At 44.1% G+C, this 266,552-nt stretch overlaps 6 protein-coding genes, 1 non-coding gene and 1 pseudogene across 7 annotated transcripts; 5 read left to right on the top strand and 3 right to left on the bottom strand.

Annotated features, from left to right (window-relative positions):
- Positions 1-1,975: 1,975 nt before the first annotated feature.
- Positions 1,976-16,718, top strand: MXD4 (MAX dimerization protein 4). Its single transcript, XM_012737419.2, has 6 exons — positions 1,976-2,222; positions 2,318-2,417; positions 5,806-5,835; positions 11,843-11,957; positions 12,909-13,071; positions 13,496-16,718. Exons 1-6 carry the CDS (start codon positions 1,985-1,987, stop codon positions 13,651-13,653), a joined length of 804 nt encoding a protein of 267 aa, XP_012592873.2. The 5' UTR covers positions 1,976-1,984; the 3' UTR covers positions 13,654-16,718.
- A 4,933-nt stretch (positions 16,719-21,651) lies between these two features.
- Positions 21,652-35,859, top strand: HAUS3 (HAUS augmin like complex subunit 3). Its single transcript, XM_012737426.3, has 5 exons — positions 21,652-21,761; positions 23,045-24,088; positions 25,108-25,544; positions 27,393-27,621; positions 34,547-35,859. Exons 2-5 carry the CDS (start codon positions 23,183-23,185, stop codon positions 34,778-34,780), a joined length of 1,806 nt encoding a protein of 601 aa, XP_012592880.1. The 5' UTR covers positions 21,652-21,761; positions 23,045-23,182; the 3' UTR covers positions 34,781-35,859.
- Positions 35,860-86,611: 50,752 nt separating this feature from the next.
- Positions 86,612-230,470, top strand: POLN (DNA polymerase nu). Its single transcript, XM_075993424.1, is given in 21 exon segments — positions 86,612-87,063; positions 89,503-89,571; positions 91,158-91,218; positions 91,899-91,963; positions 99,048-99,131; positions 99,467-99,559; positions 107,990-108,046; positions 109,001-109,054; positions 109,717-109,782; positions 141,742-141,799; positions 142,877-142,954; positions 143,919-144,033; positions 200,791-200,873; positions 212,722-212,853; positions 219,383-219,493; positions 220,022-220,100; positions 226,567-226,634; positions 228,916-228,950; positions 230,127-230,192; positions 230,194-230,400; positions 230,402-230,470. Coding segments are annotated over 21 exon segments (1,827 nt in total). The 5' UTR covers positions 86,612-86,886.
- LOC105856024 (tRNA-splicing endonuclease subunit Sen2 pseudogene) lies at positions 155,860-157,579 on the top strand (annotated as a pseudogene).
- LOC142861440 (U6 spliceosomal RNA) lies at positions 179,475-179,581 on the bottom strand. Its single transcript, XR_012912670.1, has one exon. It is a non-coding gene; the product is annotated as a U6 spliceosomal RNA (small nuclear RNA).
- LOC105856025 (small ribosomal subunit protein eS4, X isoform-like) lies at positions 220,946-221,799 on the top strand. The gene has a single exon (XM_012737427.3). The coding sequence runs from the start codon at positions 220,969-220,971 to the stop codon at positions 221,758-221,760; it is 792 nt and encodes a 263-aa protein (XP_012592881.2). The 5' UTR covers positions 220,946-220,968; the 3' UTR covers positions 221,761-221,799.
- Positions 230,471-233,172: 2,702 nt separating the features above from the next.
- NAT8L (N-acetyltransferase 8 like) lies at positions 233,173-241,951 on the bottom strand. The gene is made up of 3 exons (XM_075992892.1): positions 241,549-241,951; positions 240,319-240,483; positions 233,173-238,071 (listed from the first exon to the last, which is right to left on the bottom strand). Exons 1-3 carry the CDS (start codon positions 241,922-241,924, stop codon positions 237,704-237,706), a joined length of 909 nt encoding a protein of 302 aa, XP_075849007.1. The 5' UTR covers positions 241,925-241,951; the 3' UTR covers positions 233,173-237,703.
- Positions 241,952-254,865: 12,914 nt separating this feature from the next.
- Positions 254,866-256,861, bottom strand: NICOL1 (NELL2 interacting cell ontogeny regulator 1). Its single transcript, XM_012737428.2, has 4 exons — positions 256,760-256,861; positions 256,178-256,323; positions 255,858-255,946; positions 254,866-254,977 (listed from the first exon to the last, which is right to left on the bottom strand). The coding sequence occupies exons 2-4, from the start codon at positions 256,299-256,301 to the stop codon at positions 254,912-254,914; spliced, it is 279 nt and encodes a 92-aa protein (XP_012592882.2). The 5' UTR covers positions 256,302-256,323; positions 256,760-256,861; the 3' UTR covers positions 254,866-254,911.
- Between the last annotated feature and the right edge of the window lie 9,691 nt (positions 256,862-266,552).

A 266,552-nucleotide genomic window follows, 5' to 3' on the forward strand; every position in this document is an offset into this window, starting at 1 on the left:
ACTCCTGCACACTCCCCAGGCAGTGACGCCCACATACACACTCTCAGACAAAGTTGCACCCCTCGGACACCTGGGAAATACTTGATCTTGGATTGGCTGAGGTGGTGGGTGGGGGCGAAACGGCCTAGGTCCAGGTTAAAAATCTCAGGCTGGGAGGTGGCACACAGTTGGCTCCCCACAGTCACACCTGGGCGCCTGTCCTGCTGGCTATGGCACTGAACAAACCCCTCACCCCATAGCAGGGAGGAGGCAGGGCACTATGCCCAGCAGGCACACTCTCATGAGGGAGGTGGCAGGCAGCAACCCACTGGGCAGCCAAAGCAGGGATGGAGTAACTTTGCAAAATGCTGACCAGCAGGTGGAGAGCCCAGGTCCCCAGAGCACAGAATGCATCCCACACTCCTCGCCAGATTTAGCACCCTCCTTCACCCTGCACAGCCCTGAGCAGACTAACCCAGAGGTACTGAGCACTGAATTCTTGTTAGAGGCTCTGCCCTGGCCCCAGGATGTGGGACAGGAACCAGAAGAGCCCCCTTAACATCAAGGGGGTTAATATCCATGCAGGCTGTCTCACATCCACGTTGGATCCTGCAGCACAGTATTCTTAATCCCACTTCACAGATCAGACAGCTGTGGCTTACACTCCAGCAGGTGTGGCTGGGCCAGGAGGTGGCTTTGGTTTTCACACTCTTGTGCCACTGGCCCTGAATCTTGTGTGTGGGAGCACTAATCTCCATTCTGCTGGGATATATGGGGGAACCTAGAAAGTCCCTGAACCTAAAGGGCTCCAGGTTCCTCATCTGTAAACTGAGCATGCAGAAATACACAGAGAAGCATATAAAGCTTTCACATCAGTCTGAAGGCTGAAAGTGCTGAGGTTTTACAGTTTTTTATTCTATTTTGTTGGCGGCAGCCCCCCACCGCATTTAGCATTTAGAATTTCTGTACAGTGGTCCAGCCACCTTATGCCACAAACTCTCTAGCCTGCTGGTCCCACTCTCAGGAGCACCCAAGCCACTGACCTCAAAAATCAGTGAGAGGGAAGATCAAGGGGCACTGGGCAGCGCTGAGGCCAGTTCCCTCTCTAGAAAGAGCTTCTTTGGCCAGAGGGGACAGCGCATGCCTCTGGGAATGTCCCCGCCCTTCAGACCAGACACAGAGCACACAGCCCTACACTCTTTGAAGCCCTTCTCGACTGTGGCAGCGAATCTTTGTCCCCTTCTCTGGGTGTAGGGCCCCTCCTTCAGCCCTGGTGTCCACTGGGCAGCTCTGAGCGACCCCTCCCGCTCTGGGCCTCAGTTTCCCCATTGATACCCTCAGAGGCCTGGCTCTTAGGCTCAAACTGTCTGCGCCCCTCCCTCAAGGCCCAGTCTTTCCTGGGGCCACTCTGTGTCCGGTGGGGAGGGGAGTCGTTTGCAGTCCCACGCGAGACCCCCAAGCAGACCTCGAGGCTGCGTCCCCCCCCCGCGGAAACAGTGTCGCAGCTAGCCGTGGGCACAGGTTCCTGAGCGTGTTGCGCACAGACCCGCCGCCCCGGCGGCGCGGTGGGCGCACGACCAAGCCAGGGGTCGTTCACGACGCGCCTTGCGTACCCACCGGCCTGGCGCTGGGCCGGGAGCTGGCGGTCCCGGGCGCGCTCCGCTTCCTCTCGGCAATGTGTCCGGCCGCAGCGCCCTTATTGGTCCGCGGCCCCTACTTTACATAGGCCGCTCTGACCCAATCGGCGCGCAGAGCCTACTTAACATGCACGACCGCCACCAGTCAGCGCGCGCGGGGGCCGGGCCACCACGTGCTGTTGCTAAGCTTAGGCTTCTAAATTGTTACTACGCGGCTGGCCTATCGGAACCGAGCTTCGCATCTGTCAACATTGTCGGCCCGGCCCGAGGCGTTCGGCCTGTCCCCATTGGCCTCTGCCCAGCCCAGTGCCCGCCCTCGGAGCCGCAGCGCCTGCTCCCATTGGCTGCGCCGGCCGCCGCTTGCCCTTATGTGTCAATTTGAGGGCCCGAGACAGAGGGTGGCGGCCGAGCGCACAGCGAGTCCGCCGAGTCTGGGAAGTGGTGCCGCGGCCGCGCGGGGCGGGCGGCGAGCGGAGCCGGCCAGAACGGGCCGGGCAGCGGCCGCCGCCGTCCCCGGGCGTGCGGGCGGCGCGGGCAGGAGGATGGAGCTGAATTCCCTGCTGATCCTGCTGGAGGCGGCCGAGTACCTGGAGCGCAGGGACCGAGGTAGCGCCCGCGCCCCTTTGTGCGCCGGACGGCGGGCGGGCGGCGGCGGGGCGCGGGCGGGGCGGGGGCCCGCTGACCGCGCCGTCTGTCTGCAGAGGCCGAGCACGGCTACGCCTCAGTGCTGCCCTTCGACGGCGACTTCGCCAGGAAGAAAACAAAGGCGGCCGGCCTGGTGCGCAAGGCCCCGAACAACAGGTACTGCCCCCCGTGCGGCCGCTCCCCGCCCGGCCCGAAGCCAGTTCTGCTCGGCCCGGCCCGAGCTCAGCCCCGTCGCAACCCGGAGAATCCTCCCGGGCGGATCCCCGGCCCGCAACCCTCGCTGTGCGGCTGCGCGCCCCGGCGGCCAGCCTGGAGGAGGAGGCGCGCCGGGCCGCGGCCGCAGCCCCGCCCGCGCGCCCCGCCCGCGCCGTCGCCATCTTCCCGCGGCCGCGCCTCCTCGGCCTCTCGCGTAAACAGTGCCACGCGTACAGCGCCCGCTGCCCGGGGTCTCCTCCCGCAGCCGCTCCCGCCCCCAAGTTGTTCTGGACTTTTCCAGGCAGGAAAAAAGTTGTCAGTGGGCGCTGGCCGATGCCCCGCGTGTCCCGAGAAACTGAGGCTCAGTCGGGGTGCCTTGGGGCTGCCGGCCCTCACCCCTCTCTCCGCGGGTGGGTGGGCCGCCTCTCTCTGTCTGCCCCCAGGAGCCAAGCCCCCTCAGAAGCGTGGACAAAGAAGGCGCGTGGAGGCCCTGCCCGGGCCCCCACTCCTCCCAAAGTGCCCACCGCGCCTGCCCGGCCTCCGGACACAGTGAAACTCCAGCTACCAGTGCAGGGGTCCTCTTCTTTGGGACAGGAGGCCTGTTTAAGGGAGCAGGAAGAGGGGGCCGGCTGCAGGGGCAGGCTCCGTGAAGGAGTTCCTCCTGGTGCCAGCTACTGCCTCCATGCCCTTGGCCTTGTGCTCAGATTGCAGAAGCCCTAAAGTAGGGTGCGTGCACTTCCCTGAGTGGGGAGTGGGGACCCTGGGCTAGGGCTCTCCACCGAGTTTCCACTCTCCTGGCTGCTGTGAAGACCATGGCACACCTGTCATTGTTTGGGGGCCCACCTTGGCCCAGTTACTTGCATGTCACCAGGCTGGGAGCTGCACTCGCAGGGGGCTTCAGGGCCCCTTGGCAAAGGGTGCGGCCCATTCCTGTGGCCTGCCTGTTCTTGGGAAACAGAAAGGCTGGCACGGGGACCCATCTCTGTGGCGTCCTGGCGTCCTCAGCCTGGCCAAGAATTGGTTGAGTCTGTAGCTGCCCTGTTTGGGAACTGTCTCTGAGTCCCAGACCCTGGTCCCCTGTTGGGGACAGTTCGGAGAAGGACCTGAGTGTGTTGGGGACTCCTCAGTGAGCAAGCCTGGCCCTTGATGCCTTCTTTCCCAATCCCAAGTCCCTGCTACCTGTACAAAACGGCAAGGATGTGACCTCAGTTTCCTATGGCATGGAGTACCCAAAGGTGACAACCGGAATCATAGCTGAGGCTCCCTGAATGCTTTCTCTGCACTACCTGTTCCACAAACACAACTGATTAATCTTCCCCTCAGCCCCACAAAGGTGATGTTATTTTTAATCTTCATTTACTGCTGAGGAAACCGAGGCACAGAGAGATTCAGTTACTTGACTGAAGCCACTCATCCATCTCTGATGATTCCTGTCCTGAGGTGGGGTCCTGGCCTTCCACACCTGCTGGGAGGGAGACCTGGGGGCACTGGTGAGGGATGTGGAGGGCTCCTCAGCTGGGCCCATCTCCCCTGCGGCTCCCCTGGGCAGGGCCTGACTACCCCTGTGCCTGAGGCAGCCTCAGGCCGACAGACATGGCCTCTTGGCAGTCGCTGCCCTTGAGGCTGTCCTCAGCCAGGCCAGACAAGGACCTGGGGCAGAGGGTCCTGAAGCCTCTAACTTGGTGGGGCAGCCCCACTCACATCTGTGGGGCTTGTGTGTCTTGCCTAGGTGAAGGAAAGGGATGGGGCACAGTAGGGACCACGCCAAGAGGTGGGTAGTGTGCAGGAGGGCAGGGTTGGGTTTGCGGGGGACGTGGCCCCAGTGCCTGCTGTGGTTCAGCAGGAGGGGCCTGGAGCCAGCCCGCGGGGGTTGGGTTCTATAAGAAAGTGAGCAGACAAGGGCTGAGGTGATGCTGGAAGCATTTGTCTTGGCACAGCCCAGAGGGGGCTTGCTCCAACTCTCCTCAAGGACAGGATGCTCCTGGGACCCGTGTCACACACCTCCTTTGCAAGGGCCCTAACAGTCTCTGGACCCAGGAAGAACTCCCAGGGAGGAGGGCTGGCTCCCCTGCATCCCCCAGGCTGCCTGGGAAGTGTCCCTCTGCCTCCAGGGTGGGATCTAGCCCAGAGGTTACATGGGGAGGCCCAGCAGCTAGCAGTCCCAGGGCTTTGTTGGCTGCCGCGGGCCACGGAGGCAGATGGGGAGGCAGGCAATCCAGCCTGATGTGTGGGGACAGGAGACACCAAATCCCAAGTTCTTGGAACAGGAGATTGTGGGAGTAGGCAGGCAGTGGTCAGCAGAAGCTTCAGGAAGGGGCAGGGGTCTGGAGCAGGGAGAGGGCTCAGGGCTTAGTCTGGATGTGCCTCAAGTGGCCTGGACTCTCTGTTCATGTGTGCAGCAGTCTGGGAGGCCTAGCTGGCCTCTGGGGTCCCCATGTACTGGATGGCGACCTGGAACTGGGTGCCTGGCCCATGCTGCATTGTTGTACTCCAGGGCAAATGCATTGGCACTGTACCCCTGTTGTATGCGGTATTCTGTGCCTTGTCCGAATGGACCAGACAGGTGGCATGAGCTGCAGGCAGGACCCCTGTCCTCAGAGAGCTGAGCCTGGGACCAAGACGGCCAGTCCAGGCAGTGCATGGCTCCTAAGGGAAGCAGGAGGGTCAACCTCGGTGTCCCCTTGCACTCACTGGCCCACCAAGCACCTGGGTATCAGAAGCCCCCTCATGGGCTGAGTTGACTGAGACTTCTCTGTCCCTGGGTGTCCCTATTGGTCCTGTGAGCTGTGATCATGTGGGTATGTGAGTCCGGTAAGCTGGTGTTGTCAGGACACGACCACCGGTCTCCTGAGGACCTGGTCTCTGTTCTCTGAGCTCAACCTGCCGTTGGTCCTCTGTGCTGGCCCATGTTGGTTCTAAGGACACAGCGAACCTTAGGGAGTGGGGAGCAGAGAAGGCAGGCTGCTGGCTGCCTGGGCAACTGTGGGGTGCTGGGTGGGTAAGCCCCAGGACTGGCTATTGCTGCTCTCTGGGCCTCCCCCACCCCTTCCAGAAGGGGTCTGGATCCTCCTGCCAGCCAGAGCCCTTGTGGGCCTTGCTAAGTGGCCTAGTGGGACACCCTAGACCCACCTGCACCTCCGTGCCTCACTGTCCTTGTGGCTCAGTGTGTGGTTCCTGTAGGCCCTTGGCTGGCAGTTGCTCACCTGCCCCAGCCCTCACTGCCCTGGGCCATTTTGGATCCCATACCCACCTAGCTGCTGTCTGCAGGTCCCTACCCCTCCCCAGCCGGTCTTTATATTCTGGTGGTCGGGCAGTGCAGTGAGCTCTGTCTTTCTGTCTCTCTGAACAGGTCTTCACACAACGAGCTAGAAAAGCACAGGTAAGTGACATCTCCCCAGTCCCCCAGTTGAGCTGCCTGACACACCTGGCCCCACTCTGCTGAGGGGATGCTGTGGCTGCTGAACCCCCCACCTGGCCTGGCCTGGGCGTGGCTGACTATGCTGCCAGGCTGTCTACCCTCGTCTTGGGAAGGGTCCTCCTTAAAGGAGAAGGCCAGGGTCACTGTTGTGCTGGGAGGCGGGGGATAGCGGGGCTACCCAGGCTCTGCTCCAGGGAGTTTAGCCTGGGGGCCAGAGCCAGGTGGTGGCAGGGTCTTGGAGCAGGACCCATTGTGCAGTGGATGATGGGCTGTGATCAGGAGTTGGGGCCTCTGATCCCTCAACCCCATGCCCTTTGCCTCTATTCCTTCTAGGGTCTGCCTTCCAAGGAGCCATGCTAGAGTCTTGTTCAAGGGCCAGTGTGGGGGCAGCTAGTCTCCCATGGGTCTGTTGGGAAGCTCTGGTCCAGGGCAGGATTCACGTGAGCCCCCTTTGTGTCTACTCAACTGCAGGGCTGGGTCCACGGGGGAGCATGGCCACCTAGGAGTCCCTCTGTCCTGGTCCCAGTTAGCCCGGGGCCCTGCTTGTAACGTTACTGGGTGTCCCTTCCCTAACTGGTGCTGGCCTGAGGCTGCTAGGGCTGCAGACCCAGCTGTGCCAACGGGACGTGGTACAGTGAGCTCGTGAGCCTTGGGTGGGTACAAAGGCTCCATAGGCTAGGCAGTGCCAAAGGCAGGAGCCCCCTGCCAGGATCAGGGAGACCCCCTGAGGGATGCTGGGTGATCTTTCCTCCTGACTTTGTACCCATCTGTGAAATGGGTCAGTTCTTTCTCTCCTTCTGGCAGGGGCATTTCTACATGCCAGTTGAGCCTTCCCTGGCCTGCTCTGGGAAGACTGGCACTCGGCCAGTTCTCCACCTCCCCCCTATGTACCCATGGCAGCACCAACTTCTGCTCCCCCAGGATTCAGGCTGCTGGCTGGGGCGGGCGGCTGGGCAGGGGCAGAACACCGTGTTCTCTGAGGAACTGAACTTCCTGGACTGACCATGTGTGTTTGGGGGGGTTCCCTAGAGACCACAGAGGCAGGGGCAGGTGCAGGGCCTGAAGAAACTGGTCAGGCCTGGAGTTGCTCCCAGACCAGAGACCAGCCTGGCCTTGACTGGGACCTAGAACTTGGGCAGGTTAAGTCGGGGAAGGCTTCCTGGAGGTGGTAGTGAGGACAGACAGGGGGGATGCCACTGGGGGAGCATGGGTGGCAAGGGTATGGCAGCCTCTGACCGCTGCAGCTGCCCCTTGACCCTGGCCTTGGCCTCTGCCATCTCCTCCAGAGATGTGAAACATGGGTGGAGAGGGAGCAGATAGGTGGGCAGCCTGGTGACTATGCAGGCTCTCCCGGCCCAGTGCAGGGGTCTCTGTTTCTGGCTGGCCAAGAAGCAAGTGTGGGCAGCCCTGAACACCCACAGGCCTGGAGCTTAGGGCTCTGGCAGGGACTTTAATCATAGCCTACCTGTGGCTGGCCCAAGGCTGATGCCGGATGCTCCTGGCTGCTGGCCGCAGGAAGGGCTGCATGTTGTCCTGAGGAAGGAAGGAAGCACCTGGCTGGGCCACCAGCCGCCCCTGGGAGGCAGGCCCTGAACATCAACCTCCCTGGAGGTGTCCCCTCACTGGGGCTGGGCTGGGCCTGTGGGACTTCCCCTTGCATGTTCTCAGCCAAGCCAGGCCACCCTGAGACCTGTCTAGCCCTACTCCCCTCCCCTTCCTCCACTGTAGCCAAGCACATCCAGCAGGGCTGCTCAGTGTTGCTCGGCTGCTGACTCCAGGGGTCTGGGGCTTGAGGCCACACATTTCTTGGTCTGATGACCCTCATAGCCCAGCTCTAGGCTTTGGCCTTAGCACAGTTGTGGGGGGAGGGTCCTTGGCCTGCGTCCTAGCCCTTAGCACTCCCTGCAGTGGCAGGGCCCATCCCAGAGTCCCAGAGGCCAGTCTGGAGTCCTTAGTGGGGCCTGCCAACTTCCACCACCAAGCATAGAGACACTTGTCCAGGTCCTGGGTAGACCCCTCCCTCTGCGGGGCAGCCACGTGCAGCCTTCACAAATCACACAAGGAACATGGGTTTGTTAACAACAACTAGAAAATGCAGGTCAACACAAGGAGAGAGTGGGAATTGCTCTTGCTCCCATCCCTGCGGCCCCTCAGGACCACTTGTCAGCGTATTTCCTTGCTGCCTCCTCTCTGGCAGCCAGGCCTGGCACTGTTCAGAGTGTGGCTCTGCTGGCTGGCTGGGACCCTGGCATGGAGCCAAGCCCTCTAGGAGCTCTGGGTCCTCCTCTAAGGATTGGGTTTGCAGGGGAAGCTGGGATGGGCTGGGCCCATGCCAAGGGCCTGCCTGTGGCAGCCCCGGTGACAGAGCTGCTGTTGGTTTCAGAGGCAGGTTCTGCCTCCTAAGTTCACAGTCTTCCTTCAGGAAGTGGTGGGTTTTAAAAGTGCTTTGGAATGCTCAGGACGCCGCAGGGTACTGGCAGAGGGCCTGGGGAGCTGCACAGCTTCAGGAGGAGGGCTTAGTGAGAGCCCCGTGTGGCTGTGGGCTGTGGACCTTTGGGGCTCAGGAGGGCAGACACACCCATGGGCCCACAGCTGGCTATTGACAGAGCGAGTTCCAAGCCCTGGCCCTAGGCTGCCCTGTCACAGCTGCTGCCCGGGGCAGGGAGCTACGAGGACCTGTGCAGCCTGCAGTCCTGGTGTGCACTGTCCTGGGGATGGGTGGACATGCTACCAAGTATTGACAGTGCACGTGTGTGGTCACATGGCCTCCCTTTGTCTCTTGAGAAAAGTCTGTTTTATGATTTCTAAAGCAGTCTGCTTAGGTACCCCCTGCACCGGGAGGCTGCTGCTCCACACAGGTGCTAATGTTGCTGAGACAGGAAGGGGACCTCGTTATCTTTATTTCCTCACTTGGTCTGTCACCTGACACTGAGTAAGCGCATCCTCCTGAGTTGCACATTCTGCACCGCCTCTCCCCACTGCCTGCTCGGGTCCTTAGCAGTGCCCCTCTGGCAACTCCAGGGAGGTCTCCAGACTGTACTGCAGAGAATGTTGGTGAGTGCAAGTGTTGCATTCCAGGGGGGACAGTTTTGCAGAACCAGGGGCCTAGAAGTAGAGACCCCAGCCAGCGGTTGGTGGTAATTGTGCCAGAGCCCTTCAGAACTTTGTTCCTTTGCTCTCCCACCAGCAAACTGTGAACTGTCCCCTGCACCGGCCGGGGAAGAGCCAGTCCCTCCTTTCCTTTTCAGCTCATTGGAAGGGTGACAATCGGTATCTCCTTGTTTGAGTTTTCATTTCCTGGGTTGCGTGTGAGATGGAGTCAGTGTTATGTTAGATTAGCCTCGTATTCTGCAACTTGCTTGCTTATGTCTTTTGCCTGCTGTCATGTTGACGTATTCCTCTGTTCATTTTTGATGTGTATGCACTCAGAATATGAGGAACCCTAACTGTGTGTCTTTTATATGTATGCAGATATTTTTCTACTGTTATTTGTCTTTTAGCTGTGTTTTTTTTCTTTCTTGTACAAATGTCTTTGATTGTAATAGTAATATGTGGTTTTTTTAGCATAGAAAACCTGGAAAATACAGAAAAGCACAAAGCTGAAGAAATAAACGTTGCCAACCGCATCACCTGGAGATGCACGCTTCCTGTGCTTCATTGTGTTTTGTTGAGTCTCTTGTGTGCGTCTGCTGTTTTATTTTTAAACAAAATTGGGTCACTTGTCACATATGTAGTTCCGTATTCCAATTTTTTGTCACTTAACATTCATGATGTGACAGTATAGATACACTAAAATGATGATGAGGCTGTCTTTGGGTGGTAGAATTTGGGGATACTTCTAATTATTTTTCTTTTTGTTGATTTGCATCTTCTAATTTTTCCACAGTAGTTATGTGCTGCCAATGTAATTAAATGGTGGATTGTAGAAATTGCCATTTGTTCTATAACAGGTGGGCCAGGAAAGGAGGGCCCCTGGCAGCATCCCCACCTACAAGCTTAGTCCAGTGATGGCTGTAGGATGGTGGGGACACACCCTCACCCAGCTTGGTGCCTCTTGCCCGCACAGTTCCTGGGGTGATGGGTCATGGGCACTGACCCCTGGGGGGTGAAGAGGCTGAGGTTCCAGGCACTTAAGGCAGTCATGGAACGGTGGCCTGGGATCCCCCCCATGCCTGTGTAAAGTTGTTGGAGAGGGGGTGTTGAAGATCCTTCAACATGGAGGTGGAGTCAGTATCAGTACAAATTCATGCCAGTTTCAGTCCTGTGTCCTGGAAGTTCTTTTTTTTTTTTTTTTTTTTTTTTTTTTTGAGACAGAGTCTCACTTTGTTGCCCTGGCTAGAGTAAGTGCCCTGGCGTCAGCCTAGCTCACAGCAACCTCAAACTGCTGGGCTCAAGTGATCCTCCTGCCTCAGCCTCCCAAGTAGCTGGGACTACAGGCATGCACCACCATGCCCAGCTAATTTTTTGTATATATATTTTTAGTTGGTCAATTAATTTCTTTCTATTTTTAGTAGAGACGGGGTCTCGCTCAGGCTGGTTTTGAACTCCTGACCTCAGCAATCCGCCCGCCTCGGCCTCCCAGAGTGCTAGGATTACAGGCGTGAGCCACCACACCCGGCCTGGAAGTTCTTCTTAAGGTTTAACTCAGGTTCATCCAGAAGAACTTCTAGGTCCCATGGTGTGGTGGGCTGGGGCACTGGGTGAGGTGCTTTGTCAGTAGAGGTTGCTGTGTGGATGTGGGTGACAGCCGTAGGGCCACAGGTTGCAGCCCTCCCCTGAGGAGCAGGACTGTTATGGCTCTGTAGATTCCCTGCACCCAGCAGCTCCTCCTTTGGGCTTCAGGATCCTCTGTCCAGAGGAAATGGCCGTCCTGCCTGCTTCCCTCCCAGGGAGACTGGATTTGCTGGGGCTTTTGAACACTGGGAGCAGAGATGACAAGGTGGGGACGCTTGATGTTAATACTGCTGGGGGAAAGGAGCATGCACAGGCATTGGTGACAATAGGGCAGTTGGGCAGCAGGTTTCCAAAAGCCTCAAAAAATATTCCTACCCCTTGACCTGGCAGTTCTACTCCTAAGAATCTCTCCTAAGCAGAGCGTCCTGTGTTTGCAAGTGACCTTGGCAGCCGGTGGGCTGGGCAGTCTGGTACTGGGCATGGCTGTGATGAAGCCCATCTGCGTCCTGGGGTGCTGGGCCAGGTGGATATGGCAGAGGCCCAGGCCAAATAAGAGAGCTCCTGGGGATGAGCACCACCAGCCGGTACTCCCAGACACACAAACCAGCCAGGAGAGGCAGCGTTTCTGCAAGAGCAGGTCTAGGAGAAAGCCCAGGCTCTTCTGAACCCCGTTATGAACAAATTCTGGAGGACTGTGGCATATGAACAATTACCACTGAGTATGATAGCTCCAGTTTTGTGGAAAAATGCATTAATCTGTGTGGATACTGGGACAAACTCTAGAATGAAGCAGTTTCTAAAGGGAGACCAAACTCAGGGTTGGAGGGGGCCGGTCCTTGGATGTTCTTGACCTGGGTGGACTTGTGGTGACAAGAGTGACCAGAGAGCATGTTATCTGCAGCAAGGTGATGGGATGTAAATCTTGTCTGAGTCCTCCAGACCTCAGCGTACCCTGCCCGGCACCCTTTGCCTCCCCGTCCTTCCCTGTTGGTCACTCAGAGTCTAGATGCAGGGCTGTGGCAGTGGGGCAAGCAGGGGCTCTTAGGGCAGTGCCTGGTGGTGGCACTCTGAGGCTCTGGCAGGGCCATGGTGGTCTGGGCTTACCCTTCTCCAAAGGGTGCCAGGCCAGGAGGGGATCCTTGGAGAGGGACCCTTACCTGCAGCAGGGTTAGGGGCTGTGCAGGGCCCAGCCAGCTAAGCCTGCCTCCTCCAGACCTCTCAGGCCAGCCCTGCCTGCCGTCACCCCCATGGCTTTGCCACTCCTGCCTGATGGTTCCATCTCTGGCTCTTTCAGACGAGCCAAACTCAGGCTCTACCTGGAACAGCTCAAGCAGCTGGTGCCCCTGGGCCCTGACAGCACCCGCCACACCACGCTGAGCCTCCTGAAGCGTGCCAAGGTGCACATCAAGGTGAGCAGGGCTGTGCCCTCTGCCCCTGCCCTGTCCAGCTGCCTTGGCTGACCTCAGCCTATTCCTGTGTGGCCTCGGGATGCTCCTGGTGGTGGGGGTGGGGGGTGGGGCAGCTCTTCAACCAGAGGGCCTGAGGGTGGGTGGGGAACCGCTTGACAGGTGCCTATTGGGGTCTGGCTGGGGGAGCAGCAGCAGGAGCTGCCTGGGCTGAGGTTACATGTCTTGTACCAAGTTTTGTTGGGTGGTGACAGGGTAGGAGTAGGCAGGGCACGGGGCTGAGAGAGACATTGCCTGGGGCAGTCCCCCCATGGTCTTAGACTGAGACCTGCTGGTTTGGAGTCTGGTGACATTTTGGCCCATCAGGAGGAGTGTCCATCCCCTCTAAGGGCTTCCTCTGCCTGCACAGGCATGGGTACCTCCACTTGGGGTGGCAGGAGCTTTGAGGGCAATGGTCAGAGTCCTGGGGGCCCTCAGAGAGCAAAGCAGGCAGTGTCATAGCTGAGCGCACAGGAAGGTTTAGAGAGGGCAGGGTGCTACAGGTACCATTGTGGCATAGGCCAAAGCCTGAGACAGGCAGGGTCAAGAGTGTTCGAGAAGAGCTGTTTGGAGTAGGGCTGTCCTTCTGGAGAAGGTTCCAGCTGAAGGCTGGGTGGCACTGACCCAGGGCTTTAAGCCCACACCACTCTGCTTGACCAAGGCTGGCTGGCTGTTGGGGGCGCACGAGCCAATCAGTAGATGGAGAGGTAGCACCTGTGGGTGACCACCTGGCTGGAATAGGGAGGGGAACATATCAGGCTGTGGGGGGCCAGCGGGGACTGGGCACCTTGTGGCCCCTGGCCTGGCTGAGCCATATGGGGGATGGGGAGCCTGCCCTGCCCAGCCCTCTGTGCCTGGCACCTGGTGTGGGGACACTCCTTCCTTGCCGAAGGCTCACAGCTCCCCCACCCCCAGAAACTGGAGGAGCAGGACCGCCGGGCACTGAGCATCAAGGAGCAGCTGCAGCGCGAGCATCGCTTCCTGAAGCGGCGCCTGGAGCAGCTGTCAGTGCAGAGCGTGGAGCGCGTGCGCACAGATAGCACAGGCTCTGCTGTCTCCACGGATGACTCCGAGCAAGGTGGGGACATGGGCCCAGGCCTCTTGCAGCTCCCCAGGGGGATGGCAGAGGAGGCATCTGGGGTAGGTTCAGGGATGACGGGGTATCCCCAGTAGCATCTGAGCCCGCTGCATGCCTTGGCTCATTCATCATCACCAGCTGCATGCAGAAGGGCGGGACAAAGAGGGTGAGGCGTAGAGGCTGGGTGACATGCCCACGTGGGGGCCAGAGCCAGGCTTGGCCCTGGCAGTATGCTTCAGGAACTGGGTTTTTACCCAGAGCCTGTCCTAGTATGTGCTGCCTCATGGCCTAGATAGAAGTTCTGTAACTATTGCCAGAGCTTCTGCTTCCAGAAAAGGGAGAGAGAGACCCTGGCTGTGAAGGAGCCCTAGGCTGGTGCCCACAGCATGCCTCACCCCACCCCACCCCTCTCTGTTCTCCCCAGAAGTGGACATAGAGGGCATGGAGTTTGGTCCCGGTGAGCTGGACAGTGTTGGCAGCAGCAGTGACGTGGATGACCACTACAGCCTGCAGAGTGGTGGCAGCAGCGACGGTGGCTATGGGCCCCATTGCCGGCGGCCTGGCTGCCCTGGCCTCTTGTAGGCCCTGTGCCCTCTGCTCCTGGCCTGCCCACCTGCCCAGCCAAGCGTGTCAGCCCTCCAGGCCTCCCTCAACTGACGTCAGCCTTGCCACAGGCCCACCACTGTACCATTCTGGAAGCTCCAGCTGCTGCCTGGGCTGCCCGCCTCTGCCCACTCACTGGTCAGGGACTGCTGAGCCACCCGACCCTCCCAGATGGGCAGGGCCCTCTGCAGGGAGGCAGGGCCTAGTTCCTGCGTTCCAGAGCCCAGCGTAGCCACCCATGGTCTGTTCTCAGATTCCTAAGCATTCCAGAAGTATTAAATGTCATTGCTGCAAACTTCGGCGGGCGCCGTGTGAGGGGCTTAATGACCACCACAGGGAGCTCAGACCCCAACCCTGGATCCCAGGAGAAAGGACCGAGGAAGGAAGGAAGGAAGGCGAGGCTGTCTGTCTGTCTGTCCGTCCGTCCGTCCGTCTGTTGGTCCACGCAGGCTCTTGAAGCGTGGATGGAGGGATCCACGAAGGGCGGGACTTGGGTGAGCACCTGAGGCAGGTGGGCAGATGGGGGCCTTCCTGCCCTGCAGGCATAGGAGCCAGGGCTGGGCCATGCCACCCCTAGCTGGGGAGATCCTGATCTGGTAGGACTGTCAGATGCACACATGCACGCGCCTAGGCACACGCGCTTGTGTACACGCTCACACACGCAGACACATGGGCATCCAGAGGCCACATGTTCTAAGGAGGTTGGCCTTTGGAGGTCATCTGGGCAAATGCTGGCCCCTGGTCTGCACTCGACTCCCCCTGCAACTTCCAGCTCACCCGCACCTTCCTGGTCTACACAGGACAGGGAGCTTCCCTTCCTGCAGAGGCCGGGGTGAGCTAGAGGCTGGTGAGTTGAAACCACTGGGTCCTCAGGGAGCATTTTCATCTCCCTTTAGAGAAATAAAATGCTGTACTGCCCAGCAGCCTACACAGGGGTCCAGGAGTCCCTTGGAGAGGGGGCTTCCTCATGAGTTCTGCCGTGTCTGCCTCAGCTGGCAGAGGCTTTTTCCAAAAAACAAAACAGAAATGTTTTTGAAAACAAAAAAGCTATAAAGACTCTAGGCCAAGGGATGTTAGCGTGCGCCGCCTCTATTTCCTGTACGAGATTTTTGTACTCTATTTTCCTAGCTGTTGTTACATCCTTGTTTGCTGAGGGGTGGGAGCGACCCAGCTTCTCAGGGACCCATCCCTCCATCATGTTGTCATAGTGTGCCTTGTGTCCCATATCTGGCCCTGCCCCCACCACCAGCACATCCCTGTGGCTCATAGGACACCCCCAGCCTTCCCATCACGTGTCCCCCACAGTGGGCAGCCCCTCCCAGCATCCGGGCTTCCTGGGAGTGACCCAGCCAGGCCTGTGTGGGCATATGGCTGCTTTCTGCCACCAGCTGGAGAGGCCATGATCTGGCTCCAAATTTCATCCTCTCCAGCAGCTGGCAGGGGCCTGCTGTGCAGCCTGGGGACAGCAGACCACCTATGAGGGCTTGCTTGCTAACCAGAGAAATAGATTCTCATCTGCTACCTGACTCAAGCCCCTGTTCCCTGGCTGAGGGCAAGGGCTCCAGGTCTCAAACACTGGTAGCAGATGAAGACCCTGGGTGGTGCAGGCCTGGCAATAGGAGTCTTCTGCTGGCCTTGCATTTATAAAGTCCTTTATTCCTGGGGACCATGCAGCAATACTTAGGTGGTGGGCGTGAGGCTGGCCCACAGCAGTGCCTGCTACCTTCTCTGGTGCATCTGTAACCAATTTCCGAATCTTGGGGAAAATGTGTGTTTATTTTCAGCCATGTGGATGGACATCCCAGAGTGGGTGGCTTACTGAGGCAGGAAGCTCCCTTGAAACAGCTCTGGCACAGAACCTGCCCTACAGGCACTTGGGACAAGAGGCCCAGAGAGAGAACAGGCTTGTGGGGCGGGTGCATGGAGGTGGGGAGACTGTCCAAATGTCCTTCCGGCTGCATGGGAAGGGGCTGTTCCTGCTGGCCCAAGTCTGCCCACCATGCCTGCGCTCCCAGCACCTCTGAGAGTGCTTGCTTCTGGGCACCAGGACAGTCCATGCTCTCCATTCTTGAAGTATCAGCTCCCCTTGCCACCTTCTAACACCTGGGAGTGTTTGCTCCCACCTCTGGACAACAGAATCCAACAAGGTGACCAGTAGTGGCCTCCCTCAGCCAACCTTCCTGGCAGCTCAGCCGTGGCTTTTCAGGCTGCGGTTCCTGGGTGGACAGGGGAGCTGACAAGGGAGTCAGCTGCTCCTCCCTGCCCCCGACAGGTGTGTGTGCTGTGGCCCACGGGGTCAGGGCTGGTGCTAAGAGTTATTCACATCTACTCCTCCCCAGCTCCCTGCCATTTGCACAGGTTGGCCATTACTTGTGGCCATGGGGGCACAGGGCTGTTGTAGTGTCTGTAAAAAGCAACCGGGACCAGGACAGGGCACTAGGGTGCCTGTGCCCTCTGCATGTGCCCTCTTGGCCCACATGTGCCACTGTGGTGCTCGGTGGCTGATATTCTGGAACCCTAGGCTCAAGTTTGGATCCCCCTCTCTTCCCGGGAAGTGACCCCACATGCCAGGCCCTCAATATCCTGGTATAGGCCTGGCTGGCAGAGGAGGAGCTGCAGGGGGCTTTGCCTGCACGAGGACCCAGGGGCTGCCTCTAGCCCCAGTCTTAGTGGCAGTGCTGAGGCCTGTGTTCCTGGGTGGTGGAGCCACACACCAGGCGGTAGCCTGCCCTCCTGTCTGCCCTGGTCATCTCCTTCCCACTGGACTGGGCAGCCCCCGCCCCTGCCTGTCTCTGGGTCAGCTAACCTGGGGCCCCCTGCCCACAGCCTGCTCGGAAGATCCTGACCCCGACTGCAGGGCACCCCTGGGGCCCATGTCTGGGGTACTAGGGCAGGTTCTGTGCCAGATTTCTGGGGCCACTTGAGGCCTGGTGCTGGCGTGGTGGGCGCGCTGGAGTGGGAAATGGGCCCCACCCCCTGCCCACTGCTGGGGCAGTGCTGTGTCATTCTGTCATTGTAATATAAATACAGATTTTTATACCTCACTCCTCTGGCTCTGGCTCTTTCTATCACCGTGCTCGGTTCTTCCCCTCAGCTTCCCACTGGTGGCCACGTGGCCCGGCCTTTGAGGATTGGCCCTTACTGCCCTGCCTGCAGCCTCTGCTTTCTGGGAGGCCCAACAGACCACCACTGGGACACCATGTCACAGCTACTTCGCTGGACACTGTCACACCTGGAGTTGAATGAAGGCGGGTCCAGGTGGAAGCCCCCTTACTGGCCTATTTGCCAGATACGCTTGCTTGCTGCTGGCATTCGGGCTTTGCTCCCAACCAGGGCACCGCTGGGCCGAGGACGGCTCATCCCTTAGGGTGTCCTTGCTGGCTTGTCCTTGCTCACTGTGCCTGAGCCCTCCCTATGCAGAGCCTGCTGGCTCTCAGAGGCGCACCCTGAAAATCCCTCCCTGGGCCTGTCCCCAGAACTACCTGGGCATGGCCTCCACATCCCACCCTTGGGACCTGCTGTGCTAAGGTGTGGTGTGTCCAGCTGTCCTCTTATGTTGGCAGTGACCACAGGGACCCACCTCCTATCTGCCCATCGCAGGGGTGGTTGCGAGGTGGTGAGACCATGTGCCGTGGAGAGGAGAGGCCTTGCTCTTAAGCAAGCAGGGCCAGTCAGAGTGACCCTGGCTGCCTACTGCTCTACAGGAACAGACAATGCTGATCCTCTCAGGGCCCAGGGTTGGGAGTGTGGGCCCAGAGAGAGACATAGAAATGCCTGCCTTGAGTTCTGGAGAGTTGATGAAGTGGTGTAGCCAGAATGGGGATTTCCTGAGAGCATGGGGGCACCATACTGGACATAGGCAGCAGCACAATGGAGACGGCTCAGCAGGACCTGCTGGCAGGTTCTGGGGTGGGCACAGGAGAGGACTGAGTTCTTCCTCCCCACCCCAGCAGAACAGTGGACTCTGGATTCTTGAGCCTGTGTGATGCCCCCTCCCTCCACCTGCCAACCCGGAGTCCTAGAGGCCTTTAGTGGGACACCACTAGAAAAGGGGATTCTTGCTGGGTTTGCAGCTGGGGCTTCAGAGCACTGGGATTTGGGCATTAATGTAAGTGTAGACATCTGAATTCCAAATATTATTATGATTTAGAATCAACCACCACCTCATTTTCTATTGAGGGCATGTGGCTGCCAGGGGCCAAGCTGAGCACTTTGTGTAATTAGTGCCTGTCTGGTCATGCTGGGCCCATTTCACAGGCAGAAACTGAGGCTCAGGGAAGGTGTCCCCTCCCCAGCTCACTGGGCTGGAGGGTGGTAGGCCTGCAACTGAACCCCCAACCTAAGGGAAGCCCCTCCTGAGTCCTCCACCAGAGCTCACCTCCACAGTCCACCTGCGTATTTGTTGGGTTACAGCAAATGCCACCATTGGGGCACCTGCTGCATCTCAGCTCTCCTGCCCAATTTTCCTGGCAGCCAGAATTACCTCTAGCTGGTCTTGTTGTTCCCCTCTCTCAAATTCTCCTCTGGGTCTCCAAAGCCCACTCCTGCCCATGTCCCAGCACTCTCCAGCTCTGCCTGGGCCTCCTCTGGGAACTGTCCTGAGTCCCCTCTGTCCTTGCCTTTACATTTTTGCTGGGATTGCGGCCACCCACATGAGGTGCTGGAATAATCTAGGCTGATCACCAGCAGGGCCTTTCCTTCCTCCTTTCCCAATCCCTAGCCATTCCAGGTGCACAGTAGTCCCACGGAAATCTTCCCAGAGGGCAAACACGTTATTCCTCTGGTTCCTTCTTCGTAGCCGCCTTTGGCATCCTCAGCCTGTCCTGGGGCCTTTTACAAGAACCCCACTCAGGGTCCTCTGCCCACACATCCCCTGCCAGCCCTCCTGGCCCCCTGCTGCCCTTCACTTGGCCACTGTGTGACTTCTGTTGGGTTTGGTGCTGACCCAAACCGGCCCAAGTTTGGGGACTGAGTTTCCCCCTTTGTCACATGGATGTCAAGAGGACAGAAAACAAAATCTTCCCCCACCCTCCTCCAACCCCCTGGTACCAGCATGGTCTTCAGCTCTCTTGTTAATAGGAAGAAAACAAAGGCTGCCCGATGCCAGCTCTCTTCTCCATACCCATGCTACAGGATCTGTCCTGCACCTTGTCTCTTGCCACTTTTGCCACTTCTGTTCCTGCAGAATCATGCTTCTAACACATCTGACAGTGACTCTCGCACTTAGAAACGGCCCCCATTCCCCACCGCTTGCAGAATAGAATCCCACCATCTTCATTGAGAACCACATCTAAAAACAAATAATCTTTAACATCAGACTATCACTTCTAAAGTTTAAAAATAGTCTGAAAAGACATTGTCCAAAACCTAAAATACTTTTTAATATCAATAAGAGGGGGGAAAAAAGCTTCCAACCGGAAGGAGAAAAAGCAAACAGTAAAAACACTTGGTCCTCACAGCTCTGTGTTTAAGTCTGTTTAGTCCATTATAGTCTCATAGGCTTTCTCAGGGAGGATTAATTCCTGGGTCCCTCATATCTTTTGACCCTACTAAAACCCCAAATGATTTTGATTGGTGAAAAGAAAGCTTATTCTGGAAATAACAGATTTGCTTTCTTAAATTCCAATGCAACCTCAAGAAAACTTTCTAAGTCTGCATAGTTAAACCTATTGTGTTTGTCATTTGTATTCTGGGGGCTACTGAGACTATAATTTACTTTATGTTTTTATAGCTTTTTATGGCCCTACAAACACCTTGCAAACAAATAACTATGGTCAGTAATTCAATTTGTGGCCCCAGAAAGCACCGAGGAGTCACTAGGAAAAATGGCTTTCCAGAATGACTTCTAGGCTCTGGAGTGTACCCCTCCTGCCCTCCAGGGATCTCTTTCTTTCTATATAGTAGCCCCTTTTCTTTCTGGCATCTTTAATGCTGTCTCCTCTGAGTTCCTCCTCACAGTCTATAAATACACCCAAGTGCCTCCCATTTTAAAACAAAACAAAACCAAAAATCCTCTCCTCAGCCCTGCATTCCCACCCCCTCATCTTGTGTCATGTTGTCCGCTCTCTCTCCCTCCCTCTCTCTTCCCTCAGTCTTTGCCGCCTCAGCAAAATTTCCTGAAGGCGTCCCCTGCACAGACTGCACTTCCTCCCTGACAAGCAGGCTCCACTGCTGTTCCCAGAAGCACTGGTGCGGAGGCAGGGCCCTGCGGCTCCAGCTTCCCTGGTTGCCCTGCCTCAGGTTAGGCACCACTCTGTGAATTTCTCCCCTGTAATGTTTGTTTTTCAGATCATTTTAGGCTTTATTGACTTTTGAAAGAGGAGGATAAAAAAGTAAAAGTAGTGAAGAATGAATAGGAAGTATCTTTGACTCAAGATTAATTCATAATATCTGCCTTACAACATTTTTTTCTCTTTAAAAGCATTAAGATTCACTTGGTTCCCTAAAAAAAAAAAAGCATTAAGACAAACTATCCAAAAGACTTTTACCTAGTCACCCTAGACTAGAACATCATTCAAGCAGTCACCTTAGGGTCATTTGACACTGGGGAAAGGGAGTACTATTAATTCATGACCAAAGCACACACTTTGCAAATTTAGGTTAACTTGTAGAATACTGGTAAATTGCAAATGCCTTTTGTTTAGTAGAGATGCAAACAAATTCTGTCCAATACAAATGATGACCTAAAGGTCTGGTTTCACTGTACTGTAGGGCATCAATGGGGTTTGCATTAAATTTAGCAAGCTTATTTCAGCGTCCTTTCTTTTCATTGACGGCATATGTCCTTTCTGGCATCCTTGGAAATAGTGTTCCATCCTTACTACTTAAATACATCTTTGACACATAGCCACTCTATGTTTATATGAGTTTATTTTTAACATTTTGAAAATGGGACTGTGGAGGAAGTCAGCTTTTGCTTAGCGGTCAGGTGAGGACTTAGGAATCATGTTCTTTTGCAAAATAATGTTCATTGTAAAAGATTCTAAAGCGATCACTAAACTCTTAAAATGTACCAGGCCCTGCTCTGATTGCTGTGGACACACGAACTCGTTTATCTCGTAGAAGAGCCCTATTAGTGGACCTTCCACAGGTGGGACACAGGCAAATCGGCACAGACCTGCCTAGGTCACGCAGCTGGGCAGCCACCGGGCTGGGGGTTGTACCAGACTCTCCGGCTCCGGTCCATGCCCCTAATTATTAACCTAGGCCTTTCACCTCTGCCCCTAAAAGTGGATTTGAGTACGGTTGAGGGCAGAACTGCAAACAGAACTTAAGGCTGAGGCTGGGCGCGGTGGCTCACGCCTGTAATCTTAGCACTCTGGGAGGCCGAGGAGGGTGGATTGCACAAGGTCAGGGGTTCAAAACCAGCCTGAGAAAGAGAGAGACCCGTCTCTACTATAAATAGAAATAAATTAATTGGCCAACTAAAAATATATAGAAAAAATTAGCCGGGCATGGTGACGCATGCCTGTAGTCCCAGCTACTCAGGAAGCTGAGGCAGAAGGATTGCTTGAGCCCAGGAGTTTGAGGTTGCTGTGAGCTAGGCTGACACCACGGCACTCCCTCTAGCGTGTGCAGCAAAGTGAAACTCTATCTCAAAAAACAAACAAACAAAAAATTGAAGGCTGAGCCGACAGCAAGAGAGAACCCACCACGTCCCAGCGGCGCGCAGCTCGGGCGGTGCACGTGAGCGGGGCGGGGCGCGCAGGGCAGCTTCGGGAGACGCCCTGCTCGGCCGCTCCTCACCGGAGAGGGCTCTAGCCCCCGCCCCACTGGAGAGACGCCCCGCCCCCTTTCACCGGAGAGGGTTCCCAGTCCCCAGTCCCTCGCCACGCCCCGGCGTCAGGGTGCCTGTTGGGCCGCAGCCCAGGGGCGGAGCGGCGCCTGCTCAGCTCCACCCTGAAGTTGAGCCTCGACAACCCCACCTCTTTCGACATCACGCCTGCGCAGTCATCCCGCGACACCGCCCAGGCCCTATGCGCGTGCGCACACCCGGCGTTCCCGTGAGTCAGTGCGAGGCGCGGGAGGCGCGGAGAGTGGTGTCGTCCTGCCTTTGCCTGTGAAGCGAGCAGTGGGATCTTCCTGAGGTGAGTGGCGCGGGAATTTGTGTGGGTTCCCAGGTGTGGGGACTGTGGGAGTGGCCGCGACCCCAGTCTGCACCCCACTGCCTCTTCTTTCCCTGCGTCCCTGGGGCTCCTTTCAGGCGCGCCGGTAGCCGCCCGGGCGTCGCGGTCGCGGGGCACAGGGCGAGGGGCTGAAGGGCGGCCCGGAGCTCCGCGGAGTCAGGCACGTATCTGGGGTTGATGCAACTGGCTTTTAACGCCGATTCAGTGGTTTTTGTGAATGTTTATTTTATTAACCTGCATACGTGTCGTAACTGGGTTACACCCAGAAAACCCAGAGGTTTTTGCCACGGCTGAGTCAACTATATCGCGACTTCATGGTCGTTAATCCGTAGGACTTGTCGCCGTCACTGACGTTCGCTTGGCTAAATCGCCGAGGGTTATTCAGTGGCGCGTTTGTTGAAAATAGTAAAGACCTGAAATATTTCTTTTTTGAGACAGAGTCTCACTCTGTTGCCCCAGCTACAGTGCCCTGGCATCAGCCTAGCTCACAGCAACCTCAAACTCCTGGGCTCAAGCGATCCTCCTGCCTCAGCCTCCCGAGTAGCTGGGACTACAGGCATGTGCCACCATGCCCGGCTAATTTTTTCTATATATGTTAGTTGGCCAATTAATTTCTTTCTATTTATAGTAGAGACGGGGTCTTGCTCTTGCTCAGGCTGGTTTCGAACTCCTGACCTTGAGCAATCCGCCCGCGTCTGCCTCCCAGACTGCTAGGATTACAGGCGTGAGCCACCGCTGAAATATTTCTAGCCGGTGACTGCTTGCGTCTGGTTTTCTCTGCACTGGATTGATCGTATCTGGAGATTGATTCTTGCGTGCTTGGTGAATGCTAATCGAATCACTGAGGTAAATAGCTGATTCTTTAAAAAAAAACTGCTGTATTCATTTCTAATTTCTTAACGTACGAAGGGCAGGGGAAAGAGGCTGCTTAGCCCCATAGTGTCTTGGGTTTGTTTGGCTCCATTTACTGTCCATTAAAAACAACTGTTGTTATGTAAAACATCATGTATTTTAAACCACTTTATCTTTGGAAAAAATATGATTTTTTTCTTGTTAATTAGGTTTTCCTTAAAAACTGTTGCAGTTTTTAAGGAAATACTCTAATTGCTTATATTTATCTTAAACATTGCAGCTACAACTACCTTTCAGACAGCCCGCTGTCAAATATGTGATATTTGTCTGTCTTCCTTTTAAAATTACAATGGTCTTTATTTGTGGTCTAATACTTGTTTTCTTTCCCCCAGGAGGAATAATAGATTGTAAAAGTATTTTTTCCCTTCTCAGTGGACTTAATGTGAAACTTAGTTTTGTTTCTGTTTGGATTTACTTTCTAAAAATCAACACCATAAACCCGTATCAGATATTTAAAAATAGAGTAAACCATGAGTTGTGGAAACGAGTTTGTGGGAACATTAAAAAAAATCGGTTATCCTAAAGCTGATAGTCTTAATGGAGAAGATTTTGACTGGTTGTTTGAGACTGTTGAAGATGAATTATTTTTGAAGTGGTTTTGTGGGAATGTGAATGAACAGAATATATTGTCTGAAAAAGAATTGGAAGCTTTTAGCATTCTTCAAAAATCAGGCAAACCCATCCTAGAAGGGGCGGCATTGGATGAAGTTCTGAAGACCTGTAAAACTTCTGATTTGAAGACACCTCGACTAGGTGACAAAGAGCTGGAGAAATTAGAGAGTGAGGTTCAAACTCTGCAGAAATTAAAGAACCTAAAAATTCAGCGACGTAACAAATGCCAATTGATGGCTTCAGTCACGAGCCACAGATCTCTGAGGTTAAATGCTAAAGAAGCAGCCACTAAGAAGCTGAAGCAGAGTCAAGGAATTCTAAATGCAATGAATGCTAAGATCAATAATGAACTTCAAGCTCTTACTGATGGAGTTACAAAGTTGATGATGTTCTTCAGACAATCTAATTTGGGTCAAGGGACAAATCCACTGGTGTTTTTATCTCAGTTTTCTTTGGAAAAGTATCTAAGCCAGGAAGAGCAAAGCACAGCAGCGTTAACCTTATATACCAAAAAGCAGTTCTTTCAGGGTATACATGAAGTAGTTGAAAGTTCAAATGAAGAAAATTTTCAACTTTTAGATATACAAGCACCATCTATTTGTGATAATCAAGAAATTCTTGAGGAGAGACGACTAGAGATGGTTAGGCTGCAGCTAGCATACATTTGTGCTCAACATCAGTTAATTCACTTGAAAGCAAGTAATTTGAGCATGAAGTCAAGTATCAAATGGGCAGAGGAGAATCTCCATAACCTAACCAGCAAGGTAAACATACCATGAGACTGGATTCATATTTTAATTGTTGTTAGGAATGGAAGATATAATATTGCTATTAAAGTACTTTAGAATGGGGATATAAAAAGAAACTACAATTTTTAAAATTTTCTCTTTGTTCAGTGCTTATTTATGATATGTGTTTTCATGCAAATAAATCCACACATTAATGGAGGGCAGAAATAGTTATTATAACCTCAACCACATTATCTAGTTTATTTTAAACAAGAGTGCTTTAATTTGCATTCTGAATTTGAAATTTGTGTTAATTCAGATAAAGACTGAACTGAGTTTGTGTGTGTGTGTGTGTGTGTGTGTGTGTGTGTGTGTGTGAGTGAGTGATGTGGATAGAGACTAATTGCTTTTTTATGGGTTTTCTGCCTTGTTTGCTCTAACCAGAGCATGGTGCTAATGAAGTCGAAGTTCCAGGTTCAGTTGACTGAAACCCTGATTCCTTGTTGAGAATGAGTCAGATATCCATCTGCACTCTTGGAAAGCTTGCTTGGTAAAGTACCCACTAGATGGTTGAGTAAAAGTGTAATTTTTCTGAATCTGAATACCAGTACCAAGTTAGTTACTATAACTGACACAAGCTTTGGAATAATACATAGGAAGTCCAGAAATTCTATAGAAGTACTAAAATCTGACTAAGACTTACTGAGATAATTATTACTTTTAAGAAAAACTTAAATAGCATACACTTGGATTCAGTGAGTAGTGTGCTAATAATGGTTTTGATTAAAACAAGCATGATAAGATCTCTGTTTTCATAGCTGTTACTGTATATGTATGATAGTAGTAATAGTAAAATTTAGTATTTCATACTGGCTTTACCCTTAACTTAGTCCACATTCTTCCTTTTTAAATTGTTATTTTGGTTTATGCTAATATAAAATTAGTTTTTGTTCATTGAGCTTATCTGATCACCTAAAATGGAAAGTGAAAATAACTTTAAGACTGTTTCAAGTTTAGACCTACAGTTTGAAATGTAATTGTTTTTCTTTGTGTAGGCTGTTGGCAAAGAAAATTTGGATGCTAAAATTTCTAGCTTGAACAGTGAGATTATGAAACTTGAAGAACAAATCACTCATATAAAAGACAAAAATTTGCCTGCTGTGGTAAAAGAGAATGCCCAATTATTGAATATGCCAGTCGTAAAGGGAGATTTTGATTTGCAGATTGCCAAACAAGATTATTATACGGCAAGGCAAGAATTAGTTTTAAATCAATTGATAAAGCAAAAGGCATCATTTGAACTTCTACAGTTATTATATGAAATTGAATTAAGAAAGTATTGGGACATACATCGTCAGCTTGAAAATTTGGTTCAAGAACTTAGTCAAAGTAACATATTCTACCAGCAGTTAGAAATGTTAACAGATCCATCAGTCTCTCAGCATACGAATCAAAGGAATACCATTGATACCAAGGATTATTCTACTCATAGGTATGTATGCTTTATTTCTTTAGTAATTTTGTTTCTTTTGTTTTTGTAAAATACTAGAGAGTTTGATTTAAAATTGTGGAAGTTTTAAAAATTCTTTGCACTCTTGGCCTTTCTGTTCTTTTCCACTTTTCTTTTATGTGCCTTCTTTTTCTTTTTAAATTTTTGCCCCTTTTCCATTCATGTTACACCTGAAAGTAGCTATTTTAGAGCTGAGGTGGATGAGTGGGGTGGAAGAATGAGTATATACAAAGTTTTATTCCCCTTTAGGTGTCATTATTATACCTTATTTTTTTTTTGTTTTTTTTTTTTTTTTAATTATTTTTTTTATTTTGGCATATTATGGGGGTACAGATTTTAAGGTTTCAATAAATGCCCATTTCCCCCCCTCCCCCCAAAAGTCTGAGTCTCCATCATGACCATCCCCCAGATGGTGCACATCTCACTCACTATGTATGTATATACCCACCCCCCTATACCTTATTTTAGATTTGGGCAGGAAGTTTGAATACAGCTTGGTAGAATAGGTATTGCTGGGCAGGGGACTGACTGCATTTGGAGAAGGTGGCAGTAGAGAGGGGAGAAGACTTCATTTCTGTCTAGTCAGGTGAGTCATTGAGAATGAATGCTAGCTCTCAAGCTTTTTCTGTATGTCGAAGCAGTTGATGATACGGGGATACTAAAATAGTCTAAAACCTTATACATTTGGATCCTACTCCTGATGGACTACGGCAAAATTATCTAATTGTTTTGTTATTAATAGAATGAGGGACCTGGATAGAGTGCCTCATTGCACAATTTCAGGGGCTGCCATTGACATGATTTATGTGAATGGTGCCCCCTGGAATTGTGTAATTATATCCCCATAGACCATTAATTGGCAGCCCTGGGCTTGAACCAGTGTTATGAAGTCTGTTACAACTCGTTAAAATATATTTTTTTAATTCTGAAGAAAAAGGAAGACTGTTTTTGTCAGATACATGTAGAATGTGCTGCCTCGGATTTTTCTGTTTGCCCTATAGGATGGTGAATTTTTCTACGAATGTTTGAAGGTTTTATGTTTTGTGTTTTTTAAGAGATAAGGTCTTACTCTCACCCAGGCTGGAGTGCGGTGGCATGATCATTGCTGCAGCCTTCAAACTCCTGGGCTCAAATGATACCGCCCCCAACTCAGCCTCCCAATTAGCTGGAACTACAGACATGTGCCACCATATCCAGCTAATTGTTTGAAGTATTAAAGTGGCCTCATGGCTTATCAGGATTTTAATTTGCCAACAAAATATGGACAAGACTGGAGTAGCAAAAGTTTACTATTATTTATAGCTATTTGTGTAGCTCTTTATTGTTTACATTTTATATTTTACATTATTTTAATTTTACATTTATTTTTACATTGTTTACATTTTTAGTTTTTCTCTTTTAATCCCTCCACAATCCTGTAAAAGAGGTAGGCATTAAGATGTAGAAATTAAGTCTCAGAGATTGATTTACCCTAGGTGTCACATGATAGAGAACTCAGACCTAGGTCTTCTGTTTCAGATTCATTGCTGGTCCTACTACATCTACATCATAGTTATATTCTGTTAAATAAGTGTTTTCCTGGGAGGATCTCTGAAATGCACTTTGTGTGAAGTAGGTTAATGGCAAAGTCAAGAAAAATTTTATATCTAGGACTAAATACTGACATAGTATTACAGTGAGAATGGTTTCAGTTGCTTGATTTTAGCAGTGTAGATATTTTTATAAGTTGTTATTTAGCTATCCCCACAAATGCCCCGATACAGTGGATTGTAATTTTGAAAACTGTACTTGAGAATTTTTCCCTGTAAGTTTTATTTTATTATATTTTAGGCTTTATCAACTTTTAGAGGGAGAGAATAAGAAAAAAGAATTGTTTATAACTCATGGAAACCTGGAGGACGTGGCCAAGAAATTGAAACAGGATGTTTCTTTAGTACAAGATCAGTTGGCAATGTCTGCTCAAGACCATTCTTTCTTTCTGTCCAAACTGAATGATGATGTGGACATGCTCTGTGATGCACTGTATCAAGGAGGAAATCAGCTTTTGCTTAGTGATCAGGTGGGTGTTTGCCATTGTAAAAATGCTTTAAAAAATAATATTTGTTGTAAAAGATATTAAAGAAAATGTTAACTTAAGGAAAATATTACCCCATACCCATTGCCCCAAAATAAAGTTTATTTTTTATATCTCCTGCTAACTGTTATTCACATATAAATACATTTTTCAGATAGTTTTGAGTGCACAGAATTTAAAACTTTGTAAAATTTCCAAGACACACATGTAATGTTTGTGCTAAGTATTTAAAAAAATAGTAAATCTCCCATTTTTTTTTCACTTAGCAAATACAGGATTGCCTTTATAGGTAATCTTTAAAATTCTCTATGTATACTTACTGATATATGCTCCTCCTAATAGAATTCTCCCCTTCTTCATAGAGTAACTAGTATACTTAATTTTGTTTACCACTTGCTTGCTTTTATTTATAGTTTTATTACACATAAATATCCTAGACTATATATTTAGTTTTATATGTATCTGAACTTTATATACATGATATTATGCTGTATGCATTTTTCAGTAACTTGCTTGTTTTTTTAACATGTTTTTAAGACTTATCCATGTTGATAAAAGTTTTCTCTTTTATATAGTTAATATTCCAATAGCCAGGAGCGGTGACATATGACTGTAGTGTAGTCCCAGCTACTTGGGAGGCTGAGATGGGAGGATTGCTTGAGCCCAGGAGTTCAAGGTTGCAGTGAGCAATGATTGTGCCACTGCCCTGTAGCCTGGGCGACAGAGCGAGACTCTGTTTCAAAAAAAACCCAAGCAAAACCAAAAAGAAATTCCACAATGTAATTATCTGTTCTGTTGACAGGCATTTAGGTTATTTCCAGTTTTTGCTACTGTAGATCATTACTGCTATGCATAGTCTTTTTGAATGTCTCACACTTGCACAGTTCTAATTTCTCTATATCTTTGCTAACACTTGTTATTTTCTGTGGTTTTTAAAAATAGTAGCCATCTTAATGGTGTGAAGTGATATCTGTGATTTGTTTTTTAACAGATTACTAATTTTGTCTTCTTGATCTTTTAGTAAGAGAATTGTATAAAAATCTCCACTATGATGGTGGCTTTGAAAATTTTTTCAGGTAGTTCTATATCAGTTTTTTATGTATTTTGAGTCTATTTTATAAGTTATATCCAAGTTTAAAATTGTAGTGAATTATTATCTTGGTGGTTTTTAAATTGAGGTGAATCAAAGTATTTAATGTTACATAATGGCCTTCTCTAGTCCTATAATGCATTTTGTCTTGATACTCTTTTGTCTAATATTAATATTCTTTTGCTGTCTTTTTTTTAGTAAGTAATTGCAAAGCAAGGCATATAGTTTTTTCCCCCCTTTTTTTGGGTTTTGTTTTATACTTTTCCAGTAAGTTTTATTAGTTAAGTTGTGATTCAGGGTCCATCATGTGCCCAGGTCCCTCTTTACCACACTGGGAGAAAGATGGAGGACAGAGAGGTGGAGTGGGGCCAGTTCAGATCTTTCCAGGAACCATACCTACTGCCTAGTGGTTGTCTCTAGCTGAGACCAGGATATGGGGCAGAGGAACTTATACCAGTACCATTTGCATGTGAAGACATCACTCCTTTAGCACTCATTGCCTTCTCACAGCAGTGAGAAGTCCTAGTAGTTATACCAACAGTTCATGGTCTGGCTATGGCTGGGGAAGTGGTCATCAAAAGGGGCAGTCTTCAGGCCAGGCGTGGTGGCTCACAACTGTAATCCTAGCACTCTGGGAGGCCCAAGGTAGGAGAATGGCCTGAGCCCAGAAGTTTGAGTTTGAGTTCTAGCCTAGGTGACAGTGAGACTGTTGCAAAAAATAAAGGAGGTGGGGCAGTCCTGTAGCTCTTGATTTTGATCTTGATGTCTTCTGCTGTGGTGCTGACTCCTAACGACACCCTGATATAGCTGGCAGCTCAGTGTGACCCTCAGCAAAGACTGTAGTTTTCTTTTTACTTAGATATCTTTTGTATTCTTCTTTTTACTTAGCATTTTGAAGTAAACATTTTCACTCTCTAAATAGTTTTCTTAATTTCTAATGTTGCAGTACTCTATTGATTTAATTACTGTGCCATAATTTCTGTGACCTATCCATCGCTGTTAGACGTTTTGGTAATTTTCATTTTTTTCTTTTGTTTGTTCTTGAACAACATTATATATATCTTTGTGTATATAGCTTTTTGTTGTTGGATACTTTCATTCATGTACATTCTTGGAAGTAGGATCATTGGAATTTTGGGGGGGTTCTGGGGTATACATTATTTTTGCCTTTGATAGTTTTTATTTTTCATACTTATTAGAAAAGATCATCTAGGTATATAGATAGACACAGATTTTTATCATATCACTTTTTTTTTCTATTTTTCTTTTTTCAAAAACCAGATCCCTTTAAAAGAGCATCATATCACTTCTGAATGTACATTACAAGGAAAAAATAAGCCAATTAAAATGGCTAGGGTATTTCTAAAGCTTTACATTTAGTATCTGTTTCTTCTAAATTATTTTTTAATTCAAAGTTGTCTATATTTTTCCACACTGTACATCAAGAATGTTAGTGAGAAAGCATTTCTTAGTAGTACCTGGTTAGAAACAATCACATGATACTCTTAGTTGTTAAGATGCATCTTAATTTCAGGTATGCTTACCAAGTTTTTCTCAAAGGAGACCACTAAATGTAGGTAATGTTGAAATTACTTAATTTTTTTTTTTTTTTTTTTGAGACAGAGTCTCACTTTGTTGCCCAGGCTAGAGTGAGTGCGTGGCGTCAGCCTAGCTCACAGCAACCTCAAACTCCTGGGCTCAAGCAATCCTGCTGCCTCAGCCTCCCGAGTAGCTGGGACTACAGGCATGCGCCACCATGCCCAGTTAATTTTTTCTATATATATTAGTTGGCCAATTAATTTCTTTATAGTAGAGACGGGGTCTCACTTGCTCAGGCTGGTTTTGAACTCCTGACCTTGAGCAATCTGCCCGCCTCTGCCTCCCAGACTGCTAGGATTACAGGCGTGAGCCACCGCGCCCGGCCCTTAATTTTTAAAAATTTTTTATCATAAAACCTCTCTTCATTATTCTGGGGCTTCTTTTCCCCTCTTTTGAGTTGGATCCCCTGTTCTCTAATGAGAGATCCCTGAATAGAGCTGCACTTCCTCTAGAAATTTCCTAAAAATAAGTACATGAATCTAGTCCAAGGGTAGTTGAGTTCTCTCAATTGATTGTTCACAGTCAGTTAGAAATCAAACTCCTTGTTCTACTCTTTTCCCCTTCTCACTCCGACACTTTATTAGTCTTAAAAAAAAAAAAAGAAAAGGTTCATGAGATAAATATCTGAGAATTTTCATGTATAAAAATGTCTACTATATTCCATTTGATAGTTTAAGTGGGCATACAATTTGAGATTAAAAATAAATTTCCTTCAGTATTTTGAAAATATTGACCATTGACTTTTTTGCCTTCCTCTTTTTTTTTTTTTTTTTGAGACAGAGTCTTGCTTTGTTGCCCAGATTAGAGTGAGTGCCGTGGCATCAGCCTAGCTCACAGCAATCTCAAACTCCTGGGCTCAAGCGATCCTGCTGCCTCAGCCTCCCAAGTAGCTGGGACTACAGGCATGCACCACCATGCCTGGCTAATTTTTTCTCTATAAGTTGGCCAATTAATTTCTTATTTATAGTAGAGACGGTCTCGCTCTTGCTCAGGCTGGTTTCAAACTCCTGACCTTGGAGCAATCTGCCTGCCTCGGCCTCCCAGAGTGCTAGGATTACAGGCGAGAGCCACCACGCCCGGCTGCCTTCCTGCCTTCCTCTTTTTACTTTTTTTTTTTTTTTTTTTTTTTTTTTTTTTTTTTTTGAGACAGAGTCTCGCTTTGTTGTCCAGGCTAGAGTGAGTGCCGTGGCGTCAGCCTAGCTCACAGCAACCTCAAACTCCTGGGCTCGAGTGATCCTTCTGCCTCAGCCTCCCGAGTAGCTGGGACTACAGGCATGCGCCACCATGCCCGGCTAATTTTTTCTATATATATATCAGTTGGCCAATTGATTTCTTTCTATTTATAGTAGAGACGGGGTCTCGCTCTTGCTCAGGCTGGTTTTGAACTCCTGACCTTGAGCAATCCGCCCGCCTCGGCCTCCCAAGAGCTAGGATTACAGGCGTGAGCCACAGCGCCCGGCCATGCCTTCCTCTTTTTAATTGACAAAAAAGTATATGTTTATTGTGTACAACATATGTATGCATTGTGGAATGGCTAAATCAAGATAATTAACATGAATTACTTCATTTATTGTTTGTGTGTGTGTGTGTGTGTGTATGGTAAGAACACTTAAAATCTCCCCTCTTAGCAATTTTCAAGAATACAATTCATGACAGGCATGGTAGCTAGATCTGTAATCCCAGCACTTTAGGAGACTGAGGTGGGAAGATTGCTTGAGGCCAAAGTTCAAGACCAGTCTAGGCAATAGTGGGAGATCCTGTCTCCCCTACCTGTACCACTGCAGGTAAAGATCCCATCTCTAACAAAAAAAGAAATTATTTTAAATTGAGACAGGGTCTCATTCTGTCACCCAGGCTGGAGTGCAGTGGCATGATCACAGCTCACTGCAACCTCGAATGTCTGGACTTAGGCAATCCTTCCACGTCAGCCTCCTGAGTAGCTGGGATTACAGGCAAGCACCACCCAGCTCATTTTTTTTGGTTAGAGACAGGGTCTTGCTACATTGCCCAGATTTGTTTCAAACTCCTGGCCTTGAGTGATTCTCCCACCCTCGCCTCCTAAAGTGCTGGGATTACAGATGTGAGCCACCATGCTTTACAAAATTTTTGTTAAATTAGCCGGGCCTGGTGGCACATGCCTGTAATCCCAGCTACTCCACAGGTTGAGGTGGGGGGAAATCCCTTGAGCTCAGGAGTTTGAGGTTGCAGTAAGCTATGATTGTACCACTATACTCCAGCTTGGGTGACAGAGGGAGACCCTGTCTCTGAAAAAAAAAAAAAAGACCAAAAAATATTATTAACCATAGTCACCATGTGGTACAATAGATCTCTTCAACTTACTCTTCCTATCTGAAATCTGGTATCCATTGACCAACATTCACCACCCCCAGCCCGTGTAACAATTCTACTCTACGTTTTTTTGGAGAGTTCCTCAACTTGTCTTCCAAATCATTTTATAGCTTTTCATTTCTATTACATTTTTAACTCCCAACATGTTTTAATTTTTTTTGAGACAAAATCTTACTGTGTTGCCTTGGCTAGAGTGCCATGGCGTCAGCCTAGCCCACAGCAACCTCAAACTGCTACTTAATTTTTTTTAAAGTATAGTTTAAGAAGTACTGCTATGTGAATTGTCATTTATGACAGGTTTTAAGTGATCATTCTTAAACTTGTACCTTAGAGTCACCAGGGAGCCTGTCAAAATTCAGGTTCCTAGCTCTGTCAGAGATTGAGTAATTTAGTCTTGAGTGGGGTACAGGAGGTACTTGTTATATTCATAACAAGCACCTCTGGTGATTACCATGTTCATGGACCATGCTGAGAAGCTATGGAAGGTTGAAGATAGTTAACAGATACAGATTTTCTGAGAATGTCTTTGGTGATACTGGTTAAAATTTATGAGTAGAATGCTTGATTAGAAAGCTATGGAACTCATTAATAGCCTGTTTAAATGCTAGAAAGTAAGGAATTTGAATTAACTAAATGTAAAAGGTCTAGCATGCCTAGGTTCTTGGGTAGGAGAATGGGCATGATAAGTCAGGATGGTTTTTGTTGAATGTCCCATGTAATTCTGTCTTGTAAGACAATGTGAAAAGAAGAAAAATGGAGAATTTTCTTGGGGTAATTCTTTTCCATTGGTTTTAATTTCCAGGCTTTCTCTGTGACTTCTGTGTCTAGAGTAAACAGAAATTAGGCTAATGCAACGTTTAATTAAGCAGAATATAGATTCCATGAGGGAGACTTTGTTTCTTCTTGTAATCATAGTCTCTAAAATGGTCCTTGGCACATGGTAGGCATTCAGTAATTGTTGAAGAAATGAATACACAGAACAGTTTACATGTCAAGTACTCTAAGGGAAGTAAGAGTTTGCTTTGAATCACTTAAAATTACCTATCAAAAGTTGTTGCAGGCTGGGCACAATGGCTCACGCCTGTAATCCTAGCACTCTGGGAGGCTGAGGCGGGGTAGATGGCTCAATGTCAGGAGTTCAAAACCAGCCTGAGCAAGAGTGAGACCCCATCTCTACTAAAAAAAAATAGAAAGAAATTAGCTGGACAACTAAAAAATATATGTATATATATAAAAGAAAAATTTGCTGGGCATTTGGTGGCACATGTCTGTAGTCCCAACTACTTGGGAGGCTGAGCAGAAGGATCGCTTGAGCCCAGGAGCTCGAACAAAAAAAAGTTGTTGCAATTAATCTTACATAGAATTTATATTAAATCTGTTATGGAATTTTTTTTTTTTTTTTGAGATAGAGTCTCACTCTGTTGCCTGGGCTAGAGTGCTGTGGTGTCAGCCTGTCTCACAGTAACCTCTAGCTCCTGGGCTCAAACGATCCTCCTGCCTCAGCCTCCTGAGTAGTTGGGACTACAGGCATGTACCACCATGCCCAGCTAATTTTTTCTATATATTTTTAGTTTTCCAGCTGATTTCTTTCTATTTTTAGTAGAGAGGGGGTATTGCTCTTGCTCAGGCTGATCTCAAACTCCTGAGCTCAAATGATCCTCGCTCCTCAGCCTCCCAGAGTGCTAGGATTATAGGTGTGAGCCACTGCGGTCCAGCCTGTTATGGATGTTTAATTGAGGTCTATTTGTTGCTAAAATTTTGGGAAGTTATTAAATCATTTACAGTCTTTCCATGTAAATTACATTTTAAATTTATAATTAGTGTTAGGAATAAATGTCTTGCATTAAAAGCATTTTTATTTTCCTCTTTTAGGAGTTAACAGAGCAGTTTCATCAAATTGAATCTCAACTGAATAAGCTAAATCATCTCCTTACTGATATTCTGGCCGATGTGAAGACAAAAAGAAAAATTTTGGCAACTAATAAATTACATCAAATGGAAAGAGAATTATATGTATATTTTTTAAAAGATGAAGATTATCTGAAAGATATTGTGGAGAATTTAGAAACCCAATCAAAGATTAAGCCTATTGGTCTTGAAGATTGAAAATTCCTAAAAACTGAATCTTTACTATATATGCCATATATTGTATACATAGGAGTACATATCTAATAAACACTACTAAATTTTTAAATTTGAGACCAATGGAATATTTTATTTAATGAATTCAAGTATTTTATCAGTTTGTTTTTTCCCCTTATATAACATGTTGGTTCAAAGTGCCAGTGCTTCTTATGACTTGAACATTTGCTTAGTGGCACTTAGTCCTGGTAATTGTTTACTTAATAGGAAGAAAGCATTATATAATGCAAGTATTTTTTAATATAGTTAATCTCTCCTCTGCTATTTTTTTAGAAATAGAAATTTTCTGCTGTTAAATATTTTAAAAATTTGTGGAACTTTGAGTCAGCATTTTAAAATCTGTAGACCTTAATATACAGAATCACCAGGTCCCCTCATATTTGACTTGTAAAGTAACATTCTGCTGCTCAAACTATATTCTCCATAATTCCCTGCTATGGACTTTGAGACAGTTTGAATGTTCCTACCTTGCACCATAAAGAGTATTAGGATTCCACTGGCTATAATTCATTTTAGAGGCTGGGTTTGGGGGACTCAAAGTTTATACAAAACAGATCTCAGTAGTACTTTGACTTTATTGTGACTTATAATCATAGATGACTTTCAAATGAAATTTGAAATTTGTGTTTCAAAATTCTGTAAAAGTGGTTGCTCAAAAGATGTATGTTATTTTAATCAGTTTCTTAGGAGCAGGAATACTAAATGTTGGATTGTATTTAATGTGAGATATTAGAGTAGTATGTGGACAATTAGAAATTATTTTAAGAGTTGTTATGAAACAATTTGAGGTAGCTTATCACTTATTACATCAGATGCTTCTTGACTACCCAGTTTATACATGGCCTGTGGCAAATATTGTGTGAGCTTTATAGAGATGTTCAAGAACATTCCTTACCTGCCTGTAATATGGAATGCCAATCTAAATATGACACAGATCATGTTTATGGAATTTTTTGTCTATAACCACCAGAAAATAAGCATGCTTAGGTGACATATGAGCCCTCTTGGTTTTTGTAATCCATTAAACAAAAATGTTTTGCCAATTATATTTGTGTGTTACTTAAAAACTTATTAAGTAAACCTTAATATACTTGAATAATTTTTAGCAATAGATTTTGTCTAAGGTTTTACTATCAGATTCTTCTCACCTGAGTGACATTTTTAATTTATTTTTTTCCCTATTCTATCTTGGGATAGAAAATTTGCTTCAAATTTACTTTTCTCCAATAATGTGGAAAAATATGTCACTTGGTTTTCTGGTTTGTGGTAGTATATTCTGTGTAAGTTAGTGCCAGATGTGTGTGACCAGATGCTTGATGATTTTTATGGTCCCCATCCAGACTTTCACCTGGTCAGCCCATAGGCCAGTAGGGCTGAGCAATGCAAGGATGGTAGTTGTGTGTCTGCCACAATTAGCCAAGTCAGTTATAATTGTGTTATTAAATTCATGTATTTGAAGATTTAATACCAGCCGTTTTTCAACCCCCTGCAAATATTTGAGTAGATTGCTTGCTTCAAAATTGTTAACTGGAAAATAAGTTCTCTGTTTACCATGGTACTTCAGTTGAGCCTCTAGCTATTTTGCTTTCTTTTTGCTATCCTCTCTGTATTATGGGATGATTTATACCTATTTCCTTTGGTTATTAATATAGACTTATTAAGTGAAAGTCTCAGTACATAAATTTTTCAAATAATTGTTTCTTGTTATGCAGTCTCAAAATTAATATGTGGGCCGGGCGCGGTGGCTCACGCCTGTAATCCTAGCACTCTGGGAGGCCGAGGCGGGCGGATTGCTCAAGGTCAGGAGTTCGAAACCAGCCTGAGCAAGAGCGAGACCCCGTCTCTACTAAAAATAGAAAGAAATTAATTGGCCAACTAATATATATATAGAAAAAACTAGCTGGGCATGGTGGCTCATGCCTGTAGTCCCAGCTACTCGGGAGGCTGAGGCAGTAGGATCACTTGAACCCAGGAGTTTGAGGTTGCTGTGAGCTAGGCTGATGCCATGGCACTCATTCTAGCCTGGGCAAAGTGAGACACTGTCTCAAAAAAAAAAAAAAAAAAAATTAATATGTGAATATTTATCTTATGTTGCTCTTACATTTAGGATTTTATGAAAATGGAAAATTATGAGGCATTTATAGGCTTTGATATCTCTAAGACTCCGCTCTCCAGTGTTGCTCAGAAAATTATGTCTGCTATGCATTCAGATGATTTAGTGGATTCTGAGAATTGGGGAGAGAGTACAAAGAGTAAGTAATTTTTATGAACCTTTCTATCTTTTGTTACCTTGAATGTTAATTCTTAAGGCTAAGAATTGAAAATGAAACATATATATCAAAATTACTCCATAGAATTTTACAGTATGTGAAGATCCATTCCTGTAGAAGAATGAAGCCCAGCTCCTGCTCCCTTTACTGTCATTCAGTGCTGACTGAGCTTCTGCTCATTAAAAATCCTTATCGCTTTAAAAATGTAATACTCTCCCTTGTTCAGGCATCTCTGTCAAACATTCCCTTAGAATCTGGATCAGGTATTTTAGTATCCTCAAAAGAGATGGGCACTTTCACAGTGCCTGGTGCTTCAACCTTGGCTTTCAGGTTATTGAACTTATACATAGTATTTGCTCTTGTATGTGGTGTGAATAAGAGAACTGTTTTTGACAGTATCTGCCGTAGAAATGTATAAACTCTTGGATGGCAAAGATCAGTGGATCAGTGTGGATGTGTTTTTTCATGTAGTATAACAGTAAAAGCAGTGACATGCTGACAAATGTCACTGAAATGATTGTAACATCAGAGGGTTTTTTTGCAACTAGCAAAGCAGTTTTTATTTTAAATTTATGAATCTAGACCAATAATTTGTGGGGTTTTTTTTCCTACAAAGTAAGTTATAAGTGAATGAGATATAATTGAGATGAAGTAATTGAGTGTTGCCAACTGTTAGCACAAAAGCTCTTATAAACACATTTTCTTGATTAAGTTATAGTAGCACTTAACATTTTGTTCTGTTCACAATCATATACCTTAATAAAATAGAAGTTACTAATAAATTGGTAAGTTTTGATTGTGGTCTATCTACCTAGTGATTCATAATGTTTTAAAAAGATAAATATTTAAACGTTATTCTTTAATATCCCCTCTGTACCTCCCCAAAACACTATTAATTGCTAGGTATATAGCCCAGACCCCAAATCATATATTATTCCATATATTTTTAAAAATACAGCAGTGTGCACATGACAGGTAGAAATATGCTTCTCTTTGAAAACTGGTAAGAATAATGAAATGCCTCTGGTAGCTATTACTATAACACGAATCTCTGATGAAAAATTTATTTATGGCAATCAGCCCATCTTATGTGAATTCTTTTGTCATTCTTTTGAAATACCCTATTAAAATCATGGTTTTTGTTAAGGTTATTGAGAAGACCATGGAAAATCATATATTACATTCTCTCAGGTATTCTTGGATTCAGAAAAATAGTGGAATTTTCATAAGGTTTCTGTATTATCTATTGCTGCATAACACTATTACTACAGACTTACTGGCTTAAAACAACACATTTATTTATTATTGTGCAGTTTCTGTAAGTCAGGAGCCTTGGCATGGCTGGGTCCTCTGCAAGACTACAATCTGGGTGTTAGCCAGGGCTGGGGTCTCATCTGAGGCTTGAGTGGAGAAGTGTTCTCTTCCAAGCTCACAGTTCAGTTCCTTGCTGGCATTCAGACTGAGGGCCTCAGTTTCTCTGGTTGTTGGCTAGAGGGTGCCCTCAGTTCCTATCATGTGGTCCTCTCCATAGGCAACCTATAATATGGTAACTTGCCTTTTTTTTTTTTTTTTTTTTTTTTTGAGACAGAGTCTCACTTTGTTGTCCAGGCTAGAGTGCTGGGGCATCAGCTTAGCTCACAGCAACCTCAAACTCCTGGGCTCAAGCAGTCCTACTGCCCAGCCACCCAAGTAGCTGGAACTAAAGGCATGCACCACCATGCCCGGCTAATTTTTTCTCTATGTATTTTTAGTTGTCCAGCTAATATCTTTCTATTTTTTTTTCTTTTTTTTTTTTTTTTTTAGTATAGATGGGGTCTCCCCCTTGCTCAGGCTGGTCTCGAAATGGCAACTTGCTTTTTGAGAGCTAGTAAGAGTCTCCCTAGCAAAACTGACAGTTATAGTCTTATGTAATGTAATCACATCCATCCTGCCACCTTTGCTGTGTTCTGTTGGTTAGAAGCCAATTAGTCCAACCCTCACTCAAGGGAGGAAGAGGTTACACAAGGCATGTATACCAAGAGGCCAGGATCATGGGGACCTGTAGCATGCACCTGTAGCATTCACCACAGATTCGTACCAGTTATTTATTCATTTTCGTTCATTCATTTATAAGAAGCAGAGTCTCACTCTGCTGTCTAGGCTGGAGCACAATGGAGCTCATTATAGCCTAGAACTCTAGCCAGTTTTATTCTTTTTTTTTTTCTGAGACAAAGTCTGTTACCCAGGCTAGAGTGCCGTGGTGTCAGCCTAGCTCACAGCAACCTCAAACTCCTGGGCTTAAGCAATTCTACTGCCTCAGCCTCCCAAGTAGCTAGGACTATGGGCATGTACCACTGTGCCCGGCTAATTTTCTACATATTTTTAGTTGTCCAGCTAATTTCTTTCTATTTTTTTAGTAGAAATGAGATCTCACTCTTGCGTAGGCTGGTCTTGAACTCCTGACCTCAAGCAATCCTCCCACCTCAGCCTCTCATAGTGCTAGGATTACAGGCATGAGCCTCCATGCCGCGCCCAGTTTTATTCTTATGTGAATCTAAATTAACGTTGGATTGCTGGTGGGTTATTGATAATTGATGGTGGACCTAGAGTCTTAATTAATTTCGGGATTCTTGTTGAATACTGAGCTGTTATTATGTCAGATTCTTACTTCTAAGAAAATTATTGTAAATCAGCCTTTCATTTCTTTAAGCCCATTTTATACCAAATAAATATCAAAATTGAACTTAGAAATTAATGGAAATAAGTTATAAATATTTGCTTTTACAAATACTTATTAAGTAATACCAAATAATATTAAACCTGTGATACTTGTCACTTTGGGGTCTAATTTTTCTAATCTGCTAGACTGACTGAAATATCTCAAGATACACATCCAGTAAAGATCGACTGTTTTGTTTTCTTTAAACAAGCATAGATCTTTATTTAAAAAACCTTTTGCCATGAAAAAAATGTTAAAAATGCTGAAACTTAAAATATACCTTAATGAGTTAATATAAGAATATCCACTTACATTGCTGACAGCTCAAAATTTGCTTCTCTATTAAAACCCTTTCCCTGCTTAAAGGTAACCATTATGCTGACTTTTATGGCTACCACTTCCTAATCATTTTATATTGTCCTGAAGAACTTTTGGCAGAAATTACTTTTCTACCACTTTGGAACTCAATATTCCCTTCTGAAGGCACATGATTACACTCAGTCTTCTATCAGGTATGATCAAGTGGCCAGGTTTGGTCAGTGGGACTTGAGCTCAAGTGGTGTGTGCCTTTTTCAGGGTGTACCTGAAGACCTCCGACTTGATTCCTCTCTGGCTTCTTTCCTTCCCACCAGTTGGAATCTGAAATGAGTTTTCTCCAACCCTGCAAATGATAACAGTGTCCTACAGAATTGTGGAACAACATGCTTGAAGAGTCCTGGGCCCCTAAGTATTACAACTTCATGAAGCAGCTATACCACCGGCTGAGACTATGCACTGTAGAATAGGGAAAGAAATAAACTTTTTGTTCTTTAAGCCATTGTATTGTTGGGTCTATTGTGACTACAGCTTAGCTTTTTACCTTAACTCATATACCTTTAAACTATATCAGAATTGGGTTCATCTGACTTAAATTTTCCTTTTCATTTTATTGTTTGGTAATGCTGCCAAAAATTTTTGGTAAATACTGGCTGAGGAGGAGTTTTCAGGGTTGTCAGCTGACTTGGTGCTATGTATAGGATTATACGTATGATTGAGCACATATTTATTGGGATATATCTCTTTATATTTTGTCTCAGTACCTACAGAAATTAACATTTTCTAGCATTTCACATGTGTTAGAATTCATTTTCATTTTAAATTGGAGCTTAGAGGTGAACATGGTGTTTTTCTAGTAATATAAAAATATCTTTGCAAACATTACAAAGCAATACAAGTTTGAGACCCCCAAAGGTAAATATTTTTAAAAATCCAGTTCATTAATGTGAAGCTTGTCTTTATTCTCACCACATAGAGGAACTAGTTGCAATTTTAGGGACAGATACATAAACGAAATGACAGAGTAGATGTGTTGTGATTATTCGTATGAAGAGCGTATAACATTTTATATTTTTGTGTCAAATAAATATAAACTTTTTATGTCCAGTCAGCCACCAAACCCTGCAGGGTCTTAGATTTCAATTCCTACTGCCACTGCTCTAATTCAGGCATTTGAGCCATCTTGTTTGGGTTTTTGCAGTAGCCTTGTCACTGTCTTTGCCTTCAGTTTATTGCCATTTTGGTCTTCTTTGCATCATTGCTAGGATTAGCTCATCAGCTCTTGTCCTTGCTCTCTGTGAAATTTATCTCTAAAACCCTTACATGCTGACATGCTCCCACAAAGTGATCTCGCTTCAGCCTGCCCTGTTTAAGATATATGTTTTGGCTGGGCACAGTGGCTCATGCCTATAATCCTGATACCTCTGGGAGGCCAAGGCAGGCGGATAGCTCGAGGTCAGGAGTTCGAAACCAGCCTGAGCAAGAGCGAGACCCCATCTCTAGTATAAATAGAAATTAATTGGCCAACTAATATATATATAGAAAAAATTAGCTGGGCATGGTGGCGCATGCCTGTAGTCCCAGCTACTCGGGAGGCTGAGGCAGTAGGATCACTTGAGCCCAGGAGTTTGAGGTTGCTGTGGGCTAGGCTGACGCCACGGCACTCACTCTAGCCTGGGCAACAAAGTGAGACTGTGTCTCAAAAAAACGAAGAAGAAAAAAAAGATATATGTTCTACTGTTTTCTCTCTTTCTTGGTGCTCCATTTAGATTTGACTAGGACTTCCAGATACATAACACTTTTTTGTCTTCATCCTCTACTTACCCTTTTCCCTTTGTCCTTTGCTCTTGAGAACTGAAGTCATAGTGTTTTATAAGGTTATACTCAAATAATTCTTCTGTTACCAGAATGCCATATTGGAAAGAAGCTTTGCTTCTGCATTTGATTATCAATAACTAACTCCTTTTTATAGAATGAACTGTAAAGTAGTTGTTATTTGTGTAATGCTTTATCTCTTGGTGGACTTTGAGCTCTTTGAAGGCAGGGTAAGGCATTCTGCTCATCTTTGAATGCTACCATATGTGGGCTGCTTGCTCTGTGAATTCACCTCTTAACTGATTTGTAGGTACTGATTTCTACAAACATTTTACACATGAAGGATTTTACTGTTTTATTATGTAGTAAATATTTTCGTCAACATTTTTGGAGACTATACTACTTTAGGAAGTATTTTTGGTTTTTTGTTAAAACAAAAACTAAAGTTGACAATTCCACATTTTAGGCTGGGTGCAGTGGCTCATGCCTGTAATCCTACCCCTCTGGAAGGCTGAGATGGGAGGATCGTATGAGCTTAGGAGTTCGAGACCAGCCTGAGCAAGAGCAAGACCCCATCTCTAAAAAAAAAAATTCTACGTTGTCCTTAAAATTTTTTTATGTACTTAAAACATCTGTATCATATGAAATTGTGAAAGGGTTCATATATACGTCGTTAATTTCTTCGGCTCTTTTCTTTTTTGCTTATTGAACCTTCTCCTTTTATTGTTAATCAATGTTAATACCTTAGTATGTGCCTTTTATATTTTTAACCATTTCTTTCCATGATTATATAGTCAGGTGCCACATGACAGATCACATCTTCCATGGTGGTCCCATAAGGTTTTAATGGAGCTGGAAAAATTCCTATCGCCTAGTGACGTCGTCACCATCATGATGTCATAGCACAAAGCACAATGTGTTACATGTTTGTGGTGATGCTGGTGTAAACAAATCTATGCTGCCAGTCATATGTTAATAAAAATATAGCACATCCACTTACATATAGTACATAATACTTGAAAGTAAACTGTGTTATTGGTTTATATATATACACTGTTAATCATTATCTTAGAGTATACTACTACTTATTAAAAAAAGAAGCTAGCATCAGATAAGTCCTTCAGGAGGTATTCCGGAAGAGGTCATTGTTACAAGGAGATGACAGCTCCATGCATGTTATTAAGACCTTCCAATGGGACAGGGTGTTGAGGTGGAAGATGATGACATTGATGATTTTGACCTTGTGTAGGCCTAGGCTAGTGTGTATGTGTTTGTGTCTTTAACAAAAAAGTTTAAAAAGTAAAAAAATCTTAAAAATAGAAAAATGTTCATAGAATAAAGATATAAAGAAAAAATGTTTTTATACAGCTATACCATGTGTTTGTATTTTAAGCTAAGTGTTATTACAGAACAATCAAAGGTTAAAAAAATTAAGTGTATAAAGTAAAAAAGTTACACTAATTCTTTATTGAAGAAAGGAAAATATATTTTTTATAATTTTAATATAGCCTAAGTGTACAGTGTTTGTGAAGTCTACAGTTGTGTACAGTAATATCCTAGGCCTTCACACTCACCACTCACCTCATTCAGAGTGTTTCTACTCCTGCAAGTTCCATTCTTGGTAAGTGCCCTATACAGGTGTACTGTTTTTTATCTTGTAATACTGCATTTTTACTGTACCTTTTCTATGTTTAGATATGTTTTGTGTTAATGGAAAAAAAAAACAAACCCAAACTCTGTCAAATAATTTAAAAGGGTTTACTGAGCCAAGTGTGTGTGACCAATGCCCAGGAAACATACCCTCTATAGGTCTTGAGAAAATGCGCCTGAGGCAGGTGGCTTACAATTTTGTTGTTTTGTGGTCTCTCTCTCTGTATTTCCTGGGCTAGAGTGCAGTAGTGTCATTATAGCTCACTGCAACCTCAAACTCCTGGACTCAAGTGATCCTTCTGTCTTCACCCTCCGCAGTAGCTGGGGCTACAGGCGCACACTGCCATACCTGTCTAACACATTAACTGCCATGTGAGTTGTATTTAACTCATGTTAGTTTTGAGCCTGGGGCTTCATGAAGCATATGTAACTCACACGTCTCTTCACCTTGGAAGCTGCATGAACTATTTTTTAATTTGCATGTAAATCACACACGGAAAACAATAAAAAATAACAAATTTTTCATTACATTAGGATTGTTTTGTTTTAGAAGTTTTTCTGTTTTCATAATAAAACACTGTGGCCCCAAGAAAAACATTTTTTTCCTACTGTGGCAGTCAATGTGTTAAAACAATACGTTTTTTGTAGAGTTGGGGGTCTTGCTATTGCCCAGGTTGGTCTCCAACTCTTGGGCTCAGGCAGTCCTCCCACCTCGGCCTCCTGAAGTGCTAGGATTACAGGCGTGAGCCAGCGCACCCAACTTATGCTTTGGTTTTATACATACATGGAGACAGGAATTACACATAAAATTATAAATCAATACGTGGAATGTGTACATTGGTTTGGCCCAAAAAGATGGGACATTTCTAAGGACGGAGGCTTTACAGGTTATAGGTGGGTTTAAAGATTCTTTGATTTGTAATTGGGTAAAGAAATGAAGCTTTGCCTACAGGCTGAGAATATTTTAAGTTAAAGAAGTTTCTAGACCAGCAGTTACTTGTTGAAAGAAAAAATAAGTATAAAAAATAAGTTTATTAGACAAGCCACAGATACCAAGACTCAAGTGATCTGTTAAGTAAATTGACCTGCATGTGTGGTTTATCCTTGGTCTTGCATGGCCTTAGGCCTGTTAATGATTTAATGTCTTATTGTTGCAAAGAGTAACTCCAAAAGGGAAGGGACATAAGGAGGCATGTGTGACTTCCCTTTTCCTCATGGCTAGCAATTCAGCCTTACGGTTTTTCTGGGGTTCTCTTGGCAAGAGAGGATCCATTCAGTCAGCTGGGTGGCTTAAGATTTTATTTTAGTTCACTCAACAATGCATTTCTGTGAACATATCCCTGTCCTTATTTGATGCATGACTATTATAGTTTGTGTGTCTGTGTCTGTGCCAACCAAACCCTTCTCCTCCAGTGGCATTGGCTGAGGGGTTTGTTGCGATGTATCAGTTCAGCATCATCAGGCTCAATCTGATCCCCAGGACCACTCTCCAGTAAACTTCCTGATTCCCAGGAAATGATCTGCTACAGCTGTGCCCAGGGAGTAGTCTGAGAAAGTAGACATGGGATTTTGGAATTGGGTCACCCTCAGGCTATTTGGCACTGATAACTTCATCACTGGTTGTAGGTGGAATAAAAATGTTAGTAATGCAATTAAAACGTTGGGTAGTTGGGCTTGTCTGGGCTTACCAGTGTAAGCAGCTGCAGGGATTGGTACAATACTGCATATTTGAGAAGTACAAGGCAGTTGAAGACAATGGAACTGGGTGGCTGTGGCTGGGAATAATAGACTGTTTGGAAAAAGACAAAGCTTGAGGGAAATGAGCAATTAAAGGCTAAATATGAAAGCCAGAGGGCTTCCTGGCACATAGGCCTAAGAGTCCTTATTATCACTACAGAGAAAGTTGAATTCTCAGGCCTGGCAGGTGTGCTACTTCAAGATCAGGGCCTTGATCTGAAAGAAAGGGCCCAGACCCTGAGATAAAAGATGGGAAGGTTTGGATTGGTGAATTTAAGCCTCTGAAACAAGTGGCTCCCCCACTGGTGTCCCCCAACCTTTGCTTGAAAATAATGCAGGGTTGTCTGCTTGGTTGAGAAAACAGTGCAGGGCCTTCTGTCTTAAGAAATAAGGCATACTCCTCCTTTATTTTGTACTATTTCAGGAAAAGTTTTATTCTGGTGGGGGGTGGAGGACAGAAAAACTAAAGTTTATAAGCTCACATTTTTCTTAAAATTTGCTTATGTACTTTAACACACATATAAATATAACATTGTAAAAGGGTTCATATATATATATGTATATATATGTTCAGGCTTTTTCTTTTTTGCTGCTGCCTCCTCCCCTCATCATTAAGTTACAATATAAACTGGCCAAAAAATGCTGGGCCTCTTAAGGGAGTGTATGAGATAGTCCAGTTAGGGAATATAAACCATATAGTAATTTGAATATGAAATGTGTAAGGCATTAGCTAGTAATGGGGTTAACTACCAAGGAATAAAGAGAATCCAGTATTAGCAGACACAGGTAGCAGCTTCCTCCCTTAGGACTGGAGTTGAGTGCTGAAGGAAGGGACAAATTTAGAAGGATCACTCTCGCCAAGGCTGAGATTCTGACCTTGTCAGAGGGTGTGGATGTAGCTCCTGAGACAGTTGCTGAGGTGCATAGACAAGCTGGCAAGCTAGAGTTCGCCATAGGGTATCCCTGAGCTCACTGAGAAGCTGGCAGGGACACCTGTGGAACTCAGCAGCAAGCTGTCCACAGGGACCTGCTGAAACTAGCTGTGAATGCTGCTGAGGGTCTAGTAAACTCCCCAGGCGCTGTAGGAGCAAGAAGAAAGCATGGGCATGAGAGCCCTCCTCTGGGAGCGTCCCTCCAGCCCCCTCTGCTGGCAACATTTAGCATTGTGCCAGGTGTCAAAGCAGGTTTGTTCATACAAGGTCCAGCTCCAGAATAGCAAGCAGCGCATTGGGGTGAATTTGTAGCTAAGAGGCAATAAATTAACTGGCACAGGGATGATAGACTCTGCTCCATAGGACCTGCAGGACCTACTGGCATAGACAAGTAGGGCCTGCAAAGGTACCCATGGGACTGGGTTCTGAGGGTGCTGGGTGAAGGCAGGTGGAACTAAGGTTGGTCAAGGGAGAGTTGATGAATGTGGGATCACTCTTCAGGGACACTGGACTTGACAGCCTGATGAAGATCCTGAGAAATGGTGTTAGGATGGCTCTTGGCTTCACTGCAGTCCCCAACTCCCAGGCCATGGCCCAGTACCTGTCTGTGGCCTGTTAGGAAACAAGCATTTTACTGCCTAAGCTCCACCACACCTCCCTCCAGCTCTTGGTCTGTGGAAAAATTGTCTTCCATGAAACTGGTCCCTGGTGCCAAAAATGTTGGGGACTGCTGTTAGGAGATGGTTCAGGCTAAGTGAAGGAAAAGTGTTAGAACTGTTGTGGCAGGTGGTGAAAGAAGACATATCAGAGGTGGACATGCTAGAATGGCTATATTGTATAGGGCTGGGAAACTAAGAAAATAACAGTACTCTGCAGAAGGGCCCATTATTGGACATTCAGTTTACCAGAGTAATGAAGCATGCTCTGGCAGGAGTGGGGCTGGGGGCACCAACTTGCCTGAGAGTCTCAGTGGCTCTTCTCTGCAGACTGGCTGGTAATAGGAGCTGCTTCCTAGTAACAGTAGGATGATGGGATCCTGAAATATAGGCCATGTGGTGGTGTCTGTCAGAAGCATGGTAGGCATGTTTCTCATGAACAGTGATGTCAGGCCAGGAACTGATTGAAGGAGAGGCCAGGTCCCTAGAAGGAAGGACCATGGCAAGTGTATATGGCAGTTATTCCTCCACTGTTTGCCCCAGAGGGACCTATGGCCATTACACTTATGTATGGGGAAGGGAGAATACTTAAACATTTCAAGGACAGTTGGGCAGAGAGTTCAATATGACATTGATACTTGGAGATCTGAAGTGTCATCATGGTCCCTCTGTTGGAATTAGGGCATGGCATGGGGACTCAGGCAATAAATGATTTCTGCTCATAATGGATCCATAGGTAGGCCTACTCAGCCATTTTTCAAATGCTCAGAAATTATTTGGAATGAATATACTTTGTTGGAAGAACCCCAAAATATTTGTTCCTTGGCCTGAGGATAAGGCTACCATAGCGAGGAAGCCCAAGTGGATGACTCTGCAGCTACCTTCCCCAGCCAAGATCGTGAGTCAATACAGCAACATAGCAGCCTAGGAGGAATAGCAGAAGTTAGTGCCATCCTTAAAGACCCAAACCAGCAGTTCCCAACCTTTTGACACCAGAGGCCAGCTTCATGGAAGACAATTTTTCACTGGCTGGGGATTGGGGGAGATGGGGAGAGATGGAGCTCGGGTGGCGATGTGAATAATGGGGAGTGGCTGTAAATACAGATGAAGCTTCTCTCACCACTCACCTAGTGTGCAGCCTGGTTCCTCACAGGCCATGGACCAGTACCAGTCTGTGGCCTGGGGGTTGGGAACTGCAGACCTAAAGGATTTAGGGGAGGGAGTAAATTATATTTCCATTTAATTCACCAGTTAGGTACTTATAGGAGTTGGATAGATCTGGAAGATAACAGTCGACACCACAAATAGTAACCATTACAGCCCTAATGGGGGCTGGTTGTGGGCTGAATGTGGTATATGCAGTTAACAAGGCCTCAGGCTCATGAAGTGTAATTATTGATATGGTGAATGCATTCTTTTCTATCCCTATCAGAAAGGAAAATCAGAAATAGTTCACATTCACTCAGAATGGACAATATAAATTTGCACCTTGCCCCAGGGCTATGTTATCAAGTGGCTTGCTATCTTGATAACATCATTAACAATCAGCATGAGCAACAAATGGCAAGTTTATTAGAGGTCTTGCTGTCCAACAGTGGGAGACAAACCCTACAAAGGTTCAGGGGCCCAGTCCATGGTGTGGAACCTGTGGCCTTGGGGCCACATGTGGCCTTCTGGATTCTTGAGTGTGGCCTTTTGACTGAATCCAAATTTTACAGAACAAATCCTTTTAATAAAGGGATTCATTCTGTGAAGTTTGGATTCAGTTGAGGGGCTGTACTTGAGGATCTGTAGGGCCACATGTGGCCTTGAGGTCACAGGTTCCACACCTCAGCCAGGGGTGTGGTAGCATATCCTCTTGCAAGTAATGGACAAATTATTGCTTTTTTTTTTGAAGAGACAGGGTCTTGACTGGGCTAGAGTGCAGTGGTGTGATCATGGCACACTGTAGCCTCAAATTCCTGGGCTCCAGTGATCCTCTTGCCTCAGCCTTCCAAGTAGCTAGGGCCATAAGTGCAGTGCAGCTGCACCTGGCTTATTTAACCTTCCACCACTAAGAAGAAAACATAGCACTTGATGGCATCTTTAGATTTGGGGAGTAAAGGCAGCACACCTTACATACGGGAATGCTGCTTAGGAAAGTGCTCTGTGAGAGATCTGACCTATGAAGTAAGTGGCCCAACTGCTTAGACTTCCAGCCTTGCAGACCTTCTGGTGTTAGAGATATCAGTGCTGGAAAAAGATGCCATGTGAAGTGTATGGCAGAACTCCAATAGATGCATCTCAACGTAGACTCCAAGAAATCTGGAGCAAAGCAATACCATCTGCAGCAAAGAATTATAAATTTTTTGAAAAACAAAAAAAAGTTCTGCCATCCTTCTGGCCCCTGGTAGAGATGGAGCATGAGACCATGGGGACATCAAGTGACCAGGAAGCCAGAACTGCCCAACACAAGCTTGTTCTGTCAGATTCACCAAGAGTTGGGCCTGCAGCAATATTTTGTAAGTTGTTCATTTAGTATTAGGTACAAGCAAGCCAGCAGACACAACACAGCTGTGTGAGCAGGTGGCCCAGACTCCATAGCATTCTCACTGTTGGCACTGGCACTTCTTATGGGGAGGGGGCAGAGTCTTAAGACTAGCTAATGAAGAAAAAGGTCAAGCTTGATCCCCACAGCAGGTTGGCTCAGTATGTGGTGCAAGCCAAAAATAGGTTGTAGATGTCCCACAGCCTAATTCAGGTAGCCCTGGAGGATATTGTTGAGGGAAGATCCAATGGGTGAAATTGGGCTGTGCACTTGGCCATCTACTTTGTGTGGAAAGAAAACATCTGGACCTCTGAGCAATGATGAGTGGCTTGACAAGGTGGTCAGGGACCTAGAATAAGAAGGATTGGAAGATCAGGGACAATGACCTCTTGGAGCAAGGCATGTGGAGTGGTCTATGGGAGTGGATGTGAAGTGTCCCCCACCCAAGAATATTCACCACAGAAGATGCATCAAGACAACCATGTTAACAGAATGACTTAGCCAGTTAACATATGTCAGCCTCTGTCCTCCACTGTCCCAGTGCCAGTGGAGTCACCACTGGGAGTGGGTGAGGCTGGAGGTGGGACTAACAGTAACAGAGCTGATCTAGCTATTTCCCTGCTTGATATCTAACTTTCCAACAACAGAGACCAAATGCTGAGTCCCCAGTAGCATCATCTTTTGAGGAGAACAGTCACTTGATGGCAAGTTGATAACACTGAGCCCCTTGCACCAGAAATAGTGATTCATCTTTTTAAAAACTTTATTTTATTTATTTATTTTTTGAGACAGAGTCTCACTCTCTCACCCAGGCTGGAGTACAGTAGTGTTATCATAGCTTGCTACAGCCTCAAACTCCTAGGCTCAAGCCATTCTCCTGCTTCAGTCTCCCAAGTAGCTAGGACTACAGGCATATGCTACCATGCCCAGCTAATTTTTTCTATTTTTAGTAGAGATGGGGTCTTGCTCTTGCTCAGGCTTGTGTAGAACTCCTGGCCTCAAGCGATCCTCCAACCCCTGCCTCCCAAGTCTCTGGGACTACAAGTGCAAGCCACCACGTCCGGTGTAATTCATCTCAACTGGAACTGACACATGTTCTGTGCATGAGTTTGCCTTTCTTGTTCTCAGGGACTTAACCCATTCATTGCTCACAGACTGATTCACTGACATAAGACCCCAAATATAGCTGAGGAGCTGCAGCAATGGGCACCTAAGAGTGGGATCCACTGATTCTCTCATAGCCATGCACCAAGAAGCTGCCAGCCTGATAGAACAGCAGAATGGTTTGTGGAAGGCACAACTCAAGGTGCAGCCTGAAGAGGACACCTGCCGTGATTGAGCAGTCACCTCCAGGGTGCAGTATACACTGCAAATCATTGACCATTACATAGTCGAGTGTCCTCAGTTTGTATCAAAAATGGATCTGGGACCCAAAAGGTGAAAGTAATCATTCCTAGTGACCCACTTAAGAAATTCGTGTTTCTCTTCCACTACTCCCCAAAACACAAAAGACGCCTCAGGTTCTTCAGGTTTAAAGGTCTTGACTCCCAGAGGGGAAACCCTTCCAACAAGAGCACGGGAAGAGTGCCATTTGGTTTCAGGCTGTGGCTGCTGCCTCGTCATTTCACTCTCCTTATGCTAAGAGACTGGCAAGCAAAGCATGTAATTTTCATGCTTCTCGGAGTGATTGCCCTGGACACAGGTGGTGGTGGGACTGCTATTACATAACAGGGAGGGGGTAGGGAAGCACCCAGGTGATAGATAGGACTGGTCACTTCTTGGTCCCCTGCCCAAATCTGATGGTAAATGAAGGGGCTGTGGCCAGAGAAGGGCATGGTGACCAGGGGCTTACCTCTTAGGGGTAAGGATTTGAGTCACTCGATCAGGAAAGCCAAGCCACCTAGACCAGCAGGGCACTAAGCAAGAGTGAGGAGACCTTAGACTGGACAGTAGAGGAAGAAGATGAATGTTATTTGCAACCTTGAGACCAGCTGCAGGGAGATGTGGTTCATCCCATTACTTTCCTTTTTATAAGTTTCCTCAGGAATAGGACCACCAGAATCCTATAGGAACTGCTCCTAGAATGTGTCTGAAGCAGGTGGCTCTGAGCAGCACAGCATGGACTGCTGTGAGCGTTGTAGTGCACAGATTCCCGTTAGTGCTGAAGCACTCGTCCCCAGGGGCTGGGACGGCCCTTCCGGTGATTGCCTGGCTACAAAGAGCTTCTTTGTCCAAGGGCATACCCTTTCCTCAGGAGCAGCTGAGCCAGTGACTGGTTGGTGTTGGCATATAAAGGCCCCACTGCCTTGACCCACTCCGGCACAAATCTGCCAGGGCTATGTTTGGTCCAGAATAGGCCTTCGAGAGACTGCATTTCAGCCACCTTCTTCTTTGGCCCAGTACTATCTCCTTCACTCCCCAATCACCTTTCCAAATGCAAACCTTCATCACAGAGTCACCCTCCCAGAGGACCCCACCTGTGCTGGCATATGTGCATAAAATCTTCATGTACATAAATGAGGAGATTTGGTCATTGCTTTAAAAAATGGAATCATCACCTCCAGTTAACTAATAGAGCTGTAAGTCATTTTTTTTTAACGGCTATGTATTTCATGATATGGAAATCATATATATTATATAATATTATATAATATTATATAATAATATAATTATTATATATTATATATTAATATATATAATATAATATATTAATATATATAATAATATATATTATATATTATAAATTATATAATATATATTATATAATAATATATTATATAATATATAATATATTATATAATATACTCATCAATTTCCTCTTGATTGGTATCTACTTTGTTTCCAGTCCTTTGCCACATAATATGCAATACCACCATACATATTTTGGTTTAAACCTATTTACTATTGTATATATTTCTTTGAAACAGCTGAGAGTGAGATTGTTTGGTTAGATGATTGATATATCTGTTTTTATTAAGGCACTCTCTCCCTCCTTCATATATATATATATGTATATATACGTATGTATAAATATAAAAGCACACATATTCTAAGTTAATAGGTCAAAATTTCACAAACAGCTCAAGAAAGAGAACATTATTAGCATTCCCAGGGACTCATCTTGTGCTCCCTTTGGGTCACTCCTCCCAATTCCCAAGTGTGCTGTATGCATTTTTAATTTTAATAAGTCTTGACAGTTTGCTTTCCAAAAAGGTTCTAACTATTCACATTTTTACCAGCAATGCATGAGACTACCTCTTCACCCCTGTATCCAGTTATATTTAATTTGCATTTACCTTACTATTAGTGAGTTTGAGTATTATATTGTATTTGTTTGCTGTTTGGATTTGCTATTTTGTGTATTTCCTCTTCCTGTCCTTTGCTCATTTCCCTATTGAGTTGTTAGGCATTTCTTGTCAATGTATAAGAACTTGTATAATATAGACATTAACACTTTGTCATTTTTGTTCCAAGTGTTTCCCCAGTGCATTTTTTTTTTGGATGTAGTACTAGTCATATCATCCCTATTTCTTAATCTATTAAGATTAATAGATTATCTTAATTTTTCCTAAGTCCTGGGTTCAGTTTCTGGGCTATCTATTCTGTCCTAGAGCTCTTTTCTCTTTTATTATTTTTTAAGCTTACATTTCTTGTCTCTTTTTAGATATTTAGTGTTTCACATGCACTTTGAAATTATTGTATTAAATTCGAAGATCCCTATAGAATCTCTAAATAAAATTGTGTGAAATTTATATTTGGTAGACGTAAACATTTTGTGATACATATTCTAATGCTATGTCTTTCCATTTATACAGACCTTGTTTTATGCCATTTCTTAAGATTTTAAGTTTTCATCATCAAGGCCCTTGTGCCTTTTTTGTTGTATTTATCCTAAGTATAACTTTTTTTCTATTATAAATTAAATATTTTCCGCCATTTGCATTTCTTGGTTATAATTGTTCCCATAAAGGAAGCATACTTCACAGTGGTTAAGAGCACACATTCCCAAATCATGTTGCCTGGGGTTGAATCTCAGTTCCATCACTTATTGTTCAGCCCAGGCTTATTAAAATTAAAACAAAAATCTAAGTTGTAAGTTTGTATTAATGATGTTTTACTGAACCTTTAATTGTCCCGTTGCAATATTATTCAGTCTAAGAATTTCCTCAAACTTTTAATACTTGATTTCTCTAAAATGTTGACCTTGGGTTTTTAGAGAGAAATATTCAAATGAAAATGCCAAGTAATGATTTTTAATAAACATTTCATAATTATAGAGATCTGTCTTCAGTTAATTTAAAGATAATTTGTGTAAATACTTATTGCAGTGATAATATGCATTTTGGTTGTGAATTTTATTATATTGTTTTAAGTAAATTAATAATGATGGCAACTCAATTTGAGTAAAAACAAAAAAGAAAATAATGAATATTAAATAAAAATTAAATTTAAAAACTGAGAAAATTACTTTAAAAAATAATGAGTAAATACCATGACAGTAGCTATTTTCAATGTTTAGTTAATTGCATAACTTAGATTTCAGTGTTTTTTTAATGCCCCATGTTTCTTTTTTGTTGTTGGAAAAGCTGCAGAAGTGATAAACAGATCCAGTTTTAAGTATTCAGTACTACTTGAAGATGGGAAAAATCAATCATTAGAAAAAAAGGTAAATCATTGCACATATGAATAATTCTGAACAGATAACTTTCACTTATTCAACAAATACTTATTAAGTGTCCTACTATATACTAGGTACTATGTATATAGTAGGACAACGAATATTTAAACATCCTACTATATATACTAGGCACTGTGGATATAATGGTTTTTAAAAAAGGATTTCTTGCTCTCTAGGAGCTTATAGTTTAATTTGGATGTGGGGAAGTGTAAGAGAAGTAGGATACATCTCTACAATACAGGGTATTAAGTGCAGTGAGAAAAGTAAGTTCAGAGTGCTTTGGGAACAGCAGGAAGAATATTTATTTAACCCATTTTTGTGCTGTTTCATTTTGGTTTTCTAGGTGTTGGGGAGAAGAGTCTGAGATGTCTTTCTGAAGTGAGAAAATTTTATCTGACCTGAGATCTATTGGATGGTTAGGACCTTACCTTTAGAGAGTGGTGGAAGAACATTGAGAATATTTTTCAGATTAAAGGAGAGCTTGGGACTTTGGGGTAGTGGAAATGATAGAAGTTCATTCAGAAAGGCAGGGGTGTAAAATTCACAATGGGAGAGTTTTTAGCCCTCTCTTGAACTAGAGAGGAGAGATAAAAAGAGGTCATATCACTGAAGACCTGTGTTTGAAAGAGATGGAAGCAGCATAGTGGTAAAGAGAATGGACTCAAGTAAACGACCTGTGTTCGAGACCCAACCTAACTTAATTTAAACCTAAACTCCCTGTAGGAAAGTGGGATAATAATAGGACCTATCTCTTGGGTTGATAGGATGATTATCTGCCCTTGTAGTGGAGGGAACACAGAGAAGGGACTCTTCTCTTCTTTCCTCTATAAGTGAATGGAAATTATATCTCTCAGTGGTATACAAATTGTGCTCCTAAGACAGAGGTCTTCAAACTTTTGTTCTCTCTAGCTAAAAAGAATTTTGAAGAGCCTAATCCAGCCTGGCCAACAGTGAGACCCTGATTTTAAAAAAAGAATTTTGAAAATCTATGCACCTCCTTGCATATTTTAAAGTTGAAATTTAAAATATTCATCACAAGTTTAAAAAGTTGCAAAGAATGTGATTTCTGATATATTGTTAATGTTGACATTTAAAAAGCTGTTAAAATATATCCACTACAATTAAATACTGTACTTTGGGAATTGATATCTACGCTCATCTCTTTAAAATACATGAGCAAGATCTTCAACAGTCCAAAATTTTATATTTTTCTTTTTCCCCTTAAATTCTTTTTCTTGTCTACTCCTCCACAAAATTTTTAATTTATATAATTTTATGCTTGAGAATCTGTTCTCTGCAATAAATATATGAATAGAAATTAAAATTTTTTCCATGGTATGTGACCAACATTTTCTTTCAAAATTATTTTTAAGGTAAATTAATACACAGTTGTTCAAAGCAAAGTATAATACATTTGAAAATAAACATAAAACATAAAGTGTTATTTTAGATGAATCCTATAATGAAATAGGTAAGGATGCCTTTTCCCCTTCAGTCTATGGACTTATCAATGTATATTGCATATTGCTGGAATGAGACTGGAAGATGGTTGCTGCTGAGGTGTGTTATTTTAAAAATTTTCAGTAGATAATTTAACATTATCAATAAGTTTTGATGATTTCACTTGCTCTATAAATGACATTTACTTGGAAGTTATAAATTATTAATCTACACTCTTATGTACATATGCAGCTTACTCCATCCATGACGTCTCTCATTACATGCCTAATTCCCAGAACAGGGGTCGGAGGCTTTTTGAGCTCCTGCCTCTTCCACCCCCTTGATCCAGATATGCATCTACTTTGGCTGAAAAAAATCACTGCTCTAGAAGATACTGTATGGCTTCATTAGAAAGTTTGATCATAGATAGCTGAAGCTTATGTCTCCATGTTACCTTAGACAAGTTTTTATCAGAAATTAGTTTGGTTTGTAGATTTGTCTTATGAATCCACATTCTAATGAAATATTTTTCCATTTTTCTGTAGGATCTTAAATCTTTAACAAGCCAGACATCAAGAGGTTCCACCAAGCCCTCTCCTCAGTCCTCCACTGTCAGCTGTACACATCAGCTATCTACTGACCAAAACCAGAAGAGCAACAGCTCACTGGCTCTTTCCAGTTGTTTAATTCCAGAGTGTAATCGAGAGGCTTCAGTTCTACAGAAAATGGAGCATAAAAGAAAGAATATGCTAGAGGAAAATAATGAAATAACAAATAATGAAAATAAGAGAAGCATGAATCTTAAAAGAAAACATATTACTTCTAATAATTCATCAGAGAAAACAAGTAAACAAATGGCATTGGAACAAGATGCTGAAGAAGTTGAAGCCTACTTAAATTCTGGAAACTCAGGAGCATTTAAAAAACATTTTTGTGATATTCGATATTTGGATGATTTGGCAAAAAGCCAGTTGATTGAAATGTTCAAACAGGCAGCAGCGCTGGTGGTAACTCTGATGTATAAGGATGGTTCAACCCAGCTAAGAGCCAACCAGGTTAGGAAACAGTGTTGGTTTTTGTTTGTTGTTTTAACACCATAAAAGAAGCCCATTTTCTTAGTGTCTGACTTTGATTGGAGAACTAGAAATAAGATTTTAAGCCTCTCCTATTCCCTGCAATGATAAGTCATTGACAATGCTTAGTTCTCGTTAGTTTTTTAGGAAACTGCCAAACTGTTTTCCAGAGTAGATGTACCATTTTACATTCCACTGGCAATGTACAAGGGTCTCAAATTCTCAACCTCCTTGCCAATACTTGTCTGTCTTTTTGGTTTTAGCCATTCTAGTGAGTATGAGTATGAGGTTGTGGTTTTAAATTGCATTTCTCTATTTGCTATTGACATTGAGCATCTTTTCTTGTGCTTATTGGCCATTCATATATCTTCTTTGGTGAAATATCTGTCAGATTTTTTGCCCAATTTAACATTGGGTTATTTGTGTTTTATTTTGGATCCTAAGAGTTCTTCACAAATTCTTATACAAGAACCTTATAAGATATATGATTTATAGTTCTTCCAATCCAAGGCTTTTTAAAAAATGTTCCTGATGTTGTCTTTTGAAGCACGTTTTTTTAAATTTGATGAACTCCAATCTATTAATTTTTTTCTTTTATTGCTTTTGTTTCTGTTATTATACATAAGTATGGTTTGCCTATCCCAGGTCAAGATAATTTACTCCTGTTTTCTTCTAAGAGTTTTATAGTTTTAGTTCTTTCATTTACATCTTGATCCATTTTGAGTTAATTGTTGTATATGGTATGAGACAAGGTCACAAATTCACCCTTTGCATGTGGCTATCCATTTGTCCCAGTACCATTTCTTGAAAAGACTCCTTTCTCCATTGAATTTTCTTGGCACTATAAATTTTATTGAAAATCAGTTGACTATAGGTTTTATTTCTGGATGTTCAATTCTTTCCATTAATTTTTGTGCTATCCTTATGACACTACCACATTGTCTTGATTACTGGAGCTTTGTAGTAAGTTTTGAAATCAGGAAGTGTGAGTCCTCCATCTTTGTGTTTTTCAAAATTGTTTTGAGTTTTGTGGTTCTTTTGCATTTCCATAAAAATTTTAAGAATTGTCAATTTATGCAAGCATCCTAATGGGATTTTGATACAAATTGTGTTAAGTCTATAGATTAATTTTGGGAGTCTTGCCATCTTAATAGTATTGAGTTTTCTGATCCATGAACATGGGGTGTCTCTCCATTTATTTAAGACTTTAATTTCTTTTAGCAATGTTTTATAGTTTTCAGGGTAGTATGCAAGTCTGGCTTTACCTTTCATTTTTGAAAAGGACATTTTGCTGGCTAAAGAATGTAAGTTGATAAGTTTTTTCTTTCAGTATTTTACAGATATTGCTCTACTGTCTTCTAACTTGCTCTATTTTGCCCACAAGAAATCTACTGTCATCCTTATCTTTGTTTCTGTCTAAATAATGTGTTTTGCCCTTCCTGGATTCCTTTAAGGTTTTTTCTTTTTATTTAATTTATTTTAATTTTTAAATTTTTTTTAAATACCTTTATTTTCTGTTCTGCTTTTTTTTATCAGGAAGGTGAAAGGTTTTTTTCTTTATCACTGGTTTTTAGCAATTTGATTATCATGTATTTTTCTTGATGTAGTTTTCTTCATGTTTCCTGTACTTGAGGTTTATTGATCTTCTTGGTTATAAAGATTAACTTGGGGAGAAGTGGAAAACTTAATTATGTTGAGTTTTTTAATCCTTGAGTATGGTATGTCTTGTTTAGGTCTTCTCTAATTTTTTTCATCAGAATTTTGTAGTTTTCAACATACAGATCCTGTACATATTCTGTTGATTTATACCTAAGTATTTCATTTTTTGGAGTTATTATAAATAATAGTGTTTTAAAATTTCTGTTTTTACATGTTTATTGCTAGTATATAAAAATACATTTGATTTTCTGCTTTGATCTTGTGTCATGCAACCTTCTAAATTCACAGATTAATTTCAGATTTTGTTATAGACTCCTTTGGATTTTCTACACAGACATTCGTGTCATCTATAAATAGAGACAGTATAATGCTCCCTTTCTGATTTGTATGCCTTTTATTTCTTTTTCCTATCATGTTGCACTAAGTCATCCCTTATGATGTTGAATAGTATAGAAGACCAGATTTGGAGTAAGATCATGGGTTTGACTTTTGGTCTTATAAGTAAAAGAGATATTCATTTACAAATTTAATTTTAGGACTTTACTCTTTCTCTCTGCTTAATTATACAATGTGGCATGTTTTTCTTGAATAGATGTGTCTGTGTTTAATTTTGAAACTTTATCGTGTATTCACAGGCTCCACTTTCCTCTGTTGAAGGAATTGTCATGTTACTCAAGAGCCAAGCAGAAGGCAGCTGTGGAGGAGTGGCGGCCCCTTCCTGTGGCAGTGTTCTGGGAGAGGCCTTCCTGTCTGGTGATCAGTGTATCTACATACAAATAGAGCACTCTTCCTTCAGGGGCCAAGAAAAAAGGGCACATAATCAATTTGTCAGGTAAGAAATCCTCACTCATTATTTTAAATCCTACTTACATGCCACTTTATCCTAATGTGAAGTTTCCTAAGTTCCAATTTTAATTTTTTAAACTTTTAGAAGTTTTGTATGGGCACATGGAAACAAAATGGATCTAAATGATAGAAACTTTTGCAAACACTGGTCCTATCTCCTCCAGAGAGCTTCTGGAATGGAGTTGATATCCTTCTGTAAGAGTCTGCTCCAAGATTTGAGTAAACTTCACAATGAGAAGTTGAGGAGAAAAACATTATCCCCATGCTCTGAAAAGCCCCTGTCACTGCCAGAGCCCCAGATGATTTTCCCCATCACACTTGTTTACTCACTTATAGAAATGAAGTTATCACTGCTTGCAAACAGTAAATTGTCCTCAGTAATATCAAGAATAGTACTACTTCCAAAATTCCATGTCTATGAAAATATGCAAGGCTTGTCTCTCCTGGACCTGTCCTTAGAAATCATGGAATTTTAAAGCAGGCAGAGATGCTCCTGTTGCCCCTTCTCAATCTTGAAAAGCTCTTTCTGGGTTGGAGCTTGAGCCCTCCTCTTCACTGATTATTCACTCAGGTTGTCCACCTGACTGGGATTTTTGTCTTGGATAGGGGCATCTGCTACCTTCCCAGCCCTTTCTGTTGAAGGTCCATTAACTACTCTGAGGGAACTCCCTGAAGCCACCACCCTGAAAAGGGGTTCAAGGCAACTCTGGAGAAAGGCAGGCCCAGTACTAGCACTTCCATACCATATGTAGGCTTGCTGGGCTCTGGGTGGTTTTTAGGTAACTTTTTGGGGAGAAGAGGACAATGTTTGACAAACACAGCCTTCTGTTCCCAGTAGAACCCTTAATCTTCTTTGTATTTAATTTCCTTTTTGAAGAGCAAGTAGGCAGGTCTAGTGTATGGAGGACCCTTATGAGGATAAAGCCTTAATATTTGGTGGCCTTTTCTGAATTCCAAATTCATATAATCTACTCAGCATTCTCCACTTGGATATCTAGTAGTCATTTCATCCTAATGTGTCCCAAACTGTGCTCCTGTATTCCCCTGGACCCTGTCCTATGGCCTGGTTATCTTAGCATCAGTAGTAGTCCTCCATGAGCTCAGGCCAAAAGTCTTGATGTTATCTCTAACTTCTTTTTTCCATGAACCATAGCCAAGCTCTCAGCAAATCCTGTGGGCTCTGTCTTCAAAGTGTAGTTAGAATCTGCCCTACTCTTATCCACTCTGCTGCTGCCACTCGATGCAGGCCATTACCTCCGGACTGAACTACTGCAGAGGCTTCCAGACTGGACCCCTGCTTCCACCTGTTCCTTCAGTCTGTTTTCAGCACAGCACCCAGAGCCAACCTATTAAAAACATAAATCAGATCACATCATTCCCCTGCTCAAGACCCTCTAACAGCTCCTGCTTTGCTCTGAAAAAAAGCCAAAGTCATTACTACTTGGCCTTTTGGCTAAGATCAAGTGTAGAAAAGCCAGAGTCCCTGAGGTCCTTCAGGCATGCCTGCTCTGGGCCCTCTGCTGCCTCTGACCTCCCAGCCTCTCAGCCTCTGAGCGCACTCTAGCCCCTTGCTGTTCCTGACCATGTGGAACATGCCTCTACCCGAGGGCCTTGTATGAGGGGCTGTCCCCTCCTGTAGCATTCTCCCAGATATCTGTATGGTTGCTGCCTCATTCCTTTATGCTTTTCTCTAAACAAACAAACAAACAAACAAAAAGTGAATATGAAAACACAAAAGTGGAGAGTAGTATACACATCCACCCAGACCAATATTATCAAAGATTTTTGGCTGGGCATAGTGGCTCATGCCTGTAATCCTAGCACTCTGGGAGGCCAAGGCGGGAGGATCACTCGAGGTCAGGAGTTCGAGACCAGCCTGAGCAAGAGCGAGACCCTGTCTCAACTAAAAATAGAAAGAAATTAGTTGGACAACTAAAAATACATAGAAAAAATTAGCCGGGTGTGGTGGCACATGCCTTGTAGTCCCAGCTACTCGGGAGGCTGAGGCAGAAGGATTGGTTGAGCCCAGGAGTTTGAGGTTGCTGTGAGCTAGGCTGATGCCATAGCACCCTAACCCAGGCAACAGACTGAGAGTCTGTCTCAAAAAAATAAAAAAAGATTTTTCCATGCTTCCTTCATCCATCCCTTTTTTAGGGAGGGGGAGAGACTGGGATTAAAGAAAATCCTAGACCTGTCATTTTGCCCTCACATGTCTTAAGGTGCAACTCTGAAAAATATGGGCTCTTTTCTTTTTTTTTTATATAGCCACAGTGCCATTTTCAAACTTAACAAATTAATAATACCCAGTCCAAATTTAAAGTTACCCAATGGTTTTGAAAATGTCCATCTAGATAGGATCAAGATGGCTGACTAGACAGGTAGTATGTGCCTCCTCCACATGGAGGAAACAGATTATCTAGGAGAGAACTCCGGGTCTCAACAGGGAAGTGATAGGAGGTGCCAAAGTGGTTAAGGAGAGAGTTCAGGGCAACTTGCCCAGCCAGGGGCTGGCTAATAGCCATGGGAAGCTTCTGGATGTGGTGAAGTAGTAAGAGAGAAGCCCCCAGAGCTCCACTCTCTAAGACAAACTTTTACAGTCTTGACTACAAGAGAACGCCCAACCCATGCAGGTCTCAGGCGTAACAAAAGGATCTGCTTGGAGATTGTACAGAGATGTTCCAAAAAGAGAACTCATGCGGAATCCCATGCACATCTGAGTCTAGAACAGCTTCAACTAGGGGCCATTCTGAGAGACTAGACAACGGGGAACAATGGATGTGCCTGCAGTCACTATGCAGCTCTGAGGAGGGATAGAGGGGCCCAGGCGCTCCCACACACTCCAGGGGTGGTCCCCACTGCCCTGCTGTGGGCTGCTATTGAGACTGAGATGTAGGTGGACAGCATTTTCCACAGTTTCTCACCCACGCTGACTGCTTAGGAGGGGCCCCAGCCGTTCTGGTTGCAGGTCCAAGGTGTCATTTTGAGAGTTTGACACTGGAATATACCCTGCCCTCAGGTTGGTTTGGGCTTGATGCAGCTGTAGCCACTGCATGGCTAGGAGGGGCAGAGAAACCAGGCTTTCCAGCATGCATCTGGAACTACCTTTCTGCATCTGGCTGCTGTCAGACCAAGCCTTAAGCAAATTGTACTCCCCACAGTTTCCTGCCAACACAGCCTGAGAAGGGCCCCACCCTCTCTAGTCACAGGCCTGGGGCACGATTTTGGGAGTTTGAAGCTGGGTAGTGCCCTGTCCTTGGGCTGAATTTGGGCTGACACACCCCATCCAGCTGAAGAGGGACAGGAGAGCCTGAGCTCACCTACACATACCAAGGATAATTACCACCATCCTGCTACGGGCTGCTGTGGAACTGAGTTGTGAGTAGATAGTACTCCCCCTCTCTCTTGCATATGCTGTTTGCCTGGAAGGGGCCCATCCACTCTGGCCACAGGCCCAAGGTGTTAGTTTGGAAGTATAAAGCTGGGCAGCGCCCTGCCCTTGGACTGAGATCAGGCTGATACAGCTGCAGTCTTGTCCAGCTGGGGAGGGACAGAGAAGGCTGAGCTCTCCTACCTACTGCTAGGACAATTCCTCCTGCCCTGCTATAAGCTGCAGTGAAACCAAGACAGGAGCAGACAGCACTCTACCCAGCATCTTGCCCATGCTGTTTGCTTGGAAGAGGGCCCATCCTCTCAGGTCACAGGCCCAAGGCACCATTTGGGGAGCTTAAAGCTGGGCAGCTTGGGAAGGGATGTGGAGAAGGGGACCATGCAATGGTGCACATATAGCTGCCTCTGCTCCTAACTAAGCATGAGCTTTTGGTGTGAATGAGCTGCAGGACAGCCAGTTTTAGGCTTGCAGGGGTGGATATGCCCCCAATAGTACTCTCCTTACTGCACCCAGGTTCTGCACAGAGGGTGTGGCTTATTTCCCTCCCTTCATGGACAGGCAGTAAAGCTGTCCTGGGAATCTCAGCCCCTGGGTTTCTACATTACTGGATCTGCAGCCAACACCCCCCAGCACCCACTCAGACTGCCGCATTCTAGGGGGACCAGTGGGTTCCGGGGGAACTGTGGTCTCCTGGAGCTTGGGCACTTGGGGCAGGCCACTCCCAGCCAAAAGGAGAGTGTAGTGTGCCAGAGGGTCCCTTAGCACAAAGGGAACCAGGGTATCAGCTCCCCACCATTTAAGGCCTTCTTTTCCTCATCCCCTTCCCTGCCCACTGCTTCTGAGGCAGCCGTGTCTGTTCCCACCCAGAACAGACAAAGGTTCCACAGGAGAAAGCTAAGCCAGGGTACTTGTGAGCAGATGCCCCACCTCTGACAAAGTGCCTTTCACACCCAGACTTCTGCAGAGCTTGGAGCTCACTCCTTTCCTTCTTAAAAAAAACCCACAGCAGGCTCTTTTGTGTGCCTCAAGGACAAAAGCTATCACCTCCCCTAAGGGTGGACAGGGCTAACAGTCCTCTTCTCAAGCTGCCTATCTCCTCAGGGAGGAGCCTGTCCTCACTGGGTCAAGTCCCACAACCATACTTCCCCTGTTAGAGCATTTCAGCCACAGGCCACAGCCAGTCTGGTTGCCCTGCACACAGCAGGTTGAGCTACTTATACCACCTCTGCTTTAGCTGTGCCAGGGTGGGAGCTGGGAATCTGGGTGCTTTTGTTCCCCATAGGACAGAGACTGCTGCCACTGCCAAGAAAGGGAGGTGTGAGTGGCATATGTGTCCCACAGATGTTTGCCACTGGTAATCTCATCAAGAGGAACCCAACCCTTCCATTTCAGCTTCATAGTGCCTCTGTCTTCCTGCCTGAGCATTCTTCCAGAACAGGAGATCACCCCACCCCTCACTGTCACAGCCAACGCCTGAACTTGGGGGGCTTAAGAGCAAGTATGCCAGCCTGATCTCAGTCTGGTCTCCCCAGGACTCAAGTATGCCATCTGGGGTCTAGGAACCAGGGATTACCTAACCTAGTCCACCACAATTGGTACATGAACACTCTCCTAGGGGTATGAGATCCAGCCAAACCAAATTGTCAGCAACACCATGGTGGGTACCTACCTGAATGAGCCTAAAGGGAGTGTATCTCTTCCTCTTTACACTGAGCAGCAGAGTTCATGGCAAAGAACAGGCGAACTGCAAAGCTATCTGTTTTGAGCTGAGGGGAGAATTTCCAGATTAGAAGGTTCCAGATAAGAACTCTGGCAACATGAGAAAACAGCCTCTTTTAACACCCCCAAAGGATCACACTGGCTCTCCAGCAATGGACTCCAACCAAAAGGAAATCTTTGAAATGTTAGATGTGGAATTCAAAATATGGATCACATGCAAGCTCAATGGGATCAATGAGAAAGTTGAAAACCAACACAAAGAAATGTAAAAAATAATTCAGGACATGAATGAAAAATCCATTAAAGAGATATATTTAAAAAATAAAATAACAGAACTTTTGGAAATGAAAGATTCATTTAGAGAATTTAAAAATATAGTAGAAGTCCTAACAGACTAAAAGCAAGCAGAAGAAAAAATTCCAGAGCTTGAAAACAAGGCTTTCAAATGAACCCAGTCAGTCATAAATAAAGAAAAGGAACCAAGAGAAAGGATCAAAATATCCAAGAAATATGGGATTATGTAAAACACTCAAACATAATCATAGGTATCCCCAAGGGAGAGGAAGAAAACCCAAAAAGTATGGAAAACCTATTTGAGGGAATAATGGAGGAAAACTTCCCTTGTCTTGCTAGAGATTGAGACACCTATATACAAGAAAGTCAGTGGACTCCTGGAAGATTCATTGCAAATAGTACATTACCAAGGCACATGGACATCAGTCTGGCTAAAGTCAGCATGAAGGAGGAAATCCTACAAGCTGCAAGAAAAAAGTATCAGGTAACTTACAAAGGAAAACCGATGAGACTAACAACAGACTTATCAACAGAAACCTTACAAACCAGAAGGGATTAGGATCCCATCTTTAGTCTTCTTAAACAGAATAACTGTCAGCCAAAAATTTTGTATCTGGCAAAACTAAGTTTCATAAAGGAAAGAGAAAAAAATCTTTCCCTGACGAGCAAACACTAAGGAATTTGTCACCACTAGACCTACCCAACAAGAAATGCTCAAAAGTTCTCTAAACACTGAAACGTAGGATGGATACTAACCAGTGTAAAAACATTCAAAAGTAAAAACTCACAGCTCTTATAAAACAGTAACAAGGGAGATTACAAAGCAACTAGGTAACAATCAACATGATGACTGGAACAGTCATTGCTGTTGATAAGTATATCGCATTGATAAGTATATCGCTTATCAATATTAACGATGAATGTAAGTGGTCTAAATGCCCCACTTAAAAGATATAGATTGACAGAGTGGGTAAACTACACACACACAACCCAAATATTTACTGTCTGCAAGAAACTCATTTAACACATGAAAAGTCACATGTACTCAAGGTAAAGGAGTGGAAGAAAATATTACACACAAATGGAAAACAAAAGCAAGCAGGAGTAGCTGTTCTTATATCAGATAAAACAGATTTTAAACAATAGTAAAAAAAAAAAAAGATGGTCATTACATAATGATAAAGGGATCAATTCAACAAGAAGATACAGCAATCGTAAATATATATACACTTAACAGTAGGTTTTGTAGATTCATAAAACAAATACTGCCAGACCTAAGAAATGAAATAAACATCAACTTAATAATAGTGGGGGACTTCAACACTCCAATGACAGAATTAGATAATTGAGGCAGAATATTAGCAAAGAAATGCTGGACTTAAACAGGACTGTAGAACAATTGGACCTAACAGACATTTACATTCTCTCCACAAACTGCAGAATATACAGGTTTCTCATCAGCACATAGAACATTTTCCCCTCAAACTACAGACATTCTCCCCGCAAACTACAGAATACACATTAATCTTATCAGCATGCGGAACATTTTCCAAGATAGACCATATGTTAGCCCACAAGTCTCAGCAAATTTTTGAAAATAACAATCATGCCATGTATCTTCTCAGACCAGAGTGGATTAAAATGAAATCAATTCCAAGAGGAACTCTAAAAAGTATATAAATATATGGAAATTAAACAACCTGTTGCTGAAGGATCTTTGAGTCAATGATGAAATCAAGGTGGAAGGAAACTTATAACAGTAAATGCCAATATCAAAAAGACAAAGAGATCAAATTATCAACCTAACATCACACCTCAGGGAACTAAAAAAACCAGAACAAACCAAACCCAAAGTTAGAAGAAGGCAAGACATAACAAAGATCAAAGCAGAACTAAATTAAATTTAAATGAAAAAAATACAAAGGATAAATGAAATGAAAAGTTGGTTCTTTGAAAAGATAAACAAAATTGACAGACCGCTTGCTAGACTAACCAAGAAAAGAAGAGAGAGGATCCACAAGAGCTCTATCAGAAATGAAAAGGGAGACATTAAAACTGATGCCACAGAAATACAAAAGATCATCTGAGACTACTATGAATACCCCTACACACACAAATTAGAATATCTAGAGGAAATTGATAAATTTTTGGAAACACACAACCTCCCATGCTTCAATCAGGGAGAAATAGAAATCTTGAGACCAATAATGAGTAGCAAGACTGAATCAGTAATGAAAACTCTCCCAACAACAAAAAAAAAGCCCAGGACAAGATGGATTCACAGTTGAATTCTGAGACTTATGAAGAACTGGTGCCTATCCTACTGAAACTGTTCCATAGTACTGAGAAGGAGGGAATCCTCCCTGACTCATTCTGTGAAGCCAGTATCACCCTGACACCAAAGCCAGGAAAAGATAAAAAGAAAACTACAGACCAGTATCCCTCATGTACATGGATGCAAAAATCCTCAACAGAATACTAGCAAACAATCCAACATCACATAAAAAAATAATAATTCACTACAATCAAGTAGGTTTCATCAAACAGATTGCAAGGATGGTTCTATATATGGAAATCAATAAATGTGACTCAACCACATAAACAGAATTTAAATCAAAAACCATATGATCATCTCAATAGATGCAGAAATGGTGTTCGATAAAATTCAGTACTCTATCATGATAAAAACCCTTAAAAAACTAAGCATAGAAGGAACATACCTAAAAATAATAAAAACCATATGTGACAGATCCACAGTCAACATCATCATGAATGGTGAAAAGTTGAAAACATTCCCCCTAATAACTGAAAGAACACAAGGATGCCCACTGTCAACACTTCTATTCAACATAGTACTGGAAGTCCTAGCCAGAGCAAGCTGGCAAGACGAAGAAAGAAAGGGCATCCAAATTGCAAAAGAGGAGGTCAAATTATCCCTCTTTGCTAATAATATGATCTTATACCTGGAAAACCCTAAAGACTTCTTCAAAAAACTCCTGGAATTGATGAATAAATTCAGTAAACTCTCAGGTTACAAAACTAATGTACACAAATCAGTAGCATTTGTATACATTAATAACAGTCAAGCTGAGAATCAAATCAAGAACCCAATACCATTTACAATAGCTGCAAAAAATAAAATAAATAAAATACCTAGAAATATACTTAACTAAGGAGGTGAAAGATCTCTGCAAGGAGAACTACAAAACACCAATGAAAGAAATCATTGATGACACAAACAAATGGAAAAATATTCCATGCTCATGGCTTGGAAGAATCAATATTGTTAAAATGTCCATTGTGCCCAAACTGATTTACAGATTCAATGCAATTCCTATGAAAATACCAACATCAGTTTTCACAGAATTAGAAAAAATAATCCTAAATTTCATATGGTATCAAAAAAGAGCCCAAATAGCCACCAAAGCAATCCTAATCAAAAATAAGTAAATATGCACATCTGGAGGCATCACATCATTCAACTTCAAATTATACTACAAAGCTATAGTAATCAAAATAGCATGGTACTGATGTTAAAGTAGAAACATAAATAAATTGACGGAACAGGATAGAGAACCCAGAAATAAAACTGTATACATATAACCAACTGATCTTTGATCAAGCAGACAAAAACACATGCAGGGGAAAGGATGCCCTATTCAATAAATGGTGCTGGGAAAATTGGAGAGCCACATGCAGAAGAATGAAACTGGATCCCTATCTTACCATACACAAAAATTAACTCAAAATGAATTAAAGGCTTAAATGTAAGACCTGACACCATAAAGATTCTAGAAGAAAACTTAAACTCTTTTGGAAATTGGCCTAGGCAAAAAATTTATGTCTAAGACCCCATAAGTAAATACAGAAAAAACAAATAAATGGGACTTAAGCTTAAAAGTTTCTGCACAGCAAAAGAAATAACCCACAGAGTAAATAGACAACCTACAGAATTGGAGAAAAATATTTACAAACTGTATATCTGACAGAGGACTGATATCTGGTATTTACAAGAAAGTCAAATCGGCAAGAAAAAAATAACCACGTTAAAAAGTAGATAAGCCTTTTGCCCTTCTGCCTTCTGCCCTGTGAGGACACAGCAACAAGGCACCATCTTGGAAGCAAAGAGCAGCCTCACCAGACACCAGACCTACCAGTGCCTTGATCTTAAACTTTGTAGCCTCCCGAACTGTGAGAAATGTATTTCCATTATTTATAAATTACCCAGTCTGTGGTGGTTTATTATAGCAGTACAAATGATCTGAGATAAATGTCAACAGACACTTCTTAAAAGAAGACATATGAAAGGCCAACATACATGAAAAACTCAACATCTCTAACCATCAGGGAATGTAAATTAAAACCACAATGAGATATCACCTAACACCTGTTACAATGGGTGTTATCAAGAAGATAAAAACAAATATTGGATTCCTCTTGCTGCTTCTTACCAAAAACAAACAAAAAAAACAAACAAACAAAAAAAAAACAAACAAATATTGGTGAGGATGTGGAGAAAAGGAAACCTTGGCATACAGTTGGTAGAAATGTAAATTAGGGCCGGGCGCGGTGGCTCACGCCTGTAATCCTAGCTCTCTGGGAGGCCGAGGCGGGCGGATTGCTCGAGGTCAGGAGTTCAAAACCAGCCTGAGCAAGAGCGAGACCCCGTCTCTACTATAAATAGAAAGAAATTAATTGGCCAACTAATATATATATATATATATATAGAGAGAGAGAGAGAGAGAGAAAAAAAATTAGCCGGGCATGGTGGCGTATGCCTGTAGTCCCAGCTACTCGGGAGGCTAAGGTAGAAGGATTGGTTGAGCCCAGGAGTTTGAGGTTGCTGTGAGCTAGGCTGACACCATGGCACTCACTCTAGCCTGGGCAACAAAGTGAGACTCTGTCTCAAAAAAAAAAAAAAAAAAAGAAAAGAAATGTAAATTAGTATAACCATAATGGAAAAAAGTTTGGATGTTCTTCTGTAAACTAAAAATTGAATTATTGTATGTTCCCATAATCTGTCTTCTTGGTATACATCCAAAGGAATTAAAATTCTTATGCCAAAGTGATATCTGTACTCCCATATTCATTGCAGCACTATTAACAATAGGCAAGATATGGAACCAACCTAAGTGTCCATCAGCAGATGAACTGATAAAGAAAATGTGGTCTGTTTATACAATGGAATACTATACCACCTTAAAAAAGAAAGAAATTCTGTCATTTGTGACAACATAGATGGACCTGGAGGATTTTATGCTAAGTGAAATAAGCCAGGCACAGAAGGACAAATACTGCATGATCTCAGTTATGTATGGAATCTAGAAAAGTTTATCTCATAGAGGTAGAAAGTAGAAGGGTAGTTGCCAGAGACTGGAGGAAGGGAGATGGTGGGGTAATGAGGAAAGAAGATGTTGATCAAACAGAACAAAATTTCAATTAGGAGAAATAAGTTTTAGTGATCTATTGCACAACATGGTGATTATACTTAAGAAAAATACATATTTCAGAATTGCTAAGAGTAGATTTTAAGTGTTCTCACCACACACACACACACACACACACACACACACAAAAGATAAGTAGGTGAGGGGATAGATACGTTAATAGGCTTGATTTAATTATTCACAAACATCACGTTGTACCACACAAATATATATAATTTGTCAATTAAAAGAGTTAAAAAATGGATATGTGCACAATGTGAACAAAAAAGTGGTGGGCAAAAGACGTGAACAGACATTTTTCAAATGAAAATACACATACACACAAAAGAAAATATACAAATAGCCAAGAAATATATGAAAAAATTGTCACCATCACTAAGCACCAGGGAAATGCAAATTAAAATCACAGTGAGATATCACCTTACCCCTGTCAGAGTGTCTATTATTATGAAGCCAAAAATTGATAGATGTTGATATGGATGCAGTGAAAAGGGAATGCTTATACATTGTTGGTCGGAATGTAAGTTAATACAACCTCTATGGAAAACAGTGTGAAGATTCCTCAAAGAACTAAAAGTTGACCTATCATTCAATCCAGCAATCCCACTATTGGGTATCTATCTAAAGAGAAGGAAGTCATTATGTTAAAAAAGAAACGAAACCCATGCACTCCTGTGTTTATCACAGCACAATTCACAATTGCAAAGATATGGAATCAATCTAAGTGTCCACCAACCAATGAGTAGATAAAGAAAATGTGGTGTGTGTGTACACACACACATAGTGGAATACTATTCAGCCATAAGCAAGAATGAAATGATGTATTTTGCAGCAACTTAGATGGAACTGGAAGCCATTATCGTAAGTGAAGTATCTGAGGAATGGAAAAACAAATACTTCATGTACTCACTTGTAAGTGGGAACTAAGTGATGTATATGGTCATACAGAGTAGTGTAATAGACTTTGGAGACTCAGAAAGGGTGGTTGGGGGAGAGTGGTGAGGGATCAAATACTATCAGGTACAATGTTTACTATTTGGGTGACAGGAACACTAAAAGCCCTGACTTCATACAATTCATGCATATATCAAAACCCATTTCAATCTATTGAAATTTTTAAAAATGTCCACCTACAGTTGATTTATCAGGATAAGGAACCCAACAAGGCCCACACATAATATTTGGTGGTCATGTCTCTTTTGTCTCTTCTAATCTAGAGCAATCCGAACCCCTTACCCACTCTTATGGAGGTTCCCATGTCCTGGATTTATCTGTCTGCTTCATTTTGGGGTTCTTTAACTTGTTCTTTCTCCTTTCCTCCATATTTTCTGTAATCTGGAGTTTAGTTCTAAAGGCTTAATTATTCAGGTCCAACATTTTTTACATTTGTTATGTGGTGCACGCTAAATTTGAATTTCAAATAAACTAATTTTTTTCTTAGTATAAGTACACCTAAATATTGCATGGGACATACTTATACTAAAATATACATCTCTAAGAAATATTTAATTTTTTTCAGATAAAAATTATTCACTGTTTTTCTGAAATTTAAACTTAACTGGGTATCCTCTATTTTGTCTGGTTTCCCTTAGTGATGCAATTTTCATGGTGCTGAGCTGGAGCAGTGGGCTCAGATGATGTCAGCATGATCCCTTCCTTTTGTAAACTTTTCCACCAAACTTTTCGGTAGTGGTTTTGTCCACTGATGAATGTCATTGGAATGACTTATTTAATTATGGCTAGTAAGGTGGTAATTTTTCTAAGTCTGTCATTTCTTTCACATATATTGGCTAAAGTTTTCTATAAACAATTTTCCTTCATGAAGTAGGCTTTTGTTCACCTTATCCTTCATGTCTTTGCTCAAGTTACCTTATTTTCCAGACCCTCCTTGACAGCCCTATATAAACCTGTACCCCACCACAAACACTACATGCACACTCCCCATCTCATTCCCTTATTCGTATTTCTCTTTAATACTTACCACCAATGTCATTCTGTGTATCTTGCTTAATTTTGTTTACTGTGTATCTTCCTTAAACTCTCTGAAGGCAGAAATTTTTATGTTTTGTTTACTTTTGTATCTCTAACACTAAGAACAATTCCACAGAGCAAGGGCTTAATATTTTTTCAGTATTATAATTGAATAAATGAGTGTTGAGGCTTAATTCTTGTAAGTTTCAGGACAATTATATGAAGATATTGCTTTAAGTAGCATAAAATTGGAAGTAACAATCCCAATTCTATAATTGTGTCTTTGAGATTCAAAATGAATCTAAATAAATCACATTTAAATTATAGTAATTTATTTGTATAGTATAAATAAGTAAAATTTTTTGCACCAAACATGTTTAATTACATTTATTAAATACCTGTGCAGGGTCTTCTCATATATATGATCTCTCTTCATCTACACATTATCTCTGTATGTTAGGTCTTATTAACTCCATTTTATAGATGAGGAAACTGAAGCTCAGAGAGATAATTAAAGTCATGGTCAGTCTTGAGACTTCAACTTGAGTCTCCTTTTTTACACTCTATGTCTAGCTTTTTAATATTATGCCTCTTTGTTTTGCAAACAAGACATAATTGACTTATATAACTGAGTTATACATTATGTTTAGCCATTTTATCTTACAAGGTATTTTGTTGTTGTTGTTGTTGTTGTTTGCCTTATCAAGATAGAAATCAACTAGTATGTGTCTCTTACTAGTGGAGGATGGTGTAATTATGAGATTTCGTCAGTGAGGATCTCTGAGTTCCTGGCATGGAAGAACATCAAAGTGGAGGGAGCTCCAGCCAGACCAAGTCTTCCTCCACACTGACCCCCATCAGCTTTCTACTCCCGCTCTCCCTATTCCCCTTCTGTGCACCCCTCCCCAGTCCATCAAGCCCAGAGTAATGCTGTTGGCACCTTGCCCTCCCTAACATCCTGGCCCCTATTCAAGGGAGACCAAGGTGAAATCACATCCAACGCAAAAAGCCAAAAAAATCTGTGGAACAAGACAAAATATAACTGCATTTTTACTTAGTGTGCAGAGCTCATTTGGCTCCTGGTTTCTTTCTTCCTCAGCTCTATCCAAAGAATCTCATTAATATATTAATGAAATCTCTCTTTGCTAAAGAGAGATTTTTAGCCTTGGTGGCTTAGAGTTTGGGCCCTGGCAGCAGCAAGATATGGCCTCAGACTCCAGCTTTGTCACTTGTCATTTGTGTTACCCTGAGCAAATTGCTTAACCTCTTAAAGCCTAAATTTCCTCATAGTAAAATGGAACTAGTCCCAGCCTAATATGACTATGATGGGGTCTTAATGCAACAATCCTTTGAAGTATTCAGCATGGTATCTGGTACATAGTAAGTGTTCAATAAATGTTGACTATTATGAATCCGTATTCAAGGAGCTCATATAATGGAGAGAACAAACTTTCAAGGTATATTAGAATACAGCAAATGTAGTTCCTACTATAGTAGATGTGGGGAGTATAGAAGGATTATAATAGAGGGAACAACTCTCTGCCTGGGTAATCAGGGCATACCCACCTGAAAAATAGCACTTAAGCAGTTTGCAAAAATTGTGGGAGGTCAACTATAGTCAAGATTATAGGATGTGCAGTGGCCCAGGAGCTCACAGGATGTGCACAGTCTGATGGTGGAGGAAAGAGAACTCAGCATGACAAAAGAGGGTAGAACACTTGGAGGGAGTCCTGGGAGAGTAGGCTGGAGAGTCAGCTTGGGACCTGGCTGTGGAGAGTCCAGAGTGTGTATGTTCTGCTCAGGAATTTAGGTCTTACTCTGCAGGTAATGGGCTTCACCCAGGAATGAGTACTCGACAGCCACGTGACACTGGGCCCCTTACTTAGGGGCCACTTAACGCTACTTAACACCACATGTGGCCTTCTATGCTCTTAAGTGCAGGTTTTTGACTGAATCCAAATTTTACAGAGCAAATCCTTTTATTTTTATTAATATATTCTGTTCATCTTTTATATTTTTATTTTTAAAATGAATGTATTTAAAATACCAAAGAATAAAATAAGTTTCAATGAAATAATCTCCTGGATTGACCAGCACAATTAGAATATTATTAAGCCATAAGGGCTAAATTGACAGCTGCTATGCACATGATTTAGTTTTAGCTTCCCCCACCTGACTGGTACCACTACCACATGAGGCTGGTTGGTGAGAGTTTATGGGGGCCAAGTACACCAGTCTGTTACCAGGTTTTGGCAGTGGTGCACTATGTTTCTGTTTGAAGTGGAATTTGTGAATAATTGCACAGCTCGACAGTATTTTTTAATTCTGTCTGCTTAACAGTCCATAATGTCGAAGAAGACCAAGAGAACACTGAAGGCAGAAAACAAAATTTTTTAATGAGGATTGGGAATTGCAACATTATCTTGCTTCTTCTAAAGATAAGATGGTTTGCTTGCCTTGTGATACTGCAAAATCAGCATTAAGGAAATTCAGTGCTCATCAGCATTATAAAACTCAGAAAGACCACCAATATTTTAAATTAGAGGGAGAGGCATGAAAGGTTGTATTGCAGAAATTAAAAGATGAAAAGCAAAAGCAAAGACAATTCTTTCAAGCAGCAATAAGACCTGGAAATAGTGCCACTGAAGCAATTTATAAAGTAGCTTCAATACTGGGGGGAAAAAGAGAAGCCATTCAGTGATGTAGACATTGTGAAAGACTGCATTGTCACAGTTGTAGCATGCTTAGACCCTGGTAACATTTCAAAGTACAAGTAACTGCCTCCTTCAAGAAGAACCATAATGATCAGCAGCATGAATTAGCCTTCAACTTAACAACTTCATGCAATACTTCAAAAGGAAAATATATATTATTCAGTTGCTTTGGATGAATCAACTGACACTACTGACTTGGCGTAGATTTTATACTACAAAATTTTATACTAGAAAATTTTCTTTGCTACAAAGAATTACTTGCTTTGGGCACTCTTGTGAACAGAACACAGGGAATAGATATCTTCAACAACTTTCAAGATAAACGTGAAGTTGAACTGAATTTGGTAAATTTAGTGAGTGTATATACAGACAGTGCACTTTCCATGACAGGAAAACATGAAAGGTTTATTGCCCAGATTAAAAAAAAGTATTAACAGATCCAGATGCTCTCATTTCTTTTCATTGTATCTTGTGTTAGCGAAATCTCTGTGCTAAAGCTACTATTATAAGTGACACTTTGAAACAAGTTATAAGTATTGTTAACTATATTTGTGCAAATGCAACATGGCATAGTCAGTTTCATAACATGCTAAAGTTGAATGATGAGGTATTCAGTGTGGATTTGCCTTGTTATAAAATATGTTGGCTATCACAGAGACAGGAGTTAACTAAAATTTTATCTCTGAGAGAACAGATAGGTAAATTTTATGAAGAAGAAAATCAGCAATGTGAATTATTGAAATAAGATTACTATAGGAATGCAGCATTTCTGTGTGATGATAATCACCTCAAATCAAAATGACTTGAATATTTCTTTGCAAGGTAAAACTAAGTCTATATGTGGTATGTGGCAAAAAATCCAACCACTTTGAAAAAAGCTATCCTTTTTCAAAATACTTCTTCAGAAGGAAATTTTGTATGAATATTTTCCCAAGTTAGCAAAAGTCATTGATGAATAGGATGATATTTGTGAATCATTTGAAGAACACACAGCTGTTATAGATCTATTAATTGAAGAATAAAATGAAAGGTTCACTGACTGAGAATCATGACATCACACTCAAATTAGTATTTCAGCCTCACTGAGTTGATATCAATCACCAAGGCACCCAAAGAACTACAGATGGAATTGGTTGAGCTCTCAGTAGATGACATTGTAAAGTCATTGTTTGATGCTGAGAAAGATCCAATTGAAATATGGAAAAATACAGTAGAATACCTATGCCTTTGGCAACATGCCCCAAAAATGCTTTCTTGCTTTTCAATCACTTATTGCTGCGAATCTACATTGTCCTACCTAACCCAAATCAAGATGCCTTTAAGGTCACAAATGACTGATACCCATTTTAGAGGATCAACTGACACTGCAGACCCCCATGCTACAACCAGATATTCAAATAGCAGACACAACAAAGTCATTAAAAGGTTAGTTAACTTTAAAATTAACAAATAGTTTTCATTTTTTGAAACTATTAATTACACAGTAGTTTGAGTTTTACAAAATAATGTACATTTTTAAGTATAATTGAAGTTTCTTGAATGTGGCCTTATTTGATTATAGCAAAATCAATGTGGCCTTCCAACATGAAAAGGTTCCCTACCCCTGATCTAAATGATAGCTATTAGTAGAGTAGTAATAATATTTTTCCAAGGTTGAAAGTTCTAAATTAATGTCTAAATCAGTGAATTTCTTTTTATTTTCTAGGAACGTGCTATTTCAAACATTGAAATGTAAATGCCCTATTATTTGTTTTAATGCTAAGGATTTTGTGAGAATAGTGGTGCAGTTTTTTGGTAATGACGGCAGTTGGAAGCATGGTAAGTTACAGTGTTTATTGTCTTTAAAATTTAACTCTTCAACTCCTCCTAGGAATGGGAGGGTGGTGAGTGCTACTATGCACACCACTCCTGGGCCACCTGCCACATGGACTCTGAATGCACTACCTCATGGGTCCCTAAGCATAAGGAAGTATTTTTCCTCTGTTTCCAAGTTATTTTGATTTTTACAAGTATATATTTTATTATTTAAAATAGGAAAGAATTATGCGGCATGGTCAGAATGGAATTTGTTGTTACCACAAACAATTTATAAACTTTCTAAGAATTACACTACAGTTCAGAGTAATTAATATCAAAACAATATAGGATACATTTTTACCTTTCATTTAAAATAGTGTCGAGTTTTATAATCTTTTTTTACTAGATAGACAGATAAAACAAATAGAGCAAAAATATTCATTGTAGAATCTAGATGGTAGATATATGAGTGTTCACTGTATAATTCTTTTCAAGTTGTCTATGTTTGAAATGTTCATAAAAAATGTTAGGAAAAACAGTTTTTATTGTAGAAAATTTCTAACATATACAAAAATACCCTTTACCCAATTTGAACAATTATCAATTTATAGCCAATCTTTGCTATATAATTCCCCATACTTCCAAACCCTTGTCCCATGGATACTTTGTAGCAAATCCTAAATATCATATGAGTAATCTCTAAATATTTCAATTGTATGACTAAAATATGGGATTTTATTATTAAGATGATACCATCATCTTCCCCCTAAAATCACCAATAAACTTTTTTTAATTGATGCATAATAGATGCACATATTTTGGGGGTATATGTGATATTTTGGTATGTTCATATAATGTGTAATAACCAAATCAGGGTAATTGGGATATATATCACTTTAAACATTTATCTTTTCTTTATGCTGGGAGCATTCAAATTATTCTCTACTAGCTATTTCAAAATATGTAGTAGATTATTGTCTATTATAAACACTCTATAAATCTATAGAATTGTTTCTTTTATCTAACTGTATTTTTGTACCTATTAGTCAACCTCTCTTAATCTCTCCCTCCCCCCTACCCTTCCTGGCCTCTGGTATGCACCAGTCTATCTTCATGAAATCCACTTTCTTAGCTCCCACATATGAGGAAGAACACTTCATTCTTTTTTATGGCTGAATAGTATTCCAGTGTGTATGTGTATATATAAATATATATATATATACACACACACACACCACTGATGTACACTTAGCTTGATTTCATATTTTGGCTATTATGGTAGTGCTGCAATAAACATAGGGGTACAGATATCTTTTTGATACATTTATTTCCTTTCTTTTGGACATATACCCAGCAGTGGGGTCGCTAGATCATATGGTACTTCTATTTTTAGTTTTTTGAGAAACCTCCATACTATTTTCCATAGTGGCTGTACTAATTTAGACTCCCACAGTGTACAAGGGTTCTTCTTTCTTGGTATCTTTGCCAACATCTGCTATTCCCTGTCTTTTTAATAAAAGGCATTTTAACTGAAATGAGATGATATCTCAATGTGGTTTGATTTGCATTTCCCTGATGATTAGTGATGTTGAGCATTTTTTCATATAACTGTTGGCCATTTGTATGTCATCTTTTGAGAAGTGCCTTTTCAATCTATTGCACATTTTAAAATCAGATAATTGTGGATTTTTGCTATTGAGTTCCTTATGTATTCTGATTATTGATTCCTTGTCAGATGGATAGTTTGCAAATATTTTCTCCCATTCTTTGGGTTGTCACTTTACTTTGTTGTTTCCTTTGCTGTGCAGAAGCTTGATGTAATCCCATTTGTCTATTTTTGCTTTTGTTGCTTGTGTTTTTGAAGTTTCACTCAAAAAATCCTTGCCCATACCAATGTTCTAGAATATTTCTCCAATGTTTTCTTTTAGTAGTTTCATAGTTTCATGTCTTAGATTTATGACTTCAATCCATTGTTATTTGAATTTTGTATATAATGAGAGATAGGAATCTATTTTCATTTTTCTGCATGTAGTTATCCAGTTTGTTTGTTTGCTTTTTCCCATTAATTTTTTTTTTGTGTATGTTCATGAGATAGATACAAGTGCAATTTTGTTTCATTGATATATTGCATAGTGGTGAAGTCAGGACCTCCAGTAAATTTTTTTTCCTTAAGTCTTCATCTGCAAGTATCTTTAGTAAATAGATCAGTGAAGCAACACATATTATATCCACCAAGCAACCTTCCATTATCTACTGCTCTCCCAACCCCCACCCTTCACCCCTCCAAGTCTCCATTGTTTATTGTTCCACACTCTGCTTCCTCCTGTACACATTATTTAGCTCCCATTTATAAGTGAGAATGTGCAGTATTTGTTTTTCTGTGTCTGAGTTGTTTCACTTAAGATAATGGCCTGCAGTTCTATCCATTTTGCTGCAAAAGACATGATTTTATTCTTTTTTTATAGCTGAATAGTATTCCATTGTGTATATATGGCCACATCTTTATCCAGTCTCCTGTTAATGGACACTTAGGTTGATTCCATATCTTGGTTATTGTGAATAGTGCCGATATAAACATAGGAATGCAGATATCTTTTTTATATATCGATTTCTTTTCTATTGGGTAGATACCCAGAAATGGGATTGAACTGGGTTTTATGGTGGTTCTATTTTTAGTTCTTTGAGAAATCTCCATACTGTTTTCCATACAGGTTGTACTAATTTACATCCCCACCAACAGTTTTATGAGTTCCTTTTCTCTGTATCCTCACTAACATCTGTTATTTTTTGTCTTTTTTTTTTTTTTTAAGACAGAGTCTCGCTTGTTGACCAGGCTAGAGTGAGTGCCATGGCGTCAGCCTAGCTCACAGCAACCTCAAACTCCTGGGCTCAAGCAATCCTTCTGCCTCAGCCTCTCGAGTAGCTGGGACTACAGGCATGCGCCACCATGCCCGGCTAATTTTATATATATATTAGTTGGCCAATTAATTTCTTTCTATTTATAGTAGAGACAGGGTCTCGCTCTTGCTCAGGCTGGTTTCGAACTCCTGACCTCGAGCAATCCGCCCGCCTCAGCCTCCCAGAGTGCTAGGATTACAGGCGTGAGCCACTGCGCCCGGCTTTTTTTGTCTTTTTAATAGTATCATTCTGATTGGTATAAGATGATATTGTGGTTTCAATTTGCATTTCTCTGCTGATTAATAATGTTGAGTATTTTTCATATGCTAATTGGCCATTTATCCAGTTTTCCTAGCACCATTTATTGAAGAGACTGTTCTTTCCCCAATGTGTGTTCTTGGCACCCTTGTTGAAAACGATTTGGCTATAAATGCATGATTTATTTCTGGGTTCTCTATTCTGTTCCATTGGTCTGTGTATCTGTTTTTATGCCAATACCATGCTGTTTTGGTTACAATAGCTTTGTAGTATATTTTGAAGTCAAGCAGCATGATGCCTCTGGCTTTGTTCTTTTTGCTCAGAATTGCTTTAGCTATTCAAGGTCTTTTGTGGTTCCATATAAATTTTAGGATTATTTTTTCTATTTCTGTAAGAATGTCATTTATATTTTGATAGGGATTGCATTGAATCTGTGGATCACTTTAGGTAGTATTGACATTTTAACAATATTAATTCTTCCAATGCATGAGCATGGAATAGCTTCCCATTTTTTGTGTGTGTTCTTCAGTTTCTTTCATCAGAATTTTATAGTTTTTCTTACAGAAGTCTATCATTTATTTGGGTAAATTTATTCCTAGATATTTTATATTTTTTGTAGCTATTGTAAATGAGATTGATTTCCTGGTTTCTTTTCCATATTGTTTGCTATTGGTGTATATAAATGCTACTGATTTTTGTTATGTTAATTTTGTATCCTGCAACTTCCCTGACTTTATCAGTTCTTTTTTTGTTTTTTGTTTTTTTTGAGACAGAGTGCCTTGGCATTAGCCTAGCTCACAGCAACCTCAAATTTCTGGGGCTCAAGCAATCCTTCTGCCTCAGCCTCTCAAGTAGCTGGGACTATAGGCATGTGCCACCATACCCAGCTAATTTTTCTCTATATATTTTTAGTTGGCCAATTAATTTCTTTCTATTTATGGTAGAGACGGGGCCTTACTCTTGCTCAGGCTGCTGGTTTTGAACTCCTGACCTTGAGCGATCTGCCTGCCTCAGCCTCCCAGAGTGCTAGGATTACAGGCATGAGCCACTGTGCCTGGCCTGTTTATCAGTTCTAATATTTTTTTGGTGGTGCTTTTAGAGTTTTCCAAATATAAGATCATATCATCTGCAAACATGGATATTTTGATTTCTTTTTTTCTAATTTGGATGCTATTTCTTTTTCTTGTCCATTTGCTCTGGCCAGGACTTGCAGTATTATGTTGCATAAAAGTGGGCATCCTTATCTTGTTCCAGATCTTAAAGGAAAGGCTTTTTAATTTTTCCCTGTTCAGTATGATGTTAACTCTAGGTTTGTCTATATAGCCTTTTTTGTTTTAAAGTATGTTCCTCCTATACCCAGTTTGTTGAGTGTTTTTATCATAAATCCCCAAAATCCCCATAAAGGGATTTTGAATTTTACTACATGCTTTTTTTAGCATCTTTGAAACGATCATATGATTTTCTTGGTTCTGTTAATGTGATATATCATCTTTATTGATTTGTATATGTTGAACCATCCTTGCATCTGTTCAATTCTGCTTGATCGTGGTGAATGATCTCAGTGAGTTGTTAAATTCAGTTTGCTAGTATTTTCGCATCTATATTAGGGATGGAACTTGTAGGGATATTGGCTTATAGTTTTCTCTTTTTGTTGTTCCTTGTCCAGTTTTGGTATTAGGGTAATGCTGGCCTCGTAGAATGAGTTTGGAAGTACTTTCTCTTCTTTGATTTTTTTTTTTTTGAAGAGTTTGAGTAGAATTGGTATTAGTTCTTTAAATGTTTGGTAGAATTCAGCAGTGAAGCCATCAGGTCCTTGGCTTTTCTTAGATGGAAGACTTTTTATTATGGCATCAATCTCGTTACTCATGATTGATTTGTTCAGCTTTTCTATTTCTTCAGGATTCAATCTTGGTAAGTTGTATGTGTCCAGGAATTTATCCATTTCTTCTAGGTTTTCCAATTTGTTGATATATAGTTGTTCTTAACATTCTCTAATGATTATATTTTAGTGGTATCAGTTGTCATGTCTCCTTTTTCATTTCTGCTTTTATTTATTTGGGTCTTTGGTCTTTTTTCCTTAGTCTAGCTAAAGCTTTGTCAATTTTGTTTAGCTAAAGCTTTGGCAATTTTGTTTACCATTTATTTAGTTAAGAGACAGGGGCTTGTTCTCATGCCTCAGCTAGAATACAGTGGTGTGATCGTAGCTTACTGCAACCTTAAACTCCTGGGCTCAAGCAGCCCTTCCACCTCAACCTCCTGAGTAGCTGGGACTATAGGTGTATGCCACCATGCCCAGCTAATTTTTCGTATTTTTTATAGAGTGGTGGTCTCACTATGTTGCCCAGGCTGTTCTCGAACTCCTGGCCTCAAGTGATCCTCCCTTCTCTGCCTCCCAAAGTGCTGGGGTTACAGATATGAGCCACCATGCCTGGCCAATTATGTTTGTCTTTTTTTTTTTTTTTAACAAACTTTTCATTTCATTGATCTTTTGTATTTTGTCTCAATTTTATTTATTTCTGTTCTAATATTTATTATACCTTTCCTTCTACCATATTTGGGCTTGGTTTGGTCTTGCTTTTCTAATTCCTTGGGGTACTTTGTTAGGTTGTTAATTTGAAGTTTTTCTATAAAAAAACTAAAGGAACCTGGGATAGCAATAAATGCCTATGTCAAAAAACTAGAAATCAAAAACTAAAGGAACCTGGGAAACTACACAAATGCATGGAAATTAAACAAAATGTTCCTGAACAATCAATGGGTCAGTGAGTAAATTAAGAAGTAAATTTTAAAATTTCTTAAAACAAGTGAAAATTTTGCTATAAAATTCCCTCTTAGAGCTGCTTTTACTGTATCCCATAGGTTTTGGTATGTCATATTTCTATTTTCACTTGTTTTAAGAAATTTTAAAATTTACTTCTTAATTTACTCACTGACCCATTGATTGTTCAGGAACATTTTGTTTAATTTCCATGCATTTGTGTAGTTTCCCAGGTTCCTTTAGTTTTTGATTTCTAGTTTTTTTCCACTGTAGTCAGAAAAGATACTTGATATGATTTTGACTCTTTTGAATTTGTTGAGATGTGTTTTGTGACCTAACTTACGGTCTATTCTAAAGAATGATTCATGTGCTGGTGAATAAAATGTGTATCCTGCTGCAGTTGGGTGAAATGTTCTATAAATGTTAGTTAGGCTCATTTGGTGTAATGTGCAGTTTAACTCCAATATTTCTTTGTTGATTTTCTATGTAGATGATCTGTTCATTACTGAGAGTAGGGTATTGAATTCCCATACTATTATTGTATTGCAGTCTATCTCTTCCTTTAGATCCATTAATGTTTGCTTTATATATTTGAATGGTCCTGTGTTAGTTGCATAGATATTTATAATTGTTATATCCTCTTGCTGGATTGACCCCTTTATTGTTATGTAGTGACCTTCTTTGGATCTTTTTATAGTCTGTGCCTTGTAGTTTATTTTATCTGATATAAGTATATCTATTCCTGCTCTTTTTTGGTTTCCCTTTGTGTGGAATCTTTTCTATCCCTTTACTTTTAATCTATGTGTGTCTTTATAGGTGAAGTGGGTTTCTCATAAGCAGCATATAGTTGAGTCTTTCTTTATCCATTCAGCTACTCCATATCTTTAACACATTGACTGCCACATTGGAAAAATTTTTTTTTCCTTGGGGCCACAGTGTTTTATTATGAAAACAGAATAAAAACTTCAAAAACAAAATGATCCTTTCTAATTTAATGAAAAAAATTGTGCTTTTAAAATTATTTTCTGTGTGTGTGTTATATGCAATTAAATGTCAATATTAGTTATAATAATAATAACATCAACAAGTAAGATTTTCACAAACCAACTGCAGGATTTTGCCCAGGGGGCCACCCATCATGTAACATGTATGTTACAGCATGGCAGTGTGGGTTGCCTGTGCACCATGCAGCTCCCAAGGTAAAGAGATGTGTAAATTACATATGCTTATTGAGGCCCCAGGCTCAAAATTAGCTTGAGTTAAATACAACTCACATGGCAGTTAATGTGTTAAATTGGAGAGTTTAGTCTATTTACATTCAATATTATTATTGATATGTAAGGACTTACTACTGCCATTTTGTTACTTGTTTTTTGATTGTTTTGTAACTCCTATCTTTCTTTCTTCTTCTCTTCCTGTCTTCCATTGTGGTTAAGTGATTCTCTCTGGTAATACGTTCTAATTTGTTGCTTTTTATTTTTAGTGTATTTATTATCAGTTTTTGCTTTGTGATTACCGTGAAGCTTACAAAAAACATCTTGTAGTTATAACAGGTTATTTTAAACAGATGACAACATATCTTTTATCACACAAAAAATAAAAAAACAAAGGAAAAACTAAAAAACTCTACATTTTAACTCTATCCCCTCCACATTTTGACTTTTTTGGCCTCAATTTATATATTTGTATATTGCCTATCTCTTAACAGGTTGCTATAACTATTATTGCTTTTGATAGATTCATCTTTTAGTCTTCACTCTAGAGTTATGAATGGATTGCATACCACAATTACAATGTTAGAGTATTCTGAGTTTTTCTGTGTACTTACTTTTACCAGTGTGTTTTATATCTTCAAACATTTTCTTTTTGTACATTAGTGTTTTTTTTCTTTCAGATTGACGAACTCCCTTTAGCGTTTTTGTTTATTTTCATATATACTTATAAGTCACCTTTAGCATTTTTGTATCTGATGGTGATGAATTCCCTTAGCTTTGTTTGGGACTTTATTCCTCTTTCATGTTTGAGGGATGGCTTTACTGGTACAGAATTCTTGATCGACAGTGTTTTTCCCCCCAGCACTTTGAGTATGTTATCCTACTCCCTTCTGGCGTGTATGGTTTCTATTGAGAAGTCTCTCTTGCTAGATTAATTGGAGCTCCTATATGTGTTATTTTCTTCATTTCTCTTGTTGCTTTTTAGGATCTTTGTCCTTGACTTTTGAGAGTTTATTACATGGCTTAGGGTAGTTTTATTTGGGTTTAATCTATTTAGTGACCTCTGACCTTTCTGTACCTGAATATTTATATCTTAAGTTTTTGGCAAGTTTTCTATTATTGCTTTGAATAAGCTTTGTACCCCTCGCTCTTGCTTAACTCCCTCTTGAACACAATAATTCTTAGATTTGCCCTTTTGAGGTCATTTTCTATGTATTATAGGCATTCTTCATTCATTTTCATTCTTTTTTCTTTTTTCTCCTCTGACTGTATATTTTCCAATAGCTTATATTCAAGCTCATTGATACTTTCCTCTGCTTGATCTATATTCTGCTCTTGAGAGCCTCTGATGAATTTTTGAATTCAGCAGATATATTTCTCAGTTCCAGATTTCACTTTGATTTTTAAAATTAAATTTGCTAGGATTACAGGCATGAGCCACTGCACCTGGCCATGGTTATTACTCTTGAAAAAGTGAGACCAAGGTGGACAGCCAGTTGCCCCCTTATCTTGGGCTTCTTGGGCAGGAGACCTATCCCTGCCTCAATCTATAGGAAGTATCATGAGGTGCCTGAGGGGAGAAAAACTCCTAATGACATCTAGAGATGAGGGTAGGGCAGGACTAGTATCTCTAAACTAGAGATATGTTGAATCTTTCATATTATCACTTTATCATATTTATCACTTTTTATCTAGAATCCATTTTCAACCTCACTTCTTTTTGAAACTATCCTCTTTTCTATCTTCTTTTTCACTTAAGACATTATGTATTATATTTATTTGCTTTTGGGTCTTACCGGTTTAGTTTTTATTTTATTTCTGAATTTTTAAAAAATTTTTTCTTTCCTGGATTCTGTCATTTCTTCGTATAATTTTTCTTTCTCTAAGTCACCTAATTTCTAATTCTAAGTCTTTCTAATTCTAATTTATGTTTTCATAGCTTTTTATCACTTTTTAAATTTTTCTTAGCTTATTTAAAATCTTATCTTGTTGGCATTTCTTTTTCAACTACTGGCTTTTTCTCTCCCAGCATGGGGATTTGTCCTGGCAGCTTTAGCTTGTCAGTTGCAAGAGTTTATAGGGACCAGTTACCCAGAGCATTCCAGCAGTTCTAGGCTTTACCCAAGGATTTTCAAAAAAATATATTGATAAGAACCCTTAATTTTGGAACATTAGAGCTTTGAAAAGGCAAGTGAAATGAAACAGTCCTATCCGTCAGACAGTGTTATATACATTCAGACATTGCTGCCCTGTGGCTGCAGCCAGATGAGTACTCTCTCCTTCTCATTCAGAGTTCTAAATCTGCCAATATAAGAGCCTTATGGACATCAAATGAATGAGTCGTAATACTGGCTGCTTTGGTAAATATAAATTTCTTAGACTATAATAGTATAATTTAAAGCTGCCAGAAAATATATTTAATGTGATATGATCTAAGTCTAGTTTTATTTAAAGGCAAAGCCTTATTTTTGTATGGCACAATTCAAAATTAACTTAAAAGGCAATCACTTTAGGATTTAGGTTACCTGTTAATTTATAAGCCCTGACATCCATGTCTAAAGTACTCTGATACTAAAATTTTTCTGTTTAGCAAATATCATTTTTATTTTGTAGAAAGCACTTTTACATGTATCTCACAGATATTTATAGTAATCATTTCCCCCAGTTTTCAGTTGAGGAAACTAAAACTGAAGGTGCAAAGTGGCCTCCCAGGCTCATGGTGGGTTCTAAATCCAGGCCCAGTGTTCTCTGCATAGTGTCTCACTGCAGGGTGGATGCCAAAGCATCTTTGCTACACACACACTGCCCACCCACCACAGCACTCAGTGATGAGGATGCCACATGTGCTCAGGCATCTCCTGCTCTTTTTCCTTTTACCCGGGAGGCCTGGGCTCCTGATGCCACCATGCAGGGCCAGGGAAAACAGCCTGGCTAGAGGCTGGGTTGGGGCACTTAGCAGACAGGAATCCCAGGGGAAAGGAGCAGAGACAGGAAGAAGAAAGTGGGGCCTAGGACTTTGATAGCTTCTAACATGTTTTGGAGAGATCCAAATTCCATGTGAGCTTGGAATCCCACTCTTTTTTGACTGTGTGAGATCTGCTTCTATAACGTGATGCCCATGGAGATGGGCCATGTAGGACCTGGGTTCATTGAAGCCAATTCATCAGAGGTTTAAAATTCTCAAGAATGAAAGTCACTTCGGCCTGGCTCTGTAATCTGAGTGGATGGTAACATTATTATTATTATGCATTTGAACCTTAAGAACTTTGTCAAAGCAAGAAAAATGACAATTATTGTTTTTTCTTGGGATGACTAAATGAACCTTTTCTTTTTAGTTGCTGATTTTGTAGGGCTAGATCCCAGAATTGCTGCTTGGCTTATAGATCCTAGTGATGCCACACCCTCTTTTGAAGATTTAGTTGCAAAATATTTTGAAAAATCCATTACAGTTAAAGTGGGCAGCACATATGGAAATTCCTCAAGAAATATAGTGGTGAGTTGTTTTAAGATAAGGTTTTATCAAACTTAATACAATCCTAATGTTTTTCTAGAGACTTTTCCTACTTTACAGGTAGTCTAATAGTAAAAAGAACACTTCCAATATTCATTTTCACTTATTCAACACAAATATTCTTGGTCCTGGCATTTCTGGTGGAAGATGTTGAATAAGGATGAGTAATTTCCATTCTTCCATGAAACTTGTTCCTGGGAAAGCCCGTTCACAGTGTGATTCTTCTAAATAGACTTTCTGGGGCCAAAGTCACCTGCTCCCTGAGTGGACAGTTGCTCATTCACAAATCCTTAGTGCTAATGATATGGCCACCATGCCGAAGTCCCAGGACAGCCACTGCTCAGTTCATGTAGGGACTGCTCCAGTGCATCTCTCTAGGGCTTCCCCTGCTGGAGTGGCCCCTGATTGTCAGGAAGCACTGTCTGAACTCTGCATGGATCCCAGAGAGAAGCCCCAGAGAGGGCTCTGTTAGAAGTGGCGTGGCCACAGTCTTTTCAGGCTGCTTAGTTTTCAGCAAACAGCTAAGTGGTAAATCCAACTGCTTGAAGAATATGCAGAATGCTGGGGAAGCTCAAGGACTCAAAGCACAGCAGGAGGTGATGTGAGCCTGTGCTGTGTGCTGGGCATTGAGCTGGGGGCATTTACTTCATGCACTTCCTCCCCACAGACCATCTGGGAGGTGAAGGTCTGTGTTAATAGGGATTGTAAATAACAGAAATGCACTCTCCCTTAATTTTAAAAGAGATTTATTAGAAGGATAGGGGGTAGCTCACAGAATCAGAGGAAAAGCAGAACTGGGGCTTGAGAAGAACAGAAGCCAGGTGGCCCTGGGATACAGGGAACCAGAACGGCTAGGCACAGTGCCAACGCTAAGCCATGACCTTTTCTTTCCCTGGGTCACTTTTGTCCAAGATTCAAAGTTTTGGCACTTGAAGAATGTTTCCTTTCCCTCCCCGTGCCTCACGTTTACCCCCCACCAGAGGAGGGCAGGGCATCTTGGTTAGTATTCCTCCCCAGATTCCGTGCTGTCAGGCAAGGGAACTTCTCCAAACAGAAGTTGAGGTATTATATTATTGGAAGAAGGAGTTGTCCATCATGTGTTATCAGTTTCAGTTTACAGATGAGAAAACTGAGGTACAGAAAGGTTAACTACATGTACCTTGCCCAAGGCCAGGTTGAAGTCAGGGTTCAACTCATCCACACTCCAGGCAGAGAAGAGGCAGCCTCAGATACAATTCTATTTATATCTTATTGGCCAGATGTGTGTTTGTAGTAGAGCCATGCAGTGCATGAGGGCAGGGAGTGGAAGGCTGGCCATTAATCTATACCCTGCTGCTCTGAAAAGGTAGTATGAATTGTTCAGGAAAAAGGAAGAGTTCCAGGCAGAGGGAGTGGCATGAGAATGGTAAGGACTTACAGAGAACAAAGCTCCTTTGGGGAGACAGCAAGACCAGTATGGGAAAGGGAGAGGTGACTGTGGGAGCCAGAGGAGACGTGCAGAGCCTTGTCACACGGGCTGGGCCAAGGGGTTGGCCCTGTGTTGGGACCATTCAAAGTGGGAGTCACATAGTCAGCCTTGGAATTTGTGGGCAGCCATGTGGAATTCTGCCTGGTGGCAGCTGAGAACTTTCCGTGGAGCTTCTCCTCTACTGGGTATTCCTGACCAGTCTTTCATAAGAAAGCCTCAGTTAAGAAGTGACTAGGAGACAATGCCAGATTGTGTGTAGCCGGCCACTGGTTCACTGGGGGCTCACTGTAATCTGAGGCCTTTATTAGAAAACTGAGTCTGAGTGGCCTAGAGTTAGGGGCATCCTTTGGTAGAGTAGGGTGTTGAACAGGAGATCCTGGAGCTCCATGTCAGGGGAAGGAGAATTAGACTGCCTGTGGAAGGGCTACATCTCATCCCATCTCCCTTCTTTGTCATTTGGGCACAGACTCTTGTTTGTCAATCTCTTAAGGACTCTGTGTGTATCTGTCTTAATGTGAGAATGGACGGTGGGTGTGGAATGAGGTAGCAACCCTTGTGGGTGCAGGGTGGTGGAGCCCAGAGAATGGGGCTGTGGGATCCAGAGGGGCCAGTCCTTTTCCACCCCTACCACCATCTAATCATTACATCTTAGATATTAGGTTTCTTTGGAGTTCTGTTTCTCAATCTGTAAAATGAGAAAAAACTCTAGGTTGGGAGAATGTGTCCAGCTACAGATAGCTCATACTTGCATAGTAGAGGTACTTTCCATAGATTGGAACTCATCTTCTTGAGGTGGTTCGTGATACTACCACATACGTACTATCTGCCAGCGAAAGCTTCATGGGATTTCACTAGGAAACATTTTGTGAGTCTTGTCAGTTCTCAGATGGTGACGACTGCCACCAAGTTTGCCACCAAGTTGGTCTAATTTTTAATACTTTTGTTCTTTAAAGCATCAGAATGTACTTGTGAACCTGAGGATACTCTACAGACTTACGATGGACCTTTGCTCTAAATTGAAGGCAAGACATTATACTGTAATTTCTGGCTGACAGGAGCTTTTGCTCACTGTTTGTGCAAGGGTTCTCTTTTCATTTGCACCCATCCTCACAGGGGAAGGAAACAAAACATTGAGTTCTAAGACCAAAATAACCAGTGTATCATTTAGAAAATAATAGTCTAGAATGATAAGACCTGAAGTTTTAAAAATAGGTTGAAAACAATTGTAACATTTTAAAAAGCCTCCTCTTTAACTGGGGTATTTTCAGTGCTATAGTTACCATAAAAGCTGAGAATTTATTTTGGTTAATAGTGGGATGGACATTGTGCCTCTTAATTTGGCAAAAAAAAAAAAAAATAGTGGGATGGACAGAGCTTTACTCAAACAGAATCTTACTGGGAAGCAGACAGCCATTGGAACCAACAAATGAAAAGAGTTGAATGAAGGGACTATGTCCAGATGTGAGAGCAGAGTGAAGGAAACCACAAAGTGGAGAAGCCTCCAGGGATAAGCGATAGCCAGATGTTTTTCCACACTAGGGCTCCAAGGGCCAGCTGGAGACAACCTCTCTCTCTCACCCCATCCTCAGTCTCTTGCTGGTACCCAAATGGGTGAAATCAGTCTGAGGGCAGAGAAGGAGCCTAGGTGATATGGCCAGGAGAGGTCAGCCCTGTCACAAGGGCAAGGACAGGGCAGAGGAGGGTCTGGAGGGGCAACAAGAAACATGAGAGTAGGAGTTGGAAGATGAGGCCCAGGACTCTCTCACTGGCAGCAAGAAAGAATAAAAATGGTGAAACTCTAATAAAGAGCATGGGAGGTGGTCGGGACAAATAGAAAGAGATTTCGTACTCTTAGAGGAGGTGACCTGCTATAACGATTCCAGTGCTCCCCAAATTAATCCATAGTGTCAGTGAAAAATCAACAAGAATTCTAAGTAACTTTTTGGGAATTCAGTAAGCCTATTCTGAAATTAAAATTATTCTGGAAGACTAAAAGTCCACACATACTTAAATTAATCTTTAAAAGGAGAAAGAGGCTGGGTGTGGTGGCCCATGCCTATATTTTGGGAGGCTGAGGTGGGAGAATTGCTTGAGCCCAGGAGTTTGAGATGAGCCTGGGCAAAATAGTGTGACCCTCTCTCCCCTACCAAAGCAAAACAAAACAAAACAAAAAATAAGCCGAGCATGGTGGTGTGTACCTATAGTCCCAGCTACTTGGGAGGCTAAGGCAGGAGGATCACTTGAGCCCAGGAGTTCCAACCTGCAGTGAGCTATGATTGTACCACTGCACTCCAGCCTGAGCTACAGAGTGAGAGCTTATCTCTTAAAAAAAGAGACAGAAAGAGTAAAGAAAATGGGGATGGGCCTTGGCATATCTGATATTTCTAAATAGCTCTAACTGGGTCTTGGTAATAAAATAGGCTCCTGATAGGAAATAGGAGTTTTATTAGGAAGAACAAGAGAGAGGAGTGGAGGTTGGGGTAGGAAACCAATCATGATAGGAGCTGCCTCAATTCTAGCTCAACAAAATTAAGTAGGCTTTTCAATAAAATGCAGATACAAATCATAATTTAAAGTAACATTGATATAATTTCTTCCTATGAAATAGGTTTATGGTTTATGGCAACTATTTTGTACTTTGGAGCTTCCTCTGATACCAATTTTGGCAGGTAAGTTACCATAAAGAGGAACTACAGTCATTTTCCTAGAGAATTCTTTACACTGTTTGAGATGAGTGTTTAACTTACTTTGAAGTAGGCAGTGTTGCACTGGAGTGATAGCAAGCCCATTGTTCTCTTTCTGTAACAAGAGAGGTTGGACTGCATCACGTCTTGGTCTGGAAGGACTAGAAGGTTCTGACATCCCTTCTGTACTATCTATCCAGGAGGAACAGGCATCTCTGGGTGTTTTATACTTTAGTGGTTGTCTCTAATCCTGGTTTGTTGTCCTTGTAACCCTCCCCCTTCATCTGATGGAGTTTTGAGAACCTCCCTGTAAGAACCATCGCAGGGCTTTCTTCTGCCTTTGCCTCTAACCCAGGTCCTGCTGGGTGCTGCACTGGCCAGGGAGTGACTCTTCATTCACAGTGTGGAAAGGGCCAGGCCATAGCTTGCCAGCATAGTCCCCATGCCCACTCCCACCTCAAAGGCCAGCTCTGTCAATGCACCTGCCTCCCTGTAACACAGAGATCCTGACCAATCCTGTGAGGAGGTTGGCATGTAGCAGGTGCTGAGTAAATGGCAGTCACTGTCATTATTGCCCTCTTTAGAGAGTGAGGCCTCTGAGTCTTTACTAAAAAGGATTCATTAATGCAATGCAAATAGGATCTGATTTGATTTTTAAATCTCAGTGATGGAGAGCCACAGCATTCAGGTGAATAAAGAAGCAATGGAGAGGACGTCAGCACTTCTTGGGGTAAGTTACCATTTCCGATTGTTTGTGCTTGTTGTCTCTCTCCTACATGGCAGATTGTTCTCAGTGGCAGCTCTATAGTAAATTCTGCTTTTCTTCCCCTCCTCATTGAAGTTGACACTGTTCGTCCTTCTCTCTGACTCCTGCAGGGGAGGACCAAGCATTGAAAAGATTTAAATGGCATTGAATCTAGTGCATATGTGTCAGGGGAGTTCTTTTTTTTTTTTTTTTTGAGACAGAGTCTCACTTTGTTGCCCAGGCTAGAGTGAGTGCCGTGGCGTCAGCCTAGCTCACAGCAACCTCAAACTCCTGGGCTAGAGTGATCCTTCTGCCTCAGCCTCCCGGGTAGCTGGGACTACAGGCATGCGCCACCATGCCCGGCTAATTTTTTATATATATATCAGTTGGCCAATTAATTTCTTTGTATTTATAGTAGAGACGGGGTCTCACTCTTGCTCAGGCTGGTTTTGAACTCCTGACCTTGAGCAATCCGCCCGCCTCGGCCTCCCAAGAGCTAGGATTACAGGCGTGAGCCACAGCGCCCGGCCTGGGGGAATTCTTTAATGAATCTTCAGGGTCTTTTTCAAAAGTCAGCTTTTTCTTACAGGAACATTGCCCCCTGTGGTTTGGTGAAGGAATTCTTGGGTTTTTGGAAAACAAATATACAGAGATAAATAGAGATGCATGAAAAAAATGCAAAGAAATATTCCTCTTAAATTTTCTTAAAGGAAACTTTGGTATAACCATCACCACGTCCAGCCTGCAGCCCAGCTGGATGCTGGTTTTCAAGCCCTACAGGGTAGCTAGAAGATGGTAGCTGCCATCTGTGTCAGACTTTTAGTAAGGACATAATGGTGTCTTGTTATGTGTTTAGTTTCTATTTTCCTGATTGCTAATGTCAACCAGGAAGAGGTGAAAAGCATGGAATTTCCAGAAGCCCAGTATGCTTTCTCTGACAGAACCCACTTCCTACTGCCAAAAGTAACCACCTGGCTACAACCAGGCTACTGCCTGACTTTGTAGCCATTTCAGGGTTGCTTTGCTTTATAGCTTTTTTACTTCAATGCCTAATGTGGTTTAGCTTTGCATTTGAACTATAAGTAAATCAGTGGTTTGTGTGCAGCCTTTCACTCAGCTTTCTGCAACTCAGCTCCACCTGCCTCGACTCAGCTTTCTGCACCTCAGCTCCACCTGTGTCGTTGTGTGTCTTCCTCTGTGGACTGTGCCGCCTTCGGTGTCTTTGTCCCACTGCTGGCAGGCATGTGGTTGTTTCCTGGTGGTAGACATTACAAACCACACTACACTCCTGAGTGTGTCCCCTGTTCTTATTGGGTATTAGGTGGGGTGGTGCTGCTGGAGCACAGGGGAGGTATTGCTCAGCTTTATTCAATAATGCTGAATTGCTTTCCAGAGTCTCACCCACCAGAATGCACACAGGGTCCTGTTCTTGCACATCTTCACCTCTCCTGGCTGTATCAGACTTTTATTTTTTATTTATTTTATTTTTTCAGATGATTATTTAATTTGTAAATATTGTACAATTTTTCTTTTTTGAGACAGGGTTTCACTCTCTTGTCCATGATAGAGTGTAGTGGCATGATCATACTCACTGTAACCTCAAGCTCCTGGGCTCAAGCAATCCTTCTGCCTCAGTCTCCCAAGTAGCTGGTACTGCAGGTGCATAGCACCATACCTAGCTAATTTTTCTATTTTTAGTAGAGATGGGGGTCTCATGCTTGCTCAGGCTGGTCTCAAACTCCTGACCTCAGGTGATCCTCCCACCTAAGCTTCCCAAAGTGCTAGGAATTATTGTACAAATTTTAACAGCTTAAATTATATATACAGCCAAATAAAGACTTGCATTAATGATTGGTGGGGCTTATGTCATAGTATCAGTGTGTTGGGCTTCATTTCCTTGATGAGGCTGTAGACTTGAGAATGGCCTGGAATCTCCAGGAGTGAGGGTTTCCTGTAAGCCAGCACTGGGGACATTGTTGATCACAAACTGATCAGGACGATATGCCCATTTTACACCTGGGAAAACTGAAGCCCAGAGAAGTTCAATATAGTAGCTTAGGTCAGAGACCAAGTAAGAAAGCCAAGATCTGAAAGCTGTCTTAGCCAGATTGATGCTGGAGTAGGCTGGGAACTCAGACCTTTTCCCTGTGACTCCAAGGATGGGGCAAATGTGAAGGTTGGTTGGGTGGGATGGGCTGACAGGGGCAAAAGACTACCTTGATTTTCGGTCAGCAGGCTGGGGAAGATGACCCTGTGCTGGGCTGCAAGGAGCTCCCAGGTACTCCCTGGTGGTCAGGCCAGCCAGAGCCTAATCCCTTAACACCTGGAAGGTGGAAACCCTGTCAGCCCCAACTCTGTTCTGGAATGGAACAGAGACCTTGGAATCAGCCTCCTACTTCTGTGTCAGAAAGAAAGAGCCCAGGGGCTGACATGAGCACTCTGGGCACCCATGTTCAGCACTACACTTAGAACTGAAGACCTCCAGGATCCATGCCAGAGAAATCTGTGTTCTCTATAGTCTATACCAAGCAAGGGCTTGGGAATGTTCGCAGCAGTGAGCCCTAGAGGGCCAATGAAGAAATCTTCCCAGTGGGTGTGCCCTGTGCTACCCTCCCCTAAATTAGGTTGGGATACTGCTTTCACCAGACAGTAACCCCTAGAATCTGAGTCCAAGCTGAGTAACCAGTACTGCTTTCACCAGTTAATAGCTTAGTGGCAAAGGATCTCATTAAACCAATATCCCATTTCTGGGAATTAACCAGTCCAGTTAAGCAATTGTGACTCATTTAAGGAGATGGCATTGCAGACCAGCTCTTAGAAGAAAAGCAAAGGTTAATATTGGAAACAGTCTATAAACCAGTTTCTTTACAGGCGTCCTCAAACTACGGCCCGTGGGCCACATGCAGGTGTTTTTGCCCATTTGGTTTTTTTACTTGAAAACAAGATATGTGCAGTGTACATAGGAATTTGTTCATAATTTTTTTTAAACTATAGTCCAGCCCTCCAATGGACTGAGGGACAGTGAACTGGCCCCCTGTTCAAAAAGTTTGAGGACCCCTGCTTTAGAGTCTAGAGGGCAGTCAGTCGAGGTGTCTAGATGTTAGACTAGAAATATCTTCATTTAAAGTAGAAGTAGGCAGTGGCAATCTGACAGATTTTTCTGGTCTATAATTTGTCATAAGGTTGTTTATACATGATCTTTAGTTTGCAGGGACTCAGGAAAACAGTACTTGAGATATCAGTGAGTCTAAGTCAGAAAAATAGAAAAAAAAATTGGAAAAGTTAGTTTGGAGACTTGTGGCAAGGAAAGAATTCAGGATTTAGTCCAAATTGTAGGCAAATAATAAACACTCAAAAACAATGGTCAGAGATAGAATCTAATAACAAGTATACTGTAGTTTTCTTCTGAAACATAATTTTTCTCTCTCCAGTCCTCCATTTTTTTTTTTTTTTTTTGAGACAGAGTCTCAGTCTGTTGCCCAGGCTAGAGTGCCATGGCACTAGCCTAGTTCACAGCAACCTCAAACTCCTGGGCTTAAGCAATCCTACTGCCTCAGCCTCCCGAGTAGCTGGAACTACAGGTATGCGCCACCATGCCCAGCTATATATATATATGTTTTTTAGTTGTCCAGCTAATTTCTTTCTTCCTATTTTTTAGTAGAGACAAGGTCTCGGTCTTAGTCTCGAACTCCTGAACTCAAACGATCTGCCTGCCTTGGCCTCCCAGAGTGCTAGGATTACAGGCATGAGCCACCACACCTGGCCCCAATCTCCCATTTCTACCAAAAATAAATGATAGTAGGACCCATTTATCTGAAAAATAAGTTTTACTCTTATTATACTTGGCCTGATTATTTGCATAAAGTATGGCAAGAATAGTGGTGGCCCTATATGCTCTTTTTGAGTTGGCTTTGCTGGAACTTTTTCATAAGGAATTTCAGATTAGACTTCTAAAAGCCTCTCGAGGATAGGAAGCCAAGCCAAAGATTCACTGTCAGCCTGTGCCTATAATACCTGTACAAACTGGGTGAATTCCTCTCTTCTCAAGGTCCCCAAAATATCTTGAGTTTCTTGGGCCTGTAGGAAAATAACGTTATTTACTTACCACGAGGTCAGGAACCTTGTAAGGAAATAGTGTAGACAAAGTACCAGACCAGTCTCTTTCCAAGTCTATTGGTTTTATAGTCAACCTCAATTCCTCAAAGCATCCTGGTAATATATGAAAATACTATATTCTAGTCAAAACTTTGATAAAATAACCAGTGTCTCCAATTGTGTCTTGTCATAGAGAAAACACATTCTTATTGAATTTATGTAAATAACTATATTGCCATAATATAAGAATACTTATGAATAGTATCCAGATTCTGGAGAAATTGAGTAAATGTTTCAATTTTTCACAAAAGTATACTTTACCCAATTGCTGTAAGCTCTAATACCTTAAGAGAAAAAAATTTTTCTTAACTCTGGAAAACAAAACATAAAAAGAATTCACAATGTTGCAAGCAAAAAGTGAGTCCAGTTTTTTTCATTGGAGTTTTTAAATTTTTTTTCACCCAATCCAATTGAATAAGGCGAAAATCATTAGCAGAGATCTGTATTTCAGAGTATTTGTCAGAGTCTTTTCCATGAACCTCCTTGAAGACATAACACATTAGGATTTGCAAAGAGCTTTTAGAAAAAAATGCATCAGAAGAAAGCAATTTGCCACAAATATCAGAGTTTTAGGAATCTCATACAATTTTGGAGCATGTATTAACCCATTTATACAAATGTAACTCCATTTCTTATTTGACAGTGCTTCATATATGATTTTAACATACCAAATAAGCCTACTGTGTCTCTCTTGGAGATCCAGGGGCTCTTTTTGGAATGTCAAAAAGTTAGTTCAAGGTCAAAAAGACTTAATTTGGAATTTGAAGTTTGATTTTGGGGAGTTTGTCAAATATCAAAGGTTTGAAACAGTTGGTATCAGAATAGGGTCACAGATCACTGTAAAATAATAGTCATTCATTTAGTCAAAGTGATAATTAAAAATTTCAAAAAGAACAAAAACTACTCCAACTTACTTTTGATTAATAAAAAAAACATCAAAGCAGAAAAACCTTTACCTAAGCTCTCTTTGATAGAGAGGAGACAGTTTTCTAAAAATCAAAAACACTAATAAAGACAACATGAGGCAAACTCTCCCATTTTTTTTTTTTGCAATTTATTCCAAAGGTAAACAAGTCTTTTACTATTTCTTATTACTACTACATGAAAATCTTGTTTAAAAAAGAAAAGTGAATTCTACCTTTGCATCATTGTATCATTAATACTAAAACTAAATTTAATAAAACCTTATAAATAAACCCATCTATAATATCTAAACTAAACAAAATTAATTTTCCTTTAACAAAAATCACATCCTCATGTTTTTAAATAACCTTCCTTAGCAAAACATATTCTACTTTTCTTGTATACTTTGCATTTAGAATTATTTCTCTTAGTAGTTTTAATAATATATATCTTAGCTATAGGTTTAACTCTTAGTATCCCTAATTTCTGGTGAAAATCTAGCAGGGATAGTACACATTTGTCTGACTAGTAGCCTCAGGCAAAAATGTCTAAAATTTTGAAGACATTTCTATTTTACTTTACTAATAATTTTAAAACTATATTTATTTGTCAAAGATTACTAAAGTCACATGAATTTTGAAAGCATTTGGACTAGTTATTTAATTTATGAATACTCATTTATTTATAAGTCAGTTTGGTATTATGTAGACATGTATACATAGATTTTTATATATACATAAAAATACAGACAAACACAAAGGTTTAATAGCTTTGATTTTAAAATTTTATCCATGAGACCAATAAAACTCACTAATTTAAGGTGACAGTTGGATTAAATTGTGCCTCTGTAAATGAAACAAGTTAAATTTTATTTGTCCCACATGGCCAAAGCCCTTACCAAGTTTTAGAAAAAAGAGGGTAGCAAATTTATATATCAAAGCCCAGAGAAAGAAATTTAAGTTTTTTTAAAGAAGGATTTGGGTGTGTTACTTATAAGAAGATTAAAAATGGATACAAGGTAATACAAAACTGTAGGATTTTATAAGGAAGCATACAGATAATCCTAGAGAAAATTCAAAAATATTTTCAAAATAACCAGCTGAATGCCAGAAATTCTTATTTTGGAGACCAATGTAGTTAGATAGGTGACTTCTAATTTAGTCTTCATTTTCCAACTGGACCACTGAGATCAAGGCAGAACACATTAATGAATAGGGCCAAAATAGCATTTGTAGTTTTCAGGGCCTAATACTTACAAATCTGAAAAGCAGAGCATCTAGATCCCCAGAAATCATGGATCTCATTTTTCACACTTAATCCCAAGTCCTCAAAAAGAGAGAAATACCAAGGGACTGAGCCATGCAACTCTTCCACAGTGCACCCTCCTGTAGGGATATTCCCCTGAGGCTGATGGGAAACCTAGCACCAATCAGCTCACTCTGTTATCAGCCCATCGCCCACAAGGGTCTTATTCCTTAGTAGTGAGTGTTCCCATAGCCTCCAAGTGTCCAACCCTCATTTTTCTCATCTAAACACACAAAGAAACAAGGAGCCCACCTGTAGTAAAAACCATTCACTGAAAGGGTCTGCTCAAGTCTTTTATCCATTTTTATGTTTTTTCTTACTGATTTATAGGACATCTTGATATATTCTGGATATGAGCTTGTTACCTATACCTTCTACCTCTCTGTGTTGTTTTATGTGATGCTGGGTGCCTTTTCTCATCCTAATGCTAGAGAATTCATTCTTTCCCTCCCTCATTTTCCCTTCTTCATGTATTATTATTTTTACTTCTTTTAGGTCCTTTTCTTAGGTTTGGGAAAGGGTGATTCTATGAGCATGAGTATTCCACCATGAGTCAAAATATGTATTTTCTTAATGTCCTTTTTGGTAAATTATAGATTATTTTTTATTCTATTAAGAGCTTTTGTTGGGAGTTGTTTGGACTAATTAAATAATTTTAAATTTTGAAAACTATTAATGAGATTAATTGTGTTTATCATATTTTCAGGCTCATCTCAAGGAATTAGAGCAAGAAGCCCATTTTGTTGCAGGGGAACAGTTTCTTATAATGAGTAATAATCAGCTTCGAGAGGTAAAGCTAAATTTTGATCCTTTCATAAAATATATTTCCTATTTAGGAGTTATAGGGAGATTAATTCTGATTTTATAAATATGTTGACTATCTGAAAAGTATGTAAGCTGTTCATGTCTCTCACATGTAATGAACACATTGAGATTCATTAGTTCAAAGCCTTTAAATCCAAGACAAGTACTAAGTCAGAATTTTAAGCATTTTGTGATATCTATTTGGGTGTACAGATAGTGTGGATGTATCTTCTCTAGCTGGTGGCTTTAACTCTGTTATAGTAATGTCCATTTCTCTCAAATGTGCAACTCTCTCAACATGTGTAAATTGCTTTATTGAAGATCCTTTTTGGCAAGTTAAAGCTGCACCTGCTGAATCCAAGAAAGAGTCTTCCCAAAATGGGGCCACAGAAATACCCGTCCACATCAGAAGCTGTGGTAAGGTTATAAAGTCGTTGTTTTTCTTTTTGGAAGGATAGCATGTCTACACCACATGTAAGCTGACTCTCAGACCCATCCCCCAACCCCAAGCTTCCTTTGGAGGGCCATCCCCTCATGCTGCAGCAACCACTGTAGAAGAGGGGCTCCTTACCCCAAGGCTGCTCTCCTAGCTCTGGACCAAGGAATAAGTATACTTTTGTAGAAGCAGTTAATTGGCTTGACTTCCTACAAAGGATAATTTGGGGGAGTTTTGTTCTTAAAACCAAATTATTGACAATCTGTCACAACTTCTTTGTTTCTTGTCTATGAAAGAGACTGGAAATGGGTCATCAGTCTTCTCCTTTCCCCGAATTTATTTTGAGGAATTTTACCTACCCTTCTCTTGAGAGAAATACATTTTTAGACACACAGGATTTTGATGTAAATGATCCAAAGTACAAAAACAAATACAAAAAAACCCCAAAAAGACAAAGAGTAGTGAGATTCTACTCTATTACAAGTAGAGTATAAATAGATATTCAGAAGCCAGGAAGTAATTTTACTTAAAGGATATAGAGTGGAGGTCAGTAAATAAGTGAATTTATGTTATTGTGAATATTGGTTATTGCAGTGGGAACCAACTTTTGAGGTTCCAGTTTGTATTTTCTGTGTTCTGTCTTGCTTTTGACTTTGCAGCAGAGGAAAGTTTCCTTCTAAGACTTTTCTGGTCATGTTGCTTCTCCTGCACTGCATTCTCTCTGCTCGTCTCCTCTCTGTGAAGGTGCCTAGAGTACAGACCTTCATGGAGCTCACTGGCTGTGCCCACATGTGGCCCTCGGTGGTCCAGTGGGCAGTTTTTGAGTGAAGAATGGACTCCTTCAGCAGATGCTCTACTGAAGGAACTTGGAACCACCTTCTTCCAAATCCTGTCCTTCAAGTCATCTTGAAGGACATCTTCATCTAGTGAAGGACTCTGTCCTTCCCCAGATGCCAGGAAGCCCATGCAGAATAGTGGGTGAGAGCAGGGCCACTGGGGTCAGCCACCATTCTCATCACTTGACTGCTCTGTGTCTGTTTCCTGATCTGTAAAAGAAAGATGACAGTAGTACTTTCCCTCTTGGAATCTTGTGAGGATTCAGTGAGTGTGTCACAGTATTTAGGACTGTGCCTGCCATAAAAGCTCTCAAAAAACCAGTAAGTTTTGCCCACCTCATCCCAAAACCTGTGAGTCTTCTTTGACTTTCTTTCCACCTCACCCACAGCAAGTCTTACCCCTAGAGTGCATCTTAAATTGCCTGCTTCCCCCATCCCCACTGCCTCCACTGTGGTCACCTTTCACCCTGCTTCCTCTAGCCTCTGTCACCCCTGCTGGTCATTCCCCACATCCCAGCAGAGCCATCTTTCAAAAGCATTATAAAAATCATCTTACTCCTTAACTAAAACTTCCAGTGGCTTCCTACTACACTTAGAGGCAAATCCCAGGTCTAGGGCATGTCCCCGGAGCCTTGGGTCTGGCTCTGCCCTTTCCTTGGCCCCCTGCCGCTCCCCTCTCTCCTCCAATCCCCTGCTGAGCACATTTGTGCCCTCTCTGCACAAGCTCTTCCCTTAGTCCCCAGGCTCTTGCTGCAGATTTTGCACACTAGCTTCTGATTGTCCGCTTAAATATTGTTTTCAGGCTGGGCATGGTGGCTCACGCCTGTAATCCTAGCTTTCTGGGAGGCTGAGGCGGAAGGATAGCTGTAGCTCAGGAGTTCAACACCAGCCTGAGCACAGTGAGACCTTGTCTCAAAAGACAAGAAACAAACAAACAAAAGACAAAAAACAATACACAAAAATATTGTTTTCAGACCTTCTCTGGTCACCCATACTACAGTAAGGCCCCTGGTTGCTCCCTGTTTCTTCACATTGATTTATTTTCTGCACACAGCTTACAACTCCCTAAAGTTATCTTAGGTGTTTGCTTGCTTATTCCACTAGAACATAGGTTGTCTGGATCAAAGACTTCAGTTGGTTCCCAGAGCCAAAATGGCCTAAAACTAGCCCTGGTGGGCTGATCTGAAATATCTGTGGTTTGTTCACTGAGCACTGGGACAGCAGTGGCTCCTGGGAGCTGCACCCCATCTTGCTGCATAGACTCTGGCTTGGATCTCAGCACCACACAGCAAATGTGAGCAGCACACCCCCAAGCTCCAGCAGTGAGCACTGACTGGGAGAGCCATACATTGCCCCAGCTGGTTCATTTTCTGTCCTGGCACCAGCTGGCACTTTTACCCTTCCCTTTCGAGCTCCTTTCACTCTCCAGACAACCAGTAATGTAAGAAAGGAAATATAACTCTCTTCTGGTGTTGATATGTTCTTTTACAGAGTTAAAACAGTGACTTTAATGAAGACACTCATTTTTTTCCACAAGAACATGATTGACATAAATCATATTAGCCTCACTCTCTTATTTATTTATTGAGACAAGGTCTCACTCTTGCCCAGGTTGGAGTGCAGTGGCATCATCATAGCTCCCTGCAACCTCAAACTCCTGGATTCCATTGATCCTCCTGCCTCAGCCACCCCAGCAGCTGGGACTATAGGTACATGCCACCATGCCTAGCTAATTTTCTTTTTAAATAGAGACGGGGTCTTGCTATTGCCCAGGCTGGTCTCAAACCCCTGGCCTCAAGTGACCCTCTTGCCTCAGCCTCCCAGAGTGTTAGTATTACAGGCCTGAGCCACCATACCAGGCCCTCACTCTGTTATTTAACTGAACAAGTCATGCTTTTCATTCTGTGTATGTAAAGATTAACTTATACTAGGTAATACATGTTATTGGTTCCAAATTCAAAATTAAGACTCATTCTCACAACTTCCCTCTGTCTTCCCTGTCCCCTTCCCAGAGGCTGTGGTGAGTATTGCAGTTCTTCCTGCCCAAGGGCCTGTCCCTGCTTCCCTGCCCCTGTTCCTCCATGGCCTTAGCCTGGGCTACTGAGCTGGTGTTTGGTCATCATGTGTGGATGTGTTACTGTTCAGCTCCCCAACTAGCTGTAGCTCTAGCAGGGCATGGACTTTTTTTGTTCCTGAGTATTCCCAGTGCTTAGTACGATGCCTGGGGCATGGAATCTCAGTAAATCTCAGATGAGTCCCCCAAGTTTTTATACATGCTATTTTTTTCTCATTGTTTAATCTTGCATATTTACTCATTTCTAGTATGATTCTTCAACCATCGAGCTGTTTAGAAGTTGTCTTAAAATTTCTAAAATGTTTTGTTGATTTCTAAATTAAATGCACCATGGTTAGAGAATATGATCTATGCAATGTTCTTTGATACTCACCATCAGGATTCACCAATGCCTCATGTGGGCTGAAGAGTGCATGTCTCCTCACATCTGTGCAGGGTGGTGTTCTAGAGACCTGTGGCACCAAGCTGAAGGGTTCCTTTCCCCACTTTCTTCCCTCTCCTCAGAAGACACAAGGAATGGGGAACAAGGGTCCCTCCTTAACAACAAACTGAAGGAGGCTTTGATGTTTTTCCTCTCAGTGAAGTCACATATTTTCAGAACATCATAGGGGAAGGTAATACTGGGAGGTGGCCTGGCCTGGGGGTCAGGATTGTTGGATTTCAGACAGCCTCTCAGACCCTTGACTAACTGAGTTATACACGTGTACTGACCCCTTCTTCCAGGTGTCCAGTATATACCACGCATGCTGCTAGCTTTGGCATACAGCCATGAGCAGGACAGATGTCGTCCCTGTTTGGTTCAGCAAACATTTATTGTGGCCATGGCTTCATACTAGCTGTTTATTTATCATTTGGCGAGGAGAAGGTCTTTGTCATCATAAAATATCATTCCAGTAAGGAACAGTATTATTCAGGGTTCTCCAGAGAGATAGAACCAACAGGGTATATGTAGATACAGACATGGACAGATATATGAGAAGGGATTTTTTTTGGGAAATTGGCTCATGTGGTCATGGAAGCTGAGAAGTCCTATGATATGCCATGTGTAAGCTGGAGACCCAGGAAAGCTGGTGGCATGGCTCAGTCCAAGTCTGAAGGCCTCAGGACCAGGGAAGCTGTTGGTGTAACTCTCAGTATAAGGCCAAAGGCCTGAGTGCCTGGGGGACTGCTATTGCAAGTCCCAGAGCCCAATGGCTAGAGAGTCTGGAGTTCTGATGCCCAAGGGCAGGAGGAGAAGAGTATCTCTACTCCAGAAGAGACACAGATTTTGCCTTTCCTCTGCTTTTTTTGTTCCATCTGGGCCTCCAGCTGATTGAATTGTTCCTGTTCACATTCAGGGCAGATCTTTCCCTGTTCAGTCCACTGACTCACACACCAATGCCCTTTGGACATACCCTCACAGACATACCCAGAAATAATACTTTACCCACTATCTAGGTATCCCTTAATCCAGACAAGTTGACACCTAAAATTAACCATCAAAGGAACATATGTATCCAGCAGGATAAGATCTGTGCAGTGGTCCCTAACCTTTTTGGCACCAGGGACTGGTTTCATGGAAGACAATTATTCCATGGATGAGCATGGGGGGATAGCAGGGAGGCAGAGGTCGGGCGGTGATGTGTGTGATGGGGAGAGGAGGGGCTCTAAATACATATGAAGCTTCGCTCACTCACCCACCACTCACCTCCTGCTGTGCACTCCCCACCCCCTCCCTGTTCCTAAGTTTCATGGAAGACACTTCTGGATTTTCACCATTCTAATGGATGTTAGATATGTTGGGATTTAAATTTTTTTTTTTAAGCCAGTCAAATTTAGCAGTGAGAAAATATTTTTTAAAAGATCACTTTTGTAGCTGGTTGGAGAATAGAGAATACTTATTAATACACTCTCACAGGAGTCCAGGTGATAGCAGTGAAGATGGAGCAGATGGATTTTCAGAGCATTTTTAGAAGAGAAAGGACCTTCTAATATGTGAGTGTGAGCAAAAGTCAGGACGTGGGGTAATTCTGAATCTCTGAGTTATGCACCTGGGCAAATAGATATGGCCACCACTCAGGGAAAGCTGGGAGAAGAATGATTTACTGGGGAGGAAGGGGTTGTTTCCAATGTTCAGTTTTGACGCATCAGGACAGAAGTGCACATGAGAGGTTGACATGCCATGTCACATAGGCAGCTGGATCTGGACGGAGCTCAGGACAAGGCCTAGGCTGGAGATACACACTTGGAAACTTTCTGCTGATTTTTATTAAAGTCTCCCTGGGACAGTGGTCCTCTGCCCTGGCTGGTGATTTGGAACACACTGATGTCCAGGCCCACAGTTGGTCACTAAGTTAGAATAGCCGAGTGGCCTAGTCCTGGGCCTGTTTTTTGAAGCCTCCTTCCCCGCTGACTCTGATATGTAGACAGCGTTGATACACACAGATTTGAACTCTGAGAAACTGACATTTAGAGGTTAGAGAGAAATCAGGCGCCAGTGAGAGACTGTGGAGTGGACAGAGTGAGAAGGAAGGTCAGAAGAATGTGGTGTCAGGAGCCAGCACCAAGCACAGGGTGAGTGTGCAGAGCTGCACAGTTGACAGTGCCCTGCCTCTGACCCCAGCCTTGTGTGATCAAACTCCTAATTCTTACCAAGTGTTCTCAGGCTGCTTGAGTCGAGAAATACTGCTAGACTGTTGTTTAGAAAGTTATTTTGCAAGTAAAGTATGAAGATAAGGAGAGTTAGATGATCTTGAGCGGTTTTCTTGGCTAAGTATTTTTGTATGTTTTCATCCTTTGGATACCTCCACCAAGCAAACTGCAAATGTGGATTGTACTGAAGCAAAATTCCTCCCCGTTGATGATTTTATGGTTGATCATGACTCTTGTGTTCTCAGTCTTTATTCAAATAGGGAGTGATAAGATTTAGTGGTTTATACTATAACATTAAAATGGTATAATCAGTTCTCCCCCAAGTTTAAATAATCCAAATTAAAACCCTGGCAGGAGTTTTTTTGTAGAAATTGATAAACTGATCCCCAGATTTATATTGAAATGCAAAAAATTAAGAGAAGCCAAGATAATCTTGGGAAGAAAAAAAGTACTGTTTGAGAGTTTAGTCTGTTGGATATCAAGATTAATTATAAAGCAATAGGAATTACTAGAAATTACTTAAGCAATACCATTTGGTGTTGAGTCAAGGATGAACAAATAGACTAGTGGATCAAGATAGAAAATCCACAAAGAGACCTCCACAAGTATATGTGAAACCCATGGTTTCTGACAGGGCAGTGCTGTGAAGCGCTGAAGAAGACTGTTATCTAAGTAGCACTGGGCCAGTGTGGCTTGATCCCCTTTTCACACTGTACACAACGTAAAGCCAAGTGAATTGTACATCTAAATATAAAAACCAAACAGTAAAGACTGGAGAATGTATCATAAGAGAGTATCCCCAAGACCTTGAGGTAAGTAAACATTTGTAAACAGGATACAAAATGCATCAACCATATGGGAAAAGATTGATAAATTGGTTAACAGTAAAATTAAGATTCTCCATGAAAAGACACCATTAAACGAGAAAAAGCAAGCCACAGAAGGGGAGAATATATTTCTGGTAAATATAAGTGACCAAGAAAACCCTGTCCAGAATAAAAAAATTACTACATCAAGAAGAAAAAGACATACAAACCAGTTTTTCAAATAAGCAAAAGATATGAATAGGGTTTAAGAACATATACAATAGTAAATAAATATGGATAGTGTCCAACTTTATTCATCATTGAGGAAATATAAATTAAAACTTGAGTGAGATATCACTTCTCTTTTATCAGAATAGCTAAAATTAAGACCAATGATAACATGACAAAGATTTGGATCAACTAGAACTGTCATGCTTTGCTGATGGGTATAAACAGGTATGTTTAGAACTGGCAGCATCTCTGCTAAAATTGACCCAGCAATTTCACACCTCTTCATGTATATATTCAGAAAAATTCTGGAAATATGTTAACTAAAACTATGTACCAGAATGTTCATAGCAGCATTATTCATAATACCCTCAAAGTGGAAGAAAACCCAGGTATCCATCAAGGGTGTAATGGGTAAATAATTGTCCCATATTCATTCAGTTGAATATTATACAGAAGTACAAATAAATGAAATACTGCTTTATAAAACATAGATGGACCTTAAAATCATAATATTGAACAAAAGTAGCCATACCAGAATACCTGTCCTGTTCCATTGATATAAAGTCCAAAAGCAGGAAAAAGTAGCCTTCGGTGGTAGAGGTCAGAGTGGTAGTTAGCTCTGAGGAAGCAGTAGGTACCTACTGGGCAAACTGCAATGTTCCATTTCTTGATGTGGGTGGCAATTACACAAGTGTGTTCAGTTTGTCATAATTCAACAAACTGTGTTCTTATCCTGCACTTTCCTGTACATATGTTGTATTTTGATTTTTAAAGTTAATTTAAAAACTCATGGCCAGGCACAGTGGCTCATGCACTTTGGGAGGCTGAGGCAGGATCCCCTGAGGCAAGGAGTTAGAGACCAGCCTGGGCAACATAGCATGACCCTGTCTCTACAAAAAAATATTTTTAAAAATTAGCCAGGCATGGTGGTGTGTGCCTGTAGTCCCAGCTATTAACACTTGGGAGGCTGAAGTGGGAGGATCACTTGAGCCCAGGAGTTCAAGGCTGAAGTGAGCTATGATCATGCCACTGTACTCCAGCCTGGGCAACAGAGCAAGATCCTATCTCTAAGAAAGAAAAAAAAACAAAACAACCAAAAACCTCATACCTCTCTGAGATTATGCCCAGGTAACTGTGATTCAGCTGTGGGTGTTCCTCAACTATTGAGTTACATGTTTGTAGGCATCTTTGTAGCTTACTCCCCTATGTGGCATTTTACATATCCTGGATTTAAATTTCAGTAATTTAAATCTCAGGGGGATTTTATTTCCAAGTTTATGTGAAGTGCTTTTAGCTCCCATAAGGACAACAGAATGATTTTTGTAAGGGGTTAGATTAAAACACATGATAAACTGAGTTTATTATAAATCTTTGTTTTGGAAAATAGCTCAATTAGACCATTTATTCCTAGGATTTTCTCCAGCTGAAAATAAGTGTTTAAAATGTTAAAATAGGCCGGCTTGGTATCTCACGCCTGTAATCCTATCACTTTGGGAGGCCGAGGCAGGAGGATCCCTCAAGGTCAGGAGTTCGAAAGCAGCCTGAGCAAGAGCGAGACCCCCTGTCTCTATTAAAAATAGAAAGAAATTAATTGGCCAACTAAAAATATATAGAAAAAAAGTTAGCCAAGCATGGTGGCACATGCCTGTAGTCCCAGCTACTCAGGAGACTCAGGCAGAAGGATTGCTTGACCATAAGAGTTTGAGGTTGCTGTGAGCCAGGCTGATGACACGGCACTCTAGCCTGGGCAACAGAGCGAGACTCTGTCTCAAAAAAAAAAAAAAAAAGTTAAAACGAAGGAATTACATTGGTGATATTTTCATTTTTTAGTTAAATGCTTTGCAAGACCTTCACCCATTACCCAAGATAATTTTGGAATACAGGCAGGTAAGTTAATTTTTTTGGTAAGTTAGCTGGTGATGAAGGGAACCACATGGCCCTGTCTCTTAACAGAAATCCATAAGGGCTGAAGTCACCCTAACAGTGTTCGCAAGGGAATATAGTTTGTCAAGTTGAACTTGTGTTAGCACTGTTTATTTGCTCCCTGACATGATTTCACTCGAGTATGCAATCAGCCCTGCTCAGCATTGTGAATCCAAGAAGTCATAAATGGAAGAAGATTAATGAAATTTGGATGGAAATATCCAGTGTCATTGTGTGACTTCAGTGTGAATGAGATGTCCATCAGTTCTGTGTTTCTAAACACAAGGCCTCCCACAAAAGCCACCCCACTTCCCCTGGCTTCTAGGCCTGGCGAGATTGTTCTGCAGCAATGTTTTGTCATCTTGCATTAACCTTTACCAGGGATTTAATGATTTGCACTGATTCCTCTTCAAGCTACTCACCTTTTCTCTGTTTGTACACCTGCCATGTACTTCAGAAGTTCTCTATAGTATGTGAACCATGTTCATAACTTTGCCACCACCCATACTACAGGTACTGTTACTTACTGCCTGTGGCCTGCTGTCTTTGTGAGGGCCTGGCAGTGGTGAGGGGACACACCAAACCAGCCCTTTCTCCCAGAAGCAATGTAAGGATTGAGGGAGAACTAAAACAGGACCAGCACAGGGCATCTACTTATCTATGTATTTTTGCAACTTTTATGTAAATCTAGAATTATTCCAGAATAATACATTTATTTTTAAATCGTTGGGTGAACTCTTTCTCTGTGGGTCAGTGTTATGTAATCCTGATACACCTAAGGTCATTTTGGGGCCTCCAGAGTCGTCTGAGGTAGCATCAGCAGCCCACGCCCAGCACTCCATGAAACACTGCTCTGACGTTTGTTCGTACTTAACCACTTCAACAAAGAAAATGATTGTTCTTGTGTCTGTAATTTAGGTCCACAAGATCAAGTCAACCTATGTAGATGGATTACTGGCTTGCATGAAAAAGGTAACTGAAGTTTGAAAAAGATACTGTGATTAGGAATGTGGTTTATGCATAAGTTCAGACACATTTAGAACTTGTATAATTGTAGTAAATTATGAAATAAACTAATATTCTTAAAACTATAAATCATGATTTTGTTATTATTCAGGCCTTCTTACAGCATAGGTTGACTTTATACTTTAAAATCTTCTATATACGTGGAAGCTCTGTAGCTGACCTCCTATTTTCACATCTATTATTGCATCTCTTTTCTGGAATAATTTGAGGTAGATGTTACTGTTTTAGTTCATACATGAGTAGACTGCAGCCAGAGATTATGTGACTTGCTGAGGCCACATAGCACATGATAGAACCTGTCTGTGACATACAGCCCCACCTTGAGTCCATGCCAAGTCCCCCATAACACAATGGCCGTCCTCTCCCTGTGCACTTCTGAATGACATGAAGACCTATGTGTCCTAGTGCAGCTCTTATGTGGGTTAGAGGGAAACTTCCTTCTTTGTGCCTCCCTGATCACATATCAGGAATTTTGTGGCCCCAAGGACATTTCAGGGTTGGGAGTTGAGGGGCAGCGAGTGTTCTGTGTTGTAGGCGAAGGGTCTGCCATGTTCTTGACTTCACACAGCATTGCTTGAGTCTAACCTGATTCTTCTTAACTGATAAAGGGCTCCATCTCCTCTACATGGAATCAAACTGGAACTGTGACTGGAAGACTTTCAGCCAAGCATCCTGTAAGTTGTTTAAACAACTGTTTTTGTTAAATACCAATTTCCATGCCTCACTATTGAAGTTTTGCCTAAACATGGGTTTGTGCGCTGTTTCCAAGAGCAGACCTCATACTGATAAAGTGTGTCTTATTCTGCTTATTCATTTCACGAACTTTTATTAAGCACCTCCTGTTGTGGGAACACAACAGGGGAACAAGACAGGTTCCTCTCCTTACGAAGGGCCGTGTAAGTGAGATGGGATTCTTTACACCCTGAAATCTACGCACTCTGGTGTTGAGGGCAGAAGAGACCCACTACTGTCCCCCTGTATTCCTTTTTATATTTGTACTAGACAGCTGCCTTCTGATTTCCAGAAATATGTTGAAATATCTGGTGCTGTGATGACCAACTCCATTTTTTGGTTATTGTTGAAGACTATTTGTGCTGAGCATGGTGGCTCACACCTGTAATCCTAGCACTCTGGGAGACTGAGACGGGAGAATTGCTTGAGGTCAGGAGTTCAAAACCAGCCTGAGCAAGAGTGAGACCACTGTCTCTACTAAAAATAGAAAAAAAAAATTAGCCTGCCAACTAAAAATAGAAAAAGAAAATTATCCAGGCATGGTGGCTCGTGCGTGTAGTCCCAGCTACTTGGGAGGCTGAGGCAGGATCACTTGAGCCCAGGAGTTTGAGGTTGGTGTGAGCTAGGCTAAAAGTCATCTGTTATTCCACTGTGCAGAATTAACTATGGTTAACATCTTGGTGTTTTTCTTTCCATACTTTTTGCTAACCATATGTATTTATAAAATATAATTTTTTCTACAAAAATAAAGCCATGCTATTTTATATTATGCTTTTTTATTTTAACATCTCTTGTTATAGTTATACATCAATAAATATTGATCTGAATCTATATTTAAATCTAGGAATTAAATATGTGAGTTATTTAAATATACATTATATTATGTATATAAATAAGAATATATGTTCATGGTAAAGAAATACAAGTATGTGGGAGTTTATGGAATAAGGAAAGGTGAGTCTTTCCCTCCCTTTGGTAACATTTCTGTCTGTCCCATGAGTTCCCTCCGTGGATAGTCAGGTCTTCATCTGGGCATTTGCATATATAGTGCATCCAGTGCACACAGGCAGAAGAGGCACTTACTGGGCCTGCCTTGGGTGACCATGAGGAGGGGAACTGGGTTAGGACTATGCGCATTTACACAGGGGTGTGCCCTCATGGGTGCCTTCAGGCAGCTCTGGGTCACCATTGTCTCTTGGGCCTTGTACCCACTCTAGAGAGCTCTTCGGGGGTTATCTGGCTAATAACTAATAGTAAGACTAATGCTAATACCAATACCAATACTAACCCAATCTCTGAAAGCAAGTGCTGCCCTCACACTGACCTTGGGTTAATTTCTCAATCAACCACATCTGCTGTAGGCTTTCTCTTAGTTCATGCTGCTTCTTATCTAGAGGTTATTTAGTAATTTTGCGGGGAACACTCACATTTTATGGAGGTCCTTGCTTTTGCCTAAATGGACTTGTAAGTTCCTGCTTTCCGTTGTTTTTCTAGTTAATCACTTGCTGTGCTTTATCCTCTTTCAAAAATTCTAATGGCCCAGTATGCAGGCAGCAGTCCTCCCAGGTTTTCAGTGGTGCTCTAGTTTTACTTATTTTTCTGTTGTTTCGATTAACTTTTTGAAAGAGTAGATGTAACATAATGTGTGCATTCAGTCACCACCTTTAACTGGAAGACTACATCATCATTTTAACAGCTGCGTTGTGTTCCACTTAATAGCTTTTCCTGTTGATGGTCATTTATATTGTTTTCACTTTTAATATTTTATTTGTTTTTGTTTAAAGTCTGTTGCCCAGGCTGGAGTTGTGTCATCATAGCTCACTGCAGCCTCAAACTCCTGTGCTCAAGTGATCCTCCTATCACAGCCTCCCAAGTAGCTGGGACTAACAGGTACCCACTACCACCCACATCTGGCTAATTTTGTTTCATTAATTATTGTTTGTAGAGACAGAGTCTTGCTATGTTGCCCAGGCTGATCTTGAACTCCTGGCCTCAAGCAATCATCCCACCTTGGCCTCCCAGAGGGCTGGGATAACAAGCATGAGCCACCATGCCCAGTCCAGTTTTAATTATTTTATACAGAGATGCTGTAAACATACTTGTATGTATAGTTCTGGTACATTTTTTGATGGAATTTCTACGTCAAAAATATATATATAGGCTTTCAATTACAATGCCAAATTATCCTTCCTAACAAAAATATTATATTCCCATCACACAGTATGTGAAATGCTTGGTCTCCTCATCCTTGCTAACACAAGGAATTTTCATTTTGGTTACTTACTCATTTTTTAAATTTCTATTCCTTTAAAAATTTTTGTGAGGTTGACTACATAAAACAATTCTTCTGTGAATTGCCTGTTTATGGCATTTGCCCATTTTTCTGGAGGATGTTTATTTTTTCTGATTGATATGGAAAAGCTCTTTACATAATAAAGATTAACCTTTTATAAAATGTTGAATTATTTTTCTCCAGTTTTCCTTTGTCCGTTAATTACCCAGGCTGAAGTACAGTGGCATCATCACACCTACCTGTAGCCTCAAACTACTGGCCTCAAATGATCCTTCTGCCTCAGCCTCCCTGAGGCTGAGGTAGCCATGACTAAGGCACACACCACCACCTCTGGCTGATCTATTAAAACTTTTTTTAGAGAAGGGGGTCTCACTATATTGCCTAGGCTGGTATAGAACTCCTAGCCTGAAGCAATCCTCCTGCCTCAGCCTCCCAAGTAGGTGGGATTACAGGTGTGAGCCACTGTGCCCACCTCTCAATGCCCTTTAATTTTTAAAATATATATTCTTGTTTGTCATACTTAAAGTGGCTTTTTTATTATACAAATAATATATAATTCTAAAGAATTCAAATAATATATAAAAATATAAATAACAAAGTAAAGGCCACACAAAACTCGATAGCCATGCAATAACCATCATTAACATTTTGGTGGCCATCTTTAATTTATTTCTTTGTGCGCACACACACACACATATTTACATAAATGGGATCACATTATATATATTGTTTTTATTGTAAACACTCCCTCCCCTCACCCACATATCTCACTCCTGCCCAATGCTCATGCTAGGCCATGACAGCAAACTACAGTGTGCATATCCATATTTTCCTGCAGAGCTATGATAAAATCTTATACAAACCCACTCATACATATGTATACATATATACACGGAGACATGTAATGACTTTGTTGTTATTTATTTTACAAAATTAGAATTTTTTTTTTCTGCTTCTTGCTTTTCTCTTTGAGGAATAGCTTGTAGAAGTCCCCATATGTCATCTGACAGAGTCCCATTTAATTCTTCTTTTGTTGTATTTATTTTGTTTAATTTTGAAAGAATCTCACTCTATCATCTGGGCTAGAGTGCAATGCCATGATCGTAGCTCACTGCAACCTTGAACTCCTGGGCTCAAAGTGATCCTCCTGGCTCAGCCTCCCTCAGATAGGACTACAGCCATGCGCTACCATGTCTGGCTAATTTTTTTTTATACTTTGTAAAAACAGTCTATTGCTTTGTTGCCCAGGCTGATCTTTTTTTTTATTTTTATTTTTTTCTATTTCAGCATATTATGGGGGTACAACTGTTAATGTTATTTATATTGCCCATGCCCCCTTGAGTCAGAGCTTCAAGTGTGACCATCCTCAGATGTTGCACATCCCACTCATTATGTTTGTATATACCAATCCCATCCTCCCCGCTCCCACTCACCCGACACCCGATAAATATTATTCCTATATGTCCACTTAGGTGTTGATCCGTTAATACCAATTTGCTGGTGAGTACATGTGGTGCTTGTTTTTCCATTCTTGAGATACTTCACTTAGTAGAAAGGGTTCCAGCTCTACCCAGGAAAATACAAGAGGTGCTATATCACCATTGTTTCTTAAAGCTGAATAGTACTCCATGGTATACATATACCACATTTTATTAATCCACTCATGGATTGATGGGCACCTAGGTTGTTTCCACACCTTTGCGACTGTGAACTGTGCTACTATAAACATTCGAGTGCTGGAGTCCCATTTGTAGAGTGTCATTTGATCTTTTGGGTAGATGCCCAGTAGTAGAATTGCTGAATCAAATGGTAGATCTACTTATATCGTTTTGAGGTATCTCCATATTGATTTCCACAGAGGTTGAACTAGTTTGCAGTCCCACCAGCAGTGTAGGAGTGTTCCTATCTCTCTGCATCCATGCCAGAATTTATGGTTTGGGTACTTTTTGATAAAGGCCATTCTCACTGGAGATAAGTGATATCTCATTGTGGTTTTGATTTGCATTTCCCTGATGATTAGAGATGGTGAACATTTTTTCATATGTTTTTTGGCCATTATTCTGTCTTCTTTTGAGAAGTTTCTGTTCATGTCCTTTGCCCATTTTTTGATAGGGTTGTTTGAGTTTTCCTTGCTGATTTTCTTGAGTTCTATATAGATTCTAGTTATCAGCCCTTTATTGGATGTGTAGCTTGCAAACATTTTCTCCCATTCTGTGGGTTGTCTGTTTGCTCTCTTGTCAGTTTCTTTGGCTGTGCAGAAGCTTTTTAATTTGATCAGGTCCCATTTGTTTATTTTTGTTGCTGCTGTGATTGCCTTTGGGGTCTTCAAAAATTCTTTGCCCAGGCCAATGTCTACAAGAGTATTTCCAATATTTTCCTCTAGAATTCTAATAGTTTCACACCTAAGGTTCAAGTCTGTTACCAAGCATGAGTTGATTTTTGTGAGAGGTGAAAGGTATGAGTCCTGTTTCAGTCTTCTACATGTGGCTATCCAGTTTTCCCAGAACCATTTATTTAATAAGGATTCTTTCCCCCAGTGTTTTTGTCTGCTTTGTGGAAGGTTAGTTGGCTATATGAGAATGGTTTTATATCTGGGTTCTCTGCTCTGTTCCATGGGTCAAAGACCCTGTTCTTGTGCCAATCACAAGCTATTTTAATTACTATAGCCTGTAGTATAGTTTGAAGTCTAATAAATTGATACCTCCTATTTTGTTTTTATTGCCTAGGATTGATTTTGCTATACGGGGTTTTCTCTGGATACGAAGCATAAAACTATTTTTTCTATATCTATGAAAAATGATGATGGTATTTTGATAGGGATTGGGTTGACTCTGTAGGTCACTTTGGATAGTATAGACATTTTAACAATGTCGATTCTGCTGACCCATGAGCATGGTATATTCTTCCATCTGTTTACGTCCTCTGCTGTTTCCTTCTTCAGTGTTTCATAGTTCTCCCTGTAGAGGTCTTTTACCTCCTTAGTTAAATATATTCCAAGATAATTTATTTTCATTGTTGCTATTTTAAAAGAAATGGAGTTTTGGATTTGGTTCTCACTTGTACTGTTGTTGGCGTATATGAATGCCTCTGATTTCTGTGCCTTGATTTTGTATCCTGAGACTTTACCAATTTCATTTATCAGTTCAGGGAGTCGCTTGGTTGAATCCTTGGGGTTTTCTAGGTATAATATCATGTCTTCAGTAAAGAGTGACAGTTTGATCTCTTCTGCTCCCATTTGGATGCCCGTAATTCCACTCTCTTGTCTGATTGCTGTAGCAAGGACTTCCAGCACTCTGTTGAATAGAAGTGGAGATAGTGGGCAACCTTGTCTTGTTCCAGTTCTAAGTGGGAATGCTTTCTGTTTTTCCCCATTCAGTATGATATTGGCTGTGGGTTTGTCATATATGGCTTGTATCATTTTTAGGTAAGCCCCATCTATGCCTATTTTGTTGAGCGTTCTTATAATACGAGGGTGTTGAATTTTGTCAGATGTTTTTTCTGCGTCTATTGAGAGGATCATATGGTCTTTGTTTTTGCTTCTGTTTATATGGTGAATTACATTTATAGATTCGCGTATGTTGAACCATCCCTGCATCCCTGGGATGAAACCCACTTGGTTGTGATGAATTATTTTCTTGACAAGCACCTGGATCCGATTGGCTAGGATTTTGTTGAGAATTTTTACATCTCTATTCATAAGGGATATTGGTCTGCAGTTTTCTTTTTTTTGTTGCATCCTTTCATACTTTTGGTATGGGGGTTATGTTCGCGTCATAAAATGTGTTGGGGAGGATTCCATCCTTCTCGATGTTGTGGAATAATTTCTGCAGGATAGGCACCAGTTCTTTGTAGGTGTGGTAAAATTCAGGTGTGAAACCATCTGGTCCAGGACTTTTCTTTTTAGGAAGGTTTCTTATTGCTGTTCTATTTCAATACTTGATTTGGTCTGTTCAGGAATTCTATTTCTTCCAGGTTGAGCCTAGGGAGGCTGTGTGTTTCTAAGAAATTGTCCATTTCCTCCACATTTTCCAGTTTGTGTGCATAGAGGTTTTTGTAGTATTCATAAATTATACCTTGTATCTCCGGGGCATCAGTTGTAATTTCTCCTTTATTGTTCCTGATGGAGCTTATTAGAGACTTTTCTTTTCTGCTTTTCCTTAGTCTAGCCAATGGTGTGTCAATTTTGTTTATTTTACAAAGAACCAACGTTTGTCTTATTAATCTTCTGCATGGTTTCCCTGTTGTCAATTTTGTTTAGTTCTGATTTGATCTTAATGATTTCACTTCTTCTGCTGTGTTTGGGGTTGGTCTGTTCTTCTTTTTCCAGCTCTTTGAGACGATTTATTAGGTTGTCTATTTGTGCTCTTTATGACTTTTGCATATAGGCATTTATGGAAATAAACTTTCCTCTCAGGACTGCTTTAGCTGTGTCCCACAGGTTTTGGTAACTTGTGTCTCCTTTGTCATTTAGCTCAAAGAATCTTTTGATTTCCATCTTGATTTCCTCATTTATGAAGTGGTCATTCAGCAGAAGGTTGTTTAGTTTCCATGACTCTGTGTAGAAATGAGAGTTCCTGCTAGGGTTGAATCCTATATTTATTCCATTGTGGTCTGAAAAGATACATTGTATAATTTCTATTTTTTAAAATTGTTTGAGACATGCTTTGTGTCCTAGGATATGGTCAACCTTAGAGAATGACCAATGAGCTGATGAGAAGAACGTATATTCAGTGGTTTTGGGGTAGAATGTCCTGTAAATGTCAGTCAGGCCCATTTGTTCTAGAGTTCTATTTAAGTCCATTATTTCTTTGTTGATTTTCTATTTGGAGGATCTGTCCTGTGTTGTCAGTGGGGTGTTAAGGTCTCCAACTATTATGGTGTTGTTTTTATCCATTCGTTTAAATCAAGTAGAGTTTGCTTTAAAAATCTGAGTGCACCAAGGTTGGGTGCATATATATTTAGAATTGTTATGCCTTCTTGTTGAACTGTACCCTTCACCATTATATAGTGACCTTCTTTGTCTTTTATTACTTTTGTTGATTTAAAACCTAAGTTATCTGTAATCAGCACCACCACTCCACGCTTCCATTTGCTTGAAATATTGTTCTGCACCCCTTTACCTTTAGTCTAACTGCATCCTTGCAGGTTAGATGTGTTTCCTGAAGGTAGCAGATACTTGGCTTGTGTTTTTTTATTCATTCGGCCAGTGTATGTCTCTTGAGTGGGGAGTTCAAGCCTTCACATTTATTGAGATAACTGATAGGTGGGGCAGATTTCTGTTCATTATGTTCGGTTGAACTTTGTTGCTTTGTTTTCTCTCTTGAGCCATTGTGGTATCTGGGCTTTGATCTTTAGCTTTTGAGTAGATTTACATTCATGAGTGTTTGTTGTGCTGATCCGTGGGTAACACTGTTTTGAGTACTTCTTGAAGGACTGGTCTTGTCTTGGTGCATTCCCTTAGTCTTTGCTTATCTGAGAATGTCTGGATCTCTCCTTCATATGCAAAACTTAGTTTTGCAGAAAATAAGATTCTAGGCTGGGCATTATTCTGTTTTGGAAGAGTAAGAATGGGGCCCCAGTCTCTCCTTGCTTGTAAAGTTTCAGTAGAGAAATCTGGCACTATTCGCAGTGGCTTTCTTTTGTATGTTACTTGCTTCTTTTGTCTTACAGCTCTTAGAAGGGCCTCTCAGTTGATATTTTGGTCAGTCTGATGACTGCATGTCGTGATGTCTTCCTGTTTACATTGACTCTCCCAGGGGTCCTTTGAGCTTCTTGAACTTGTATCTGGAGATTTTTAGCAAGGCCTGGGAAATTTTCCTCTATTATATCTTCAAATAGCTTGTCCAACCCTTGAGTGTTTTCTTCTTCCCCTTTGGGTAACCCTGTGACCCTCACGTTAGGTTTCTTCACATAATCCCACATCTCTTGTAGGCTTTGCTCTTTTCTGTTGTTTCTCTGCTCTATCTCTGTGACTGATTCATTTAATTGGAAGGTGTTATCTTCAATCTCTGAGATTCTTTCTTCTGTTTGATCTACCCAGTTCTTGAGGCTTTCCACTGTGTTTTGTAGTTCCTTGAATTGATTCTTCATTTTCAGGAGTTTGGTTAGATTTTTCTTCATTGTTTGATTTTCTTTAGTGAATTTTTGTTTCAGGTCCTGGAATCCTTTTGTGTTTTCTTCGTGTTGGTTATCCAGTTGTTCTTGCAAGTCGTTGAATTTTCTTACTATCCACATTTGAAATTCCTGTTCTTTCATTTTAGTGGTCTGATTTTGGTTGGTGTCCATTTCTAAGGGGCTTGTGCTCCTCTTTGGGGTTGTGCTTTCCATTTGGTTCCTCATATTTACAGAGTTCTTTCACTGATTTCTTCCCATCTGGATCAGTTGTTGCTTCTCGCCTTTAGGTTTTCATTTGGATAATGACATGCCCTGTTTAGTCACTGAGCCGGTAGGTGTTGTCTGTGGGTGAGATTCGACTACACCCTGTATGATGAGTCTGTAGGTGCTGTGAAAAGGGTGTGCAGAATGTCCTCCCTGTCAGTAGGTGGCGCTTGCTCGGAGGAGCAGGCTACACTGTTGTTTTGGGGTCTTGTATCCAGCTCTTGTTCCTCTGGAGAGGCACTTTAGTGCCTCAGGTGGTGGGTGGGGCCCTGGGACTTCCAGGTGTGTACTTTTCTCCCTCTCGTCTGGGAGTGAGTCTGGGCAGAGCTGGGTTGGGTAAGCCTGCCCTCAGGTACCACAAATGCTATTAGCAGGGGTCAAAGTTCTGTTCTCTGCTTCCGGGAAAAGCTGTCAGGGAGAGGCTGGGATGGCCTCACTCAGTCAGAAAGTCTACGTGTGGGGTGGGGCCGTCTGAGACCCACAATCTGCAGCAGGCCTCACTCCTTTCCACCCTCCCAACTCCGAGGCTACTCCTGGGCCTGTGCCAGCAGGCCAGACCTCACACCACCAGGCCTCGCCTGGCTGTGATGTCGGCCGTGAGGTTCCCTGCGCTGGATCGCCACCTGTGCTGGGCACACGGCCTCCCCTTGGAAGGAGGGTTGCCCTCAAGGACGCTGATTTGCCCCCGAAGGCACACACACCTCAGTAGGTTGTTCACGAATATCCCTTCTGTGCCCTGGGCAATGCGAGACCTGGGTACACGGGATCTGGTCTGACCTCTGGGCCCCGGAGTTCAATCCCTAACCCCACCAGGGAGAGGAGTGCCAGTCCCAATTCACCCGCAGGGAGCCCAAGCTGGGTCAATGTCTCTCCGCGTCATGGTCTGCCCTATTCTGGAATCACCAGACCAGCAGCACCTGGGAGGGCTGGCGAGTAGGTAGCTCACTATCTGAGTACCCCTCCGTCAGCTGTAGGGCCCCAAAATGGAAGGTCCTATTCCCTGGAGATGCCTTCGGCTAGTGGCTGTTTTGTTTCTCTTCGCAGCCAGGGATAATGTCGGGGAGGGGAGACTGAAGCAATATGGCACCTGCCACACGGCTCAGGTCTGTGCACAGGTTTGTGCCCGGAGGGAGTTGGGAGCCTGGTGCCGCATCCACTACAGGCTTACCACCCACTGGTGGTGGTTGTCTCTGGGCTTGTGTCCACAGGTCTCTCCAATCTCTGAGGAGCCACCAGCAGTCTCAGATGCAAGGGAAGGGGAAGTTAACCACACCACCTACCCTTGCCACTGTTCTCTAGGCTACTCGGGAGGTCTCTGTTTCCAGTTCTCCTCCACCACCTCCTCTCATGGAGTGTCCCGTGGTCTCAGGTACCCTTCCTTCCCACCCTCATCCGATATATCCTTGTCTGCTTGCTTCTTTCTTCTAATTTCTTCTAGAATCTGTCTTTTTTGCAGAGACACTCTGGCAGTGTTGCTCGGCCCCCACCCCGTCATGCCCCCCACATCTTGAACTCCTAGCCTCAAGCAATGCTCCCTCCTGACCTCCCCAAGTGCTAGGATCACAGGCATGAGCCACCTTACCCTGCCTTCATTCTTGTTAATGTATGTTCTGCAAATTACTGTGCAGTTACCCCCTAAGAGTAAAGGTACAAATAAATACCATATATGTATGTCCTGTTATATTGGTACTTATATTTTAGTGGGACAGATTTACAGGTATGGAATAATGGGTCAACGGATATTACATTTTTACTTTCAGCAGTTTTTATTATAATAGATTGCTTTCCAAAATGCTTTCAGCCCTTGTCTTTGCCATAAACAATATGTGGCAGTACTTTCCCCATTGTCTGTGGTAACTTTTCCCTGTCCTGAAGTCCCTTATTGTTTCTGCCTTCATGTCATCTTAGAAAGGCTTTCCATTCATCTTCTACAGCTATCTAAATTAAAAAAAAAAAAAAGAAAAAGAAAGGCTTTCCTCAACTCCAAGATTATTTAAATTTTAACTTCTGTTTTCTCATAGAAATTTTGTGCTTTCATTTTTTTTACACATAAAACTCGAAGCCAGCTAAACATTATTTAACCAGATACTATGTCGGTTACATGGTAATATATTACCATAAAATGACTAGAGAGTTTCAATTACATTTTTTTTTTTGCTTAGAGTGTACAAAATACATGAATTATATTTTTTAAAATCAGATTATAAACTGTTTTTCAATATTTTCAAAAAGCTAGTTTTCTTATACTCACATCCTCCCAAGAGAAACACATTGCTACCATTTGTGCAGAAGTATACCTAAAAGTATCCTGTATCCTTTTGTAATATCTCTGCCCCACCCCCAATATTTACCCATGTCCATAGGCAAGAACTGACTTGCTTTTTGTCACTATAGATTAGTTTGCATTTTTGGAAAATTTATATAAATGAAATCACACAGTATGTACTCTTTTTTGTCTGGCTTCTTTGATAGTACTATTATTTTGAGATTTAGCCATGTTGGTCTGTGTTTCAATAGTTCATTTATTTTGATTGCTCAATGGTATTCCATTGAATCTGCGTACCCCAGTTTGTTTATAAATTCATCTATTGGCCAGCATTTAGGTTGTTTCCAGTGTGGGTATTATTCACTTTGGGGTATTGCTATACATATTTATTTACAGTCATTATATGGACATATACTTTTTATCCTCCTGGGTAAATATCGAGGAGTCAAATAGCTGAGTCATAAGATAGGTATATGTTTTACTTTTTAATTGACTGCCAAACTGTTTTCCAAAGTGGTTGTACCATTTTACACTCCCACCAGCAGTGTATGAGAGTTCCACTTCCTTCACATCCCCAGCAGCATTTGGTATGGTCAGCTTTCTAATTTTAGCTATTCTAATAGATGTATTGTGGTATCTAATTGTGGCTTTAATTGCATTGCCCTATTGACTAATGAGATTAATTTCCATGTGCTTGTTTGCTATCCTGTTTTCTTCTTCAGTGAAACATTCTAGTCTAATTTTCTGCACATTTTTAAGGGATTGTTGGTTTTCTTAAGTTTTGAGAGTCCTTTATATGTTCTAGATATAAGTCATTTATCAGATATATACTTAGCGAATATTTTCTTCCAGTCCGTGGCCTGCCTTTTCATTTCTTTGACACCATCTTTTGAAGAGCAGAAGTTTTAAATTTTAGTGAATTCTGATGCATCAGTGGATTCTTGTATGGATTATGCTTTTCATGTTATATCTAAGAAATCTTTGCCTAAGCTAAGATCACAAAGATTTTTATTCTATTTTTCCTCTAGAAGTTTTATAGTTTTGGGTTTTACATTTAGGTATATGATCCATTTTGAATTGATTTTTGTATATGGTGTGAAGTAAGTGTCTAAATTCATCATTTTTGCAAGTGAATATCCAGTTGTCCCAGCACTATTTATTGAAAAGACCATCCTTTCCTTATTTAATTGCCTTGACACCTTTGTTAAAAATGAATTCACCATAAATATAAGGGATTACTACCATACTCTGAATTTTGCCCATTTGTTCTATATACCTATCATGCCAATAATACACTGTGTTTAAATTGTAGCTTTCTAGTAAGTTTTTAAATTGGGCTGTGTAAATCCTCCAACATTGTTCTTTTTTTATAAAAAATTTTGTTCATTCTGGGTCTTTTGCATTTCCATATGAACTTTGTAATCATCAATTTCTATAAAAAAGTCTGCTGAGATTTTCATTGGAATTACATTGAATCTAGAACTCAGTCTGGGGAACATTGACATCTTAACAAATTTGTTCTTCCATCCCATGAAAGTTCATTTATTTAGGTCTTTTTAAAATTCTCTCAGCAAGGTTTTGCACTTTTCAAAGTATAGGTCTTTTTGTGTATTTTGCTAGGTTTATCTCTAAGTATTTCATATCTTTGATACTGTTCTAAATGGTATTTTTGTTTTAATTCCCAATTGTTCATTGCTGTTATATAAAATTATGATTTTTATATTTTGATTTTGAATCCTGAAAACTTGATAAACTAACTTATTAGTTCTAGCAACTTTTTTTTGCAGATTCCATCAGATTTTCTATGTAGATGATCTTGTTGCATGTGAATAAAGAAAATTTTACTTTTTCCTCTTATTTCTTTTTCTTGTCTGATTGCACTGATCAAAACGTCCTGTACCATGTTGAATAGAAGTAGTAAAAGGAGAGATCTTGTCTTGTTTCAGATCTTAGGGGAAAGCATTCAGTCTTTCATTAGTAAGAATGATATTGGCTATAGGTTTTACGTAAATATCCTTAACCATCTTTAGGAAGTTCCCTTCTAGTAACAGCTTGCTGAGAATTTTTATGTGGATATTGTATTTTGTCAAATTCTCTTTTGTGTCCATTGAGATGATCATATGGTCTTTTAGTTTGTTAATGTGATGAATTACACATTGATAGATTTTCAAACCAACTCTGCATTCCTGGAATAAAGTCTATATGGTCTTGATGTATTGGATTAGATTTGCTAAAATCTTGTCCAGAATTTTTGCATGTATTGTAATGATGCAATTGGTCAGTAGTTTTCTTGTATGTCTTTGTTCTTGTAACCAGACAATACTAACCTCAAATAATAAATTGGGAAGTATTTCCTTCTCTTAAGTTATCTGGAAGAATTTATGTAGAATTGGTTTTATTTCTTCATTGATTATTTGATAGAATTCACTAGTGAAGCCATCTGGGCCTGGAGGGTTTTTTTGTGGGAAAATTTTAAACTACAGATTTAATTTCTTTAATCAATATAGGGCTATTCAGGTTATCTATTTCTTCTTGAGTGAGCCTTGGTAGTTTGTGTCTTTCAAGGAATTTGTCCATTTCATCTGAATTGTTGAATTTATTGGCATAAAGCTGTTCATAATATTTCTTTATTCTTTTAATATCTGTAGAATTTGTAAGTGATGTCACTTCTCTCATGCCTGGTATTGGAATTTGTGTCTTCTCATTTTCCCCCCATGATCAGTCCAGCTAGAGATTTATCAATTTTATCAATCTTCTCAAAGAACTAGGTTTTAGTTTTATTGATTTTCTCTTTTCTTTCTATTTCATTGATTTATACTTTGATTTTTACCGTTTCTTTTCTTATGCTTACTTTGGGTTTAATGTGCTCTCCTTTTTCCAGTTTCTTAAGGTAGAAGCTGAGTTTATTGATTTGAAACTTTTCTTATTTTCTGATATAGGCATTAGTCTGATATAAGCAATTAATAAGTGCTATAAATTTCCCCTTAATTACTGCTTTCTTGCATCTAATAAATTTTGATATGTTGTATTTTCATTTTCATTCAGTTCCAAAAACTTTCTAGTAATGCTTCTTTTTTTTTCTTTTTCTTTATTTTTTGTCTTTAAGAGCCAAGGTCTCTCTTTGTCACCCAGGCTGGAGTACAGTGGCATGATCATAGCTTACTGCAGCCTTGGACACCCAGGCTCAAGTGGTCCTCCTGCCACAACCTTTCAAGTAGCTGGGACCACACCCAGCTAATTTTTAAATTTTTTATAGAGATGAGGTCTTGCTATGTTGCCTGGGCTGGTCTCAAACTCCTGGCCTCACATGATCCTCCTGCCTCAGCCTCCCAAAGTGCCCTAGTAATGTTTTTAGTGACTTCTTTGACTTGTGGATTATTTATTTATTTATTTTTTTTATTTTTTATTTTTTTTTTTTTGAGACAGAGTCTCACTTTGTTGTCCAGGCTAGAGTGAGTGCCGTGGCGTCAGCCTAGCTCACAGCAACCTCAAACTCCTGGGCTCGAGTGATCCTTCTGCCTCAGCCTCCCGAGTAGCTGGGACTACAGGCATGTGCCACCATGCCCGGCTAATTTTTTATATATATATATCAGTTGGCCAATTAATTTCTTTCTGTTTTATAGTAGAGACGGGGTCTCGCTCTTGCTCAGGCTGGTTTTGAACTCCTGACCTTGAGCAATCCGCCCGCCTCGGCCTCCCAAGAGCTAGGATTACAGGCGTGAGCCACAGCGCCTGGCCGTGGATTATTTAGAAGTTTGTTATTTAGTTTCCAAATATTTGGTGATTTTCCAAATATCTTTCCATTACTGATTTAGAATTTAATTCTATTGTGGTCAAGAGATAAACTTTGCATGACTTGAATCCTTTTAAATTTATTCAGACTTGTTTTATTGCCCAGAAAATCGTTTCTTAGTAAATGTTCCATGTGCACTTGAAAAGAATTTGCATTCTGCTATAGAAGGGTGAAATGTTCTATAAATCTCGATTAAATCAAATTGGTTGATAGTATTGTCCAAGTCTGCTATTTCCTTGCTGATTTTCTGTCTGATTGTTCAGTCAGTTATTGAGACAGGGGTATTAAAATCTCCAGTTGTGTGTTTTTATTTTTCTCCTTGCAGTTCTATCTCCTTGACGTTTTTGCTTTAAGTATTTTGAAACTCTTGTGGTGAAAGTAAATAAAAGGAAAACTAATTCACACAGGCCTATTCTAAATTTCTGTTCTGGCCCAGGAATTTGCATACATGCAAAGGCAGATAAGAGATAAATGCTGCAGTCCACAAATGGATATATATAGCTGCAACCCCAAGGCCTATAAACTGAAGTTGCCCCATTGGCTGTGTAATTGGAATCTGTTAAATATTTCACTTACAGGTAATAATTGCAAACTTGTTTCTAAGATGAAGAACAAAGACAGGATGAAATCAATCCTTCTTCCATGAGACCCTAAGACATCTACCTCATTTTCCTCTTTCTTTTTCTTTCCCCTGCACACTCAACCAGATGTTTTTCTTCTGTGTATCATAACATCACTGACCACCAATCAAAAACACAAGCATGTCTGTGTTGCTCCATTGCCTCCCCTCTGTGCTGCAGGTCTTCCCTGTTAAGGAAATGTGTAAATACTGTGTCTTATGTAACCTCCTTCAGAACACAGGTTATAAGCTACCATGACCCAGGCTTCCCAGCCTGGTCCTCATGCTCTAGCTCAATAAACCTCAGCTGATTGAGATTCCTGTCTCAGTTTCTCATTTGGGTGATACTGTTTTAATAGAGGCAGAAATGTTTAGGATTATTATATCCTCCTGCTGAAGTGGCCCTTTTATTCATTTATTTATTTTATTAGATATGAGGTCTTACTGTGTTGCCCAGGCTGGCCTCAAACCCATGGCCTCAAATGATCCTCCTGCCTTGGAGAGGCATGTGCCACCATGGTTGGCTCTGATTCCTTTATTTTTATGATTTAACCTTTTTTTTTTTTCCTTTTGAGACAGAGTCTCACTCTGTTGCCCCAGCTAGAGTACTGTGGCATCAGCCCAGCTCACAGCAATCTCCAACTCCTGGGCTCAAGCAATCCTTCTGCCTCAGCCTCCCAAATAGCTGGGACTATAGGCATGCGCCACCATGCCCGGCTAATACATACATATATATATATATATATATATATATATATATATATATATATATATATATATATATTTTTTTTTTTTTTTAAGTTATCCAGCTAATTTATTTCTATTTTTTTAGTAGAGATGAAGTCTCACTCTTGCTCAGGCTGGTCTTGAACTCCTGAGTTCAATGATCCACCCACCTCTGCCTCCCAGAGTGCTAGGATTACAGGCATGAACCACCACACCCAGCTTGAATTAACCTTTTTTATCCCTGGTATTCTTTGCTTTGAAATCCATTTCTTCTAACATTAAAGTATTAATTTAATATTAATAACATAAAATTTAAAATAGTTTTAGAAATAATAAAAATAAAATTTAATATTAATATTAAAATAGCCACTCTAATTTTCTTTGAATAATGTTAGAATGATATTTTTCATCCTTTGATTTTTAAGCTATTTGTGTCTTTATTTGTTTTGTATCTTTTTCTTGTCTCTTTATATTTAAAGTACATTTACTGTGGGAAGTATATAGATGGTCCTGCTGTTTTATCTGTTCTCACAATGTCTACATTTTGACTGAGTAGCTCAGCCATTAACATTTAATGTGATTATTCACAGTGTTAGGTTTAAGTCTATTATCATCCTATTTGTTTTCTATTCATGTCAGTTGTCTTTCAGATTGAGGTTTTAAATTATTCTATTATCTCCTTTTTTGGTTTATCAGCTCTACCTCTTTGTTTTATTCTTTTAATGATTAATTTAGAGCTTATAGTATACATCTTAACTAAGTTATCATAGCCCACCCTTGCTAATGTTATCTCTTTCTCCCTTTAGTATAAGAAACTTATAGTGATGTATACTTCCATTTTCACCTTTTTGGCCTTTATGCTACTGTTGTTATATATCTTACTTTATACAGTATATAAGTTATAAATCCTACAATATATTTTATTATTTTTGTTTAAACAGACCATGATCTTTTAAACAGATTTAAATAATAAGAAAATTCTCAAATATTTACCCATGTAGCTACCATTTCCAGTGCTCTTCATTTCCTTGTTTGCATCCAGATTTCTATTTGGCATCATTTTACTCTGTCTAAAGGACATCCTTTAACATTTAATGTGAGTCTGCAGTTGATGAATTCTTTTGGCTTTTGTAGGTCTGGAAATGTCTTTATTTCACCTTTGTTTTCTGAAAGTTATTTTTATGAAGTATAAAATTCTCAGTTCAAAGATTTTTCCTCAATATTTTGAAGATGTTACTTTCTTCTCACTTATATTGTTTCTGATAAGAAATCTGCTGTCATCATTATCTTTGTTTCTTGGTTCCTTTTAGCTTTTTCTTTATCATTAATTTTTAAAATCTTGATTATGCTTACCTTGGTATATTTTTTTTTTATGTTTCTTGTGTTTGGGATTCATTGAGTTTCTTGGATCTGTGGGTTTATAGTTTTCACCAAATTTGAAAAATTACTGGCAATTATTTATTTACACACTTTTTTATGCCCCTCCTCTTTTCTCCTCTCCTTTGGGGACTCCACTTACAACTGCATATATTAGTGGCTTGAATTTATCAGATAGCTCGCTGAAACTCATCTTTCTTCTTTTCTTGAATTGTTTTTTCTGTTTCAACTTGGACAGTTTCTACTACTGTGTCCTCTAGTTCACTAATCTTTTCTTTTGTCATGTTGAATCTGTTGTTAATTCCATCAAGTGTATTTTTTATATTAGACATTACAATTTTTATTGCCAGCAGTTCAGTTTGGATTTATATCTTCTACATATCTACTTAATTTTTTCAATTTATTGTATGCAATTATAATAATTATTTTAATGTCCCTGTCTGCTAATTTCCACATCTGTATTCATTATGGATCAATTTCAATAGATGGTTATTTTCATTATGAGTTCATTTTCCTGCTTCTTGGTATGCCTGATAATCTTTGTTTAGATTCCAGACATTGTGGATTTTACATTGTTGGGTGATGGATCTTTTTGCACTCCCATAAATATTCCTGAGCTTTGTTCTGGGATGAGTTAAGTTACTTGGAAACAGTTTGTTCCTTTCTGGTCTTTCTTTCGTGATTTGTTAAGCAGGTCAAGAGAAGTGCTTCATCTAAGACTAACTATTCTTTACTCCTGAAGAAAGACCTTCTGCGTATTTTAGCTAATATTCCAATTATTAGGAGCTTATCAAGAATGGCTGGTGGGAACAGGCCCTATTCCTGGCCCTATATGAGTATTGGGCATTATTCTGTAATACTTTTGGATGTTTTCCAGCCTTTGGTAGTTTTCTCATATGCATGCATTGATCAGTTCTCTGTTAAACACTTCACTCTCTGATGGGCTCAAGAAAAGTGATGATTTAATAGATCATCTGGCCTTTCCTCACTGTTAGGGTGGGAACAACTTTCAATTCAATTGTATACATCCCTAGCAGAAGTAGAAACTCAAACCTAATAATTGTTAATTCATCTAAAACTCTGCATTCTTTATGTTCTTCTAGCATAGGAATAGTTCATTAATGAATATTTGCTTTATGAGAACCTCAGTCTGGGGTCCCTGCTAGATACTCCCTATGTTTCCCTCATCATGATGTTTATTAGACTGTGTTGTAACAGCCTGTGCTTCTGTTAACCTCACTGGATTGTAAATTCCATAAGAATAAGAACCTTTTTGCATCCCCAAGCCTGGTTCTGTACCTGCAAAGCAGTAGGCACTAAGTGTTTATTGAATGTAAAACTGGATGTGTGATCTACTCTTGAATTGTCTTTCAGTGTCTCAAAGTCATCAGGTTTGGGGTCTTCATGAGGATTACAGGGTTGACAATATGGGCCAAGTCTCCTCCAATGCAGGACTGTCATGCTCTTCACTGTAGGCATGAGTTCATTGTGAGGTCTTTTGTTTATCTAAATTCTCTTCTTTCCCTAACTCAGATATTTTAGAGTTCATACCTGTCAATCCTTGTTTTGTATGTCCCTCCTAGAACTATCATATTTTTTTTTTACAAAATCCTTCTCATGGGAACGTGTTAAGGACCTTTCTTCTCATTGCACTTGCCAGGAGCCACATTCTTACCATCCAATACCTCCTTATCATGCATGGCTTTGATGTGCCTTCTAAAGTTTCTACATCAGCAGGGCCAGTTTTGTCAGTGTCCTCATTTCACTCAATGCCACTTGTGATACTGGCTCAGAATTTATCAACATTATGTAATTCAAAATATCTGACCTTTCACATTGTATTTTTACAAATTCTTTAGTATCTCAAGTTCTGATTTTTCTTCTAGCTTAGTATTTACTTTTTAAAAAAAATGTTATAGCTGTATTAAAATCTAGGTATTATTTAGCTGGATGTTTGCTTTTGATTCCTTCATTAATAAGTTTTCTTTGCCCCTAGTTTTATTTTTCTAACTGTATGTTCAATGTTTCATTAGCATGTTTGTACTAGCTTTTTAGTATCTAGCTGGGTTGGAACCAAATTAACATTTTAATATCATTTATGATTCCTTGGTCTCTCATGCCTTCCCTTGCCTTGAAGCTATTGCTCTTTTTTTTTTTTTTTTGAGACAGAGTCTCACTTTGTTGCCCAGGCTAGAGTGAGTGCGGTGGCATCAGCCTAACTCACAGCAACCTCAATCTCCAGGGCTCAAGCAATCCTAGTACCTCAGCCTCCTGAGTAGCTGAGACTACAGGCATGTGCCACTATGCCCAGCTAATTTTTTTTTTTTTTTTTTTTTTTTTTTGAGACAGAGTCTTGCTTTGTTGCCTAGGCTAGAGTGAGTGCCATGGCGTCAGCCTAGCTCACAGCAACCTCAAACTCCTGGGCTCAAGCGATCCTTCTGTCTCAGCCTCCCAAGTAGCTGGGACTACAGGCATGAGCCACCATGCCCGGCTAATTTTTTCTATATATATTAGTTGGCCAATTAGTTTCTTTCTATTTATAGTAGAGATGGGGTCTCGCTCTTGCTCAGGCTGGTTTCGAACTCCCGACCTTGAGCAATCCGCCCACCTCGGCCTCCCAGAGAGCTAGGATTACAGGCGTGAGCCACCGTAATTTTTATATATATATATATTTTTAGTTGGTCAATTAATATCTTTCTATTTTTAGTAGAGATGGGGTCTCACTCAGGCTGTTTTGAACTCCTGACCTTGAGCAATCTGCCCCCCTGGACCTCCCAGAGTGCTAGGATTATAGGCGTGAGCCACTGCACCTGGCAAGCCATTGCTCTTGATACCTCTGTTTATTTACTTTTTCTGCTCCTAGATCCCCAAATACTCTTCTCCCAGTCCAGTCTTATTTTCCTGATGACTGCCTGTTAGTTCCTCTGGTTTCCACTCAGGGGACATGTCCTCAGAGAGCCTTGTTTACCCCATCCTCTTGTCCCCACCAAAGTTCAGTGAGATGCCCCTTTTCCTATTTAAAAAGGTATGGAAACTAATATAATGAATATCTGTGTATCTATCATCCAGTTTAAAAGCTTAAAGTTACTTGGGCACATTTAATGCCCCTGTTTATCCTTTCCCAAGTCTGTTCTTCCCAATTCGGTTCCCTTTTCTATCCTAAACTATTCCCTTTTCTCTTTTCTATCCCAAACTTAGTGTTTATCATACCATTTTAATGCTTGCATATACATATATATATTTAAAATCTCTTAAATATATATACTTCCTTAAATATATACATGTTTCCTTAAATAATAGTTGGTATTTTTTTGTATTTTAAACTTTATGTAAATGATAGCATGTTGTACTTATCCTTATACAGCTTGCTGTTTTTGTTCAACACTATGTTTTGAGATTCATCTATGTTGACAGAAGTAGCTATAGTTTATTCACCTCAGCTGCTATATAGTATGTCATTGTGCAAGTATACTAGATTGTTTCTACTTTTTCACTATTAAAAATAATGCTGTGAGAAAAAAAAATACTGCTGTGGTGAATATTCTTGAACACGTATTAGGATTTTCCTAACATGTCACCAGCATTGCCTAACCATAGAGTGTGCTGATGTTTACCTCTCCTGATATCACCAAACACCCTCCAGACGGTGGACCGATTCACACTCCCACCTGCAGCGTGGGAGACATCTCACTGCCCTACGGACCACTGCACTTAGTATTTCCAGACTTTAAAATTTTTACCAGTCTGATGAGTGTGAATTAGTTTTGTATTGTGGTCAAATTTGTATTCCTTTAATTACTAATGACGGCAAGTGTATTTTCATGTTTATTGGTCATTCCAGTTTTTCTGTGACTTGTCTGTTTATCTCCTTTGGCTATTTTCAATTTAGTAGTTTGTCTTTTTCTTGTTAATTTGTGAAAGTTCTTTCTATGTTATGGATTCGAATCTTTTGCTCAATTATATAAATATCTTCTCCCAATCTATGATTTGTTTATTTTTCTCTTATATGCTATGTCTTTTATTTCCAGATTTTTTCATTTTAATATCATCAAATTTGTATCTTTTTCTTTATGGTTTGAGCTTTTTTTTGTGCCCTTTTTTTTTTTTTTTTTTTTTTTTGAGACAGAGTCTTACTTTGTCATCCTGCCTAGAGTGCAGTGGTGTCATCATAACTCATTGCAACCTCCAACTCCTGGGCTCAAGTGATCCTCCTGCCTCAGCTTCCCAAGTGGCTGAGACTACAGGCTCATACCACTGTGCCCTGCTAATTTTTCTATTTTTTGTAGAGACTGAGTCTTCCTCTTGCCCAGGCTGGTCTCAAACTACTGAGCTCAAGCGATCCTCCCACCTCAGCCTCCCAAAGTGCTAGGATATAGGCATGAACCACTGTGCCTGGCCCTTTTTTGTGTCTTATTTAAAGAACTCTTTCTTTTTGGGGATTATGAAGATACTCAAATTCTCTTTTAATAATTTTAAAGTTTTATTTTTTACATTGGGTCTTTAATTCCCATAGAATTTGTTTTTTTAAGTGTGAGATAGAGATCTGATTATTTTTCCATTTGGATAAATGCTTCTTATAACTATTGTTATTGTAAAAACTTACAATAATTTTTAATGCCTGTCATATATGAATTTTGATAAATGTATGGGTCTGTTTCTAGGCTCTGAGTCCTGTGCCCTTGGTCTGTTTCCCTATTCTTAACTTACTACAGCTTCATTATAGGTGTGTATTCCCAGAGCAGCCTTTCCTTGACCCTGTCCTGTTACTATTACCTTGCTAGTGACTGCCTTCACTCTACCGTAAGCTCATAAGTTTTCAACATTTTATCCTAATAAACGAGCACAGTGTCTATCATTTGAAAGGTAGTTACTAAATATTATTGAAGGAAAGAGTGAAAGCAGGAACTTAAATCTTAGTTATCAAGTGGTAAATATAGCTAATGTATTATTGAGGGAAAAACATTTTTAGGGAAAAATATATAGCATTAGCCCTTACAACTTGTATTTATTAGGTAAAGGAATTTCCTCCAGTAGTTTATATATTATTTAAATATTAATTATTTAAAGGTTGTTTAAGAACTAGCATTTTTCATAATAGCTGACACATGGTAAGATTTTGATAAATATAGTAAATGAATTCTTTTAGTTAAGAGAGTGTTCTTAGGAATATTTTTAACAGTAAATATATATTTCATAGAAGATGTTTTTTATAATTTTGAGAAAAATTATTAGTTTTTCAAAAGAATATATTTATAATGTCTGATATTATGAAAAAAGATATTAAGTTCCCCATGGGCAGTTTATCATCACCTGAAACTCCTAGGTCTGAATAGCAGTTCAGTTTTGAAGAACATCTGGATTGTTTCCAGTTTTTGGCTATTACAAATAAAGCTGTTACAGGTTTTTGTGTGAATTTAAGTCTTCATTTCTCTGGGATAAGTGCCCATGAGTGCAATTGTTGGATCTTATGTTTTTTAATATGTTGCCAAATTCTATATGCTAATATTTTCAAGTATTTTTGTTTGTATATTTATGAGATATATTAATCTGTCTTTATCTGGTTTTGGTATCAGGTTTCATAAAATGAACTGGGAAGTATTTCTTCCTTTTGTATTTTCTAGAATATATTATGTAGAATTGGTAATAATTCTTCTTTAAATATTTGATAGAATCCTCTAATGAAATCATCTCGGCCTAGAGATTTCTTTTTGGAAAGTTTGTAAATTATGAGTTTAATTTCCTTAATAGTTATAGAGTTGTTCATATTATCTGTTTAATATTGTGTGAATTTTGGTAGTTTTTGGTTTTGAGGAATTTGTTCATTTTTTTCTAAGTTGTGAAATTTATGTGCATATAGTTGTTTATAACATTACTGGTTTTTTTTGTTGTTTTTTTTGAAACAGAGTCTCGCTTTGTTGCCCAGGCTAGAGTGAGTGCTGTGGTGTCAGCCTAGCTCACAGCAACCTCAAACTCCTGGGCTCAAGCAATCCTGCTGCCTCAGCCTCCCGAGTAGCTGGGACTACAGGCATATGGGCCACCATGCCTGGCTAATTTTTTTTCTATATATATTAGTTGGCCAATTAATTTCTTTCTATTTATAGTACAGACAGGGTCTCGCTCTTGCTCAGGCTGGCTTCGAACTCCTGACCTAGAGCAGTCCGCCCGCCTCGGCCTCCCAGAGTGCTAGGATTACAGGCGTGAGCCACCGCGCCTGGCCTGTTTTTTGAGATAGAGTCTTGCTCTGTCACCCAGGCTAGGAGCACAGTGGCATCATCATAGCTCACTGCAACCTCAAACTCCTGGGCTCAAGCAATTCTCCACCTTAGCCTCTAGAGTAGTAGGACTATGGGTGCACACCATCACCCCTAGCTAATTTTTTAGAATATTTTTTTGTAGAAATAGGGTCTCACTATATTTCCCAGGCTGGTTTCAAACTCCTGGCCTTAAGTTATCCTCCTGCCTCAGTCTCCCAAAGTACCAGGATTACAGGCATGAGCCATCATGCCCAGACACCTTATCCTTTTGATGTCTGTAGAGTCTGTAAAGATATTCCCTATTTCATTCCTGATACTGATAATTTGTATGTTTTTTCTGTTTTCTTTGTCAGTCTAGCAAGAGTTTGCCAGTTTTATTGATCTTTTAAAATAATCATCTATTTATTTCATTGATTTTTCTCTATTGTTTTCCTGTTTTTAATTTATTAAATTCTGATATTTATGACTTCCTTTCTTCTGCTTGATGTGCATTTATTTTGCCTCTTCCCCCTATATTCTTAAGGTCAAGGCTTAGATTATTGCTTTGAGGCTTTTTATTTTTTCTCATATATGCATTTTTAGTGCTATAAATTTTCCTCTCAGCACTGTTCTAGCTTTATCCCATAAGTTTTTTTCATCTTTTAATTTTTTAGCAAACATTACCTGATAATTTATCCCACAAATTTTGATATGCTATATGTTGTCCAAAAAAATTTCACCAGGCTTAAACATGCAAGAAAGAGATGATTTAAGACTATTGCAATAGGGGGTGGGGCGTGGTGGGTCACACCTGCATTCCCAGCACTTTGGGAGGCTGAGGCAGGAGAATCACTTGAGGCCAGGAGTTGGTGGTTACAGTGAGCTATGATAGCACCACTGCATTCCAGCCTGGGAGACAGAGCTAGACCCTATCTCTAAAAAAATTAAAATTAAATAAATTTTTTAAAAAGACTATTGCAATAGGGAACAGTGCTTGAACTCAACTCTAAATATTGCAAAGGTAGCTGGGGATAAATCCAGCTAACAGTCAGGGTGAGGGGTTAGTGGATGGAAAATTGCTGAAAGGATCTTGGCAATGTATCAAAAATGGGAGGATTCTTACTAAACTGCTTACAAAATGTGTAAAGTCAGCCACAGTGTTTCTGTGGCACTTGGCTGGAGTAGTGTGCTCATTGTTTACAAGTTTTCTGTCTTGCTAGGCTGTCCCTCTTCTGGTCCTGTGGCCAGTGAGAGCAGGCTTGTTTTTTTTTTTCCTTCTTTTTTTGGTCAGTGTCTGTTGGCATTTCCACGTTACTTACTTCTCCAGCACCCAGTCTATGACATATTAGACAAAAAGAAACCTGGGAACTCACCTCTGTGTAATTCTTTGGGTCTTGTTGTCCCTAGCCAGTCTGCCTTATTAGCTCCCCTTTCAGAGTCTTCTTTCACTTGCTTTCTATGTAATGCCCAGGATTTTAGTTGTACCTGTGTTATATCAAACTGGACCGGGAAACAAACCAAGAGCCACATGAGAGTACTGCAAAACAGGCTTTTGTCACGTGGGGTATCTCAGAGGGGTCTTGCCTCCAAATTCTGAGCAAAATGGAGTCTAAGGCTGGTGGCTTTTATATGTTACAGAAGCAAATGGTTACAAAGTCTGCACAACTCGGTGGTCTAGTCAGGTGTTACTCTATAGTTACTTAGTCATGCTATTTTGCAGTTACGCATAAGACAGAAATCTAGTCAAAGGTCACTCTTTTAGTTGCTAGTTTGCAATTATGCACAAGACAGAAATCTAGTCAAAAGTCACTCTTTTAGTTGCTTCATTATGCTAGTTTGCAGTTATGCTACTGTTAGGAAGGGAGTGGAAAATTTCTCCCTTACACCTGGTGGGAAGAATGAGGAAAGTGTGTTTATGCTACCTTCCTGCAAGCTGAAGTCTCCTTGTCAGCAGCTATAATTGAACAAAGTACTTGATAAAACAGGTATAGTTTTGAAAGACCATCCAAAGTATATTTCATTCCCAGCATCTCTTGCTACGTAGATACTGCTGAGGCCTTTATTATTTCAGAGGGAGATGCAGCTACAGCTGAGAATGAAGAAGTCAGTGCTCAGCTCTGGCTTTCAACTAAAACTTGTGATAGAACACAGCAAAAACAAGAAAAGTGTCAGGTACTAAAGATCAAAAAGTATTTTGTTAATTTTTGAATTTCAGAAGCTTCTCTTAATTATTATACCAAGACTGAAAGCCTTGTATTTTCAGAGTTTAACATTATAAAGGAAGGCATTGAGTAGAGAGGATACAAGATGCTATGGGCAGTTCCACTTCACAAGAAGGAGATGGCAAATTCTCTGGGCTGGAAAGAGTTGCTGATCGGGAGAGCAGGAGAACAACCCAGAGCGGAGCAGTGTGAGTGTCTCCAAAAGACACTGACTCTGGCCCTTCTGTGACAGAAACCAAGATGGGGACAAAAAGCCAGAGAGGGGAATGCAGCCCCCCACAGGCTGGACAATACATAGGCACTGAGGCTTTCAGGGGTGCCAGGCCAACACTTGGTGGTGTTTGGGCAGAGAGGGCCTGAAGCTGCTCTCTCCCGCAAAGTTTCCATGGGCCCCATTGCCATGAGTTGGGGCTGGGAGCTCCTGTGGCCCCCGGATCCTGTGCTGCCTGGACCATGAGGGGAGCTATGAGATGGACGGTCCAAGGCCTGGTCCACAGGGAGGGTACAGCTAAGATTCAGGAAATATCAGTGTCACCAGAGCCACCGCCAGGGCCAAGTCAGCAGAAGAAGGACATTAGATGCAGATTGTGCTGAGAGTACAGATGGTGGTCCTTCTTCGCAGACACTTCACCAGCAGAAGCAATACGGGGCAGGGAACAAGGGCAGGGCAGCCACAACTGGTGACACAGACCCTTCCCTCCTGGTGCCATGGTGATATGTAGGCTCCCCCCATCACCCACCACCCCAGACACTGCCTTGGGAAGGAGGAGAGCGAGTGGAGGGAGAATGACTGAGGGGAGAGCTGTAGAAGTCTGGGTCATCCATGCTGTCTGGGTGCTGTTCCCCACATGTGTAAATTAGGGTTTAAAACATCACCAACCCCTGTATTCACTCAAGGACTTTCAGGTACAGATAATAGAAAACCAAATCAAACTGATCCAAAGAATTAAGGATATGTCTCAGCTTCCCTGACTTAGAAGTTGACAACACAAAAGCAAAGATCTCAATCAATGGAGGTTTATTAAGCTGAAGTTTGAGGATGCACCCAGAAAAACACCACAGATGCATCTTTGACTGAGGGAAATTTGGGAACTTCAGAGGGAAATCTGGGGACTTCAGTATTTAAGGGGAAAGGACATGCAGAAAGAAAAAGAAGGAGGAGGTAGGCAGTGAAGCAAATGCTTACATTCTTGTGAGGCCCAGGAAATCCACATTTTACATAAGGTAAGGTGAATGAAGAGGAAAAGGGACTAAAGGAAGAATCTGTAATGTAGATGTCCCTGGGTGAGTGGAGGAATGATTGATCTCATCTTGTCTCTGTTCTGCACCTGGGAAAATAAACTTATAATTGACATTAGTCTTAGGAGTTAGACTTAACCTGGAGACCTAAAGTTACAATTTGCATGTCCTTGTTTATCGGAGGCCAGTGAGGAATTTCCTTATGAATGGTCTGTGAGGGCAGTCCTCTTAGATGCCTTTTGTCTTTCTGTGGAGATCTGGTTAATGCATAATATTAGTAACAACTGTTCCCTTGGATGGGGGTATTGTATGATTCAGCCTCCAGGCTTGATCTTTGTTTTTGCATAATGAGCTGAGGGGGTGGTCCTGAGATTTTTATTTTCCTTTACAAAGTCTAAGGAAGGGCTGACTTCAGGAAAGGTTTGATCTGGCAGCTGAAGTTATATGGGCAGACTCAGTTTCTTTCTCCCCTTTTCTCAGCCTCTCTTTCATGTAGATCTCCCCTCATTGTCCTGAGATGTTACTGAACCAAACAGGGGACTGCTTACCCAGTGCAGTAAAGCCAGACATTGGAGCTAAGAGTTGTAGCAATAGCAGGAGGCTTTATTTGCAGGGTGCCATGCAAGGAGAATGAGCAGCTAACACTTAAAACTATAACTCCTGAATGGCTTACAAGCCAGGGTTTTTAAAGGCAGGGGTACATTTCAGGCAGGCCTGGCCCCAAAAGGTAAGATATTCTGAAGTGGGGTGGGTAGGGGGCATAGGTGGATCCAGAGATTCTTGGATTAGTAGAAAAGAATATTAAGATGGGTGTGACAGGCCCTTTGGAGGAAATTTAGAACAAAGAATGTCAGTCAGAGTTAGTTCAATTGCTCTGTTCCCTTTATCTGCATTTTTCATCTGGTGGGGATTCCTGAAAAACAACTCAAGAACATGTTAAGATGCCACCTCTTAGTTTCCATAGGGAACCAAAACATCTCCTGACTCTGGATTGCTTGGAGAGCCATTGTTCTCATCAGGTTGCCTGTTAACTTTTCAAGGTTAGCCAGGTGCCTAAAACTTCCCCCTGAAAAAAACCTCAGCATTTTCCTTTATTTCCATACTTGAGGGGCCTGCCAGGCTCCCTAGAGGGGTATCTGCTTGGTCTCAGAGGCAGATGGTACATAGTCCCAGCAGACCTTGGAGATGCTTGCTTAGTTTATCTCCAGTAGGAATGAAAAGTGTCCCTCCATGCAGCTTCCATGAAAGTATGAGGAAGCACCTCTCACAGATACTCTTAGCAGGCATCTCCCTGCATCTCTGTGGCATGGAGATGAGGTCTGCTGGCTGGCATAAAAGTGGGGGGGGGGAACTTAAGGAAGATCTGAGTGTCATTTTCTAAAGAAAAAGGAAAAGAGAGTGCTGCATGGCCCAGAACAGACAGTATCTGTCCCTCCGTAAGCAGCAAGATTATTTTTTTCCTGCCATCAGCAGAAATAAAATTTACAAATTTTAATCCTACTCCATGAGATAAATTTAATTTAAATCCCTTTGAATGTGCCAAAAAAAAGGGTAAAGAATTATTTATTACTTTTTAAAAAAATTATAATAGGAAGTGTTACATTCTGTCTTCTAAAGCACAAGCCATTCATAAATTATTATTTGATGAAGATTCTTTTTTTTTTTTTTTTTTTTTTTTTTTTTTGAGACAGAGTCTCACTTTGTTGCTCAGGCTAGAGTGAGTGCCATGGCGTCAGCCTAGCTCACAGCAACCTCAAACTCCTGGGCTCAAGCAATCCTCCTGCCTCAGCCTCCCGAGTAGCTGGGACTACAGGCATGTGCCACCATGCCCGGCTAATTTTTTTTCTATATATATCAATTGGCCAATTAATTTATTTCTATTTATAGTAGAGACGGGGTCTCGCTCTTGCTCAGGCTGGTTTTGAACTCCTGACCTTGAGCAATCCGCCCGCCTCGGCCTCCCAAGAGCTAGGATTACAGGCGTGAGCCACAGCGCCCGGCCTGATGAAGATTCTTATAAAATTTTTCTTCGGGATACAGACTGCACCACATGTGAAGAGGCCTTGCTTTCCTGATATAATATTTAAGCTCTATTTTCATTAGGACCTATGTAAATGTTATAATAGCTATTTTGAAATAATTCTAATCAAGGTATTTACACTGTTTTGTGTTGTTTTTCTGCTTTGCTAATGAATGTCCCTCCTATGTAATATAAACATCTGTCAAAAACTGTATTAGCAAGATGTTCATAAATCATATAATGATTTCAAATGGTTTCAATAGTGGTGCTAAATCTGCATGGCTTTTTATACACCGTCCCTTTTAGAGTTTAGTCCAGCATATTAAAATAGAGATCAGAAGACTGACAAAACAGACTTTTGTGGCAATAAAATACCAAAATACAAATAGGACCTAAGGCCATGTCAAGCAAAGGTTAATTCACACCTGCAGGCCTTCAGTTTGCTTATAGATCACTTTGAGTCAGTATGTCGTGGCTTGCTCTCTGATTAACAGACTTCCTTATCTTAACTTAAAACATATCCTTTCTACTAATTCCAAGCATTTACAAAGCTTTATTTCTTTAACCAATTACAAATTAAAGAATTTCTGAACCCACCTGTAACCTGTAAGCCCCTGTTTTGAGATGTCACACTTTTTCAGGCCAAACCAATGTATTCTTTCTGTGTATTGATTTATGATTTTATCTGCAATTCCTGTCTCCCTAAAATGTATAAAACCAAACTGTAACCCAACTGCCTTAGGACCACTTACTAAAGCTTTCTTGGATTTGTGACTCCCTGGGCCATGGTCACTGATATTCATCTTGTTAATGGAAAAAACCAAACTCAGTAAAATAATTTAAAGAAGTTTATTCTGAGCCAAACATGAGTGACCATGGCCCTGGGAACATATCTCAAGAGATCCTGAGAAAATGGTTCCTTTTCTCTAAGTCACAGTGCCCCAGGGCATTAACCGCAGGCTCCAACCTTCCCTGCTCACCAGAGGCTCAGGCTTCCCTCTGGCGGCCTGGTGGTTTCCTCTGCTATGTACCAGCTCTACTCTGACTCTATGGTGACCCAGCTTGGCTCAGCACTCCTCCCAGCTCAGAGTGGTCTCCCTTCTCTCAGTGACCACAGGGGTTTGGCCCCTTCCCAGAGGAGTGGATTCTTATCCCTCCACGCAGGACATTGCAGTCACGCGTGTTTCTCCCTTCTCCTTGGAGCACTCTGCACAATTGCCTCCTTTACTGGCAGCTGTCACACCCGTGTAAATGCTCACGAGCCTCAAATCTCTTTCTTCGTTCAATTTTCCTTAACCTCAAACCAAATACACAAAAAAGACACCATGAGTTTGTCAAGTTTTAATCTGAAAATGTCATTTCTTGACGCACTTATGGCCAAAGAATGACTAGATATGCCAAAGTAAGGCAAGCATGAAAATGAGGTTTATTGAGGAGAAAAAGATAGGATTATAGGGCAAGAGCAAGATACAGGCTTACAGAGCATGGTATATATGCCACAGATGACGACCGGGCCCATTATCACAACAAAGGGAAAGCAGAAGGAAGGGTGCAAAAAGGGACTGGTTATGGTCTGCATCCTATTTTATAGTGCCCAGACTTCCCTCGTAGTTCAGAGGTCACCAGGGAACCACTTTGATGGGACAGTTGGGAGTCACATGACCTGAGTCTTAACTATGCATGCAGGTTATTCTAGGTCAATTTCCAGACTCTATGGTTCCTATGCTGCTTGGCCCTTGGGCTAGAGAGTCCTCTGCATTCTTTTGCAGCTGGCATGCTAAGTTATGATTGGCAGACTTGTAGGGTATTCCCTCCTCCCCCAGGTATGGCAGTCACTGGGAAGATTAGGGTAGGGCAGGAACAAGATGAGGGCAACAGCACCCACTATTGTCCCTAGGAGACCTGGAATCCCTCACCATCTACCTAACAATTTCACCATTTTAAAGCCAAATGTGCATCTTTGAGCTACCCATGTGGGTTCCTTGATTCACCTGGTCACAAAGGCCAGAACCCTGTGGACCCCCCTGATCACTAGGCCCTTGGGCCTCCTATAGTGGCTTATCTCCACCCTAGTGACCCACCCATCTTGGTACAGGCCTTCCCAACTCTACTCCCAGTCCTCCATCTCTCCAGCCAGGAGAATCTCTCAGAAATGCAATCCTAACTCAACTGGGGCAGTGACTCACACCTGTAATCCCAGCACTTTGGGAAGCCAAGGTGGAGGATTACTTGAGCCCAGGAGTTTGAGACCAGCCTAGGCAACATAGTGAGACCCTATCTCTGCAAAAAATTGAAAAATTAGCCAGGCATGTTGGTACATGCCTATAGTCCCAGCTACTCAGGAGGCTGAGACAGGAGGATCACTTAAGCCCAGGAGTTTGAGATTGCGGTGAGCTATGATGATGTCACTGCACTCTAGCCCAGGCAACAGAGTGAGACTCTGTCTCAAAAAAAACACCAGAATTATTGTATATAATTATGGTAACTGTCACAAAGGCTACAGTAAAAAAGAATTGTTCTCAAATCTGGTGACCATACTTAGTGATGTATCTACCAAAATTATGTTTCAATATTAGACAATTGTATTAAATATTGATATACGTATGTGTGATACATTGGCATTACTTATTTTGTTAAAGTTTAATGAAATATGATACATTTTAAATACTCTTAAATGGTACAGATTAATTTAAGAGTAGATATTCCAACTAAAGCTATTCTCTTATTATTAACAGAATATACAAGGTATTTCCAAGCACCCAATTCAAATTAAGAAACCTCGAAATTTTAAAGGTAACTCATTTTTTCCTATCTTGCTAAAATCTTAGATAACATTTTTTGAAACCTAAAAGTGTTTGTCATCACTTTTCTATATAACTAACTGCTTTACTTTCCTGAAGTTCTCTGTATTTACATGATCAGGATTTAAATATATATTGAAAATAAAAAACAGCTAAAGTGATATGGTGCCTCCCTTTTAGCAGTTTACAAGTGAAAATAGATGATAATTATATGAGGGAAGTTGCTTCCCTCCTACCATCTCTCCTCCACCAACTTCCCAATAAAGAACAAACAAACATACAATAGCACTAGCTTTTATTAAAGTCTGAAAATTACTGGAAATGTTTATAGAAGCACATTAACACTCTTTACTTTTTTTTTTTTTTTAAGAGACAGGGTCTTGCTCTGTCACCCAGGCTGGAGTGCAACAGTGGTACACTCATAACTCACTGCAGCCTGGAACGCATGGGCCCAAGAGCTCCTCCAAGGCTCAGCTGATGGTCACTTTTCTAAAAAAAGACAAAGTTCAGATCTGAGCAAACGAGCATTCTGTGGCCCATTCCCAACCCACACCTACACCCTTGGTGGGGACGATCCTGCCCCTTGCTCTGAGAACTGCTGTACCAGGAGGTCCTGGGAAAACAGTGGAGCATGGTGAGAAGTCCTTTTTAAAATACATAGTCATGTTAAACAGGGCCCACGGAGTGTGATTATGAGCAGCTTGGTCCTCATGCCCTTGAAGACATCTTCTGTGGGGATTGTCTGTGTGCTACCCCCGTAGATCTTCTAATAAGGCTCAGAGGCTACAGACTGTTTTTACTGGAATGCATTCAATTGTCAATATTTGATTTGTCCTTTCTTCATTAAAAATTCTAGACAGAACAGAAAATTATAATACCAGAAAATCTAGTTAACTTTTAGTAGTAAGATGTTATTTTAAAATTACATTAATAAAAATATTCAGAAAAACTAAAAATCTAGACTTGACCTAAGAGTGATATTAAAATAATTTTGTATCGAGGAATAGCTATGAGTCAGCTCATGACCAAATGACCAAATTCACCAAGTGCTTCTGAAATAACAATTCAGGTAAAGAAGATGAGATTCTCACAATCTCCCCGAGGGCCATGTTTGTTTCCTCCAAAGGCCACACCTTCCTAGCAGCAGGTACGTGCATGCAGTGCTGGAGGGACACAGTGGTCAAGGTAGCTCTCTTTATGCATTTTCAAATATTTAGAAATTAAGTAATTCAAAGGTACCTAAAGAACTCATTCTTGCAAATAATTCCTAAGGCAAAGATTTATATGAAACAAAGATTTCTTATGCATAGTAAATAATAACAGGTCTTTTACTTCCAGAGCCCCCTCACCTCACCACATCAAAATCCCACATAGCCCTGCATGGTCCTGCTCAATCTGCCCCTCTCCTCCCTGTCCTTGTCCCCACTGCTCTCTGCCTAGCGCACTCTCCGTGGCCTCACCGTCTGCTCTGGTCCTCCTCCCCATGACAGCCCATTCACCTTAGGCCCCTGCCCAGGCCGTCCCTCCTACCCAGATGCCATCTTGGCACCTTCTTCGCTGCCTCCATGCCTTTGCTAAATGTGTTACTATCTTGGCAAGGCCTGTAATAGGGTGCCTAATTACCCTATTTATAACAGCAACTTCCCTACACACACACACACACACACACACACACACACACACACACACTCCTGAACCTCCTCCCCTTCATTGAACTTTTCCATTTCATTTCTCCCCTTCTAACATACCAAATGATTTATTCAAGTTGTCTTCTTTTCCATGTGGAAAGCAATTTTATCTATTTTTTTCACTAACATATCCCAAGCACAGAGAATGGCACGTATTAGGCCCTTTCTAAAATTTTGATGTACACAATGAACAAGTGAATGAATACTGCCCACCCTGGAGGCCTTGCAGGCCTGCAGGAGATGAGAAGATATGCAGACCCAGGGAATGGCTGGTGACACTGAGGCCTGAGGACCCTGCCCAGTGGGAGGTGGGGATGTTGACTTTGACCAGCAGAGGGGAGGAAAGTCTGAGGTGGGGCAGGAGGAGCAACAATGAGGGCACCCTTGGTAAATTCTGAATTAATGTAGAACTCTCTCTAACAGACTTTTCACAGATTGAATTACGCATTCTTGCACACTTATCTGGGGATCCAGAACTTTTGAAGTTATTCCAGGAATCTGAAAGAGATGATGTGTTTTCTACTCTGACTTCACAGTGGTAAGATACATGCACTCAGGCTATCAGATCTGCAGGAATGCCAACATAATTTTAAAAGCCTGAGGTCATTCCAAGGCTATTTTCAAAAGGCAGAAATTATATTTTTTTCTCTCTAGTAGTTAATCGTGTTGAAAAGAAGAGTAGACAACCAGGATGTCAGAGTCTCCCAATAATGGAGGAACTGATGGTTCTTCTCCACTAAAAAAGAAGTCAATCGCTGGAGAATGTATTAGTAATAGAAATGGTGTTAAAACGAGCTCCCTTCAGGTGAGCGCCTGGAGGCAGAGAGCACAGAGGGGCACTCCACTGGGCGAGTGGCTGCCCTGCCCTCTGGGCTGCTGCGGGGCAGTCCCTGCCCATGGCTCACACTCTGGCAGACAGGCAGGTGGCCTCCGGTGGTGGTGGTGGACGGCTGACAGTTGTCAAAGGTCCTTCCTTCTTTGTGCATCTTTACTCTTAGGACACTGGCTCTCCTTCCTCCTGGGGTTAGAGAGGAGGGCTAGGGTGGGAGGTGGGCTGTGCTTGAAGGTCCAGGTCCTCTTGCTGCGGGAGAGCGGCCCCACCCCTCCTTCCCCAGGGGGTAGGGTAGGTTATGCTCTGGAACAAAGAGAAGTGGCTAGAGGAGGAGGAGTAGAAGGGGCGGGTGGACTGTCACAAGGTCCCTGCCCTGCCTGCCTTTGCCTTGGGACTCTCCCCTCCCTCCGTTCCCCCTCAGGAAGTGGGCGGGAAGGCTGTCTGCTCCTCACCCACACCTGGGTGGGCCCTGTGCTCTCAAGCCCTGCGCTTCTCTCGCATACTGCGCATGCCATGTCTGCAGAGCCCGCCGCCCAGCCTCACAGCGGTGGGGACTCCAGGGAAGTGTCAATAAGTGGGTAACAGCACAAAACTCAGACTTTCCTTTGGATCAGAAAACATCTCCTCTCCGAAAAGACTACCATCACCAGACTTATTTGAATAATAAAATTCAGGAAGAAATATTTTATGTAAAGGGAGCAGAGGAGAAAGTGGCTATACACGGATCCAGACCTTAAAAAGTAGCAGTGAAAATTGTATTTGCGATGGGGACAGCAAGGAAAGTGAGAAAAAGAATAATGAAATGTTTGCCAACGCAAGAAGTGGTAGTGAGGCGGAGGTGAGGAGCGCAACATACCCTGCAGTGTTGAGGGCATCTCAGAGTCCAGCTGGAGCTGTGCTCTCCACACTGCGCTGCCTCCAGAGCCTTCTTCTGCAGGTCTGTCTGTCCTCTGCTCTCCTCCGTCCCTGCACCTGACCCTGTGCAACGATGTCCCTTCACACATGTGACCTCCACCTTGGCCAGGGTCCTCTCTCAGATCGAGTGCCCCACCTCTGACCACCCCAGATCCCCCCATTATCCTCACTGGCCTGGTCCAGGCGTGGCCGCCACCCTCCTCCCAGCACCTCTCTGTCACTTAGCCTGTGCCCCACTGTGAACTGCAAGCACCGGGACCGTGTCAGCCCCCACACTCCTGGACGCTCAGTAACGCCCTGGGATGGATCCCTGGATAGGTGAAGACACCCATGGACATATTCGTCTCCCAGCTCAGCCCCACCTGTGACCCCATTAGGACTTTAGATCCTTTGACTTCTCCCTGGTCCCCACAGTCTGTTCACTTATCTCCTACCCACTAGATGCTGGAGGAAGTCAAAGTGCTGGCGACTGAGTCCACTAGAAATTTGAGTCATCTGGTTGAGAGAGACCCTTAATGTTCTCAGCCTCTTGTCTTGTGAGCTGCTCCAGACTTTTTTTTTCATTTTTTAAAAATTTCAGCATATTGTGGGGGTACAAATGTTAAGGTTATGTATATTGCCCATGCATTTTTCTTGAGTTCCAAATAGATTCTTGAGTTCTAAATAGATTCTAGTTACCAGCCCTTTATCAGATATGCAGCTTGCCAAAATTTTCTCCCATTCTGTGGGTTGTCTGTTTTCTCTCTTGACAGTTTCTTTGGCTATGCAGAAGCTTTTTAATTTGATCAGGTCCCATTTATTGATTTCTGTTGCTGCTGTGATTGCCTTTGGGGTCTTCTTCATAAATGCTCCCTCTCCCCCTCAAGTCAGAGCTTCAAGCGTGACCATCCCCCAAATATTGCACATCCCACTCATTATGTTTGTATATACCTATCCCCTCCTCCGCCCTTCCACCCGCCCGACACCTGATAAATATTATTCCTATATGTCCACTTAGGTGTTGATCCGTTAATACCAATTTACTGGTGAGTACATGTGGTGCTTGTTTTTCCATTCTTGAGATACTTCACTTAGTAGAATGGGTTCCAACTCTATTCAAGAAAATACAAGAGGTGCTATACATATACCACATTTTATTAATCCACTCATGGATTGATGGGCACCTGGGTTGTTTCCACACCTTTGTGACTGTGAACTGTGCTGCTGTAAACATTTGAGTGCTGGTGTCCCATTTGTAGAGTGTCATTTGATCTTTTGGGTAGATGCCCAGTAGTGGAATTGCTGAATCAAATGGTAGATCTACTTGTATTGCTTTAAGGTATCTCCATATTACTTTCCACAGAGGCTGAACCAGTTTGCCATCCACCAGCAATGTAGGAGTGTTTCTATCTCTCCGCATCCATGACAGCATTTATTGTTTTGGGACTTTTTGATAAAGGCCATTCTTCCTGGAGATAAGTGATATCTCATTGCGGTTCTGATTTGCATTTCCCTCATGATTAGAGATATTGAGCATTTTTTTTATATGTTTGTTGGCCTTAATTTTGTCTTCTTTTGAAAAGTTTCTGTTCATGTCCTTTGCCCATTTTTTGATAGGGTTGTTTTGAGTTTTCCTTGCTGATTTTCTTGAGTTCTATATAGATTCTAGTTATCAGCCCTTTATCAGATGTGTAGCTTGCAAACATTTTCTCCCATTCTGTGGTTCTCTGTTTGCTCTTTTGATGGTTTCTTTGGCTATGCAGAAGCTTTTTAATTTGATCAGGTCCCATTTATTGATTTTTGTTGCTGCTGTAATTGCCTTTGGGGTCTTCTTCATAAATTCTTTGCCTAGGCCAATGTCTACAAGAGTATTTCCAACATTTTCCTCTAGAATTCTAATAGTTTCACACCTAAGGTTCAAGTATGTTACCCAGCGTGAGTTGATGTTTGTGAGGTGAAAGGTGTGGGTCCTGTTTCAGTCTTCCATATGGCTATCCAGTTTTCTCAGAATCATTTATTGAATAAGGGTTCTTTCCTCCAGTGTATGTTTTTGTCTGCTTTGTGGAAGATTAGTTGCCTATATGAGGATGGTTTTATATCTGGTTTCTCTGTTCTGTTCCATTGGTCAATGTCCCTGTTCTTGTGCCAATCACGGGCTGTTTTAATTACTATAGCCTTGTAGTATAGTTTGAAATCTGGTAAATTGATACCTCCTATTTTGTTTTTATTGCCTAGGATTGATTTTGCTATACGAGGTCTTCTCTGTTTCCATACGAAGCGTAAAACTATTTTTTCTATATCTGTGAAAAATGATGATGGTATTTTAATGGGGATTGCATTGACTCTGTAGAGGTCACTTTGGGTAGTATAGACATTTTAACAATGTTGATTCTGCCAACGGATGAGCATGATATATTCTTCCACCAGTTTACATCCTCTGCTATTTCTTTCCTCAGTGTTTCATAGTTCTCCCTGTAGAGGTCTTTTACCTCCTTAGTTAAATATATTCCAAGATAATTTATTTTCATTGTTGCTATTTTAAAAGAAATGGAGTTTTGGATTTGGTTCTCACTTGTATTGTTGTTGGCGTATATGAATGCCTCTGATTTCTGTGCCTTGATTTTGTATCCTGAGACTTTACCAATTTCATTTATCAGTTCAAGGAGTCTCTTGGTTGAATCCTTGGGGTTTTCTAGGTATAATATCATGTCTTCAGTAAAGAGTGACAGTTTGATCTCTTCTGCTCCCATTTGGATGCCCGTAATTCCACTCTCTTGTCTGATTGCTGTAGCAAGGACTTCCAGCACTCTGTTGAATAGAAGTGGAGATAGTGGGCAACCTTGTCTTGTTCCAGTTCTAAGTGGGAATGCTTTCTGTTTTTCCCCATTCAGTATGATATTGGCTGTGGGTTTGTCATATATGGCTTGTATCATTTTTAGGTAAGCCCCATCTATGCCTATTTTGTTGAGCGTTCTTATAATACGAGGGTGTTGAATTTTGTCAGATGTTTTTTCTGCGTCTATTGAGAGGATCATATGGTCTTTGTTTTTGCTTCTGTTTATATGGTGAATTACATTTATAGATTCGCGTATGTTGAACCATCCCTGCATCCCTGGGATGAAACCCACTTGGTTGTGATGAATTATTTTCTTGACAAGCACCTGGATCCGATTGGCTAGGATTTTGTTGAGAATTTTTACATCTCTATTCATAAGGGATATTGGTCTGCAGTTTTCTTTTTTTTGTTGCATCCTTTCATACTTTTGGTATGGGGGTTATGTTCGCGTCATAAAATGTGTTGGGGAGGATTCCATCCTTCTCGATGTTGTGGAATAATTTCTGCAGGATAGGCACCAGTTCTTTGTAGGTGTGGTAAAATTCAGGTGTGAAACCATCTGGTCCAGGACTTTTCTTTTTAGGAAGGTTTCTTATTGCTGTTCTATTTCAATACTTGATGTTGGTCTGTTCAAGAATTCTATTTCTTCCAGGTTGAGCCTAGGGAGGCTGTGTGTTTCTAAGAAATTGTCCATTTCCTCCACATTTTCCAGTTTGTGTGCATAGAGGTTTTTGTAGTATTCATAAATTATACCTTGTATCTCTGGGGCATCAGTTGTAATTTCTCCTTTATTGTTCCTGATGGAGCTTATTAGAGACTTTTCTGCTTTTCCTTAGTCTAGCCAATGGTGTGTCAATTTTGTTTATTTTACAAAGAACCAACGTTTGTCTTATTAATCTTCTGTATGGTTTCCCTGTTGTCAATTTTGTTTAGTTCTGATTTGATCTTAATGATTTCACTTCTTCTGCTGTGTTTGAGGTTGGTCTGTTCTTCTTTTTCCAGCTCTTTGAGACGATTTATTAGGTTGTCTATTTGTGCTCTTTATGACTTTTGCATATAGGCATTTATGGAAATAAACTTTCCTCTCAGGACTGCTTTAGTTGTGTCCCACAGGTTTTGGTAACTTGTGTCTCCTTTGTCATTTAGCTCAAAGAATCTTTTGATTTCCATCTTGATTTCCTCATTTATGAAGTGGTCATTCAGCAGAAGGTTGTTTAGTTTCCATGACTCTGTGTAGAAATGAGAGTTCCTGCTAGGGTTGAATCCTATATTTATTCCATTGTGGTCTGAAAAGATACATTGTATAATTTCTATTTTTTAAAATTGTTTGAGACATGCTTTGTGTCCTAGGATATGGTCAACCTTAGAGAATGACCAATGAGCTGATGAGAAGAACGTATATTCAGTGGTTTTGGGGTAGAATGTCCTGTAAATGTCAGTCAGGCCCATTTGTTCTAGAGTTCTATTTAAGTCCATTATTTCTTTGTTGATTTTCTATTTGGAGGATCTGTCCTGTGTTGTCAGTGGGGTGTTAAGGTCTCCAACTATTATGGTGTTGTTTTTATCCATTCGTTTAAATCAAGTAGAGTTTGCTTTAAAAATCTGAGTGCACCAAGGTTGGGTGCATATATATTTAGAATTGTTATGCCTTCTTGTTGAACTGTACCCTTCACCATTATATAGTGACCTTCTTTGTCTTTTATTACTTTTGTTGATTTAAAACCTAAGTTATCTGTAATCAGCACCACCACTCCACGCTTCCATTTGCTTGAAATATTGTTCTGCACCCCTTTACCTTTAGTCTAACTGCATCCTTGCAGGTTAGATGTGTTTCCTGAAGGTAGCAGATACTTGGCTTGTGTTTTTTTATTCATTCGGCCAGTGTATGTCTCTTGAGTGGGGAGTTCAAGCCTTCACATTTATTGAGATAACTGATAGGTGGGGCAGATTTCTGTTCATTATGTTCGGTTGAACTTTGTTGCTTTGTTTTCTCTCTTGAGCCATTGTGGTATCTGGGCTTTGATCTTTAGCTTTTGAGTAGATTTACATTCATGAGTGTTTGTTGTGCTGATCCGTGGGTAACACTGTTTTGAGTACTTCTTGAAGGACTGGTCTTGTCTTGGTGCATTCCCTTAGTCTTTGCTTATCTGAGAATGTCTGGATCTCTCCTTCATATACAAAACTTAGTTTTGCAGGGAATAAGATTCTAGGCTGGGCATTATTCTGTTTTGGAAGAGTAAGAATGGGGCCCCAGTCTCTCCTTCCTTGTAAAATTTCAGTAGAGAAATCTGGCATTATTCGCAGTGGCTTTCCTTTGTATGTTACTTGCTTCTTTTGTCTTACAGGTCGTAGAAGGGCCTCTCAGTTGATATTTTGGTCAGTCTGATGACTGCATGTCGTGATGTCTTCCTGTTTACATTGACTCTCCCAGGGGTCCTTTGAGCTTCTTGAACTTGTATCTGGAGATTTTTAGCAAGGCCTGGGAAATTTTCCTCTATTATATCTTCAAATAGCTTGTCCAACCCTTGAGTGTTTTCTTCTTCCCCTTTGGGTAACCCTGTGACCCTCACGTTAGGTTTCTTCACATAATCCCACATCTCTTGTAGGCTTTGCTCTTTTCTGTTGTTTCTCTGCTCTATCTCTGTGACTGATTCATTTAATTGGAAGGTGTTATCTTCAATCTCTGAGATTCTTTCTTCTGTTTGATCTACCCAGTTCTTGAGGCTTTCCACTGTGTTTTGTAGTTCCTTGAATTGATTCTTCATTTTCAGGAGTTTGGTTAGATTTTTCTTCATTGTTTGATTTTCTTTAGTGAATTTTTGTTTCAGGTCCTAGAATCCTTTTGTGTTTTCTTCGTGTTGGTTATCCAGTTGTTCCTGCAAGTCGTTGAATTTTCTTACTATCCACATTTGAAATTCCTGTTCTTTCATTTTAGTGGTCTGATTTTGGTTGGTGTCCATTTCTAAGGGGCTTGTGCTCCTCTTTGGGGTTGTGCTTTCCATTTGGTTCCTCATATTTACAGAGTTCTTTCACTGATTTCTTCCCATCTGGATCAGTTGTTGCTTCTCGCCTTTAGGTTTTCATTTGGATAATGACATGCCCTGTTTAGTCACTGAGCCGGTAGGTGGTGTCTATGGGTGAGATTCGACCACACCCTGTATGATGAGTCTGTAGGTGCTGTGAAAAGGGTGTGCAGAATGTCCTCCCTGTCAGTAGGTGGCGCTTGCTCGGAGGAGCAGGCTACACTGTTGTTTTTGGGTCTTGTATCCAGCTCTTGTTCCTCTGGAGAGGCACTTTAGTGCCTCAGGTGGTGGGTGGGGCCCTGGGACTTCCAGGTGTGTACTTTTCTCCCTCTCAGTGAGGGCTGGTCTGGGAGTGAGTTTGGGCAGAGCTGGGTTGGGTAAGCCTGCCCTCAGGTACCACAAATGCTATTAGCAGGGGTCAAAGTTCTGTTCTCCGCTTCCGGGAAAAGCTGTCAGGGAGAGGCTGGGATGGCCTCACTCAGTCAGAAAGTCTACGTGTGGGGTGGGGCCGTCTGAGACCCGCAATCTGCAGCAGGCTTCACTCCTTTCCACCCTCCCAACTCCGAGGCTACTCCTGGGCCTGTGCCAGCAGGCCAGACCTCACACCACCAGGCCTCCCCTGGCTGTGATGTCGGCTGGGAGGTTCCCTGTGCAGGATCGCCACCTGGGCTGGGCACACAGCCCCCCCTTGGAAGGAGGGTTGCCCTCAAGGACGCTGATTTGCCCCTGAAGGCACACACACCTCAGTAGGTTGTTCACGAAGATCCCTTCTGTGCCCTGGGCAATGCGAGACCTGGGTGCACGGTATCTCGTCTGCAGGTCTGACCTCTGGGCCCCGGAGTTCAATCCCTAACCCCACCAGGTAGAGGAATGCCAGTCCCAATTCACCCGTGGGGAGCCCAAGCTGGGTCGATGTCTCTCAGCCTCATGGTCTTCCCTATTCTCCTGGAATCACCAGGCCAGCATCACCTGGGAGGGCTGGCGGATAGGGAGGTCACCATCTGAGTACCCCTCCGTCAGCTGTATGGTCCCCAAATGGAAATCCCGTCCCTGGAGATGCCTTCGGCTGGTGACTATATTGTCTCTCTTGGTAGCCGCGGATAGGGACGGGGGAGGGAAGAGTGAAGCAATATGGTGCTTTCCATGTGGCTCGGGTCTGTGCACAGGTTGGTGCCCGGAGGGAGTTGGGAGCCTGGTGCCGCATCCACTACAGGCTTACCACCCACTGGTGGTGGCCATCTCTGGGCTAGTGTCAGCAGGTCTCTGCAACCACTGAGGAGCCCACCAGTAGTCCCAGATGCAAGGGAAGGGGTAGTTAACCACGCCACCTACCCTTGCCGCTGTTCTCCAGGCTACTCGGGAGGTCTCTGCTTCCAGTTCACTTCTGCAACCTCCTTCCATGGAGTGTCCTGTGGTCTCAGGTACCCCTCCTTCCAACTCTCGTCCGATGTATGCTCGTCTACTTGCTTCTTTCTTCAAATTTCTCCTAGATTCTGTCTTTTCTGCAGAGACACTCTGTTAGGCAGTGTTTCTCCTCTGCCATCTTCCTCCACCACATCTTTCTTTCTGCTCCAGACTTTTTGATCTCCTGCAAATGTCTACCCTTCTCTCAGTTTAAAAGAGTACCTCCCCTCTTACTTAAATGACAAGTAGAGGGCCTCAGACCTGAACTCCTGAGCTCTCTCCCATTCTGCCTCAGTGTCTCTCTATGCCTTCCTCCCACTCTTCAAACGCTCCTGCCTCAGAAGGAAGTTCTCCTCTATCACCAAGATCAGGATTGTGCACTGCACACCTTTAGGTGATGCTACACGTTTGGACATTAGTGTGAATTGCTCCTCCTAGAGTTGTGCAGTACACAACTAGCACAGCCTTCTATGGTAGCCTTCATCCATATTCCTTTTATTTTTCATTTTTACTCTAGCATTGTTAATATATCTTTGTTGATTTTCTCCTTCCCCTCTACTGGGGAAAAAAAAACTACTTATGGTTGCCCCAAAGTTAACCCTAGAAGGAAATCCTATCTTCAGCCTGGCTGAAGACCTCATTTGTTGTTTAGGTGCAGTACAAACTTCTATGCTTATCCCCTCTGCTCTCTCACTGCCAACACATTCTTGCTTTTTAAATAAACTTTCATTTTATGTACTTATGCTTTTATTTTCATTTGACGCCTAGAACTCCTTACATCTAAGACAGAGATTGCCTTTCTTCAGTGTTGGTTGGCTTTGAGGTCCAAGGCCAGCACCTGTAGGTAAGAACCCTGCCCCCAGCAGGTGAGATTCAAAGGCTCTCCAGGGTCTTTGCTGATGTACAGCACCACCGACCCCCACCTCAGGCACCACCCAGAGCTTTCTTTTTGTCTCTGTGCCCAGTGTTTCTGTGGAGATACCCTTCTAGGTTTCACCATTTTTTAAACCAAGATACAATTCACAAAGGATAAAATTCACCCTTTTAAAATTAAAATTTCATGCTTTTTAGACATTCACAAGTTTGTGTAACCAACAACACTATCTAATTCCAAAATATTTCCATCACTCCCAAAAGAAACCCTACATCCCTTAACCATTACTCCCTACTCTCCCCACCTCCCAGTCCCTAGAAACCACTAATCTACTTTCTGTCTCTGGTTTGCCTATTCTGGACATTTCATATTAATGGAATCATGTGACTTGGGGCCTTTTATGTCTGGCTTCTTTTACTGAGCAAACATCTTCAAGGTTTATCCATGTCATAAGTGGTAATAGTACTTTATTCCTTTTTTATGACTGAAAGATATTCTATTATATGGAATAATATATTCTATATATTTCAATAAAAGTAAGCAAATAATATTCCATGTATTTATCCATTCATCAAATGTCCTTTGATGGACATTAGGGTTGTTTCCACTTTTTGGTTATTATGAACATGAACATTTGTGTACAAATTTTTGTGTGGACATATGTTTTAATTTCTCTTGATTATATATTAATACTTAGGAGTAGAATTGCTGGGTCATAAAGTAATGCTATGCTTAGCTTTTTCTATTGTGGTAAAAAAAAATCCATCACATAAAATTTACCATCTCAACCATTTAAAATGTACAATTTAGTAACAACTATGTTTAACTTTTTGAGAAACTGCTAAACAATTTTCCAAAATAGCTGCACCATTTTATACTCCCACAAGCAGTGTATGGGCTTTCAGTTTCTCCACATTCTCACCAATACTTTTTATCTGTGTTTTTGATTCTAGTTACCATAGTGAGTATGAAGTGGTATCTCGTTGTAGTTTTGGTTTCCATTTCCAAAACATCATAATGCGTATGATGTTGAGCACCTTTTCATGTGCTTAACATTTGTTCTTTATCTTTGTCTCTTCTCTTCCTCTACACCTTGAACACAAGTGCACCCCGGGGTGTTTTGCTTGCCCACCTTTCTCTATGTACTTCCTCCCAGAAGGTGTCCTTCTTTTTCACTTTCACTTTCCCTTGAGTTAGGATATAAGTAATATAGAATTGTTAAAGTATGTAATAGATTTAATAACACCCCTTTTCTCTCTGCAGAGGTATAAAAAGTGATAGAAAATGTTTTTTGTTTAGGCAGAAAGAATATTTTGCTTTTTTGGTTAATTCTTGAGCTTTCCATCTTAGTGCTTAGATGGAATAAATGTCCTGGATTTTCTCTTTTAGTATATGAGAGAATCTCTCTGTGATTCAAGGTTAGTGTTTGTGCATAGATCACAAGTGTATTATTTTTGTACAGTGGGTCCAAAACTACTTTGGCTGTTGCTAACCAAGTACGTTATCAAAGTTACAGCAAAACATTTTTGTCAAAGTACTCGGCAAAGAGTACAGCTAATACAGTACTGACGTAAATGTATAGCACTAAATGCTTACATTAGAAACCAAAAAAGATCTTAAATCAGTAATCTAAGTTTCTGTCCTAAGAAACTTGAAAAGGAAAAGCATGATAAACCCAAACTAAGCAGAAAGGATGAAATAATAAAGATAAGAGCAGAAATCAGTGAAAGTGAAAATAGGAAAACAACAGAGAAGATTAATGAAAGAAGCTGATTCTTTGAAAAATAAATAAAATGGATAAACACAAAAAATGAAAATAGAAATGACATAAATCATCAATATTAGGAATGCAGTAGGGAATACCAAAAAGATCCTACAGACATCAAAAGGATAATAAGGGAATACTATAAAAAACTTTTTATTTCAAAAATTGAACAAGTTAGAAGAAATGGACCTATTTCTTGAAAACTACAAACTATCAAAACCTAATTAAGATGAAATAGATAACATGAATATTTCTATAACTATTAAAGAATTTGAGTTTTTAACTTAAAAGTTCCTGAAAAAGAAATTCTCAGTCCCAGATGGCTTCACTGGAGGATTTTACCAAACATCTAAAGAATAATTAACACCAATTTTATGCAACCTCTTCCAAAAATAGGTTACATTCCAATTCATTCTATGAAGTTAGTATTAACCCTGATACCAAAATCAGACAGAGAGTAAAAAAATAAAATGAAACTAACAAAGAAGCAAAAAACCTGGAGACCAATATCACTCATGAATTTAGATGCAGAAATCTTCAACAGAATATTAGCAAACCAAATCCAACAATGTATAAAAATAATTATATACTATGTCCAAGTGGGATTTATTCTCGGAATGCAAGGCTGGTTTGACATTCAAAAATCTATCAGCTCAGCTGGCTTTTCGGCCACACTGCTTGATGGCAGCGATATCTGCCCCCTGGCTGGCGTTGCTGGGGTAATGGCGAGCGTGTGGGGCCAAGGAAGAATGGAACAACACGAAAGGAATTGATCCGCACAGTCAACGGCTTTCATGTGGGCATTGTATTCCTTGCTGCAGAAATAGCTGTCACAGAAGTGGACAGATGCTGCCTGTAATTAAAGCAGAACCCAGAGAGAAGGGCATGGGCTTTGGAGTTCAACAGACACTGGGTCATCCAGTGTTACCCCTCTTGGGGCCCTTTACAAATCTCTCTAACCTGGATCTAGTTCCTCATTGAAGAGTTCCCCCTGAAAAATGGCAGAAGCCGTTTTCCACGCCCCAAAAAGGAAAAAGAAGAGTGTATGGAATTATGAGTCTCCATGGCCAATCCCTTTTGATCAGGACCAAAGTCCTAGGAAAGAATTCAGAATATTCCATGTCGAAATGATTAACAACAATGTGATTGTGAAGAATGCAGAGGACATCGAACAGCTCTATGGGAAAGGTTATTTTGGAAAAGGTATTCTTTCAAGAAGCTGTCCAAACTTCACAATTTCAGATCCTAAGCTGGTTGCTAAATGGAAAGATACGAAGACAAACGTGCCTATCATCACGTCAGAGAAGTATCAGCATCGTGTAGAATGGGCAGCAAAGCTCATGCGTAGACAGGGGCAGAATGAGAGTACAGTGCACAGAATCCTTGAGGATTACATAAAACCACTTGAGTATCCTCATATAAATAGAAATGAAGAGGTTCAATTGCCTGATGAGCTCAACTCTGAAATGGTTTCCACCATGGAAGGCACAGCAGGGAGAGAGAAACTTTGTGTGATGAATGGAGACTCTGGACAGTCAGATGCTATAGAGGATCTGAGTGAGCCATCAGACTGCCCACAGGAGGGCTCTGGGCGGGACCTGCCAACGACAGGCAGCTACCATGACCGCATGGCAGACGATGCTGCACCTCCACCCCAAGTCTGTTGCTGCAAGGCAGGTGCTGTCATCCTCCAGCGTGGCCCTCACCCTGAGCATGGTGGCAAACACGCGTGTGTCCTCTGTGCGGGGGAGAGAGGGCCTAACCACGAGTATGTGCTTGTGGAGGAAGTGGTGTGTGACAGGAACGAGAGTGAGGATGCCCCAAATGAGGAATTGGTATAAAGACAGAAACTAATATGCAAAAGAAATCCATATAGGATCTTTGAGTATTTGCAACTCAGCCTAGAAGAGGCCTTCTTCCTGGTCTATGCCTTGGGATGTCTAAGTATCTACTATGAAAAGGAGCCTTTAACGATAGTGAAGCTCTGGAAAGCTTTCTCTATAGTTTAGCCCATGTTCAGGATGACCTACATGGCCTACCACTACTTCCGAAGCAAGGGCTGGGTGCCCAAAGTGGGACTCAAGTATAGGACAGATTTATTGCTGTGTCGGAAAGGCCTTCCATTTTACCATGCAAATTATTCTGTTATTATTGAGCTAGTTGATGACCATTTTGAAGGCTCTCTCCACAGACCTTTCAGTTGGAAGTCACTGGCTGCCTTGAGCAGAGTTTCAGTTAATGTCTCTAAGGAACTTATGCTGTGCTATTTGATTAAACCCTCTACCATAACTGACAAAAATGGAGTCGCCAGAATGTATGAAAAGAATTAAAGTTCAGGAGGTGATTCTAAGTCGATGTGTTTCTTCACGAGAGGAGTGACCAAGATGAACTTTGAAAGTTTAACTTCAGATTTCTAGTTTCACCAGCAACTACTACATCTCCTACAACATGCCACATTCAGGACTAGGTAAAAAGTAGTTTTACTGTAATCACCCATTAACTTAAAAGTTTTAAAAGGCATCTTGCTCCCAGCACCAGAAAACTGTCAATGTTTTAAAAGATAAAATTGCATAGAGGAAGAAAAAGAGCCCTGTGCTGTCCTTGACTTGGTCACTAGCTCTGACTGATTCTGTGTTTCCTGCCTATGGCCTCAGTCTGTGTCCTCATCCAGTCACCAGGGAGCCTGGACTAGGTGTGTCCCCAGAGGACTCTTCCAGCAACAGGAAATTTACTCTCTGGTTTTACCTGAAAGTGGTAATAGGTTACATTTCTATAGTAGAGTTTATAAAGCACTTTCCTGCACAGGTATTCTTTGTTACCCATGTCTAACCTGTTCCCGAAAGAGTGTTCGCAGGTTTGGGGATTGCAGGATCCTATGTTCCATTATTTTAAATGGAAAAAATGGTTATGTGTCTCAGCTTATCCAAGAAATTCAACCAATAATTCAAACATTTAAAAATCCCTACAGAACTCTTCAAACTGTGGTCACGATTGGCTCCCAAAAGGCTGGAATTAGATTTAGTCATTCCACAATGTATACGTACTGCAAAATAGCATGTTGTACATAATAAATATAATTTCATCTGTCAATTTAAAAAATCTCTTTAATATCTCTCAAGGATTTCTGTATCATAGAAAGCCTTTAAACCCCCAATTGCCTATTTATGTAATTCTCAATGAACTCATTGATAGTCACATTTGTGTTCAGAACACAAAAATTTTGTACAATATTAGATAAAAATTATATCTTATTTTAATGAACTTGTTATAAAATAAAAAGAAGCAATAAAATGTTTAGAGACACACACACAAAAAAACAAATCTATCAATGTAATCTACCATATCATCAATCTGAAGAATAAAACTAGTATATTAATTGGTGTGGACAAAGCATTTGACAAAATCTAACACCCATTCATGATAAAAAATTCTCAGCAAGTTAGAAATAGTGTAGAATGACCTCAATTTGAACATCTGTTAAAAAAAAACAAACAACTAAAGCCAATAGCATATTTTAATGGTGAAAGGCTAAATGTTTTCCCCCTTGGATCAGGAACACCTTATTAATATTGTATACTGGAGTTCTAGCCACTGCATAAGATAAGAAAAAGAACTGAATGGCATGTAGATTAAAAAGGAAGAAATAAAAATGTCCCTATTTGAAGATGACAAGATTGTCTATGTAGAAAATTCCAAGGAATGTACAAAGAAAAAAACTTTTTAACTCTTAGCACTAATGAGTATGCTCAGCCAAGTCTGAAGACCCAAAATCAATACACAAAAATTAATTTCATTTCTATAAACTGACAATGAATATGCAAAAATTGAAATTAAAAACATCATACCATTAATATTCAAAGATAATGAAATACTTAAATATTCAGTTTTTAAAATATGTATAAAATCTGTATTCCTAAAAGTACAAAATGCTAATTAAGGGAATCAAAGATCTAATAATAATAAACTAAGAGACATGTTCATGATATGGAAGACTCAACATCCAAAAAATGTCAACTCTCCTAAATTGATCCATAGGTTTCTGATGTAATCCCTATTAAGATCTAAGCAAGGTTTTTGTAAACATAGACAAGCTTATTCTAAAATGCATATGTTACAGAGTGAGCAACTCCAGTAATAAAAAAAAATAAATAAATAAAATGCATATGAAAAGCCACAGGCCCTAGAATAGCTAAAACAATCTTGACAAAGAAGAATAAAGGGGGAGGAATCACTCCACCTGATATGAAGACTTAATATATAGTAATCAAGAGGGTGTGTTGTTGGGAGAGAGACAGATACTAACTAGATCAGTGAAACAGAAAAGCCAGAAATAGACCCTCACAAATATGCTTGACTGATATTTTACAAAAAAAGGTGAAGAATAATTCTCTTCAGATTCATGTCAAGCCAATCATAAAGCTAACTTGAGAAGTTCACATCTATACCAAATACTGTCTCTTCTGCATTTTATTAGCTTGCATTTTTTCTTGGGAGAACTACAAAGCTTTTAATATTTTCATGATATTTGTTTCTAATTCCCCACCAGCAGTAGTAATCCATTGTTTGTGACTTATACTGTAATTAGTTGCTGTGGAAATGATTTTTAGATTCCAAACAGAAGACTAAAATAGCACATGGTAAAATAAAATAAAATAAAATAAACCACCAAGATCAAGTACACTCTTAAAAATGTTTATTTTGTGTCAGTGCTTTATTGTTTGAAACACGAAAAGCAAAAAGGCAATTTGATATTATATTCTGAAATATTTATTAATAGTAACATTTTCAAAGAATAATAATTTCCTTGAAAACCTTTAAAATTGTATAAATGGGGTTCAGAAGAAATCAATCATCCATTAAGCCACAATTTGAAAGATGAACACCTGTGACCCACAGAGCTGGGACCTGTCCAGGGAGTGCGCATCAGGCAAGACCAGACCTCAGAGCTGCTCACTCAGCTCTAGTAACCACACGCACACAAAAAACATAGCTGTTCCGCACTGTGAGATCGGAGACAGGCCTCTTTTTCCAGAGTAATCATATCTTTACCTCATTAGATGGTTTCCTAAAAGTTTTATAAAATACAAATAAAAAACCTTTTTTAAGAGCTGTGCATTCAACTCAACATTTTCAGACTAAAACTTAAAAGAATTTTTCACTGTGGAATATGTTAGTTCTTCTGCTTAAGACTTTCTTGGGTTCTTCTCTGAGATATTCCCTGTTTAAAAAAATAAAACTGTCTCTATTTGCAGATGACATGATTGTCTATGTAGAAAATCCCAAGGAATATACAAAAAAGTATAGGCAAGTGTGGAAAACAGTATTATATCTGGCACACATCCAGGGAAGATGGTTCTTCCCTACCCATCAGGCACCAGGTATGGCTATGTGGTTTGCTTATGAAATGTGAGTAAATGATTTGTCCCTCCTGAGACTTTAAGAAATTGCATGTGAGTCCTCTTGAGCTCTTGTCTGTCTATTACAATGGCTGGCAAATTTTTTGATAGAGGCTGCTCCATCATTCTGCATCATGAATGGTGGACCAACCTGTGACAGAATATAGTGAGGATGAGAAATAAACTATTCTGGCTGTAAGGTAGTAGGATTTTGGAATGACTTATTATGATAGCATAAGCTGGCCTGTCATGATATCTACAGGGACTGGTGCTATATATATAAGGCTGCTATAACAAATCCTAAAACATGTGGATTGGGCTCTGGGGCCAGGGTAGACAGTGAAGAGATGTTTATTGGAGCCTGGAGGATGGTATTTAGTAAGTGTTATAATGTTTGATAAAACTGTTACCTGTGATAACTTGTAAGGCAAATACTATCCCTGATGAGTTTGTAGCTTTAGGCAGAGGTGAACCAACAGGATGCCAGAGTGTGCTTTGATTGCTATTGTCTACATGTAACAAGGCACTCTAAGAAAGAGACACACTCAGAAAAGAATTGGCCTGTGTATAAGTAGAAATGAAAGGGAATAATGAGATTCCTGAAAGCTGGAGTCTTGTACATTTGAAGTTATCAATGATTCTCCAACCAGTAAAAGAAAAATCTGAAAAGGCATGTGAACAACAAAGACCAATTAAAACACATAAATCAAGGTGTGGCCTTAATACCTATTATTAACACATCAGATGGAATTAAGATGGCACCCAAAAATCTTTACAGTTGGGCAGCATAGTTCTGGAAAGAGGCAGGTAAAAAAGAGAGTAAAAGGTTGTGGTTTTCCCAGAAACTCCTGATGACCTCAAGTTGCCTGCAGTGATGTCTAGAGAGAGGATACATCTCTAAATGAACTGTGGGTGTGTCTGTTGGTGCATGGAGCCGGCTCAAGTAAAAATCCTTTTGAGATTTTGTACTTCCCAAAGAACCTCCAGGCTTGGTTAAAAGAGACTGAATATTTAAGACTTAAAGCAACCGTTGGGCTTAAACTCAAACATAGGTAAGAAGCAGTCTGGGAAACATACTTATCTACCAAGGAAACCACATTCTTCAATGCCATCTTGCAAGTAGCCAAGAATAATGGAAAAAGAAGTCTCAGAAAGTGGAGCAAAAGACTATGGAGTAGAAAGATACTCTCAGTGGAACAGATTCCAGGCCTAATCAAGGACCCTTTTCCTAGGGTCCTAGAAAAGGTCCTAGAAAAGGCCCCCTTAACACCTACCCAGAGAGAATTCAGAGTTGCTGTAGGCCAATGACTGCCATGTGTCTCCCATCCTTCCCCTTTCCAGATGGAGTGTTTATTGTGGTTGTCCTATCCCTGTCCTACCATTACATAGCACATTTGTGGAGTGGCAGCTGGTGAACTAAGACTTGCCTTCTTCGAAGCCACAGTAAGACCTGATATAAAGATGATCACAGAGGTGGTAGGATTGCTTGAGGCCAAGACTTTAAGACCAGCCTGGGCAACATAGTGAGACCCTGTTTCTACAAAAAGTTAAAAATTAGCCATGTGTGATGGCACTTGCCTGTAGTCCCAGCTACTTGGGAGGTTGAAGTAGGAGGATTGCTTGAGCCCAGGAGTTCAAGACCGCAGTGAGCTATGATTGTGCCACTGTACTTCAGCCTGGCTGACAGAGTGAAATTCTGTGTCTAAAAAAAAAAAGAAGAAGAAGAAGAAAGTAAAAAGAAAACTTATCACAAAATCCTGGACTTTGAGCCTGATGCCCTGATTATATGGAACTTTGGATTGTCACTTGTGATAAGGGGATGAATGTATTCTCCATATACAAGAGGAAGGAAAGCAAATATTTGTAATCAGAAAGTTTACAAATAGACTGTATTATTATTCAAAAATATTTGTTATCCTTCCTTAAAGGAAGAGTTTACTTCCTCATGCCACTGACTCAGGCTTACCCTTGTGACTTGCTTCAGCCAATGCATGTGAATGGAAATGATGTTGGTTACTACTGGATAGAAATTTAAAAGGCAACACATAGTTGCCCATTTTTGCTACTTCTTCTGCCATGACAACCATCAGTGTTGCAGATGTAGGATGGGCTACACTCCTAAATCACAGAAAGGAGATGACATGGAGCAGAGCCTCAGTTGACCTGTGACATGTTGCGTGAATAAGAAATAAGACCTTGTTTGTATAAGCCTTTGAGCATAAACCTAGCCTGTCCTTACTGTACAGAAAAGTACAACCTTCAGACACACACGGGGACAAAAAGAAAAAAAAAAGACAAATATTAATAAAAATATTTAAAAAAAAAAAAAGAAAGAAAAGTACAACCATTTGTCTTGTGCCGGGAGTTAGCCACTCTTTCAGCAAAACAGGCCCCAAGGCAGGATCATCGCAAGAGATATGGAAATAATAGGAAATAAAGAAATAATATAAATGGAGAAATGATTGAGATGGAGACAAAGTGCAGTCCTCCAGCATTCCCATGAGCTGTGAGGCCCCAACTGAAATCCTACATCAGTATTTATTGTTACAGCAAATAGTTGTCTTTTGTCAAAGAATTATGTGTACGGCTCATTTTTTGAGGTTTCCAGGGAAACCTTGCCTAATTCTGTCTATAAGAATAGACAGTTACAAAATTTTTCTAAGATAAGCATGTTAAGCCCTAGGTCTGTTAGAAACAGACCTAACTGAGCATATAAATTAAAGACAAAATGTATAAAATGAGAACACTGAGTCTGTGTACTACTTTAATCTACTTCTTCTAAACATAGAGACATGTAGTCAAGGGTGAAGCAGGAATAACCTTGAAGTCTAGGATAGTTCCAGCTGCACATTATCTGCTGGGCAGGCATTTTAATCAGCTTCTCTGCCAAGGACCCAAACCGAGCTTCTGCCTTGCAAAAAAGCTCAAGGTGATGGCTGGCACCAAAGAAAAAACCTTGCTTTGCAAACGTCCTCTGACAATTCCTCCCATATTGGAAGCAGCTTGTATTCTGTGAACTAATATGTCCACATATTCCTTCAAGGCAAAACTCCTGAAATCTTTTCACATCTCTTAGCCTATTTCCCAACAGTCTTGTCAGTATTGGGTATGTCTCCATTACAGATGAAATCAAGGTCCATTTTCTGTTTCATTAAGTAGTTTTACTAGGATTTAGTAGCCTCTGAGTCAGCAGATTCGTGTTGCAGAGAATCGTACATGTGCTCTAGTACTCTTTCAGTGGCCACCTGAAATATCCTCTGCCTAGAAGGCCAAGAACAGTTTTGGGTTGGTCTGAGTGCAGTGGTGTTACAACTAATTGATTGCAACCAGTCACAGATTCCTTTGTTCCTTCTCCACTCCCACTGTTTCACTTGACCAGACTTAAAAACAAAAATTGAAATAAAAAAAAATTAAAAATTAGAACAGCTTTGGAGGGGAGTTCTGTTGGATTGTCACTAACAGGTGCTTAAAAGTCTCTGGGTGACCTTGTGGTTTGGAGTCCTGGGTCACACTGACAGGTGATGGAGGAGCCACATTTACAGGCCATATCCCCTTGCAAGGCAACATGACTTCACCTGCACCTTTCTCCTTATACACACCCCCTCCTATACTGGAGTAGATGTTTTGAAACATGGCTATTTTCATTTTTTAAAATTTGTGATTCATGAGAAAATTAAAGAATTTTTAGTTAAGATGTGACTATTGCTCTAGCAATCAAACTAAGGTGAATAAACTATAAAATCAGTTTTTCTGAACTTACCAGAGAGCTGAGGATACAACTCCAAAAAGTGATGAGCCCTTCATAGAAAAGAAGAAACCATGGATTTTCTCATCCCTGGGGGAAAACAGGAGGAGGAAGAATCTTCTATAGATGAGGGAAGAAGAAACTAGCTAAACTTTTAATTAATATATGGGCTGGCATGCCAGATTAGAATTCTAAAAAGCCTCAGTTCCAGAGCATATCATTCATCAATTCTTTCCTACAAATCTTTACAGAGTGTCTAGGGGAAGACATCAAAGCTGGGGCATGGAAAGAGAATTGAGAGAAATTAACCCAACGTATTTCAGACCCTGAGCTGCCAACGGCTGGGGTAAGGTAGAAGAACTGAGAGAAACCCCTCAGACCTTCTGGTAGGGGAGAAATCAAGGTGCAGAAAGTTGGTGTGGAACTGGAGGGCAAAGTGAACTTTCCAGCAACCCAAAAAGTTAGCAGCTGGTCTGTAACACAGAGAGAGTGCTCCTGTGTATGTATGGCCTGAAAAACTGGCAGCTGAGCTGTAAAGCTCCAAGAAATCCTGCGATTATGCAGTCCTCCAACTCCAGACCCCATAGAAGGGAAATTTCTAATTGTGCTCACAAAACAAACCAGTGGTGAACTGAATCAAACTAAAGTTGTACGTTATTATATATTTTTTTGACATAAAGTGCTCCTTTATTTGTGGCTTAGAAGCATAGTATAGTTTAAATAAGAAGCTTTCAATTTTGTATTCTAGTATTTTCTTTTTGTCATTGCTGGTTTTCTATTCTTTTTATTTTGGGGGGTTTTTGAATAATTGCATTAGTATATTAATGCTAAAAATTAATTTTAACAAAACTTTATAAACAGCTAAAAGATAATTTAGTAAAACCTATAAACAAATCCCTATAAACAAGAGAGGTGTCCCACCTTTTTAGGCCAAACCCATGTATGTCTTCCACATATTGACCTGTCTCCATGAATATATAATAAAAAAATGAAACTGTAACTTGGCTACTATAGGCACATTTTTTCAGAACCTCTTGAAACAATCTTAATTAGTTTGACACGGGACAGGGTAAGATTTTCATAAACCACTTATAACCTTTTATAATTTTTTTACCATTTTCTTTTTTTTCTAACTTTCTATATTTAGTTTTATCTATCATTCTTTTTGTTTTTTTTACTTTAAAACAAAATTCTTAAAACCTCTAAATTAGGCAAAATTATTTTCTATTTAACAAAAGCCATATTTTTATATTTTCTTATAACCTTTTTTTACCACAAAAAACCATATCTTCTACTTTTTAATATATTTTATATATAGAATTTTTTATCTCTAGTAGTTTTAATAATATATAATAATTACAATGTTGGTTGGGCACGGTGGCTCACACTTGTAATCCTAGCACTTTGGGAGGCCAAGGCAGGAGGATCACTTGAAGTCAAGAGTTCAAGACCAGCCTGAGGAAGAGCAAGAAATAGAAAAATTAGCTGGGCTCAGGGGGCATGCTTGTAGTCCTAGCTACTTGGGAGGCTAAGGCAGGAGGTTTGCTTGGGTCCAGGAGTGTGAAGTTGTACTGCACTCTAGACTGGGCAACAGAGCAAGACCCTGTCTCCAAAAAATAGTAATTACAATGTTAACTCTTAGTAACTCTTATTTTTAGTGAAAAATCTAGAAAGTCATTTTGAACTGTTATCAATCCCTAATTTTTCTATTAATAGATTTAAATATATTTAGCTTTTTATACCATATAAAAATAAGATATCAAGGTATATAAACTTAAACTTATATTTGATAATTATTTTAGTATTTTTATTTACCTAGAAATGACTCAGACATTTTATGATGATCTATTATTTAATTTAGCATAACATGACTTAAAGAATTTAAATTACTGAAATGAATTTTGAAAGTATGTCACAGGTACCCTCCCTAAGGCCTTTCTCAGTCATCCTGGGCCCAAGTAGCCACATGGCACCAAAGATGGCTTTGAAAGGCAGGGCCTGACTGAGTCTTGAGTTTACACACAAGTGTAGAGCTCAGAGTTCTCAGGACTGAGAACAAAACTGTGGAGGTAATATCAAACCCTTCCCAGTATTACTAGGAGGAACAGCTGAGCCAGGGAGAATTCTGTATGTCCCCAGGCCTTATTATGACTATTTGTTTAGAGTCTAGAATCTAAAGGTGCTAAGACAGAAGCTCACAGGCCTGTCAAACAATTATCAAAAATACCACATAAGTAACAGTTTTATGACATTAAAACATCTAGCATTGACTAGGTGTGGGTACAGTGGTTCATGCCTATAATCCTAGCACTTTGGATGGCCAAAGTGGGAGGATCCCTTGAGGCCAGGAGTTCAAGACCAGCCTGATCAATGTAGTGAGACTCTGGCTCTTCAAAAAATGTAAAAAAAAGAATTTAGTAGAAATTGTCTAAAACCTGCCTGTTCAGTAGTTAGACAGAATGAGTAAATTAAATTTTAAAGATGTTTTTATTTTATTAATAATTTTTAAACTATCTTTATTGACTAATGATTACTAAAGTCATATAAACTTGAAAAGCATTTGAGCTTAATACTTATAGTACTCATATTTTTAAGTTAATTTGGTATCAAGCATAGACAATATATAAACATATATATAGATATACACATTTATGTAGACACAATATACAACATTCATATGTACACACAAAGACTTTATGGTTTTCATTCCATAAGACAAGTACAATTTAGTAGTTTACAAGAACAGTTAAGTTTATACTGTGCCTTTTGAATGGAAAAGTTAAAGTTTATCTGGAGAAGCCCTTATTGAGCTTTAGACAAAACAGCAAGTTAACATCTCAAAGGAGGAGAGAGAGAGGGAGAGAGGGAGGGAGGGAGGGAGGAGAGGAGAGGAGAGGGGAGGGGAGGGGAGGGGAGGGGAGGGGAGGGAGAGGAGGAGAGACGAGACTCCAAGTCTTTTATTTGAAGGGGCTTGGGTTTGTTAGAGGAAGATTTTAAATGGTTGTTAAAGTAACACAAAATCTTAGGGATTTACCATAGGATTTTATAAGGTGTGAACTAAAATAAAATCTTAAGCCCCCCTCAGGAGACTGAATGGACCCTCTCTTGGTTAAGAGGACCGCAGAAAAACCTTGAATCTGAGCTGCTGGCCATACGGAGAAGAGAGGTCAGACACACCTAGTTATGCCTCCTCCCTTTTGAAGTTACTCTTTGTAACAGCCAGACACTAAATCATTAATAGGACCTAAGCCCATGCAAGATGAAGCTTAAACCATACCTGCAGGTCATCAATCTGCTTAACAGACTACTTGAGTCTCATACACGTCTGGTGACTTATCTCTAATTAACAGACATAATTATCTTAAGTTAAAACATTCCAAGCCTCTAGACAAAGCTTCATTTCTTTGACCAATTACAAATCTAAAAATCTTTAAACTCACCTATAACCTGTAATCCTTCTCCCCTTTGAGATGTCCCAACTTTTCAGGCCAAACCACTGTACACCCTCCAAATATTGACTTAGGGTCTTACATGTAATTCCTATATCCATCAATGTATAAAATCAAACTGTAACCTGGCTACTGTGGGCATGTTTTCTCAGAGCCTCTTAAAAATATGTGCTCTGGGTCATTGGTCACACACATTCAACTCCAGATAAACTTCTTCAAATTATTTTGTGAAGTTTGGGGTTTTTTTCATTAACAAAGTAGACATACAGTAAGTTTAGAGGAAATTCAGAATCCCTCCAAAATATGTCAGAATGTCACACCTTGGAGACCAATCCACGTAGGGAGGTGACCTTGCTAGACATTTTTCTTTTTTTTTTTTTTTGAGACAGAGTCTTACTCTTGTTACCCAGGCTAGAGTGCCGTGGCGTCAGCCTAGCTCACAGCAACCTCAAACTCCTAGGCTCAAGCAATCCTGCCTCAGCCTCCAAGTAGCCAGGACTACAGGCATGTGCCACCATGCCCGGCTAATTTTTTCTATATATTTTTAGTTGGCCAATTAATTTCCTTCTATTTTTAGTAGAGACAGGGTCTTGCTCTTGCTCAGCCTGGTCTTGAACTCCTGACCTTGAGCGATCCTCCCACTTCGGCCTCCCAGAGTGCTAGGATTACAGGTGTGAGCCACTGTGCCTGGCCCTTGGTAGACATTTTAATTCCAACTGGACTACCACGCTCAGGGCAAGCCCACACAGAATCTCAGGTCCCCAAAAGAGAGAGATGCTATGGGACCAACCCATGCAAGGCCTTTACAGTGCATTTTGTTACAAAGACATTTTTCTAAGTGTTTAAACCATACCCTTTCTTACTAATGTACAAAGAAACAAGAAGCTCTCTGTAGCATAGTCAGCTGCCATTAACATTGTCATTCTTGCCTTAGCCATTATACACACCAAAGATAAATTCTTCTTATGATACAGAGTAATACTGATATCCTCAAAAGCCAAAGAAATCAAGTAACCCAATACAAAAGAGGACAGAATTTTAGATCTGAGAGGAATCTCTCTACTTAGAATTCGTGGAGTTCCATGAAGAAAACAAAAGTTTCTCTCAAAAAAAGGAGTCTATGGCACCTTTTTTGTTTTCCTTAAGGGATCCCAGGCTGTCTTAAAGGTAGCTTTTAAGTTAAATTTAACCAAATTCGGACTTAATCAAGGACATATGAGGTGTCTCTGAAGAGGTGTAAAGCAAATTTTTTAGAAGATCCAGAACTGCCCCACAGACAGCTCTAAGAAAGGAAAATTTTGCTAGCCACAAATGGGGTACAACCCATATTTTTGTCTAGCCATATTTTTTTAGGGTCTCATCTTCTTAGCTACCTACATATAAAGACCCAAAAGCCGCATGTGCCCCTCACAGATGGAAGAAGACAGGAAGTCAAAGGCTATCTAAGGAAGAGAAAAGAATTGATAATAAATGAGTGCCTCAAAAAATCAAAAGCCATATAATTATGAAATCAATAGGGACCTGTTCTCTGACCAGGAATTGAACCCACCACAATAGCAAAAGTACAGCTTCTTAACCATTAAGCCACAAGGTCGACTGTCCTTAACCATTACTTCCACAGGAGCAGTTACTCCTACAGGGACAACACATACAAAAGATTTTATCTTCATTTTAGTTCAGATTCTTGGTCTTTCATTTTATCAAGAGACATTTTAAAGCTAGCCCCATTATTATGTGTTGTTTTAATTTGATCTTCCTATAAGTACAAATAAGGAAATTATTTAGAATAAGAGATCTAAAACATACTTTTTAAACTTAGGAGTCTAATATAAAGGATTCATCTTAATGTCATCTGACCATTGACAAATAGAATTTTTAATGGTATATTTAATTCTAATGGCACAGAGAGAAAGCTGAAGGTGGTCTTGTTATGTAAATGAAACCTCACATGTAGCATCTCTCAGAGAATGTCTCTTTTTAGACCTGTAAAAATGTCAGACTTTTTTTTTTTTTTTTAAGTGTCAGACTCTTAATCTTTGTTGGAAGGGCCACTTTTCAGTATGTCAAAGAAATATATTTTGTGGGTTAAATATTTTGATATTTTTTAACCAGTTGGTGTCAATAGAGGTGCAGCTTGACTTACTGCAGCTGCAAAGGTTTTAGATGATTTTCGAGGCCTTGTTTCTTTCCCATAATTTAGAGGTTCTGTCAAGTTTGATCAAGAGTTGGTCAAATCTCATGTAAGACAGACCAAAACCAAAAAACTAGAAAAAACGATCACACAATTCAGACATTGTTCTCCTATGTATAAGGAGAAGGTATAGCCAGCTGACAATAGGCCTTAACCTTCAGCTATCAGATTTTAAAATGAAACCCCAAACCAGCTCCTTACCTGAAGCTGGGACCCAAGCTGAAGATTGCTCTCTGTAGTCAGGAAAGCAGGAAACTGGTCTGCCTCTTCCTTATCAAAAGCGACCAAAATGCCTTTAGGGCAGTTTCTTGGCAAAATAAACCTTGGATCTGAAACCCAACATTTTGGGAGATCTGGGAACCTCAGGAGAGAACAGCTGTTTAGCCTTGGTGAGCCTCACAATCAGAGTAAAACTCTAGCTAGGATCTTAGCACCAATAGGACAATCACCGCAAGTCACAAGGAGCTCTACCCCCAGCAGTCCCTTGTGGTCACTTTTATGACAGCCTAAAATAAGTGACTAAGGCAGAGAGCTCAATCAGAAGAGGTTTATTAAGTCAAGGTTTGAGGACACGCCCAGGAAAAATCCAAGCCACAGAAGCATCTGTGACTTTTTTCTGGAGGGGGATTTAGGAACTTCAATATTTAAGGGGAGAAGGCATATAGAAAGAAAAAGGAGGAAGGGAGGTGGACAGTGAGGCAAATGCTTATATTCTTGTGAGGCCCAGGAAATCCTTTACATAAGGTAAAGTGAATGTTTGAAGAAAAAAGGGACTAAAGGAATAATCAGTTGCTCCAACAAGGAATTTCCTCATGAATGATCTGTTTGGCCAGTCCTTATAGATCCCTGAGGTCTCTTACCTTCTGTGGGGACCTGGCTGATGGGTACTATTAGTAACAGCTGTTCCTGTGGAAGGGGGTGTTGCAGGACTCAGTCTCCTGGGTTGACCTTTCCTTTTGCATAAGGAGTTGGGGGCATGGTCCTGAGACTTTAATTTCCTTTACACTCTTCTAGGATACAATTTATGGTACTGATTTCAAGCTTATATGCATTATTAAGCATTCAATCATCACACATTATTTTTTCCTAGACCCTATGTACTACTTCCCTAAAAAAGCTCCGCACTAATGATTAATTGTAGCAAAGGACTCCTCTTATGGTTAGTTCTGCTTCAGAGGTGGTTTTTTGCATTTTGTTTTTCTTATTCAGTAATTTTCTCCTAAATGGTATTGCTTAATCTTTCAGATCCTTCTATTAAAAAGTTTATCAGATCCCTGGCATATTTAATCCCTTCCAATATTCCTATAATCATTGGCAATTTTAAAATGATGGAGTCATTTGTGAGTACTCAAAACCTCCCAATATTTCATATTCTGCAGAGCAGCACAGTGGTGACATGCACAAGTTCATAGGCAAAGTAGACAGCCAACTCCCACTAACAAACAGAACCATCACCTTCAGTGGGGTGTTGGTTATACCTCCATTGTCCAGAGGCAGTGTTTTTGCAGGCTCATTGACCCTGGCCATCTTCTTTCCCCATTGAGGTTTTGAAGATGAGTGTGCCTCACAGAGGGGCTGCAGCAAGGAAGGGATAAATGTTGGCCACAAGCCTCTGGGGAACTCGGGTCAGCTGCAGCCAAGCTCAAGAGTTTGAGGGACACACAAAGAATCACAGCGCATGCTTTACAATGACAAAATTAGAAGATATTTGTGACAACAAAACTACCTTAAAAGCATTCTTAAACTTTATTGAACGTCAATACCTGTGATGCAATGCATAGTTTATCTTGGAGCTATAATAGAGATTTAGAGGAAAAATTCGCCGAATTTACACTTTGTTCTGACTACCTTGTAAATATCCTCCCTTCTATGCCCAGGAGATTATCTCCCTTTTTCTTATCTGCTTTCTATCCCTTTATGAAAATAACTAATATTTATTGAGTACTTAACTACACATCTAGGTTGTTTTAATACCAACAAAAATTGAAGATGCTGTTCTTTTCCCATCTTATGGATAAGGAAACCGAGGTTTCTGTCATTGAAGAAACTTGTCCAAGACAAGTGACCGCCTTCCTTGTCTAGGCAGTTTGGTTCTAGAGGCCCTTGCTGGCCAGGCTACACTTCCACCCCAGCCCCTCCCCAGCCACAATGTATGGAACTCTCGAAGGCTTAGAGTCCCTCTCCTGCTCTCCTTTTTCTTGTAGATTTATACCTTTAATTCCTGTGCTTTATTTTAGGGGGACCTAAGGAGGGAGCAGAAATAGACGTGCCACTTTTAACTGGATGCCCACCTAGGGCTTTCAGCAAGGACGTTTTTAAATTGGACACGGCTGCTAAGGAGAGAATGCGCCATAGGGCTAGACCCCAGCGACCCTGGGAGATGGAACTGACCAGATTTGGGGATGGACAGGCCGTGGGCACATGGGAGGGCGACGGGGAACCCACGGTAGGTGGGCAGCAACCAGTAGCCAGAACCCAGGCAGGATGGCCCTGCCGCCCAGTGTGAGGGCCCCGGCGGGCTGAGGGGGCTGGAGCGCACGGTGGGGGCTGGGCGCAGCCCTGGCTGGACCAGACTGTGGGCTCCAAAGCCCAGAGCCCTGGCGTGCCTCACGCCACCGGCCCCAGCACCGGCATGAGGGACCCTCAGCGCCCTGTCCACCGTCCGCCCAGCTTTCCTCTGCGAGGGCAGCAAGGGCTTGCGTGGGTTAGCCACATCTCTCTCTGGAGAGTTTTAATTATGCGTTAAAGACTGTGGGAGTGTGCTTGCTGGGGAAGGTTTGCGTAAAAAGCTTAAGAACTCGTCTTCATTTCTGCTTTCCTACAAGATAAAAGTAATCAGCTCTCACACATTGTCGTTGCCTGTGGGTAAACAGGGCAGCCAAGGGAGAACAGTCTGGCAGCGGCCAGCTCCTCACACTGGGTGGCAGGGCCATCCCGGCTGGACTCTGGGTCTGGCCGCCCCTCAGAAAGTTAAGTGCAGTTACCACATGACCCAGCAATTCCACTCCTGGCATATGCCCAAGAAAAATAAAAATCTACGTTCACACAAATACTTGTACATAAATGTTTAGAGTGGCATTATTCGTAATACCTGAAAGGTGGAAACACCAAAAATGTCCATCAGATAGACAAGGGTAGACATAATGTGGTCTATCCACAGAGTGGAATATTATCCTTCCATGGATGATATTGGAAAGGAGGAAGCGTTGATGCAGGCTACAATGTGGATGAGCATTGAAAACATTATGCTCAATGAAAGAAACCTGTCACAGAAGACCTGGTGTCATACGATTCCATTTCTTTGAAATGTCCAGAATAGGCAAATCCATAGAGATAGAAAGTAGATTAGTGGTTGCCAGGAGCTGAGAGAGGAGGGACTAGGGAGTGAATGACAAGAAGTATGAGGTTTCCTTTTGTAGTGAAGGAAATGTTCTGGAATTAGATAGTAAAGATGATTGACAGAGCATGTGTGAATATACTAAAAACTGTAGGGGACTGACATATATTTTCCTAGTTTAAGAATTAAATTTAGTGAGTAGTGTACATGTTCTGCCCAGAGCATTTAAAAGCAATGTGCTCCGGACAAGGTCCTTGTGATAAACAAGACTGTTGCCTAGAGGCATAACAAAGGACCTGAGCTGCAAGTAAGCAAAGCTGCCCAGCCCCAAGGCAATGGGGGTCTGGAGGCCACACGATAAACACATTGTTCCTGTGATTGCTGCTTGAGCCCCCTAAGATGGCTGGTTAGTCAATGATGGGTAAGACCCCTCAAGGGAGGGGCAACCTAAGCCAGGCACAGCCACCGGGGATCAGCCTAAGATCTTAGGGGATCAGCCTAAGAGAAGCTGGAGATGAGAAATGCCCCATGTGGCTACCTTGCCCATCCTTGCTAATCTCAGTCCGTGATCTATGCCTGGTGCCTAGAGCAACCACCTGAAAATTCTGAGCCAGGGGATATCTGCTTCCCTAAGGCTACGTATTCCAGAATTTATGGCCATTGCTGAAATGCCTGGGTGGTTATGTACAAGGAACTAACTTTAATTTTTTAGAGTATAAAAATAAAACTGACCCAGTGTATTGTTACTCGAGTCAACCGTCTGTATGTGTGTCCACGTTTTTCTTTGTGTTCTGCATTTGTGTTTTGTGTTCTGTGTTCATCCTCCGTCCTGTAAACGGGCCACGACAAAAAACCATTGAATTATACACTTTAAAAGGGGAAATTATATGGAATATGAATTATATCTCAATAATTTTAAAAGATAAAAGTAATCAGTTACTCCTAACAATTTTTTAAAGTTAAAATGAATGGAACTACATGTATAGAATTTCAGCTTGTGATGATGAAAACTTGGAAATAAATAGTGATGGTTATACAACATTGTGAATGTTCTTAATGCCAGTGTAACTGTACACTAAAGCATAGGTAAAATGGTAAATTTCATGTGTGTATTTTACAAAAACAAAACAGCTAAACTACTACAATTAAGGGAAATATAATTGAGTCATAGACAAGCCATTTTAAATGAGAGTTTTAATTATTTGCTATAGGAAAACACTTTAGGAAATATGCATCTTCCTTTTTGCCTGTAGATGGCCAATGGCTCTTCTGTAAATGCATGCTATGTGAGTGGTGGACAGAGCAAGGGCCTGGTGGACATCCTGGCTTTGCAGCCCTGCACTGACCACTGCCTGTGCATGGGCCACCCCTTCACCTCTTGGCATTACATGTTCTCTGCAGATTAAAATAGTTCTCTAGCTGCTTTGTCGGCCTCCTCAGTGGAGAGCACTGCCTCAGGCCTGGCTCTCAGACCAGCATGTATGTCCCCAGGAAGTCTTGTTTTGTCCCAAGGCCAGTGCTGCTCTGACCCAGGGACTCAATGGCCTTCATCAATTTTGCCAGACTCCCTCTCTGTCCCACTGTCCCTACAAAAACCTGTTCTGTCCATCTTTGTTGTTTCCCAATATTGTCAGACTTTTCACTTTTGCCAATGTGCTGTGTGTGAAAAGTGATGTCTTGTGACCTTTGTTTGCATTTTATGGGATTAATAAGGTTCTATTAATTAGCTATTCCAATTTCCACTTCTAGAAATTACCTGTTTGTATTCTCTGCTCAATTTTCTGTCACATTATTTTTTCTTAATGACTTGTAGAGATTCTTTATATAGTCTGGATATCACCTTATTTCCCTTTTATATGCCCAGTGTATACTTTGTCTTTTATTTTTTTGAGACAGAGTTTCACTTTGTTGCCCAGGCTAGAATATAGTGGCATCATTGTAGCTCACTGCAACCTCAAACTCCTTGGCTCAAGCAATCCTCCTGCCTCAGCCTCCCAAGTAGCTTTGACTACAGGTGCATGCCACCATGCCTGGATAATTTTTCTTTTTCTGTTCTTTTTTTTTTTTTTTTTTTCTGTAGAGACAGGGTCTCACTCTTGCTTAGGCTGTTCTCAACTTCTGAGCTCAAGCAATCCTCCTGCCTCAGCCTCCCATAGTGCTAGGATTACAGGTGTAAGCCACTGAGCCTAGCCTATCTTTTAATGTTTTATGATGCCTTTCATCCGATAGGATTTTAAAATTGTGGTACAGGCCAAGCGTGGTGGCTCACGCCTGTAATCCTAGCACTCTGGAAGGCCGAGGAGGACGGACTGCTCCAGGTCAGGAGTTCAAAACCAGCCTGAGCAAGAGCGAGACCCTGTCTCTACTATAAATACAAAGAAATTAATTGACCAACTAATATATATAGGAAAAATTAGCCGAGCATGGTGGCGTATGCCTGTAGTCCCAGCTACTCAGGAGGCTGAGGCAGGAGGATTGCTTGAGCCCAGGAGTTTGAGGTTGCTGTGAGCTAGACTGACACCACGGCACTCACTCTAGCCTGGGCAACAAAGTGAGAGTCTGTGTCAAAAAACCAAAAACAAAACAACAACAAAAATTGTGGTACAGACTACTTCATTATTAATTTTCTATTATGGTTGGTTTGTATTGCTCATGTTTCTTTTCAACACCCTCCTATTTGTGGAGACATAAATTTTCTTTAGTTTTCTTTAACCTTATTTAAGTTTTGACTTTTTTTTTCATGTGTAGGCTTTCAATCCATCGGGACTCCCTTTTTGCTATTTGTGTGACAACAAAGATCTAATTTGTTTTTTTCCAAGCTGGCAGCCAGTTGTCCCAGGTCAATGCATGGGAATGTGTCCACCATGTCCACTGGTTGCCTCCATAACACATAGTGCCCGTGAGCCACAGAGCAGGCTCTGCACTTTCTATTCTGTTCTATATGTGTATATATAGATATACAGTTGTTTTGTTTTTGGTGGGTTTTTTTGTTTTTTTTGAGACAGGGTCTCACTCTGTCATGTAGGCTAGAGTGCAGTGGTGCAATTATAGCTCACTGCAACGTCTAACTCCTGGGCTCAAGTGATCCTCCTGCATCAGCCTCCCAAAGTGCTGGGATTACAGGCATGAGCCATTGCTCCCAGCCTGTATATATTTTTTATCTTCATCTTTTCATGTTTTCTTTTTCATTAATATGCCTCTAACTTTTTTTTTAGAGAGAAGATTTTACTATGTTGCCCAGGTTGGTCTTGAACTCCTAGCCTCAGGTGGTCCTCCTGCCTCTGCCTCCCAAATTACTGAGTTTACAGGAGTGAGCCACCAGCTTTCTTGTTATTAATGCCTTTCATTAATATGGTACATTTGTCACAATTATTATCAACTAAAGTCCATACATTATTTGGATTTCCTCAGTTGTTCCCTAACGTCTACCTTTTATTCCAAGATCCCCTCCAAGATACCACACTGCATTTAGTCATCTTGTCTCCTTAGGCTCCTTTTGGTTGTGCCACTTGCTCAAACTAGCCTTGTTTTTGATGAGCTTCACAGTTTTGAGGAGTACTGCTCAGGTATTTTGTAGAATGTCTCTCAACTGGTATTTTTCTGATGTGTTTCTCATGATTAGATTGGGGTTTGGGGTTTGGGATCAGAAGACCACAGAGTGCCATCCTCATAACGTCCTGTCAAGGGCACACACTGTCAACAGGACCCCTGTCACTGCAGGTGCTGGCCTTGCTCACCTGACTGAGGTGGTGTCTGCAGGTTTTTCCACCATGAATTTACTCTTTTATACCCCATTTCCATACTGTTCTCTTTGAAAGCAAGTTACTAAGCACAGCCCAGAGTTAAGGAGTAATGAGTTATGTTCCATCTTTTTAAGTGCAGAGTATCTGTATAAATTATTTAGAATTCTTCTGCATGGGATATCGGTGTTCTCCACCATTTTTAATTTTTTCAACCATTTATTATATCAGCATGGATTCATGAATATTTATTTTTACTTTGTGTTATAATCCAATATTACTTTATTGCTCAAATTGTTCCAGCTTTGTCTATTTAGGACCTCTTTCAGTTGTCTCCTGTGTCCCTTTGACTTCACCTCTTCAGTATATATGTGTGTATGTTTGTACATTCATCTCTTCCTTCCTTACTGGCACTAAAAGGCTCTCCAGGCTCACCTTGTATATTTCCTGCCCCAGTTCTAAAATCAGCCGTTTCTCCAAAGAGCACAGTTCCTTTTACTAGAAAGTGGCATTATATAGAAGGCAAGACCTGGGTGCTGAGTGTGCTCATTGCTTTTGGGGAGAGTCACTGCTTCTAGGTGCTCTCAACTGACAGAGTGAGATGTGTTTGTAAACTATACACATGCTTTTAAATGTTTCTGTATGTATGTAACCATGTGTATCTATGAGGCCTAACATGGGTTCATACTGGTGTCTCTAGTTTTAATCCTTGCTCATCCACCTGGCATCAGTCCCAACTTACCAAGACCTCTATGACACATTTTCATGTGATTAAATATAAAAATATTTTATAAAAATATTCTACAAAAGTAGTTTAACTATATAGTCTTGCACTGAAAGGATATATGCTAATTTAAACAATTTCCCAAATACTCCCTTAATGAATATCCCCAAACCAAATCTGATTATTTCCTTAGGATAAATTCCTAGAAAAGGGATTTCTAAGTTAAAAGAGTATGTGCACATTGTAAGGAATTTAATGCAAGCTCCCAAAACTCCTTCTAGAAAGTTTATAATAATTTAGTCTTATATCAGAAATATATCAAGCTGGGTGCAGTGGCTCACACCTATAATCCTAGCACTTTGGGAGGCAGGAGGATCACTTGAGGCAGGATTTTGAGGCCAACCTAGGCCATAGCGAGACCCTGTCTCTACAAAAAATAAAAAAATTAGCTGGGCATGGTGACACACACCTGTAGTCCTAGAAGGCTGAAGCAGGAGGATCCCTTGAGCCCAGGAATTTGAGGCTGCAGTGAGCTACGATGATACCACTGCACTCTAACCTGGGTAACAGAGTGAAATCCTGTCTCAAAAAAAAAAAAAATGTATGTCAGAAACTTTACCCTGAACTCAAGCAACAGCTCATATTTCAAGTTCATTTGATATTTGCCAATTTAATAAATAAAAAATCTCTTAATGTACATATTTGCATCAGTAGAAACTTAACTTTTTATTTATTCATTGATCATTTATTTCTCTTCTGCCAATTGCCTGTTCATATCATTTGCTCATTTTTGTCAGAAGATTTTTTCCTTATTTTCAATATCTCCTATAATAAATTTATTAATCTTTTAGAAATTATGATGCAAATATTTCTCCAAGTTTTTATTGGCCTTTAATTATGTTAGCTTTTTTTTTTCCTTTTTTTTTTTATTTCAGCATCTTATGGCGGTACAAATTTTAAGGTTTCAAATGATGCTATTGCCCCTCCTCCCCCCACAAGTCTGAGCTTCAAGTGTGACCATCCCCCAGACGGTGCACATCTCACTCATTATGTATGTATACACCTGCCCCCTCCTCCCCTCTCCCACCTCCCACCTGCCCAATGCCCAATTAGTGTAATTCCTATGCGTCCACTTATATGCTGATCAGTTAATACCAATTTGCTGGTGAGTATATGTGGTGCTTGTTTTTCCATTCTTGGGATATTTCACTTAGTAGAATGAGTTCCAGCTCTATCCAGGAAAATATAAGATGTGCTATATCACCATTATTTCTTAGAACTGAATAGTACTCCATGGTATACATATACCACATTTTATTAATCCACTCATGGATTGATGGGCACCTGGGTTGTTTCCACAGCTTTGCAATTGTGGATTGTGCTGCTATAAACATTCAGGTTCAGGTGTCTTTGTTGTAGAGTGTCATTGGATCTTTTGGGTAGATGCCCAGTAATGGGATTGCTGGATCAAATGGTAGATCTACTTGTATCGCTTTAAGGTATCTCTATATTGCTTTCCACAGAGGTTGAACTAGTTTGCAGTCCCACCAGCAGTGGGATAGGAGTGTTCCTCTCTCTCCGCATCCATACCAACATCTGTTGTTTTGGGACTTTTTGATAAAGGCTATTCTTACTGTAAATAAGTGATATCTCATTGTGGTTTTGATTTGCATATCCCTGATGATTAGGGATGTTGAACATCTTTTCATATGTTTGTTAGCCATTATTCTGTCTTCTTTAGAAAAGTTTCTGTTCATGTCCTTTGCCCAAAAAATATGGACCGCTTCTCGAATTTGCATGTCATCCTTGTGCAGGGGCCATGCTAATCTTCTCTGTAGCGTTCCAATTTTAGTATATGTGCTGCTGAAGCGAGCACTATGTTACCTTTTTAATGTTTAAACATTTTATATTATATCATCAAATCTATTAGTTCTCTTGTTGGTTCTATCTTTAAAATCATCTGTTTTTCCCCATCTACATCTGCAGTATTTATTTATTTTAATTTATATCTTTTTTAATTTGTAAAAATGTATAGGTTACAAGTGAAATTTTGTATCATGTATATAATGTGTAGTGATCAAGTCAGGGTATTTAGGGTGTCCATCACCCAAATACAATACATTTTCTTTTAACTATAGTCATACTACGCTGCAATGAAACATTTAATTTATTTCTTCTATGTAACTGTATGTTTGTACCCTTTAACCCACTTCTCTTCTTCCTCCTTCCTCCCACTACATTCCTAGTCTCTGTGTCTATCTTTCCACTCTGTACCTCCCTGTGATCAAATTTTTTAGCTGCCACATGTAAGTGAAAACATGTGATATTTCTCTTTCTGTGTGGCGTATTTCACTTAAGATAATGACTTCCAGTTCCGTCCATGTTGCTGCAGATGTCATGATTTCATTCTTTTTTATGGCTGAATAGTATCCTATTGTGTACATATGCTACATTTTCTTTATCCATTCATCTGTTGATTGATGGTAAACTTAGGTTTATTCCATATATTTGCTATTGCTAATAGTGCTGGAATAAACATTGAGTGCAGATGTCCCTGTGATTTACTGATTTCTTTTCCATTAGGTAAACAGCCAGCAGTAGGGTTGCTGGATTGAATGGTAATTCTATTTTTAGTTTCTTGAGAAATCTTGCCCTGCAGTATTTAATATCATCTTTAAAATACCCTTTCCCACCCCAAAAGCATATAGTCATCTATATTTTTCTATGTTTTAGTAATTTAATTTGTTATTTTAAATGGTTAATCCAAATGGAATTTACTTAACTTATGGTGATAAGTAGGGCTTCCTTTTGTGAGCTTTCAGGTACAGAAGGTTCAATGAATCATACTCTGTAGTTAATGACACATTATCATCATTGGTCATGGAAAGGCCCCTTGAAACGACTGTAAAGAAAACATTATTATATTTTGTAAAAATACCCTGATGGAAAGGAAGGAGAGAAGGAAGGAAAGAGAAAGAATGAATGAAAATCATATAAAACTAAGAAATGTTTGGAAATGAACAATAATAAAAATCACAATATGTGAAACGTTGTGGGACACAGGAAAGCAGTACTTAGAGAGAAATTTAGAACTTTGAATACATTTATCAGGAAATGAAAAATGTTAAAAACAAATGAGATAAGTATTCAACTCATTAAGTTAGAAAAAGAACAGAACAAATCCAAATCCAAATAAATAGGAAGAAAGGTAATTGTAGAGGGAGAAATTCAAGAAAATCAAGGAAAAAATAGAAAAGATTAGTAAATAATTATTATTAATTTCTAAATGTATTGTGCTATATAGTTAATAAGATAATCTATGTAATATAGGTCATTTGAGTTTATTGGCTGTGGAATTCTGTATGCATCTAACATCTTCAGTTTAGTCATGGCTTTGGTTTTCTTCTTCATTTTCTCTTTTTGTCTGTTTGCTTGCTTGCTTGACCTACAAGTTTCTCAGAGGAGTATGTTCGAATCTCCAATTATAGTTGTTCATCTGTTTCTTCCTGCAGTTTTGTAAGTTTTTTTCTTGAAATGTTTTTAGGTGTTTATATGTTTATGATGGCTGTATCTTTTTGTTTGACTGTTTCTTTCAAAAGTAAATAATCTCCTTGTTTGTCTTTTATGACATTTTCATAGTTTAAATTAAATTTTAATCAATATTATGATTTCTTTTGAAGCATATTTGTCTCTTATATCTTTTCTTGTACTTTTATTTTTACCTTTCTGACCTTTTGTACATAATATTGAAAATTTTAAATATAATCTATAAGTCCCTTTCTCTTAATTGGTGAATTAACTCGCATACATTTTTATAATTACTGATATATAAGACTTTTCTGTTTTCTTCTGTTATATTTTCAATGTACTGTGTTTTCTTCCTCCCCACCCCCCAGGTTATATTTCACATTGGCTAGATCACGTTTTCTTCTGCTAGTTTAAAATTTTGCATCTAATTTTATGTAAGCAGTCTGGACATAACTTTCTTTTAATTTTCTTGTCAAGTTTTTAAGTTAGGAGATGTTCCTTCTTTTTCCATTCTCTGGAAGTGTTTTTTAAATGCGCATAATCTTACTTCCTTAAATGTTTATCATCAGTGAGTCAGCTGGGCTTGGAATTTTCTTTGTGGGATTCTACTTATTTAATAGATATATGACTGCCCAGATTTTCTATTACTTCTTTTATTAGTTTTGGCTTATTGTATTTTACAGTGAATTTGTGCATTTCATCTATATTTCTAAATTTATTAGCATGAAGTTGCTCATATTATTCACTCTTTATCATCTTAATGACTGTTGGGTCTGATGATATTCGTTTTTTATTCCCAGTATTGACAATTTGTATCTACTCTTTCATTCTTATCCTTATTCAGCCTGGCTAGGGATTTATAGATTTTATTAATCTTTTCAAAGAACCAATTGTGTCATTGTTAAATCTCTTTATTATCTGTTTTCTATTATATTAACTTCTCTCATCTTTATTTTTCCTTCTTTCTACTTTCTTTAGATTTATTATGTTGTCCTTTCATTTTCCAATTATTAGTGATGAATATTTAGATCCTTGATTGTCAGCCTTTCTTCATTTCTAATGTGTTTAAGGCCATAATTTTTATTCTAAGCATGACTTTAGCAGCATCCCATGAATTTTGGTATGTCTATTTTCACTCTCATTCAGCTAAAAGTATGTCATAATTTCCATTATGATTTCTTCTTTCACCCAAAGCTTATTTAAAAGTACAATGCTTACTTTCCAAATATGTGGGAATTTTCTACTTTTTGTTGTTATTGAGGAAGAAGAGGAGAAGGCTTTTTAGCTTAATTCCACTTTTGTCAAAGAACACTCTCTTGGATTTTGAGCCTTTGAAATGTGTTTAAAATGGCTTTATGGATCAGCATGAGGTTAATTTTGGTGTGATAAGAATGCACACTCTGTCATTGTTGGATACAGAATTCTGCACAGGTCAACTGGGTTAGATTTGTTAAATGTATTGCTCACATCTTCTATGTCTTTATTAAATTTCACGTGCTTGCTCTATTAGCCATTAGAGAGTTGATTTAAAGACTCCATTATGATCATGGATTTGCCTGTTTCTCCTTTCGGTTCTGTCCATTTTCGGTTCATTTTTCTGAAACTATATTATTAGGCACATACATACTTACAACTATTTTTTCTGATATAAGCTAAACTAGCCTTCTTTTTTTTTAAGGGGGCAGTGAGGAGAGGGATTCAATTTCTGTCTCTTTTTTTGAGACAGAGTCTTACTCTGTCACCCTGGGTAGAGTACAGTGGCATCATCGTAGCTCACTGTAGCCTCAAACCCCTGGGCTCAAACGATACTCCTGCCTCAGCCTCCCAAGTAGCCAGGACTACAGGCACATGCCACAACACCTGGCTAATTTTTCTATTTTAGTAGAGGCTGGTCTCAAACTCCTGAGCTCAAGTGATCCTCCTGCCTCGACCTCCCAGAGTGCTAGGATTACAGGTGTGAACCACTGCTCCCGGCCAACCAGCTTTCTTTAGATTAGAATTTTCGTGGTATATTTCCCCATCCTCCTGTTATACTTCCAACTTTTCTGTGCCCTTATTTTTAAGGTATGTCTTTTATAAGCAGCATGTACTGGGGGTTTGATTTTTTGTCCAGTATTACCATCGTATTCTTTAAATCAGAGATTCAGTGTTTTATATTTAATACAATTACTTGTGTATTTTTGTTTATATGTCATTATATTGTTTTAGAATTTTTTTCTAAACATTATGCCATAAGAAGTATGTACTGTTTTTATGTATACTATTTTATCTTCCATTCTCTCTTCTTTCTTGCCTTCCTTTGGATTAATCTTTTTTTTCTCTCTATTAGCTTTTTGTTTTGCAGTCTTTTCATATTCTTTTAATGGTTACTATACTGATTATATTATGAATCATTGACTCATTACAGTCCTGTAAACATAAGTACTTTTACTATTAATACTTCCCAGGCTATCCTATGTTCTCAGAACCTCCCAACTATCTCCACCCTTCTTTATTTTTTGTACTATTGATAATCATACATTTTGATTCTGTGTGTTTAAATCCCAAGATAATGATACTAGTTTTTACAGTCAACAATGTATCACTCTGAAATGTTCTTCAATTCTAATAATGTCTGTCTTAAAATCTTCTCTGATATTCTCTCCAAAGGCTTTCTTCTGTTAGTTTTTCCTTAATATATCTGTTTCCATCCTTTTACTATCAATCATTTTGTGTTCTTATATTTATGATATATCTTTTATAGGTAGCATTTAAAAAATTCATTCAAGTCTGACAGTCTTTTTCTTTTAATTATTTTGTCCATTTACATATAATTATGTAAGTATATATATTTAAGTATAAATCTCTTCTTTTACTATTATTTTCTATTTGTCCCACTTATTTTATGATCCTTTTTCTCTCCCTTCTTGTCTTTTTATTGGATTTTTTTTTTTTAAGAGACAGGGTCTTGCTCTGTTGCCCAGGATAGAATATAGTAGTACAATCATAGCTCACTATAGCCTCCAACTCCTGGGTTCAAACAATTCCCACATCTCAGCCTCTGAATAGCTGAGACTACAGGTGTGTGCCACCACATGCAGCTAATTTTTTTTTTTTTAGAGATAGGGTCTCGCTATGTTGCCCAGGCTGTTCTTGAACTCCTGACCTTAAGTGATCCTCCCACCTCAACCTCCCAGAGTGCTGGGATTACAGGCATGAGCCACTATACCCAGCCTGGGTTAAATATTTTTTATTATTTCATTTTCCCTTCTATTACCTTTTTAGTTATATATTCTTTAATTATTTGATTAGAAAGCACTCTGGAGATTATTATAAGCATCATTCATTTATAAAATTATAAGATAAACTTGTACTTTTACTTCTCAGACCATGTAATATTTTCACTCCATTTACTTCCCCCTCCTGTGTTTTGTATCATTGCCATAATATATTTTAATTCTACATATATTTGAACTATAAAAAAAATTATCATATATTTTATACAGTGTATATGCATTTTAATTTTTTGCATATCCTTTGCATAGCTCTTTATTCCTTCCTGCGTCTTTGTGCTTCCATGTGTAATTAGTCTTCTGTCTTTAGTATTGATTTTAGTGAAGGTGACAGATTATTACAGTTTTTGTCTTTAAATGTTTTTTGAAAGGGCCTTGCTCTGTCACCTGGACTAGAGTGCAGTGGCATCATTGCAGCTCCCTGTGACCTCAAACTCCTGGGCTCAACTGATCCTCCTGCCTCAGCCTCCCAAGTAGCTAGAACTATAGGCATGTACCACCATGTCCAGCGAATTTTTCTATTGTTAGTAGAGACAGGGTCTTACTCTTGCTCAGGGCTAGTCTTGAATTCCTAAACTCAAGCAATCCTCCCACCTCAGCCTCCTCAGAGTGCTAGGATTACAGGTGTGAGCCACTACACTCAGCCAACATTTATTTATTTATTTATTTATTTATTTATTTATTATTTATTTATTTATTTTGAGACAGAGTTTCGCTTTGTTGCCCAGGCTAGAGTGAGTGCCGTGGCATCAGCCTAGCTCACAGCAACCTCAAACTCCTGGGCTCAAGCAATCCTTCTGCCTCAGCCTCCCAAGTAGCTGGGACTACAGGCATGCGCCACCATGCCTGGCTAATTTTTTTTTCTATATATATTAGTTAGCCAATTAATTTCTTTCTATTTATAGTAGAGACAGGGTCTCGCTCTTCCTCAGGGTGGTTTCGAACTCCTGACCTCGAGCAATCCTCCCGCCTCAGCCTCCCAGAGTGCTAGGATTACAGGCGTGAGCCACCGCGCCCAGCTTATTTTTGAAGAGTATTTTTGCTGGAGAGAAATCTAGTTTTGCAGTTATTTTCCTTTAGTATCTTGAACATTTCATTCCATTTTTTTCTATTTTTTATTATTTCTGTTAAGAATTCACTGTCAGTTATATTATTGGTCCTTTGAAGGTAATTGGTCATTTTCTTTCCTAGCTATTTTTAAGGTTCTCTCTTTGTCTTTGGTTTTCAATGGTTTTATATTATGCTTAGATGTGGTTTTCTTTGCATCTATCTTGCTTATCATTTGCATTGTTTCTTTTACCTGTGGTTTGATGTCTTCCATCAGCTTTGGAAACTTCTCAACTAGTAGCTGTTTAAAATTTGTTTCCACTCCTTTCTCCTCTCCTCTGGGACTAAGGTCATACCTATGTTAGAACTTTTTATCATGTTCCATGTTTTTCTTATGCTCTTTTATATATTTTCTATGTCTTTTCTCTATATGCCTCACTCTGGATATTTTGTCTAATCTTTAGTTTTTTTGTCTACTTTCCATTTACTCATCTTTTCTGCAGGCATGGCTAGTGGCTATTCAACTCTATGAATAAATTTCTGAGTTCTTAATTTTATTAATTGTATTTTTCAGTTCTACAACTTTTCATTTAATTTTTTTAAATTTTCAGTTCTATATTCAAACTCTCAGTTTGTAATCTAATATATTAAACATGGCCAGGTGTGGTGGCTCACACCTGTAATCTTAGCACTCTGGGAGGCCGAGGTGGGAGGATCTCTCAAGGTCAGGAGTTCAAGACCAGCGTGAGCAAGAGCGAGACCCTGTCTCTACTAAAAATAGAAAGAAATTATCTGGACAACTAAAAATATATATATATAAAATTAGCTGGGCATGGTGGCACATACCGGTAGTCCCAGCTACACAGGAGGCTGAAGCAGAAGGATTGGTTGAGCCCAAGAGTTTGAGGTTGCTATGAGCTAGGCTGATACCACGGCACTCTAGCCCGGACAACAGAGCCAGACTCTGTCTCGAAAAAAAATTTTTTTAAATAAATAATAATGTATTAAACATATTCTAAAGTTTATATAACTTATAACCATAATATCTGTGTCTCCTATAGATCTGTTTCTGTTGTTCCTCTCTTGGCTTTCAGTCATTTGATCTTGTTTAATGGAATTCCAGGCAATTGAATAATGTGAATAAAAATTAAAGAGTATACTTATGGCCATGAATAGTGTTGTCTTCCTCCAGAGTTGATTAAATTTTGCTTTTGCAGACAATTAGGCTGAGAGCAGGTTACCTTAATCCAATCTGGGGATCTATCCATCGGGAAGATGAGCTTCAGTTTTTGTGAAAGCTGATAAATTGTCAGATTATGTTTTCCTCTAGAGTACCAAAAGTCATCTTTCTTGATAAGCCTGAACTTCAGTTCTTTTTCCAACTCCATAAGACTTCTGGAAATTATACTCAGCTTTTCAACCACCACTTGAAAATTAGCAAAGCCTTCAAGAGAGACCATGGCACTGAATATCAGGTTTACATTTCTGCATTTCCCTTCCCTTGGCTATCATGGCCCCATTAAGCTCTTACCGCTGGATAATTCTCTCATGCCTTTGAATAAATGCTTTTTAATATTTTCCCAGTTTTTATAGTATACTTTATATTCTACATGGGAAAGTTGATCTACAGCCTGCTAGTCTGCTACTATCAAAAGTGAGCTGGGCACAGTGCTTCACACCTGTAATCCCAGCACTTTGGAAGGCTGAGGCAGAAGGATTGCTTGGGGCCAGGAGTTCAAGACCAGCCTGGGTAGCATGTAGAGATCCAATATCTACAAAAAATTTAAAAATTAGCCAGGCATGGTGGCTTATGCCTATAATCTCAGCTACTCCATAGGCTGAGGTGGAAGGATTGTTTGAGCCTATGAGTTCCAGCCTGGTTGACAGAACAAGACCCTGTCTCTATTTAAAAAAAAAAAAAAAGTGAAAACTTTTCAGGTTGCTTAAGTGATGTATTTAAAATTTGTTATGATTTTTTCCCCTTAAGAATCGTATCTATTTATTTCTTTGTTCATTCACTTGCTAAATACTTACTGAATACCTAGTATGTTCCAATCACAGTTTGGGTGCTAGGGCAAATACTGATGTTTATTGGTCCTTCTTTTGATTGCCAAAGAGTACATACTGTATGCTTCCATTTATATAAGATTCTAGAATAGGCAAATCTAATCTAGTGTCAGAAAGCAGATCTTTGGTTCCATGGGGCTGTGGAGTGTGGAGTGGTTTGACTACAAAAAGGCATGAGGGAACATTTTGGAGTGATAGAAATGTTATATACTTGATTGTGCTGATGACTACACAGTTGTATGCATTTTTGAAAATTCATTGAATTGTGCATTTAAAATGGGTGCATTTGATCATGTTAATTATATCTCAATGAAGGTAATTTTAAAAAATCAATTTAAAAAAAACCACCATTCTGGCATTCTTTCCCAGCACATTGGCTAAACATCCCAAGACCATATTCATACTTGGTGTAAAGCTAGTCCAAACAGATGCTTCTCCCCCACCCTGAAGAGTCAACACATCTGGACTCTGCTGGGGCGGATCATCAAAGGCTTTGCAAATACTTCATCACTATTCAATAAACAGATTCCAAATCGAAGTCGTTCGTGGTTACAAGGAGTCAGAGGGCCCTGCTTAATATGGTAGCCAAATTTAGGTCAATAGACCTAAATTTTGTTCTCACTTTCACCCAATTTGTTCTGGGGTGGGTTTTTTTGTGGTTTTTTTTTTGTTTGTTTGTTTTTGAGACAGAGACTTGCTCTGTTGTCCAGGTTGGAGTACAGTAGCATCATCATAGCTCACTGCAACCTCAAACTCCTGGGCTCAAGTGATCCTTCCACATCAGCCACCCACATAGCTAGGACTACAGGGGCATGCCACCACACCTGGCTAATTTTTTTATTTTTTATTTTTGAGACACAGTCTTGCTGTGTTGCCCAGGCTAGAGTGCTATAGCATCAGCCTAACTCACAGCAACCTCAAACTCTTGGGTTTAAGCGATCCTCTTGCCTCAGCCTCCAGAGTAGCTGGGACTATAGGTGCATGCCACACACCTGGCTAATTTTTCTAGTTTTAGTAGAGATGGGGTGCTCAGGCTGTTCAGGCTGCTCTTAAACTCCTGACCTCAAGTGATCTTCCTGCTTTGGCCTCCCAGCCAGAATGCTAGGATTACAGACATGAGCCACTGCACGTAGCACTCTTTTTTTTTTTTTTTAGAGAGAGTCTTGCTCTGTCACCCTGACTAGAGTGTAGTGACATCATCATAGCTGACTACAACCTCAGTCTCCTGAGCTCAAGTGATCCTCTTGCCTCAGACTCTCAAGTAGCTGGGACTACAGGTTCATACCACTGTGCCTGACTAATTTTTTCTATTTTTTTTTATTTCGGCATATTATGGGGGTACAGATTTTAAGGTTTCAATAAATGCCCATTTCCCCCCTCCCCCCACAAGTCTGAGTCTCCATCATGACCATCCCCCAGATGGTGCACATCTCACTCATTATGTATGTATATACCCGCCCCCCTCCCCCCTCCCACCTGCCCAATACCCTATTACTGTAGTACCTATGTGACTACTTAGGTGCTGTTCAGTTAATACCAATTTGCTGGTGAGTATATGTGGTGCTTGTTTTTCCATTCTTGGGAAACTTCACTTAATAGGATGGGTTCCAGCTCTAACCAGGAAAATATAAGATGTGCTATGTCACCATTGTTTCTTAGAGCTGAATAGTACTCCATGGTATACATATACCACATTTTATTAATCCATTCTTGGATTGATGGGCACTTGGGCTGTTTCCACAGCCTTGCAATTATGAATTGTGCTGCTATAAACATTCGAGTGCAGGTGTCTTTTTTGTAGAGTGTCATTGGATCTTTTGGGTAGATGTTCAGCAATGGGATTGCTGGATCAAATGGTAGATTCACTTGTATCGCTTTAAGGTATCTCCATATTGCTTTCCACAGAGATTGAACTAGTTTGCAGTCCCACCAGCAGTGTAGGAGTGTTCCTCTCTCTCCGCATCCACGCCAGCATTTATTGTTCGGAGACTTTTTGATAAAGGCCATTCTCACTGGGGTTAAGTGATAGCTCATTGTGGTTTTGATTTGCATTTCCCTGATGATTAGAGATGTTGAGCATTTTTTCATATGTTTGTTGGCCATTCTTCTGTCTTCTTTAGAAAAGTTTCTGTTCAAGTCCTTTGCCCACTTTTTAATGGGGTTATTTGATTTTTTCTTGCTGATTTTCGTGAGTTCTAAGTATATTCTAGTTATCAGTCCCTTATCGGATGCATAGGATGCAAAAATTTTCTCCCATTCTGTAGGTTGTCTGTTTACTTTCATGACTATTTCTTTGGCTGTGCAGAAGCTTTGTAGTTTGATCATGTCCCATTTATTTATTTTTGTTGCTGCTGTGATTGCCTTTGGGGACTTCTTCATAAACTCTTTGCCCAGGCCGATGTCTAGGAGAGTGTTTCCAACTTTTTCCTCTAGAGTTCTAATAATTTCATACCTTAGGTTTAAGTCTGTTATCCAACGTGAGTTGGTTTTTGTGAGAGGTGTGGGTCCTGTTTTAGCCTTCTACAGGTGGCTATCCAGTTTTCCCAGCACCATTTATTGAAAAGGGATTCTTTTCCCCAGCGTATGTTTTTGTCTGCTTTGTCAAAGATTAGATGGCTATATGAGGATGGTTTTATATCAGGATTCTCACATCTGTTCCACTGGTCCATATTCCTATTTTTGTGCCAATACTATATTGATTTAATTACTACAGCTTTGTAGTATAGTTTGATATCTGGCATATTAATGCCTCCCATTTTGTTTTTGTTGCCTAGAATTGCTCTTGATATTCGGGGTCTTCTTTGGTTCCATACGAAGCGTAAAATTATTTTTTCTATATCTGTAAAGAATGCTGATGGGATTTTAATAGGTATTACATTGAATCTGTAGATCAGTTTGGGTAGTATAGACATTTTGATGATATTGAGTCTACCGATCCATGAGTATGGATTTCCATCTGTTTACATCCTCTGCTATTTCCTTCCTCATTGTTTCATAGTTCTCCCTGTAGAGGCCTTTTACAACCTTGGTTAAGTATATTCCTAGGTACTTTAATTTCTTTGTTGCTATTGTGAAGGGAATTGAGTCTTTGATTTGGTTCTCAATTAGATTGTTGTTGGCGTATATGAATGCCTCTGATTTCTGTGTATTTATTGATTTTGTATCCTGAGACTTTACTAAATTCATTGATCAGTTTTAGGAGTTTCTTGGTTGAATCTTTGGGGTTTTCTAGATACAATATCATATCATCAGCAAACAGTGAAAGTTTGATCTCTTCTGCCCCTATTTGGATACCTTTGATTCCATTTTCCTGTCTGATTGCTGTAGCCAAGACTTCCAGCACTATGTTGAACAGAAGTGGAGATAGTGGGCAGCCTTGTCTGGTTCCAGTTTTAAGTGGGAATGATTTCAATTTTTCCCCATTCAGTATGATGTTGGCTATGGGTCTGTCATATATGGCTTGTATCATTTTTAGGTATGTCCCTTCTATGCCTATTTTCTTAAGTGTTCGCATAATGAAAGGGTATTGAATTTTGTCAAAAGCTTTTTCTACATCTATTGAAAGAATCATGTGGTCTTTGTTTTTGCTTCTGTTTATGTGGTGAATTGCATTTATAGATTTACGTATGTTGAACCATCCCTGCATCCCTGGGATGAAGCCCACTTGGTCGTGGTGGATTATTTTTTTGATAAGTCTCTGGATTCGGTTAGCTAAGATTTTGTTGAAAATTTTTGCATCTATATTCATCAGGGATATTGGTCTGTAGTTTTCTTTTTTTGTTGCATCCTTTCCTGGTTTTGGTATCAGAGTAATATTTGCTTCATAAAAGGTGTCAGGGAGGTTTCCATTCTTCTCGATGTTGTGGAATAGTTTCTGCAAGATAGGTACTAGTTCTTCTTTGTAAGTGTGGTAAAATTCGGGTGTGAAGCCATCTGGACCGGGACTTTTCTTTTTAGGGAGATTTTTAATTGCTGTTTCTATTTCAGCTGTTGAGATTGGTCTATTCAGGGAATCTATTTCTTCCTGGTTGAGCCTAGGGAGGCTGTGTGTTTCTAGAAATTTGTCCATTTCCTCCACATTTTCCAGTTTGTGTGCATAAAGATTTTTGTAGTATTCATAAATTGTATCTTGTATCTCTTTGGGATCAGTTGTGATATCTCCTTTTTTTATTCCTGATAGAGCTTATTAGAGATTTCTCTTTTCTGCTTTTCATTAGCTTAGCCAATGGTGTGTCAATTTTGTTTATTTTTTCAAAGAACCAACTTTTTGTTTTATTAATCTCCCGAATAGCTTCCCTGTTTTCAATTTCGTTTAGTTCTGATTTGATCTTGTTGATTTCACTTCTTCTGCTGGGTTTGGGGTTGGTCTGTTCTTCTTTTTCCAGCTCTTTGAGTCGTTTCATTAGATTGTCTATTTGTGATCTTCTTGTCTTTTGGTTATAGGCATTTATGGAGATAAACTTTCCTCTCAGAACTGCTTTAGCTGTGTCCCAGAGGAGTTGATAACTTGTCTCTCCATTGTCGTTTTCTTCATAGAATTTTTTTTATTTCCGTCTTGATTTCTTCATTTATGAAGTAATCATTTAGTAGGAGATGGTTTAATTTCCACGTTTTTGTGTAGAAATGTGAGTTTCTGTTAGGGTTGATTTCTACTTTTATTCCACTGTGATCTGAGAAGGTACATGGTATGATTTCTATTTTTTTAAATTTCTTGAGATTTACTTTGTGTCCTAGGATATGGTCAATCTTAGAGAATGTCCCGTGAGCTGATGAGAAGAACGTATATTCAGTGGATTTTGGGTAGAATGTTCTCTAAATGTCAGTCAGACCCAATTGTTCTAGAGTTTTGTTTAAGTCCATTATTTCTTTATTAATTTTCTGTTTGGAGGATCTGTCTCGTGCCGTCAGTGGGGTGTTGAAATCTCCGGTGATTATGGAGTTGCTATTAATCCATTTGCTTAGCTCCAGTAAGGTTTGCTTTATGAATCTGGGTGCACCTAAGTTGGGTGCATATATATTTAAAATTGTTATCTCTTCTTGTTGAACTGTGCCCTTCACCATTATATAATGACCCTCTTTGTCTTTCACTACTTTTGTTGGTTTAAAAACTAAATCGTCTGAAATTAGAACTGCCACACCAGCCTTCTTTTGGCTTCTATTTGCTTGGAATATTGATCTCCACCCTTTTATTTTTAGTCTATATGCATCCTTGCAGGTTAGATGTGTTTCCTGAAGACAGCATATACTTGGCCTGTATTTTCTTATCCATTCAGCCAGCTTATGTCTCTTGAGTGGAGAGTTTAAGCCATTCACATTTATTGAGAGAACTGATAGGTAAGGTAGATTACTGTTCATTCTGTTGGGTTGGAAGTTGTTGCTATGATTTCTTTCTTGAGCCATTGTAATACCTGGCCTTTAATATCTTTGGGTTTTGGTTGTTTTTATATTCGTGGGTTATTATTATGATGTTCCGTGCATAACTCTGTTTTAAGTACTTCTTGTAGGGCTGGTCTTGTCTTGGTGAATTCTCTGAGACTTTGCTTGTCTGAGAATGTTTTTATTTCTCCTTCATATATGAATCTTAGTTTTGCAGGGAATAATATTCTAGACTGGGCATTGTTTTGTTTCAAAAGAGTGAGAATGGGGCCCCAGTCTCTCCTTGCTTGTAAAGTCTCATTAGAGAAGTCTGATGTTATTCGAATTGGCTTTCCCTTGTATGTCATTTGCTTCTTTTGTCTTACAGCTCTTAGAAGGGCCTCTTTAGTTGATACTTTGGTCAGTCTGATGACTGCATGTCGTGACGTCTTCCTGTTTGCATTGAATCTCCCAGGGGTCCTCTGAGCTTCTTGAACTTGTATATCAAGATTTTGAGCAAGGCCTGGGAAATTTTCCTCTATTATATCTTCAAACAGCTTGTCCAACCCTTGAGTGTTGTCTTCTTCCCCTTCTGGTAACCCTATGACCCTCACATTAGGTTTCTTCACATAATCCCACAGCTCTTGTAGGCTTTGCTCTTTTCTCTTGTTTCTCTGCTCTATTTCTGTGACTGATTTATTTAATTGGAGGGTGTTATCTTCAAGCTCTGAGATTCTTTCTTCTGTTTGATCTACCCTGTTCTTGAGACTTTCCACTGTATTTTGTAGTTCCTTGAATTGATTCTTCATTTCCAGGAGTTCGGTTAAACTTTTCTTCATTGTGTCTATTTCTTTTTCCATATCCTGGAGGCTTTTTGTGGTTTCTTTATGTTGGTTATTGAGTTGTTGTTGCAGCTCGGTGAGTGTTCTTATGATCCACATATGAAATTCCTCTTCTGTCATATTGGTTGCCTGATTTGGGTTAGTGTCCGTTTCTAGGGGGCTGATGATCCTCTTTGGGGGTGTGTTTTCTGTTTGGTTCTTCATATTTCCTGTGTTCTTTTGTTGATTTCTTCCCATCTCGATCAGTTGTTGTTTCTTTCCTTTTGGTTATTGTTTGGGTATTCACACACCTTGTTTAGTTTCTGAGCCGTTAGGTGGTGTCTGTGGGTGAAATTGGACCACTCCCTGTATATTGAGTCAATGGGTGCCGTGGAAAGGCTGTGCAAGATGCCGTCCCTGTCAGTAGGTGGCGTTTGCTTGGAGGAACAGGCTATGCTGTTGATTTTGTGTCCTGTTATCAGTTCTTGTTCTGGGCGGAGCTGTGTTGGGTAAGCCTGCCCTCAGGCAGTTAGCAGGGGTCAAGGTTCTGTTCTCTGCTTCCAGGAAAAGCTGTCAGGGCGGGGCTGGAATGGTCCCGCTCAGCCAGAAAGTCTGCGTGTGGGGGTGGGGCTGTCTGAGACCTGTAGTCTGGAGCGGGCCTTGCTTCTTTCCACCCTGCCCAATTCCGCAGCTACTCCTGGGCCTCTGCCAGCAGGCCAGACCACAAGCCACCAGGCCTCCCCGGACTGTGATGCCGGCAGGGAGGTTCCCTGCACAGGAACGCCACCTGGGTTGGGTGCACGACCTCCTCCTGGGAGGAGGGTTGTCCTCTAGGATGCCGATCCGCCTCTGGAGGCACACACACCTCAGTAGGCTGTTCACGTATAACCCTTCTGTGCCCCGGGCAATGCTAGCCCTCGGTGCAGGGGATCTGGTCTGCAGGTCCGACCTCTGGATCCCAGAGTTCAAACTGTATCCCCACCAGGGAGAGGATATCCGGTCCCAATTCACCCACAGGGAGCCCCAGCTGGGTCTATGTCTCTCAGCCTCTGAGTCGGCACCGTTCTCCTGGGAACACCGTGCCAGCAGCACCTGGGAGGGTGGGCAGGTAGGGAGCTCACAGTCTTGAGTTCCCCTGAGTCAGCTGTAGGGTCCCAAAAGGGAAGGTCCCATTCCCTGGAGGTGCCTCTGGCTGGTGGCTGTATTGGCTCTCTGGACAGCCCCGGGTAGGGTCGGCAGAGGGGAGGAGGAGGCAATATGGCGCCTGCCGCGAGGCTCGGGAATGTGCACACGGAGGTGCCCGGAGGAAGTTGGGAACCTGGTGCCACGTCTGCTACAGGCTCACCGCTGGCTGGCGGCGGCCGTCTCTGGGCTGGTGTCCGCAGGTTTCTCCACCCGCTGGGGAGCCCACCAGCAGTCCTAAATGCAGGGGAGGGGAAACAGCAAATCCACCTACTCTTGCCGCTGGTCTCTGGGCTGCTCCGGTGGTCTTGGCCTCCAGTTCTCCTCCGCAGCCTCCTCCCGTGGAGTCTCCCAGGGTCTCAGGTACCCCTCCTTCCGGCCCACGTCCGCTGTATGCTCGTCTTCTTGCTTCTTTTTTCTAATTTCTACTAGAATCTGTCTTTTCTGCAGAGACACTCTGTTTGGCAGTGTTTCTCGTCCGCCATCTTGCTCCGAATCTCAATTTTTTCTATTTTTAGTAGAGGCGAGTAAGACCTCCATGTCTACAAAAAATAGAAAAATTAGCTGGGCATGGTAGCACATACCTATGTGTAGTACCAGCTACTCTGGAGGTTGAGACAAGAGGATCACTTGAGTCCGGGAGTTTGAGGTTGCAGTAAGATACGATGATGCCACTGCACTCTAGCCTCGAGCAACAGAGCCAAGACCCTGTCTCAAAAAGAAAAAGCTCTTTGTATGTTCATAATATTAGCCCTTCATCTGTGATATATGTTACAAATATTTTCTCCTAGATCATTGTTTATCTCTTGATTTTGTTTTGGTATCTTATGCCATGCAAAAGATTTGGTTTTGCAGTTGTTAGGGGGCTGTAATCAAATTTATCAGTCTTTTCTTGCATCTGGATTTTGAGTCATGGTTAGAATACCTATTTCTGTAGCCAAGTTACAGAGGAATTCAGTCATGTTTTCTCTTATCTTTTTCCAAATGGCTATCCAGTTGTCCCACCATTATTGATCAAGAAGTCCATCTTTGTCTCAGTGACTCAAGATACCATCTTTATTATATTAGATTTCCATATATCATTGAGTCTATGTCTGGACCTGCTATTCTGCTCCAGGGTCTGCCTATTCATATGCCAGTACCTCACTGGTGTAATTACAGAGCACGTGTAGTATGTTTCAATACCTGGGATGCCCAGCCCCGCTCATAGCTCCTCTTATTCTGTTTTCCGACTTATTCTTGTGCATTTGTTTTTCCATATGAACTTTAGTATCACCTTGTCTAGTTCCATAAAAAAAAAAAACTTGTTAGTATTTTTATTGAGATTGCATTAAACTCACAGATTAACTTAGGGACAGCTGACATCTTGATGATGTTGAGAAGTTTCAGTAAAAAACAAAGGACATGCAAATGTTTCTGTTACATGGATACAGATAAAGAAAAAAAGATAAAAATATTTATAATTAAAAAAAACAAGGGATATATTTTCATTTGACAAGTCATCTTTTGTGTCATTCAGGAGGTTTTAAAGTTTTATTCATGTGGGTTTTATGCATTTCTTAAGTTTATTTCTAAGTATTTTATCTTTTTATGTTAATATTATAAGTGAGATATTCTCTTCCACTGTTGTTTATATTTATGAAGGCTATTGATTTGTATGTTAATTTTATTTCCTGCTACCTCCCTGAATTATTTTATTATTGATTCTCTAGGGGTTTCCAGGAATAGTATCATATCATCTGCAACTAGAGATTGTTTCATTTTTCAATTATTATGCCTCTGGTTATTTTTTTCTTACCTAATTGCTTTGGCTAATGCCTTCAGAACAATGTTCAATAGTAGTAGAGATAGTGGCTATCCTTGCCTTGTTGCTGACCTTAGTAAGAATGCCTCTGGTGTTTCCCTATTAAGAGGCTAGCTTTAGGATTGAGGCGCATTGTTTTACTATTTGGAGGAAGTATCCAATTATTCTTTTTTCAAGAATTTTTATTAGGAATAGGTGTTTTATTAGGAATAGGTATAGTGTTCGTACTTGTTTGCTAATATTCTATTTAGGATTTTTATATCAACCAATATTCATAAGATCAGTCTGTAATTTTCCTTTATTATGCTCTCTTTATCATGTTTAGGGATAACTTATATTTGCTTAATAAAAGAAACTTGGAAATTTTTCTTTATTTCTATGCTCTGAAATAATTTATACAACATCAGGACTATCTTGTCTCTAAAGGTTTAATAGAATTTCCCTGTGAAGCAATCTCGATCTGTTGTTTTTTGTGGGGTAGTTCATTAATTATTTTCTCTATTTTTCTTATGGACGTTGGTCTATTTAACTTTTATCTCTACTGAGTCAATTTTTATAACCATATTTTCTTATTTTCTTAAGACATTTTCCATTTAATCTAGGTTTTCAAATTTACTTGCATAGAGTTGTACAAAATAATTTTTTAAGGTTTTCTTCTAACTTCCTTCATATCAGTACTTTGTTGTTTATTTTATGTATTTGTGCTTTCTCCCTTTTTGATTAAATTAACTAATGTTTTGTCTATTTTATTTTTTGCAAGAACCATTAATTTGATCTGTTTTTCTATTCTCTAACTCATTAATTTCTTTTTGGGGGGGGCGTGTTCCAGCATATTATGAGGGTACAAATGTTTAGGTTATGTGTGTTGCCTTTCCCTCCCTTCCCCTCTGGAGTCAGAGCTTCAAGTGTGTCCATCCCCCAGATGGTACGCATCGCACTCATTATGTATGTATACACCCATCCCCTTCTCCCCCCTCCCATCTGCCCAACGCCTGATAAATGTTATTCCTATATGTCTACTTAGGTGTCTAACTCATTAATTTCTATTCCTATCTTTAGTCTAACTGTATTCCTTCCTTGTACATTCTTTTGATTTGCTTTTTTTTTATTTTATTTTTTTGAGACAGAGTCTCACTTTGTTGCCCAGCCTAGAGGGAGTGCCGTGGCGTCAGCCTAGCTCACAGCAACCTCAAACTCCTGGGCTCAAGCAATCCTCCTGCCTCAGCCTCCCAAGTAGCTGGGACTACAGGCATGTGCTACCATTTGCGGCTAATTTTTTCTATATATATTAGTTGGCTAATTAATTTCTTTCTATTTATAGAAGAGACAGGATCTTGCTCTTGCTCAGGCTGGTTTTGAACTCCTGACCTCGAGCAATCTGCCTGCCTCGGCCTCCCAGAGTGCTAGGATTACAGGCGTGAGCCACCACACCCGGCCTGATTTGCTTTATTATTTCTTTTCTTGCTTTTTGAATTGAAAACTTAATACATTTACTTTTATTCTTTCATTTTTATTTATATATAAATTTAGGCCTATGAAATTTCCTTCTTACTTTATATGTAATTCGTTAGTTCTAATATAAAGTGTTTTCATTAGAAATTATATAATTTCTGTTGGTATTTCCCTCCATCCAAAGGATGGTTAATAGAAGTGTGTTTTCTTTGTGGTGTCTTTCTAGGTAGAAGGGTTCTTGTTTTGTTTTGTTTTTAATTTCTAGTTTTTTGTACTATGATGAGAGTGTTATTTTAATATTTCTAGTTTATGCAACCTTCTGATGTTTTCTGTGTATCTTAATATATGTGCTTGAGAAGACAGTTAAACACTCTGTCATCAGAGTGTTTGTTTGATATATATCCATAATATCTGTTTATTATATTGTTTGGATTTTGTCACAGTTTGGTTCTCTGTGAAGCATGTTCTGGCAGATTTTAATGCTGCCTCCTCAGACAATTTTCCAACCCCATACAGCAAACTGGGAGGAGGTCACCTTTGTGGTCTGTCTGGTCAAGGGGCTGTGCCCTGCCCCAGGACACCCCCACTGCAGTTACCATCAGATCCATTCATCTGAGTTAAGACAATGTCTGCTTTGATTGCAGGTGGCCCTGGGAGGGTCACAGAGGAAGCTAATCTTAATATATTTATTAGCAATATCTTTCCTGGGAGCATGTTTGGAGCATGTTTCCCAAATAGAGGTAGGGAATGAGGATATTTTGTGACACAAAAGTTGACATACTTATTCTAACCATAGATACATTTCAGCTTTTGGCTCCCTATCTAAATTTAGCTCTTAACAATACCAAGTTTAAGGGCGAGATAAACAAGTGGGCAAAATAATTTAACGAAGCAGGACAAGGGGGAAAACTAGAAATGCATTGGTACTTAGAAATCAGGTGGTACAAGTAGATGAAGTCTGGGGTGTCAGCAATGACAGCAGGGTAGGCAATGAGCACCATGATCCCATTCCCCATGGAAGCATTGAAAAATCAAACAAAAACTGTCAAAATCAACTTTTCCAGAACTCTGGAAAACAGGCAAGGTTTACAGCAACCAAGCAAATGCTGAGTCAAGAAAAAGACAACTTCAAGCTGCGGGAGAGCCTCGTGGCATTTCTACCTGCCCTTGCCCCTGCCTCCTTGAGTCTTGAAGGCAGCAGTGTATCCCCAGCATGGGACCTGGTCCCTGGTTCTGGAGGGAACAGAACACACCTTATTTGAAAAGTAGTGTGTGTTTATTCTCACTTGTCCAGGGGCTGCCTGAAGCACCAGCAGAGGTGCTTGACATTGTTTCACCTAACTCAGGACCAGCTCGGTACAGAAGAGTGGCCAGCACTGCTTGAAAACATTGTAAGGCAAACAACCTGCACCGTGGGGAAAAGATTATAGTTGAGGAAAAAAATAGAGCACTGAAAGCTTAGAGGAGAAGCTAGGGAGAGAGATTCTTTGAGAAATTAAGGCATTTAAAAGCACCCATGTATTCTGGGAAATTTAGATAGCCCTATGCGTGCCCAAGGCAGCTTGCATCTCAGAAGAGACCTAAGAAAATCTTGAGCTTTCACCGTGGGCTGGTGTCTATGCTCAGTGCAAGCAGGAAGTGAAGGCTAAGGCAGAGTAGTAACAGCCTGGCTAAGCAATGGAGGGCTGCAGCACAGAGCCAGTCACAAACTGGGAGAAGTCTGTCTGTCGGTCTGTCTGTCTGTCTGTCTGTCTCTCTCTCTCTCTCTCTCTGTCTCTCTCTCTCTCTCTCTATCTCCCTCCCTCTCTCTCTCCCTCTCTCTCTCAGCTTCTGAATCTGACATGCTCAGTTGATCAAGGGAAGCTTGGTGTAAATGATAAGGATGTTTACAAGAGCAGCAGCAGGAAGAGACACCCAGGGTATATGGCTGGCTGCCCATCCTTGGGGGAGGGGGGTGCTCCAGCAGGAAGGAGGGACTCTTGGTGCTGCTGATGGTGTCCTGTAGTTCCTGCTCCACTCAGATGTCTCAGCTTTAATCTTTGGAGATTGCTGTGGTTTGGATGTCGGTCAGATGCTGAGCTGATCCTTATTCTGTCTGAATGCTGTACATGGCTCGCCCCATGGCCCTCTGTCTGTGGGTGGCCAGGACAGAGGCAACAGTGGGACTGGAAAGGGCTAGAAACCAGCTCACCCTCTGCAGCAGACACAGCTATGGCCCAGGCCCCAGGTGCCCCAGCAAGGAAGCAGGCTGTCCTGAAGTTGTGGACACTCCTTTGGTGAAAGCAGTTTTTGGTTTTGATTTGTGGACACCCCAGAATTTGGGGCTTGATGTGGGCTGGCTTGCAGCTGCTATAGCCTCACCACTAGTATCTGTGTGGGGCCCTTTCGGAGCTGGAGGCGGCAGATGTCATGTTGAATGTCTCCCCTGCCCATGTAACAGGCATATTTGAAATGGTTAAGAACCTCCAGAGGAGGAACTGTGGTGGGGGTGCATGTGGCTTGGACCCCCTCTACTGACAGTGCCGACTGCCTGACAACATGCCGTCTTTCCACACAGGAAGGACATTCCCGTGGAACACGTGACACATGTAGACAGAGAGCAGACCAAGAAGGTGGTGTACTCAGTGGTCTACGGGGCAGGTAGGCTGTGGGCCAGCTGAGGTTGTGGGGTCACCTGTAAGCTAGATGGCTATGCACCTGTATGTAAACGTGGCTGTGCCTCAGGGAAATCATTCTGTGAGTCCCTGTGTGCTGTTAACACAAATACTCTGATGATATTTGCGACCTCCAGACACTAGTCAGACCACTTCATGCCATTAACTCACCAGTGTCATAGCCAACCTTTTCAGATGAGGTTAGGTACGACCAGGCTGCCCAGCCTCACCCCTACATGGCACCACTTTGCTAGGTGACATTGCTGGGCTTTGAAATCCTCAAGGAGACCCTCATCTGTGTACACACCAAGGCTTTATGCAGTTTAGCAACCTCAGAATGAGCTGTGAGTTGGCTTGTTTCCCCATGTCAGCACACACCGTATCCCCCAAGTGGAGCTCGCCCAGCCAAGCCAGGCATCAAAGCCAGTCCCCCATGGGGTGGAGCCAGGCTTCAGGCTGGGAGCAGGGCAGTGGGTGGGGTCTGACCTCAGGGTAGCAGGCAGGAGAGCGGGGTTAGTCCAGGAAGACTGGAGGCCAGAGGTGGCCGCCTGGTGCCTCCTCTGCAAGTGTTACCACCCCTCCCCTTCTCCTTCCTCAAGCCCAGGACCCATGGTACAGCAGGCCTTCTACTCTCTTCCACTGTCCTTTAAACTCCCCAATCATGGGCTTTTTGGGCTTTTTAAATTCTCCTCTGCCTCTGGGTCATGCTGAATCAGTGTGAGCTGATTTCCCCTCAGGAGGGGCTATTGGCAGTGAGGCCCTCCTTGAGGAGTGAGTGCAAGTGGAGATGGGACGGAGGAACCCAAGTGTGGGGCAGGAGTTCCACAGCTAGCAAGGGTACCAGAGCAGGTTCCGGGAGTTAAAAGAAGAGACAAGCAGCAGCAGATAGATACGACATACTGTTGGGATGATGGCATGGCAGCGAGAATATGGCGAGCACTTACCTATGACTGGAACAATAGTGGCAACGTGCCCAAGTGGAGGGGTGATCACATGGTCTTACATAAGAGGTGACATCATGGTTACATAAGCGTGTTGACCCATCATGTTTTACTGGAAGCCCAGCAAAAAACACACAGGCAGTCATTGTGATGTGGCCTAAGAAACCTATTGCCTATACAAATGAGTTTCCCCTTATAGTCCACCCCTTAGGCAACAGGTTTCATGGCCGACCCACAGGCCCCTACGGAGGCCTTTTGGGCGAAAATGTTACAACAACAATACAGGGAACAGTATAGTATTACTAGACCACAATAAATAGCTCCTAAAACTAAGAAGATCCAATGCCAGGACAAGAGATATCCTCACTGTTGTTTTAATGGGTTTTTAGTTAATTTCTGGATGGCCTATACCTCGCCATTGATGTTCTTCAATGTAGAGGAGATATCTTTCTGATGATTGGGTATATGTACACAACATTTACTATGTATAACTGCACATGTGCTGCAGGAAGAAGGTCAAGGGCCATGCGGTTTTGCAAAACCACCTTTCTTTTCTGGGTGACTTCGTCCACCAAGAGGGTCAAGGTCTGTCTGGGTTTGACTTAGGGCCCGAGGAGTATGCTCCACTAGGGCATTCACTTCTAGCTCTACCTTAATATCTCCACCTCAGGGAAAAAGATGACCACCAGGTAGAGCCATCATGGAGTCCATTTTGACCAATGCCAGTGGAAGAACACAGCATCCCAATTATGTGGTTTATCGGTAAAGGTGGGGCGGACCTTCCCTGGGATATATGGCCATCCCCAAGTGCATGTCCCTGTTCAACAAGTGGGAAGATAGGGCCATGCATATCTTGTACATACCCATAGAAATCCTGGGGGCACCCTGTTGGTGGGGACAGTCCTCACCAAAGGTTTTTCATTCCACCAGTGGTGACATTACCAATCTGAGTGATGTTTGTACAGAATTCTTTTGGGATCCATTTTACAGTGCAATCCCTTACTCCCATTTCTGTTATATACATAAGGGCACCAGTTGACATAGTTCTACTTGTTCCCCTAATAACCAACACCAACTGTTCCAAATGGCATATCCCAGAATGGAGCATGGACGCGGAGTGTGGTGGTCCTGTCACGGATGCTTCTCAACTGCCATATGGATAGAGTTGTAATTGTGTCCTGGGGCCCCTACATGGTCAGGAAAGTCCAATTTTGTAGAGAAGCAGGGGTGATGTTCCAGGGTAGGCTACCAGCGGTTTCTACTGGGAATTCCATGCAGATCCAGCAGTGAGAGATGTTTGAGACTTGGGCCCATAAGTATGGGCCCAGGAGGCCATGCTGTTAGCCTGGATTACCCTGGTTGGTAAGAAAGAGCAGACAGGAGGACCACTCAGGGTAACTCATGCCCTTCAGGCAGCATACAGGTTACCTGTCCATCTTGAGATAAGATTGTGGTTGGAATTGTCTTTTGTCCTGAATGATGGTACCACACAGTTTTACCCACGATAGGTTTGGTAGTTTCGGGTGCTAAAACGAGAGGAACCCAGGGAATTACCCAAAAGGCAAGGACTAAAGTGCCCATGAGGAGGGTGTTCCTCTCATGGTGGCCCACCATGACCAACACCAATTGTTGTTTAGGGGTGAGCATAGCAGGTGATACACCGTATGTAACCCATCCCCCTACAGGGCTAACAGGCTGATCCACTGGGGTTCAGTGCCTGTTATACTTTAAGACCATGTCTAGGTTCTCATCGCTCCTTCCTTGAGGGGAGTTGGGGCCGGAAGCAGAACAGTTCCAACCCTGGTTACATGGGGTCACATCAAAGGGTCCTTGGTGATATCTGTTAATCAGAGGAGAGTGGTTTGCTTGGAGGCTAAATAGTCTAAATGGGCAGGCCTACCATTTCAGGGCTGCTTATTTAGTGCCTGAACACCCTGATCTAAACTCTTTGTTCAATGTTGTTAGAGAGAGGGGAGAGGTCCCACTTTTTAGCTTCCCATTTAACAAACCATTGTATCACTCTATCATGCCAGCGGCCTGAGGCCAGTAGGGCACTGGGCTACCTATTCAATATCCATTTGGAGTGCCCACTGTTGAACCTCACATCTCATAAAATGACTACCCCAATCACTTTATAGTGAGGAGTCACCCACAGAGAGTGGTTAAGTGTTCCAGCACATTAATGGTAGATGTTTGGTCAGCCTGGGCAACCAGGTAGGCGAAAAGGAGGCCAGTAGTAGTATTGATTGCCATGAAGGTATACGCTGCCATGTTGGATCGAGGTAGGGAACCAACACGATCTATCTGCCATCTCTCCAAGGGATGGTCTCCCTGCTGGATATGTCCAGGAACAGTGGAGAGTTGCCTACAGTGTGGATACTGTTGGGCACATACCTCACATTGGTGACAAGCTATCTAAATCTGCCATAGGTATATGTAGACTCCATTTTTTGTTCACTTGAGCTATAGTTTTTACACTGGCATAGCCCAGACAGTGGTGTAACTACAGGTCCTTATCAGCCGGCAAGGGTGACCTGATCCATCACACCCTTGCCAGTGTATCAGCCTCATCATTGCCAAAACTGACTAGAGGTCTATGTCTTCAAACATGATATACCCAGACCTCCTTCTGGTGTCCTTGCTGCAATAAATCCTCCCACATTGACTGTCCCCATACCGGGCAGTGCTCTACTAGTCAACCTTGGGCTTTCCACGTAGGTAACCAGACAGTGAGGCCCTTAAAAACAGCCTAACTGTCAGTGCAGGCATGTACAAGGAATGGCTCATGCACGACCACAATCCACATGGCATGCAATTCAGCCTATTGGCTGCCCTGTTCCTGTCCCATTTCAAAGCAGATTTTATCATGATCCAACTGGATGGCTACCGCTGTCCATTGGGCTAAGGGGCCACAACTGGACCCATCAGTATAGCACATCTCTGCTAGAGGGGGACCCTGTCTTTCAAGATAAGGGCTCTCCTCCCTTAGTATTACCATTTTCTGAGGGTCAGCATTGGACACAAATTCAACAGGGCCCAATATAGTTTGCAACTCTGCAGTCAAGAGGCTGGAGCTAAACTCTGCTCATTGCTCCAAGTAGACTCCCTACTTCGCCAGAATGGGCATTTGGGCTGGTTATCCATGACCTCACCCATCCTGCTGTAGGGTACATGGTGCACACTAGCACCTTATACTGCCCGGTTATAGCTTCATAGGCCTGAAGAGTGGCATACACAGCCGCCAGATGCTTTTCCACCAGGGAATAGTGCTCTTGGGGGAGCTTTCAAGTTTGGGACTAAAACCCAATAGGGGACTTGCTGCTTATGCTGGCAATGCCACAAACTCCAGCCCATCCCGCTTGAGTCAGTGGTAACATAGAGATCAAACGGTTGTGAGCAGTCAGCCACTTGTAGCATCCAGGCTTGTGCAATAGCCCTCTGGGCTGCAATAAAAGCAGCCTCTGCCTCCAGGGACCAGTCCCACTGTGTCTTCTTTTTACATAACAGATGTAAAGGTCGTAACAGTTGGGCCAAGTGGGGAATGAATATACGCCAATATCCCAAGAGCCTCACAAACGCTTGTAGCTGTTTTACCATAGTGGGTCAGGGGAAAGCTTGAATCTTATGTATAACCACCTCAGGGATTGCTTTTGTCTTACCTAACCAGACAACACCCAAGAATTTGACCGACAAACCAGGTCCCTGGACCTTAGAGTTGTTCACTACCCAACCCCATTGCTCCAATGAGGTTCCAAGGCTGACAGCAGCTTCTTCTAGATCTGTAAGGGAATCAGAGGTTAACATTATATCATCAATATAATGAAATAAGTACACTGAGGATGGCTGACTTATGTGGCTAAGTATTATGCCACCAACTCTGGTTGGACTGTGTAGGTAACCTTGCAGTTATACCACAAATGTCCATTGTTGTCCTTTCTATGTGAAAGCAAACTGGTCTTGACTGTCCACAGCTATGTATATGGAGAAAAAGGCGTTAGCGAGATCCACCACATAGTGGTACTGCCCAAGCACCAAAGTCAATTGATCCATCAGATCCAGTAGGGATGATACCGCTGCATGCAATGGGGGAGTTACTTTATTCAGTTCCCAATAGTCTACTGTCATTCTCCAAGTTCCATCTGGTTTTTTAACCAACCAAACAGGAGAGTTGAATGGACTATGAGCAGGGTGCACTATGCTGGCTGTTTCCAGTTGCAATATTGCTTGTGAAATTTCTTCATGCCCCCTGGGCAAAGCAATATTGTCGGGTGTGTACCACTCAACAAGGTGTGGGCAAAACCTGTGGAGGGTGATGGGGGTGGCCACACACCACCAGTTTCACAACCCTGACATGGAGGCAAAACTCACCTGTGGAGGTAGTTAGGATTAGGCCATACAGGATATCAACACCCAGAATATATTCCTTTATGGGGAACACACACGCAGTATAAGGCCTAGGAGCCAAACGCCCTATCCCCAGTGGAATAGTAACCTGCTCAATTTTAATGGTTCACCTGCCATAACCATCTATATAGGCTGTTTGTCCAGTAAACTGTTCAGGGTTTTCATAGATTAGGAAGCAATCAGCTCCTGTGTTCACCAAGGCTAGAACCTGCTGTACATTTGTAGGGGAACAATGAATAGCAAGTTCCACATGCGGCCTCCAGTCATCTGGGATCCTCACTAACCAGACACCTTGGCCTAACCCCTAATCAATATCGAAGAGGGAGGCCTCGACCATAAAATCTTGCAGCTTCACGTTACAGGTTTCGTTGGTGGGCATCTCAGTTCCACCCTTCTTGGGTGATTTTGTGAAGCACTGGTGGGGATCCAGCTATTTCCACAGGGCCAGCAATACTTCATTAGGCTGTCTGTCTGTTTTTTATTTATCTACTCCTACTAGTATGAGGTCTAGCCATATCTGGGTACGAGACACCTTCTGGGTCCTTTGTACTGACTTCTTCTGCAGGGGACCCAGAGTTCGTGGGCCCTTCTTGGGTCTTTATAGCATGTGCACTTGTCCCTTCCCCCCTTTCCATCTTTTAGCATCTCCCAAAGCTGCCATAGCAGTGGTGACCTCCGTACTTGCTTCCCCACATAGGGGGTGAGCACAGCTGCCAGTGAACTAAATGAACCAGGGGAAAACGTGGCTAGGATTAGGTTGTGCGTGCGTGTAGTAAAGCGCTCCTCAGCAGGCCCCTGCCAGTTGCTTATAAAAATGGCTTGGTGCATCCCTAATTTTCGAAAAATCTGACCTTAGTCCATGTACAAGGTCCACTTACTAGTGGTTTCAGGTAGTTCACTGGGGTCATCCCATACCGTGCATGCAGCAGCCATGAGCCATTCAAGCAAGAAGTGGTCACCCCCACCTCAGTGGCTACTTATTTGTAGCCACTGAGGATGGCCTCTGCCTCAAGGAAGGATGTATAGTTATGGATGCCAATTGTTCCGTTTCTCTTGGGGAACATGGGACAGTGTCCGCCCCTTTGTTCCATAAGTGTAACAACCAGGCAGGCATGATTTCCCCAGGGCGTCATCTACACTGCTTCCCCAGTTCCTGCAACTCCAGGAGCATATAAGTGGCGTATGAGGTATGCTCTGTTACCACGGGCATGCCCTGCATGACCCCCTGGGGTCACATAGGTTGTTCATGCTCGACTCTCTGTTTTATAACTGGGCAAGCACTCAGCAAGGGAGGAGGGGTCCTGCCCTCAGTCTCGTGCATACTTGGAGTTTCATGGGTGTCCATGGCCAAAACAGTCATTAGCTCCTTCTCCAAAGGCTGTATCCAGACTTCCAAATTTTCTTCTGTCACCTGTAATTCTCTTATGTGGGCTTCTCACCATAGGGTATCTTCATGTTGCTCACAGAGGCCTGTAAGGAAGAGCCAGCCGACCTGACTAACCACCACTCCTCCTTAGGCTGCAACAACTCTTCAAAGGCCTATAAGGCCTTTTCCAAGGCGGCAGGTGTATGCTTTACTTGCTGCCACTCCATGGCAGGGGCCCACGACGTGAGGACTGCTGCCATTGAGTACCACAAGCCCATGGGAGGCCACATATCCTCCCCTACTGGGGTGGAGGGGACACTTACCCCAGTCGAATCCTGACGACTATGCCAAATGAGGGGCAGGAGTTCCACGGCCAGCGAGAGTACCCCAGGGTACCCAGCGAGGGTCTCAGGAATTGAAAGAAGAGACGACCAGCAACAAGTAGATGAGACGTACTCTTTTTTTTTTTTTGAGACAGAGTCTCACTCTGTTGCCCTGGCTAGAGTGCCTTGGCATCAGCCTAGCTCACAGCAACCTCAAATTCCTGGGCTCAACCAGTCCTTCTGCCTCAGCCTCCCCAGTAGCTGGACTACAGGCATGCACCACCATGCCCGGCTAATTTTTTCTATATATTTTTAGTTAGCCAATTAATTTCTTTTTATGTTTTAGTAGAGATGAGGTCTCAGGCTGGTTTTGAACTCCTGACCTTGAGCAATCCGCCAGCCTCAGCCTCCAAGAGTGATAGGATTACGGGCATGAGCCACCACACCCGGCAGAGACATACTCTTTATTGTCAGGATGATGCTCTGACAGCGAGAATATGCCCAAGTGAAGGGGTGATCACATGGGTCTTACATAAGAGGTGACATCATAGTTACATAAGCGTGCTGACTCATGCCTTATCAGAGGGCTGCCAAAAAACAATGGCAGTCATCATGGTGTGGCCTAAGAAACCTATTGCCTATACGAATGGATTTCCCCTTACACCAAATAAACCCACCTGGCCTCTTGGGTGCCAGGTCCCTTTGGGAATTCAGTAGAGGAGCTTTGGACCAGCCAGCTTTCAACAGGCTGTAGAGATATGTCATCACATAAATACACTCGGAACAGTCTAGGAGCTCTCCCAGGAATGCTGGGGTAGGGGTGAGGGTTGGCAGAGCCTAGTTTTCTTGAGAAAACCAGTTACACGACTCTTGTGAAGACTGATGAAGACAGAGTTAGGCAGAGAAGACACTCCAGAGGTGCTGGGTCTATGTGCTCAGCCCACCACCCTCAGACTCACCCACTGTGTGTGTCAAGAGCTGGTGAGGGGTGCCCGGAGCCATGGGGCAGCAGCTGCCTGGGGCCTCAACCCCAGGGGCTGGCCCACAGGCTGCCCACAGGCTTCCTTCAGTCACTGAATTCAGATGTCCCCCAGCTTGACGGTGCCCCTCCCCAACCACCACACTGCTCACAACCCCCTACCCCCCTGAACCCAGCAAGAATCTGCCTCCTGTGAGAAGTAGCTTCTGACTCCTCCATTCTTGCTCTGAGCTCCTGTTGCTCTTAGAGTCTAACATTTGAGTCTTCTCAAATTACTGAGTGAAGCCGAAGTTTGCCTTCACATCCGGTCCTTGTTTGATCGACAGGCACTCACTGAGGGCTACCATCTGGCCCAGGGCCTGCTTCCAGAGTGTTCACACCTGTCAGAAGAGACACACAGCAGTGCTTGGTAGGGAGCCCCTGGTGCCAAGGGAGCCCAGAGGAGGGCCCCTGGCCCAGATAGAGCTGGGAGAGTCTGGGAAGACGGCCTAGAGCAGCAACACTTGAGCTGAATTTTGAAAGCTGCATGGGATTTGGTTAGGTCTGTTCAGTCAGACTAGCCAGAGTTCCAAAGGCCCACTGTGTGCTTAGCCATAGAGACATAAACAGGGGTGAAAATTGTCAGCAATATGTGTGGGGCAAAGGGTACTTGGAGAAAGGGAGTGAAGACTGTGGTTCTAAAGTTAGATTTGTGACATACACATGCACATTGGATATAGTTAGCCGTCTGTAGGAAAAGTCAAGGTGTGTGTTCATGTAGGATTTAGAGGTAGGAAACATTGGATGCTCCCACCAGGTAGATCTTGGGGTACTCTCAGGGAGACAGGCCTTGCATGTGATTACAATTTAAAGAGCAGGAACCTGATCAACTGAATGAAATTGTAGAGGGAAGTTCTATGAAAATAGGGAGTCAGTTCACATGAAGCATAGGAGAGAGAAGCCTCGCAGAGCCAGAGGTCGTCCTGCTTGGGAGAGGGACAGTGGCCTTTGAGTGTGACATACTATCAAGGGTGTCTGAGGAATGGGAGCAAGAATCTGGGGCTTCTTTCTTCATGTCAGTCTCCTGCCTCTGCTCCTTTTGTAGTTGCCACATCATTTGCTTCTCATGTAAATAGGCTTTCTTCACATACAGGGATCTTGGCCACCCACTTCTCTTCAGATGTCCCCAGCTCTACAGTAATTCTTTTCAGCCATAAGTATTTAGAAAGAGAGGTGTGATATAAACCATAAACTACAGAAAATGTGTAAAAAAACCAATTACCTGAAAGCACTGGAAAGGGAACAAAGGCAAACATAAACTGGAGGTCGGTTGACACTTGGAAGAAAGTAGTAGTACACGTGAGTTTCCCATTCTGCAGCTCCTCACCTGAAGGCAAGCCTTAGTCAGTGCTGTGGGTGGCAGAAACTCTGATAGAAACCCATAGTCCTACTAGCTGGAAGAGTCAGAGTACAGAGTTTGGGACAACCACAGAATCTGGAAAGTGACAGGAGAAATTCCAGAAAGACATACTTATGGCTGAAAGACAGCCAGAAGATAAGCCCAAATTCTGGGTATGAATCTGCCTAGGTTTCTGGCTGACCCTACCTATGCATGAGTGGGGCAGACTACAAGTAGCCATGCTAAACCAAAAAGAATTAGATCTGGGATTTCAGCTGCTGCCCGTGGCCGGGAGACAGAGTTTCAAGTTTCATTTTAGCCAAATTAACTGCCCTCTTTGAAAAAATAAGTACTCCTGAGAAGAGCATAACAGAACCCAGTCTGTATGACATAGCATTCACAATGTCCAGGATACAATCAAAAATTCCTAAACATACAAATGAATTTTTATATAGAACATATCAGATATATATATAGGATAACTTTTATATAAGATAACTTGACCATACTCAAGAGAAAAAGCAATCATGGAAACAGATCCTGAGATGACCCAGATGTTAGAATTATCAGACAAGGATTTTAAAGTTGCTGTTAATTCCTAAGTTCAAGGATGTAAAGGAAAGTGTGTTCATAATAATGAAAAAAAAAAAAAAAATAAGAAAACCTCAGCAAATAAAAAGAACCAGATGGAAATTCTGAAATTTAAAACTGCCATATCTAAAATTGAAAATACACCAGATGGGCTTAATAGCAGATTGGAAATGATTAAACACTTGGCTAAGAATACGCAAAGTCCTATCTGGCTGACCTGGCTAAGGTTTCCAGGTAATATCTGATTCCTTTCTGAGAACCAGTGGAATTTTTCACTGCAGTACCATAGCTGAGGGTGGTAAATGGAATTGGATAGAAAGAAAGAATTAAAGATGGATTATTTCAGTAAAGTGTAACAAATGTATAATATGTTCATTATTTGTGAAGCTTTTGGAATAATAAGTCTTAATTAAGCCCCAAAAGAGATATTAGAGTTTTTTTTCATTTCCAGCCAAATGAATCCAAGTAATCAAGCAGTCCTGGGCCTAGAGAAAGGACCAGAGCAGATCTCTCCCTGCTAGAATAAACTTTGGGAGAACAGGCCCCCCAGACTTCCCTGCTCTTCCTGGCAAAGCAAACATCTGCCCCTTTACTGTCCCAACACTTGAACATTCTTTCTGTCCAGAATCATTTGAGGCATCAGCTGGTCGGGATAGGGAGTGGCATGGCTGAAGGGAGGACCAGATCTGAGAGGCCAGTGAGCCCCTCAGTTTTCACAGATCTTGCATTTCCAATCCTGGGCCAGGATTTGTGGGCTGTCCTGTTCAAAGGCCCCTGAGCCGTCTAGAATGACCCCAGACTTAATCCAGTGCAAAGGGCAGCAAGTCTACTTCTGGCCCCCGCCATGCTCCCCCAGGAATGCAGGTCTTCAGGCAGCTTGCCCTCTGGGGTTCCCTTCAAGCATGCTGGCCCCAGGGCCAAGGCTTTTCCTGTGATCCCACTGTCAAGCAAGGAATCATGACCTCATGGACTCCTTCTCCAGTGTTTAGTCTTTTCTGGGGGAGAGTGGAAGGCATTGACTACAGACTGCATATCAGGTAGGAGTCAGACACCATTGTAAGCTTTATGTTCCTGACCTCATAGGGTTCCCTTAACAGCCCTCGTGGGTAAGGACAATCATACTTAATTCACAGGTGAAGAAACAGATTTATTGTGGGTCACATGACTTCCCCAAGGCCACAGAGAGCCTCCCATGGGTGACAGAGCTGGACTTAGACCCAGGTTTGTGTGGTCCCAGAACCTGCACCCAGCACACAAGGGACTCACGTGCTATGCCAGAACTCAGGGTGCTGCCCCACCCAGAGACATCTCTATTAGCAGCTTCACAACAACACCTGCATTTTCTAGGAACAAAATATTGATCTGGACCAAAAGCATTTGTCTCTAGATGAAAATTCTAAAACAGGAACTCCTGAGTACTATTTTTTCATAATTTGGCCATGGAATATTCCCTTCCTCTTTTCATCTGTCCCCTGGTCCAGCCTCCCCCAGTTCTGGAATTAGGTCTTCCACCAGCCAAGCCAAGTAGGGACCACGTCATCTTCATTCACTGCTTCACCTGCAGCGCTGGCAGGTACTCTGTGAGGACTGGTGGATAAAGAAATGTGTAACAGGCCCTAGTCCAGACTGGCCAGGACCCAGCACCCAGTGTGTAAGGCCAGGTGCCAACACCATCCTGACCGTGCAAAAAAGGTCAATGAGGCCAACAACCTTGACTCACCAAATCCCCCATGAGGCCTGCAGCTGGCTTGTTTCTGAGAACATGGTCCCTCCCTGCAGGCACGTGCTCTCAGCACCTGCTGGGTGTGAGTTAGGACTTAACTCCGATCTTGTGTCTTTCTGACTCATACAGGGAAGGAGCGGCTTGCTGCTTGCCTTGGAGTTACTGTTGAGAAAGCTGCCCAGTTTTTGGCAAGTTTTTTGCAGAAGTATAAGAAAATCAAGGACTTTGCTCAAGCAGCTGTTGCCCAGTGTCAGCAGACAGGTAAGCTAGCTGCAGCCAGAGCCCCTGATCCCTCCCACTACCAGTGCCTCCTGTGGCCACGTGGCCACAGCTCCTGGATTTGCAGGTGGTTGGGTGGCCGGGTGGGTGGTGAACAGATGGGTAGGTGGTGTACGGATGGTTAGGGCTGGGTTGCTGGGGTGGTGGGGTGCTAGGTGAGCCATCAGCCCATGAAGAGGGGCAGGGGCCAGGCTCCACTGGAAACAACAAAATGAACAAGCTTGAGTTGATATATGATAGATGGACAGGTGGGTAAAACTAGATAAAATCTTGGACCTAAAAATGGAGAACATACATTCTTATGACAATCATGTGGTGTATTTACAAATTATCACCACAATTTGGTAACAAAGGAAATGCAAACAAATTTCAAACAATATCCAGTAGAACATATTCTGTGACCACAGTGCCACAGAAAGATAGTTTTATATACTATATCTCCATGTGTGTGGCCATCCATCTGTCTACCTAATTAGAAATTCACTGCACCCTAAGTAATTTAGGATAAAAAACAGAAAATGACAAAAATGTTAGAAATAAATGACAAGAAAGTGTCCTATCAAAAACTATGGGGCTTGGCCAAGCTGACGCTTCACTTAGAAGTAAAGGATAGTTTTTTAAGAGTATTTTTAAAAGATATAGAGAAATTTGTGGACATAAATTAGTTGTAGTCAACATAAAATAAGAAACTTGGAACAGAGCAGCAGAGTAAATTAAATAAAGAAGAAGGAAGGAAATCAATGGAAAAGCAGAAATTAATGAAATAACAAAAAAGAGGATTAAGAATAGGTACAGAGAGAGCACCCACCAAACCCAACCCCCACTAGGGAGTGAAAAGTAAAAACCAACTGGAGAATCAGCTTCTGCAGGACCCACAGTCCCAGACATTCTCTGGGATGCGGGCAGGGCCTGCAGGGCAGCCTTCAATGACCCCTCCTCTGGTCTGTCCACTCACTTCTTGGTGACTGTTTACTCTGGAGCCCGGGACCCCAACACAGGCTCCTCCCTGGCCTGACTGCAGTGGAGAGTGTGGACAGTCTGCACCGCTGGCCCACATGAGCAGGAAAGGGATCCTCCCTGGCCCTACTGCTCCTGCAGCCCCATTCCATCTGTGTGTGGAGCATGAGAAAGCCACTAATCGTTTCCAGCCTTGGGGCCTGCTGGCCAGTGTGGGCCTCCACCTGCCCCACAAGCCAGGACCTTCTCCTGGACCCAGGAGCCCCACACTGAGCAAAAGTAAAAATACTATCACTTTTGAAGTGTTAAAATAGCGACAGCACCCAGTGTTGATGAATGTTTATGGAGTCAGGATCTTCTTAGACACTGTGGATGGAAATATACTCAAAATGCATTCATTTGTGTAGCACCAACTGTATGCCAGGCGTGATTTTAAATGCTTTCCATAATTTGCTCATGTAGTCCTCACTGCAGCTCTAAGAAATGGGTAATATTGTCTCCATTTTACAGGAGAAGAGAATGAGTCACCGAGAGGTTAGATAGCTTCCCAAATCCACCCAGCTAATAAATGGGGGCCAGGACACCCCCCCCAGGCAGCTCAGCACCAGAGCCGGTGCCTCCCTTCCTTGTACTTAACTTTCCTGAAGGGATGTGGGGTGTTACATATCCAAATGAGAAGTATGCATGCCCTTTGGCCCAGCAATTACCAAACAGGCTTTAGATTTTGCTCCCACCATAAACAACTGGAAAACTGGGCAAAATATAGAAAGCAGCTATTTCCTGACACTAGAATAGATAGTGGAAAGCATAGTGCTGTGGACTCTGAGAGCAGAGGAGCAAGTGAGGTGAGTCCTGTATACCGTGTCTTGAGCCTTAGGTCGCGGTGCGGGAGAGGAGGTCCAGCAGACACAGGTTCTTGCTTAGTAGAGCAGACACAAAGTGGGATTGGGGAGGCCGCAGGTAGGGAGAGGGATTGGTAGAGGCAGTGGGATTTTGCAAGGAGAGTATCAGAGAGAAGGGATCTCTGCAGAGAGACCGCTGCATACATCAAAGGGCGGGCCCCCTTGTGTCTGTTTCTGAGTACTAAGGCACACACACATAGAGGGAAACTCCACAGGACTAAGCAGATTAACTGCTGGGGAGCAGTACACTACAGTTACAAAGTGCATGCAGGCTGGGAGATGTCTCAGTTCTGGCCATTCTGAGTGGAGAGTCCTTGTTGGACATCTGGAACTTTCAGTAGAGACCTCAGAAGGGTCACACCTTAGAGGTAGGTGTAAACTAGCCTTAAAGGCTGCTCTAAACCCACCCTAGCAAACCTTAAAAACAGACCTCAAAAGGATTGGGATGATCAGCTAGTAACTGAAGCCTGCCAAGACACTTGTGAAAGGAAGACAGCAAACCCCAGCATTCAACAACATAAAGTCATAATACCCAGAGTCAGTCAGAAATCCCTAGACAGATGAAGCTTCAGGAGCAGAGAGGGACCATGTCGGAAGCCCAAGCTCCCCTGTCCTCACTGCAGTCACTCTCAAGAGGCTTGGTAGGTTGCCTGGCACGTGGCAGGTACTTAATACCTGTCACTTTGTTGCTTTTTGGGGGAGGGGGAAGGGTCTTACTCTGTATGTATCAGCTATAGTAGCTCTTTTTTCTTTTTGTATTTTCCTTAGGATTCTCTACCTAGAGGATCACATCACCTGAAAAGGTTTTTAAATTTTACTTTTCCTTTCCAGTATAAATGGCCTTTATATTAATATCTTGCCTTATTGCTGTGGTTAGTACCATGTTTCCCCGAAAATAAGACAGGGTCTTATATTTATTTTTCCTCAAGAAGACATCCTAAAAGTCTCAGGATACAAAATCAATACACAGAAATCAGAGGCATTCATATACGCCAACAACAATCTAATTGAGAACCAAATCAAAGACTCAATTCCCTTCACAATAGCAACAAAGAAATTAAAGTACCTAGGAATATACTTAACCAAGGAGGTAAAAGACCTCTACAGGGAGAACTATGAAACACTGAGGAAGGAAATAGCAGAGGACGTAAACAGATGGAAATCCATACCATGCTCGTGGATCGGCAGACTCAACATCATCAAAATGTTTATACTACCCAAACTGATCTACAGATTCAATGCAATACCTATTAAAATTCCATCAGCATTCTAGAAAAAATAATTTTACGCTTCGTATGGAACCAAAGAAGACCCCGAATATCAAAAGCAATTCTAGGCCGGGCGTGGTGGCTCACGCCTGTAATCCTAGCACTTTGGGAGGCCGAGGCGGGCGGATTGCTCAAGGTCAGGAGTTCAAAACCAGCCTGAGCGAGACCCCGTCTCTACCAAAAATAGAAATAAATTAATTGACCAACTAAAAATATATATACAAAAAATTAGCCGGGCATGGTGGCCCATGCCTGTAGTCCCAGCTACTCGGGAGGCTGAGGCAGTAGGATCGCTGAGCCCCGGAGATTGAGGTTGCTGTGAGCCAGGCTGACGCCACGGCACTCACTCTAGCCTGGGCAACAAAGTGAGACTCTGTCTCAAAAAGAAAAAAAAAAAAAAAGCAATTCTAGGCAACAAAAACAAAATGGGAGGCATTAATATGCCAGATATCAAACTATACTACAAAGCTGTAGTAATTAAATCAATATGGTATTGGCACAAAAATAGGAATATGGACCAGTGGAACAGATGTGAGAATCCTGATATAAAACCATCCTCATATAGCCATCTAATCTTTGACAAAGCAGACAAAAACATACGCTGGGGAAAAGAATCCCTTTTCAATAAATGGTGCTGGGAAAACTGGATAGCCACCTGTAGAAGGCTAAAACAGGACCCACACCTTTCACCTCTCACAAAAATCAACTCACGCTGGATAACAGACTTAAACCTAAGGTATGAAACTATTAGAATTCTAGAGGAAAAAGTGGGAAACACTCTCCTAGACATCGGCCTGGGCAAAGAGTTTATGAAGAAGTCCCCAAAGGCAATCACAGCAGCAACAAAAATAAATAAATGGGACATGATCAAACTACAAAGCTTCTGCACAGCCAAAGAAATAGTCATGAAAGTAAACAGACAACCTACAGAATGGGAGAAAATTTTTGCATCCTATGCATCCGATAAGGGACTGATAACTAGAATATACTTAGAACTCATGAAAATCAGCAAGAAAAAAATCAAATAACCCCATTAAAAAGTGGGCAAAGGACTTGAACAGAAACTTTTCTAAAGAAGACAGAAGAATGGCCAACAAACATATGAAAAAATGCTCAACATCTCTAATCATCAGGGAAATGCAAATCAAAACCACAATGAGCTATCACTTAACCCCAGTGAGAATGGCCTTTATCAAAAAGTCTCCGAACAATAAATGCTGGCGTGGATGCGGAGAGAGAGGAACACTCCTACACTGCTGGTGGGACTGCAAACTAGTTCAATCTCTGTGGAAAGCAATATGGAGATACCTTAAAGCGATACAAGTGAATCTACCATTTGATCCAGCAATCCCATTGCTGGGCATCTACCCAAAAGATCCAATGACACTCTACAAAAAAGACACCTGCACTCGAATGTTTATAGCAGCACAATTCATAATTGCAAGGCTGTGGAAACAGCCCAAGTGCCCATCAATCCAAGAATGGATTAATAAAATGTGGTATATGTATACCATGGAGTACTATTCAGCTCTAAGAAACAATGGTGACATAGCACATCTTATATTTTCCTGGTTAGAGCTGGAACCCATCCTATTAAGTGAAGTTTCCCAAGAATGGAAAAACAAGCACCACATATACTCACCAGCAAATTGGTATTAACTGAACAGCACCTAAGTGGTCACATAGGTACTACAGTAATAGGGTATTGGGCAGGTGGGAGGGGCAAGGGGGGCAGGTATATACATATATGAGTGAGATGTGCACCATCTGGGGGATGGTCATGATGGAGACTCAGACTTGTGGGGGGAGGGGGGAAATGGGCATTTATTGAAACCTTAGAATCTGTACCCCCATAATATGCTGAAATAAAAAAAATTTAAAAAATTTAAAAAAAATAAAAAGAAGACATCCTAGGGCTTATTTTCAGGGGATGTGTTATTTTTTTAAGTATGGTACAACAATCTACATTTATTCAAATATAATTAAGTCATCTTCTTCTGGAACATCATCATAACTCTCCAAATCCCCAATTCCATTCTGAATTTTTTGTGACTCTATTTCCTTTAGAACCATTGGCCCCAATCTCTCATGTCGAGCAATAGAACTCTCATGGGACAGATGAGAAGGGCTGCAACGAAATGCATGGGTTGTGCAGATACGCTGCATAGCCATGCCCATCACTAGGTCTTATTTTCGGGGTAGGGCTAATATTGCGCAAATGCTTAGAAATCCTGCTAGGGCTTATTTTATGGGTAGGTCTTATTTTGGGGGAAACACGGTACCTCTAGTACAATGTTGAATGGAATTGGTGAGAACAGACATCCTTGTCTTCATCCTGATCTTAAAAAGAAAGTTTTCAGTATTTTAGTCTTCATATCATTAATTATGACATCAATAATATGTTTTTTAAATTTGTATTTTATTTGTTTATTGTTTTTAGAGACAGGATCTTGCTCTGTTGCCCAGGTTTGAGTGCAGTGGTATGATCATAGCTCACCGAAGCCTTGAACTCCTAGGCTGAAGTGATCCTGCCACCTCAGCCTCCTGAGTACTTGGGACTACAGCCGTATACCACTACACCTGGCTAATTTTTAAAAATTTTTTGTAAAGACTGGGGTTTCACTGTGTTTCCCAGGCTGATCTCAAACTCCTGACCTCAAGTGATTCTCCCACCTCAGCCTCCCAAAGTGCTGGTATCACATGTGTGAGCTACCACTCTGGACCAATACTTGTCACTTTTATGATTATTGTATATGTAGGAAAGTCTTCCAATCCTCAGACATGTAAAATCACAAGTGGAACATTTATTTCTCACCAATACCTAGTTAAAACAGAAATCCTCACTGGTCAGGAATATACTCAACAAATGCAGATTGTTGGTGTTCATTTTCTTAGAGTCCCCATTTGCATATGCTTCACAGGTATGCACAGGTCCCACAGGACTTGGATTTGCCCAGTATAGAGAGGTGTACTCTCTTAGACGTCCAGAACTCCTTGCAGGGAGTGTGGGCAGATGCATAGCTCCTCCAGTCCAGCTGCCACACAGCCCAGAGTTACTTCTGTGTCTAAGTCCCACACGTGGCTTTGAACAACTTTGGTAGTAGAAAAACCGCCATCTCTCATCCTAGGTCAGATCTAAGTGCAGCTTGAAGTCAGAACAGTGAAGAAACATGCCTCCTAGCCAGCGGCCCACTGCAAACCCCCACTTTCCTACCACAGGCCCCACAGGCCCCGGCAATGGGCCAGGGGGCTGTGCTTGAGGCTCAGAGCCAGCTTTGGGCAGGATGTCCCTCTGGAGCTCTGGTCCTTACCCGAAGGGAGCTGCACCCGCTGCACTGCCCGTTCATTTCCGTCTCTCATCTGCCTTTCCTTTGTTTGACCCAGGCTACGTGGTGTCCCTCATGGGCAGAAGGAGAGCCCTGCCAAGGATCCACGCACATGACCAAAAGTTCCGGGCACAAGCAGAGCGACAGGCTGTGAACTTTGTGGTGCAAGGTATGGACTCTTGCTCACCTGCCGCCTGCTGGCCCCTTGCCCCATAGTTCTGGGTTGGGTATTTCCTGTCCTAGCAAGTCTTGGCCCTTCCTCCAGGAGCTCCATGGCTGTCACTTGTCCTGCCCTGTGCTTTCTGTTAGGAGGCACCAGTGAATGGCGACTGCAGATGGCTGGTGCGGGGGGGGTGGGGGGGAACATGATGTTCTTTATAATTAGGACTTTTCTCACAAGAGCCGGCCAAGGCAGTGCTCTTCCCCACATCCACAGGTGGGAAACCGAGGCTTCAGGAGCTCAGCCAGCACTAGAGCCAGACCTGGAGCTCCATCCTGTGTTGCGCTCCAGGGCCCCTCCGCAGTGAGAGGCAGCTGGACAAGGGAGGACATGGTGTCTGCCTCCTCAGTTGTCTTCAGCCACTGTGTTCAAGTGGCTCAGAACCAGTGGGCTCTGTGCGGCAGTGCCATGAGAGCTGCAGTGACGGGCTCCAGGCGCCCCACCATAAGGCCCTGAGACAGCGCTTTGTGTCCACAGGCTCAGCTGCCGACCTCTGCAAGATGGCCATGGTCCACATCTTCACTGCAGTGGCCTCCTCCCCAACCTTGACTGCCAGGTCTGTGCCAGGCGACCTTTCCCGAGCATGGGCAGGAGGTGGCTGCTGGGTGAGGGGACTGTACTGGGCCCACAACTTCCTGCCTGTGGGATCTGGATTCTGACTGCTTGTTGGCCTATAGCAAAGGAACCCTGGGAGCATAAGCCCCTTGAGCTGCAGAGCCCCAGGGGCCCCTCTAGACAGGCAGCACCATCCCCCAGCCTGGGGCACAGATGAGGCCTCTTGGGACAGAAATGCTGCCTCCCCTGGGGCCTTCCTCCTGGGGTGTATGCACTTCCCGCGGGGCACCTCATGAGGCTGCCCACTCCAGCGGCAGGTGGACGCCACAGCTCCTTGAACCCCAAACCACCCCCACTTCCCAGCCCTGTTGCTGCCACCAGCGCCAGTGTGCAGACATTCAGGTTCTGCTGCCACAGCCCCAACCCAAACTAACACTCAATACCCCCCTAATGCTGGGGCTCCCCCAGGCTTTCCAGGGCCACAGCTCTCTCAGGTCTCTGTCTCTGCCTCAGTTGTTCACCCTGGGGTACACGCCTGGGGGGGACAATGAGCCCTGGCCCCAGCCAGCTCCTCCCAGCTGACATTGGCTTGGCATTGGCTGCAGCCCAGACACCTCCTCCTCCTGGTGGTCTGGGTTCTCCTCAAGAAGCCCAGGAGCCCTTCCAAGAAGTGACCCTCTCAGACCTTGCTCCCTCCCACCCACCCCCACCCTAAGGGCCCTCAGGCTGCTCACGCCAGTCCTGCAGGGCCTCTGCAGATGCTCTGCACAGGTGGGTCAACACCTCCAACACGAAGCCCATGGCAGGCGAAGCGGCAGCTTTTCTAGATCATAAGATGTGACATGGCTCTTTCCGTGCTTAGCGCAGCCATGGCCCGCGGTCCCAAGAAGCATCTGAAGCGTGTAGCAGCTCCAAAGCATTGGATGCTGGATAAGCTGACCGGTGTGTTTGCTCCTCGTCCATCCACCAGTCCCCACAAGCTGAGAGAGTGTCTCCCACTCATCATTTTCCTAAGAAACAGGCTTAAGTATGCCCTGACAGGAGATGAAGTGAAGAAGATCTGCATGCAATGCTTCATTAAAATCGATGGCAAGGTCCGAACTGATATAACCTACCCTGCTGGATTTATGGATGTCATCAGCATTGACAAGACTGGAGAGAATTTCCGTCTGATTTATGACACCAAGGGTCGCTTTGCTGTTCATCGTATCACACCTGAGGAGGCCAAGTACAAGTTGTGCAAAGTGAGAAAAATCTTTGTGGGCACAAAAGGAATCCCTCATCTGGTGACTCATGATGCTCGTACCATCCGCTATCCTGATCCACTCATCAAAGTGAATGACACCATTCAGATTGATTTGGAGACTGGCAAGATTACTGATTTCATCAAGTTTGACACTGGTAACCTGTGTATGGTGACTGGAGGCGCTAACTTCGGAATAATTGGTGTGATAACCAACAGAGAAAGACATCCCGGGTCTTTTGATGTGGTTCACGTGAAAGATGCCAATGGCAACAGCTTTGCCACTCGCCTCTCCAACATTTTCGTTATTGGCAAAGGCAACAAACCATGGATTTCTCTTCTTCAAGGAAAAGGTATCCGCCTCACCATTGCTGAAGAGAGGGATAAGAGACTGGCAGCCAAACAGAGCTGTGGGTGAAATGGTCTCCATGTAACATAATAACATGTTAAAAAGTTATTTGTACTTAATTAAAGATATTACAGTGTGAAAAAAAAAAAAAAGATGTGACATGGATTTCACCGGCCCCCATATCATAGCCCCCACGGCACCCTGCCTTTGGGGTGTAGGGAACTGTTTGTGCATGGCCATCCCTTTCCATCTGAGCTTATAACTTTCTCTTCACTTCTGATATTATTTTACATTCTCAAGGTATGATTTTTTTTCCTTCTCAAAGATCTTTCATCTCTCTTTTGAAAACTGTCTCCTTTATATCTTCAAATATTTCCTTCTGTCATTCTGACTTTTGAGCCTATGTTCCTTTGGTGATCAGCAACGTTGTGCACACTTGTACCGGGCAAAGGCCCTGCCTGAGGCCTGTGAGCAGCACCTAGTAAAGGGACAGGGAGGAGACATCTGCAAGCCACAGACCCCTGAGGCCCTCCCCTTTGACATCCTTCCAGGGACTTCCTCTGTCCACAGTCACCTAACCTCCAGGGAGGAGCAGCCCCTGGGCTGTCACCCAGGGCCCTGGGAAGGAGACTGCCTGAGGCCCCAGGTAGGTCCATGCTGTCCTTAGTAGCCCCCCTGGTACCTGCCCTGAGCTCTGGGGACAATTCTGACCTCTGTAGTAACCCAGAGGATTAAAAGCGTTGCTCTCATATAGTTTCTCCTGCCATGTGCTGCTCTCCTCAACATGTACACACATGCCAATGCCACGCAGTTTCTAGTGGCCCCTGGGTTTTCTCATGGTTTTCTCATTATTTCCCGAAATCCACACATCCTGCAGACAAATTATAGTTTCTCACAGGAGATGAGCAGCCTGTGCTAGTTTCCACTAGGCAGGAATTGAAAGCCAAATAGTTGTTTTGCATCCAAGATTCTGCAAGTCTAGAAAATTCAATTCATTTTCAGCTTTTGTGGAATTATTATTTTTTAAATGACCTCCAATCCTACAGACAGGTTTTATGGAATCTATAAAGGAAATTGGTCCCTAAAGACTGGAGTTTCTCCTTGCTGGTGACTGAGTCCTGCTGGAAGCTGAGCACACACAGTCTTGCTCAGGGATCTAATGACCGTCTTTCTGTCATCAGCCCTCTGCATCCTTAAGAAATGCTTCTCCTGGCAAAATGCACTGTGCCATCTCAGAGAGCAAAGCAGACTCACATGGCACTTCATGCTCTGTGTTTTGTGACTATAACTTGTTCTTCCAGGAGTAACTTGGAAGGTTTTGGACAGCAGAAGGGGCAGGGTAGACCATGTGTGGGCCGCATCTTTACCTGAAGGAAGGAGTGCGAGTGAGACACAGTCACTGGCACTCAGTGCTGTAGGGCCTCATCAAGCCACCCAAGGGCCCGAGGAGGGTGGGGCCACAGGACAGTCCCCGTTCACCACCCACAGTCCCTGGGAGAGGGACATGGCGTCCATTTATGCCTCTTGGTCCAGATCCTGAAAAAAACAGAGAGATCAGGCCCAGTGGTCAGCATTTGTAGGCCTGTGTGCCAGGAAGCTCAGATCCCCTCCTGTTTCTTCTGATGGGGGTCCTTTATGAAAAGATCTTTCTGCGTTTCAGAACATGTCAGAGCTGAAAGGAAGCTCAGAGACCTTTGACTCCCACTCTTGCATGTAGAGAAGGGAAAACTGAGGCATGGAGCCCAGTGCAACTTGTCCAAGTTCATGCATAGCCTGGCCAGCACCCAGTTCCACTGGGAGCCAAAGCACTCCCTTCCCAGGCCTTTTGGTGGGGATTTGGAGTGGTGCCACCACATGTACTCTCAGGACAAATGCACAAAGGGGACAGCAGAGCTGGGGGTGCCCTTGGATGGCATCCCTAGACAGGGAGATGAGCTGATCTGGAACGTTCCTCCATGGGAACAAGGATCTCAGGCTGTCTGGATGCAGCACACAGTGGCTTTGTTGGCCAACCCCCCTCAGGGGCAGAGATGGGAAGTTACATGAGCAATGAGCTCCAGTCTGGAAGACAGCAGGGTCCAAGGCCCTGGATCCTCTGCCCCGACACTGAGACGACTGTTTCTCCTTGTTTCCTGTGCCCCACTTTCCAATTCGAGACATGGTCATGTCTCAGTGGCTGTGAGAGTGACGTGTAAATGACTAACCATCACACCTATTCTTAGGTTCCTGCCACACCAGCAGCTCACAAGTTCACAATGGAATTTCAAGAAGTGTGAAAACTATTTCTGCTAAATCTGGAAAAAGCTACAAATGCATTTTCTGAGGTTTCCACCATTTGAAAAGTAAGTCCTCGGGAGCCAAAGACTCTGCCAGAGGCCTTTGAGTTAGTTTAAGAAAGTGTGTGCTGGCCAGGCACGGTGGTTCACATCTGTAATCCTTATCCTGGGAGGCTGAGGCAGGAGGATCACATGAGCCCAGGAATTTGAGGTTGCTGTGAGCTATGGTAACACCACTGCACTCTAGCCTGGGTGACAGAGTGAGACTGTCTCCAAAAAAAAAAAAAAAAAAAAAAAAGCACATGCTGCTGCCAGCCTGGTCTTCACCAGCTCTCACACCATCTGACTTTGGAAGGGCAATGTCCACAGCCCTGGCCACAGGCTCCACACAAAGCCTGCAGCAGAGGGTATGAGCACCAATACTCCATAGTCTTGGCCCTGTGTGAGGTCCTGCGGATGCCCACCCATCAGGATGTGCACTTGGCCACCAGTGGCACAGGCCCAGCTATAGCATCTTGGACTCCAGAAGGTGGATTTTCTCCTATCATGAGAAGCCCAGAGCACAGTGGTTGCTAACTTTGTTTCAGAGGTTCAGAGCAGCAGAACAAAAGTCCCTCTGGTTCCCTGGCCCCTTGCCTCTCGGTGACATGCTAGAGGTAGCTGCTCCAGCCATCATAACACCTTTCAGACAAAAGGAGAAAGTAATGATGGTCAAAAGGGCACCTTTTCCTTCAGAGTAGAAGAGGTGAAGGAAGAGCACCTACCCCTGGCCACTTTAGCCCTTTACAGAGCCTTTCTAGAGTGGAGGAGTATATACCTCCTGGGCCACGCCCCCTGAGAGAGAGCTTGGGAAATGTCTATAGCTGGGACACAGCCCCATCTCCCCTCCACCCAACAGCAAAGGGGCCAACAGGAAGAAAGAGAGGAAGAGGTGATTGGAGCAGGCCACCTTAAATCTCTGCTGCAGAGTCCACTCTTATGCTGAAAGTGCTAACATGAGCCATGTCTGTCTCTTCACTGGGGTTGGAAGAGCTGCTCGCACATCCCAGCCAGGATTTACCATCACATGCCCAAGACCACTGCCCAGTGAGGCCTGTCACACCTCCCCTGTGCAACCAGCAGGGGCAACAAGGATCCGACAGGACCCCTGCCCTCAAAAACCCAATGTAGGAGACAGAGCCAACGCCAGCCACACAGAGGACGAGTACATGGGAACCCTCCGCACCCCATCCTTCTGCAGGCTGCAGACCCTCATGACTACCTTGCAAGTTTATACAGCAGGTTCCCTCCCTGAGTGTATGGGCAAGCCACCTTCATCCTCCTTGCAGGAGGGTCTGGCACCAGGTCTGGGGTCCACAGCCCTCGGCAGTGGCCTCATGACCATGGAAATGCACAGGCATCATCTGCTGAAGCATGAGCCAATTCAATCCTACCTTCAAAAGAGCATGTGAAGTCGCAGTGTGCTGGTCACATCCAGCCCATAGCATGTGCCATGTGGCCACTCATGTCCCTGTGGCTCTGTCCCTCTTCTGTGTACACATGTGCACCTGCACTTGAATCTGTAAGCCCTGCCCAAGAGACCCTTGCCCCTGGCAGTGCCTTTCACCTGAATCTCCCCCCACAGTCAGTTCCCACTTTCTCTCCCTACTGATGCCCCAGGAGGGACCCCGGGGCAATCCATGAAGGGTGGGGCTGTTCTTGGGGCCATCCAGAAGTGTTCCCCAGGACAAAGCAGCCCTGGAGACATGGCAGCCAGTGCAGGAACTCACTGGGACTGAGGAAACTGTGATGGCATCCACAGGGTTCATCCCTAGAGCCCAGGGCCACTCAGAGGGGAGGGCAGGTCTTGGGGGCTGTAACCACGTGCCCCGGCTGTCTTGGCAGCCTCCATGTAAAGACCTGTTTCCAGGAAAAAATGCATGTCCAGTCACGAGCAGGTCATTCCAAATGCCCACTGTGGTCATGGAAGGGAGGATGATGAGGATATTTTGTTTTGCACTCTCAAATTTTGATGTCTTTTCCAAATTTTATTCAGTATTTATTTCTTTAAATAAATTTTAAAAAGAGCATTGCCCCTCCCATCACCTTTCTCTAAGCTGGTATTCAGTATGGGACCAGTGCTCGCAGCTTCCCCAGGGTCCCCACGTTCCAGAATTATCTCCCTGCCCCACAGTGGACCCATGCCTCCCCCAAGTCCACGTGAGAGTTCCTCCCCTATAACAATTCAAGGGGCTCTCCCCTCTTCCACCCACCAGACTTTTCAAATCATGAAGTGCTCTCTGGGGTGGGGTGGACAAGAGGCCACCCAGCCCCTCTTGCTGGCCCTGCCACCTGCCACCCTCTCTCCAGAGTCATTTTTGGCCCGGGCCTTCTCCTTTTCCTCCTGCCTTTCTCCCAGCACCCCTGGGAGCTAGCTTGGTAGCGGTGCCTATAGGCTGGGTCTTCCACTGCCCACAAAGCTACATCCTCTCGAACACCCAGTGCCAGAACCAACTTCCAGGAACCTTGGCAGATGGGCCCCTATATCTGCATGTGACCCTGAGTCCCTGCACCCCCAGGCCTGGCCTCCCAGGGTGACTTGACTCCCTCCTCCATTCAGGTTGGTTGCCCAGATTCACGATGAGCTGCTGTTTGAAGTGGAAGACTCACAAGTCCCCATGTTTGCAGGTGAGCCCAGGTTCTTTCGTGAGCAGGTAAGAGGAGATTCGACATCTGATGGGAACACCCCAGAGAAGTATCTCCTCCATCTGCCCCTTCACAGCCCTTCCCTTGGCTCCTGCTGCCTGGCACCTGGACTCTGGCAGTCTGAAGGAAGCCTGGCTGTGGAGACATTTGGAATGCCCAGATGGGCTCCACCCCAGGCCAGCACCCCTCAAAGAGCACTAGGTGCTCCAGAGCACGTGTGGAGCTCCAGAGGGTGGTGTAGACGTCTGGACCAGCTCAGCCTCAAAGCCTGTGGGTTCTAGAGAAATAGAGACTGGGCCCTGGGCCACCCAGGCAGACTGGGGCCAGGCTGCAGAGCCAGCGGGGATGTTTTTACTAGGGGTGGGGGTCACTATGACCCTAGGCTCAGTGCAGGCTCCAAGCCAAGTCCCACCCTGTCCCCCACACCAGCCCTCTCTACTGAGCCAGTGTGCCCATGGATGTGCCCAGGGAGTGTCACCACAGCTGTTAGCCAAAGGGTTTCTTTGAAGCCAGTGACTACTTTCTTCTTAGGGAGGGCCAGGACCCCTAACACCCAATCTCTGGCCCACTGGAGGCTGTGATTCTGGCCTCACTGGTGAGGGGGTGGGAGCAGATGCCCACATGTCCCTGTGCCGTTGGTTCCTGGCCGGATCTGTAAGTGGGCCAGCTTGGGGTGCACACAAGCCCCCCCCCGACAGCACTGTGCCCTCCTGACCTCCTCCTCAGGGTCTTTCCCTGTTAGGTGGGGTGTGGGGCTCTGATCCTTGGTATCCACTCAGCTCAGCTCCTTCCTAGAGCTCTGCTGCTTGAAAACTGCCCAGCAGCCCCTTTGGAAATAGCTAAAAACCAAACCCATCTTGTGTGACCATTTGACAAGTATAACATGTACTCAGCAGCAGGTTAAAAAGGCAGGTGTCACCCTAAGCCTAGCTCTGCAAACAGTACTAGAGCTAAGGACTGTGAGGCCAGGTGAGCCAGGTGTCAGCAGGGCCTGTGCCAGCTGTGAAGGGCTGGCTGGTCAGGACAGCATGCCAGGCAGTGAGCAGCTGCAGCTTCTCTGCACGGATGCTGGCTGCAGCAGTCCTGCCTGCCCTGGGCGAGGGAGCCACAGGGAGCACCCTTGCTGAGCACAGGCCCAGATGCATCACCCACTGCCCCTCTCTGGGGGTCCCAGTTCCCTGCACACAAGTGTGGCCCAGCCAGCGTGAGGGGGGCCAAGGACCCAGCACAACCATGCTCCCCATAGGAAGCTCCTGGAAAGCCCCGCAGCTTCCAGGGTAGCCCTGGCCTCCCTACAGGGCTCCCCACATGTGCACAGGTCCCTCTGCACGCCCCTGCAGCCACGGTGACCAGCTCCCAGCCCACCTGCCACCCTACACTGCACAGAGGAGGAAACTGAGGCCCACAGAGCTCAGGGTCCCTGGCCCTTGGGTAGCTACTGGCCCTGCCTAGACACCCCAGGGACCAAGGAACCTCAGGGGAACCCCAGAGGGGTCCCTGGCTCCACAGGGGCCCCAGGGCTGGAAAACAAAGTGGCATCTGGCCATTGTTTGCATGTTTCTATCACAGTCTTTGTGTTGAGGTGTCAAATAACATAGGAAGGCAGAATGAAATATTCATGTTTATCAAAGGTGCATGAAGGAACTCTGAGAAATACTGAGCTAGCGGATCCCAACCCTCCCCCAGCCCAGGCTGTCCATTTCATAGGGCTCTGAGCTCCAGAACCCCAAGTAACCCAGGCCCCCACGATGGGGCTAACCCACCAGCAACACGAAGCTACCCTAACAGGCTTGACATTACATCAACCTTCTCCCAGAAGTGGAGGATCCCAGGTCCTCCTGTGTGCCCAGATGGCTCTGGCTGGCGGGGTATGCCCTATCTGGCTTCCTCTGCCCAGCCCCAGAGCCTCTAGACAGAGCTGGCTTGCCACCCACCCCACCCTGCCTGGCCAGCCCCAGCTGAGGCCAAGGGGTGAGGGCCAGTGCTGTGTGGTGGGCCCAACCAGGGAGAGAGACTGCAGGGGGACCGAGACCCCTGCAAGCGACATCCTGAGCCATAGACATGGCCAGGGGGAACTGGAACCAGCCTCAGGGGCAGGGGGCACTCCAGGGACTATTTGTGGGCACAGAGGCCCCCACAACTGATCAGGTGACAGTGTGGACATGTGAAACACCTAGGGAGTAGGGGGCCAGGCAGGACTCTGGCTGGAAGATCCCCAAGGCCAGGAGACCAGCAGGGCCTTTGCACTCTCTGTGTGTTCTAGCTCTTGTCCGGGAAATGATGGAGTCCTTGCAGCAGGTGCGGGCACTGGAGCTGCAGCTACAGGTAAGGGGGACACTTAGCCAGGCCAGGTCTCACCAGAGCCTGCCTGAGGTGGGTGCAGCTTGAGGAAGGGCAGGAGCACAGGGACAGAAGGCACAGCCCAGCCCTGCCGAGTGGTGGCTGCTCCCCAGGTGGCTTGGCTATCTGCCTGGAGTGATGCCCCAGTGGGTACCCTAAGCTGCCCCCCCAGCCAGGGATCCTCCTCCAGCCGTGGCCACCCAGCCTCTGGCCAAGCCCACCTTCTCTGAGGCTCACCCTTACTGGGGATGTGAGTGCTGGGGCCCCCACCTGCCCCAGGAGCACCCCCAGGGCATACCCAAACCCTGCCAAGCCCCCACACCTGGCTAGTCTCCTCTCAAGGCAGCTTTGGTTTGAGTCCCCACCAAGAAAGACTTTTGGGTCCCTGGCTGCAGGTTCCCCAGGCAGGGGGAGGATGGGGGGAAAACCAATAGGCTGGAGTCCCCAAGGCCCACTGGTGACTTGGCAGCTCAAGCAGCAGCCCTTGGACCCTACTAGGGAGGGGATTCCTGCCCTCTGGGGCAGAGTCCAGACAAGTCTGGCCTATGGCAGGGAGACACATGGGAGCTGGGTGGCCCCTGGCTCCACCCCCGACCACCAGCACCAGCCCTTCAGGACAGGATGCAGGAGGCTATGGGGACAGGGGCTGCAGCTATGGCTTGGTCCCACCCTTTCTGTCAAGAGGGAGCTGTTGAGGTTTAGCCCAGGGCCCTGGGCAAGAGCCCACTCAGGATCAAGGTCCCCAGGAGGGTTCTCTTGCCCAGCTGGCACCTCTAGGAGCCACCAATGGCCCCAAAGGCAGGGCCCTGAGGTAGTAAGGACAGGTCACCCCAGGACACAGACAGCTGGGCTCACCCACCCAAGGGCACCTTGCCTGGCCTACCCACTGGCACAGAGCCCCTGGTAGGTCGGGAGATCTCAGCTGAGGTCAAGGCCTTGTGGCTGTGAGTTGGCTGTGGTGTGAGCATATCTACCGCTGGGTGGGTGTGCATGAGTGTGCACATGCATATGCATGTGTGCCTGTGGCTGTCTAATCACGGGTCTCTGGGGGTGTGCCTCTGTGCCTGTGGGCCTGGGAGGTGGCAGGGGACGGCTGGCCCAGGCAAGGGGCTCACCTCTGGCTGTCACCCTCAGGTGCCCTTAAAGGTGAACCTGACTGCTGGCCGCTCATGGGGACACTTGGTGCCACTGCAGGAGGCCCTGGGCCCTCACTGGGGTCCAAGTGGCACTGAGCCTCCCAGCAACATCCTGGCCACCTCTGTCAGCACCTACCTCCCACAGCCAGCACATTTTTCTCCTTCATTTTATCTGTAGCCCCAGGCAACCGTGGGAAAGGAGGGCTGGTTTCTACCAGCCCATTGTGTGGCCTTCCCCAAAGTCCCTAGCAGCTTTGTACATTAACCCTTTGGGGGCTGGGGTGGCCCAGTCATTCCTGGAGTAAATGCCTTTGGGAAGCCATCCTGTTCTTGCCTGAGTGAATTCTTCCAGTGGGTGGGAAACACCATGTTCACAGGCCCCAGCCATTTGGCCAGAGGCACGGCCAAGTGCCCCAATCGGGAGTGGAGACCCAGCCTGGCTAAAGGTACACTTCCCTCTCCTTCTCCAGGAGCCCAGAGGAGGGGGTTCCCTTGAGGCTTCACAGCTACTCACCCCTGGCAGGTGCCCAAGGAGCTGCCAGCAGCCTGGAGGCTCTGGGGTGTCCTCATTGCTGCCCCACTTAGCTTCTAGAAGCCACACCCGAGTGTGCACCTTTCTCCCAGGCTGGCCTGGTGCAGCCCTGAAGGGACCAAGAGAACACTGCCGAGACTCACAGCCAAGGACCAGCTGGGCTGTTGGGGGTCTTTGGAGTCGCATAGTTCCAAGCCACAAGGTCTCTCTGGGGAGCCTCCTATAGCTTGGTGACCAGAGACTGAGTCAGGCTGGTACCCCCAAGGAAGCCCCCCAAACAACTGGCCTGGATGCCCCATGGCTGTGGGGGAGGGCCCCAATGGCACCTGTCAGGGAGCACATTGGGCCTCCTGTCTGAGCAACGGGACTCCCCTTCTGTGTGGCATGCCTTTCTGTTGAGGTGGCAACTGTTTCATGTGCTCTGCTCCCTTTGTGGCCCCACTACACACATATCAGCTCTTCTGGCAGACTTGGGTGGTCACAGTGGACTGTCTCATGGGTGGTCTGGAGGCCCTTTCCTTCATCCTCCGTTCATTCAGCAACCATTTGTCAGACACCTGCTGTGTGTCCAGCACAGGTGAGACCTGAGTAGGACCAGCCAGGTGTAGACCACAGCCCTGGGTCAGTGCCATGCCACACTGGCCTTGCCCCTCCCGGCCCCCTAGCCCTGGGGTACACCAGCACCTGTCCCAGGACTGGGGAAGCAGCTGGGCTGCCTCCTCCTCAGGAGGTGATGCCCACACTGTGCCAAACTGCCTGTGTTCTCGTGGTTTTATCTTTTAGCCGGTTTTACAGCAGGCGCAGGATTCTGGGTGGCCAGGCCTGACCACAGTGTGTGGAACGTTATAGCACTCCAGACAACTGGTACAGAACTGCCACTGGGCCCTTCTGTGCCAGCTGTGCTGCTGCTCCCCTGCCCTGTGCCTGTGCATCCACATGTGTGCACGTGAGAGTACAAGTGTGTGTGGGGGGGTGTGGCCCAAGCTGGGGCAGTCAGCCACCCCTGCTGTGTCACTCTAAGGCGTCCTCACTCCTGGGCTTCTGCAGAGCAGCTCATGCAGAACTAGCACAGTGAGGTGCTATCCAGCAGGTGGGGCAGGGGCGAAGGCAGATTTAGGTTTCAAAATAAATGACCCAGCTGCATGCCAGGCTTCTGCATCCACTGGCCACAGTTCCTGCTGAGACGTTCCCAGGGATAGGTCTTGCCATTTGTTACCTGAACCTGGGCAGAGAATGCCCAGTCCCCTGCACTGGCTGAAAGAGGCAGATCTTGACCTGGGCTTGCTCTTTGGGAAGGAATGTGTGAAGGTTGAGCCCCTGGGCCAGGAGGGCCTGGAGAGGGTGCAAAGAAGAGGGAGCCAAGAGGAAACCCTGACAAGGAAAACTGCCCAGAGGCCTGGGCTGCAGGGTCTGCACCTGGTGGATCCCAGGCTCCAAGGGTCCCTGTGTCACCAGGCTGGCACCCTGCACTGGAGTCTGATAGGGCAGGGGTGTGTCCTCCCTGCACCTCACTGCCACTGAGACCCTACCCCTGGTCCCGGTGTGTGCTGTAGCCCACCAGCACCCTCCTCACCACCCAGCATCCCTTAGCCTAGATCCCATACCCTAGTCCCTCCCTCTGGACAGTGGGCTTCCCCTCAACAACCCTGGTCAGCCCTGACGCCCACACACCTGGATCCCAAACCTCACACCACCCCTTGGAGTTGAGCTCTTCCTCCAAGGTGCTGGGCAGGCAGATTCCCAGGTCTGCGGTGGCACCACCTGCCAGGGGCTACCAGCACAGGAACAGGCATAACCACTGGAACTGAGAATCGGGAGGACAAGGAAGTCCCGCAGGGAATGCAGACCCAGGAAAGGGACAACACCCTTATGGCACCTAGACCCCAGCACTTGCAAACCCAGAGTCTCAGCCTTGAGGGTACCCAGGCCCCAGGGCCAGTACAGAACAGTGGGGCCTGGTACACCTGGCCGGGCTGGGGTATCCACCAGGGGAGCAAGGACAGTGGTGGGGCCCAAAGAGCCCAGCTGTCTGTCTCAGCTGTGCCAAGAGTTTGGATGCCCAGGCCACAGCCAGAAGCTGGTAGGGAGGAAGGCAGAGCCCCTGGGTTGTCACTCAGGGGGGGTGCAGGCTTGTGAGTGAATGCCTTCTCAATGCACCACACTCAGGGGAAAAGGCTATGGAGCCCCCTACCCAGCACCAGACCAGAAAGGAGCCCAGGCACCCCTCCCAGATGGCACCCTGGGAGGCTTGGGCTGGGTGCCTGCCCAGGGAGGGGGCCTCTTGGCCCACAAGGCATCCAAACCCCTCGCCACCCCTGCCCCCACTCCTCCAGGGTCACAGGAAAGCAGCCCAGATTGGTGGGGCCAAGGGGTAGGGAGAGAGGAGGTAGGAGGGGAGCAGATGGGGAAGGGAGCAGGGGAGCCAAAGGGGAAACTACTGTGGGGAGGCTCATGTCCCCAGAAAGCCAGCCCTACCGCCCAGGGCATGAGGCGCCTCAAGAAAGCACTGGAGCCGGGTCCTTCAACTCTGGTTTTATTGAAAAACAGCAGCATTGGGGCTGTGCAGGCAGAGAGCACACCCACTCTGGCCCCACAGTCTCCTGGAACTCAGCTGGTAACCCCGGCCCTAGGGGCTGTTTTGGCACATCCTGGGGTCTCAGGACAACCCCCGCCCCCATCACGGGCTCACAGTACAGTTTCGGAAACGAACTCCAACAGGCAAAACCCTCCCACGAGCTCACTGTGGACCTGCCCTGGGGCCAGAGGGAGCCAGCCATCAGGGCAGGCAGTGGCTCCGCCAGCACCCACCGAGTTCCCAGCTCCACTGAGGGACAGGAGGAGCCCAGCAGCTCCCAAGCCAGACCCTGCCCGCCAGGCTCCCTGGCTGCTACCACACTCGTGCACACCCACACATACATGCATGCTCACACGCATAAACATACATTCACACACACATGCATATGCATACACATACACTCACAAGTGTACACACACACACAAGAACACACATTCACACATACACGAGTACATGCTCACACACATGCTCGAATACATACATGCTCATACATATGTACACACATGCTCACACATACACATAAACACGTGTACATACACACACAGGTATACTCCTTCTTTTAAATGGCTAATTATTGCTGTTTAAAAAATACCATATCCAACAGTGGTAGAGCGGGGCTCCTTCCCTAGGCTCTGGGCCGCTGTGCCCTGCGTGGACACCACATGCTGCTGGAAGCACCCCGGTGGTGGCACCATGGAGCAAATTTGGGGTTTGCCCCACACCCCCGCCCAGGACTCAGACCCCAGAAGTGTCAGCCAAAGAGCCACCAGCCTAGCAACATGGGCCTGTGGCCAACGCTGGTTCACAGAAGCAGGTTCCAAACAGACACAAGTGACTCCACAGGCAACAAACACAACATGCCCAGGCAAGAGGCAGTGGTTTCCCTGACTTGGGCAACTGTCAGGTGTGCCTTGGGCACTGACAGGAAGGTGGCCCCAGTATGCCCAAAGAGCCCCCTGCCCCCTGGGGAGCTTCCTTTGGTCCCCATGAAGCCCCATGCAGCCACGGAGCCCAGAAACCCAAGTTCCCTGGCCTCTGTCCACAGGCACAGCCCTGGAATCAGGTTCTAGTGAGGGCCTGGGCTTGGGGCCACTCCCAGGGCAGGTAGGGGTGGGCCTGCCAGGGGCCACATGCCTTGCAGAGGCTAGAGCCATACCTTTCAGAAACCCAGAGAGCTCCCCCAGCACCTGCCAGATAGCCCAAGAAGCTTCCTTCAGTGGGCCCCCAGCAGGATGGCAGCTATCCTAGGACCTTGCAGCCTCGGTCCTGTTGTCCAGGATCTCCCAGCCTGAGCATCTTCCAGGGCCACCCCCTTGGGCCAGGCTGACCTGTCCCTCCCCCATCTACCCAGGGGAAGCATCTCAGCCACTGCCCAGCCCCAAGAGGGGCACCAGTGGAAAGCAAGGCTGGGCGTGGGGTGGAGAAAGGAGTGGTAAGATGCTGCCAAAGCCTGTGGGGCACGACTCCCACTCAGGAGCCCACCCTGGCCCCCACCCTCAGGGGTCAGCCATCTGCAGAGAACCACGCCTGGGCAGTGGCACACCAGGCCACTCATGGGCCTGGGTAGCACTGGGCTGTCCAGGGGCACTAGAGCCCTCAGCAGCTAGGAGCCACTTGTCAGGTCTGTGTTGCAGGCTTATCTAATGCCAACATGGAACACTCTACTTCCCACCTTCTGCCCACCCTGCTCCAAAAACAGAGACTTCCAAACAACCAACAGAAATCCTGGGAGCCCCAGACCCAGGCAGTGCTAGGCCCAGGCTGGGAAGGGCATGGGTCCTGGGCACCCGGGGATGGGGCGAGGGCCTCCTGGGAGGGGGAGGGGCTGGGGCCAGCATACTCAGGGAAGCTGCACCAGGCCTGGGACAGCGGGGCCCCACGGGGCACTTCACAGAGGTAGAAAAAGTAACATCAGAATTTCTACAAACGTATAAAATTCATGTCAGTGCACATTTGTGGAGCAGTTAGCTCTCAGGCTGGAGGGATGAAGTGGGCCAGGGTTAGGCCCACCCAGCAGCATGCCCAACCTCCAGCTGTGGGGGTGGGTGGGAGATCTGACCCTGGTGGCCCTCCAGGATCCATGAGCTGCACACTGGCCTGGTAAGGGCTCCAGGCAGCTTGAGCCTAGCCTGGCAGGGTGCACGGGTGCCTCTGCAAACCTCACTGGCAGCAGGGTTCCGTCCGAGCGTGCCCACCCTACCACACCCTTCCTGGCATCTCTACCAAGCCCTGGCAGCAACAAAAAAATGGTCAAGAGTCCAGCACGCATCCCACTACCCACTCGGCCATGCAGCCAGGGACCCCTTGCAGGCAGACAGATGCTGCCAGAACAGGAGCACCACACCACCACCTCAGGACCCTCTGAGCCCTCGGGAGAAGGATCTGCTGTGAGCCCACCCTAGGTCAATGTCCAGGAGACACTGGCAGTCCCTGGCCCCGCAGGCTCTGCCAGCCACCACCCCAGGGACTGCAGGCTCAGAAGGCACAGGATCAAAAAAAGTCCACGCTGCACCCAGCTACCCACCCCATGAAACACACCTCTCAGACCCGCTCTGCCCTTCCTGCCCCAAGACCACCTGCAGCCCCAACACACCCCAAGCCAACTAAGACCAGCCCAAGCCGAACCCAAACCAAACAAAAAGAGGAAAAAGGCACAACTTGTTTTCCATTTTGCTAAAACACTTTACGTCTGTCTGTATAATCCAGATTAACAAAATCTGAGAGCTGCAAGAAAATAGGGTGCCAATTTCTGTACAGTCTACAAAACTCCCACCCAGAGCAGGGACCGGGCACCACCAGGGGAATGTACAGGGGACAGCGGGGTCTGTACAGTGTTCTGCAAATACCTCAATTGCTAACGGGACAAAAGGCCCCTCGGAACCTGGGCTTGTTCCGTTAATTCATTAATTTCTGAAGCACCTTTTTATGAAGGTCCCCTCTGCGGCCCTGCACGTGGCCTCGTTACCTAGGTCTGGGACCCAGTTCCATGGCTTCTCTGCCGGCACCTCCCCATCCCTGAGCCCCACACAAAGGGGCCTGGGTGGGTGCTCATGCCCCTCCAGCCACCGACGCCAGCTAGGTCCAGGCTGGACGTGCGGCCTTGCCATCCCTACTTCCCCTCCACTTCCCAGGCCACCCCAAGCCCAGACGAGGCCAGGCCAGGAGCACAGCCAGCTGGAACCAAGCTGGCCACCCCCAAACCAGGACCCAAGGAGCCCAGCCCTGCCCCCGTGGCCACGAGACTCCATCTGCACCTGCCCCTCTACCTGCGATGCGGAACCTCCTCACTCACCAGGACTGCTCCTCGGTGGGAGTTCTTGCTAACTCAGGGTCTCCCTCCAGATTTCTAACTGTGAAACCCTCCACCCACCTGGCCACCCACCCCCCGTCACTGGGCCAGAAACAGTGTACATTCCAGCACCACACAGATGTGTGTGTCTCAGGGTACAAACTACCGTTTTGTCCCAAGAATTAAAGTCATGCAGAGTGCTATTCTGTCTAAGTAACATCAGAAAATGAGGAGAAGCTGTGGGCTCGGCGCTGTCAGCAGCGGCCTGGGTTAGTGAGATTCACAGGGTAGACCCCGCCAGCTGGGCGCAGGAGGTCCCCGGGGACATCTGGGAGAGGCCACTGTGATCCAGCAGGCAATGGGGGCAAGGTGTCCCCCCCATGGGCCCCCACTATGGCTGTGCAATGGTTGCTATGGGAACCACCTCTTGGGTGATGTCACCAGTCAGCTAAGCCCAGGCGGGGGAGGGGCAGGGATCAGGAGGAAAGGAGGGTGACTCTTGTCAAAGCACAGCAGGAGTGGATGAAGCTGGGGTGGCAAAAGGCAGTCCAGGCCCCTCCATAGAGTGGCTGGGGGTGGGCAGCAGGGTATGCCCTCCTGCGGCCAGCTTGGGCTGGGACAGGGGCGCTCACCAGCCAAGGCCTCAGGGTCCAGTCTGGGTAGGGCAGCAGCGGGAGGCGGTGGGCATGCGGCATGCTGCGGCCAGGCCACTTCCTCAGCATGCACAGAGCAAAGCAGGGCCTACTGCTCCGTGGGGCAGCGGCCAGCCAGCCCAGCAGGCCTCCCCTCCAGGGACCCACAGCTGAGCCATAGCCTAGGGCTTCTTCGCAGAGGTTCTGTGCTTGGTGGGCAAGGCTGGGCCTTCCCCGGTGGCAGCGGGCTGGGCAGCCTTGTGGACAACTGCAGAGGTCCAAGGTGCAACTCTTCAAGGCGTGGGAAGCCACCTGGCAAGCTGGACAGGGCGAAGGACCGTGGCTGCAGACAACTCACCCCTACCAAAGTGTCATGGAAGAGCCACAGCCCTGCACCCCAAGGACCAGCTGGGAACCGTGTGATGAAAAAAGAAAACCCAACACAAACGCCAAGGTGAGGGTCTGAAAGCAGAGCCGCACTGGGCGGCGGGCAGGCGGGCACAGGTGGACGGGGCAGCTGGGGTGGTGGGCGGGCAAGCAGTGGCTGTCACTCCTCGCGCAGCTGCAGGCGGTAGCGATGGTAGCGGACCTGGAAGAAGAGGCGCTCGGCCAGCGAGAGGGTCATGCCAGGCAGCACGTAGTGGTCACTCGCGCCCATGTGTCTGAAGCCCAGCGACTCATAGAGCTTGTGGGCGGCCACCTTGACGGCCGTTGTGCCCAGTACCACCGCAGAGTAGTTGTGCACCACGGCGAACTCCAGCACCCTCCGGCCCAGCGCCTTGGCGATGCCCTTGCCACGAAAGCGTGAGTCCACAGACATGCGCAGCAACTCCACGGTGTTGTCCTCCTCGTGGGCCCTTGCAGCCACAATGCCCACCACGTTGCCGTCCAGCACGGCCACCCAGAAGCAGGAGCCTGCAGGGGACAGGGCAGTCAGGGACGCTCGGCAAGGAAGGCCAAGAGACCCTCTTGACAGGGTCAGTGGGTGGGCAGGGCCCTTCAGGTCCGCCCCCTACAGCCACATATCAGAATGGCCCACCTCCCAGCTCTGCTGGACTTAGGGTATGTGAGGGGATGGCCACAATTCAGGACAAGCAGGTACCGCTGCCTCCTCCAGGGCTCTGAGCAGAAGAAGCCCAGCCAACACCCAGAGCCTGGACTGACAGCCAGGACCCACTCAGCCCTTGAGGCCGGGCTGGCTGGAGTCCCTCCCCTGGAACCGAGAGCTGGGCAGGCCTTAGCCAGGCAGGCCCCTGCCCTGCCCAGCTACACTTGGACCAAACATCCCCCAAATGGCCACGGGACAGGCACAGGTGAAGCCAACCTGCTCTGGCTCCCAGCCCCCAGGGGCTACCACGCTGGTCCCCAGGCACCCACATTGGAAGGGTGGAAGAGGAAGGGGCTGCAAGGCAGCATCCAGAAGGACCCCTACAGCAAGAGCTGGGGGCGTAGGAGATCATTTCATAGATCCAAGTGGGGACCAGGCCCACTGACCCTGGCTTCGTGACCAAGCCTGCCATCCCCACCCATAGCACAGCCCAAGGCCAGCCTCAGGCCAGCAGGAGGGGCATTAGGTGACAAGCTGCAGGGGTAGGATGGGGAGGGGAAGTCTACAGGGCCCAGGCCACCTCTGCTAACCCAAAAAATGAAGTGACCCAGAGACCTCTCTGCAGGCCAAGGGAGCACCTGTGCAGGAGCCTGGTCCCCTCAAGGAGCCAAAGTGCCCCTGACAAGGCTCTGTGCATGCTCCCTGCCCAGCAAGCATCCCCCCATCACCCCAGGGGCTCCAACAGCCCACCGGCTCAGGGAGGGGACCTCTGTCTCTTCCAGTGCTGGACTCTGGGCCCAGGCACTCGGCTGAGGTGGTGCTGAGGGCCCTGACTGCCCACCCTCCCCCAGCAGAGGCAGAGCAGTCGGGGGAGCTGCGGGCATGGCTGCCAGCACCAGGGTCCTGGGCTTGTCTCTCCAGGCTTTGAGCAGCTCCAGGGTTCCCAGGAGGGGTCCCTCCCTCCCTCATCCCCATCCCAAAGCCCCCAAGGCTTTCCCACACCCACCTCTTACAGTGTTTCTAGCTCTGAGGGGGACCCCTGGGCCAGTCCCCTCCTGCCAGCTGGCCCACCATCCAGGGATTCTGGCCTTTCCCCACCCACCGGACCAGACCAGAGGCCAGGACAGTACAGGGAGTGACAACCCACCAGCACCCTATGGCTGGGGGCACAAATCCCTCTCCCAAGCCTCGGTCTCCCCATTTGCACAAGCAGCACCCACAAATCCAGCAGGGCCTCTGGCCTTGTGTGGCTCCTGCAGACCCATTAGATGTCCCACAGCCCCTCATACCAGGGAGGCTGCGGCCCTAGGGGGCAAGGTCACAGGGAGCCGCCTCAAGCTGGACCCCCCACCCAGAACTGAGCCCTCTTTGCTATTGTGGCCTGGGCTCTGCATGGGCACCCCCTTCCCTTCCTAAGCAAAGCCAGGCAGGACGAGGGCTCCACGGAGGCCATCCAGATGTTTGGGTTTGAAGAATGGTCAAGGAGAATGTCGGGCACCAAGGCCGGCTGGGCAGGGGCAGGGGCTTGGCAGATGGTGGGGCCAGAGTGCTGCCCTCCCCTGACACTCACCAGGCCCTGCTAGACCCTAACCAATCCCTCAGGGCCCACTCGTCTCTCTCCTCCGCCACAGACCCCCCAGCACTGGGAGAACCTCCTGCCCCCAGAGAGCTGGGATTCTTCTCTCCTCTGAGGAAACTTCCTAGCCCTGCCACCCAACCTGCCACCTAAGGGCTGGGAATAGCCCCCAACCCTCCCTCTACAGAAGGCCACAGGGGCCAGGGCAAGACTCTCTGGCTCCCTAAGTGGCCCTGAGCCCAGGTCCCCTGCCCCCATCCAGAGTCATCGCCCCAGCCACACAGGCCCCCTCTACCCAAGGCTGGTCCCGTGGCCAGCCCTCCTGCCAGCCACACGAGACAGAACCAACAAGAGCACAGAGGCCCTTGTTCCCACATCAGCAGGTGCTAGGCCACTGACACCCCACTTTTCACTGGAGGCCTTAGTCACCTGGATGGTGCTGGTCATGGGGACCTCCGGGGCCCTGCCCTGAGGTTGCAGGGGGGGACAGGGAGGGGGAGCTCTGCCTGATGAGTATGGGGCCGGGGGTAGGGCTCACCAGGTGGCTTCATGTAGTACTGCTCGATGTCGGCCATGTCCGTGTGCAGGGCGCAGTCCAGGTAGGCCAGGATCACCTTGCGGCTGTAGTAGTAGCGCAGGCCCAGCAGCCCAGCCGGCACCAGGCAGGTCAGCAGCAGCGAGCGGGTCACAGCAAAGCAGAGTGCTGCGGGGACACGGAGAAGCGGTGTGGGTGAGAAAGAGGGACGACGGACGCCCAGGAGAGCCCAGAGGACAGGGCACCACTGTCCTCTGGAGTAGAGCAGCAGTGTGGTATTTCAGGTACTCCCCCTACTTTTCCCTATTTTCAAACTTTCTGCCCTAAAGATACACTACCTTTATCACCCAAAACAATCACAGGACTTCTAACCCTCCTGAGCACCGCGGCAGCCACTGGGCAGGCTGCCGAGTGGCCGGCAGGTGCAGCACAGCCGGGACCCTGCGATCCCCAGCTGGGAAGGGGCCCTGCAAACCACCCCTAGCTGGGAAGCGGGCAGGGGTCCCCATGTTCAGCAGGGCCCCAGGACCACCCTCCTGGGGTCACAGCCAGAGTCTCCCTGGACTAGCCTCTGCGCACGCGGGCGCCCGTGAGGACAGGGGCGGGCCGACAGCTTCCAGCCGCATCTAGGCTGCGGTGACCTTGGCAGAATCGCACCCTCCCCCAGCCTCAAGCTCCTCATCTGCAAAATGGGAGAACAGCCCTCCACTGGCAGAGCTTCTGGGGAAAGGCTCCGACAGACCCCTCGAAGATGGCCCCCACCCCCCACCCCCGCTCTGTCCCGGAGCGCCCCTCCCGCGGCGCCCCGCAGGGCTGGCTGTCTCCCCTCATAAATTAGCACTCGGAGCTGCCGCGGCAGCCTCCCCCGCCCCACGGATTATATATAGTCACCCGCGCCAGGCGCCTAGCCTCGGCCGATGCCCGCCCTGCCCCCACCCGGCCCTGGAGCGTCCCGCAGCCCTGGCCCGTGCCCGCCCGCTCCGGTTCCCACGCCCGGGCCCAGCAGAAGCGGGAGGGCGCGGGGGTTCGGGCCGCCAGCCTCCTCCCAGGCCAGGTCCGCGCGGGTGCCGCCCGGGCTTTGGGACGGGCGAGAGGCTGGGAGCCCGGTGCAGCCACCCCAGGGGGCCAGCCCCCATCCCCCACGGCTCCGAGCCGGCCCGCGCTGGACTGCGGCAGGCTGGCGCGCGGTGTGGCGCGCGGGCCGCAGCCCCGGCCCCCGCCGCCCGCACTGACCCGCCAGCAGGGCGTAGAGCAGCTGCGTGCGCGGGTGCTGCCGCAGGCCGCGGAAGGCCGTGTTGGGGATGCGCTCCATGATGCCGTCGTAGAAGATGCGGCGCGCCGCCTCCTGCTCGGCCGCGCAGAACTCGCGGATGCACACACCGCGCTCCCCCGGCGGCCCCGTGCCCCCCGCCCCAACGCGCGGCTGGGCATCGGGGGCGGGCGGGGGCGCGGCGGGCGCGGCGGCCGGCCCGGGCGCGGCGGGCAGCGGGGGCCACATGGCGCCGGCCCCGGCGAGCAGCGCGTCCTTCTTGGCCCCCGGCAGCGCCTCATGGTCCTCGGCGGCCACGATCTTCGTCTCGCAGACCATGTCGGGAGGCCCACAATGCATGCACCCGGCCGGGCGGCGCAGCGCGGGGACGCGGCCGGGCGGCGGCCGGGCTCGGCCCGAGCACAGGGCAAGGGCGCGGCGCCCTCGGACCCGCGGCGGCGGCGGCGGCTCAGGGGCGCGGGGCGGAGGCGGCGGGCGGCCGGGGCGCGCGCAGGGAGCTGCGCTGCATTTTGGAGAAGTATTTATAATGCAGCGGCGCCGGTGCAGTCGCGGCGCCCGGGGTCCCGCAGGGTCCTAGCGTCCACTGCATTGGCTGCCGAGGGTCACCATGTGATCTCGGGGGTGGGAGCAGACGCCGCCTGCGCGCCCGTCCGATGGCACACTAGGCGCTGCGCCGTGGCCGGGCGCGGGCGGCCGGCGGGGTTGCGGCCGGCGGGGGTGGCGCGGGAGGCCAGGGCCGCGACGGAGCGGCGGAGCCTCGCGATGTGGTCCAGAACTGACGTGCGGCGGGGGCGGGGGGCGGCGGCGGTCGGAGCTGGGCGTCCTGTGGGGCTCGGGACGGGGCCGGAACGGGGAGCGCGTGATGGGCACCCGCCGCCCCGCCCCTGCGCCGCCGCTCTGCGTGGGGTCGGCCGCCGGGAGTAGTCACGGAAGCATCCCCATCTCCATCTCCATCTCCATCTCCCGCCCCTTTGTCTGAAAGCGGCGTCCCCGAGAACTCGCGGCCGGGACCGCACGGGTTGGAGCAGAGGGGACGTGGTTGGAGCGGGGCCTGGTGCCTACGCGCCCGCAGCTCTGCACGTCCCCGCGCAGCGCAACACCCCCACGCCCGATCCCCGCAGCTGACGCGGGGCTCGGGCCCGCAGGACCCTCCCGGCCCGGCCCCCGCCCTCCGCGGCCCGCGCATGCGCCCCGTAGCCTCGGTGCAGGTGCACGGCCGGCTTGCGGAGGGCGTCCTCCCAGTCCGGGCGAGCAGGACATGCAGACGCTATAGACCGGGCACCGAGGAGTTCAGGTGGAGGACAGGTGATCACAGACCCTATCCTTGGCACTTTGAGAAACCAGCCCCCCGCAGCGCTCCACCTCCTTCCCCGAGTCACCCCGAAAGGCAACCGGAGCCAAATTCTCCACACACGCGCGGGCCCGCGCTGCGCCGTGGAGTGGGGCCGGCGGGCAACTAAGGTCACCCAGAGGCCCGGAGCGCCCGGCTTGCCTGTGGGACGTGGGAGCGAGCGTGCAGCGTCGCGCTAAGGGACCATGTGGAGCGGGGAGGGCGCTGAACTGGTCCACGGGAAGACTTCTTCCTTCCATGTCAGGTACCTGGCAGTCACCTTTGTCGCCCTAAAGGTAAAAACTGAGGGAAAATAAATATAAGTAATGAGTTTAGGCGGGGCGCGGTGGCTCACGCCTGTAATCCTAGCACTCTGGGAGGCTGAGATGGGCGGATTGCTCGAAGTCAGGAGTTCAAAACTAGCCTGAGAAAAAGCGAGACCCCGTCTCTACTATAAAAATAAAAAGAAATTAATTGGCCAACTAATATATATATAGAAAAAATTAGCCGGGCATGGTGGCACATGCCTGTAGTCCCAGCTACTCGGGAGGCTGAGGCAGCAGGATTGCTTGAGCCCAGGAGATTGAGGTTGCTGTGAGAGAGGCTGACGCCACGGCACTCACTCTAGCCTGGGCAACAAAGCGAGACTCTGTCTCAAAAAAAAAGGGGGGGGGTATTTGGGCCAAGTTCTAGGACTGCAAGCCTGGGGACTAGACTCAAGTTTCCCTGAATATACGCTCCCATTAGCAGCAGTGGGGTTTTAAGAGAGGGGGATCTCGCTCTGTCCCCTAGGCTGGAGTGCAGTGGTGCTACCGTAGCTCAGTTCAGCCTCTAACTCCTTGGCTCAGGTGACCTCAGCCTCCCCAGCAGCTGGGATGACAGCCCTGAGCCGCTGCACTTAGCTCCTAGCAATGGGGATTTTTTTGTGTTTGTTTTTGAGACAGGGTCTCCTCTGATGCCTAGGCTAGAGGGCTGTGGTGGGACCAGAGCTCCAAGCAGTGGGTTTTTAAAGGAAAAAAAGGCAGTTCCTAAATTGTTTACCAAGAATTTACATTAAAATGACAGAAGCTACTGATTGGCCATCTATTATTCTTTGTCTCACAAAGTCCAGGAATATGAAGATAATGAGTAAGGCAGCAAGTCAGGAAACTACAGGAAAGAAAGAACAAAATGCCTTTAAACAACTGCCAGAGGTGTGGGTGGGGAGCATGGCTGAAGTCCCATACTCATGTCTCTCTGGACCTGATAAATTGTGAATACCTCACATAGCTCAGACTGCTGTGCGCTAATTTTCTTTTCTTACTGCCTCTCTTTGACCAAAGTCTTTCTCTTCTGAAAGCACTGATGATCAACACGTTAGATGTAAACGTCCCACGTCACAGGGAAGGCTCACTTCCAGGTAATCTCATCCTTCTGGCCAGGTGGAGGGAAAGAGGGGAGATGCTGTGGCTGAGGAACTTAGCAGGTCTCAAGGCCAAGTTGATTGGCAACAGCAAGCGACGAGTGGGTCTCAGTCAGGCCATCCTCTTAACAAGGGAGCCATGGCACATTGGATCATTTCTAAGCATCTATCATGATTAGTTTTTTGTTGTTAACTTTAGATATGTAGACATACAGGGTATAATTAATTTAAGAATCAAAAGTATGACACAAATAAAGACAATTATTAACAAAATTCGAAATCCGGATCTAGAAAGTGTTCCCATTCCTCAAGGTAATCAAAGAAATATTTCGTGTACTTCTTGTCGGGGTGTGAAGAACAAGGTGTTGAGGGTGGTGAAGACAGCCAGCCACCCAGTCTGCCTGATGCAGTGGGGAACCTTCATTTGATGGCTTTTTCCAATAAACAAAACCTCCAGGTTGGAGACCTTAATCTTTGATGTCTTTATCTCCAGGGAGTTCACTGTTAAAAGAATCATTAATTAATTTAGAATTTTTAGTGAAAAGGGAAAGGCCCGGGCAATAAGGAAAATGTCATATTTAAGGACTGGATCCCAGCCTGTTTCCTCCAGGTGTGTGATTTCAAAGGAGAAACCTGACTTTTCCAAATGGGTAGAAATTAAGCAAGTGGAAGAGCTGAGGCCAGGAAGGGTTGAAAGTTTCTGTAAGCTTTGCCAACTGATTTTTTTTATTGTCCCATTTGTGCCTTCCACCAGTCTGAGGGGCATGGGGCGGGGGCCGGAATGGCAGTGCAAGTGCCGATCCATCCAGTCTCAGTCAGCTTTGAACTCACCAGAGGAGATATCCATAAATATGTTACACCCTCTTATAAGTTTTCCCGCAATCTCTTTCCCCAATTCTATGTCCACTCACTTTTATCTTTCTTTTCTTAGCCCTCAACTTAAAACAATCTTTAAAAACCTCCAGACAAAAATTACTTTACCAAAAACCATTCTCGTGCCTTCTTTATAACCTCCTTTACCAAAAACACATCTGACTGCTCTTATACACTTTATGCAGAATTGTTTCTTATACATAGTAGTTTTAATTACATATATTAATTACAATTTTAACTCTTAATAATCTTAATTTCTAGTGAAAAATTTAGGAAGTAATTTTGAACTGTTTTATATGAGTATTTGTAGATGAAAACCATTTCATAATTTCTTAGAAAGATGTTTCCTCAATTTTTTATTAACAGATCTAAATATATTTAGTTTTTGTATACCATATAAAAATAAGATGCCAAAATATATCAACTTAAACTTACATTTAATGATTGTTTCAGTATTTTAACTTAGAAATGACTCAGACATTTTATGCTTTCCTATTACTCAGTTTAACATAATATGACTTTAAATTGCTGAAAACGATTTTTTAAATGATGAAAAGTTTATGTATGAACTTTTTTACCATCTACATTCATCTACATAATTGTTCTTAACAATTATGCGTGAGTTGTCCATTAAATAAAGCTGGCCATCATCTCAAGGTATTTCCTTCTTAATAATGTTTGCAGCCTGCAAATGTTGAGCAGTTGCCACCTACACAAGTGCGGATATTTTGCTGATCAGAAGATACGGGCTGTTTTTATTAAATCAACAATATTAGGCTGGGCGCGGTGGCTCACACCTGTAATCCTAGCACTCTGAGAGGCCGAGGTGGGAAGATTGCTTGAGCTCAGGAGTTCAAGACCAGCCTGAGGAAGAGCGAGACCCCATCTCTACTATAAATAGGAAGAAATTAGCCAAACAACTAAAAATAGAAAAAAAAGGCCGGGGCGTGGTGGCTCACGCCTGTAATCCTAGTTCTCTGGGAGGCCGAGGCAGGCGGATCGTTTGAGCTCAGGAGTTTGACACCAACCTGAGCAAGAGCGAGACCCCGTCTCTACTATAAATAGAAAGAAATTAATTGGACAACTGATATATATAGAAAAAATTAGCCGGGCATGTTGGCACTTGCCTGTAGTCCCAGCTACTCGGGAGGCTGAGGCAGGAGGATTGCGTGAGCCCAGGAGTTTGAGGTTGCTGTGAGCTAGGCTGATGCCACGGCACTCACTCTAGCCTGGACAACAAAGTGAGATTCTGTCTAAAAAAAAAAAATTAGCCGTGCATGGTGGCATGTGCCTGTAGTCCCAGCTACTCAGGAGGCTGAGGCAGGAGGATCACTTGAGCCCAGGAGTTTGAGGTTGCTGTGAGCTAGGCTGATGCCATGGCACTCTAGCCCGGGCAACAGAATGAGACTCTGTCTCAAAATCAAACAAACAACAAAAAAACCAGTATTAAACTAGTCTTACCAAAGATTTACCCAAGTGAACTAAAAAGCATTAAAGTTAGTTTTTATTTTTCTGATAAAATATTTGACTTAAGCTCTTTTTAAGACAATTGATTAGAGCTCTTTTATATATTTCAGTAGTGAAATATCACACATAACACATAAAGACATACAGAGAGAAGCAGATCTTATAGCTTTTATAAGATTCTTTATTTGCCAGGGTTGACAGAAAAACTAAATTCTGCCAAAGTATTTAAAGAGGTTTATTCTGAGCCAATAGAAGTGACTGTGGCCCAAGGAACACCATCTCAAGAGGTCCTGAAAAAGTGCACCCAAGGAAGCTGGGTTACATTTTGGTTTTATATATCCACAGAGATAGGACTTACAGGTAAAATCATAAATCAATACATGGAAGGGACACATTGGTTCAGCTTGACAAGGCAGGACATCTAGAAGTGGGGGCTTACAAGTAATAGGTGAGTTTTAGGGATTCTTTAGGTGGCAATTGGTTGAAAGAGTTAAGTTTTGTCTAAAGAATTGGAGTCAGGGCTGGACTAAGTGGCTCATGCCTGTAATCCCAGCACTTTGGGAGGCTGAGGTGGGAGGATCACTTGAGCCCAGGAGTTTGAGACTAGACTGAGAAACACAGTGAGACCCTGTCTGTAAGAAAAACTTAAAAATTAGCCAGGGATGGTGATGTACACCTGTAGTCCTAGCTACTTGGGAGGCTGAGGCAGGAAGATTGCTCGAGCCAAGGAATTTTAGGTTACAGTGAGCTATGATCTCACCATTGCACTCCAGCCTGGGTGACAGAGTGAGACCCTATCTCTAAAAAACTTAATAAAATAAAATAAACCCATTTAATGAGATTTTATGGTTTGTAAGGTATGACTCATCAGGCCTCTTAGCAAGGAATTTGGGCAAGAGGAAAAAAAGGTCAGAGTTCAGTCCTCAGCTGCCCCTCTTGGCCAAAGATCATCCCAAGGCATGTGCAGGCCAGTAACCAGCAGGAGGTCCCAGGGCTAGGCCGACTCATACCTAGAGTTGTCTACTTGGTCATCTGGCATTGATGACAGCAGTTTTAGATTACTAATGGTGGATCTTAGGGGAAGGACATGATTTGATCGGATTTAAAAGCCAATTGTTTGAGGGGCAAGAGAGTCAGTCTGAAAATACATCCTGGATCAGATTTATTCTATAAGCTTTCACCACCCAGGTCTTCGATTGTGTCTTTTTTTTCTTTTCTGGCACCAGTTTTTAAATGATTTCTTCTCTCCCTCCAAGTCCTCGGCTCGAGCAATCCTCTCACCTCAGCCTCCCGAGTAGCTGGGACTACAGGCGCATGCCAGCACACCTGACTAATTATTCTTATTTTTCTTAGAGAATGGATCTCTCTATGTTGCCCAGTCTGGTTTCAAACTCCTGGCCTCAAGTGATACTCCGGCCTTGCCTCCTGGAGTTACTGGGACTACAGGTAGCACCACTGCATGTCAATCTCTTGATCACCTGTTCGCTTGCCCTAAACAAGTGTTGCCCTAAACAAGCAGTTCTAAATTTGCACTTCCAAAGACATGACTCTTAAGTGAAACAAGGCAGGAAATTTACCTCTCAAAGGCACAGAACTTAAGTGTAAACACCATTATTTGCTGAGACAAAGAAGGAAATAGGTAAAGGCCCACTTAAGACAAGATGCCCAGGAAGAGTACCTTAAGCACAGGTGCAGTTTGTTATGTAAACTTTAAGCCGTGTCTTGCCAGTTATGATGGGGGGGGGGGGGAAGGAGAGAGAGAGAGAGACCCTTACAAATGGAGATTTCCTTATAGATGCAAATTTCTTTTACAAAGGATTTCAAAATAGCCAGCTAAACACCAGAAGTTGCATTCTGGAGACTGATTTGGTTTGATTGACGGTCTTTTCAACTTAGTTTATTAGACTGCTGACTTCTAGGTGGAGCCCCTTCCATTTTAGGAATAAGATGCATAAAAAACAAGAACCACAAATCAAAGTAGAGCCCTGTAAGGTCTAGGGCAAAGAAAGCATTTGCAGTCTGGGGAGCCTAACATTTAAATAAGCAAAAAGCAGGCACAGCTGGAAGGCAGAGCGCCTACCTCTTTACAAATCAAGGACACCTTTGCACTGAATCCTGGGCTCCCCAAACAGGGAAACACTGTGGACTGCTGCACACCCTTCCCACAGTGCTCTTCACTGCCAAGACTTCCCCTAAGGATGGTGGGCGACCCAAGGGCCAGTCAGCCCACTCCATCATCAGCCCATCAGGAGCTGAGGCGGGAGGATCGCTTGAGGTCAGGAGTTCGAGGCAGCAGTGCACCATGATTGCGCCTGTGAATAGCCACTGCACCCTCACGTGGACAGCATCGTGAGACTCTGTTTCTAAAATAAATAAAATAAAAAGAAAGCAAAGAGAGGGACCAAACATATTTTAAAAGGGCTTTCAGTCAACTCAAAAAAAATTCCCAGAAATAGGACCCAAAAGAGAAAAATCAGCAGTGGCTCACTCCTGTAATCCTAGCACTCTGGGAGGCTGAGGTGGACAGATTGCTCGAGGTCAGGAGTTCGAAACCAGCCTGAGAAAAAGTGAGACCCCGTCTCTACTATAAATAGAAAGAAATTAATTGGCCAACTAATATATATAGAAAAAATTAGCCGGGCATGGTGGCGCATGCCTGTAGTCCCAGCCCACGGCACTCACTCTAGCCTCGGCAACAAAGCGAGACTCTGTCTCCAAAAAAAAGAGAAAAATCAGAAAGGTTTGCCTATGTGTGTATGTTTCATTCATTCAGTCATACACAGGGTCTCTGTCGCCGAGGCTGGAGTGCAGAGGTGCAATCACTTTAGGAACTTTTCAAAAGTAACCAAGGCCCGGAGTGTGTTTTGGGTTGAAATGTGTTGCTTATGCACGTCACTGCTCTAAGTGTCACCCAAGAGTTGTGATCGCTCTCTTTCGTGGCTCAGACTGCCTCTGTGTGGTGACAGCAGGGTGTTCAAGGTATTTAGGTGACCAGTCCCTTATTTATACCTTTCCAAATGAGCAAGAGTCCCTAAAATATTCTTCTGGTGAAGAATGCCCTGCGAGGCCTCCCTGTCCAGTATAGCAGTTCTGACCTCAGTTCTGACACCTCTGCCAAGTCTCTAGTGGCCTGGAGCACCCAAGGGGTCAGAGCAATAGCCTCTTCTCTCTGGCACAAGAGAACTTGCTGTCATGCCCCTTTTGGTTTAGAATGGAAATTGGCCACAAATGAAAAGACATGTCCACATTATGAATAATGAAAAGCAGCTGCAGTTTTTAGAGCACACTTTGTAATTTTATCCCCAAAGAAGTGAAACCCCCAGTGCCCAACTGCCACTCCACGGCCCAGACCCCGTGCCATGAGGCAGAGGCAGGAAGCCAGCCCTCCACAGGGTTCTTTACTGCAATCTCCTGTGCAAAGAAAGAGACCGAAGCCCTCACTTTTAAAGGAAAGACAGGGTTTGAAAAACAGCCCAAATAAAATGTAGACCACAATGGAAAAGAGAAGGAAGGTCTGGATTCAGACTCACCCTTCTGCACCCCGTGACGCCTCTGGAGGCAGATGACCACATGGGTGCGTGCTGGTGCTGAGCTGCCGGGTCCCAGAGAGAACGCTGGGGGTCAGGGGAGGGTGGTCACTCTGAGTCCTGAAGGCTTAGGCCAGATATGTTGACCTAAAGGGAACAACTGAGGAGAAATTATTGTAAGTAGGGAGTTTATTTGGGCCACGTTGGAGGGCGGCAACCAATCTATGCTCTCAGGTTGCAGTCCTCCAGCTTGGCCCAAATAAACTCTCTACTTATGTTAATTTTTACATCAGTTTTTTCCATTAGGTCAACACTTTTCAGGAGAGCAAAGCAGAATCACAGAAAATCTCGAAGGAACTCACTGATCCATGCGATGCCTGAGTGCCAGCCAGCCACAACGGTGGCTCTTCAGTGTCCTGAGGGTGGCCGGGTGGATGGCAGGAGAGTCCCAGGAGAGGGAACAGCATGCAAGGGACCCAGGCAGGAAAACTGGCCCCTGGAGACAGGCGCAGGCAGGTGTGCCTGGAGGGGCCGGGCACTGGAAGGTGAGGCTGGCTTTGAACTTGGGAATGCGGGCCCTGAGCCCCAGAGCAGAGATTGGGAGATGTTCAGTCATGTTCCTGACAGGGGCAAGGAAAAGGGAGAAGCCATGCCTGCCACCCAGGACTCCTGGGCGGTGTCCTCCTGAGCCCCAGACTTCAGTGTGAGCTAGAGCAGAGTGGTCCAGCCCTCACAGGGTCAGGCCTCTGCTGAACCCTACCCACCCCTCGCCCCCACACCAAGATGAGGCTGCCCCTGCTTTGTCGCCCACAGCCAGTCCCCAGGACAGAAGCAGGCCTGGAGGCCCGTCTGTCCCCGTTCAGCCTGACCTCACCCTTCAGCCCTGAGACCCTCAAATCTCCCATAGCCATGTGACCCCCCAATGGTCATGATGGCCTGGTGAGGCTTGCACTCCCACCTCCTGGGTCACAAGAGCCTGGAATGCTCCAGAGTGAGTTTGGGAATAGGAATGGGACTGCCACACTTAGCTCGTAAGGGGCAGGGCTGGACCCCAGGAACAGCCACCTGGAAGGTCTAGGAGATCTGAAAACATCTCTGGGTGTGGCTGGGGGGCCTGGAGCCCTCTCCCCCTCCCTGAAAGGGAAAGACTGCACAGGCCTCAGGCCGGTCCCAGGGCCTGCTGTGCCTGTTTTCCCCTCTGTGAGGTGGGGGTGCCCCTACCCACCCCAGGCGAGGCTATGCCAGAAAGCTGCGCCTCATGTTAGCCCCAGGTTGGTGTCAGGAGCCCATTTTACAGGCAAGAAAACCAAGACACAGTTGGGCCCCAGAGCTGTTTGTCCTCTGAGGTGAGAGGATCACTTGAGACCAGCAGTTTGACACCAGCCTGAGCAAGAGCAAGACCTTGTCTCTACAAAAAAATAGAAAATTAGCGGGTGTGGTGGTACTCACCTGTAGTCTCAGCTCTTCAGGAGGCTGAGGCAGGAGGACTGCTTAGAGCCCAGGAGTTTCAGGTTGCGGTGAGTCGTGATCATGCCAGGAGATGGGGAGAAAAAGAAGGAAACAGAGCCGTGCAGAAGGCCCACTGTGCAACTTACAAGAGTTCCAGGAAAGGAAAAGGGAGGGAAGAAACAAGAGTAAAACAATGATTCCCCCAAGCTAAAGGGCCTACAGCTCCAGGTGCAACCTGCCCGGCACCTTGAACCAGTGCAAACAGGGCTCAAAACATATCCCGGAGAAACTTCTAGTGACTATTGAGGGTCCACTGCTGCAGGCAGATGGAGTGGGTGCAGGGAGGCGCCCACCTCCAACTGAGAGCCCACCCTCCACTCGACCTTCCCTGCAGGACTGAGCCAGGCGCCAGCCCAAAGTGGGCCGCAGAAGGACAGTCTCGCCCTCCCGGGGCTCTGCCAGCGGGGCTGTCAGGAGACGAGCTACTAACTTGTGCAGAGAGCACAAGCACTCGAGAGGCTCCCATGGACACACGCCGGAGAGCAAGGCTGGTCTTGGAGGCCAAAGGGGCAGCTGCCCTGGGGGGGAGGGCCCAACTACGAGCCCCCAGAGCTGGCGGAAGACATCTTCAGACAGGCCACCTGGGCACATTTTCTTCCCACATGCTTTTCTGCCAGCCTACCTGAAAGTATACGGCAGGGAGGACAGGACACGGGTCTAGGGGAAGGTGGCTCCGAGCTGCAGAGTGAAGCTCAGGCAGGAGGGTGGGCAGCGGGAACGCCCAGCTGGCGGGGGCAGGAGGGCGAAGGTGTCGGGAGGTGCCCTGAGACAAGGGATGGCTGGATGCTGGAGGACGTGCAGATGTGATAAAGGCTGACAATGTGGGAGAAGGGGAAAGCCAACATGACGTCCAGAAAAGCAGGTGTCTGGGAAAGAGAATGCACTCCCAGCTCACTGGCCAGGCCATGAGTGACACCTACATGCAGACGTCACGGATGCTCTGTACTGACTCACCTCCAGCCAAGCAGGACAGCCCTGTGTGGCTCTAGGGCAAATGTGAAGCCAAACTGCTCGCCGCTACCTGTGCTCCCCCGCCGGAAGCCTGTTTAGGCCTCCCCAGCCCTGATGGACCCTGCTCTTGTCAAGGTCACCAATGACCAGAGTTGCCAAATCTGCTGGTCATCCCAGGCCTTGCCTACCCTCCATGGCATGTGACACAGTGAACCCTGATTCCTGAAGCCCTCCAGGACACCTCTCAGTTCTCTTCCTGCTGTGGTGGCTCCATTGCCCCCAGGGGTCCCTCAGCTGTCAGCTGTCCATGCTTAGGCCACAGGGATCTCAGCCAGCACTCCTGTCCCAACCTGCTCCCTCCAGCCCCCTTCCTGGTGCAACCACCTGGTAGCCTCCTGCCTCCCTCTAACCCACATCCACTTGCTCACATACCCCGCTGCCACCACTTTCAAACACATCCAGAATCCAACTGCCACTCACACTGGTCCCAACACCAGTACCCGCCAGCCACCTCCTCAGCTCTGATGGCTGCAGTCATCCCCTTGTAGGCCAGTTCTGTGCTCACCCAGCTGGTCTGTTCTCAACTAGCGGCCAGAAGGGTCCAGCTCACAGCCATCAGCCCACATCCTTGCCCCAAACTCCACAGGGTTCCACCATGCTACGCCAACACTCTCCTGATATGGCCATGCTCTCTGCAGGCCCTGGGCCTCCTTGCTGGACAGAGGCACATGCACACCAGCCCCTGGCCCCTCCACACCCGAGTCTGCCTGGCGCGTGCCCCTGCATCACCTCAAAGGACACCTCCTGAGAGGCTTCTACTAGCACTCTAGGTTGACCCCATCTCTTACAGTAACAGTAGTGAGCCTCAATCTGTGCCAGGGCTCATGGCTGCCCATCAAATATGGGACATTAAATTTGAATTTTGGATAAATAACTTTAGTTCATCCCAAATATTGCATGGGACTACCCTTAAAAAGTATTTGTTGTTCTTGTATTTGATGTGCTAAATCTGGTTACCCAAGGCTACATTCCCTGCCTCCCTTGCAGCTAGGAGTGGCCATGTGACTAAGGCCAGCCAATGGGACATGAGTATGCTGGGCCATGCCCTTCTTTGCCACCTCTGCTCAGGCACTGCTGAGCTGGGGACAGGAGCCTGGCCCTGTACCACACGCCTCTCTGGCCCAGGCTGGAGGGCCAATGAAGGCCCAAGGCCTGCCATGGCCTCAGAACCCCTCAAGTCTCTCCCTGGCCTGTTTCAGAGTTCTTCACAGGTCCCTCCACTGCAGTGTGAGCTGCCTAGGGAGGACTCTGTTCACTGGGAAGCCTGCACATCACGACAGGCTAATGGGGGCAGGCAAAGGGCAGGAGCATGGAGTCAGAACCTGGCAGTCAGCAGGGACAGTAAAGATCACCACAGGACAGAGCAGAGGTAGAGGCTAGTGAGCTAAAAGGCCTCCTCTCAGACAGTGGATCAGGACTTTCCAGCCCTACCTGCCCAAGAGCAGCACCTGTGCTGCGGCAGTGACAAGCAGGGTACTAAAGCCACAGAGAGCCCAAGTGTCCTGCCCAGGTGAGTGACATATACTTCCAGTCTTTGCCCTGCTGTGCTCCTGGGTTTGTTTCTAACAATGTGCATGCATTACTTTGACAAAAGGCTCTATTTTTACTTTTAAAAGCATGTACAGAAAAAACAAAGGGAGAAAGGTGTGACTTGCTTCACCTGGAGGTCACCTGCTGGGCACTGGGTGCACAGGCCCGTGCCAGCTCCCTGTCCAGGAGACCCCAGTGCCAGGCTCAGGGCTGAGGCTGGGCGTGGCGATCCCAGCCCTCCCTTCCCTGGAGAGGCACTGCCCAGTCACCCTTGCTCTTCCAGCAGCCACAGGCTATGTGGCCTGCCACTCAGCCTCCAGGGAGCCCACTCCATGCAGAGTCTTGGGGGGCTTAGCCCTGGGGCGTCAGGGGCATAGAGCATTTTCTCCACTTGCCCAGCCTCCAAGCAAGGAGAGCAGGCCCCTGGAAGGTGGGCTCGCCGTGGCACACATGCCTGTGGGTGCAGGTGCACGCAAGAAGATGGAAGTGTGTATGAGACAGGTGGCAAGAGGGCCCCCACTCACATAGAACTGGGAAAACCAAGGCCCAGAAAGGGGCCCAACCACCCAGGAGCTGCTAGGGAAGACGCAGGGGGCTCTGGTGTCCAGAGCAGGGAGAAAGTACACAGGCATGCTGGCTGGGCGTTTATTGACAAGGGACAGTGCTGGTGAGGGTCCTCAGCGCCCGGTCGGCCAACAGGCACACAGGGCCCGGCACTCGGCCTGTAGGAGGAGGGTCTCCGTCTGCAAAGCAACAAGAGACCATGAGGGTGTGGCACAGCTGCCCCCTGGCCATCTCCCCCAGGGCCTCCAGCCTACCCAGGGCAGCCCCATCTCCAGCTGCTTCTGACAGGGCCTGCACGTGGTGACCCCAAGCCAGATAACTGCCCCACCTTCCTTCAGCTCACACCCCCTCTGGGGGAGGGGGCCACTGTCAGCCAAAACCCCCCAGTGGAATGCCCAAGGGAAAGCTAGGGTCTGCTCCTTCAAGAGCCCAGCTCTAGACCCCATGGTGGGAGAGGGGGCTCCAGGTTTCTGCCTGGGCCCTCTGGAACTGTCCAGAAAAGGGCACCAGGACTTACAAGGGATGGGCCAGACAAGGGCACTCCCTTCCTGAATTCTCCTTTCCAGGACGAAGCACAAGTTTCTGCCACAGATGAAAACGCTCCCAGCTGTGCCTTGTGTGTCCAGTCTTGGGGATGTTTAGTCAATGTATGTGTCTACCCACCTCCATCCCTATGCTCTGGCCACACCCTCTTTCTCCACCCCACTTTCCTCTGGACCCCTGGGCCTCACCCCCCACCTGGGGAATCCTGGACTGGGCTGGCGGTCCCTCCCAGGGGCCAGGTCTGCCACAGCACCCACACCCGGGGTAGAGGAGTCACAGGCCTCCAGAGGAGGGGCTAGAAAGTGTGCTGGGCATAGGGGGTGCTCAAGGGTAAGGACTGTGCCCACAAGGATCACAGGGACTGCCAATAAATAGGGGTGGAAGATTAGGGACACGCCTGGGAGTCCTGGAACGCTGGCTATACGTTCACCAGAGAGCGCCTCTTCTACACCCCTTGCACCTGTCCCGAGCCCATGGGAAGCCTGGGACCGCCCTGGGGCGCCAAGCGGCCCTCACCCGCGCGTCCAAGCTGTAGGCTGTCTTCCGCAGGTCCTGCAGGGCGCGCTGCATGAACTCGAACGCGTGGCAGTCAACACACGGGCGGCCTGTGGGAGGGGGGGTGACGGAGGAAGAATGCCGTCTGGAGGGGGTCCCTTGCACGGCCAGGCCTCCACCCTCAGCCGTGTTCCAGCCAAGAGATTGGCCCCACTCCCCACTCCACCATCTCCCGCTGAGGGGAGCACACCCGCTGCGGGAACAAAGGAGAGGCGCGGCCCCCAATCCCCCCACCCCCCCACCCCCCGCTGCGCTCCCCAGGGTCGCCCCGGGGCACCAACTCTGTGCAGGGACTGCGCTCCCGGTGGCAGATTCAGCGCGGGCCCGGGTGCCCAGCAGCGTCAGGCTCAGCAGCAGCAGCAGCGGCGGCGACATCGGGGACCTGCGCACCAGCGGGGGGGCCATGGCCGAGGAAGCCCGGGCCGCCCTGCAGTGGGCGGGAGGGAGTCAGGGGTGCCAGCCGCACCTTGGGCCCCGGAAGCCCCGCCGCTGTACCCCAACTCCGGGCCCGCGACTCCAGCCCCACCCACCCCCAGGACTGCGAATCTCCGCCCCATCCCCCAGGCCCGCGACCCCCGCCCACCCCCCCACCCGGCCCGTGACCCCAGCCCTACCCACTCTCAGGGCCGCGATACCCCGCCTCAGCTCCCGAGTCTGCGACCCCAACCCATTCCCAGGGCCGCCGACTGCGCCCACCTACCCACGCCCCGGGCCCACGAACCCCGCCCATCCCCCGGGCCCGCGACCCCAGCCCCACCCATTCCCAGAGCCCCGAAGCCCCGCCCCACCGCAAGGGCCCGCGACCCCAGCCCGCCTCCCAGGTCTCCAGAGTTCCCCACCGGGACGCCCACCCCCGCCCTTACCGCAATTCGGGGACCCCGAGACCAGCAGCTCGGGCGACTCAGGAAGACGATCCGCGGCCGGTGCGCACCGCGCATGCTCCCCGACCCGACCCCTCCCAGCCCCCACCCGACGTCGTCGTCATGGAAACCCCGAGAGTGCTCGAGCGCCAGCTTAAAGTGACCGAGGGGGTACCCAGGACTCCGGCGTGTCCAGGCCTGGCCACTGGCGGTGCCTGGGAGCAGCGTCTGGGCTGCAGCCGGTGGAGTCGAGGGCTGCCTGGAGGAGGCGGAACAAAGCCGAGGGAGTGGGAAAAGTGTGTCTGCCGCTGGGGGCCGGTCCGGGTGGCGGGGCTCTGGTGGCGGGGCTCGATGCACGCCAGGGGCCCGGGGCGCGGTAAGTGCGGACGCGCGCGCTCCGCTCCTGGGTCGGTGGGGCCCAGGGGGGGGTCGCACCTCCGGGAAGGTCCGGCCCGTGGGGGGACCCACTCACTCCCTGCTGGAGGGCAGACCGCTCCGCTCCGCCGCAGTGTGCCCAGAGGCGCGGGCGCTTCCCCGTGAACTCAGGGCTGTTGCGCCCGGGCTCTAGCGGCCGGTGGAGACCGCCCCTCCCAGCGGGACGAGGTCTCCCCGCATGCATGGGCCCGGGCCGTGAGACCTGCGTTTGCCAGGCGCCCGCGGGGCACTGGCGGTGCGAGGCTCCGTAAGTCCAACCCCCAGGCGGAGGCTGCGACCTCCGGAGGAGCCCCAGGCCCACGTGAGTGCCGGCGTCCCCACACCCGCAGCCGGCAGCCTCCTGTGCGGTGGCCCGGAGCCGGCTGGGGCCCAGAGCTGACTTCCAGCCAGGCCCATTCCTGTGGCGTGGCGTGGGTCCACTCCCAGCTAGCCTCCGTCTACCCCGCACTCCGGACCCCTGGCCGGGGTCACGCTGGCACAACGCGATGACGTCCGAGCGCCCGAGCTTCGCCCGCGGCCACAGTGGCCCGAGTCGGTCGGTGTCTGGACCGTGAGCGGGTTTGGGAGCCGGGTGGGGTGTGTGCTCGCGACCGCCACCCTCCGCCCCCAGTTGGGCGGACACCGGGCTTTGGCGACGGGGTCGTGCTCAGGGTGCCCTGCACCCCAGCGTGTGGGAACGCAGGCAGGGCCCAAGCGGCGGGCCCATGTCCTGCACGCCTGGGAGCCAGTGGCGTTAGCGTGTGTGGCGCCTGGCACCCGGGATGAAGGGGTCACGGTCACCAGGTGAGGTGGGCGGCCCTCGGCCCCTGGGTGGGACGTACGCCCCAAGGGCGCCACTCCTCTGGCCGGAGTGCCGTGGTGTCATCGACTCACGGCAACCTCAAGCTCCCCGGTTCAAGCCATCCTCCTACCTCAGCTGGGACTACCGGTGCCACCACCGTGCCCTGCAATATTTCTATTTTTGTAGAGACCGGATCGCTCTTGCTCAGGCCGGTCTTTTTTGCTTTTCTTTTCTTTTTTTCCTTTTTGAGACAGAGTCTCGCTTTGTTGCCCAGGCTAGAGTGAGTGCCGTGGCGTCAGCCTAGCTCACAGCAACCTCAAACTCCTAGGTTCAAGCGATCCTCCTGCCTCAGCCTCCCGAGTAGCTGGGACTACAGGCATGCGCCACCATGCCCGGCTAATTTTTCCTATATATATTGGTTGGCCAATTAATTTCTTTCTATTTATAGTAGAGACGGGGTCTCGCTCTTGCTCAGGCTGGTCTGGAACTCCTGAGCTCAAGCGATCCTTCCACAGTGCTGGAGTTACTGGCGTGAGCCACCGCGCCCGCCTGGCCGCAGGCTGCTTTTTCTACCCGGTAGGTCCCAAGCTGCCCCCAGCTGTGGCCTCCTGTCAGCCCCCACCACAGACAGTTGTTTCCCGGGAGAAGGGTCACTGGCGTGCCCCAGAAGCTCCGCTCGGGCTGCGGAGAGGAGCGCGGAGCCCCGCACAGCTGAGGCCGCAGGGCGGGCGCTCGTTGCACGCGGGCTGTGTAACCACAGCGGTCCCGGGATGGTGTGTCCCCAGTGCCTGGCGGGCGCTCCTCACACGCGGTCCTCTCCTGCGGGCCTGTCTCATCCCACGGCCCAAGCTGACCTACTGCCCGGCGCACACCCTCGCCTGACCACGCGCCCCTGCCAGGGGGCGTGCGGCCCTCCGCCCTGTGGGCGCCCGGCCTGGTGGGGCGGCTGCGCCCTGGCTCCCGCCTCCCTCACACCCCAGCTTTTCCTTCTCCACAGGATCGTCCTCCCTGGCAAACCAGCTGGGGCTCTGTGCCGTGCCCACGAAACAGCTCCGGCGCCTCCGCCGGCGCCGCGTCCTGCCGCTTCCTCCCCGCGCCTCTGCGGAGCCCAGGCTCCCTGCTGGGCGACCCTCTGCCCCTGCCCTCCGTGTGCCCGCCCCTCAGCTTACCGCTGTTCCTTCCGAAGTCCCCCGGCTCCTCGCCCCGTCCTCGCGCCCGCCCCTCAGCTTACCGCTGTTCCTTCCGAAGTCCCGCCGCCCGGCTCCTCGCCCCGTCCTCGCGCCCGCCCCTCACCTGGACGCCGCCCCAGCTCCAGTCAGAGGGACCTTCCAGAAAAAGAAAACACGGGCCAGGCAGCTCTCACGCCTGTAATCCTAGCACTCTGGAGGCTGAGGCGGGAGAATCGTTTGAGGTCAGGAGTTCAAGACCGGCCTGAGCAAGAGTGAGACCCCGTCTCTACTAAAAAAAAAAAATAGAAATTAGCTGAACAACTTATATATATATATATAAATATATATATTTATATATATTTATTTATTTATTTAGCCGGGCATGGTGGCACATGCCTGTAGTCCCAGCTACTCGGGAGGCTGAGGCAGGAGGATTGCTTGAGCCCAGGAGTCTGAGGTTGCTGCGAGCTAAGCTGACTCCACGGCACTCTAGCCCAGGCAACAGAGACTCTGTCTCAAAAAAAAAAAAAAAAGAAAAGAAAAAGCATAGCTGGAGTGGCTCATGCCTCCTGTAATCCTCGCCCTTTGAGGCCAAGGGGGAAGGATCACTTGAGCTCAGAGTTCCAGACCAGCCTGAGCAAGAGCAAGACCTCCTCTCTACCAAAAATGGAAAATTAGCTGTAGTCCCAGCTACTCTGGAGGCAGAGGCAGGAGGATGGCTGGAGCCCAGGAGTTGAAGGTTGTTGTGAGCTATGATGATCCCACTGCACTCCACTCAGTACGACAGAGTGAGACTCTCAAAAAAAAAATTGTAAAATAAACATAACAAAATTTACCATTTTAACCTTTTTTTTTTGAGACAGAATCTCACTTTGTTGCCCAGGCTAGAGTGAGTGCTGTGGCGTCAGCCTAGCTCACAGCAACCTCAATCTCCTGGGCTCAAGGGATCCTCATGCCTCCCAATTAGCTGGGACTGCTGGCATGTGTCACCATGTCCAGCTAATTTTTCCTGTATAATTTTAGTTCTACAGCTAATTTCTTTCTATTGTTTTAGTACAGGCAGGGTCTCACTCTTGCTCAGGCTGGTCTTGAACTCCTTAGCTCAGACGATCCACCCACCTTGCTTCCTACAGTGCTAAGGTTACAGGCCTGAGCCACCATGCCCAGCCACATTTTAACCATTATTAAGTGTACAGTTCAGCAGCATTTATATTCATATTGTCACAATCATCACTACCATCCATCCCCAGAGCTTTTTCATCTTCCCAAACTGAAGCTCTGTTCCCATTTAAGCAATAACTCCCCACTGCCCACCGCCAGCCCCTGGCACCCACCATTCTATGCCCTGTCTCTATGAATCTGACTATTCTAGGGACCTCAAATAAGTGGAATCATACAGGATTTGTCCATTTGTGTCTGCCTTATTTCACTGAGCATCATGTCTTCAAGGTTTATCTATGTTGTACCATATGTCGGAATCTTCTTACTTTATTTTTATTTATTTATTTAGAGACAGAGTCTCACTCTGTTGCCCGGGCTAGAGTGCCATGGTGTCAGCCTAGCTCACAACAACCTCAAACTCCTGGGCTCAAGCAATCCTTCTGCCTCAGCCTCCCAAATAGCTGGGACTACAGGCATGGGCCACCGTGCCTGGCTAATTTTTTCTATATATTTTTAGTTGTTCAGCTAATTTCTTTCTATTTTTAGTAGAGGCAGGTCTCACTCTTGCTCAGGCTGGCCTCGAACTCTTGAGCTAAAATGATCCACCTGCCTCGGCCTCCCACCCGGCCATAATTTCCTTCCTTTTATGGCTGAATAATATTCCATCATATGGATAGACAACATTTTGTTTACCCATTCATCTGTCACTGGACATTTGGGTTGCTTCCATCTCTCAGCTATTATGAATAATGACTGCTATGACAGAGGGACCTTTTAAATCATTGTCAGATGCTGTCCCCTCTATCCATGACCCTCCGAGGCAACCATGTCACCCATAGTAGTAATCCAAGCCCTGCCATGGCTGGGAGGCTCTCGAGGTAACCTGTCTACTTCCCAGCCTCCCCTCCATCTGCTCCCTGCCCACTCAGGTGAGTCACATAGCCTCCTGGCCTGGCCTGGGACACTGGCTGCTCTGGCCAGTTCCTGCAGATAGCACAGGGCCTTGGCCTCTCCTCCCCCCATCAAGGCTTTGCTCACATCTTTTCTTCTTGGTGAGACTCAGACCACCCACCCTAAGTAGGGCACCTGCCAATTCCAACCTACCTATTTTAGTCTGTGTGGGCTGCCATGACAAAATGCCACAGGCTGAGGGTCCTAAACCACAGAAATCTATTCTCTCACCATTCTGGAGGTCAGACATCCAAGAGCAAGGCGTTGGCCAGTTCAGTTTGGGATGAGAGCCTTCTCCTGGCTTGCTGAATGACACCTTTTTGCTATGTCCTCACAAGGCCTTTCCCCAGTGTGCGGGAAAAGACAGGGAGAGCAAGTGAGCTCTCAGTGTCTCTTCTTATAGGGACACTGATCCTATCAGATCAGGGCCCCACCCTTGTGACCTTATTTAACCTTCATTAGTTCCTTAGAGGCCCCTTCTTCCAACTATGGCCACACTGCTAGGCAGGGCTCCAACACAGGTTTGAAGGGACACAGACATTCAATGCATGGCACCACCCTATCCTCCCCACCCCCACCCCATTCTACTGTTTTCATTTTCCTCACCTAACTATATACTTTACTGACTATGTTGATCGTTAATTGTATCCAGTGGTCCTCAAGGCGGGGATGGGGGTGGGAGGAGGTAGCTTTGTCCTCCGGGATATTTGGTGATATCTGGAGACAGTTTGGGTTGTCACAGCAGGGTGGGGGTGGGGTGCTACTGGTTTCTGGTAGAAACAGGCCAGGGATCCAGCTGAACATCCTGCCGTGTACAGAACGGCCCCCACAAAGAATGATCTGGTCCAGGTTGACTGTGTGCTGTGGTAGACAGTGCCTGGTCTCTATCTTCTCTGAGAAGTGAGCCCAGTGAGGGCAGGGGTCTGCATCTTTCATGCTCCCTGTGGTGTCTGCAGCATCCAGAACATGCACAGGAGGTGTGGGGTGCTCATGAGCCCAGAGCACCCACTTGGACCTGCGCAGGCACAGAGAGGGGCAGCCACGCAGGTTGGTGCCTGGGGAGAAGCCTCACTTGTTTTCTTTTTAGAGACTGGGTCTTGCTCTGTGGCCTGGACTGGAGTGCAGTGGTGTGATCGCAGCTAACTGCAGCCTCAAACTCGTGTGCTTGAGTCCTTCCACATGGGTCCCCCATGTAGCTAGGACTACAGGTGCCACCATGCCCAGCTAGAAGCCTCTTTGACCAGGGGTGTGGCTGCTGTGGCACAGGATGGGAGGGGCAGGGCATGTGGTGGAGAGGCCTCTGCAGCTGGCAGGAGGCTGGGTGGGTGGGTGGATGTGGGGCCAGGGTGCAGGGAGGGAGAGGGGCTGGGCCAGTGGTGGGGATAAGAAGTGCAGGTGTGCAGGGAGAATGGTTGCCCCGTGTGGACTCATTTTGGAAATGTGAACTTGAGACCTCAGCTTTCCAGGCCTGGGCTCAGAGGGAGAGTCTGGCCGGTGCCTGTAATGATATAAGAAGTCTCTAGAAATGAGTCCCTCCCACAATGTGTAGAACCCAGTACCCTCTACACTCGCTCAGGGGCTGACGCTGTGGGATGGAGGTGTGGCTTAGGGGCATCTGAAGGCTGCTCCCAGGGACCCCAGAGAGGTCAGGTCCATGCCTTGTGCTTGCCTTGGGCTCTGCCTAGACAATGGCTCAGGGACCTTTTCCTCCTTCCAGACCAGATGAACCCACAGACCCGCCACCACTAGCTCTTACCAGGCAGGATCCCAACCCCACTGACCCTCATGGCAACCCTGCTTTTACCTTCCCAGAGCAGGGTACTGATGTGGGGAGTGGAGCACACGGGAGTCGCTGCTGGATTGGGTCCAGGATGTGAGAGAAACAGAGGAGGCTAAGATGAGAGGGTCAACCTAAATGTCACAGAGAGAGGCTGTCTAAAAGAAAATAATACTGGGCCTGGCGAGGTGGCTCACGCCTGTAATCCTAGCACTCTGGGAGGCCGAGGCGGGTGGATCATTTGAGGTCAGGAGTTCAAACCCAGCCTGAGCAAGACCCCGTCTCTACTAAAAATAGAAAGAAATTAATTGGACAACTAAAAATATATATACAAAAAATTAGCCAGGCATGGTGGCACATGCCTGTAGTCCCAGCTACTTGGGAGGCTGAGACAGGAGGATCGCCTGAGCCCCGGAGTTTGAGGTTGCTGTGAGCTAGGCTGACGCCACTGCACTCACTTTAGCCTGGGCAACAAAGTGAGACTCTGTCTCAAAAAAAAAAAAAAGAAAGAAAGAAAATAATACTGATTTGGAAATCGTGCATTGCAGTGGGAATTCATGTACTACAGTAATTATATGCATATTCAGAGAGATAAAGTAAGAGAAAGGTTTTAAAATGAAAATGAGGATTACATAATTGTTTTAAGATAATTATCCTTGGCTACAAGGATCAATAATAAGGGTGAGGCCATGCCAAGTTTGCATAGGCAATTGCTGGGCAGATGTCCTCGAAGTATTTTTTGTGTAAGGTTGAAATGGCCTTTGTGCAAGGTTTTGGGTTTTGCAGAGTCTTTTGTGATAGCTCTTGTTGCCAGGCATTTCTGCATGAGAACACTCTCTTCCTGGCCTTTCCAGGCTCTAATTGTCAGGATTTTTTTTTTTTTTTTTTGAGACAGAGTCTCGCTTTGTTGCCCAGGCTAGAGTGAGTGCCGTGGCGTCAGCCTAGCTCATAGCAACCTCAAACTCCTGGGCTCAAGCCATCCTCCTGCCTCAACCTCCCAAGTAGGTGGGACTACAGGCATGCACCACCATGCCCGGCTAATTTTTTCTATATATTTTTAGTTCTCCAGATACTTTCTTTCTATTTTTAGTAGAGACAGGGTCTCACTTTTACTCAGACTGGTCTTGAACTCCTGGGCTCAAAGGATCCACCGGCCTCGGCCTCCCAGAGTGCAAGGATTACAGGAGTGAGCCACCTCGCCCCCAGCCTGTTGTCAGGATTTTTTTTTTTTTCTTTTTTTTTTTTTTGAGACAGAGTCTCGCTTTGTTGCCCAGGCTAGAGTGAGTGCCGTGGCGTCAGCCTGGCTCACAGCAACCTCAAACTCCTGGGCTCGAGTGATCCTTCTGCCTCAGCCTCCCGGGTAGCTGGGACTACAGGCATGCGCCACCATGCCCGGCTAATTTTTTATATATATATCAGTTGGCCAATTAATTTCTTTCTATTTGTAATAGAGACGGGGTCTCGCTCTTGCTCAGGCTGGTTTTGAACTCCTGACCTTGAGCAATCCGCCCGCCTCGGCCTCCCAAGAGCTAGGATTACAGGCGTGAGCCACAGCGCCCGGCCAGGATTTTTTGTTGTTGTTTTTTAACACAACAACAAAAAAGTTGTGGTGTTGTTTTATTTAATCAACTCCATTTTGCTTCTGATAACTTTCATATTTCCCTATTTAGGTCAAGATCTTTCACCAAAAACATCACTAATCAATCATCCCGTAGTTAGATTTTGATTGTCCCTTGTTTCTGGGATGGGCCTGCCTGGGTTGCTAGTCTGGCCCACGTTAGAGGGAGTAATTGGCAGCTAGGAGTCTGCAAAAACCCTTTTAGCCACATTTGAGTAATAAGGGAGATTTGGAAGGAGTGGCTCTCGGGCTAGGTCTGCATGGAGTCCATTTTTTAAGTTCTGTTTTGTCTGTTCCATAGGCATTGGCTATCATCTGAAAGTGCTGGGCCAGCATTATTCTGTTAGGACTTGTATTTTTGTAGAAATTTAACTGGTAACAGGTACAAAGTTTGAAAAGAAAAATACAAAGTAAAATGATAATTTCAGTTTGCATAGTAGTTTTGAGCCATGAACCTAGGCTTAAAGGTAGCCAGTTATTTTTTATAGAGGTGGGGTCTCGCTATATTGCCCAGGCTAATCTCAAATTCCTAGCTTCAAGCAATCCTCCTGCCTTGGCCTCCCAAAGTACTGGGATTACAGGTGTAAGTCACCCCAGCCAGCCCCACTCACTTTACTTTAGGACAAAAACTTATAAGATTCTGGCTGGGCATGGTGGCTCATGCCTGTAGTCCTAGCACTCTGGGAGACCGAGGGGGGTGGATCCTTTGAGCCCAGGAGTTCAAGACCAGCCTGAGCAAGAGTGAGACCCCATCTCTACTAAAAATAGAAAGAAATTAGCTGGAGAACTAAAAATATATGTAAAAAATTAGCCAGGCACGGTGGCACATGCCTGTAGTGCCAGCTACTCAGGGGGCTGTGGCAGAAGGATTGCTTGAGCCCAGGAGTTTGAGGTTGCTGTGAGCTAGGCTGAACCCACAGCACTCTAGCCCAGGCAACAGAGTGAGATTCTGTCTCAAAAAAATAAGAAAACTTATAAGATTCTTTCTCATATAAAATTATTTTCTTTTTTTAACTTTTCTTACCAAAAATACATCTTCATACCCCAAACTTTCTTCACATCTCTCTCTCTCTTTCTCTCTCATACTTAACTGGTTCTTTCTATCTTGTTTCTATTTCCTTTCTAAATCCATATTTTGAAACAACTTTTAACCTCTGAATTAGAAAAAATTATTATTTTTCCCAATAAATAACACATTTTTATGCCTTTCTTATAGTTTTTCTCATCAAAGTCACATCTTTTTGGTAGACTTTATATATAGAATTATATGTATATTAACCAGAATTTTAACTCTTAGAAACCTTAATTTCTAAGAAGCAATTTTAAATTGTCACATTAGTATTTTATAGGTGAGAATCATTTTATAATTTTTAAAAACAGGTTTCCCTATAATATAATTTTTTGATAGTAATTCCATTTAATGAATCTAATAAGAGTACAAACCCAGCCCTCCCCCACCATCAAAAAAACCAAAACTAATAATTTTCACAAATCTCACTTTTGTTATTTATACATTCCACCTATTTAATGCTTTCTTTTATTTGTATACCTAAAATGTATATTGATATACATTCCTAGACAATGAAAAGATTTTTAGCAGGGGTGAGGACTGCTCATTGAAAATTTTCTAACAAAACATATTAATTCAACTCTCCTGGGCACTGATGTCTAAGGTATTATGATGTAGCTGGACATTAAACAATATAGTTTCAAAATATTTATTTTTATATATTTATCATTTTTTTGGCCTAAGGCAGGTTCTCATTATGTTGCCCTAGGTAGAATGTAGTGATGTCATCGTAGCTTACTGCAACCTTGAACTCCTGGGCTTAAGCGATCTTTTTGCCTCAGACTCCCAAGTAGCTGGGACTACAGGCCCACACTACCATGCCCGGCTAATTTTT

This window comes from Microcebus murinus, chromosome 16, assembly GCF_040939455.1.
Source record: "Microcebus murinus isolate Inina chromosome 16, M.murinus_Inina_mat1.0, whole genome shotgun sequence".
In the NCBI taxonomy this organism is placed as follows: Eukaryota; Metazoa; Chordata; class Mammalia; order Primates; family Cheirogaleidae; genus Microcebus; species Microcebus murinus.

Coding starts and splice junctions, on each gene's coding strand:
- MXD4 (XM_012737419.2), top strand. CDS start 1,985: ATGTGTCAATTTGAGGGCCCGAGACAGAGGGTGGCGGCCGAGCGCACA. Junction 2,418..5,805: donor CGCAAGGCCCCGAACAACAG/GTACTGCCCCCC, acceptor CTCTCTGAACAG/GTCTTCACACAACGAGCTAG. Junction 5,836..11,842: donor AACGAGCTAGAAAAGCACAG/GTAAGTGACATC, acceptor TGGCTCTTTCAG/ACGAGCCAAACTCAGGCTCT.
- HAUS3 (XM_012737426.3), top strand. CDS start 23,183: ATGAGTTGTGGAAACGAGTTTGTGGGAACATTAAAAAAAATCGGTTAT. Junction 25,545..27,392: donor AAGGATTATTCTACTCATAG/GTATGTATGCTT, acceptor ATTATATTTTAG/GCTTTATCAACTTTTAGAGG. Junction 27,622..34,546: donor AGCTTTTGCTTAGTGATCAG/GTGGGTGTTTGC, acceptor TTCCTCTTTTAG/GAGTTAACAGAGCAGTTTCA.
- LOC105856025 (XM_012737427.3), top strand. CDS start 220,969: ATGGCCCGCGGTCCCAAGAAGCATCTGAAGCGTGTAGCAGCTCCAAAG.
- NAT8L (XM_075992892.1), bottom strand. CDS start 241,924: ATGCATTGTGGGCCTCCCGACATGGTCTGCGAGACGAAGATCGTGGCC. Junction 240,484..241,548: donor GCTCTACGCCCTGCTGGCGG/GTCAGTGCGGGC, acceptor GTGTCCCCGCAG/CACTCTGCTTTGCTGTGACC. Junction 238,072..240,318: donor GTACTACATGAAGCCACCTG/GTGAGCCCTACC, acceptor TGTCCCCTGCAG/GCTCCTGCTTCTGGGTGGCC.
- NICOL1 (XM_012737428.2), bottom strand. CDS start 256,301: ATGGCCCCCCCGCTGGTGCGCAGGTCCCCGATGTCGCCGCCGCTGCTG. Junction 255,947..256,177: donor GAGCGCAGTCCCTGCACAGA/GTTGGTGCCCCG, acceptor CCCCTCCCACAG/GCCGCCCGTGTGTTGACTGC. Junction 254,978..255,857: donor CCTACAGCTTGGACGCGCGG/GTGAGGGCCGCT, acceptor GTTGCTTTGCAG/ACGGAGACCCTCCTCCTACA.